The sequence below is a fragment of the Miniopterus schreibersii genome (assembly GCF_964146895.1).
Source record: "Miniopterus schreibersii genome assembly, chromosome: 21".
NCBI lineage: Eukaryota > Metazoa > Chordata > Mammalia > Chiroptera > Miniopteridae > Miniopterus > Miniopterus schreibersii.
Genome location: NC_138123.1, coordinates 10190374 through 10407306, shown reverse-complemented (window position 1 = coordinate 10407306; position 216933 = coordinate 10190374). Strand labels below are relative to the sequence as shown.

At 44.6% G+C, this 216933-nt stretch overlaps 4 protein-coding genes across 6 annotated transcripts; 2 read left to right on the top strand and 2 right to left on the bottom strand.

Moving 5' to 3' along the window:
• Nucleotides 1-12155: 12155 nt before the first annotated feature.
• On the top strand, nucleotides 12156-33213 carry EXO1 (exonuclease 1). Of its 2 annotated transcripts, none has more exons than XM_081124182.1 (14): nucleotides 12156-12288; nucleotides 12679-13115; nucleotides 13900-14073; nucleotides 15493-15612; nucleotides 17157-17280; nucleotides 18506-18643; nucleotides 19678-19890; nucleotides 20678-20865; nucleotides 21582-21678; nucleotides 23553-23778; nucleotides 25171-25417; nucleotides 26543-27437; nucleotides 31494-31687; nucleotides 32791-33213. In XM_081124182.1, the coding sequence occupies exons 3-14, from the start codon at nucleotides 13913-13915 to the stop codon at nucleotides 32930-32932; spliced, it is 2745 nt and encodes a 914-aa protein (XP_080980308.1). In that variant the 5' UTR covers nucleotides 12156-12288; nucleotides 12679-13115; nucleotides 13900-13912; the 3' UTR covers nucleotides 32933-33213. The 2 variants fall into 2 exon arrangements, with proteins under 2 accessions (XP_080980308.1, XP_080980309.1); XM_081124183.1 differs by lacking the exon at nucleotides 12156-12288 and adding an exon at nucleotides 29626-29727 and having other exon boundaries at nucleotides 13030-13115.
• Nucleotides 33214-40134: 6921 nt separating this feature from the next.
• Nucleotides 40135-41445, top strand: BECN2 (beclin 2; the record flags this gene model as incomplete). Its single annotated transcript, XM_081123942.1, has 1 exon — nucleotides 40135-41445. One exon carries the CDS (start codon nucleotides 40135-40137, stop codon nucleotides 41443-41445), a length of 1311 nt encoding a protein of 436 aa, XP_080980068.1.
• Nucleotides 41446-47590: 6145 nt separating this feature from the next.
• On the bottom strand, nucleotides 47591-50678 carry MAP1LC3C (microtubule associated protein 1 light chain 3 gamma; the record flags this gene model as incomplete). The annotated part of the gene is made up of 4 exons (XM_081123988.1): nucleotides 50538-50678; nucleotides 50385-50440; nucleotides 50133-50239; nucleotides 47591-48176 (listed from the first exon to the last, which is right to left on the bottom strand). The coding sequence occupies exons 1-4, from the start codon at nucleotides 50593-50595 to the stop codon at nucleotides 47591-47593; spliced, it is 807 nt and encodes a 268-aa protein (XP_080980114.1). The 5' UTR covers nucleotides 50596-50678.
• A 20520-nt stretch (nucleotides 50679-71198) lies between these two features.
• Nucleotides 71199-215510, bottom strand: PLD5 (phospholipase D family member 5). Of its 2 annotated transcripts, none has more exons than XM_081124127.1 (10): nucleotides 214971-215510; nucleotides 151330-151466; nucleotides 124243-124411; nucleotides 114801-114912; nucleotides 98551-98678; nucleotides 85612-85809; nucleotides 82746-82882; nucleotides 79819-79984; nucleotides 77062-77176; nucleotides 71199-73126 (listed from the first exon to the last, which is right to left on the bottom strand). In XM_081124127.1, the coding sequence occupies exons 1-10, from the start codon at nucleotides 215157-215159 to the stop codon at nucleotides 72870-72872; spliced, it is 1608 nt and encodes a 535-aa protein (XP_080980253.1). In that variant the 5' UTR covers nucleotides 215160-215510; the 3' UTR covers nucleotides 71199-72869. The 2 variants fall into 2 exon arrangements, with proteins under 2 accessions (XP_080980253.1, XP_080980254.1); XM_081124128.1 differs by lacking the exon at nucleotides 214971-215510 and adding an exon at nucleotides 177181-177257 and having other exon boundaries at nucleotides 114826-114912.
• Nucleotides 215511-216933: the final 1423 nt, after the last annotated feature.

The following is a 216933-nucleotide window of genomic DNA, read 5'->3' as shown; positions in this document are numbered from 1 at the left end:
TTTTTTAAATTCTAAAAGTGATTCCATTTCCTACCTTTCAATCTCAGTTGTAAAGAAGACAATTTTATCCCTAGGCATCGATTTCCTAAAACAAGACAATACTGAATACCTGCCCATGCACTCAATCCCTTCAATATGGCATTTGAGGTTCTAAGTTATCGTTCACCTCCCTTTTTGACTGAGCAATTCTCTCAAACCTCTTAACAAATATACAATTTCTTGATGTTTTAGAATTTAAAAAAATTTACGGTTTTTGCATATTATGTAACAGATTTTACATCAGTCAGTATACTGTTAAGAATGGCAGTGTAACTAATTATGTAATTATAAATTTTAGGGATACACATAATATGTAGAAAATTTTGTCTTTTCCCTCATTTGGGGAATGACAGGGTAATTAAATGAATCGTTTAAGAAAATGCCTGCCTAGCCGGCGTGGCTCAGTGATTGAGTGTGAGCCTATGAACCAGGAGGTCACAGTCCGATTCCCTGTCAGGGCACATGCCTGGGTTTTGGGCTTGATCCCCAATAGGGGGTGCACAGGAGTCAGGGAATGGGATCCAGGCCTCATCGAGGGGTAAGCTGCTCTCACTTTGGGTCGAGGCTCCAAAGCACTGCACCCTAGAAATATGAGTGACACAGAGGTAGATGCATCTTCCCTGGGGACTACAGTTCAGCTTTCAACATTTCAACCCCTGAAATTGGACTAAGGTAATCCTCAATTGCTGGAGCCCTGAGGAGCCTGCAGGAGCAAGGGTAAGTACTGCAGAGAGAGATGGCATCATCTGAGGCCTTAAACTATATCCTTAGTATCCCAAATATATGTCTGACCCACTATAAAAAGTGACCAGGTACATTAGGAGAAAAACAACAAGAATTAGAAGTGACACAAAAAAAGCAGGCAATAGAACCAAATACCCAGGGGCTCCAGATATTGGATTTACCAAATATAGACTTTAAAACAACTGTGCTTGCTGTATTGGAGAAGATAAAACACAAGGTTTAGAATTTCAACAGAGAACCAGAAATTGTTGATTAAGAACCAAAGGGAAATTCTAGAATCAAAACACACAATGTTCTCACCCTCTTGAAACCCTGAGACCATCAAGAATTCTGGCCTACCTTCCTTGGGGATGACACCAAATAGAGAGGTTCTGCCAACAGCCAGCTTAAGCACAAGACATGTGAGGGAGGCCACCTGAGGCCATCTGAGGCCATCCAGCCACTCGCCGCAGTGACACCAGGTGAGACCAGAAGGACTGCTAACCTGGCCGCAGCCCGAATCACTCACCCCCCAAATCATCAGCAAGTAAAACAATTAGAGTTTTAAGTCATTTGATTTTTTGGGTGGTTTTTAAAAATAATAATCTAAAGAGAATTTATATCTTTATAAAATGAAGCCTTCGAAACCATGAATATAAATATACCTTTGCATTTATACAGAGATTCCTTCATGATTTTTGTCCTCTAACCGTCGCATTCCAATTGAAAAAAAAAAACAAACTGAAAAAGAAATCGTTTGCCCTTCACTGATAGGCCCATTTACACTGCATTGGTAGTAAGTAAAGGCGGTGGAAATTGAAGAACAGACACACTGTGAATTTCTAATAATTCTTTAATTCAAGGACAGAGCCACCACCAGTACCAAGGGCTCCAGACATCCCAGCCTCTCCAGTCCCTCTTGAAGCAAAAACTCAATGTGCCTGCCAGTCATCGCTTTAAAGGTCCATGTTATTAGCAGCCAAATAGATGAGCAAATGTTAGTAACACAAAGAAAAAAAAAGAAAAATATTGGGTCTTTGGAGTTCCATGCCCATGGGCAGCTAGCTCCCTATTACGGAAAACATCCCTGCAAACTACCTCCTCAATAGCTTTGCTTTCTTTCCCAGTCCCAGGAGGGCTGACACAAAGCTCTCATTTCGTACAGAATAAAAGATGTTATTTTCCTTTCTTAAGTTCTTCCTCTGTAGAGCTCCCAATTATAACATGATTTTTCTCATTTCATTTCTTAAGAGAACAATTCCTTATGTATGAAAAGCAATTTAATACATGTTTGTCCCCCGTATCATATTATTTTGTTCCACAGCTGCATACTTGGTTTATTTTGGTAACTCGCTGAATTGCTTTCACTGATTTGTAGTTTGGCTTTGTTGGACCTAAATTGAGGAGCACAGTAAGAAACAGCCAAACAGAAGCTGCTGGGAGAGTTATTACAAGGTTGCTGAGATGATGGATCCCACATGGTCTTTTTTACAAAGACTCAAGACAACTCTCTCTTTCTCTGGGCGCAGGGTTCGGAAAGGCTGTGCTTTATCTGAAGAACTAATCTGCTTTGATCTCGTGGACACATAATTTCTATAAACGGATGCTGTTTCTCTTTTCTCTGAAGGCTAAGAAAGTTGAGAACCAAATTCATATCCTTCCCTTGGCAACTGTTTCAGGACATGAGTTCACCTCATACTCTTGTATAACTAGTCCCCTGGCCCAGATTGCCCGCTGAACTTATTTTACATTTGTATTATATGTATTTTTGTACATTCATGTAGCCCTTTTGTGGGATAAGATATAGTGTGGATAGACAATTATATGCTTATATACACACATACATTGTAGGTCAGGCTTTAAAGAACAAAAAAGCACAACATTTGTTTTCAAAGCCTGGCTGGCTCTTTCACTAGCTGTGTGACTAGTAAAAGCAAATGACTCAACCTTTGCAAGGCTCGCTTTTCTCACATGTGCCCTCAAGATAGAACCTTCCTCACCAGCTAGTATGGAAAGTCCGGAAAGCTCCATGAAACAATAGAAACATATAACAGGTATCTGTAAATTTGATGAGCAAATGAAATAATGTGACCCTGACTTCTACATGGCATGTTAGTACCCAGACCAGGCCTGCGAAAGACAACTTGTCAATGCGTGTCCTGGCCAGGGAAGCAGATTGCTGTCCGGCAGCCACAAATCATCCCATAGAGGAGAGGTCATGCCCTGGGCTCTGCTTAACTGGGACAGTCTTACAGATAGGTGGCCACGGATGGGGAAAGTGTATGCTGAAACTGTAAAGATAAGAGATTTCGTTAATTTTACTATTTATATGCTTCTGCAGATGCTAGCAGGACGGTAAGAAATACTGCATGCAGACCAGTAGAAATATATGCTTCAAATTCCCCAGTACCATGGGACAATCATGTGATGCCCACAAAATATTCCAATAAATAGAATCCCTCTTCTCTTCAGATCACCAGGCCATTTCAGTCCAGACCAGAATATGTTTGAGATCTGGGGTCCCTGCTTCTTCCATAGGTTCTTTTTTTAATATTTCTATTGACTTCCAGAGAGAGAGAGGAAGGGAGAGGGAGAGAGAGAGAAACATCAATGCAAGAGTGAAACATCACTTGGCCACCTCCTGCACGTCCCCCGCTGGGGATCAAGGCCACAACCCCGGGCGTGTGCCCTGACCAGGAATCCAACCGGCGACCTTTGGTGCCCAGGACAATGCCCAACAACCAACCGAGCCACACTGACCGGGGTCTCCATCAGTTCTTTTAGAGGGGACTGGCCATCTGGGTCCACTCGAGTCTGAAGATCTCACTAGCACCCCCACTTACCCTGAGTGCCACTAAATCCTCCAAGAAACTCCCTGAACCCTCACTCTGCACAATCACAGAGCTAAGTCGGCAATGTCACCTTCAAGGGAGCCAGCTCAGCAAGGAAGTGTGTCCGAGCGAGTGAAGCCACTGATATGACTCAGTAGCAGGCTGACTGTTAGCAGACGACAGTCCGCTACTGAGTCATGTTGCACTGAACCCCGCGGTGCTCTGGTTCCCCTTTTCTCCCCCTGCCTTCTGTGGAGTCAGTGAGAACCTTCCATCTCTGGCTGAGTGAAATAAGCAGGTCAGGATGGTCACTGGCCATTAGTGACAGCTTCTGCTGGCAGGAAAGGGGGCAGAGGCCCTCTCTTTTCATTAGCTGTTGCTACACAGGTTTAAAGGACACGCCCCAGGACTGTGTCAGTCACGGCTTTAGGGACAATTTAGTCTCAGGTTCAATGGAGGCGCCATAATAGAAAAGATTTAAGAAATGTTAATGTCCATAATGTTCCTGGTTCATTATGTATATTTGGCTATTAACTAGGTTTTCAAATTTTCTTTTTTCTCTGTTATGTATTGGTTTCAGGTGGACAGCTTAGTGGTTAGACAATCACCTACTTTATAGTGTTTCCCTCAATATTTCCAGTACCCAACTGGCACCATAGATTTTTAAATTTTCTTAATAACTTCCAAGAGCTCACTACTTTTTATTTTCTGGTAAAATTCTCTCTCTCTCTCCCTCTCCCCCCCCTCTGTCTTCCTCTCTCTCTCTCTCCCCCCCTGCCCCTCATTCATGTGGAGCCCCCACACAGTGCACCAATGGCCTGCAGCTGGCCTGATGCTGGGCTGGGCCTGGCTCCAACACAGAAAGGAAGCTCTGGACACTGGCTTTGCTTCTAGCTCTACTGAAACCCCAGCTACACTTCTTCTAGGACCAGACTAAGAGAAATGGGGCTTTGGAAGCCCAAGGATATAATTCCACACAAATAAAAATCACTCGTCCTCCTGAGCAAGTCTCAGAAGATTCTTGTTCTCAAGATATAGTCAGGACCCTACCCCCAGCACCCAGTGGGAAAAAGGCCCCCTCTGTGTCCAATCACAGTACCTTGCTTTTTATAGTGTTTGGGTTATCATTTGAGTTATTTGATCTGGATTGCTTTCTCCAGGTCTAAATATAAGCAGTTATTTACATGTAAAGAACTGTTTTTAGCTGTCCTACTGTGTTTTCATAGACTAGAGTTTCAGTCTTGCTAGTTAACCCCTCCTGCCTGCCTGCCTGCCTTTGTGGATTTGTCTGCTTTTGTGTCATAAACAGGATTTTAAGGACACTAGGGAGACTCAGAGAGGAAGCACATTTCAATGACTGCTTTTGTACCCGCATGGTCCTTTTTTACCCATCACTTCGTTTGAATGAAAACTGGATTTGTTGTTGTTTAGTTGGGAACTGCCTTCCACTTGGTTACCTGTGTAGGACCCTAGAGAGTATGGGAGGCCGGGTCGCCCACCTCCTGGCCTTTCACAGCAAAAAAGGGGAAAGAGGAGAAAAGGCCCTTGTTGCTATTTCTTGTTACTCACCTCTTATTTACTGATGTTTAATGTAGATTTGGGGTAGAAGCTGGACCGTTGTTATTTTTATTTTAAAACTAAAACTGTCTTCTAAGTCAATTTTTAAAAATTAACTGCTTTATGTGTAGCTTTGTCTTTCATTTTTTTCACTAAAAAACTTGTTATCTTTAAAAATAGCCTTTTCATTTTGTCCAGGCTCCTCTATATAATTTCCAGTTATTTAATTTAAGTGGAAATTAGTTTTTTTCTGTAAGGCTTATTTTAGCCAGTTTCCTCTTTCAGAGAGAAAAAGCACAGGAGTTTTGAGAAAGGGCTTCAGTTTCCTTCAAGCAAGTGTTGTCCTCTAGTGGTTCAGAAACGACAACACACTTTTTGAACAACTGGCTGACATATCGGGAAGAAGGTATTTGTGGAAAGCAGTCAAGCAGAGAGATTGCTGATGCAGAAGAAGACAAAGACAATTTATTTTGCCAGATATCAAATGCATCAGATGAAATCAGATAATAATATTAGTATGATTGGCTACCTAATAAATTTAAAACTTAGATATGTAGCCTGGCTGGCGTGTCTCAATGGTTGAGCATCGACCTAGGATCCAGGAGGCCACAGTTCGATTCCCAGTCAGGGCACAGGCCCGGGTTGCGGGCTCCATCCCCAGTAGGAGGCCTGCAGGAGGCAGCCGATCAATGACTCATCATTGATGTTTCTCTCTCCCTCTCCCTCTCCCTTCCTCTCTCTAAAATCAATAAAAAAATATTTTTAAAAAACCACTTAGATATGTACAAAACATCATAAACAAAATTAAAAGTAAGTAAACTAGAGAAAACACTTCTAACAAACAAGGCATAAAAATAGAGCAAAGAGTACATGAGATTTGGGAATCTACAAGAAAAAACAGGAAACACAAAAACAGGTAAAGGCTACGATTTGGCAATATACACAAGAGAAAACCTAAAAAGCAATACTCAAAGTTTAGGAACTCTTATGCCCTGCCCGTGGGAATTAATACTGGAATTCCTATCTGAAGACCACTCGGCAGGTTAGTCAAATTAGGTATGACCAGCAATTCCACTCGTGTGTGTGTGTGTGTGTGTGTTCCAAAAATACCCTCACAAGCTTGAACAGGGTATGTAGGAGGATGCTTACTGTAGCATTGTTTATAGTGGCGGGGGGGGGGGAGAAATTGGGGGGCATCAGGGTGACCCTCATTAGAGAAGCACCTGGGGTAAATGTGGTGGGAGCACCTCCAGGGAGTCCTTAGCAGCAGTTAGAAGGAAAGTCCTAGATGCAGACAGAGCAGCAGAGGTGGATTTTTTAAAGTTCTGCTAAGTAAAACTAAGAAGCAGAATTAAATGTGATATGCAACACCACCTGATTTATGTAAATATAAATATAGCCAATATTTATAATAAAAGGTAAACGGAGACTAAACATCCAACAGTAAGCAAAGAGTTAAATCATTATGGCCCGTTCGTAGTGAAGGGATATGGAATATGATGCGTGCAAAGAGCAGTTACTGCACAGGACAATGCTCATGAAGTAATGATGTCTGAAAAAATGCAGAAATATATACAAAATGCTGGAAAATACATAACACGTCAGCAGTAGTTCTCTCTGAAGAGCGGTATTACGGTATTACTGGGGATTTTTTTTCTCCCCCCCACATTTTTGTGTTTTCCTAAGGTCACTACAAAAACATCTATTTCTACTGTAGTTGGAAGATATGCATTGATTTAGGTGGCACAGGGGCATCTGACTTGTGAGGGACAGGACATCTGAGAAGGAAGGACATGACATCTGGGCTAAGCAGAAATCTTCCCTAAGGAGGTGACACAGTAACTGCAGGGGCGTTTTTGTGGTTCCTGTTCTGCAGAAGCCAGAACTTCAGGAAAAACCAGCCCAGCGGATGAGGGGGGAGGGGGGCTTGTGGTCCATTGGGACTCCCACTGCTGCATCCAGATCATCGAGAGGAGTGATGATCTGCAGAGTAAAATAGCAGGACACGGTCTATGTGCCACTCACGCTCAATGCCCAAAGGTCACCCGGCCCGGGGACTGCTGATGAATGGAGCCCGTGGCCTTTTCAAACATGAAGAAGGTTCTCCTTATCGCTGCAGTCTCCACCCAAACGGGATTTCTAGGTAATCATTGCTTTGATCATTTCTAGCAAGTTTCCAGAAATGGGTAATAATATGTACAGGCGCCCTGGCCAGGTGGCTCAGCTGGTTGGAGAGTCATCCCATGCACCAGAGGAGCGTGGGTTCAAGTCCCAGTCAGGGCGCATACCAGGGTTTCAGGGTTCGACCCCAGTTGGGGTGCGTATGGGAGCAAACTGATCCATGTTTCTCTCTCTCTCCCTCTCCCTTCCTCTCTAAAATTAATTAAAAAAACATGTCCTCATTGGGGATTGATAAACACATATATGCACAGGCACAGTTTTTACTTAACTAATTCCGTTTTTTCAGAGTAGTTCGAGAGTGAAACCAGAGGCTCAGGATGAGGTAGGCAAGTGAACTGGGCTCAAGATCTGTTATGAATGAAATTGACCAAAAGAACTCCAAAAAGAACAGCAATTTCATTTTATTATTTTTAAAAAATATATCTTTATTGATTTCAGAGAGAGGAAGGGAGAGGGAGAGAGAGAGAGAGGAACATCAATGATGAGAGTCATTGATCGGCTGCCTCCTGCACGCCCCCGACTGGGGATCGAAACCCAGGCATGGGCCCTGACCTGGAATCGAACCCCGATCTCCTGGTTCATGGGTTGATGCTCAACCACTGAGCCATGCCAGCCAGGCAAGCTTAAGCTCCTAATCAAGCAGGGCAGGATGCAAGAGATAACAGCACAACTACAGAGATACAGATATGTGCATAGATATGCAAAATAACACTGGAAAAATCGGTCACAGATGTCCAATAAAAATATTTATTAGATTTTAAATGGTGAGATTAAAGCATGTGTTTGTTCTCTGCTTCTGAAAATAGAACTGCTGGCTGAGTAAGTCCCTGGCGGCTGAAAGACCAGTAAGTGGACAGGAATTCATTATTCTTCCATCCTGAGAGCAGCTGCTCCGTGCAGAACCGGGCTCTCCCCACTGAGGACCCTCTTTCAATCGATGGGACCCCTTTGTGCAATCAGAGCCTCTCCCTCTTGTGTTTCTCCCCACTAAGCACCCTGTTGCTGGTTGTTTCTCTCACCCCATTGATGCACTGATGTCTGTTTCATTGCCTCAGGTTCTATTTCACTGAGTTTGTCAGGAGCGGTGTCCTTTCCAGCTATCTGGTGAATGGAATGTCCCCTGTCAGCTCAGCACCTTGCAACTGCTATTGTGATATCTGATTGCAAGTCACACCTTCCCACTGAGGTCAAAAAAGCCCTATGCATTCATTTGTGCCTTTGGTGTGACTGACCCCAAGCTCCCCAGGAAAGTGGATGGCATTCTCTGAATTTTTAATTTTTATTTTTCAAAAGAATGCATGAAACAAAACAAAAAAGTTGAATCATTGAGATGAGGGAATAATCTTGAGCGATGAAAAAATTGTAGTAACTCTGAGAATTGTTATAAAGGCTCTTGCTGCTTTGCTGCTCCAAAAGTAGGAGCTTCCTCAGTCTGAACCACTGGGCCTGGGATGTGTGATTTATTCAAGATCTCATACAAGAGTGAAGAGTTAGCTTGCTTGTGATACAGAGGCCCCCTCCATCCATTCACAGAACACTCACCTGAGAATGTAGCTTTGAAGGCCACAGTTAGAAAAAGGCCCAGAAATTCTTGTTGGAATTGTGTCTACCATCTTCCTGATCCCACGGCCCCATTGCAGCCTGCTCCCAGCGGGAACTGCATGTGGCTCTTCCTCTCCTGGGTCTCCCCTGCTCACTGGGTGCCACCAGTTCCCCTTATGTGTCATCGTGAAGAACATGGGCCTTTGGAGTGAGGACCACCTAGGTTTCAATCACCTTTGATTCACATCAGAGTATCTTTAGGATAGGACAACTTATCTACTTCCCTCTGCTTCAGTTTTCTCTTCTGTAAGTAGGGGAATGATTGCCTTCCCCACGCAAAACACAGTGGATTCTAAATAAAAGTTGCTCCTTTTTCTTCCCAAATTATCTCTAAAAAGAAACAAAATAATTCTGAAGGGGATCAGCAAATTGATAACTTTCAAAATGGTAACACAATCTCTTTCTGTATAAACACATATAGTGGCCATCAAGGCACAGACTCAGGAGCCGAGCTACCTTGGGCTCAGATCCCTTGTAGTGCAGTTGTTTTATTGTAAAATGAGGATAATAAATTCACCAACCTCACAGCACTGTCATGAGTATGAAATGAGTTAAGCAGGTAAAACCTATACAACAAACTTCAAACATACTAAGTCCTCCTAAGAGTTATAATTCAGAACTCTCACAGAAAATTTTATTATTTAGATAGATGGAGAGAGACTGTTTATCCTAACATATCAATTCCCTAAAAGACAGCTTTGCCAAATACTTATGCCAATTTCTCTAAAATGTATATTTGGGGGCCAGCTTTATTATTTTTTACAGCTATCATTTTGGGTAATTGAATTACATAGTTTATTCTCTCTGCAACCTATGTCCTAGATTATTCAAATTATACTCACGTTGATAACTTTTTGTTTAATTTGACTGTAACAGAGCTTTGCAAATAGCTGTATTATTCAGAGCTTGCTGAGAGAGACACTGTCAGCAAAGGCCTGAAAGCAGCGAAGGAGTGAGCTGTGGACATCTAGTGGAAGAGCATTCTAGGAAGAAGGAACAGCACATGCAAAGGCCCAGGGGTGGGAGTGGACCTGGAATGTTCAAGGACTAGAAAGGACACCAGTGTGGCTAAAGTGAAGAAAGCAAGAGCAAGAGTAGGAGGAGTTTGGAAAAAAACATACACAGGAAATTATTAGGATGCCCATGAGAGCATGATTAACAATGGCCAAACCTGTAAACACAATGTTAGGTAAAATAGGCCAAATGCTAAATAATAAAAACGGCATGATTCCATTTATATAAACTTTACAAACAATGCATAACTAATACATGCAGTTAGAAGACAGATTCTAGCTACTCTGGAGGAGGACATAGATATTTGCTATGGGAAAGGGGGCACAAGGGGTCTTCTGGGAGGGCCGAGAGGAGGGAATGTGGTGTGTGCATTTTGTGATCACTCACTTAGCATTTGTGCAACTTCCTGTACATACGGTATATGTCAATTTTTAAAAAGAAAAAACATACAGCAGTGAATGGGAGAATTTGAGATAGCAAGTACAGACAATTCTTTCAAGAAATGTTACCGCAAGGGGAGCTGAGAAACAGGACAATAGTCGAAGGGTTATTTTAAAGCTGGGAGAAATGACTGTTTTTGGAAATTCCACTTAGTCATAGTTGTCATGAAAGAGAAACACCTGTCCTATTATTCCCTTAATAGGTTTTCTTTAAACTGACTAATTTTTAACTCATTTTAAAAGCAAACTTCACATTAACACTATAGGAATCATAATAGAAGTAATTGTGAAAATACAATGAAAACAAGTCATTCAATTCAAATAATTTAAAAATGCAAAAACAATTTAATATAAATAAAAATCAGTCTAATTGAGTTATAAATCGAACACCTAAAAATAAGTTCCTCGGTTAGAAAACTAGAGCCGTCAGTGAGCAGTCAGAGGAGAAGAGCATTCTGCTCCATGCCTGTCTCTCACCACCACAGCCCAGCCTCTCAGCAGCACCTTCCCCTCTATGCTTTAAGCACCCCGCCTTTAATATCATTCAGATGGAATGCAACAGGGGAAGGAGATGAAAATACAGCCTCACAACTCTGTGACAAAGGGCTGCTGGCTGGCCCAGCACCTGAGTTCATCCCCAGTTTTTTGTCTCCCTGGCTTGGTCTCTGAGAAACAGCCTTCCCACGCTGCCGACTGAAAAGGCAGATTTTAGCCACTGATCCTATTATGGCAACAGGAAAAGAGTCCAGCGTGAACTGGGCTCCACTCCTTTGTACAGAGATGACTGGGGGTTTACAGAGAGTGAGGCATAGGGGCTCAGTAGGGTCAGGGAAGTGAAAAGTTACCAAAACAGGGAGGGGAGGGAGAGCCCCAGCTGGTATTGCCAAGCAGCACGCGTGGGACCTGGGCTCCTACCCTCCTGCAGGAGACAGGGCCCTGTCCCAGCGCCTTGGCTGGAACACACAGCAGATTCCTCTGGCAGCCTTGAGGTTTCTCAGGCAGGCACTGTAAGGGGGGCTAGAGTCATCCCAGGGATGTGGCCCTGAGCTACGTTAGCGGGTTTTCAAGTCTTTACAGTCCAAGGCTGAGGCCTAGTTAAGAAAGAACAGGGCTTAGCCCAGCTAGGCCTGGCTCAGCGGTTCAGCACTGACCTAGGATCCAGGCGATCTGGGTTCGAATCCCGGTCAGGGCACATGCTGGGCCTGCTGGCTAGGCAGCCGGTCAATGACTCTGTCATCATTGATGTGTCTGTCTCTCTCTCTCCCTCTCCCTTCGTCTCTCTGAAATCAATAAAGATACATTTTTAAAAAAAGAACAGGGCTTAGAGGAGCCTGGATTGAGTCTGGTAAAGGAGAGAATCTTTGTCATTTAGTTACATTATTTGCCAAGCGCCACCTCTCTCCCTTCCTAAAATCTACGGGAAGGGACCAAAAGCTACTAGAACGCAAGGTGCATCTCCCGTTTCCCTGGAGCCCTTTTTCAGGTTTTAAAAACGTCAACCCAGACACGCGGCGGTGGCGCTCTTTGAACTCCAACAGCTGGGAAACCAGGCTGCAGGCTGGAGAGAACTACAACTCCCAGCAGCCCTGGCGAGAGAGCAAACCCCCCCCCCAACTTCTGGGCGCTGTTCCCTATTGGCCATCGGCCCAGCTCCTCCCGCCCCTTCAAAAGGCTGCAAGCGCTTCCGGCGGGCAGCCACCTCCGGAGGCTCAGGGCTGCAGACCGCGTCCACTTCCGGGGGCCGGGGCGGCGAGGCGCTGACGTCACTTCCGCTGGGCGGGCCCCGGGCTCTCCCGCGCAAATTGAGAGGTCTGGGCGGCCCTTCCGTGTGGCGCCCGCTCGGCTCCGCGAGTTGCAGTCTCCGTGTGTTTCGCGGCGCCGCCTCGGATCCTCAGGTCGAAGTGAGTCTGGGGCCGTGGGGCCGTGGGGCCGTGGAGCCGTGGGGCCATGGGGCCGTGGGGCCCCCACCCGGCTGCCCTGGTGCGGGAGCTTTGGGCGGGTTCCTGCTCGTCCCCGCGTCGCGGTCTCGGGACTGCGGGTCTGCGTGGCCTCCCCGACCCCGCAGCCAAGCGCCGAGGACGCGGCGGGCCGAGGGGTCCGGGAGGGTGTCTGGTCCCGGGGCTGCGGATCGCGGGCGGAGGGACGGGGGGCGCGCCCGCGGCCGCTCCCTGCAGGGCCCGGCACCGGCCGTGCGACTCGGGTCGCTCTGCCCGGCTGGCAGCCCCGCCTTCACGTGCGACCTCCCAGCTTCCCAGTGTTGACAAGTACATTTTTCCCCCCCCTTCACGCAGGCCGAAGAAAACGTGCGTTCTGGGATGGGCTTGCGGGCCGCCCGCGATCGTCCCCGTGCGACGGGGGAATAGAGCGGGGATGTCGCCGCCGGCGCGGCCCCTCGGGGGCCGCCGGGCCTGAGACCGTCCGTGCCCTGCGCGCTCGGGCGTTCCCGGGACGCTGAAGGGGAACCCTGTATTCGAGGATGTCGGCCCCGCTTAGGGGAAACCGCGTTTCATGAAATAGACAGTGTGTCGGCTTTCCCACGAGCGCAAGGAAAACTCTCTTTAAGGGACCTTATCGGAGGGATGGCGCGTTGATTGTTGTTCGGGAACCGTGGCTGGAGGACCACCCGCATCCAGACCCCCTGCTGCGGTTCACATCGAGAACCTGCCACCTGCTGGAATTTGGGAGCCTCTGGACTAGAGCATCAGAGCTTCAGTGCAGGGTCCACAGGGTGAGGCTGACTTCTGAGCCTGTGCCGGCCGCTTTCTTCCCTTAACGCCCCCCCCCCCCAAACTTAATGTTTAGGGGCAAGGAGGGATTTAGGTTAGGAAATGCCAAGCAACTGCTGGGGCCCATCGCTGTCTCTTCTCATCGTGGGGAGTTGGGAGAGTAGTTGCTTCTGGAAGGACTGGGGCGGTTCCACAGTTTCTGTATAGAAAGGGCTTAGGGGTTGCAACCTGGACGGAAGGGTGGTGGTGGTGGTGGGGAGGGGGTGTAACTTAAAGCATTTGTCCTGAAGCATTTATTGTATTTTTCAGTAGAAATGCCTACCTTCCTACAAACCATTTTGAACTCCTGTGCTAATTGGCACGTTGGCGCTTATAATGCCTGTGTAGAGGGACTGTGATGCCATAGCAAGAACAGTTTTGTAGATTTTAGCAATGCCTTTTTGGTAAAGAGAGACTCCTACTTTTTTTTAGCACCTCCATGTGTCTCGTGCTGTGTTTAGGGCTTGGAGCACACATGATTCCAAGTGGGAAAGCACTTTGGAAAGAATAAGCGTTAAGAGACTGTCAAGTGGCATTGGAGATAGTATTAGGGTTTAGTATAAAAATTCTAGACTATGGAAATTGTTTGACAGGGAGCAGCCCAGTAAAAGTATTTGAGAACATTGATTCTCAAACATCTGAACAGGTCTTTATCAGTTTTGTAAAAATTTTCTTCTGAAACTTTTGGGTGAATATATATTTGCTTTAAATATCGCTGTCCTCCCTTTCTTCTTTCACATCATGTAGTTACGTTGGCACGATGGGGATACAAGGATTACTGCAATTTATCAAGGAAGCTTCTGAACCCATCCACGTGAGGAAGTACAAAGGGCAAGTAGTAGCTGTGGACACCTATTGCTGGCTTCACAAAGGCGCGATTGCTTGTGCAGAAAAGCTAGCCAAAGGTGAACCCACTGACAAGTAAGTTTGGGCCTCATGTTAACTTGTTGACATTAAGAGCGAGATTATAGTGCCTTCTTTTCAGAAAAGGATCATTTTCAAGCCATTTTATCAGGAAGTGAGGGTGTGTGTTTTAGAAGGTTGCCAAATCAGGAATGATGTCCTTCTGTGATATAGGCCTAGTTTTTATTTGGAATAAGCCGGACTATCAGCACACTGATGGACAAAAACCAAAGATCGTCTCCTTTCTTCTCTAAGATAAACTTTTTAACAATATACTGAAAATCCATAGTGATTTCAGGCTTCTAGTTTCCTGGGTATAGACTGTACTGCTGAGCCCTGTTACCAAAGCAAGGCATTTGCCTCAAAGGGGCAAGGTATTTTGACTGTCTTTTAGTTCACTTGGAGCCAAAGCTGGTGGGCCATGCTGACATCCAGTTATAACTGTGACCTCATTTGAGGCAGGACTATTGTCCTCTTTATTTTTAAAATAGGAACATTAGAAAAACAAGCACAGTTTCCAGACAGATTTTCCGCAGGGATTTGGGCACTAATTATGTATTTCCTTTTTTGCAATATGTAATTTATCTTCTGAAGGAATATGACTGACTTAAGCACAATAGACAATAGGTAAAATGTGTTAATCTTGTTTGTTTCTTAGAAGGAATTAATGAAATGATGGGAGTTGTAATGCAGCTATTTTTGTTAATTGCCTTGCCAGAATAGAAAACTAAATGTAATACGTGGTCCTTGTTTGAATCCTGGTCTGGGGGAAACAATTGTAGCAGTGCTGTGTTGGAGTCAATTCATATGAGTTTGCTTTATACCCTATCTCCTCCCAGTTCAGTGACCCCACATTGGTATCTTGTCCATCATTGTAAAATATTCACGTCAGGGAAATTGACATACTCAAATCAGGCACTCCTTATGCCAAAACTAGTTGTTGAACATTTACCAGGACACCATAAGTTATAAGAAACATTGGGACAGTTGGACAAATTTTAATATAGACTCTTAATTTTCTTGGGTGTGATAATGGTATAGTTGGAGGAATTAGATATTTATTTTACTGTCCTCTCGCTTTTTAATAGATTTGAAATTTTTCCAAGCGCCACCCCCCCCCCCAAAAAATGGGGGGAAAGGCAAGATTTGGAACCATAAATTGTTAGAACTAGAAGAGATATCAAAGCCTTTTAATTTACAGATGAAGAGAGCAAGGCTTGGAGGGTAAAATAACTCATTGAATGACGTATAGCTTATGAGGATACAAGGCAGGATTTGAACCCAAGTCTAGATTGGTTTCCATTTCCTATGAAAACATTTTAAAAAAAAAATAAAATAAAAACCTCTTCATAATTCATTTCATCTGGTTTTAAAAAGAGCAAAAGTATTACCTTGTAAGATGCAAAACACTTAAGTGTGTTTTCTTTATTTTCATAGGTATGTAGGATTTTGTATGAAATTTGTAAATATGTTACTGTCTCATGGGATCAAGCCTATTCTTGTGTTTGATGGATGTACTTTACCTTCTAAAAAGGAAGTGGAGAAGTCTAGAAGAGAGTAAGTTGAATCTATTTCATCTCTGACTTAATTGCGTAGAGGTTTCATGATATGGTTTGTATACTAGTTGTTTGTGTGTGTGTGTGTGTTTTTAATTTATTGAGGCTTATTTTATAGCCTAGTACATGAGCAAATTTCCTTAAATTTTCTACGTGTGCTAGAGAGGAATGTGCATTCTCTAAATACTGAGTGGACGATTTTCCTGTCCAGTAAATCAAGCTTGTTGATTATAGTGTTCACATCTTCCATATCTTTACTGTTTGTTTGTTTTTATTTGTTTTTTGTGTATCTGTCTCCTAATCCATCAATAACTGAGAAAAGAATGTTAAAATTTCACTATAATAGTTGATTTGTTAATTACCTTGTAGTTCTCTTTTTAATTGAATTTATTCAGGTAACTGCTTAATAAAATTACATAGGTTTCAGGGGTACAATTCTATAATACATTATCTGTATATTCCATTGTGTGTTTACCACTCCAAGTCAGGTCTCCTTCCATCTGTCCATTTTTTTTAAAAAAAAATTTTTTATTGATTTTTAGAGAGAGAGAGAAACATTGATGCGAGAACAAAGCATCAATTGGCTGCCTCCTGCACACCCCCTGCTGGGGCTATAGCCTGTAACCCCAGCATGTGCCCTGACCAGGGACTGAACCAGCAACCTTTCGGTGCACTGGACAATGCCCAACCAACAAAACCACACCAGCCAGGGCCATCGTCCACTTTTTGCTTTGCTTATTTTAGAGCTATTTTATTGGTTGCGATTGAATTTAGAATCTCTTATATTTTTGTGGTACATTGAAACAATAATCCTTTTCTATAAAGTCTCTTTATTTGTTCAGCCCAGTCTAAAAATGGAACCAGGGAATGTGTGTATATATGTGTATGCATTTAATTTTAAAAGACCTCATTAGTTCAGACTGATAACTTCCAATTCAAATTCAGGGTACAGGTGTTTACTTATCTTCTGTACTGCATCAGTATCCTTCCTTCCTTACTGAGACTCCTTGCTTTTAAGGGTCCAGGGGATGATAAAGTTAGAACATCTTATAATTACAGTCGTTCCCCCTCACTCAGTGGGGATACATCCCAAGACCCCCACTGGATGCCTGAAACCCCAGGTGGAACTGAGCCCTAATATTTTGTTTTTTCTGAAGTTTGTTCTCTAGTAGATGTCACAGAGAAGCTCACCGAAACAGTATTCGTCAGGTTTCTTGTATGTTGATAAAGTTCCGTCCTTTATACTTGAAAGTAGTTTTGGTGGTGTAGAAGCCTTACTCACATTTTCTTAAGTGTCTTAGTTAATTCACTTCCTTCTGACATAAAGCATTGCTGTGGGAAAGCCTGATGAGCTGATGTGTGAGTGTGTATCAGAAATCACTTGTTCTTTTTGCCTAGAAGCCCAGGAGATCTGGGTTAATATCCTTAAGGACCTGGTATGCACTTTCAAATGAGTCAAACTTTTTTTATTCTAGGAAAATGTCCTGAATTAGTTTTATTATAGTTTCTCAATTCCACCTCTTAATTTTTTTTGTTCCCTTGCAGAAGACGACAAGCCAACCTTCTTAAGGGAAAGCAGCTTCTTCGTGAGGGGAAAATCTCAGAAGCCAGAGAATGTTTCACCCGTTGTATCAATATCACACATGCCATGGCCCACAAAGTGATTAAAGTAAGCCAAATGAGAAATAATGCCAAGTGACAAACAGTGACATTCATTGAAGCTGGTTCTAAGTTGTTAATTAATGGGACAGCAAGGACATGAAGGGAGGAAGATTATTGTAATCTTGACCTCCTGGACAAGGCTGATGTCAGAGGAAGAAGGGAACAGCATCTTCAGATAGAGGGACTCAGCAGTTTCCAAGGGAGAAAGCCTAAGGAATAAGCCGAGCTCTCCCTTTTTAAATAAGTGGCTTAGATAAACTTCATCAGCATGTCCCGTAGAGATGGAAGGGGTACATTGCTAGAGGGTCAGTTCCACCCCACTGGCATAGAATTTTCAACACTTAGTGACCCTCTACTCCTGGACAACTGTCAGAGACCTTGAGCCAACCTCCTGACTCAGGAACTCTGCAGACTTCCAGGCTACACTACCTAATCTGCTCTGCTTAGAAGCATCTTTTCTTTTTTTAAATATGTCTTTGTTAATTTCAGAAAGAGGAAGGGAGAGAGAGATAGAAACATCAGTGATGAGAGTCATTGATTGGCTGTCTTCTGCACGCCCCCTACTGGGAATTGAACCCCAAACCTGGGCATGTGCCCTGACCAGGAATCAAACCTAGATCTCCTGGATCCTAGGTTGATGCTCAACCGCTGAGCTACGCCAGCCGGGCAGAAGCGTCCTTTGTGTCACTGAATGTTAGTTTCCACGTGCCCACAACTCCAGCCCTCCCTTCCCCTTTTCAGGCCTGTGTTCAAACTGCTTGATAAACAAATGGGAAAATATATACAGTGATTAGAGTCCATAGTTTATCTTGTCAGATAAGACTTTTGTAGTCTGACCAGAGAACCAGTTATTTTTATGGGGAAAATATATTCAGAGATCTAAACATCTCATACAGTTTTGGAGCATAACCATTCTTAAGATGGAAGCTTTCTGTAATTTGAAATAATTAAATTTTATGGCTTGTAGTTATTGCCTGTCTGTGTGTGTCCCCCCCCCCATGTATAGCAGTATTTCTTTTCTCCAAATTTATAAATTGATTTTTAAAAGACTTAGTGGTTATATGATCAGTTCAATATATACTAGGACTAAGAGTAGAAAAAGCATTCTTCAAGGGAAATGATTTTTGCAGATAGCATTGTGCATGTGGAGGCTAGTAAAATAGATTTGAAATAGGAAGTGGTCTAGTTCTTTCCAGGTGCTATTCTGCACATTGACTGGTCCTCTCCCACAGGCGGCTCGGGCTCAGGGAGTAGATTGTCTCGTGGCGCCGTACGAAGCGGATGCACAGCTGGCCTATCTAAACAAAGCGGGCATCGTACAGGCTATAATCACAGAGGACTCTGATCTCCTTGCTTTTGGCTGTAAAAAGGTATTTGACAACAGTGGTTTACTGTCCCCTCTCTTTCCACCTCCTCGCTCTCTCTGGCTCTTTCTGTCTTCCTCGTCTTACCCTCCCCTTCTTCCTCCCCTTAGCCATCACTTCTGGGAAGTAAAGAACTCGACTTAGTGCTGGGGAAAAAAAAAAAAGGTTTTTGAATAGTGTAAATCAAGGAGCTAAAGTTTTTCCCCTCCAGTAATATTATGTTTAATACCTGAAACTAATATCTACTTAGTGTTAATTTTATTTAAAATGAAAGAAGGGTTTTGCTGCTTGACATTTGTATAGCCTGAGTGCTTTTCCAGAGTAAGCCCTTAGATTAGAGCGTTTTGTTGTTTGGTCTAAATTCGTTAGTAGAATATAGACTTATCAGTCTTATTTTTTAATAATGATAACTTATGTGCTTTATATTTTTCAATTAGATTAGGTAAATAAACTAACTTATCCATTAATGGGATTGTGTATAAAACTGTTTAGTGGAAATTTTTGTGATATATTAAGGGGAAAATTAAGATACAGAAATATAAGGTGATCTTAACTGGGTTATTCATATTATCCATATATTTCATAGACGTCTAGCAGGATCTGTGTCAAAAGGTTAATGCTGGGTAATTAATAGATGAGAGATTTAGGACAGCTGTTATTTTGTTCCTCCTAAGTTTCTGTGTTTTCCAATTTTCTGTAATGAATATGTATTACTTTAGAAATAAGAAAAAGGGTTACTTTAAAAAAGTAACAGGAGAAGGTTGGGGAAGTGCTCTCTATAGGAATTGCTGTTTGGTCACCGTGTCAGCCCTGCAGTGTCAGTAGGAAGTGACAGTGTGGAGAGGGCAGTTGTCGCGTCAGAGCCATGGCCGGCGCTTCAGTTTAATTGCTGTGCCGGTTTGACGGTGGTTAGCTGGCCCTGCTGCCTCTGCTCTGTGTCGGGGTGAGGAACGAGAGGTGCCTTAAAAGTTTCGCAGCAGTCAGTGTAATAAAAAGAAAAGTGGCCCCCATAGGCATTAACAGTTCCCTCCCTTCCCAAGGTGATTTTAAAAATGGACCAGGTTGGAAACGGACTGGAAATTGACCAGGCTCGGCTGGGCATGTGCAGACAGCTCGGGGATGTGTTCACAGAAGAGAAGTTCCGTTACATGTGTATTCTTTCGGGCTGCGACTACCTCCCCTCGCTGCGCGGGATTGGACTGGCAAAGGCCTGCAAAGTGCTGAGGCTGGCCAATAACCCAGACATTGTAAAGGTAAGCGATTTACCAAGTGTCATATCCAGTTTCTGAAGCATTTCTTAAATAACAGGTAAAACACTCAGAATGTGGATTGTAAATATTCTGTTACGTTAATGGCCAATAATGTTTCCCTGAAATAAGAAAATGACTCACACGCTAGAACTTTGCTTTTGCCTGCTAATGAACCATGTTTTCAGCCATTGACAAATAAGTAGTAGTGATTTTTAAAAGGAAGAGTAATATAAAGAGAGTTAGGGCTACTTAAAGGATTCTGGGGTAGGAGTGATGGTAAAACGTACCATCTTTTGATTTCTGTCCTATACTCAGTAGTAGTAGTTCTCACACTTTTGGTTTCTGGATCCCTTTATACTCTTAAAAGTTCTTTGTAGTGGTGGTTTTTGTTTATATGGGTTATAGCTATTGACATTTACCAAATCAGGAATTAAAACAAAAGTTGAAATGTTTTATTAATTCATTTAAAATTAATAATAATAAATTCATTACATATTAACACAAATTGTATATTTTTATGAAAAATAGCCACATCTTCTAAAACAAACGAAAATTGTGAGAAGAATTGAACATTTATATAAATCTCTAATCTGGTTTAATAGGCGACAGCGGGGTTCTTGTATCTTCTTCCTAATGCAGTCTGATGTGATGTCCCGTGTCAAGGAGCCTCTGGAAAATTCTCAGTTACCTCACATCACTGCTCTCATGTAAACCTGTTGGTTTTGAGGCTTGTATAGTCTGTACTCTTTATTTGCAGATAACTCTTAAATATCATTGCATCCATTATTAGGTTATCAAGAAGATTGGACATTATCTCAAGATGAATATAACTGTACCAGAAGATTACATCAAAGGATTTATTCGGGCCAACAACACGTTCCTTTATCAGCTAGTGTTTGATCCCATCAGAAGGAAGCTCATCCCTCTGAATGACTATGGAGATGACATTGACCCTGCAACCCTAAGCTATGCTGGCCAGTATCCTTTCTGAACCAGAGGGGTAGAATTTTTCAGTGCCTCCATGTGTTTATGATGGCATTTTTAGTGAGATATTCAGTAAACAGCATGCAAATTGTTTCTTGCTTTCTTTTTATAGCGAAATCTGTATTCAGTTCATTTTAATTACCATGCTAGTGAAAATTGAGAGCAACTTCTTGTTTATAAACCTGAGAACTGTAAACTTGAGAACTCGTTTATAACTTGTTTGTTAGAACTTGCTAATTACTTAGATTGACAATAGAAACATGTCCAGCGTCAGTCACTTAAGGAACATATTCCCAAGGTGGCACCTAAGAGAAACACTCGTGGCAAGCAAGCTGGATGGATTAGGAGGGGCATTGTGGGCATGTGAGGACTGCAGCTGAGGATGGCCCTCCCACAGCCACTAGGCACACACACTCGGGTGGTGCAGAGCCCTGAGCCACTCAGCTGGGGGCCAGGACTTTCCATCTCTTGAAAGGGAGTAATAGTCACCTGGGGTTTTGTTTCAGAAACAACCAACTACTGCAGTGACAAGTAGAGATGAGTAAATATGCTTGCAGTTTCAGTAATGCTGAGTGTAGAGGTAAGTAGGGGCCGTTGACGTTATAAACCTGAAGATTTTCTGTGACAATAGAATACACTTTTCTGTCTTAATACAGTGGTTTTTGTTTGGCTGTTAATAAAAGCATTTTTCCTTAATCTTACCAACCTAGGTATATTGATGATTCCATAGCTCTTCAGATAGCACTTGGAAATAAAGATATAAATACTTTTGAACAGATTGATGACTACAGTCCAGACACTGCTACGGTAACCCTCTAATGGCTTCTTTCTAAAAGCACATTTAGTTATGTCTTGGGAGCCATGACTAAAAGCAGACCTTCACTTAGTGAACATCTGTTAAGCACTTCTATATCCAGGCACTGTGCAGAGTGTAGATTGGAAACAACTTGTGCCAGGGAAATTATATCTGGTAGAACACAGGTGTATTAGTTAATTTCCTTAAGTTAAAAAGTGACCACATTTATATATTATCAAACCTTGGACTTGAACATTTCATTTGACTATACCAAGCATTTGATGCCGTTCTTCTCGTCTCACCCTGTTCAGCTTTTGTCATTGGTGGTGTTGAAGACCCAGATCTAGAAACACTACCCTTGGGAGTATAAGATGGTTCTCACTCATTCGCAATTCAGCAGATATTTAATGAGCACCCTGCTATGTTCTTTAAGCCCTTTCCTGGTTTCTTCTACTTTTTCCCAATTATATAGATACCCCTTATGGTCCACTCTTCCACCATTCTCTTTTCTGTTCATATTTTCGTTCAGACTCTGCTCTCTTTTCATTCATATTTATTCTAACCCAATCTCTAGTCTGTGTACCAGCCACATCATTCTAAATGTCTCTTGAATCTCTGCGTAAATAACGTCTTGTAACCTTAAATCTATCCACAAAGACAAACTCTTCATTCTCACCAGCTTTCCCTAAGATTTCTTTTTCCTTTTTAGCACTTAACTACTATGTAGTTTATGTCTCTGTGGTTTATTTTCTGATTCTTCCCAAAAGACTTTAATCTTCATAAAGGCAGGGTTTTATGGTCTTCCATTGCTAAGTCCTTACAAGCAAGGGTTGTAGTTTCTTTTCCTTGTGCTCCAGAACACTAGCTAACCTGATGTGTTTAACATGCGTAGTAAGTGCTTAGGAAAGGACTGAACTGATGGGAAAGAGCAAGGATTGGACTGGAAACTGGGAAAGAAGAAACTTGTTCACCAGAAAGACAACTAAAAGAAGCAAAGGGACTTAGCAGTGAAAGCAGGCAGCTTGTTTCCAAGTTTTCTGGTCTGATAGGATGAAAGAGATCATGTAACTCATGCATGAAAGAGACATTCATTCAGCAAATAAATGTGGTAAATATGCCACTACTACCTGTCAATAAGCCCTTCCCCAGAGAAAGTCTTCATATTGTCCGCTAAAGATGGTTCCAATCATGGGTTTAATAGAAACTAATGTTTTGTAAATTAGGCTGTTTTGATTTGACTCACCCCGTTTCTAAAGGTGCAGTAGTTGATTACTTTAAATACATTATTTTATGGTTTTAACTTTCAGGTGCTTTGTAAAGGGTATGTAAATGATTATTTAGAGGCTTATTGTCAGGGGATTATGAAACTAATTAATGTTGTGTATTGAAATAATATTCAAATTTTAAGAGTACTTATTTCTTAGAAAGGAGCTAACAAGGTCACTTTACCTTCGTTAGAGGAGAAACAAACCTAAGAGTATAAGACACATTTAACAGAAAAGTGTAGGACTAGAAAATGAAAAAAAAAAATTTTTTTAATATATCTTTATTGATTTCAGAGAGAGGAAGAGAGAGAGAGAGAAACATCAATGATGAGAGAGTCATTGATCAGCTGTCTCTTGCACGCCTCCGACTGGGTTCAAGCCCGCAACCCGGGCATGTGCCCTGACCAGGAATCGAACCTCGATCTTCTGGATCCTAGGCCAACGCTCAACCACTGAGCCTCGCCCAGCTGGGCTGAAAATGTTATTAAAGGACAGATATTTCGTGAAAAAGCTGTTGTTTTTAAGGGTGATTTAATTATTTGCTTATAATTTATGTTGACACAGAGGGAAATAAATTGACTGTTTTTCTTCAAGCAACTTTTTGTCTTTTACTGTTTTAGCCTGCCCAATCAAGAAGTCGTAGCTGGGATGACAGAACATCTCAGAAGTCATCTAATGTTAATAGCATTTGGCATAGGAATTATTGCCCTAGACTTGAGCTGGGTATTGTTCCAGGCACAACAAGATTGAAGGAAAGGCCAAGTACTGTGGGCATTGAACAAGTGGTTAGTACTAAAGGGTTAAATCTTCCAAGGAAGTTGGCCATTGTGAAAAGACCAAGAAGTGGTATGTATATCGTTTTTGTGAAATATTAGTTAGTATTGATCATTTGTAAAAAATCCTTGCTAAACCCAAGGTCATTAAGATTTGTATTATCTTCTAATATATGGGTATTATCTTTGTCAGCTAGAAATTTGAGAAGCATTGGTTCCTGTGTCTTGAAGCTCTGCTTATCTAGTGTTAAAATGTGTTTGCTTATGTACTGTTGAACTGACTCAGAGCAAGTGCAGAAACCTGAAGCATTATATAGAGACAGATCTCCTTTCAGGCTCATAATTGTCAGGAGTCTCTCAGGGCTGTTCAACCTGCCGCTAATCCACGTAACTAATATACAATAGATTCTGTCTGTATTTTCTACTGGATAACAGGAGAGACACCGAGTGTCTACCTCAACTCAGGATAATGCTACATCTATGGAATTACTCGGAGTAGCTAATCTGAAGCTTGTCACAAAAAGAAAATGAAATTAGTCTGGTGTGGCTTCTTGGGGAAGCCTTGTTGGGGCTCTTACAATATCTGTTTGTTCCTCCTCTGTAAGGGCTCATAATTCCCTCATAAAAAACACATTTAGGCTTTTGCCAGGAGCCAAAATCAAATTTACTGATCTCTAGCTTTTTAAAAGTCTACATTTTAAAATTTGAGGTATCAGCTTCTTGTCTCTAGTATTTTGGTGCCCTTAACTATTTTACTGACATTTAGAGTAACGAGCATTGACTCCTATGTGAATGGAAGGTGTTCAGACTGAGAATTAGTTGAACTAATTTAAAACTACTTACTGCTTTCTCTATGTTTGCCCATCTCAGAGTGTAGCCTTTGTATTATTTAGTTTTTGATTTTCTCTAATACCACAGAATACATTTGCCATGCAGTCTTCTAGGGCCCAGAGCCAGGTAATAAGATCAGAGCTACAGTGCAAGTTACTTCTGACTACCTGACAATCACAATACCTGAAAAACCACATCCCTTAGATGGTGTGTATAAAGAACTACTGGTTTTACTGGAACATTTTTTAAATCAAACATTAAATTGATTATATATTTACATGTAAATGTCCTTAAAATTGTTTTTGTTTTGTTTTGTTTTTTACATTCAGAATTAGGCCCTTAGTAGAATGAATATATAGCCTTACCGAATTGAGTGTCCTGACATTTTGGTTTGGGTAATTTCACATAAAATTATACAAATAATTGACATGAAATCGTAGCTAACTTGTGAAATTATAGAACACAGCTATGGAATTTTTTTTTATTTTTTAAATCCTTGGGTTTCCTTTCCTGATGCAGTTTTTTTCAAAGAAAGACTTCATCTTTAGGACAAAGGGACATGGACTGTGAAATTTAAGTGGAATCTCTACCTGCTTGTGACCACAGGTTTATTGGTAACTCTGTTTCTGTTTAGAAGAGCTGTCCGAAGATGATCTGTTGAGCCAATATTCTCTCTCATTTACAAAGAAGACCAAGAAGAACAGTTGCGAAGGTAGTAAATTCTTGAACTCCTCCCAAACGTTTATGCCTGACCTGGTAAACGGAACTACTATTAAAAAAACCGTAAGCGCACCACCTACAACGAGAAACAAATTTGCAGCATTTTTACAGAGAAAAAATGAAGAGAGTGGTGCAGTTGTGGTTCCAGGGACCAGAAGCAGGTATGGTTATATCTCTAGAATGCTGTTTGTCTGCTGTGTTACATACTCCACTGATAGGTGTTTTAATTGTCTTAATAAACATTGAATCTAGTTGGGGAAGCTATAGGACCTGACTGCATCCACTTATAATTTTTATCATGTATTGCCTTAGTGCAGACCTAAATGCACAGCTTTTCCCTTGAACTTCTGCGACTTTTGTCATCGCTTTATGCAGAACCAAAATGAGAATTGTAGACCTTACTGGGGGGTTTGATGAAAGGAGAGAGAGGGTTTTACTCTCCAGCATTTAATAAACATTCTGCTTATATCTTGAACTTGAACTCAATAGTGCTTATTGAGAAGGTAAACTCTAAGTGTTATCTAAGTTTATCTGATGGTGTACCCTGGGATTTTCTTTTTAATCCTAAAAACTGTCCTTAAATACATCTTCTCCAATAATGATACTCAGCTTTCTTTCCTTTGTATTGAAGTATTTTTAATGATGTTTTTTAAAAAAGCTGCTGCATTAAATAAGAATTTAATGATTGATTTGAAAGTCTTGACCTCAGTATTAAAATAATATGGAAGTTTATAGGGTGTATAAAAAGCTGGTAGATTAGCCCTCTCCTACAAGTTCCCAAATGGTTTGCTGCTAGAAATAACCTAAGATGAGGAGTAAATGGCTGGTTTCATTTTGCTTTCTACAAAATATGAGGCGGTCGTTGTAAATGGTCTTTTCTGTTGCATATTTCTAACCCTGTTCAAGAATTTGGCTATCAGGCCTGTGCTGGCCGCCGTGTTAGCATTATGGTGGATACAGAGGCTTAGGCAGTGCCTGTCCTCGGGGAGCTTGTGGTCAGTTTGGAAGTTGAGAAGGTTTGCAGAAAGAATATCTCTGCAATGATTAGGTATCGATAAAATACACAAGCTCTAACTACGTGTATATAGAGATGATTGCTTTTAGAAAATGCTAAAAATTTGCTGTGTAAAAAAATTTCTCAATTGAACGTTCAAGCTCTCTTTTGCCTTTAATTATGAAATTACTTATTTACGAGACTTTGTTTTAAAAAGAAACTGGGCCATTTTCTGAATCTTATCACCTTGTGAGGAAACTATAATACTTATGCATTCTGTTTTTTCTGTTAGGTTTTTTTGCAATTCTCTGGATTCTATGGACTCTGTATCAAAGAAAGAAGGCAGCCAGCCTCTAGATGAAACTGCTGTCACAAATGAAAAGACCAATCTCAGTGAATCAGATTGTCTAGAGAGCAAGAAGCTGGTTGATCTCAATGAATCAGGTTGTCTAGAGAGCAAGAAGCTGGTTGATCTCAATGAATCAGATTGTGTAGAGGGCAAGAAGCTGGTTGATCTCAATGAATCAGATTGTGTAGAGGGCAAGAAGCTGGTCGATCTCAATGAATCAGGTTGTCTAGAGGGCAATAAGCTGGTCGATCTCGATGAATCAGATTGTCTAGAGGGCAAGAAGCTGGTTGATCTCGATGAATCAGATTGTCTAGTGGGCAAGAAGCTGGTCGATCTCGATGAATCAGATTGTCTAGAGGGCAAGAAGCTGGTTGATCTCGATGAATCAGATTGTCTAGAGAGCAAGAAGCTCGTTGATAGGAATGCAGCACATAATCCAAGCAAACATATTCCAGAGGGTGTAACTGTGACTGCTGATGAAGAGTCTCCATTTTTCAAGACCAGCAGATTCACAAGGACCATTTCACCACCTACTTTGGGGACACTAAGAAGTTGTTTTAGTTGGTCTGGAAGTCTTCGAGATTTTTCAAGAACTCCGAGCCCCTCTCCAAGCACACTGTTGCATCAGTTCCAGAGAAAGGGCGATTCCCCCAGCTCTCTGCCTAAGCGTGAGATGCCCGAGGTGTCTCAGGTAAAGAGTGATGAGTCAGATGGTGAAACTCACCCTGTACATGAACTGGACTGGTCTTCACAATCTCAGGAGAGCGTGGCATTATCACCACACAGCTTAAATGAGTCAAAACTTTCTCAGCCTTCTAGCAAGGATTTCCATTCAGAGGTAAGTCGCATCATGAAGCCTTTGTTTTCTAATGTATGTGTGGAACAAAAGAGGGTGTTTATCATATAATTGAGAAAAGTTTGCCTATGTTATGGAAAGAATTGGCTGTCTAGATTTTTCATTCTAGATGTTACTGTGTAGAAAATGCACATTTTACTCATCTGAAGGATGTCTCTGTATCTTTCCTGTTTTAAACTCTTGTACATTTACTCTAACTATGTTTTTTGAATCGCTGTGTGTTCCGGTGATAGGTGTCTGAAGTTGTGGAAGTTAAGACCTAAGCAGAATGATAAGCTATGAAATGAAAAGTTGTTATAAATTTAATATTTATTCCTTAATAAACTCTTGAATTCAGAGAACATTTGAAACGTTATAAGGAGATGGCCCTATTAATGTGATGGTGTCCATCTTAAGTTTTAATACTTCAGAAATATATTTTCATTAACTCTTACTCTTGCTTAATTTCCCCTTTATAACAAAATAAAACAAGAGATTTTATGTTATTTTGCTTTGAATTAATAAAAGCATCCTAATCATTTTTTATTTATAAAATACCTTTTAATCTGACTTAAATAAAATTAAAATCCTAAGTAAGTACTGTTCATGAGACCCAGTGACATTATATTTTAAAATGACATAACATAATAGCTTTTTTCAAATCTGAGTTATCTCAAAATACTTTAGCGTCTCAGTTTGAGATATCTCAGTGTAACATACTTCATTTTATATCTGCCAACTATAATTGCCAAGTTGTGAGAGCAATTATAGCCTCAATGGTATTGGACAGAATTTAGTGTCTGATAATCCTGAATTTTGGACAGCATCTAACAAACCAGCATAGCTTGTATTTCTCAAAAGGAAAATTTTTTATTAAGTTTCTTGTCTTCTGGCCGACCATTTGTTGTACTAATTAGTTATAGAAACATGAATCCTCTCCCCTCAGCAAAAGACAAAGTAAACTAGAAATTATTCTTTAAGTGGTCTTTTGCCTCCGGATGTAGTAAATTCCTATTAGGATAAAAGAGTAATAAAACAAAGACTGTGTAATGTGTTTCGTCCAGAAACTGTTCCAGAAAGCCACAGTGCACTGGGCCTTCCATTTGAGTGTCAGTTTTTACTGTGTGGCTCTCAAGGGAATGTTTCTGTAGTGGCGATTTCCACTGATGGTTCACTTACAGGCAGCAGCCATCTATTCTGTGGGTACTGAGGTCAGTGACCCCATCTGAGGTGGATTAACCTCAGGACCTTACTCGTGATCTTTTTTAGGAATTGGTTTAGCCCAGCCAGCGTGGCTCAGCGGTTAAGAGTCAGCCTATGAACCTAGGAGATCGTGGTTCGATTCCCGGTCGGGGGCGTGCAGGGGGCAGCCCATCAGTGACTCTCATCATTGATGTTTCTATCTCCCCTTCTCCCTTCCTCTCGCTGAGATCAATAAAGACTTAAAAAAAGAAAAGAAAATGGGTTAGCCCAGAGTCACCACTCCTGTTCCCAGTGTGTGAAGAATATTACAGTTTCTGGAGTATTTTTTCACCTTGGTTTTTTTTAAGTATATGATACTGTGTAGAATCCCAAGATAAATATTAAAAGAAAACCGTCATGAAAAATGCAGCAATGTAGTTTTCTAAATTTCCACTTGTCCTTTTTATTTGACTTTGGTGGGAATCCAGATGATTCTGTCCCTAGAAAAGTCTTCCGTGATGGGGTTGGGGTAGAGGGTGGGTCTTGCAGTCATTGCTGAAAGTGACTGCTTTCCATTCCGTGCTGCCCTACTTCTAGAAAGCAGGCGCCTTTTTCTCTTTAAGGTTGAATGTGTTACACAGTGAGATGTAGAACTGCCCTGGCTCAGCGCTGTGGAGCTGGGGATTGATGAAACTTAGCCAGGCCGCGCAGGCGGAGGCTGTTACCTTGAGTTTCAGCATTTGGGCTGGCTTCAGAAACCGTGCAGAAAGGCCTTCCCTTTGTAGCGTGGACTTGACTTGTAAGAAACCCGCAAACCTCGTTCTTTCCACATTGGGTCCATTATCTTTTATTCTATCCCAAGCTTGTTATACTTTCTGTTCTGAAAAACTACATTTTATTTATATGGTTTTTCTCATTCGTTTTATGTTTTGTTGAGTTTTGATTAGTTGTCATAAAAATCCCATATTAAAAATCTAATTTTACTTTTTTTTTGACCTGGGGGATCTAGGAATCTGGTTGCAATTTTAAGTCACTTGGCAATCAGGGTAATCAGAAATCCAAGGTACACTTATCTCATTTTTCAAACAAAGACAGGCGTCTAAGGAGCAAGGTAAAACATTTATTTATTTTTTTAATTTCAGAAGCAGTGTATGATTATTACCAGAAAATGAGAAATATAAGCAAATTAAAAATTAAAATGCCTATATTTTCATTTATACAAAAATGTCTGCTTTCAAATCTTAGATCAATAATGTTTGTGCTTGATTGAAGGTGATTAAGTTGTGAAACCTGCTATTTTCCCTTGTGGTATAAAGATCTTTTTCCATGTGCTTACTTAGCATTATTTGTAATGACTATAGAGTCATGTGCCTTTTCTTTATAATCTTTCTTCTGCAGGGGGTAAAGAAAAACGACCAAACGTCTATCCAAATTCTGGTTGTTTCTTTCTTTGTCTTGTCCGTTGCTCTCTCCCTTTTCCTGTCACCAACACCCTCACTCAGGATTTCCACCTTTCGTGTGTGAATCTTTTCATTCTTTGTACACCGCCTGCCAGCTCCATCAATTTTACATACCTTACTTGCTTTATATACCTCCTTGTTACTATCCTAAAAACACCAACACCTTAACGGCCCCACATTTCACCCAATAAAAATCAACCCTTAGGTGGAAACAACCTAAATGTCAATAGAGATCTGTGTAAGTAAATTATGGCTCATTTATACAGTGGAAGAACAGGCAACCTATTCAAAACAAAATTTAGTTCTATGTATGAAATGGAAAAGTCTCCTAGACACATTATTAAGTAAAATCAAGATATATTAGGTGATAAACACAATGTACACAACCGTGTGTATTATGCTGCTGTGTGTGTGTGTACACAGCAGTCCCCCTTTATCCATGGTTTCACTCTCTGCAGTTTCAGTTACCTATGGTCATTATTATTAAATATTGAAAAGTATTATTCAATACCTGAAAATATTAAATGAGAAATTACAGAAATGAACACTTCATGAGTTTTCAATTGCATGTCACGTTCTAAGTAGCACAGTGAAATTCCACGCCTCGCTGCATCCCGCCTGGGAGGCGAGGCCCCCGTGTTCAGTGGAGTCCCGCCGTGTACGCTACACACCGTTGGCTGCTTAGGAGCCGTCTTTGTTATCAGACCGCCTGTCGCGTTATCAGGGCTTGTGTTCAATTCACCCTTATTTTACTTAATAATGTCCCCAAAGCATAAGAGTAGAGATGCTACTACTACAATTCAGACATGCTGAAGAGGAGCCCTAAAGTGAATGTTCTCGACTTAATAAGGAAAGAAAAATTTGTGTGCTGAGGTTGCTGAGATCTATGGTAAGGACAAATCTTCTATTGTGAAATTGTGAAGAAAGAAAAGGAATTTGTGCTAGTTTTGCTCTCGCACCTCAAACTGCAAAAGTTACAGCTGCAGGGTGTGTTCAGGGCTTAGTGTAGATGGCAAAGGCATTAAACTTTATCATAGGTATGTATGTACAGAAAACAACATAGTATTTATAGGGTTAGGTACTGTCCACATTGCAGGCATCCACTGGGGGTCTTGGGACATCCCCCACGAATAAGGGGTGCCGACTGTAAATGGATTGAGACAGCGATTGCAGAGAGGTGATGAAAGCGAAAGGGAGGGGCTCACTTTTCTCTATTTTATAACTTAAATTTAGTGCCAGGTGCTGCATCTATTACCTTTTAAAATTATGATAATTTTTGCAGATGTTTATAAATAGCACATTTTTTGACACACTGCTTATGTTATTTTTCTGTTCCAGAGTATAAAGAATAGTTTGAAATTTAACTAAAGGTAGTTGCTTTAACAGAATAGTATTAAAACGGGCATTTAATCTTCAGGTTCCCGGGCTCTATAAATCTAGTTCTTTGGACAGTCTTCCTACAACCAAGATCAAACCTCTGGTACCCGCCAGAGTCAGTGGGCTGAGCAGGAGGCCAGCAAGAAGCCAGAAGAGGAAGCATCATGATGCCGAGAACAAGCCGGGCTTGCAGATAAAAATCAACGAGCTCTGGAAAAATTTTGGATTTAAAAAGTGAGTTTTGTTGTTACTCTAAAATAGGGTACTTTTTTTTTTTCTGTAATTTCAGTCCATCTCTCAACTCTTTGTATTTCCATGTGAGTCAATTTATTTGTCTCTTACCTAAGAGAATTATATTCCCCCATTTCCTTTAGCTGACTGTAAGTATATTAACTTCAATTTCTGTGCCTTCTTTTAGTGAAAAGGTGGCAAACTGAAAAAAACCGTCAGTTCCCAATCTGGCTCTGGGAGTCTCCCTGTTGTTAAACAAATTACTTTCATTATACAGTATTTCTACAGTATTAACACAATCTTACGTCAAAATCTTCGAGTATTCGGAAGCTGTCAAGTGGCAGATTCAGGTTTTCCATAATTCAAATTTTCACTTGAAAGCTTCAGTGTTATTACTGGCAATGAATACTTTTAGTTGCTTTCTTGGAAGTAACAAACAGGCTCTCTTCATTTTAGAGCAGCCCTTTACCAAATACCTAAATTTGAATAACAGTAGTGTTACAGGTGCTTTCAGTTGAGATAATCATCTTACCTCATGCAGCAAAAGTCGGTGTCCAACAAGTGCACTGTATGTATTTCTCTGTCACAATATTAAAAGTTGAGAGGGTTGAGATTTAATGAAATGAATGCTTTTTACTACTTTGTCAAGACTGTTCTTTAGTGAGACTGGCTTTTTTTGTGTGTAAGTATATGCAAATACCCCCTTCCAACCAAACACACAGACACCCCCCCCAAAAAAGGGGGTGGGGGAGTAAACCATCGGGCTAAAGCGTTTGTTTATGCCTCGCTTGTATTGGTTGTTAGCAGGACTTGAGAACGGTGCTAAGTAGAAAAGAACTAGTTTCTGTATTGGACTCGGTCCGCCTTAGCCAGTATAGATTTATTAGGCACCCTTTTACAGCATTACTGTAAAAGGTAATTTAGGAAGCAAGAGGACACTGTGAAGCAGGTTTGTTTGATGTGCTCAGAGAACCTGAATGTGCATATTGTGAATTTAGGCAAATCACACAACAAAGGGTCTTGTCTTCCTCATATATCCAGGGAGATCATTTTCTAATTGCTACCCTAAAAGCACCACATGCATTTCATTCTGTTCTATTTTGCAGAGATTCTGAAAAGCTGCCTTCTTGCAAGAAGCCAGATCCCCTGTCTCCGGTCAAAGATAATATCCAACTAACGCCTGAAACAGAAGAAGACATATTTAACAAATCCCAGTGCGCGTTTGTGCAGAGAGCAATATTCCCATGAACGCGGGCAGCTGGGAAGCTCTTGCCTACGAGAGACTTTCTGTCGATGTAAAGTCCTGCTTGGGAATGAGGCGGTTACCCGTCTGAAAGATTTGTTTAGATTTATGCCACTTTTTTAAATAGAATGCATTTTGTATATTAACTGTGATTGTTTCTTTTGTTCAGCTTTTTATATTTTCATAAGAAGCTAACTAGAGAAATTATTTTGTTTTTGACAATTTGGGGAAGTTTTAATGTTAATTGGGCAAGTCTGCTGGGATTTATAAAAATGTACTCTAAAGATTTCTGTTTCATTGTCAGACATAAATATGGTGAATGGTAAACCACAGTTCTGTAATTATTTTATCCTAGAGGAAATCACTGTATTTCTCCAAGCTTTAAAATTTTCCACCAGCCTCTTCTATCTTTCAGGGTTGAAAATAAAGTTGCTGGGATGGGAGGGGCAGTTGGGAGGCTTCAAGGTCATTGCTTTAGTACCCCTGAAGAGCTGGGTTGGGTTACAGATTTGACAGTGGAAGAAAATTGCATTTAGCCTTACGTGAAAGGAGCTACTTCTTATATCATTAATATTCTTAAACTTCAAAAATAGCCTATTTTTTTAATGTCTTTTTTGAAGTCCGGGCTAGAAATTCCTTAACATATATTTAAACCTAGTGCCCTAGGTGTGATATAAGATACTAAAATTGCAGAGGCTTTGGTATGTACACTCTACAGAGAAATAGGCAGTTACCTGGAACGAGAACCATCTGTGCAAGTGCAGATCTGACATGAAGTAAAGAAATTACTACTCTAAAAGTATGTAAGATAAAGGATAGGGACCCAGAGTATTTTAATTTTTAAATGAGATTTTAAATAAAGGACTGTTGGCTATAGAGGTCAGAATGGAACGATAAACACAGCATTGTAAGAAACAGCATAACATTTTTAAAAAGGAACAAAAATGAAAACCAATCTGGGGAAAAAGCAAATCCAAAAAATAGAAGCAAACCTGAGTTTTCAACGAATGTTTCCCTCTGTAGAACAAATTAAGAGTGTGACTCAAACATGGTCTACAAACATTTATCTTCTCACCCATTTAAAATGCCCGTCAAAGGCCAGAAGAGGAACGAAACGTACTGTAGATTCACAAAGGTTAATGGAAGAAGAGACGGGCAAGGAAACGTGTGTAAGTGGCAAGTGGTCCATTGAATTGTGTTTCCAGTGGCAGAAGCCAACGAGGTAACCGTTCAGATGGGCGCAGTAAGTGGAGGCGTGACGCAGGTGGGGGGGGGCTCGAAGTAAGGCTGGCAGTGGGATTGGCCGAAAAAATGAAAATTGGTGTTGGAAAAGGGAAAATGGAGACAGCACCGTAGTGTTTCAGTCTTCAAATCCCCACACGTGGATAGCAAGTCATTGCAGCCCACGAACATTGCAGCCCGTTTAGGTAACCCAGGGGCCCTTACATCGCAAAATGCAAGCGGGCGAAGCCGGCCCAGCTGCGGCCACAGCCCACGCGAAGGTACTGCCGTCGGTTCGGGAGAGGAAGGGGACAGGACACCCAGCGGCCTGAGAAGGGGCCTTGAGAAGAACCGTGGGGGCGCGCAGCAGGCCGGGTGGGCAACACCTTTGCCCTTGCCCGCGGCGCGTGAGTGCAGGACAAGCAGTCTCCACATGAATAGCAGGCGGATTTCCCAAGGCCCCCTCCAGGACAGGGTCCCCACAGGAGAAACTGCTGGAAGGTAAGCCAACACTGAGCGAGTGAGACCGTGGAATTGCAGCCGGAGCGTGCAATTAGCAAAATCCAGACAGAAACTGCAGGCTAGATGCCCCGGGAGTTTCAACAGATAAACTAAGGAACAGGATGGAAAGGGAAATTTTGTATTAAAAATGGACAAAACTAAATTAAGGGTCGCACACTTTGGTGATAAAACAGTAGAAATATAAAAAAGGCTTACTATAAAATTTAGGATAGGGGTTACCCCTGGCAGGGGGATACTGATTATTAGGACAGAGCCCATGGAGGGGATTCTGGGAGTGGCTGGCAGCGTTTTATATGGTGACCAAGGTAGTGTATTTTATGACAGTTTGTCTTATAATAACAGAATAGCTTATTAAGTTATCCACATCATAAGATAAGCTGTCAGCCTTATAATAACTTACCAAGCCATTTAGCTGTCTGATTTTCTCCTATTTTTTGCTTTACTGTAACATTTTTTAAAATACTATTAAGATTTCATCAAATTGAAGATGTAATTAATTGTAAGATGCACTTTTTTATTATTTTATGTACCATTGAAAGAAAAAAATCCACTATATTAATACTCCATCAACTTTAAGACACTGTATTTTTTAAATGTTAACCATGGTGTACCTTAGGAAAGATGAAACGCAGCAATCAGACCACAGATCCTGTCCCACGTGCACAAAATCCTCGTTTCCCAAGACAAAGCTTCCTCTCCGGCCAGCTGGCGGCACCAGAGGGCCTCGGACACAGGGGACGTGAAGCGCAGCCCAGGAGAGCGGCTGAGCTGAAGAGGGGACAGTGAAGACGCTGGAGTGTGACTTTCCCTCTCGCAAGACAGACTGGAGAGGGTGACCTGTAACCCAGAAACCGCAACTTCAGAGTTCCCCGAACCAAGCACAGGAAATAAATTCTTTGATTTCTAACCATTAAAACACTACTTCAAAAGCTCCACAGGAGGGCAGCTCTTCCACATTGCTGACATCTGAAGAGCAATTCCAAGCACTGCTTTCTTACTGTTCATTTTGGTTTATATATATAAATAATTGAAGTTATTGGGTGACATTGGTAAATAAAATTATATAGGTTTCAAGTGTACAATTCTATGATATACCATCTGTATATTGTACTGTGTTCACCATCCAAAATCAAGTCTCTTTCCATCACCATTTATCCCCCCTTCGTGCTCTTCTACCTACCCCCACCAAGTACATCTATTTAAAAGAAAAACCCACCCCCTTATACATTATTTTATTTTTATTTCTTTTCATTACATAAGCAGGGCACAAATATATTTGCAGTTATAAAACTCCAACATTACAGACACTCTTCAATACTCCTGATTAGTACTCTCGGCCTAATTCCCTCCCCTATTATCAGGTTGGTGGATATTTTACTTTTTATGAAGTTTGGTTTCCTGTGTTTTAAAAAATATATGATTTCGCCCGGCTGGTGTGGCTCAGCGGTTGAGCATCGACCTAGGATCCAGGAGATCGAGGTTCGATTCCCGGTCAGGGCACATGCCCGGGCTGTGGGCTCCATCCCCAGCAGGGGGCGTGCAGGAGGCAGCCGGTCAGTGACTCTCGTCATTGCTGTTTCTCTCTCCCTTTCCCTTCCTCTCCCCAAAATCAATAAAAACATTTTTTTAAAAAAGGTGCTCTCAGGAATAACCAGTTTTTAAAAGGTGGCAGGTGCCTTGCTAACAAACCCAAAGAAAGTGAGAGCTCCCCCTGTTGATGTGGCAGCTGTTTTCTCTTTAATTTCAACATTTCACTGGTTCTGTATTTTAATTTCTGACTTCAAATTTCTCTAAGAATTTTCCAAAGGAAACTTTGGAAACGAGGCCAAAGAACCCTGTGGTTCCAGGCGTTTTAAAAACTCAGAGGTAGCCCTGGTCGGGTAGTTTAGAGCATCATCCTGAACAAAGTTGTGGGTTCGATCCCCGGTCAGGGCACATACAAGAATCAACCACAGACAATGCATAGATTAGTGGAACAGCAAATCGATGCTTCTCTCTCTCAAATCAATAAATAGAATAAAAATGAAAATGAAGTGAAATAAAAGCCCAAAGGCAGCACTTTGCCTCTGAATATTTTCCCCCTCGGGGCAGGGAGGGAGTTTTTGGTGGGGAAATACTCTCTCCTTGTGCTGGAACCACTGGGCAGGCAGGGCCTTGCCCGCATCCCACTCAGAACAAAGACAGGCAAGGAAAGCAAATGTTGCTGACTTTGAAAAATAAAGCTTACAGGATTAAAGTCGTCACCTGCCAGGAGGACTCAATAAAGAATGACATGAAGCTAAAAGCAGCTGACCAGGGGCTCGGTAAGCACGGCTGGCCTGGGAGTCCCCTGGTGCCCGAACCAACCTCTCAAAGTTTTCGGCTGATGCAGACAGTGTCTCTGGAGCATTTATTATGATTTTTTTATGGACTCTCTGGGGACATGCTGCCTCCCCCTCCCGCCTGCTGAGGACCAGGTGAATCCAGTGGAAACTAAAGAAAAACCAACGGCCCGGCCCCCGTGACTCAGCGGTTAAGCACCTGCCTAAGAACCAGCAGGTCAAGGTTGGACTCCCCGTCAGGGCACAGGCCTGGGTTTCGGGGGCCACCCCAGCAGGGGGCGTGCAGGAGGCGGCCGATCAATGACTCTTCACTGATGTTTCTATCTCTCTCCCCCTCTCTCTAAAAATCAATAGAAACATATTTTTAAAAAATAATAAAATAAAATAAAACTTGGACCCTTGGTTGACATCTCAGCAGATAAACTTCTCAGGGTTCACATCAAATGAATCTTTCTTCTCAGGGTCCACAAGAGGCATATTTACTTAGCCTTTTCCAGCTGTGATTATTTTTTTCAGTTAATGATGGGACGCCTTGTGCTTTGTGCCCATCGGAGAGTCCTGGGGATGCTAAATCCCCAGGAAAGGTAGAATCTTTCAGCCAGTTTCTCACAGCTCTTTTATTACCCCAGGGACACTGCAGAGAGATAGAAGTAGGCAGGCCCTTTCATTTCTTTTATTATTATTTTATTTCTAATTCTAACAAAATACCATATCACCATTTTTTAAGTGTCCAGTTCGCTGGCATTAGGTGCATTCACGTTGCTGTACAAACATCACCACCATCCTTCCCCAGAACTTGTTCGATCTTCCCAAACTGAAACTCTTTACCCGCGAACCACGAACTCCCCGATTTGTAACACCAGCTAGGGGTGTGCTTCCAACTCCTATGCCTGGGTTCCCCTCACCCCTCACAGATGAGACCCCGGAATGAGAAGGGAAGGCGAACTGGAGGGGAAATCTCCAGAAATAAGGGGTTCATTTCCACCTGAGAGCCGCGCTCCAGTTCCACCCACTCCTTCGCTAAAGAAGCGCTCACAGCTGGGTTCTGGATTGTTCCAGAGGCTCGACTCAGTTGTCAGATAACCCGGAGTCTGCAACAACCCCCCTCCCCTTCTCAGCCGTGTTCCCTTGGCCTGCTTGACACACCCTTCCCCTGGGCTGGTGCAAATTCAATGCCAGGCCTCAGGTTTTAGCGGAGGGGACAGTGCGTTTGCTTTGCTGGTCTACTCCCAGGGATGGTCAGGATGCCGAGCCGATGGCCACACTGAAAGCTCCTTACTCTGCTGCTCCCCAAGCCCTCTGAGGGGGTGTCGGGGTGAGGGGAGGCAGGCTCGTGCGACAGATCCCTGCCCAGTGACCCCAGAGCTCCTATCTCGGAGGCAGCGCACCCCTTTGCAGCGCTGCGCAGCCCTGACTGTTAAATTCGCAGCAAACGCCGGTTACTGTTTTAGCAGCTGATCCATCATCAGCTAGTCAGTTGTGGGGTTCACGTTCGTCTCTGGCCCGCTCCACAGATTCTGGGGAATATTGAATTGCAAGTGAGGGGGTAGGTGCTCTGCTGCCAACTTCCAGAGGATGACCCTGTTATTTATCCATTCGGGGGAATATTAGAGAGGTCACGAGGGCTAGAGGGACTCTTGACGAGTTGCTTAACCTCTGTGCACCTTAACGTACCTCCTGTCTTCCTACCTCCCAGTAATTTTGTGAAAACTGCAGCAAAGGGTGGCCAGTAGAAAGCGTGTTTCCTGCTGGAACAATGTCCCTAACTGGTGGTCCACTGATGCACCTAAACCTGTAGCCCCAGGTCACAGTGCAGAGAGTCTGCAGGAAGATTTCCTGCCCACCCGCCAGGCCTGGTGTGGCTGGCACGCCACCTCCCGCTGGACACTGGGACAGACAGGCCCTGTGGCTTCCCACCCCTTGCTGTGGTTGAGGAATTGGGCCCTTCTGCGTTTATTTTAGGCTCTACTCCACCAGGTCAGTAACGGCAGGTTAAAAGCGCATAGGTGTTGCCCTGGCCGGTGGCTCAGTGGTTAGAGCACTGGCCCTCGGACGGAAGGATCCTGGGTTGAATTCCAGCCAAGGACACGCACCTCGGTGGCAGGCAGCAACCAACCGATGTGTGTCTCTCACACCGATGTCTGTCTCTCTCCCCTCCACTCTCTCTGAAAAGCAATGGAAAAAAATATCCCCAAGTGAGGATTATAAAAAAAGAGCTCATAGATTTTGTTTTGAGAGCAAGAGCAAGTATCTCTGGCTTATTAGTGCACTCAGTGGGGTGGGGGACAGATGGAAGTCAAGGTCTTTGTAAAGTTTTTTGTTACTTTGTGAGGGTTTTTTGTTATGCAAATACCTGGAGTATAATCTTGTTATCTCAGCCTCTGGGTGACCTGATGGTAAGATGCAGACCTCCGAACTACTTATTTGATTTTATTTGTTAATTAAACAGACATCTTTTCCATATGTGCCCATTACATTGCTGTACGATACAGAACGTTAGGTGTGCCAACAGAGCACAGAGTCTAAATTTGGTGGTCAGGGAAGGCTTGCTGGAGGAAATGGCACCTCACCCGGCCCTAAAGGATGGGTAGGAGTTATCCAGGTGAGGAGGGAGAGGAAGAGTGTCGGGTCACAGGGAACAACAGGCTACGTTGGAAGGATTGACATGAAATTGGTTTTCAGGAGCAAAGAGAAGCCCCTGGGTGAGGGTCGCGGGGACGTGGGGAGAGAAGATGGAAACCTGGGAGGAGGCCTTGGTATCAGGTTAAGATGCTAAGACTTTATCTTCAGGTAAGATAAGGGCATTAAACGTTTTTAAGGAGGGAAGGTGACCATGATCAGATCTTAGTTTTTAGGAACATTACTCTCATCCTTCATGTGAGAGATTACTCTTCAGATGTGCCTTGAAAATGTTAAAGAAGTTTCGAAACGTGAGATAATTGGATATTCCTTTGAGAAAGACTCACTTGTCTAAAAGGAGGTCCGTGGGTATCTAAGGAGGGTCAGGTTTGAGGTGGGAGAGTGAGAGATGAGATATGCATTGTAAAAGTCACTCCTCTAAAGATCTTACGAAGTATAAACGGACAAGTCACTGGGGAGCCAGAGGAGACTTAGGATCAAAGTTGGAAGGCAAGGCCTCCACCATGGCCTCCATCCGCTTCATCTGCCAGCGCTGCCAGCAGCCCCTGAAGCTGACTCAGTCCACGGAGACCTCGGGCCCTGACAGCAGCCAGGAACCTGCAGCCTGGAAGCTCCCCCCAGCTAGGGGGGAGCCAGGAGAAACTCCGGAGGAAGCCTCTACCTCCAGGGAGGACACAGATGTTGAAGAGCTTCAAGGGGGTGCCTCTGGGGGGCCCCTCCCTGGCGATGGCGAGCCGTCCAGGTTCAGCCCCAGCAGCTTCACCCTGCTTGGGAAGCTGAGCTCCGAGAGGACTCTCAGCAGCATCCAGAAGGCCATGGGGGGCATTTCTGACATCCTCTCCGGTGACGATCTGGGCCAGCCCCTGTGCGAGGACTGCACTGACAGTCTCCTGGAGCAGCTGGACACCCAGCTCGCTATCTCAGCATCCGAGAGTGAGAACTACAGGCGCTGTTTGGAGACCAGGGACCAAATAAGTGAGGAAGAGGAGAGGGAGGAACTGCAGGGGGAGCTGAAGGACGCGGAGCTGGAGGAGGCGAGGCTGGTCCAGGAGCTGGCCGAGGTGGACAAGAACCGAGAGAGCGCGGCTGTGGCCCTGGAGGCAGCCCAGGCGGAGGCCGAGAGGCTGGGCCGGCGGGAAAGGCGGTACCAGAGGGACTGCAGGGAACAGCATCGGCAGCAGCTGGAACTGCATGACGAGCTGAGGAGCGTGGAGAGCAGGCTGTGGTACGCCCAGGCCCAGCTGGCCCAGCTGGCGAAAACCAGCGCCTTCAAGGCCGCGTTTGACATCCGCGTTGAGGGCCCCCTGGCCGTCATCAATAACTTCAGGCTGGGCTGCGTCCCCGCCGTCCCTGTGAGCTGGGGTGAGATCAACGCCGCCTGGGGGCAGACGGCCTTGCTGCTGGCGGCCTTGTCCAACGCGGTGGGTCTGCAGTTCCAGAGGTACCGACTCGTCCCCTGCGGGAGCCACTCCTACCTGAAGTCACTATCAGACGGCTCCTTGGAGCTTCCCTTGTTCTGTGCCTGGGGCCCCAGGGCTCTCCCCAGTAGCAAGTTCGACCAGGCCATGGTGGCTTTCCTGGACTGCATGCAGCAGTTCAAGGAGGGGGCCGAGAAAGGCGAGCAGGGGCTCCGCATGCCCTACAGGATCCACGCGGACAGGGGCCTGATGGAAGACCCGGGGGTCGGGGGCGGCCTCTACTCCATCCGGACCCACCTGAACCCCGAGGAGCGGTGGGCCAAGGCTCTCAAGCTCATGCTGACAAATTTCAAGTGGGCTCTCGATTGGGTGTCCTCAAGGTATTGTCAAAAATAACTTATTTAATAACTTTATTTGAGCATTATGCCACGTGGAGTATGCCAGCCAGAGGAAGACAAATAGCATGTGATTTCACTCATATGTGGGATTTAATGACCAAACTGAACTGGCAAAGCAAAACAGAGACAGGCTCGGAGAGAGCAGGCTCACAGCTCTGGGAGGGGGGGTGGATTGGAGGTGGTGGAGGGATCGAGCTAAAAAGAAAAAAAGAGAATTTATGGACACGTGTGGTGATTGGGGGGGAGAGGTGGGTGTAGTCGGGAGAGGGTATAGAGGGATAAATGATGATGGAAAGAAAATAACTATTTTCTATGAGGGAGAGGGATTTTTTTGCTTGAAAGTGTTCTGTTTGTGAAAATCTTATCAGACCAGTTGTAAGAGTGAATATAATGGTTTATCACTTTAATAATAAATGCCCAGACAGAGGGGTTAAGGTCCTGCCCAGAGCAAACCAAAGCCCTTGCTGTCTTCCCAGCACACCTTTGACTCCCTTGTACCTCCCTCCTGCTCACCTGGGCAAATTCAAAGTGACGGCAAAGGTTAAATTGCCAGGTGATGGGATTAAGGGTGGGGGTGGGAGGGGAGGGGGGTGGTAAAGACAGAGCAGAGGGCTTCAATTTTTGCTTCTGAGAAAATAAAAGTAATCGGGCCGCTGGTGTATGGAGTAGAACTTTGGGAGGGGGGATATTCAAAGATTTCTTTTTATTGAATTGATCTGGGGGGACATTGGTTAATACAATTATATAGGTTTCAGGGGTACACCATCTGTATGTTGTAGTGTGTGTTCACCCCAAGTCAAGTCTCCTTCCATCTCCACTCCCCCCCCTTCTCTGGTAATCAACATACTGTTGTCTAGGAGGGTTTATTTTTGGGGGTTTTTTTGCTTAATTCCCTCACTTTTTTCACCCCCATTCAAAGCTGAACTATTCTCGGGAAAATGAACCAAAGGACCAGCGTTAAATGCTGTTAGTCTTTCCCCAAGAAGCCCAGACAGAGACCCCTTGAAGCTCGAGGTAGTTCATCCCGATACCCCTTCAACTGCAGAGCACCTCACGCAGCATCTCGGGGTTCAGAGACACCCAAGCAGTGGTTGACCGGTGCACGTCAGGACCCTAAGAGACGGTAAAGGCCTAACCGGGTGAGTCCCAACTGCCCGAAAGCAGTTCAGGCAAGTCCGAGGGGGAGGGTGGGGTTTGCTCGGGCGGCCTGTGGGGCAGGGAGGAAAGTGGGCTGCAGGCCTCCGGGGGGCTCGCTCCCCTGGCCGCCCTGAGGATAGAAACCCCTGGCATTGTGCCGCCTGGCGACTCTGGGTTAGGTAAAGTGTCAGGTGCCAAGCAGCTGGAACAGAAGAAGAGCTTCACCTGACAGGAAGATTAACCGAAGCTCAGGATGCTTAGCTGCTGGGGTGAGCGATGCAAAAAGGTCTCCGCAAAGGCAAACACAACCTCCCAGCCTCAGGCTTCCATGGCAACCGGAGCTCACACATGATGCAACTGGAGAGGCGGCTGGCATGCGAGCATGTGGCCCTTCTGGGGCTGCGGGGGGGGGGCAAGATCCCACCAGGGGGAGATGGAAACCGGGCAGGGGAAAATATGCGCTAAGCCTGGTCACCACAATAAAATCAGTCACAGCTGGAGCCCCGAGAGGCGAACAGGGAATAAAGTGTATTTTACTTTCGTGTGATGTCTTTCACGGCGCTTATTAAACGCGCCTCGCTGTCATTCATTCATTCCTCGGGCACCGCGGGGAAGGTGCAGTCACATTTTATGGGCAATATGCTCAGCTCGGTGACTCATGAGTGGGAGGGAAAGAAATAAAACCTTCCCCAGCAGCCGGCCTCTGACTAACTCTCACAAACTCCTTTGAACCCCCAATCTCCCTTCACCACAGTTTCTCTGACTTGATTCAATGAATTTTTAAAAATGTTTTTTAATTGATTTCAGGGAGAGGAAGGGAGAGAGAGAAACATCAATGATGAGAGTCATTGATCCGCTGCCTCCTGCACGCCCCCTGCTGGGGATGGAGCCCGCAACCCGGGCCTGTGCCCTGACCGGGAATCGAACCCCGACCTCCTGGATCCTAGGGGGATGCTCAACCGCTGAGCCACACCAGCCTTCCCCTTCCTTGCCTGGTGACCTTTCTTGACCTCCCACCTCTCAATGGTCTCATCTCTAAAATGGAGATTATAACTGTGCCTACTTCGCAGGATTTTTGTGAGGTTTAAATAAAACCTTTCACCCTAGATGGTGTGGCCCAGTGGTTAGAGTGTCCGCCCATGGACTGAAGGGTCTCGGGTTTGATTCCGGCCAAGGGCACCTACCTTGGTTGCAGGCTCGATCTCCGGCCCCAGTTGGGGCGTGTTAGGGAGGAAACCAATGGATGTGTCTCTCTCACATCGTTGCTTCTCTGTCTCTCTCCCCCATCCTTCCATTCTCTCTAAAAAAATAAATGAAAAAAATTTCCTTGGATGAGATTTAACAACAACAACAACAGAAATCTTTCGTGGAAAGGGCTTGGCACAATGCCTGGCTCATTGCTGTCAGCAAATGTTCAGTATTAGGATTCGTGGGGGAGGAACAAACTTTCCTCTGCCATCAAGGTTCTCCTGGCTGGTCTAACAATCAAATAGACATGAGACAGGTTAGCAAGAGAAAGTGAGCCAATCTAATGCGTGCTTGTGCATGGGAACCCCGCATTCCTGAGAAAGTCAGGGACCCCATGTGCCCAGCCCAGCGAGAGACATTCTGAGCTCGGGATGAGGTAAGGCCCCCTGGGGGCTTCACAGGCTCAGGGCAGGACAAGACCAGATGTTTAGTAAACAGAAGTTTGCCCCACCATGTAGGTGGGTCAAAGAGGTTATTTCTGATAATCTCTTATTTTGGGTAAGGCCCCTAATTCAAGGTAGTTAAGGGAGGGGCAGAAGTTTCTCCTGAGCCCCGGGCTAAAGTCGCTGTAGGTTCAAAACAAGCTGTCTACCACAGAGGCACCTCTGGGGGTTTTCCAAATCTATTCAGAAACTCAGTTTTATTGTAATTTGTCCTGAAGAATAAAGGGAGAAGCAACTCTACAGTCTCTTTCATCCACACCCCCACCCACCTTCCTACTCACGGGCCCAGCCCCTCCTCGCCTGGTGATTCCTTTAGGTTTCAACCTGAGAATCACTTTCCCTGAGGTCTTCAGAACTGCCTTTAAAAATACAATCACCAAAAACATTGTAGTTATTACTTTTTCCCTTTATTGATCTGATCTCATGATCTAAATATCTGGGGGTTTTAAGTATTTGTCTGACGGTGTTTGGGACACCACAGTTCTGCTCTATTAACTATGACATCTTCACTGTTTTCCAGCATCTTCACTTATGGTTTTGTATGCTCTCCCCAAGCAAACAGGCATCTACTTGAAAAAATAGATCTAAAGAGTATGTTCACTGTGTTGTTAAAGGTAAACTGAGGCATATCAAAAATTTTAAGAGCAGCCCTGGCCGGGTAGCTCAGTTGGTTGGAGTTTTGCCCTGATACGCCAAGGCTGCAGGTTCGAGGCCTGGTCAGGGCACATATAAGAAGCAACCAGTGAATGCATAAATAAGTGAAACAACAAATCGATGTTTCTCTCTTCTCTCTCTTTCCCTCTCTCTCCCTCTCTCCCTTCTTCTATCTCTCTAAAAATCACTAAATTTTAAAGAGTTTGAGCAAAAATCAATTCAAATCCAGCTGAGCCAAGCTGGAAGTGATGGGCTATAGCTTAGCGCCTTACAGGGGATGCTCAACAGTGTGAACCACAGCGGCCTGAGCAGCCTTAGCGTTTTGATTTTGTAAACTTGAGGCACTTATGGGCTTAGATTATTGATTGATTGATTGAATGATTTTGGAGAGAGAGAAACCTTGATTTGTATATGTTGCTAAGATATTAGAGCCACCTCAGTTGAATGGCCCCTTTGTTTAATGAATGCAACAGTCTTTATAATGCTTTATTCATTCATTCATTTCTTTGTTAATTCACATATGCAATTTTAATTCATATTGATCCTGCTAGGCAAGGTACTAACTGCAATAAGTGACATTGTGGAGAATTCAATAATAAAGGCATGAATGAGGTGTGTATGCACGAAGGATTGGGGAGGTGGGGGTGACAGCCACCCCTGCCTGGGGTGGTAGAAGCCAGTTGGCCTTGGTTTTGAAGATACAGCTGGCATTTCCCAGTGAGTCGAAAGGGAACAGCCTATGGAAAGTTTGCCATCCTAGCTGGGTGTAGTTCTCTTGCTTAAAATGCACTGTGCAGGGATTAGCATCCTGAGGGATAAAGCTGTCTGCAGCCCGTGTCTGAGCCGCACAAGGGGTAACCAGGTTTAGAAAATAAAAATAAAGGACACACAGTTAAATTAAATTTCAGATAGACAATATTTTTTTTTACTCTAAGTAATTTAATCTTTTGCCCCCCGCCCCCTATATATTAGACCTTGCAGGTTATAGAGCCTATTGTCACAGCTGCTCAAGTCAGCCACTGTAGCACAAAAGCAGCCAGAGACAATAATAGTAACCAGTGACGAGGCTGTGGTCCAATAATACTTTATGTACAAAAATGGGCCCCAGGTAGGAGGCTGGAGGCAGTAGTTTACTGGCCTCTGGTCTGCGCATTCAAGTAAATCTGGGGTCAGCTGTAAATCCTATGTTAGCTGTGACATAAATAGCCACATTTTTTGTCTGGCCCTCTTTGGTTTTATGGGGGTGAGGAGAGGGTGACTCATGCATTGCAACAGGCAAAGAAAAAGCAAAAAAGTTTTCCTGCCTGACTCAATCACTGTGAAATCCAAGCTCAAGCCAGTCATTCTATTGTCTCCCTCTGAAGTTGACACCAAGGCTCTCTTAATTTATCACCCACATTAATTAAACACCTACGATGTGCTTGGCATTACTAGGAGCCATGGGGAATCCAAAGAAGTCACAGTCTATGCTCCTAAGGATTTTGGAGTTATTATGGTGACGAGACATAAACAATCACAGCAAATTCAATGTCCACGGACAGATTATTTATTAAAAGCACATGACAATGGTTAGTCATTCGGAGGAAATGGAACCTGGGTAACTTTCTTCTGTTTTCAAAATAAATTCCAGTTGGTTCAAATACTTAAGTGTAAACAAAATGAAATCATAACACAAGAAATAAACACAGGAAGGGTTTACGTTTTTTATAATTTTGGCGTTGGAGGGAGTCTTTATGTTGAGACCATGACCCTCATAAGTCACAAAGGAAAAGATCACATAAGAATAAAAAACATTTACATGAGAAAGTCTGCCATAGCCAAGATAAAAAGGAACTGTATAATTATTCTTAATACACATGGCCTACGAGGAGTTAATTTCCAAACTGTATGGACTTGTAAAAATCAATACAAACTGAGGAACAGCCTAAAAGAAACGTGGTCCTAATTGACAGAAGTACAAATTGCCAATTAGTTCTAAGTACCTGAGGAGAGGCTAAGAAAATGAAGAAAAAAGATCTAGACCAAAATCGATTGAAATTCATCACTGTCACAGGGGTCAGCTTCAGTCTTGGCTTCTTGGCTCCCAGGCTCCACAGCTGCTGCTCCTGAGGGTGCTCCCTCCTGGAACCCTGCAGGCAGGGGCCACGTGGAACCGCCCCAGGGCACAGTTGCGGCCCAGGCGGCCGTGAGTCATCGCAGCCGCAGCCGGGGACTCAGACAAGAGAGTGACAGGCCTCCAGATGACTTCAGCTCCCAGCTGTTCAAGTCACTCCCAGCCTTTTAGCTCTTCCAGGCCCAGGCCCCCCACTGGAGAGCGGAGGCCAGCTGTAGACACTGTATTTGTGTGTGTGCGTGTATGTGCATGTGTGTGACTGTGTGCATGTTCACGTGTGCGTGCATGTCTGTGCATGTGTATGTGTGCGTGTGCATGTGTGCTTGTGTGTGTGCATCTGCATGTGTGACTGTGCATGTGCACGTGTGCGTGCATGTGTGTGCGTGTGTGAGCGCATGTGTGCGTGCATGTGTGCATGTGTATGTGTGCGTGTGCATGTGTGCTTGTGTGCATGTGCATGTGTGTGCGTGTGTGTGTGCGTGTGTGCATGTATGGACTCTAAAATCCTTACCCACAGACCCCACGAGCATAATGAAGTCGTGAGGGCGTCAGGCGCTGAGTTTCGGCTGGCTGGTCACAGAGTGGAAAAGTGAACCCCCGGGCTCAGGTTCTCTGTGACGCGGCCCAGGGCGCTCGGGCCACGCAGGTGACACACACTCCGGGGCCTGTGGTCCCCGCCCCTGAAGACCCAGCCGCCGCCCAAAGCCCCGCGCCTGCGACCGCCCCTCCCCCAGAAGAGGGTCCTTAGGAGCAGAACTCCCAGGAGCCTCCGCGGGTTCCCACGGGGAGCGGCGCATGCGCACTGAAAGGGGCGGGGCGACCGGCACTTCCGGCCACGTGGGCGCCCCCGCCGCGGGGAGGCCCGGCTCGGGGTCGGTCCGTCGCCGCCCGCGGGAGGCGGCGGGTGCGCCCTGCGGGCCCCGGGCCCCGCTGCGAGGCCCAGCCCCGGGCCCGCGCCGCCCCGCAGGCTGCCCGCCGCCGAACATCTCCTGGGAGGCGTAGGTCACGTAGAGGAAGCCGTCCTCGTCCCGGTAGTCGCGGTAGACCTCCGCCATGGTCACGCTCATGCTCACCGCGCTCTTGTTGTTGACCAGCAAGTAGAAGGCCTCGGTGGCCCCGAGGACCATGCGGCTCCTGCGGGGGACGGGCGGGCAGGGGCCGGTTACCCGGCGGGGGCGGGGAGGGCCGGGGCCCAAAGCCGGGCCCCGGGGCCAGTGCCCACCAGCCTGCCCAACCCCCCCCCACCCCGCTCGAGCTCGCGAGCCCCCCAGGGCGGCCTGTTGGAAATGGGGTGCCTGGGCGCCGCCCCGCAGGGTCGGTGCGGTGGGTGGGGAAGAGCCCGGGCTCTGCAGCGTTGGGACGCTCAAGATTAAGACAGCACAGGCCTCCTAGCTGGGCCCAAAGGGGGGCAGCCTTCCCGTCGTTAACTGGGAGACGCACCAACACAGAAATGCTCCAAGTCAGTAACCCCTCTTGGCTTTCAGTGGAAGGTGTTTCCCCGGAGGTCCAAAGGGGCCCCCAGTCTCTTCCAGCGCCTCGCGTCAAATAGCCTTAGGAAGGGGCTCTCCTGCCTCCCCGTGGGCCCTGTCCCCCCCTGCCCTTTCTGCACCCAGGTTCAGCCGGACCTGCTTTCCATGCCGAGGTCAACCCGAGTTCAGGTTCATCCCGGGAGTGGCGGACAGCAGGATGGCCTAATACACGTCCCGCCTAAAGCACACCTCCCTTGGCTCCGCTTGGCCAGGCGGGCGCAGCCCACCCGCTCCGGCCTCTGAGCTCTGAACCTGCAGGTGATCTAGGTCCATGCGGCAGTGGGAGAGAGGGTGGCCGGAGCCTGATGAATTTTATAACCAGATAATCCCTCCCTAAAGGACCCCAAAGGTTTCGGCTCTGACAGGTGCTTGGCTGTCTTTGGGTGGAACAGAACCGCTCTGCAGTGGGAATGGCGGAGCTGGGAGCGGCTGTGCTGACATGGACCCTGAAGGAAGTTCCATTCCCAGCGCCTGTGTGTCCAACACCTGTCTTTGCCACGCTCTCCTTTGATGAGGGTTGTGGCACCTCCCCGAGAGAGGACCGTGGACGGGAATCTGTGTCTATTCTGCTCACTGGTGTAAACACAGAGCCCAGAGAGCACTCAGAACACAGTTGGTGCTCAATAAACATTGTGAACGTAAATGTGACGATGAGGATGTGAGTCGGGGGCAGTGGAGAAGGTAGGAGGACCCCTGACTGGGGACAGGAAAAGAATGGCTCTCAGACTTCAAAGGGTTTTTTTTGTTTTGTTTTGTTTTTGGGGGGATGGAGGTCACCACATGTTACATCATGTGATGGGATCTAATCCTAACTCTGTCCCTCAGCCACCTCCATTCACCCTGGGCTGACATGTCTCTCTGAGGAGAGGACTCAGGATGCTCTTGAATAACTCATCAAAATAAAACAGAAACAAAGGCATATTCATAATGAATTCTTTTTTTCATAATGAAATCTTGAAGAAACAAGCTGCAACAGCTGCCCTGCTTCCAAGGGCCGGCCCCTCCAGACTTGAACTCTGAAGAATGACCTACGGGGCAGTCACATTACCCACAGTCATTTGTGTTCAATGCATGGGTCCGGGGACACCACTTAGCTCTCTGAAGCCTTAAAAGTGGCTCCGTTTTCTTTGCTGTGCCCTATGCCAAGGAGGAGTGTGTTTGGGGGACACCATCCTTGTCCCTCTTCTCTGCCCCCACTCCCCTGGCGCACATGCCCTAAAAAGGTAGTGTCTCTACTGAGAGAATGCTGACTGGGTTTCCCACACGATCAGGAAGGAAAGATACCCTGGACTAGTTTTAGAGCCAAGACAGTTTTAGAAAATTCTTAGAAATGTTGGCAGCTCTCACTCTCCAGATTGTTATCTGAGGGGTTCTCCCACCTGGTTAAAACAGATGGAATCTCAGAGCATCTTTTCTGGGACTACAGAATTTAAAAGGTGAGTCACAAAGGAAACCTTTTCCCTCTCCTGGAGTGCCCCCATCCTCAAAACCAAGCAAACAAAGCAACCAGAAGAAAAGAGCCCAGGGCCCCCCCACCCCCCATGTGCACCTTGCCACCTACCGGATGATGCCAAGGAACTGGGTCATGGTCAGCTCCTGAGGGACCAGGAACTTGGTCTTGTCCAGCAGGGGCAGGAACTTCTCCTTGGAGTAGCGCTCCACGACCACCTGTCGAGAGTGTCAGCCCCTGAGGACGTGGCTCGGAGCTCTCAGTATCCGAGACTCTTAGAACAGGGGGAGGCAGTGGGATATTGTTTTGGCTTTCAAGGAACAGAGCACACCCCCCTTTTCAAAAGGCACAATGGAGTCTTACCGGGATCTTGTTTGGGAACTTTGCCCGGATTCCCGCAACTTCCTCTTGCCTGGTTGCTGCGAACATTTCGAGTACAAAAGAGTAAGGAAACAGCAGGCGAAGTCTGTCCTCTCCCCCCTGTCTGGTAACCCAGACGCTACCCGAGAACTTTACCCAAGCTCTTCCTCTGCTTGAAGGGTCTGAGGCTTTGGCTTTTTTGTGGAGTCTGCATTTTGCTCCACAGCTGTGTCTGTGTCTGATTTTTAAAAAAATAAAAAAATCCCACAGCCAGGACCTAACTCATTCCCCCAGCTGCTTCCAATCCTCCTGCAGGGGCCTAAAGGAGGTCCTTATGTAGGGCTGTGTGACATCAGGCCTCTCCAGCCCTCCCCTCCTCCAGCCCCCTCCCTGGGCAGGAGGAGGTCAGTTTTGAGAATGGAGATGGGGCAGCTACCTGCTTATGGTTAGAAAAAGTCACTTTGCGCATGCATGACTGGTTCAAGAGAGATTCTTGCTGGAGAAATTCGGATTCATAATAAAATCTGACTATAATCAGACAGCCGAGGTCTGGGCTGGGGGCTCTGGAGAGGCGAGACTGCCGTCTATGAAGTACAGTTTTGACTTCAGGAACCATCTTGAAGGAAGGCCACGATGGATCCACCTGACACTGAAATAGGCTGCATAGTTCTCACAAATAAGTCTGCCATTTTTCCCAGAGTGAAACCTATGATCAGAAACATTACCCCGGCCAGTCAGGGCACATACCCTGGTCAGGGTGTGTGTGGGAGGCAACCAGTGTTTCTCACATTAACGTTTCTCTCTCCCTTCCTGTCTCTAAAATCAATCAATCAAAAAAAGCAAGCCCTGGCCAGGGTGGCTCGGCTGGTTGGGTGTCATCCCATGCACTGGAGAGGTCACTGGTTTGATTCCCATCAGGGCACATGCCCGGGTTGTGGGCTCGATCCGCAGAAGGGGGTGTGCAGAAGGCACCCAATTGATGTTTCTCTCTCCCCCTCCCTCCTCCCTCTTTCTCTAAAATCAATGAAAACACATTTTAAAAAAGAATCATTAAGGAATTTGCCCAATGTCACACAACTAGCAAGAGAGGCGGTTGGAATTAAAACCCAGTAGTGCCCAGCAATAGCTACACAATTCCATAGTCCTTATAATTACTTTCCTTGCGAGTTCCCAGATGCTGCATCTCCAGCGCACAATTAGCCTCCCCAGGTCACTGCACCCACAGGCGAAGGCATGAGCGCTCCGGCCTTGCACGGGATCTGGACGTTGCAACCCGGCATCCACCACAGCCTTCACCACCTTCCCTCATTGGATGTGTCGTGTCCAAGTCATGGGGCCGGGGGTGGAAACTAACATCACATATACATGTTACTCACGGGGCTGGTTAAGCCATTTTGTGGTTTAATCCCTCTAAATAAAAAACCACCTGAAGCTCAGAAAGTTAAAAAAATCTGGTCAGGATCACTCAGCTGGTGAGGTTTGAGCTTATGACTATATTCCACCAAAATATGCACTATGATATCATGCTTTTCACTCTAGAATTTAAAAAGTTAGCTTAAAACAGCCATTGCTGTCATCGAGAAAACGCCTCCTGAAATGTTCCCCTAACGGCTCCAGGGTGAGGGCTCCACATGCACAGAACCTCTCTGCCCTCTGCTCAAGGGACCCCCAAGTTCTTTTTATATTTTATTTTCTTTTTAAATTTTTTATTTATTGATTTGAGAGAGAAAGAGAGAGAGACATACATCTACTAGTTCCATTTATTGGTGCATTCATTGGTTGCTTTCTGTATGTGCCCTGACAGAGGGTCAAACCCGCAACCTTGGCATATCGGATGACACTCTAACCAAGTTCTCTTTTTAAAATTGAGATAGTTGACATATAACATTATATCAGTTTCAAGTGCATGCGTAACGATTCAATTTTTGTATATATTGCAAAATGATCACCACAGTAGTTCTAGTTAACTCCCGTCACCTCATACAGTTTTGCAAAACGAATTTTCTTGTGATGAGAACTTTTAAGATCTACCTCTCTTAGCAACTTAAATATACAACACAGTATTATTAACTACAGTCACCATGCTGTACATCATGTCCCTAGGACTTATTTTATAACTGGAAGTTTATACCTTTGACCCCTTTACCCATTTCACCCACCCCCACCCCCACCTCCATCTCTGGTAACCACCATTCTGTTCTCTGTAAGTTTGGGTTTTTGTTTGTTTTATTTATTATTCTTTAAATGACTTTATTTTATTTTAAATTAATTTTTAAAGGGAGAGAGAGAGGAAACATCGATTCGAGTGAAACATCAATTGGCTCTATCCCAAACGCCCCTAACCAGGGATCGAACCCAAAACTGGGACTCAAACCTCAAACTAGCAGCCTTTCAGGGCACCGACGCCGCCCACCCAACTGAATCACACTGGCCAGGGCCTTTGTTGGTTTTAGATGCCACATATAAGTGAGATCACACAGTACAGCATTTGTGTTTCTCTGAGTTCCTTTACTTCCCATAGTGCCCTCAGTATAAGGGATCCCTAAATTCTGATTAAAACAGACCCCGTGCTAGAGATGTCCCCAAATACGGACACCCCAGTTCCCCACCCCTGTTCACGCATGTGCAGCCGCTGGAAGGAAAGGCCGAGCAGCTCAGACTGTGTGGCTCAGCAGGATGCTTCAGACCCTGTGGTGCCCAGGGAAAGGCGGGGGCCCTGCACCCCAGCACGGTGCGTTGCCAGCCAGCCCCACTTCTCCTCCCTGATTCCATCTGCAGGTGCTTGTGTTCACCCCCCACCCCTGTCCCCACCAGGGCTGAAAAATGGCTCTCTGGCACCAGGAGGCATTCCAGGGTTTACTAATCCCTTAGACACCGGGGAGCAGAAAGAGGGAAAACATCTAACGTGTAAGAGGAGGGAGCCTGGAAACAGGCCGGGGAAGGCTCCAGGAGTCCGAGCAGGCAGCCAGAGAGGAAAGTGGAGCTCATTTTCAAGGGCCAGCGTCCTTTCTCGTTTTCTGCATCTGTCGTGCTCTGGGTCTGCCTGGCCCCGAAGGACACTGGGCATTGGTCCCGGGGTCTACCAGAAACCCCACTTTCGAGTCCTCAGCGGCTGGAGGGTGTACCAGTGGCCTCCCGGGAAAGTCTGCAGCTCAGAAGCCCAGGGAACTTGCCTGGCCTGGCCCCTCACTCATCCAATATAACCTGACTCAGCCGTGTCCTGGCTCCCAGATTCCCGGAGGTTATTTGTCGCTGAGCTTCAGTTTTCTATCTTTAAAAGTAGAGACAATTATTGTGGCTTCACAATAATAGACCCATTCCACCACTCAAAAAATATTTATTGGATACATACCACGGGATAGACACCCTCCACTGCCCAGTAGGTCCTGGGGTGTAAGAGGACACACAGGGTCTCACACGGCAGGACGAAGGGAGGCCCTGCGACCTCAGGATGAAGGGAGGTCACGGCCCGGAAAGGACTGGCTAGGGGTGTGGTTGGGATCACGCAGATGCAGGTCAGGAAGGTTCCTGGGGAAGTGATTTTGGAGCTCCTGTTTGCAGAATGACTAGGCCGGAACCAGGCCGAGCAGGGCAGGGGCAGGGCCTGGGGCAGGGGCTGGGCAAGGCTTGGAGGCAGAGGGAACAGCACACGAGGGCCCAGTAAGTATCCCTGGACTTGGCTTATTCTCAACCAACACTGAAAACTGTGGGAGATACAAAAAGGGACCTGCTACATCTCCCCCCACTGGGAACAGAAGGGTGGGCCTCCCTCCTCTGCACACAGCTGGGCCACTTGTGTCCCAGTCTCAGCAATGCCGTCGAAGCCAGACACAGCTGGAAAGGGTCCTTACCTACCCCCTGGCAGGTGGGGGGATCCGAATGGGTCAGACGCTGGCAGAGGGTGAGCCTGGAACCATCCAAGGGCTGCCAGTCCACCTGTCCCTAGTGTATCTTTTCAAAGCCTTAGCTTTGGCTTGTAGATATTTTAGCAAGTGATGTTACTAAGACAATTCACTTTGGAGTGATACCTTAGATTAGAAATCTGGGTTGTATCGAAACTAGACGGGGCATTCACTTACCAAAAACAATCAGAAAAACAAAAAACCGGTTCCGAAGTCTGTGAATGTCTAAACTGCGTCTGCACATGCACACCCAATAAAGCGCGGCCACCCTGAGGACACTGAATCTTTGTCGCCCTCTGCTGTTTGTCATGTTGGCCACATCCAGTTACCTTGAATCACTCTGAGTGTCAATTCTCCAAATTTAGCAAAAAAAATCACAAAAACACTGACCAAATTTCCTGACTGGCTTTAACAGTTTTAAAACTGGTTTTAACAGCATTGACACAAATCTTCAGTTTTTAGGTACTAAAAATGAAACTCTGAATATTCACTAAACTAGTTAATATACCTAAAAACTGCCGAAAAAATTGGTAAAAATCCTAAGCAGAAACCAGTATGAAATTAAACATTCCCAGGACATTTTTCCAGCCTAAAATTTGGCAGTCCATGTGATAATATTAATTCCAGACACTTCTTACTTCATTTGAAATTTTAAAAATATTATTTCTATTTTTTTAGAACACAAACCTTTAAAAAGACTTTTTATTGGTTTTTAAAGAGAGAGGAAGGGAGAGGGAAAGAGAAACATCGATGTGAGAGCCAAACATCAATCGGCTGCCTCCTGCATGTCTCCTACCGGGGATCGAGCCCTAAACCCGGGATTGGGCCCCGACCAGGAATCGAACCAACTGAGCCACACTGGCCAGGGCTACAGTAGTAAGAATTTACTGAGTAACTACTCTGTACCAGTCACAGCTCCGTGTTTCTGCTCATTGCCCACACCCCAGTCTCAACAATCCCCTGTTCACTGATGGAGCCGAACAAAATGCGTCTCCAGCCCAGGTTTCACTCATTTCCACCTGGTTGCCAAACACCCGCTTAAAGACGGGGTAGTGACTCAGCCCTAGCAATCCAAAATTTAGATATCTAAATACTTCTCTCCCCCCACACCCCACTTTTAAAAAATATATCTTTATTGATTTCAGGGAGAGGAAGGGAGAGGGAGAGAGAGAAACATCGATGATGAGGATCACTGATCGGCGGCCTCCTGCACGCCCCTGACTGGGGATTGAGCCTGCAACCCGGGCCTGTGCCCTGACCGGGAATCGAACCCTGATCTCCTGGATCCCAGGTCGATGCTCAACCGCTGAGCCATGCCAGCTGGGCTCCCCCCCACTTTTAACTGAGTCTGCAAGCTCCAAGGAGAGCAGAGGTAGCACATTTTCACGCCTGAACCCCCCTTCAGCCCTTAGTTTCATGTTTTACACACAGTAGTTGCTCAATGTTTATTGGCTTCAGTGTGTGTTTTATCAGTAGTGTGTCTAAATCATGCCAGGAAGGAAGGAGCAGAAATTGGTAACTTTGGCCACTAGATGTCACACCACACTTAACAGAAAATTCCTAACATTTTATTCCAAATTCCATTTAGATTTTAGTATGAAAGCAAATCTCCTGTGACCGTAGTCTCTAATCTCAACCATTTAAAACAAAGTATTGACTGGGCTTTTCTTGGTGTAAATTTCAGCTTTTAAATTCTCGCTTATATGGGAGGAGACGATGTCTGGAGTAATGCATAAATAATTTGTCATTGACTTTGAATTTATCATGTAACATCTTCCCAGCCGACTTGCCTTTATTATTGAGTGGGTTGATACTAATGTGCACTTCTAAAAACTGTGTGGGATAATGCAGGTGGAGTAAGGTGGGGAAATAATCTGATATTAACACTGTATTAAGCAAGTCTAATGATGCCAACTTTGGGCTTAAGCACTTCAGTGAATGCCCATTGCTTTTAGAAGGACCAATGTGCTGCACCCTGCGTGGCTGGCCCTATTGCTCGGACACCTGCTGAGCTCGTTCCCCTCCTGGGACATGCCCCCTCTTGCTCCAGTCGCGCCTGCCAGGTGTGTATGGACTCCTTCCCTCTCTCTGTTTACCAGGTAGTCTCAGATGCCTTCAGATCTCAGTTCAAGAGGCACCGCCTGATGGAAGATTTTCATGACCTCGCACTGTATGTGTTTCCTACGGCTGCTGTAACAAACGACCCCAAATTAGTGGCTTAAAGCAACACATTTATTCTCTTAGAGTTCTGGAGCTCAACAGTCAGAAATGGGTCTCCCTGGGCTAAAATCAAGGTGTCAGCAGGGCTGCATTCCTTTTGGAGGCTCTAGGAGAGTATCTGTTTTAACTTTTCCAGCTTTTAGAGGCTCCCCGCATTCCTTGGCATGTGGCCCCTTCTAGTCAAGGCCAGCACTCGCATCACAGACCTCCCACGGTGCTCCCCTGATTCTCCCGACCCCACTTAAGGCCTTTGTGATTCCATTGAACCCACCCAGATAATCCGGGAGCGTCTCTGGCTAATTAACACCCTCAATTCCAGCTAAACCCTCAGTTCCCGCTTGTGGGATAACATATGCAGTCTGGGGGAATTAGGATGTGAAGGTCTCTGAAGGCCATTATTCTGCCTGCCACAGCCAAGTTAAACACTCAGTTTTAAGCTTTTACACCACTTGTTGCAGTGCAAAACATTGATTTTAAATAATGGCACTCTCCCTGCCTAGCCTGTGTGGTCAGGAGGCTGAGGATTCCGTTTTTGCTCAAAGTTGTATCCTTCCCGCACTCTGTCCAAATCAATGCCAGACACAGGGCTGGCCAGAGGGGGTACCCAGTGGTTGTGACAGCATTTTCTTTAAAAAAATCAATCCAATTCGTCCCCTTTGGCTGCCCCGGTCCCCGTTTCTCACTTTAGTGAGCTCCTAAAACTCCCTAAGGTCTTGGGAGCCTTGCCTTCCCAGTCCTGCGGCAGGTCACTCACTCTCGAGCTGCGTCACACCCAGAGGTCACGCTGGCCTGCCTGTGACCAGAGGCTCCTTAGTCTTATGTACTTGAACTTGAGCCGTAACTTCCTCTCCGTGAGCCTTCCTTTTCTTATCCGAGACGTGCAATAAAGCACACATGATATTATGATGAGCGCCAAATGAGCTATGTATGTAAATCGCATAAAACCAAACCAGGCACATAACAAATATTAGCACATGTCAATCAATGGGATATCCTTCCCCGGGATCACCTATTACTCATCCATTTATTCTCGGGCTCTAGAAGTGTTAATTGCATGAAAGAAGTCTCCAAGATTTAAAGGTCTTTTAATAAAACAACATATCTACTCTTTCTAAATAAATAAAAGAAGTCCCTGAAATAGACATTGGGAGCATCCAGGAATTCACGGGTTAAGTGTGACAATGACATTTAAGATCAGCTCCCACGCCTAGGGCTCTGGGGCCCGGAGAAATGAGTAATGGCCTGGGGGTGCCCTCAGAGGAGTATGAGTCACCCATCTCGCCCCAGAGCACCCACACACTCTCAATTAAGCGGCCCAAGCTTCCCGGGCTGTGTCCATTCCTTAACCTTAGTGTTAGGGACGCTGTCAACTGGCTGAGCCCAGGCTTTCAGAGCCCATTAACAGCAACGCACAGGGTGCCTTTCATTTCAGCCTAAAGAAAGTGCTTTTCCCTGTGGGAGCTCAACAGGGCGACTACTGAGCTGGCTTTTGGTTCCAAAGAGTGTACCAGAGCCTGGCTCTCCGGCCCAGCCTTGCCCCAGGCGGTGCAGCGTTTTCCACCGTGACCCTATAGATCAGAGTCCACACAGCTCGTTCCTTTGCTGTGAAGGGCAGTTACTCACCAGCGTTTCATCAGCGATTCATTCATCCCTCGGCCTGAGGACGCGCAGGATGCTGCTGATCCCATCAACGGAGAGGACCAGGCCACTATCACATATCACCCAGAGGGTGTTCAATAATTCTCTGCTTTCACGTAGCCAAGGTTGAAAAATAACTTCTGTGATTTTTCTTTATAAAAGCAATGCACAGTTAGCGCAAAAGCCTCAGAGGTTACCTCTAAATCTAACACTCAGAAGTAGCCGGTATTAGCATTTTCCCAGCTTTCTTGAGGTATGATCGACAAATAGGAAATCACCTCTATTCAAGGTGTACGATGCGAGTTTTTATTTTTTTCTTAATGCCCGCCCGAGGAGATTTTTCCCAGTGATTTTTTAGAGCGGAACCCCATGTTGCAAGCACGCAGCTACTTTGCACGAAATCCTGGTTTGGGCCCAGTTTTTTGTTTGTTGGTTTGTTTTTGACTCTGATGAACGTTTTCTTGATTTTGTTCAGTGCATTTCAAAGTCTTCCCCAAGTGAAGTCAGAAAGAGAAATGCTGTATGATTTTACTTATAGGAGAAATCTAAACAAACAAACAAACAAACAAAACAGAAACAAACGAATAGATCCCGAGAACAAACGGAGGGTCGCCAGATGGGCAAAAACGGTGATGGGATTAAGAAATACAAATTGGCGGTTACAAAATAGTCACGGGGATATAAAATACAGCCGAGGGGGTATAGTCAATAATACTGTGATAACTACGCACGGTGACAGATGGTTACTAGATTTATCAGGGGTCACTTTATAAGGCATATGAACATCACCTGATCACTGTATTGTACACCTGAAACTAATATAATGTTGCATGTCAACTATTATTAAGAAATACATTTTTAAAAGAGTCTTCCCTCGAGAGCAGCTGGAGAGAGGGGGTGTGATAACTCAGGGGTCTGCGGGGTGACTGTGTCGCCCAGTAGGTGCAACGCCACAGTGCTCGCCAACATTCCAGTGAATTCTGCCCCCCTCCCCCCCGTTTATATTCTCTCGGCCACTTTTAGCAGCAGGCTCCCGCTTGCCCCAAATTAGATTGTCTCAGCACATTCATTTATGAGTGGAGATTTACTGTTTCTCTCTCTCTCTCTCTCTCTCTCCCCCTTCCTCTCTTTCTAAAATCAATATATATTTTTTTAAAGTAAAAATCACATCACCATCTGTATGAAGAATCTGAATCTTCCACCCTCCTGGGCCCTGCATGCAACGGGCGCCTTTTTTCAATTTAATAATAAATAACATGTGTGTAGGGTTTTCAAATGCATTTTCCCATTTGATTTTCAGAAGTCAACGCCGAGGCAATGCGGGTGTTACTCCCTCTCCACGAATGAAGACGTGGGGCTCATAAGAACTGCCCTGCACACTGGCCCCCGGGGGCAGGGCAGCAGGGCCCAGGCCAGTGCGCAAGGAGGACCCTGGGCTCCCCCCGTAAGGCGACGCCCGTGGGGTCTGCTGGTTCCATGTGACAGTTACAGGTCTTTCCCCCCGTTGTTGCTTAATCCTGATGATCTAAGGGGATCTTTTCTCTACAAGCACGTGTGACGCCCGCCTTCCTACCCACAGTGGACTGTGCTTGGCTCCATGAGCTGCTTGGTTTGACACGTTGGCTTTTCTAAATATCCGGCCTAAAATTCACGAAAAGCTCACCCATCCTGCAGGCTGTGCTTTCAATGTTTAGGGAGCAATTATGGGGGGAGCAGATCCCATTTTGTAAATAATGTATTTTCAAAGACAGCATTGGTCAATGCTGGGGAGTTGGGGATCTGTGTTTCTCTAAGCACAGGTGCCCTTCGCCGACTCACTCTCAGGACCCATCACGGGCATCTACAGAATTCTTCTATATCCGCAGAGCAGAGACTCTGATACAGGGCCAAGTGCACTGAAACGGGGGTCTGCAGCCCTAATGCACTGGCCTCCCTCTTACCCGTCTTCGTTAGTGACCAGGCGAGACATCATACACTGTTTTTTCTCGAATTATTTTTCTCTAAAATTGCATAATAAATATCGATGCAGCCCAGAGTTCAGTGAGTAGGTAGGATGGATGGTTCTTAGGAGGGAAAGAATCAGTGTAGTTTTACCTCAAGGCTCCATTTGAATTCCACTTTGGGCACCTGTGTTCTGTTTTGGAGAAAATCGATTTGATACCAGCTGTGTGTGACCTGATGGGAAGAAGAGTACAGCCCGGCCTGCGTGGCTCAGTGGTTGAGCACTGACCTAGGATCCAGGAGATCGGGGTTCAATTCCAGGTTGGGGCACATGCCCGGGTTGTGGGCTTGATCCTCAGTCGGGGGCATGCAGGAGGCAGCCGATCAAGGACTCTCTCATTACTGATGTTTCTCCCTCCCTTCCTCTCTCCGAAATCAATAAAGACATTAAAAAAAAAAGAGATCTGACAGTCTATTCAAGGCTGAAATCTCAGACAAGGGAGGGTGGCAGTGAAGCCTGGATGGAGAGGTGATGGCACTGGGGACAGAGGTTTCCTCCTGCAAGGCCAGGTTTTCCCAGGAGTGAGGGGATTCATGGTAAGAAGCTGTGTCGTCAGGGACAAAACATGGGCTTGGAAGTTAAAGCTGGATTTGAACCCAGAAGGGAAAACAGTAACCTCGGGCACAGTGTTTGATCACCTGAACCTTCCTTTATCTCTAAAGTGGTGAAAGTAATGCCTCCTTTGCAGGTAACGATTTGCAATAATGCATGTGCATGGTCTGGCGTTCACACACGCTCAATTATCCTTAAACTTCATATTATAGGATTAGTTTGTAGAGAAATGAATTATAAGATCATTCTTTGGTTGTTTCACACATGAATATTTTAAATATGATTTACTCAAAAGCAAAGAGTGCTATAAAAGAGTCCTCCCATTGTTTTTTTTTTTTAGAAACAAACATTTCAAAAATTTTTTATTGATTTTTAGAGAGAGAGGGAGGGAGAAAAACATCGATGTGTTGTTCCACTTATTTATGCATTCTTTGGTTGGTTCTTCTTAAAATATATATGTTTTTATTGATTTTTCAGAGAGAGGAAGGGAGAAGGGGAGAGAGACAGAAACATCAATGACGACAGTCATTGATCGGCTGCCTCCTGCAGGCCCCCTGCTGGGGATCGAGCCCGCAACCCGGGCCTGTGCCCTGACCGGGAATCGAACCACGACGTCCTGGTTCATAGGTCGACGCTCAACCACTGAGCCACATTGGCCGGGCTCATTGGTTGATTGTTGTATGGGCCCTGACCAGGGATTGAACCCATAACCTTGGCGCATCGGGATGATGCTCTAACCGACTGAGCTGCCCAGCCAGGGCTCCATTCTTCTTCCCAACCTCTCTGAGATCGCTGGCCTTCACCTACAAACTGTCATGACACTACTAACAACAACATGTGCCTTTAAATGTGTGTCACAGATTTCCGTGACAGCAACCGAAATATAACGTGAAAATGCTTTTGCAAGATGCAAAATGTGGTGCAATGATCTCTTTAGGTCTCTTTTCCCAACACTGGATGTCAGTCCCTTAGGAGACTCAACCTCTGGAGAAAGTGTGATGAGGCAGATGGGCCCTCCCCAGGCGTGTGCTACGCAGCAGGCCCCGAACCGGGCCAGGCGACGGCCGGGAAGGGGCGCCCCTTGTAGAAATGTCATGCCTGTCAACCAGGCCGTCTTTCCTCATTTGTCTGCCAGCGGCTGTTATGAGTAAACAGCTGTCACCCACCTGTAGAGTAACAGCGGCGATAAAAATCATCCAGCAGAAGAGCTAATGACAATTCCTGCTGGAGAAAGTCAAACGCGAGGCGCAAGAGCACGGCGGGGCCGCCTTCCTGCAGCGGAACCGCCGCCCTGTAGACTCGAGGCCTCGGTTCTTGAGCCGCTCTGCTTGCGGTGGGGACGGGCTATCACACCGACGTGTTGCAGCAAAGCCAGACGGCTCAGGGTGTGCAAGAAGGAGGAGTTTCCTAAGCCCGCTTGCAGGGGCGCACGCTGTCCACAGCTGGATGCGGGCTCCTCCGGGGCAGCTGGATGCGGGCTCCTCCGGGTCAGCTGCATGCGGGCTCCCCCGGGTCAGCTGCATGCGGGCTCCTCCGGGTCAGCTGCATGCGGGCTCCCCCGGGTCAGCTGCATGCGGGCTCCCCCGGGTCAGCTGCATGCGGGCTCCTCCGGGTCAGCTGCATGCGGGCTCCTCCGGGTCAGCTGCATGCGGGCTCCTCCGGGTCAGCTGCATGCGGGCTCCTCCGGGTCAGCTGCATGCGGGCTCCTCCAGGTACGGAGGAGCTTGTCGGCCACGGGTAAAGAAAGCCATTGGGGAGCAACCTGGAACGCGGGGCTGACCGGTGATGGGTGTGCAGTGCGAGCAAAAAATAAACCCTGTGGTTTTAAGCCACTAAGATTTTGGAATTGGTTATTGCTGTGTTTATGAGTCAGGGTTCTACCATCAAAACAGCACAAGGAAAACACACATATACACACACACTAGAGAGAGAGAGAGAGATATATCGCAAGGGGCTGGCTGGGCAAGTCTGAAACCCATAGGGCGGCCGTCAGGAAGGCCAGCCTGGACCTCTGGCAGGAGCGATCCTGAAGCCACACATGAAATCTCTTCCTCTCAGGGCAGTTTTATTTATTTTTAAAAAAATATATATCTTTATTGATTTCAGAGAGAAGGAAGGAGAGGGAGAGAGAAACATCAATGATGTTCGAAAATTGGACAGATATGTGCAAAAAAGTGCAACCAGACCACCTTCTTACACTGCACGCAAGAATAAACCCAAAATGGATTATGGTTAAATGTTAGACTTGAAACCACAAAACTCCTAGAAGGAATTATAGGCAGTAAAATCTCAGGCATTTCTCGTAGCAACGTTTTTTCTGCTGTACCTCCTTGGGCAAGGGAAACAAAAGGAAAAATAAACAAATGGGACAACATCAAACTAAAAAGGTTTTGCAGAGCAAAGGAAACCATCAACAAAATGAAAAGACAACTCACTGAATGGGAAAACACAGTCACCCATACATCAGATAAAGGCTTAATATCCAAAATTTATAAAGAACTTATAAAACTCAATGCCATAAAAACAAACAATCAAATTAAAAAATGGGCAAAGGCTCTAAATAGACACTTCAAAGCGGACATACGGCCAAGAGACGTATGAAAAGATGCTCAGTGTCACTAATCGTCAGAGAGATGCAAATTAAAACCACGATGGGATACCTCATCCCTGCCAGAATGGCTGTCACCAGTAAATCGACAAACAACAAGTGCTGGCGAGGGTGGGGAGAAAGGGGACCCTCGTGCACTGCTGGGGGGAACGCAGACTGGGGCAGCCACTGTGGGAAACAGTATGAGTTTCCTCAAGAAATTAAACATGCAACTGCCTTATGACTCAGCAATTCCACTTCTGGGTATATAACTGAAGCCCCCAAAAACACCAATTCGAAAGATTATATGCACCCCTCTGTTCACTGCAGCGTGATTCACAATAGCCAAGATGTGGAAGCAGCCCGAGGGCCCATCAGTAGGTGAGTGGATAGAACTGCTGTGGGACACTTACACAAAGGAATACTACTCGGCCGTAAAAAAGGAAAACTTACCCTTTGGGACAGCATGGATGGACCTGGAGGACATTAGGCTAAGTGAAATAAGCCAGTCGGAGAACGATAAGCACTGTCGGATTTCACTCACATGTGGAATCTAATGAACAAACTGGACTAACAAGCAGAATAGAGATAAACTCAAGGGCAGGCTGATAGCTGTCTGGGGTGCAATAGAGGGACTGAGCAAAAAATAAAAAAAAATCGAGAAAGAACTCTTTGACCTGGACAGCAGTGTGGTGATTGCAGGGTGGGGGGAATGCAAATCGGGGAGGGGCTGGAGGTGACCGAGGGTGTGGAGCGATAAAATGCCGATAGGAAAAAATTTAAAAGTGGCCACGTTGACTGTGACATTTTCTCTGGTCTTTAGTTTTGGTTCTAAACCAGAGAACTCGTCTTGACTGTGATGCCTGCAGCTCAGAGGCGAGGACTCGTCTTCCTTAGGCCATTCTCACCCTCACCAGCCCTCCAGCCCCCTGATCTGATTCGCGAGCAAGAGAAATGGTAGCATTAAAAAAAAACAAAAAAAAACTTCCCACCTGATTAAATCCGGCCCACCCAGGTTATCTAGAACAGTCTTCCTTCCTTAAAGAAAACTGATTATAGATTTTAACCACATCGACAAAATACCTTCCCAACAACTCCTAAGTTAATGTCTCGTTGACTCACTGGGGGCGGCCACCTGGCCAAATGGACACACGACCGAGCACCACACGGTGGCACAACACAGGCCCCCTGATTACACGGGCGTCCGAACAACTTACTAGTAGTTGACTGTCAGCAGCCCTTAGGCTTACACCACCTAGCTCATGCATTTTTTAAATATAAATAACTACAAATTAATTGGCTGAGTGCCAAACTTCAAAAACAGAATTTTCTTTTCAACCCATAAATTAAGTGGTAGCTCTTTTCAGTTTCGAGTGAGTACCCACAATGAGCTACCTGTGAGAACACGTAAGTATAGACCTGGTATTACTAACCCCGCCTGGATTTCTAGGAAGAGCTGCCAGGCTCCCTGTGGCCCCCCCCCCCCCAACTGTCCCTGCAGCATCGTAGACCTGTGTTCCTTTGTCAGACTCCTTAGGGACATTTTCACTTCCATCTCTTTACAAATCCCTGTAAACTAACCGTTTGCCCCCAATATTTAGCATATTATTAGCAACTTTTGCATTTATTAAGTCAATCATCAGAATCTTTTTTTACAGAACGATTTCTAAATTTATGAGACATCTGCCTCTACTTAACTCAGTGTGTGTTCTATGCCCCATTTTCTTCATAGGAAAAAGGGATGGGTTTGGACTTCGAGAGTTTTAATATTTTTTTTCCAGTTCGAGCAATCTGTCTGTCACATGGTCGTCGCCTAAACGGCTCTTTAATTTCCATTTTCAATGCTTCTAATTTATCTTTATGAATCTAGGATATTTGGTTACAATCGACTTGCTGTTTAACACTTACAGAGTGGATCCAGGCCATTTACCAAGAAGATTTCCAGTGTGAGTCCACGTCTAATCAAAGCACGTTACACTACAGTGCTTCTTTGACTTTCTCATTTACTCCCAAGCTACTTAAAAATGAGGACAGCTTTAACTTCAGTTGAGTGTGTTACGTAGGCCCATCGGGATGGCCAGGAACAGACACGCAGTCAGGTTCTCTCGAGTAGTGTGAGTTTGTTTGTGTTGATACAAATGAAAGGAAGGAAGCTAAGAAGGCAACCCAGCAGCTCCAAAGCCCGGCCTTGCTGCTTAGGAATCAACAACCGTGACTCCAGTGTCCTAAGAGCAGAAACAGGGAATGCGCAAGGGCTCCCCTTGTCTCAGCTGTTGAAGTAGCTGCCATCCCTGCTCCAAGGGGCACTCATTCACTTTGTGTTTCCTATTGAGACTCCATAAAGGAGGCCGCTGGTTTCTTGGGCCAGGTGCCATCCAACAAGATAACCCCCTGGCATGGAAATGGGTTTCTTAGGGCCAGGTATGAACCTTGGTCCAATGAACTGTGGCCAGCATGGAGTTCACATGAGAGAAAATGTGATTCTGCTCACGCAGCAGCTGTGGGTGTGGTCTGTCCAGGGCTCCAGGGAAACTATAGATCCACCCATGAAGTATGGAAAACATGCAAGATTTTTAAAGCGCTCTGCCAACACTGGAACTACAGGGCTGCCTTTCTCTTATTGCATTTTGGAAGGGGATGTTGCCTTCAGTAACGTGTGCTTTCTGAAGAAGCAGATAAGCTCTCCTCTTCGGTAGAAGTAAGTGAAATGGTAGATTAAGCTTTGATTCACACAACTATGGTTGGAGCATATTTTCTGAGTTGTCTCTAAAGATCTTCTCCCATTCATATCGGAAAGTCACATATAATGTCAGTATTTTTAACCCTGAAACTTGAGGTCATACTTCTCAGACCTGTTGTATACCTATGTGGGGACACCCTAAATTAGAAACCAGGGGTGTCGGTGTTTGTGTCTTATAAGCTCAAAATTTCTCAATCATTCCTTAGAACTTTCCACCCACAGAAGACAGCAGAGTCCATAAAGGAATTAACAATTTTACAACATGTCTGGAGCTAAAAGGAATGGGTTTGAGCGCCAGATATCCATTTTATAGACGGAAAATGTTTTCCTTGCTATTTTTTCTCTCATATGGCATAAAAATGAATCATAAATAACCTTCACCCTTACTCTGCTTTAATTGGATTCCTTGCACAGGATCTTCTCTCATCAGACTGTTAGCTCAAGTAAAAAAAATCCCATAAATTGAAGGATTCAGAAAAGGCTGATAAAATCAAATTATTATTGACTATTGCAGATTCAGAAAGTTGGCTTTATTAAGCCTTTGCTAAACTCTCAAATGACAGCTTTAAAAAAAGTATGCCTCTAGCCCTAGCCGCTGAGGCTCAGTTAGTTGAGTGTCATTCCATGCGCCGAAAGGTCACCAGTTCCACTCCCTGAGGTCAGGTTGTGGGTTTGACCCCCGGTCAGGGTGCTTATGGAGGCAACCAATTGATGTCTCTCACACTGATGTTTCTCCCTCTCTCTCTAAAACGAATAAAAATATGTATTTTTAAAAAGTATGCTCCTTTAGATTTCTTCTCTTTATAAAAAGGTCACCCATAGTATGCACATAGTCTTTCAGAGATAAGACTTTGCCTCCATCTAATTTACTTTAGCAAATCAACAGAACTGTATTCCGTGTGGGTCTTATGAAAGGCATTGCACTAAGAGCTCAAACATGTTTGCCTCGAGTAGACCCTCAACTTCCGATTGGCCAAATGGGGAAGAAATGTGTGCATTCAGAGGAGTCAGTTTGGGCGGCTTTCAAGGTATCCTCTAAACCTGCGATTTAATACGGGCTTATTGAGCAGCTACCAGGTGTTCTGATTATGGATTTAAGCCTGGAAAGAAGACAGTGTGGCGGGGACGTGCAGGACGCAGCTGACATCGCAGCCACAAATGCCTTTCTGTCGCTGGGCCGGAACGCACAGCCTGGTCTCTACACTGGTTTTTTCACTTAAAAAACAAACAAGCAAAAAAACACCCCCCCCAAAACCACCAATCATTTATTTACTCAAAACCAAGATATACTGGAAACAAACTTTTTTTTATAGAGATAGGAATATTGTTACAAGGATGCTTCCTCGGGCATACCAAGTGGTGGGAACACAGCCCCTTGGGAAACGGCATCGACCTTACTCAACACTTGGAGCACAGCTCGGATACTCGGAAGAGACTGGATAGTTTCCGCAATCAAGCTGAAGGGCAAAATAAATGCCTCATCTCACAGAATGAAAAAAAAAAAATCTAATACTTATCTGAAAAAATTGAGCACTTGGTTACAGGAAAGGTTTGAGAATTTTAATGATGTCCCCAAATTCAGCCCTTTATCACACCAATTTATTTAGGTATCTTAAGATTAATAATATAGATATATCCAGGTACAACTTTATCCTATTTACATGATGAAACATTAAAAAATTCAAGATATCCTTTGTAAAAGAATTTAAAGTTTAGTAATTACACATAGCAAAAGAAAACGCATAATAGCCTATTAAATCTCAGATTTCTTTTCATCAAATTGCCAAAAGGTGGATAAGCAACCAGTGACCTTTTGTAACCTCTATAAGTGCAAGACTGCTAATGGGTCGAAAATGAGAAAGTTTGGTTTTTACAATTTTGAGAAACTTCTGAAGAGTGCCTATGTAGTCACCATAAAATTCAGTATCTTCATAATTCAGCCAAAGATGGAAATTCTCTCAAATGGGAAAGATAGGCTATGAACTGGGGTTCACTTCAGGGCTACTCAAAAGTTTCCACCAATTTAAACCAATAAGGTACAAATAATAAATAGCTATTTGGTTACCAACATATAAAAGGAAAAGATGTTAAATCACAGCATATGGAAAAATGCTAAATATGAATGAATGTATTCAATCAACCTTAGGCCAAATAAACATTATATTAATTTCTCCTTCAAAAAGGCTTACAGTATCCCCTGTGCACTGTTGGAGAGGCTGCAAACTGGTGCAGTGACTATGGGAAACAGTATGAGTAGTCCTCAAAAAACTAATGGCCCAGCAACTCCACTTCTGGGTATTTATCCAAAGAAAAGGAGAACATTAATTTGAAAAGATATACGCACCCCTATGTTCATCGCAGCGTTACTTACAATAGCCAAGTTCTGAGAGCAACCTAGGTGCCCACTGATAGACGAATTGATAAAAAAGAAGGCGGTACGTATACACAATGGAATATTATACAGCAATGAAAAAGAATGAAATCTTGCCATTTGGGGCAACGTGGATGGATCTAGAGGGTATTACACTAACTAAAATAAGTCCGGTAGAGAAAGACAAGTACCGTATGGTTTCACTTATGTGTGGAATCTAAAAACAAAAACAAACAAAGCAAAATGAAAGAAACAGACCAAAGGGATGGTTCCAGAGGGAGCAGGTGGGAGATATTGTCAACGATATTATGGTAAGTTAACAGAGTGACAGATGGTCACTAGAATTAGTGGGGCGATCACACTGCAAGATATAAAAATGCTGAGTCACTATACTGTACACCTGAAACTGATATAACCAATATAAGATTGTATGCCAACTATATTCAAATAAAAATGATTTTTAAAAGGCTTATAATAACGGATACCAGCTCACTAAGAATAAGCATAGAAAGCCAAAGAGTCGAATTTTGTCCACAATATATGGGGCGGATTATAAGGGACTGAGTTTGGATACCATAGTGCAAAGTTCCTTTCAGTACAGAAGATAATTGTTCTGTTGCAGGTGAAGGCAGCTTTTTACGTTCCTTAAATGCTAAAAATAATGGAACGAATTTTGGACAAAGAAATTCACACAAGTGGTCACACATATGATCAAAAAGGCAGATCCTGGGATACAATTCCTGAGACAGCCGGATCCTGGGTCTGATCTTACCGAGAAATTCTTACAGTCTTTTAATTTTTTCCTTAGAATTTAGTTCAATGGAAATTCTTAAAAACAAAGAGAAAACTCAGAATGACTCAAAGTCACTTGAAAATAACCACGGGCTGGTGGGAAATGAGCTCCTGTCAGCCCCAGGTTCTGCGAGGCACTTTTAACTGCAGTAACGAAACACATTTGCAAAGGGTAAGGTCAACCGAACCTGTGGTCAGACCCATCTCACTAAGAACCAAATCAGCAGTGACACAAACAAGGTCACAAATACAGCCCGCATGGGAAAAGGGGTGCAACGTTTCCCCACAGCCCTTCCATTTCTTTTACTGGGTCTGCTGTGACTTTTAAAGACGCTAGTTTTCATTCTGGGTCCTATGAGACTTCGGAAGTCCCCGGAGCATCTCTTTACAAGGTCCTTTAAAGACAGTGGACGCTTTCAGCGCCTGGCTTCTATCATTTTCAGGTACTCCCAAGTGTGCTGTTTACAGAGCACGGATAACATCCAGAATGTCCCATGTCCTCTCCAGTGACTGATAAGCTATGATGCAATTATTTGATAGGCCAGCGGCCTGTGGCAGAGCAGTGGGGACCAAGAGTACTGATAATCGAGTGCGTGTCAGTGACTGGATTTGGGGGTGATCCGAGTTGCCTGGCTTGGGAAGAGAGCAAGCTGCATAAAATCTGTTGACGCTCACGGGCAAGTTTGCGCCTGAAGGCCCAGCAGATGGGCTTCAGTTAGCTGAAGTGCTCTCATGTAGCGAATCTTTGTTTAAAATCAATGCTTGAGGGTAAATAAGGCACTAGGTTAATGGAGGTGGCACAGAAATCTAAAATATAGTCTCAAATTGTGTTTGCTTTCCTTCCCCCACCCCCTGGGGGATAATTCCTGGGATGTTCGATGCAGGGGGAAATGAAGTCGGGAGTCTACTTAGCACAGACACTAAAAGGGAGGAAGACCGTTTCTAGAGGGGTAGACAAAGCATCCAAATGAAAAGGAAAGTTGGGCAGAAACAAATGTTCTCTTAGGAGACATGGGCCCAATTGTGACACTCTCTGCACAGGGGCTGTTTTCCTGGCTGCCCCGGAGGGCCAGCGTTGCCTCCTGGAGGCAGTGGCCTGGTCACTGCTGCCTGGAGCGCCTTGAAGAGGGGGCTGCCGGGCCGAGTAGGGCTCTGACACTGCTGGGGCCTGGCAGAAAACCCGGGCACGGTTCCTGGGGCTACCTTCCTGGTGGGGCTCAAAGGGGGGCGACAATGAAGGTCAATTCATAAAGGACAGAATTCTCTTCTCCTATCACACGCAAAAGATAGTGACAGCGAAGGGGCCCCCTCACACCGCGCCGATGCTTGTCCCATGGCTGTGACAAAGACTCCAAGAGACAGCTTGAGAGCTAACAAGGGAGCAGCCATCTCTCCTCCCTTCATATGTCCTCAAGCCCAGCCCAGCGTGCTTTCGTCTGCCCGGGATGGAACGTGGTATGTCTGTATGTCTGTCTCCACGCCTGCTCTTTTCCTGCTTTCTTTCTTAAGCATCACCAGAACCACCCATACTTTACTGAGATGTCTGGATGGAGGACCCCCTAGTCAAACAAGGGTTGAATATATGGTAACTGTTTAGTGTCTTATGGGCTGGCCATTATTGATGAAGAATTTCATTAAGAATCCCCCAGTCATTCATAAAAACCTGTTACCCTTAAAAATACAGGTCTCGCCCGGCTGGCGTGGCTCAGCGGTTGAGCACTGACTTATGATCCAGGAGATCACAGTTCGATTCCTGGTCAGGGCACGTGCCTGGGTTTCAGGCTCGATCCCCAGTAGGAGGTGTGCACAAGGCAGCTGATCAATGACTCATCACTGATGTTTCTCTCTCTCTCCCTCTCCTTTCCTCTCTCTGAAATCAATAAGAATATATTAAAATAAAATAAAATTCAAGAAAATAAGTTGTATGGAAAAAAAATAGAAAAGATAGAAAAAATGGAAAAAAATAGCCATCTTACACGAAGGGAACCCACTGGATAAGATTCATGGATTTCTCCATCACTCTTTATGGTATATTAGAAATACATCTCTAGAAATAGGAAAAAGTAATTAAGATTGCCTTTCTTTGCTCTGAAAACACCTGTACATGCCATTCCAAATGAACAATCCTTCACACACGTCAAGGTTTATGTTGATGTCACTGATGCCACAGTGACGGACACAAGGACCACGATCCCGATGTCCATCCAGCAGGGTGTCCGCGTGGCCATGCTCCTCCGCACTTGCAACTGGAAGCTGTGAAATGGTTCTGTCTTGCAGGTTCTCTGGGAGAGCCTGGTATTGATTCTATCAGGATACCACAAAGATTATTTCAATAAAAATATTCTACATCATAATGCTTAGCATTTATATAGGTTCTTTTGATTTCAAAACAAGTTATAAATATTTCCTACCGTAACAACATCTTCGCGAGGTAGGTATTTGCTGTCCCTACATTACCAATAGAAACCCGAGGCCAAGGACAGAGTCAGGTGCACTGTTAAGACTGGGCATCCTGAGGCCACCTGCTCTGGGCTCCGAGGAGGCCATGCCTCTGTCTAGTGTAGCAAGTCTCTGTTAATACACATTATATATTGTATAGACAGATATAAAACAACACACAGTGACATTATAGAACAATAATCCAGTGTTTTTGTTTCTTAGTAAAATATGTTAAGCACAGTATTTAAATTGCATTTCTCTGAAAAGCATTTGGTATATTAAATAGCAGAAGGTATATTAAATAGCTCTATAAACGTCTGCTGGCATACTCTTAACAGCATGATTCTAAAGAAATTCAAGTCCATGGACGCACAGAGATCTTTCCTTTCTAATAGCGGAAACTAAACAAAAAAACGTGGAAAGCCACTAGACCTCATAGCTTGCTGCGTATTAGCAGGTGGCTGCATCATTTTTCTGAGCTTGAGAGAAAGGATACATATTGCTGGCTGTGGTTTGAAAATCTCCACCTGGTAGACGAAGAATGCAGTTGAAAGGTGACACTTAAAGACCGCTATTTCCATTTTGTGTCCGTTCTGAGGAATTCATACCCTTTCAGGAGATAATCATACTTGGAACTAGTGTGGAGGTGACTAGAGGGACGCTAGATGACAACATTCGGTGAGAAGAGAAAATGATAAAAATAAAATCTATGGCGTCAGAAGGAAAAGAGCAAGGCGGCGAAAAAGGTATGTTTCAGGAGAACCGAGGCTGGCAGGACAAGTTCACGGCCAGATGACGGTGTAGGCCTTGGAGATGGTTTACAAGGGTAAAGACTTGGTTTGGCCTCTTGTCTGAGGTGAAATCCATTCTCTTCCAAGTCAGTTCTCAGAATAAAAGAGAGCTCACCTCATGCTAAGCTCCCTAGGCCTGACCACGGGGTCAGCAGACGTGCTCTAAAAGTACAAAGGAAGAGGCGGCCACGTCTGAAAATCCGTATGCAAACCTAAAAACCAACTTCCAAGCTGAGACGACATCCTCCGTCGGAAGTCACAGACGCTAAAGTCTTAAACTGAGTGTCCCCGCCGCTCAGATGTGGTTAGACAGGACATGGCGTTGGGGTTATTTTTTTTTTGATAAGTGTGCTTTTTCCCTAAAAAAAAAAGAGATATTAAACTGCTCCCCTCTCCTCCGGTCCTTTACGTATAAATGGGAAACACCAGAGGCCCGTCAGTGTGGTCGTTCGTGTTATACACCAGCAGGGTCCTTCCCACTCGCGCTGTGGGGTGCAGTTTGGTTTGAGGGGGGTCTGGGCCTGAGCGGGCTGGAGCAGTTGGGCTGTTTGGTTGGCTGTAGGCTTCTGGCGTAGGGTGAGTACCAGTCCCTCTCAAACACCTCTCTCAGCTGCTTAATGATGCTCGTGTTGTTCCTCACATCCGCTTGGTTGATCACCAGGCCCGTGCCCGCATTCTGGGTAAAATCATTCCCTACCCAGTCAAAATTCCCTGCAAACAAACAAAGGAAAACCCGGTGAGGATCCACTGGGGGCGCCCCCCCCCCATACAGCGAAATATGCAGCAGATTCCATGAAAAAAATAATGACATCGACACCCGAGATGGTAAGGGGGAGACCAAATTGTGTTGACAGCTCAGAAAAAAAATGAAATAAAAAAATCCAGGAAGCCTTCCATATGGCAGATTAATATTCGCATGTTATTTTGGCATTTTCTTCAGCTTCGCTCGACTTGAAACTCTAAACAAGGAATCTGCTGCTCTTTTTTGTAAATGTTATTTCTTATTGACATTCACAAGACGCACTAAATACGGCAACATTTAAAATATATGGGAATCCACTTAAAAATCCTGTGAACAATTACTACCTTCTCAGAGACGACATCTAATCCATATGTTACCAATGTGGATCCTAATTAAAATGCTTGGGAGCTTTCGCATCAAAGTAAAAGCTGAAGCCAGGACCAGTTCCCATCTGATTACGCAAAGCACACTCCTCGCTCGGATGAACCTTATTGCGAGAAATGAGACGTCTATTAAAGGTTCAGGGCATCCCGTCGGGTCTCTGCACACAGACCCCCCCTTGCTGGTGCTGCGCTGGGACACGTGGCTGCACCCCGAGGTCCTGGCTCTGTGCAAGTGCTCAGTGCCGGGTGACACGGGCTTGGGCCTCTAACTGGGGAGGGGCTCCTGCAGGTGGCGAGTTACTCTGGAGCCTGTTGACAGGTGGCATCTTCTATTCATTCCATAAGCAAAAGGCTCCTGCCTCTCGAAAACTTTTGGGTAAGACCCTAAAATCTCATCCCTACAGCTAAGTGCCAGGCATTGGAGCAATCGGGGTAAAATTTTTATCTCGTGAACATGATGTCATTCAGTCGTCACTGCAACCCTCATGGTGATGACACTAACTCCTTTATATTGACGAAGAAATGAAGGCACAGAAAGGCCGTGTCATTTGTCCAAGGCGGGAGTGAAAACGTATCAGGGCGAGGTTCAAAGCCAGGTCTGACTGCACAGCCCACATGCAACTTCCGTCCCAGGTCACCTCTGATCCTAAAGGCACACCTTGTGTTGACTGGGTGTGTCACCCTGCACTTCCACCCTGGTCAGCCCCCAGGGTTGGCACATGGGGCCACACTGGGACCTCTGCTCCCTTCATCTGCAGACCGCATTTTCTGAAGGAGACATACATAGAAATATGCTTTGGGGTAGCCCGGGAAAGGGAAGAGATGAGGGTTGAGAAGGGGTGAGATCCTTAATCTATAAAATTCAGCTTTTTCCTTCAATACAATAGATGAAGCCAAAATCTTGTATCTCTATTGATTCTCAAAAGCTCTAATTAGGTTCTTCTCAGGAATTATAGCTGTTGGCTATTTTCACAGGCCCTCAGAGGCATTCCTGTACCCAGTGTGATCATGTGTTGTTTTTTTTAATATATCTTTATTGATTTCAGAGAAAGGAAGGGAGAGGGAGAGAGATAAAAACATCAGTGATGAGAGAATCATTGATCGGCTGCCTACTACACGCCCCCCACTGGGGACTGAGCCTGCAGCCTGGGCATGTGTCCTGACCGGGAATCGAACCTCAATCTCCTGGATCCTAGGTCGATGCTCAACTGCTGAGCCACGCTGGCTGGGCTGATCATGTTCTATCTTTCTCTTCCTGATGGCTTGGCTGAACTTCAAAATCACAGTATATGCTTCAGTATTGTTTTCAGTTGGGATGGTTTCATGCGGCTCTTTCTGAGATGGCCATTTCAGCTTCCAGAATGCAGGTTTAGGCCCCTGATGCCAGAGCTGTGGTGTCAGCCCCAGGAACACCACGGCGATGGTACAAATGAACTCACTGGGAAGGTACATGGGCTTCATGAGCCTCTTCAGTGCCTTCAATCAAGCTACAAGCCCTAATCAGTCTTCTAATTCAGACCATCTTCCAGATGAGTTTGCCAAGCTTGATTCAAATATACTATGAAGAATTAAAAATTAAGAGAGATGATACTGTTTGGGGATTCTTCTGTAAGTCTTGTGAAAATTCATAGAGCTATAATTCTATGCAGGGCCTAGTGAGGATTTTTCTTAATTCAGAATTCTCAGCGGGTGTCTGAGTGATGACTTAAGAGCTTTCCAGAACATGCTGATAATTATTTAAATTATCAATGAAGTTTTCCTCTTGATGCCCTTTGAATATTTTTATACTAGAACTATGCTTCACTCTAGGGAATTAATGTTTTACTAAAATGCTGTGTGTAAAATAAACTCAATTAAAAACACATTAAAATAACAGAACCCAGAAATAGATCCACATAAATATAGTCAACTGATCTTGACAAAGGAGCAAAGGCAATACAGTGGAGCAAAGACAGTCTTTTCAATAAATGATGCGGGGACCACAGGGCATCTATACGCAAAACTAAATCTAGACACAGACCTTACGCCCTCCACAAAAATTAACTCCAAGTGGATCACAGACCTAAATGTAAATGCCAAAACCATAAGACTCCTAGGAGAAAATTTAGATGACCAGGGGTTTGGTGAAGAAGTTTTATAATTTTTTTAAATGCTTTTTATTTTTATTGATCTCAGAGAGAGGAAGGGAGAGAGAAAGAGAGAAACACCAATGATGAGAATCACTGATCGGCTGCCTCCTGCACGCCCCCTACTGGGGATCCAGCCCGCAACCCAGGCAAGTGCCCTGACCGGGAATCCAACCATGACCTCCTGGTTCATGGGTCGATGCTCAACTGCTGAGCCATGCTGGCCGAGTAAAGAATTTTTAGATATAACATCAAAGGCACGATCCAGAAAAGAAAGAACTGAGAAGCTGGACTTCATTAAAATTAAAAATTTTTGTTTTGTGAAAGACACTGTCAAGGAAAGCAAATGATAAGCATGTGTTGGAAGAAAATATTTGCAGAAGACACATCTGATAAAAGGCTGCTATCCAAAATGACAAAGAACTCTTAAAACTGAACTATAAGAAAATGAAAAATCCAATTAAAAAATGGGCCAAAGACTTTAACGGACACCTCACCGAAGAAGATAAACAGATGTCAGATAAGCCTCTGAAAAGATGCTCCACGTCAGAGTCACATGTCATCATGGAAATGCAAATTAAAACAACGAGATACCACCACATACCTAGTAGAACGGCCCAAATCCAGAACCCTGACAACACCAAATGCTGCTGAGGACATGGAGCAACAGGAACTCTCATTCATTGTTGGGAATGCAAAACTGGTGCAGCCACTTTGGAAGACAGTTTGGTAGAGTCTTACGAAACTAAACACACTCTTATCTTGCTGCTTGGTATAAAACCTGCACACAGGTGTTTATAGCAGTTCAGTCCTAATTGCCAAAACTTGAAAGCAGCTCACAGGACTCGGGATGATCCATGTGCCAGGTCACTTGCATATGGCATCCCATCTTACCTTCATTCAATGAAGTAGAAGCTATTATTAGCCCCATTTTACAGAGGAGAAAACTGAGGTTTAGAGAGCTTAAGTGAACTGTCTAAAGTTAGACATTTAAACAGCGGCAGGGGTGGGATGGGCACTGAACTCCAACCACGGCAGGCTGGCTGTGGTACTGTGTGGGGAAGGAGCAATGTGCTCGTTCAAGTGCCAAGACTCCCCTTTCATGAGCCAGTCACTGAGTCACCTATAAAATGAGGCAAAGGGACCAAAGAATTTCCTGCAAAACATTTATAAAAAAAAAATCTCATATGGTCTCTTAGTGGACGAGTCAGCCATAGAGGAGATGTTGGGCTGAAGACCTCCTTGCCTTCACTCACCCTCTTGTTTCCTGACCTCCAGGGCCCCCTCCCCCCTTCACTAGTAGGGTCTCCCGAGGCCACCGTGGGGGACAGAGCACAGCTGGACCGCCACTGACCTGCAGGATCCCCCAAGGAGCCCGGCAGTCCCGGCACCTACCGATATAAGCGGCCCCATCCGTGACCATGTACTTGTTCCGATTTAATTTAGGAAAGGTGAGATTCTTTTGTTCTTTTGTACCACAAGCGTTCTCTCTTTCCAGATCAAAAAATTTCTGGAAGACAAAACCAGGTAAATACATAACGCAGGCGAACAGAGCACATTCTGGGTCTGGTTCGAGAGTATAAGAGGGTTTATTACCCACGTAGCAACAAGAGGCCTCATATTGGGCTATTAAAAGCGCGATCTTGTCAGTTCCTACAGATGAAGCTATTTTCGCTCTCAAATCTATACAGGCAACGAGAGGAAATGAGCAAGCTCAACTATAATGAACACTTTTAAGGTACAAAATGAACACACATTCATTCTTTCCACGGGGTGAGGGCCAGAAGGCTGTTTCAGTCTCATTGCCTTACTCATCAGGGCGCACTGGCTTTTGAAGGGGGCCTCGGGGTGCTGCGGCAAGCATGCCAATGAACTCAATGAATATTCTCACGGCTGCACACATTAGGCTCAGCAGCAGGCCCATGTCAATGACTAGCTGATTAAACTGGGGATTTGCAAAGGTCAAAAGAGATTCTGCCGAAGGAACAAACACTTTGCATTTAAACACCTAAATCTAAGGCTCTTTTAATAGGCAAATAAAATTTTTAAAAAATCACAACTTCAAACCACGAATCCTGAATTTCAACGATGTGACCCAAAAAACAGCATTCCAGGGGGGCTAAGTCTCTGGCACATTGGAAAACGTTGGACATTTTCAGGACCACATGGAACCTTTCCGGAATGCCTTACAGCGGTGGAGGAATCACGTGTGTTTGAGAGAAAAATAGAGCAATACCGAGGAATGAAAACATCGTTCATAGTTTGAAAACTGTAAGTGTTGAGACTTGGTGTGGGGAAATAAGAAACTGCTCTTCGCCTTCCCAGGGGCGAAAAGGAGGCTATTAAATAGGTGATCACTAAGGTCCTTTCCAGCCTTGAACATTTTATTCTGATTTTTTTTGTAGAACCCTTAAAGTCAACGGTGCACAGTCCAGAATCTACTACCCAAGTGCTGTGTGCCGCCTGTCACCGAGGACCATTCTCCCAGGGCCACGCTGCCATGGCTACAGGCAGTCCTGCCTGGGTCACCTCACTTCCTCAGCTCCCCTCTTCTGCAAAATCCACGTCATTTGGAGGATTCACATACTGCTTCTGTGGACTCTTCAAGCTGACTTAGTAACCTGGGAATGCTCTAAGTCAACGGCGAGGGCATGTCAAATTGAGAATGATTTTATTTTATTCTTAACATATTTTTCTAAATTGATTTTTTAGAGAGAGGGAGAGAGAAACATTGATCAGCTGCCTCCTGCATGCCACCCCCACCCCGGGGATCAAGCCTGCAACCTGGGCATGTGCCCGGACCAGGAATCGAACCATTGACCTCTTGGTTCATGGCTCGACGCTCAACCACTGAGTCACACCGGCTGGGCTGAGAATGACTTTAAAAAGAATTAAACATACATCCTAATTTAAGTCAGGGATGGCATCGCAGCTGGAGGCTTTACTGAGAACCCATTTGTTCTAGAAAGTTAAAAATGGCCCCAAAGAAGGAAACAGCTTTATCTGGGAGACTAAAATGACTGTAGAAATTATATTGTGTTCACTGACATACTATTAGATGCAGAATATGCTGTGACAGCAAAGACATTTCAAAAGTGATTTGTTAATTTATTAAAAAGTAAACACCCAGCCGACTGGGATAACTTTGTGAGTTACAGTGTCTTTCCATGAGTCCCCTCGTGGATAAAACCCACAGAGCAAGGGGTGGGTGGCCACTCCCACCACCTGGGAGTGGGCCTGGCACAGCAGGGTCTCAATGCTCCATTTGTTGAATGGCTGGGGTGGAATTTGAGGTGAAGGATTAGTGGCATGAGTCAGGGAAAACACAAAGAAGTGCTGTAGGCGGAGGGAACAGCATGAGGGGAGGGAGAGAATGGTACCTGTGAGGACCAGAGCTAGAGACTCAGCACGTTTAGAGCATAGCAATTCCCAGTCTGGCTCCCTCAAGGATGCGGAGTTGGGTTAGCAAGTGGCCCAAGGGACCTGGAGCGAGTGCAGGAAGCGGGGCCAGGAGGACATGAAGGCTGGGGGAGTCCGGCTGGAGCACGTTCCAATGCTGTTGGTCACAGTCTTACAAATGAGAATAGTAGCTGAAGGAGGCCATTCAAAGACGAGAGGACACAACAGAAAGTGTGTGTAGAGAGGGTAGACTATGAGGGCACCAGGACACTTGGGTTCTAGTCTCCTTTCTTGGGTGTGTGATTGTTTTGAACAATTACCTACTCTACCTTTTTTTTTTTTAAATCCTCAGCAGAGGATATTTTTTCCATTGCTTTTCAGAGAGAGTGGAGGGGAAAGAGAGAGGGGAAGGAGGGAGAGGGAGAGAGAGAGAGAAACATCGATGTGACAGAGACACATGGACTGGTTGCCCCCCACATGCACCTCGACCAGGGCTGGGGATCGAGCCTGCAACCAAGGTCCATGCCCTTGACTGGAACTGAACCCGAGACCCTTCAGTCCGCAGGCTAACGCTCTAACCACTGAGCAAAACCAGTCAGGGTCCTACTCTACCTTTTAAAGTGTTTTTCACTAACAAAGATTGTTATTCCTGTTCTTAACTGGAAGTTCACGTGCATGTGTGTGCTCACAGCATTCAGGGATGCGCAAAGGGGAGAAACTTTTTTATAATAGCAAAGTCAACGTAATACTTACAACTTTCAAACTGCAGTTGGCCTCAGTGCAAATAGCTTTAAGAGATGAAATAAAGTTAAATGTAAGGGGGTCCGTGTCCTTCCAGAAGCTTATCAGGAGTCGAACTTTGACGCTCCGCAAAACTAACGCTTCTCTTATTTTCCCATCCAAGTCTGGCCAGTAAGTCCTGTAGAAGTAATATCCATGTGGATAAAAATAAAGAAAGCGAGTTAGTTTTGGAAAATAAATTTACTAGACTTCAGAGAACACTGACATTAGTTTGATCATTGCTTGTTCTGTGATACACACATGAACGTGTAGAATGCCTTGAAAAAAATGCCAGCCTCCTGGGTTAGGGCTCGGAGAGGGGGTGCTTTATGGGGACCAGCTCCTGCCTAAAATGAGGTCTCCCAGCACCAGGCCTCAGGCTGTGTAGGGAGAGGACACAGACAGACTGACAACCACCATGTGCCGCCCTCACCTCACTTCTAACCTGACCTGTGCTCCAAGAATCAACTTCTCAACAGAATTCCAGTTAGGAGCCTTGAGCAACCCCTCTCTCCCCCACCGTTCTAACCTCTGTTTTTTGATAACTGTCCCCAAATGAGCTTCTGCTCTGGTTATCAAGCTTTCCACACTCTTATTTCCAGTCTGTCTCCCCCCTCCCAGCACTCTGGGCCCCGGGAATCCTCCATCAGGCAAAGTTCCCCCTACAGGCTCAGCCTCGCCCTCGAATCCTTAGCGTTTGCCTGCACTGAGTTCTGACTCTTCTCCAAACCACAGCTCCTCCTGAAGTTCTGCTGCGTATTTTCTTTTCTTTTTTTAAAAAAATATATCTTTATTGATTTCAGAGAGAGGAAGGAAGAGGGAGAGAGAGAAACATCAATGATGAGAGAGTCATTGATCGGCTGCCTCCTGCACGCCCCCTGCTGGGGATCGAGCCCGAAATCCGGGCCTGTGCCCTGTCCGGGAATCGAACCGCGACCTCCTGGATCCTAGGCCGCTGCTCAACCGCTGAGCCATGCTGGCCAGGCTCTGCTGCGTATTTTCTACCACAACCTGCCCACTGGGTTTAGGATGTGAGGTCAGCCTCCCTCACACCCACCCCCAACCGACACACACAATGTTACTTCCAGAGCTGACACTTAATCCTCAGTTAAAAACACTCACAAAAATAAACGTTCCCGTCTTAAAGATAAGTTTCAAGTCGGTCTCTCTCCCCTAGGCCCTGCCATTTGTACACCTTCTGTTCGTTCCTTCAAATCATTTCCTAATTCTGGGCCAATCCACTGTTTGGACTAATGATATATTATCCAAAACCTCAGCCCAATAGTTTCGTAATCATCGCACCTCCAACTGTCCTTCAGGCCCCTCCAGTCTCTTATTCACACTTAACCTGCTCTGTCACCCAGGTGGCCCAGATCCATGATCCCACCGTTTTTTCCTGGACCATCAGAACCTCCTGGTCTTCTTTCCCTGATCAGAGGAACCTCAGCTCTGGTCACTTGAAGGACACTCGCCCCTCTCCCTTCCTCCCGGTCTTGGCAAAATCTAAATCTCGGATAAGTGCTGTGATTCCCTCGGTCTGTGTCTATAACCACAAACCACATCAGTCTTGTGCAGACTGGAGCAACACAAGCTCAATGCCATGCAACAACCCCTAGCCTTGTGTTGGGTCATTTTCACCTCCGGTGCCTTTCTCTGATTATTCCAAACTTTACCCTTTCTAGAGAAACTTATTTCTTTTTTCATTCACAAAATTGAGGTTCTTGGTCATGGTCTTCCTCAACTCTCTACTCCCTAATAATAGGCATTTTTAAATGATTGTCAACGGTCATTAGGAGTGATCACTTTCTGGTCAATATAGTCATCTGCATAAAGAAGCTGCATATTATGCACACGTGAAGATGGCAACATGGGAAGTATTCAGGCAACATAGGGCGCACTTAATCATTTCAGCTCAGTAAATGGTTATTGTGAAATTGTAATTTTCCAAATTAAAAAGGGCTCAGGTTGTACTCTCAGAAATGTGCACTTGGAATACTTTTCCTGGATTAAATGTATTATTGAGAATATTTACAAGCAAACCCCAGCATTCCCAGCAAGGAAGCAAAAGAGGGGAATATCTGGGGCATAGCCACGAATTTCTGCACGTCGTGAGTTAGGCGAGGTATGCATTCTGCCCCTGAATTATTACTGAGGAATTACTGAAAAAGATCTCCGTTTTTAGATGCTCCCTTCCTCAGACAGAGGGGTGGCTTGACTGAGAACACACACATTTTAAGTTTCCTTCTGCTTCAAGTTGAAAAGATATTATGAAAATTTAGACTGATGTGAATACGATGCATCCTTAATTTAAGGAACATCTTGCCAGACCTACTCAGGTGCAGGATGCCCCTCAGGTACATCTCAACTAAAAATTTTCAAAATTCTTTTTTTTTTAAAATATATCTTTATTGATTTCAGAGAGAGGAAAGGAGAGGGAGAGAGAGATAGAAACATCAGTGATGAGAGAGTCATCAATCAAGCCCACGACCAGGCATGTGCCCTGACCGGGAATCGAACCCTGATCGCCTGGATCCCAGGTCGACGCTCAACCGCTGAGCCACGCCCGGCAGGGCTCAAAATTCTTTTCGAATAATTTTTACCTTATTTCTCAAATCATTTCCAAGTTGAAAACAACCCGATCTTCATTCTGAAGTCGTTCCTGTGCCTCTGATGTAAACTACTGGGGCGCTTCTGTAGGGCGAGACCCTGAGTCCTGAAGACGGACTGAGGGAAGGGGTGCGTCACGGCTAAGCTGCGCCTGCCCACCCAGCGATCTGAGTGACGTGCCACCTGATGTGACCTGACAGCGTCTCAGCGTCCAGCCTGGCCTCGCCAGCGGTCCCCAGTTCAGCGCCCGGCCCTGCAGCCAGGCGCGCAGGCGAGGCGGGGCGCCCACTGACCTTCTGGAGCTTGTGCTGGAGATCGGCAGGTAGTCCATGACCGCGATGTACACATACTGCTTGGCGTCGTCGATGACGCTGTGGATGGCATCAACGTCAAAGCTTCTGTTTTTAGGGCAGAAGAGCTTGGGGGAGTTCTGTGAAGACATAAAAATCCAACTTTCAGTGCATTAACTTTTGTCATCTGGGAGTTTCTTTTCTTTTGCAAACCGACTTTCCAGTTCTTCATGAGATAAGACAAATATTTATTCAATTCTATCAAAGTTGAGGCACGCAGACATCAAACCGTGGTGGGATTGGTCTCAAATCTGCCCGTTAAGACTATTTTGGGAGGAAATTCTTGCCTTCAATACACACACCTTTGGTTTTCGGAGGAAAGCTCCAGCTCTAAATGTGTGACCCTGGCGTACAACCTTCTCACACGTAGCTGTTCATTTCCTCAGGCATTACTATATAACACCATATACACAGAGCAGGCCATTTACTCTAGAAGTCATTTCATCTGAAAGTTGACATGGCTATCCAAACGTTCAAGACCATCTAAAAAGCTTGTTTTCCTCCCCTAATCTTCCTTTCATCAAGTCAGGAAGAGGAGTATGGATTGTTGAGAAAGGACCATCAATAATTCTAGAGGAAAAACAGAGCGTTATTAAGATGCCCAAATTCATCAGGAGAGACGAGGAAGGGAGATATTCTGAAGGACTTCCGCAAAATAAAAAAGAGGCAAATTGTACTTGTATTTTTCTCTTGTTCAAAGCGGTTTCCATCTTAAAAAGTGTATGGTGTTGCCCGGCCAGTGTGGCTCAGCGGTTGAGCGGCGGCCTAGGGTCCAGGAGATCGGGGTTTGATTCCTGGTCAGGGCACAGGCCTGGGTTGTGGGCTTGATCCCCAGCAGGGGGCGTGCAGGAGGCAGCCGATCAATGACTCTCTCATCATTGATGTTTCTCTCTCCCTCTCCCTTCCTCTCTCTGAAATCAATAAAGATATATTTAAAAAAAAAAAGTGTATGGTGTCTTTACCTGGCTGGGTGGCTCCATTGGTTGGAGAGTCATCCCAAACCCCAAAAGGTTTCGGGGTCGATTTCCAGTCAGGGCACACACCTAGGTTGTGGGTTTGATCCCTGGTCAGGTTGCTTATGGGAGGCACCCGATCGATGTCTCTCTCTCTCTTTCTCTCTCTCTCAAATAAGTAAGAACATTATCCTGGAATGAAGATTAATAAAAATAAAATAAAATTAAAAAGAGTATGGTGTCTTTAGACCAAGTTGCTATAGAAAAAAAAGACGCACTTTGGTTTTCTCATTGCTTTTCCACTGGCAAGGGCTCCTTGGAGAGACAGTAGGTCAGTGGTTGACAGGTGCGGGGGGACAGGGCAAATGGAGCGACTGCTAACGGGACTGGTGTTTCTCTGTGCTGATGAAAATGCTCTAACACTTGAGGGTGGAGATGACCGCAAAACTCTGTGACGATACTAGAACCCACGGACTGTATACTTTAAAAGGGCAAATTTTATGGTATGTGAATTATATCTCAACAAAGTTGTTAAAAATGCAATTAGCAACACATAGTAGAGGTTTTAAAGAGAAATATAACGTGGTATTTTTCATAGCATAGCAAGTTCTACTTAAAGCCTACCCTCACTCAATAAATCATCTCAGTAAACATGACGGATGGGTGAGTGAACTAAACAATAAACAACAAGATGAGAAACCAGTATAGCACCCAGATCAATAACAACAGACGTGGAACTCACTAGTTTTCATCTTGAAAAGCAAATGCATAACCTCAAAGAAATCTACAAGACAGGGCAAAAGCTCAGCCAACTATGGTTTCCATCTTCTCACTTCAATGAGAAATGTAAGAGAACTGGAATGATCTGCATCCAAGTTAAATTTAACCTTTTTGTGTTCCATGGGGGAAAAAAAAGAAATAATCCATATTTATATTGTAACTTGAAATTTATATTTAACCATGCTAAGTTTAATCACTGAAAATCTAATTTTGGAAATGGTCATTCATAAAGTCTTCAAATATATATATATATATATTTTTTTTGGTGTGTGTGTGCTAATTTAGGTGGGACTGTCACCTTATAAAAATAAAATACACTGTTTTAAGGTATTTTACAATATTTTGAATTTAAATAAATTTGTCTTGGCACCTGTTTGACAGGTATTATTCAGAAAACTATGCATCCTGGAACTTTTTATTGATACTACCACTAATAAAATCGGTCCAACATTTACTGCAGCTTTTAGGGAGCCCTGAGTGAAGGTGGATTTTCCGTGATGTCAGAGGCCTGAGAGCTATGCAAGGAGTCCACCCCTCCTGGAGGACAGGGGAGGGCCTCTTTCCTTCCAGCCTCAATCAAGTACAAGAGCTTTGCTTTTTTTTTTGCTTTGCCCATTGGGGTTCCCTCAGATTTGTTTCATCAAACGGTTCTATGGCTAAAAACAAGTCTGAACCTCACTGATGTGGGGCATCAAAGATACGGTCTGGTGCAGAAGACCTGGGTGCCGGTGGCTCTCCTGGCACTTGCCACCCGAGGCTCTTTGTGCTACAGCAGATAAGCTTCAGGATCCTCATTTGTAACATGGTCACGATCCTGGGTCTTCCTTAAGGGACAATTATGAGAGTCAAATCAGATCACACAGAGAATCTGGGATTAGGAACGATTATTAACATCTATCATTAGAAGCAGCACGTGACTGAGCCTAAGAGTGGCCAGACTGGAACCCTCCAAGGAATGGGACAGAACTGAGCCCTGAATTCATGGTTGCCCAAGGTAAGATCACGCTGGAATATTCCACCTTAACCAAGGGCCCGTGGGAGGGAAGGACAGGAGGGGAAAGAGGGCGGCCACTCACCGACACAAATGCTTGAGATTTGGTTTCGTTCAACTGAAGCTGCAATTTCTTTTCATTGTCATAGACTCCGTAGAGCCTCTTGGACCAGGTCTGAGGTACTCTGCTCTTGAACTTTAACGAACTATATAAAGCGAAGATCCTTTGTAAATCCAGGACCAGGCAGCTGCAGTTGTAGAAGATGACACCGAGCTCCTTCATCTGCGAAATTAAAATTGGGAGCGTCAAGGCCACGAGTCTGATGGGGTTAGTTTCAGAGAAAAAACAATGCTGAAGTACTGGTGAGATTTTTTTTTTTTTTGTACTTTATACAGAAGTATGTAGATATAGTCAACATGAGGAATATGGAAATGATGCATCATAAAAATACTTAACATTTAAGAACTTTTGCTTTCCTTTTGCATTTGGGCTCTTACAGATAATTCTCCCACATTCACTACATTTTCACATTGGCTCTTCAGGTTTGTTTCCTTAATGCTGATTTTTTGTATGAATCTTTAAATCAGCCATATAAAGGGTGACTGATCGATTAGCCGTCATTCTTAAAGCTACCTTACCCGTAAGACAAACCTTACGTGTCAGGGGTCAGTCCTCTGTCTGCTGGTGGCTGCTCAGCACAGCCCAGCCACACACCAGCCACATGCCAGCGACTCACCAGCCACATGCCAGCAACATGCCCACCAACGATCATGATGGGCTGCTCTGATTTTTCAGTTCAATCACACAGTTAACAGTTGGTTGAACGGTCCAACTATTTAAATAAAATAATCTTGAAAAAGCTGGAGATTAATTAGCCAATGATTCTTTGGAAGAAAATTATTCTTAGGAAAAGACTTAGTGATCAACTCATGGAACTAAGAGAGGCTTAGGACCTCGGACACCTGGAGAACCCTGCCAAGAAGCTGTTCTAAGGGTAATGACTTTATTTAAAACTCGAGTTCTATCAATGGCTCCCTTTTGTCCCTTGCACTTGGACATTATGGGAGACCCTGTGGAATGCTTGGGTTTGACACAATCCAGGAGATGCTATCACCCTACTGCTTAGGGAGAAATAACCACAGTAGTGGTTATAACACTTACTGTGCACCAGTTACTGTTCTAAATGCTTTACGAGTCTGCATTCATTTAAACCTCGCAACAACCCATTTCACAGGGAAGGAAACTGAGGTGCAAAGAGATCAAGGGACTTGTCCAAATGCACAGCTAGAGAGCAGGGAAGCTGGGATTATGATACAGACCAGTTTAATATTTCATTTTCCGGGAGAACTACTTACAAAGTGGAGCCCCCGTAAACCACAGCGCCCTGTGGGTGGGTGAAGGCCAAGACCTACTGTTTGTGGGGGTGCCCTCATCTCTGCCACCCCGGAATTTCTATTTATATTAGTACTCCCGGTTTCAAAGCACAACCACCGGAGGAGAGGCATCAGCTCCATTCTTTGCCGCAGTAATTCTAAATGACTGATACCAATCAGCCTCATCACAGCTCGACTTATCATTTACAAATGTCTGGTTTGTTGTTTTCATGGTTTCATAAAAAATGTGAACAAGCGTTTCTTTAATATTCTCGACAGAGACAAAAGAACCTGCAACCGCGAGTGACTAACGTGCACCCAGTTAGTTGCTGGTTTATATTCTGAGTTACTGCAGGAAATTTAATTACTAGGAGCTCTAACTTGATTTTGTTTCTGCCCTCAAGGTGAAACTTTTGTTACTGGGAACAGAAATAAAGAATTGAATCTTAGCTGGAAGGCCGCCTGCAGCTCAGAGGTGTCCTCTCTGGCCCCTTCCCTCCCAGGGTGGGTGGTCTGTGCCACTTAACTTGTTGACATCTTAGTTTCTTTGTCACCGAGCTTGGCAGAAAGAACACGGCTAATTGAAGAGAGAGGGGAATGTAAGATCCTTGGAGAACAGCAAGTTCGACCTTATTTCCAAATTAAGGAAACTGAGGACCCCACAGGGCAAGTGACATGCAGGATCACGGAATAAAGTCCTTCATGTCAGGTCCTGGTCTCCTGCGCCCAACAAAGCTGTGCCTCATTGACAAAGGGCACCCACACGGGGGGTTCATTTGTCGGATGAAGGAGGGGTGTCGTTTTTTTCCTTCCTTCTGGTGCTGCTTAATGATGGGGCCATGTTCTGAGAAATGCTTCGTTAAGCGATTTTGTTGTTTGGTGAACATCACAGGGGGCATGACCTAGATGGCAGAGCCTATTGCACACCTCGGCGACGTGGGATAGCCTGCTGCTCTAGGCCACAAGCCTGGACATCACATTACTGCCCAGAACATGAGCTTAAACCAGCACACGCTGCTGCTCAGCCCTGGCACGGGGCCACCACTGTCATCTTCTGCACGTTTCAAAGGCAACATACAGAATCATTTGGCAAAATTTTAAGAAATATATAAAACGAATTCAGTCGCGAAGAGAAGGGCAACATGAATTGAACTAACAAGCTGGGATTGGAAGTTAAATTCTCCTCTGACTCTGGCCCCGAATTAAATCTCCAATTAAAATTCCCAAAGACTGACATCACTGCTGAGAGAATGGGGAACACAGAGGCGGGAACCTTTGTTTTCTACTCGGTAGGAAGGAGCTTTCTTTCCCTTCTGAATAAACTCGGTGCTTCTGGCTGAGGCTGTCGCTGCTAAAGTGCTTTTCATTGTTACACGCCATCAATCGTTTTTCCTTGCAGGGCACTAATTTATTAGTTTAAAAGCTGCCACACGACGACTGCAACCATTACCTAGGAAGCAGGTTAATATGATTATTGTCACTGTGTAACCGAGAAAGCTAAAATGCAGAGAAAATGGCCTAGCCCCAGTTCCCCGGAATCCAGTATGTGTTCATTTCTCAGGCTTAGAGTATTTCCTTTTCTCAGTCCTACAGGCAACTTTAATGCATTAAAAAATCGCCCAATGATGAGATCCCAGCAATGAGTGATATAAAATGTTCATTTGAATATTTCTAATAAACATTTAATTCTGGCTTCTCTTTTGGGATCAAGGTTGTGGCACTAAAAAGCTACAAGGAGCGCTGCTGTGGCTCACTTAAAATAATAAAGCTGTCAGAATAGGTTCTGCTAAATTAGAAAGAATAAACAGCTTAAGTCATACTGGAATCATAAAGCACAGGCATTATTTTCAGGTTAGGGGTATTGTGGGGAGGAGCTGTTAGCATGGTGGCAAAATTACCCTCCAGCCTGGCAAGATGAAGAGGGCATCAGGGTCGCCCATTTATGTTCTGAAAACAAGAGTAATACATGCAAAAAAAAAAAAAAAAATCATGTTAACAATAATCAATATCATCCTTGCCAAAAACAGTCGTCAGAGACCCTGCAGCTTTCTGACCTGGTCCACCCCAATCCTTGGGTCAACTGGTCTTCACCGGGTGATTCTGAATGCCATAAACATCTTAGGACTGCAAAAAGAATTAAGGAACCCATGGGAATGTAAACAAAGAAAAGGAGAGAGGGAAGTTTTTTCCTTAAGTCTTTTTAAAAAAATATGTCTTTATTGATTTCAGAGAGAGGAAGGGAGAGGGAGAGAGAGAGAAACATCAATGATGAGAGTCATTGATCAGCTGCCTCCTGCACGCCCCCTGCTGGGGACCGAGAAGCCCACAACCCAGGCATGTGCCCTGACCGGGAATCGAACCCTGATCTCCTGGATCCTAAGTTGATGCTTAACCGCTGAGCCATGCCCGGCCGGGGTTTCCTTAAGTCTTAATTGTTGCCATTGAGAGGGCAGAGATTCTGTGTGGATTTTAAAAAAGAAATTGAATTAGAATGGAAAGAACCAAAAAAATGGAAAGAGATGGTCAGGATGCTTGATCAACATGTCAGGAGAGGAAGGGAGATTCTTGCTCATAAATTCGAACTTGGGCAGTGACATCACTTACTCTGTGAAGCCTGCTGTCTGTTCTTTCTTTTTCCCAGAATTTTTCCTCTCTGTGTCTCAGTACTTGGCCTGCGTTAAACGTGCATTTAAAAAAAGGTGAAAGAAAGTGAAAAAAAAAAAGAGGGGAAAGAATTCAATAGTAGGAAGAGCAGGGAGAGAGCTTCCAGCAAAGAACAACTGTCTTCCTCTCAGAAAAGAACTAATAATATATATTTATATTCATTACAAACCCCAGCTACTCTGCCTTTGTGTAAATATTATTGGCGCCCTAGCCCAGCCCACGTGCCAGCTTCCAATCACAACTCCATAAGTCCTGATGCAATGCCATCAAGTATCTTAGTTAAAAATAAACACTCCACTTGCTGTTTGTCTTATCTATGAGGTCCATCCTTTGTTCTGGGGAAAAATAAAACTAGTAAAATGGGAATTTTTCTTAAAAGAATCCATTTCAAGACTCTCTTTTTCTTCCTAGATACTTTCCTGTATCATGCTGACTTTCCCAGGCTGTTTGCAAGTATAGGTTCTGAGGCAAGACAAGATGTCATTTCAATGATCCTCCCTGCTTATAGAGCAGGATGTTCATAATAGGCTGCCAGCTACGAATGCATTAACACTCAAGTCACAGTGTAACCTCCGCAGAATTACAAGCTGCTGCCATGGTGCAGAATCCGTGGGTTATTATAGAATGAAACAGAAATGATAATCGACTTTAGAAAATAAGTACTAAAACGGACCTTATCAAGAAGCCACCGATCTAACTCTATGTGCAGAACGGACGGGAACATTTTGTAATTCAGGAAAATAGTGTGCTTTGATTCTTTTGCATTCTACTCCAATACAAAGATACTTTGCTGCAGGACTGGAAATTTGAGGCTAATTGCTCGAGTTCTCTCTTCAGAGAAAGACGTTTGAGTACAGTGGCTCTCAGACTCAAAGGTGTATCAGGATCACCTGGAGAGCTTGTTAGAACCCAGATTTCTGGCCCCAGAGTTTCTAATTCAATAGGTCTGTGTTGGCGCCCCCAAATTTCCCAAGTGATGCTGATACTGCTGGTACTGGCTCCAAAATCACACGCTGAGAACCACTGTTCTAGAAGACAGTGATACTCAACTTTAACATGCACACAAATCACATCAATGTAAAAGAACTATGCATCTGCCCATTTTACTGTTTACCAACCATAGAGATTTGTCGGCCTTGCCTTCTCCAGCCTCCTTAATCTGCCACCGATGGATTTCACGAAACCTTCCTTACACCTTCTACTTTGATTCCAAGTGCCTAAGACAAACTGCCACACTACCATTCTCTGGGGCATTTTCTCAGTTCATTGAGATCCTGTTTCTGGGCATGTCCTCAGTTTGGCTCTAATAAATTCTAACAAACTCCTACGCAATTTGTTATTTACAGGTTCGGACGTTCTTACATCAACAAGCACTTTGCTATTTTTCATATGGGATAGCAGAAATGGATTCCTGAGATGAAAGGCAATCACCAACAGATCACATGCAAACGTTGTAGCCTGGAGTGGGTGCAAGAACTTCCTTACCAAGCTCCAGGACTCGCTCTCCTAATTTCTACTGTATCTTCTCCAACTTGTACAGGCTTCTTAAGCAAAGGAGCTTGCTTAACCGACTTACTCAGGACCACACTGCATGAAACAAGGGTAATGTACTAGGACAGCTGGCTGCCTATGTTTATGTTATTTGGAACCCACTGGGGAACACATCCATCCATCACAGTCTGTTCCTGAAAGGAATGAACTGGCCCCATAAAATCAGAGCAGCCCAGCCTCACACCGCTCCCGTAAAGAAAATGCTTCATTTGCCAAATGCAATGGACCCACCCCAGGCTGGGAGCTTCTAAAAACTGAGGAATGAAGGAGCGAAAGGGAAAAAGATGCTGGGTTAAAGCAATTATCAATACATCAGTCGGGAAACTTCTAAAACGGGGTAACTAGATGCATGTATTATTTAGGAGAATTCTGACCAAGAATATTGACAAAACAAACTGTGACTACCTCCTGCTCTTCTGATCATTTCAACGTGGGGGTAGGAGGGCAGGAGAATTCCTGCAGCTCTTTCTTTGATGGCCAGAAACCAGAGTCTGCTTTATTTTCAGATAAGACAGAATAATGTAAGACAGCTCCACAAGGCCTGCCTGGGGCATAGAAGGGAAATTGCTTATCTGTCAGAGACTCACACTTCCACGGGCCCCGTAAGGGTCTTTTATCTCCCCTAATTAGAACTTTCATGGGTCTCTCTTTTTATTTTCTAACATACACTACACTGGCTGTATCGTTGAAATGAAAAGAAAAAGTCTCTCTGCTTTTTAGTTTATTAAAGAATGGCATTTTACATTTAACTTGAGATTCTTTCACTATTTTTGTTTTTTTTTTTGGAAAGAATGGAAAAGCGTCACAGCTTGGGGTGTTCACAGTATTCCAGAAGTCCCTAGGCCCCCGTGGCTTCTGGATGACGGTTGTGGAACCAGCATCTGTCAGCACGGCTCAGAGTGATTCCTCATAAATAGGTGCTTGGCGACAATTCCAGGTCATTAGCCGCAAGGAACCAGAGTGTGAAGGAAAAAGCGATATGATCAGTGTCTTGGCAGCTACCGTGTGATGGAGTAGTTTTAATAAAATATGAATTCAATTTTGTTATACTAGGTGATCAGATGTTATGTGCTAGGTACGAATCTATATTCTATATTCTGTAAGAAGAGCTGAGACATGAGAAACTAAGAAACAGCTAAAGCAGAAGGCAAAATATGAGGGTAGGTGGCTCCTTATCAAAAACCTTCATTAATACCCAAGGAACACGTGTACTGTTCTAGTCTAAAGAGTAAAAGTCAGCCCTTAAGTGATCCCTCCACACACGTCCACTGAGGCCAGCGCCGTCAGCTGGCTGACCCAGTGTCCAGCCTCAGTCCCTCCTCCCCAGCTGGCGGTGGCCACGTGGCAACCGAGGAGACGCAGGAGTGCCTGGGGCACCTCCCTCCCCATCGCAGAGCCCGTCCTCCGTGGGGGGAACCCCTCTGCCCTCTGACTTAGGGACCACTGTCTCTCCCACTTGTTTCCTGGGCCTACAGGTGACAGAGCTACAGGTTTCCAGCTGCCTTTTCAGCCTGATGCAATAAACATGAACATCAAGACAGAAAGACTCAAGGTCCCCGATGGCCTCACTGAGCCACCAGGTGAGCCCTGAGCTGTCCAGCCCCGGACTTTGCAGAACAACCGCACTCTGAGCTATTCAGGCCAGCCTGAGTTTTTATTGCTGCTCCTTGCATCTGGACTTACTCATAACTGGCATATACACTATTATGTATATATGTAGTATATATAATATGCACAATCGTATCCATGATATATACACTATTAATACTAGGTTTATGTGCATATATATATATATATATATGTATCCTTCTGCATATATAATTTTGAAACTTGCTTTTTTCATTAACTATTTATTGAAGACATAATACCTAATGCCCTTATGGTATCTCATTAAGTGCATGTAGCATAATTTATTTTGCCATTACCTTGTTAGATTCCTAGGCTACTTCCCTTTCCTTCCTTCTTCAGCCATTATAAACAAGCCTCTGTACATATTTCATGGTTTACACCCGGGAGCGTGGCATGGGGGGCAATGTCCCCAGGCAGCATGATCTGGGAAAGCGCTGCACGTAGAGGGGCGCGTGTGTGCAGAGGCAGAGAAGGGGACTGTGGGTCGTGCCCGGGGCATCGTTAGTAAGCTTCTCAGGGGTGATCAGGGCCAGAGTGAGAGAGAGGGGTGGGCATGAAGTGAGGAGACCTCTGATTGCCAGGCTGAGCCGGTCACTGGTGGTCTCTGGGTGCTCGAGGGGGTGATTCACGCAGGGACAGGAATCCGTGGGTGGGTCTTAATGACAATGGGGAGAGGCCAGAGCAAGAAGACGTCCTTGTGGGCTAATTAGTCCCAGGGTAGACTACCGAGGGCTCACTCCAGTGTCACCTGGATGGAAAGGTGACTACATTTGTGGATGCACAGTGAAGACTGAATCTTCGGCACTTGCAAACCAACTGGATGCATGGACTGGGAACTGGGAGGAAGGGGGAGGGAGGGAAGGGGAGAGGGAAGGATGGTGAAAGCTCCTCTCCCTGCCTCCTGTCCCTGACCAAGGATCCCCCAGGAACTTCTGGCCCCAAGGTTCAGGTTCTGTCCTGGGTAACTCGCAGGGCTGCTGTGAGGACCAAACAAATCAACATTCATGGGAAATTTCCCAAAAGTATAAGCTCTTACTCCAAACTACGACCTGTTAATATTTCTACCTATGCGGTTGGCTTATCTTAAATTTGCTTTATCATTAAGCACGATTTGTCCCACAGGGTTCTGAGAATGAAATTCAGACCCACCACTTGTAAAACAAACGTATTCAGCCCCGGGGCAATTCAGGAGTGAAAGAGTATTTTTAGGCAGTTCTTAAGGGTCCAAATATGGTGCGTTCACCTTTGGCTAAAACAACATAGAAGCGGTTTAGCAGTTGTGGGCGGGGGTTAAGAGGGCCACGTTACAATGGGACCAGGCAATGGAGCTAATTTTCTACATGCAGTTGCTGTGGGAATTAAACTTCAGAGGTTTTGATAAATATGACAGCTACATTTTGGTGAATTCAACAATAAAGGACCGAAGTGACAGCTAATTATAATGGATGCTTGAGCTGTAACACTTGAAGTATGCAGAATGATTTATAGGTATAAGAGTAGCATTCTCGCAGGTCACTGTATCAAGATAATACGTTTCAATTTTTCCCAATTAGAGAATGAAAGCAGAGAAGTAAGAAAAATGGGGCAGTACAATTCATCTACGTGAATCTTTTAAAATATAGTCGTTAAAATAAATGCATTGCTTAGTTAGGGCTGACTAAGCCCTCAAAGAAATCCGGTGAAACATTTTAAATAAACTTTTGTGGAAGGAAATGAAATCTGTACGTGTATATTCAATGAACTTTGCCCATAGAGTTTTACCTCAATATTAAATACAGAACAAAACAAAACTCCATAGGTTTTTTTTGTTTTTGCTTTTAAAATATATCTTTACTGATTTCAGAGAGAGGAAGGGAGAGTTGAAACAACAATGATGAGAGTCATTCATCGGCTGCTTCCTGAACGCCCCCCACTGGGGATCAAGCCCGCAACCTGGGCATGTGCCCTGACCGGGAATCGAACCGAGATCTCCTGGATCCTAGGTCAACGCTCAACCACTGGGCCATGCCCAGCCGGGCAAAACTCCATAGTTTAAAGTGCTAGTTTTCTGCATATAAAATTTTATTGTTATAATGAATAATATATTCTCAACCATCATGAGGGCAATGTCAGAAATGTTGCTAAATTGATGTGGACCAGAGTTGGGGGGAGGTCACCAGTCTTCACCAAGCCCAACATACAGAGCAAAGTCCACCTGGGGAGGCTACTTTTGAAGTATTGCATGGAATTTTAGGCATCATATTTTAAGAGGGACTTTAACCAAATGGATGATGTCTAGAAAAAAAGGGGCCAAGATAAAAAAAAATCTCAAGACATGTCACATGAGGAGCCATCGTGGATATTGCAGAACATCACGCCCTTTAGAATACGGGTTGGACATTGTGGTGATTGCGGGGGGGGGGGGGGGGGGGGGGAGGGAAGAAGGCATAGAGCGGAGAAATGGTGATGGGAAAATAAAATTAAAAAAATTTGTAAAAACAGACTAAGGTTGGAGCTACATGAGGGAGAATTTTGGAAATAAGTGGGAACGACCTATTGACTAAATCTTGTCATAGGAGAGCAAACAGAAAAGAGGGCAAATGGGGCTCTTACTTCTTCTTGTAATTGCACAAGTTGAGCCTATTTTATAACAGATAATAAACTAGCTTTGTGAGAATGTCTCCCATGAGAGACCAGGAGAGAGGCTTTCTACGTATGCTCTTTTGAACGGTGTAATCTGCCAAACTATTACTTTAGAAATTGTCGAAAAGAAGCATAACTTTGTCATTGAAAATGCCGTCTGCTAATACATTTCTTTGTAAGAAGCAGCATCTTCCATTCCCTCATTTACTTTAAATTAGCATTTTCCCTCTTTTACCCTCTCCCACCTCCTGTGCCCCTGAAGCTTAGATAATTTTATTAACCAATAAATTCAATTAAAACCCAATAAATTCAATTAAAAACTTTATTCAATAGAGAAGAAAAAGGAAAATAAATAAAAGGCACAAGCCAGCAAAAACCACCTTTCTGTGCAGCCTAGGTAGTCTTCTAAATCAACACTAGGAGAATTAATTGCTCCTTTGTTTCCCTTCATTACATATTGCCTAAGAAATATTAATTATTCTCTGCTGGACCTGCAGTTGAACTGCATTTTGCTTTGGTTTCTCTTCACGTTGGTTCTGGTATCTAGTTATCCGCACTGACAATGTGCCACTTTCCTAGGAGCTAAGACACATCTTTAGAACCTCATAAATTCTGAGGGAAATGTCAGCATAGTGTTAGCCGGATGTGCTGTAAGAACAGTGACCTCCTCCTGCCCACCAGCATGCCCACTGGGTCGACAAAACCATTCTTCAGCCCTTTGTTCTTTTAATTGAAAGAAAAAGAGACTAGAAGAGGTAATGAAAGACTTAGCACCCTTTCTCCTGGCTGCTGATGTGCAGCTATGACTTCAACCTCTAGGGAGGCTTGAAAGAAATCTGGGCTTGGCAGAGGCAGAGGGAGTGTAGCTCTCCCTAATATCCCACCAAACCGTTATCATCAGAAGTAGCAGCTATGATGAAATCAGTAGCTTTAGACTGAATTTGTCACTTGGAAAATGGATTATAATTCTTCATGCAATTGTTAGCCTCACACTCACCTCTGCTCAAGTTAAAATCTGTTCTAATGCAGGGGTCCTGCTGTGCAGAGTTTTATGTCACACTGAGGTAGACCAAGAAAAGCCCCACACAGTCAAGCACAGTTGAAAGGGAAACTAATTTGCCCGGCCGGTGTGGCTCAGCAGTTGAGCATCGACCTAGGATCCAGGAGATCAGGGTTCGATTCCCGGTCAGGGCACAGGCCCGGGTTGCGGGCTCGATCCCCAGCAGGGGGCGTGCAGGAGGCAGCCGGTCCATGACTCTCTCATCATTGATGTTTCTCTCTCCCTCTCCCTTCCTCTCTCTGAAGTCAATAAAGGTACATTTAAAAAAAACAAGAGAGAAACTAATTTCAGATAAATGATTAAGTGCAATAACATGATCCCAAATACAAAGCATTTGTGCATAAGTGTGGAGAGGAGACAAGTCTCCAGTAGGTTAGCAGTTGACCAGCAGATGCAGGGGAGCTAATGAGCTAATGGGATTTTAAATGTTCATTCAAAACAGTTTAAAATCCCTCTCCCTCCTCAGCTATGTCTCCTCTCCACCCCATCAAAGAATATACATAGTCCCTTCCAGGAGCAAAATAGGAAAGATTGTTAAAAGGACAGAAACAAGACTTATTTTAGTTTTTGGGTTTGGTTTAGCAGCAGAGAGATGAGAAAATGGCAACCTTAGGCTGATTCATACCCGAGTCCCACGTTGCCAGGAATAAAATGACAGATTCTGCCAACCTACCCATCAACCTAAAGACTCTGGGAAGCAAATCCAGGTTCCAGTGAAGACGGCAGAGCAGGCCGGCGCTGTCCTCGCCTCCTCCCAGGACCACATCAAAAACCCAGCTGAATTACAGAACGAACAACCTGGAGGACCATCTGCAGACAAGCTGACCGAGTGCCTGCTTCCCAACAGGTTAGAGAGTGTTTTACTGTTACAGGCGAGCAGAGCAACAACAGGATCTGTCTGGGTTTTATTTTCCAGTACCATCTTCATTTGGGAGATGGAAATAATATCCACCCTCAGGTTGCTACGAAAAAGGAACGAGTAGACGCAATGCTACTAACATGGTGTCCAGCATGTAAATAGCAGACTTTTAGGGGGGAAAATGAAGCAAAAATGTCTTCTACTCACCTCCTCCCAATTCCTCCACCCAAGTGAAGTCTAACCTGTTATTAAATTTATAACCATCAGAAGAATGCAGATTTCTACAGAAGAAGTCCATGTGGGAAAGTCCCACATGGCCTAAAATCACTGGTGGCTGAATAAGAAAGGAAATATAATTTGATGGTGGGGAAGGGAATCTTCAAAAAACAGCAGAATTTATATATAATCAATACTGTTACAGAACCAATTTTATCTATTTCTTAGAGGTGATCCAGCTGAAAACTTCTGGGCAAAGGATGCTTATGATTAGCTTTCTGTAAGTACAGAAAAGCAAAAGATGACCTCAGATACTTCCATAAATTAGTCTATTTTTCTCTAAATATTCTAAATTAACGAGGCTTTTTACTATTATCGCTTTACTTATTTCAGAGGTGAGCCAAAGTTGTTATAATCAATATTTTTTTATATGTGTGTTTGAAGGGACTTCAGGCATGAGATATACAAAATCAAAATTTGTATTTTCCATATTAGATTTATTAAAAGGGTAACACAAATTACCATTCTAAAACGTAGTATACTACACAGAATGTACACGTTTCCCTCTGTCTCCTAGATTACGGAATCTGATCCTGGAAATTTAGGTTTAGGTAACAGGAATCACACGCTGACCTGCTCTAAATAATCTAACCTATCTGAATTACAAAAGCACTAAAGCAGGTTTTTTGTTTGGGGTTTTTTTTTGATAAGATAATTCTGACCAGGAAAGGTTTCTCATTCCACATTAACCAAAGGTTAATGCAGTTAAAATAATAAATCCCGTGGGTTTATTTCCCTCAACCAACAGCAGAGGTGACTGAATGCTTTAGGGACATGGCAGTTTTTTAAAGATTTGAGTTTTGAGAGAGAAGGAGAGAGAGAAACATCGATGGGCTGCCTCCTGTATGTCCCCTCCCTGCATGGAAGAAGCCAGAAGCCTTCAGGCGCACAGGACAACGCCCAACCACCTGGGCCACACCGGCCAGGGCTGGGCCTGGCGGTCCTGATGCAGACAAAGCTCCGAGCGAATACACGGGTGGAAAGGTTACCTGTCCCAGGGATCGCCAGTCCAAACCAGCACTGCCGATGTAAACGTGCTGCTTGTCCACGATCCAGAAGGAGGACTGCAGCCGGCCCTTGTTGTAGGCGGACATGTTCATGTAGGTCACCTCGGCTCCTAGGAGGTTCAAGGACATGCCGTCAGCCTCGGGGTCCGGGCCCTGGACTAGCAACCAGTCATCCACCAGCCCCAACACTCAGGGTGTGCGACAGTTACAATTCCGGGAAGCCAACTGTTTTTTTTTTTTAATATGTCTTTATTGATTTCACAGAGAGGGAGGGAGAGGGGGGGAGAGAGAAACATCAATGATGAGAGTCATTGATTGCCTGCCTCCTGCATGCCCCCTACTGGGGATTGAGGAGCCTGCAACCCGGGCCTGTGGCCCGACCAGGAATCGAACCGCGATCTCCTGGATCATAGGTCGATGCTCAGCTGCTGAGCTATGCTATGCCGGCCAGGCCCTAGATTTCATTTTTAACAGAAAATAATGTGCCAGCCTCTCTGATTGCAGCCTACAACCCACTGTGCAGAGGCCCCGGGATACCGGGAAGAGATGCATGCGCATCCCAGCATCAGTGACCTCCAGGCCCACTGGCTGGCGGCTGTGCAAGACTGGAGGTGGTGGTGGTGGTCTGGATCGTTGCAGGTCCTCCTGTTTAGCCTGATCACCTACTTGATGAACTAATGGTTAGTAAGATTATTGGCAATTCAAACTACTGTTTTTAGATGCCCAAAAGTGGAAAATCAAAGTACGTACTTATTTCTATAATTGCTTTATAAAGTACATTCATGATGTCTAGGAAGCCCTAATTAAATCTTTAAAAAGCTACAGATGCACTGCCGTCATGGGGGGCAGTCAGGTCCTAATCTGTTGCACTCATCAAGATAAAGTGGGCAATCCCAGTGTTTTACACCTTCCTGGGAAGTAAAGCATTAAAAACCAAACCATCCCAACCTACTGTTACAACTTCTTTGAGCTTTAACAGAGATGTTCTGTTGAACTTTAATAGAAAATGCTCCTCGTTTCAGAAGGATTCTGTGTCTTTGCAAAGTTATTCTTACAGTATTAACCAGGTAATACTGAACTTTGTTTTGTGCATACATAATTTCAACGGAGAGAATACTCCATTAAAATTTCAGACAGAGAGGAAGAGAGACAGAGACCAGATATATAAGAAGAGATAAAAGGACAAGAGAGTAAAACAGAGAATGAGGCAGCGGTGGGACAGAGTCCACGGCCGTCCTTTCCCCTCAGACCAGCTCCACTTTGTACCTTGAGTTCCCCTAAATCTTCAGAATAAAGTACTTGTTATTTAAGCTGGTTTTGGAGGCGTTCAGTTTCTTTACTGTTACTTTTATGGTATTAATTAGCTAACTTTGTACTTTATTTTGTGCACACATAATTCTAGAAGTCCCACAACTTTTATATATTTATTTTTTAATATTTGACTAAAAACATTCAGTTCTAGCCTGAATGCTCCTGCAATTTTTAGCAAGTTGCACAAATGGCACAATTCAATGTTTCAAATGTTGAAGATTTGAAAGAAGCATCCTGTCAAAATACCCATCAGAATGACTCAAAAGGAAATACGCTAGTACCTTGGGGTTAAAAAGTGGAAAATAAAGTTCCACATTCCCCGTGGATCATCATGATGAAAATCAGACAAGCCCCACCTCCAAGTTTATTTCCAGAAAGTCGCTTTTTGAAAGCACACTAATAGATGCAAGAGGATATATGTAGATTACAAGTAAATCAGGAAGCACCATATACATATAGACACCTGGAAACCTTCCATCTTACTGAAAACTAGAACCTTAATAATCCTATTAAAACAGTGATTCCCAGGCCCGGCTGGTGTGGCTCAGTGGATTGAGCAGCGTCCCACGCACCAAGAGGTCACCGGGTTGTGGGCTCGATCCCCAGTGGGGGGGTGCAGGAGGCAGCTGACTGATGTTTCTCTCCCCCTCTTCCTTCCTTTCTCTCTAAAGTCAATAAAAACATATTTACAAAACAATAAAGCAGTGCTTCCCAATCAGTGGCAATCCTGCCCTAATCCTGTCCCGGGGGCACATGGGGTTATCTCTGGAGGCATTTTTGGTTGTCACAACTGGCAAGAGGAGTGCTACCAGCATCCAGTGGGTAGAGGCCAAGGATGCTGCTAATCCACAGAGCAGCCCCTACAACAAAGACTAAGGCTGCCCACATGCTGACGGCCCCAAGAGTCTGAAATCCTGCATTAAGGCTGTTGGTGAGCTTCTGCTTGATTCCACACCCCTGCCACTTTCCTCCCATGTAACCACCATCCTGAGTTTAGTGTTTGCCACTGTCTTGTTTTTAAATATCGTATCACATGTGCATGGGCCCCTAAGAGCATTGTAAAGAGTTTAGCACCAGCTTCTGTGTGTATAGAAGGGAAATGCATCTGCATCAATAATTATAGATTTCTGGGAAGGCTTTCAGATGGTCCCTGAGAGCAAAGTTTGCAGCAGGGACCTGTCTCATCAATCAACTGCTTCTTCTCCTGAATATATCAGCTTGTGTGAGCAATGAAAAAAAGGTCAGAGCCAGCCCGTTCTTGGGAGCTTTCACAAAACCAGCACAGTTTCATCAATTTAATAAGCAACATTTTAGGAATCCATTGGCTTGAAGGCGGAAGGGGACGCCAAAGGGTGAAAAGCACTTGTCATGACATTCAAATCATTCAGTGGGTGGTATTCAGAAAGATTTTAAGGTAATCAATTACATGTTCCAGTTATGGGGGGAAAAAATGAATCTCAGGGCACATTTCAGTTTCAGTTTTAACATATCTATTCAAATACTGTCAAGGCTATTTAGCAAGTTTTTCCCAGGTTGCCTTTGCTACTATGCTTTTAGCCTATGGGTTTAGACTCACGAGGGTATTTTCTGGGAGTTGTCTCTGCCCTCCCACACTCAAAACACAAACGCAAAACCATGACCTGCAGTGGCTCATGGGTTAGACTAAACTATGACAGGGTCTGGGAGGTTGGCAGCCAGAGCCTGTGCTCATGACTTCCCATCTCTTACCCCTCCCTGCTGAGGAGACACCACTAGTCATAAAGGTATTTATTTCTGGAGAGAAAATTGGGGTATTATTTTTTTTTATGTTTCTACCTTCCTGATTTTCTGAATTTTGAAAAGTGAGCATGTTATTTTTATAATCACAAAAATAAGAAAAGCACATAAATAGCTCTTTAAAAAGTAATAATAATAAAAAGATAAGCAGCATTCTCTCTCCAGTGCCACATAAAGACCATCGGTGGTTCAAATCTGCTTTAGTGGAACTTCCTCCTTTCAGGAAAGGGCCCTGCCTCCTCCCACCACTTTGCATCCCAGGCTCCAGCCCCAGGAAGCTGGGCTGAGACCTCTTGCCTTTCTAAAGCCCCACCCCAAGGACGTTCAGGTTCTTAAGCGTCTTCTTATTGCTGTCAGGGAACCGTTAAGTTTTCCCAACTAAGGTACAAATTCCTCCAGGAAATGAACCATTTTTTAAATAATGTTTATAACTTGGAGGGGCATATGTATATAATTTTGGAGGTTATGTATCTTGAATGTATGTAATTGATAGGGAAAAAAAAATCATCAGATCTTAGCATTTTCAAGGGCTTGTTCAAGTTAGTTCAAGAAAAGAGATGTCTTCGGCTCATCACTAAAAGAGAAAAAATGATAATATTAATCAACCCGATTAGCAACAATGCTTCCTCGTATTTGTGTAGTATTTTCCGTGTTGTTGCAAAGAATGACAAAGGTTCCAGAGAACTCGCTCATTCTCTGGTGTGCTATCCACAAGGATCTTTAGAGACGGGCACCAGGGATGGAGTTTCTGGCAAGTGAATGACCAGCTGACCGCACAGCTCTAGGAAGAAAGCTGACATTCAAGGCCCTCCCGCCCTTCTGCTCAAAACTGCACACAACCCGACCTATTCAGACACCGTAGAGGTGTCGCTCCTGCAAATGAGCCTATCGGCCTAGAGCTGCTCAAGCCAAGTCCAGGCGTCTGCTGCCTGTCTGCCCTCAATTCCCTGGGACGTTACCAACAAATTCCTCAAAAGAAAAGTTGGTCGTGAACACAGGGCCCATCCTCGTGAACTTTCCTCCTGTCAGATCTCGGCCCACAAGGACCTGGTGCCTTAATTGCTCCTGATGCATCCAAATAGCTTCCTTTCGAGTGACTGTACTTTCTCTGCAGAAGGATTAGTCTGAAACAAGCTAGTCCATCCAAGCCCTTCTCAGTGATTCTAAGGCCCTTCATTCATCGGCAACCCCCTTACTGGGAGGCTGTTTTATCTCTTACACTGCCAGGACCTCAGGGCTAGGAAGCAAAGTGCGTGTTCTCCTTAATCTCTTCTGTCACTTCCAAACTATGCTTCCTTCATCTTTCGAAATCCCCAGGCACATTACAATTCATGCCCGTTGGCTGAATTCCCCCTTCCTGCTGCTCACTGCTCTCCCTTCTCCACTTTCCAGTCACTCATTAAAGACTTGAGCTAACCGCTCTCTCTATTCCTCACTGCCCCCCCCCCCCCGTATTATTGTCACTGATACAAACAATGACATGGGTAACCAGCACTCAGCCCCTTGGCTACTTTGTCTTGACACCTCCACTCATCTCTCTGTCACTTTCTCTTTAGTAACCCATCCCCATCGCATCCTAGGCTTTGCTATTACCAATAAATGTACATTCAAAATGTTGACTTTAAGGCTCACAGTTTCTGACCTCTGCCTTCACTCCTTCCAGCTCACTTGCATTAGGGTCCCGTTGGACACCATTGAGATTTCGGCCACTTCTTCAGTGTCCACGGTGATAGGCAGTTAGACAGACATGAGCAGAGCTAGGACGATGGGCCAGGTACAGGTCATCAGGGTGGAAAGCCCTGGGTGCCTAGCAAAGGCCAATGGTAGGGTGGGACCTGGCCCCCAGGGTGGCCTTTCCTCCCTAGTATATCACTGGTCATGCAGTTTGGACCCCTGAACTTTCCTTCTTAGAGATGACATCTAGGCCTCAGTTGTGTTTCAGCTCCAGGCCCAGAAAAGCAACAAAACCAGCTACGCTGACCTCAGAACGAGCTGTATTGAATGATGGCCCCCGCCTTGGAGCCAACCAATCAATCAGTGGACACCACAACCCTGAAAGGACACACCTGGAAAGCTGCTGAATATTATAATGAGATCTTTCCCTGGGATGTCCCCTAAGATAAAACCATTAGGACTGAGGACCCAGTCATCTCCCTCCGGGGAGCATGCCCAAGCTTCCCCCCTTTCAGGCATGTTACCATTAGCTTGCTCAGTCCCAAGCTCCAAAGGCCCTTTCCTTAATCTCCAACTTGTTTTCAAAGCCCATTTTTTCCTAGGAATTACTTCTTCCACGTCTGTAATTTTACCAAATAAATGTCCTCTTAGAGTTCGAGTCTTGGCTCTGAATTCTTTCCTAGCCAGAACCCAAGTACCGAGGTTGCTGAACCCAAGTTTGGTCTAACCTCACAGGCCTACCACCTGGTGCCACTCCTGTCACCTGCAACATCCATCACACGACTCCTGTGGTTACTTCTCTATCAAGTTTACATTTCAAGGTCATCTCTCTGTACATTTTTCTAGTACAATCTTAAACTCTGATGAATTCTGAGTTTTGCCTTCCCTGTACTTTCACCAGAACAGCTAAAGGTTGCTGGAGAAAATCTCACAATCATGGCCATCCATTCCAATTTAAAATTATGATCCCAATCAATACTATGATACAATCCTTTTAGTTTCCCTACCAAGCTTGATGTCTATCTCCCACTATAGGTACCTCTCCAATGCTTTGTTTCTCTTCATAGCAAAACGTTTGCAGTGAGTTATCCATACCTGTCTCTCATCCTTCATCTAACCACTCATTTTTCAGCCCCCATCAATCTGGCTGTCAATGCCCTTGTTAAATTCATCAATGAACACTTATGCTGCCAAATCCAATGGCTCTTCCTCTGCCCTTAGCTACCTTTACTTCTTAGCAAAGTAAGACAAACCTTTCTCTCCTTTCTCCTACCTCACTGTTCCTCCTCTCAGTCTCTCTTGCCAGTTTCTCCATTTCTACAAAACCTCTAAATGTTAGGAAGCCCGTGGGCTTGGTTCTGGGCCCCATTCTACAGCTGCACTCACTCCTGTGAGAATCCTGCTCAGCTCTGTGGCTATAAACGCGATCTCCATGCTGATGGTTCCCCAAATCCTATCTGTATCCTATCCTATAGGCTTGACCTTTCTTGAGCTTTAGATTCATAGGAGCGGTCAGACCTGAATTAATCTCTCTGCTTGCATGTTTAATAAGCATAAAACAGAGTCTGCCATGCTCAAAATAGAGCTCTTTATTTTCCCCAAATGCCAAGCCCATTTATCCTATTACCTTTCTTGTCTCAGTAAATGATAGCACCTTCCAATCAGTTGCTCAGACTTAAACCCTGGGGGTAATTCTTAATTTCTTTTTTTTTCTTAAGCCCATTCCCACAGCCAATACATTATCGATGTCTGCCAGTTCTATCTCTAAAATATATTTTAAATGTTTCTTTTTTTCTACCTTCACATCTCTTGCCTGGGGGTAGTTCAACAGCACACTAACTGGTTTCCCTGCCTCAATTCCCCTCCAATCCATTCTCCACACAACCACCAAAAAAATCTTTTGAAAATCCAAATCAGATCAAGTTATTTCCATCAGGGCCTCATCCGTGGTATGCTGTAAGAACACAATAAATATCTGTTAAAAGAAAGAATGAATGGATGATTAAGAAAGCAACTTGCTCAAGATTCAGAGCTAGAATTGAAACCTGAGTCTCTTATTTCATCATGATCTATACCTTTACCTAGGACCCAGGAGTGGTGCCAGTCCCACTCTTAAGCATGTGTGCTGAGATAAAAAAAACCACCATGCTTTGCCAAATTTCAAAACTAATCTTATAACATCACAACATTTCATATGCACTGTACCACAATGAAATTTCTTAGAAATTTTCATTTAATTTCTTTGTTTCATTTAATTTAGAAGGCAAAGGAGCTCAGCTAAAGAGAATGGATGTTTTTGTAATTTTCTCAGTTCTCTGCTAAATGTATAATTTACAAAGGTCCAATAGTATTGACCAAAACCATATGTATGGGGCATTCTGCCAAGAATTAGCACAACACACATCTTTTGTCACCCACTAACCATGGGACCTTAGAAACATGATTTCACCTTTCTAAGGCTCAGTCAATCTGGGAAATGGAATCAGTAATAGCATCTACCTCTTAGGGAAGTCTGAAGGTTCAAAAAGGATACACGTAAAGTACATAGAACAACAGTTAACTATTCGTTGCAACTATTATTAACTACAATTATATTGCAAACGTACCTAAAATACTTTTTTTGTGTGTGTGAATGTTTTGATAAATAAAGAGACTTTTAGTAAATCCTATTATTACCCTTAATCTGTAGGTTTTCTAGCAAGTTGACAGTTGAATATATATCCCCTCCCTTGGTGATTATAAGCAAGTTTTCAATACTGGGGAGTCTGTGTATCACCTCTCTCTCTTTAGCCCCTTAAAAACTTTCACCTAGCAAGGAGTCAACATATATGAGATACCAAATGGCTCTCAGGCAATTTTATCTCAGTAACTAAACAGACTCTTAAAACAGTAAAAACAAGGAAAGGAGGCATCTGAGGCTGCCAAACAGACAGCTTGCTGTGCCACGGTGGCGGGTTGGCACACACTGAACCATATGCCAGGTGCCTGCTGGGACTTAGGCGACTGTAAAGATGGGGCTTGAGCAGGGAGTAGGCTCAGGCAGGAAAAAGTAGTTTAAGGAGAGTCTGTGACCAGAGTGGCGGGAGAAGAAGGGACCCAGCGTGTGTACAACTTCTTTCTGGAATCTAGAAATGAATGACATTCTCGGTTTCTCCTGAAGTGCAAATAAAATGAAGTGGCTCTGAACTGCAGCCATGGGGACAAAGGGTACACACTGGGAAGGGCTTAGAGCTAAACCAGAGGGCAAATAAATGGGCACAGCTCAGAAAGAGATGTTTATCATCACAGGAGCCTACTCTTGGTTTAGGAGAGCCAGCATCCAGTCTTGTCTGGAAATTAAGTCAGTAAATATCTACTGAGCGCTGGTAGTTCTACATACACAGCAGGGAATTCAATTCATTCAACTCAACTCAACTCAACTCAACTCAACTCAACTCAACTCAACTCAACTCAACTCAACTCAAACTCAACCCAACCCAACCCAACCCAGCCATGTGCCTTCTCGTTCAGGGTGCTGTGGAAGGGATGATGGGAGAGGAACAGAGTTTGGGGAACTCTTTCTGGCTCAGCTCTTGCCCATTCTGGATCTTCTACAGATGGAGGCCTGTGTACTGTCCTCCAAGGAGCTTCTTTCTCTGCCCAAGGCTACAAAAGTGATTTAGCATATCCTGTTAATGATTCCACAGAGCTTTTTGCTTTTTAATCTGAAACACTGCAATAGCATATTGCTTCACATACCAGCTACTTCTTGGGTTGTAAAACGAATACATAAGTTCCTTAAAACCATGATGTTTTTGAACAGCAGCTGGCATTTCCATTTCCTGGGTTTAATGTGATCCAGGAAGCACAGGGGCAGCTCTTGTGTGTTCCTCAAAGCTCCCGTATTTTCTAGACCATTTTCCAAGTCGCACAACAAGCTGAGAATGGATATGTTCTCCATTTGAGGTTCTATGCACATATCTGTATATTTTACCTGATACGGAGTGTCAGCATAGCTCACCGCTGTTCTGAGATTTCAAGGCTCAAGACCTCAAGTTCTCATGAAGCCTTAGTAGGTGGTCATCCACTGTCTGTTGAATTCATATAAACTTCTGAGCCATGAGCGGTCCCTGACCAAGACGTCCTTCCTCAAATGTGGTCTCAATACCAACCAATCAGAAAATAAACTTCTAGCTGAATTTCCAATCAGAATAGTATGACTACCAAACTCAGAAACTCAAAGGGAACTCAGAACCTTAATTAAACTTCCAGATGTTATTGAGTTGTTTTCCAATCATAAATTAATCATGTAAAATTCTACTCAGCTTCTGAACAAATTTCATCACTACTGATTATACTAGGAACCTCAAAAGTTCTTCCAAGTAAATTTCCATGTTGTTGTTTTTTTACTAGCACATAGGACACTCCTGTTTTTCAAACTTGAACCACTAAAATATTGACTTGTGTGAATTAAGAAAAAATAAGAAGCCTTCTAGAGAAGGTTCATTTGAAAGATAAGCATAATTTGCATTCAAGGATAAATAAAAGCAGATTAAAGGTAATACAGAAACTTTTTAATAACGTCTTCCCGGCTGAATACATAGTCTTCACTTAGGCATCGTTACAGGAAATTGGCTTACGGGAACCCAGCAGTATAGACCTTTCATGCTCACAGGCTGGCTTTGCTTTGTGAATAATTAAATCCATTCCTCGGCTCTTGGTTGAATGCAACAGCCTTAGATCAAGGGCTGCCTGCTCAGCAGGTGCGTGGAGCTCAGTGGCAGCGGTTCCTTGGGGAAAGCTGAGTCTGGCTTCCCAGGGAAGGGCAGGCCCATCCCCAAGCTTGTCAGGATGAGTAACTGAACCCAGTCTCTGCAACCACCTCCTCAAACTGCAGGAAGCATCCAGCCCCTGCTGGTAGCTTCCACTCTTCCAATCCAATATCCGTAAGTGTTGGCAGTTTCAGATGAGAAGCCCTTTAGGATTTAAACAAGAGAATGTCCCCGGGAGTAGTGTTTAGGCCACATGGCCCAGGTAGAGACTTGCTGAGCAGGGAAATCTGTTCCAGCCCTAGTGGGGCCCAGCACTGTGGCTCCCCCATCACGTCGCCCCTGCTGTGGCTGGTGTCTTCAGGCAGCACTTACAGAGTGACTAACCCCCCTCCTCCCTCCTTCCCTTCCTTCCTTGACAGCATTTCCCCACTCATAAAATATGCTTTTTTAAAAAAAAAAGTTTAAAAATTCATATCATGTGTCCGGTACTGTGTTAAATACTTTATATGGGTTATCTCATTAATGTTGAAAATAATCCTAGGCAGTAGCTACTGTTATCAGCCCACTGTAGAAATCAGGAGACTGAGGTTTTGAGAGGTTAAATAACTCACAGAGTGGTGAAAACCAGGGAGGGGAGGGGTGACGGGGGGCTGCGTGGCGGTGGGCAAAGGGGTGAGCAATCTGTAATAGTGTCAACAATAAAAAAAAATTCGATTAAAAATAAAATTCAGCCCTGGGCGGTCTTGCTCAGTGGTTAGAGCGTCAGACTATGGACTGAAGGGTCCCAGTTTGATTCCGGCCAACAGCACGTACCTGGGTTGCAGGTTCGATCCCTGGCCCTGGTCAGGGCGCATGTGGCAGGCAACCAATTGATGTGTCTCTGTCACATTGATGTTTCTCTCTCTCTCTCTCCGTCTCTTCCTTCCACTCTCTCTGAAAAGCTATGGAAGAAGTATCCTCGAGTGAGGGTTAAAAAAAAAAAAATTCACGGAAGTCACCCAAGTGGCAGAGCCAGGGACACATTGCTACTCCAAAATCTGATTTTAGCCTGTACCCTATACTTATGTAGAAAAGACAACACAGTGTTTACACACCCATCTCTTTCTGTGTTTAGGAAGGGTGCTGCAGTGCACATATGTGTACATATGTCTGTGAACCTAACTCTGAGCAGCCACTGAAGGTAAAAAGCCCAAATATAAGGAAGGGGTTGGCCGCAGTGGGACCCCACCCCAAGTGAATCCTGTCCTGGCTGAGGCTATGGTCATCGGATGGCACAAATCGCACTGTGACACAGCACCTCTGCTCTCGATGCTTCTTATCAAGTTGCTACAGCTATGATCAAAGCACTTACTCAACTATTGTTGTCTTTGGTTCTATATAGTTATGCAATTATTGTGCAGGTGTTTTCTATTTATTAGTTACTTTACATTCCGTTATAGTTATTTTGCATGTACTTTTCCTCAAGAGAGGGGAAAGCTGATAGAATGAAATCCCGGAGAAATGGGAAGCAGGTGCCCCAGGTGGCAGGGTTAACCTTGGAACAGAAGCAGAGGTGCCCCTCTTCTGAGACTGAAGGGAGGCAGGTGACAATGAGCTTGGAGGTAGACAAGTTGACCGGCATGAAGCGTTGGGTTGGGAAAGCCCCGATTTGGCAGCTTCTAGATTGTTTATCATATTTAATAAGAAAGAGACAAGATCTTAGGAAGAGGGATAGGTTTAGCTGGAAGACTTTAGACGAGCTGTGAATATTTGGAGTGATTTGCTGTGGATGAGAGAGGAAAATGTTAGAATTGACAAGGCATTAGGAAGGGGGTTGGAGGAAAGTAGTTAACCCCCCCCCACACAAAAAAACAAACCACCAAAAAAACCCCAACAAACGAAGGAAGGCACAGAAATTTGAAGGTTCATGCTGAGCAGAATGCTGGAAACAACAGAAATAGAGCTTTGTACCTTAACTCACACGAATTTTTAAGGGCGTTGATTAAAAAAGCCAGTCTAGTTAGGATACCAACATTGAAAAGGGACACAAGGTCAGAGACGTGAAAGATGGCCTTTGCTAATTCACACAATGCATTCCTTGTGGGGCTCCTTCAAGCAAACCGTTCAGAGTCAGGGAATAGCGGACCAAGGAGGGAACCTGCCTCGGTTTCCTTCGGAGCACAGGTGAGTGCAGGCGTCACCTAGCAGGGAACTGGTTGCTACCAATGGTGACACGGTCCCTAGAAATCATGAGGCTTTCAGGAACATTTTTATTTATTCCTCTATTTATATTTATACCTGCATTCCTCATCACCTCTTAAAGGACTTCCTCTCCAAATTCTAGTATCTACAGAAGAGAAATGCATAAAGCCACCACTAGATTGAACAGATCTAATTCGCCTCATTTCTGTAATGTCATGAGGCTTCTGAATGTGCATATAATTTCCCTTAAAAATGTCATGCCTGCCAAGTTCTTATGCATTAAGGGTAAAAAATAAAACCCTAGCACAAGATTCTGCGTTTTAGAGCAAATGTATGACTGATACGACTAGATGGTGCCAGATGGGCCCCTCCGAGAGGTTAAACACAATGAGCTCTGACCTAATCTGGGTGGAGCGAACAGACTGGGAGAAGACAGATGGGTGGCCTTGGTGTCCCCAGCTGGAAAATTCCTGTCCCAAGCTGAAGCCCGCTAGAGTTACTGCCCAACTGTAAAGGCAAATGAGGCACCTGCATTAGCAAGATGATTTGTAACATGTGATTAGAACCGAGCCTTCCTTTCATTGGAGAAATCAGGGCTGGGTGTGCACTTTGGACACAGAAATGAATTCAAGCTGGACCAAGAGGGGCTGATGGTGAAACACAAAAACACACCTGGGTAAGGGACAGTGGCCATGTGCCATCTATGAACAGGCTATTATGAGCTGTGTGCCTGCACCAGATGCTTTTTATAGATCATCTAATTTAATTCCGAGAGCCCTCAAAGCCACTATTATTCCCCTTATACTGAAAGACACACTGAGGTTCAGAGAAAGTGAGTAACTTGGCCAAGGTTGTGTCAAAGAGCAAATGACAAGCCCAGAATTTTCGCACAAAGCCCAAGCTCCTAATGCTATGCTAATTACTATTCTAATTATCATGGAAATATAATGTGTCGAAAGAAAGTCCTGCCTTGCTGCCAAATATTTGGTATTCTGTAAAAGAAAGGTAGGGGGCAAAGTTCCTTGCAATGAATTTTGACTGCTGTGGACAGAACAAGGGCACCGGCCTTCAGGGGCACCCGAGCATGAGCCAGAGTGGCTTCCACTTGGAGCAGGTGTGAAATGAGGGCAGAATCGGACGGAAAGCATGTCTCGGTGACACCAAGAGCACCTTGACCTTCGTCTGGGCCATTCCCAGAGCGGACTTCATAGAAGGCAGCCCGATCTGCTCTCCTGCCCAAGGGACTCCACGTTCATGGCATTCGCTAGGACAGTCCTTCCCCTGGACAGCGACAGACCTTCTGAAATATTCATTGTGCTGTATTCCTAGGAGGAGATGTTCCCTTCTCCAGTGTATCTCAGGTTTCTGGTTTCATTACGTTGTTTTCCTGTAGAACTTGCACATAAAAAAAACTGACTTGCATAGCTTCTTTCCTCCGTTAGGTTATTTAGCAGGTTTTTCTTCCTTCCTGATAGGAACACTTCCTACCACTGAATGCGTCAGCCAGCAAGAATTCTGTTAGAGATCTCTTTGTGTTTCTTAAGAATGAGCACACCCTGAATTCTCCAAATTTCCATTCACCGAGTACAATCACTGCACTAAAAAGCAGCCCCGTTCCAAGGGTTGGCTTAGAATCAGCCTCCCTCAGTGCAGGTATTCAGAAGGGCCGGGCTTAATTTAATTTGACTTTATTAAAGTTGAAGGTTTCTAAGTTGAATTTTCTAATTTATTGCTGAATTTTAAAGCAATCCTCATTTCCATATGTCCTTGGTTCTAAAATAGCACTGTTTTCCCATCTTCACATCTCTGACACTGGATACATCTAATGATTGGTGTAAACAGGGTGGCAGAGTGACAGTTGCCACCTGATGGCCTTCATTGTTAGTCTGGTGTTATGACAGGTCTCCCGCAGTTTCTCAATATTCAGTCGACAAATCACGTATGGGCCCTTTGAGGAAGGAACCCGAGGCTCGCTCACTGTCAGAATATCTTTTGACACTTTCTGGTAAGCTTCAAAAACAAGCAGAATGGAAGTCTGCTCAGAGAAAAAGGGACAATAGTAGAGAATCTGCTTCTTAAAGTTACAGACCATCGTCACGAGTGGAAAACACGGGCATCAACTCAGGCACAAGAAGAGATTCAGAAACACTGAGCTCTATGCAGATGTTTTAAGAATTCCTTGGTCAGTTTATGTCACTTACAGCAGTCTTCTCTACCAAACTGTGAGCTCTTTGAGGACAGAGGAGAGCTCATGGCCTGCGATTTCCTATTTCTAAAGCCCAGCCTATGGCACGTCAGATGTTCAAGGAATGGTTGTTGAATACGTAATAAATGAACAATGGACGAGAAGATGGTCTGACCAATGGCGAAAAGAGAGGAAGTCTAAAAAAAATATGGGTAAGACTTATAGTGGACCTTGAAGGGTTAAGAATGAGAGTGTGGAGCTCAGTTTCTGCCTTGAGTGACTGGGTGTGTGTGGAAATGCAGGTAAAGGGGTTATTGCTGGTGGTGAGGTTGTTGGGGGGGGACAGAAAGTGACTGAGCTAAGATGATGCACTGCCTTTGAGATGCATCTGGGGCATACAAGTGGCAATGGTTAGAAAAGGAAACTAGGAAAACTGATCAGTAAAGCTATCTGAATTTACAAGGAGACTTGTCTAAAATGAAACCCCTCCCTGGATTCATGGACGGCATGAGGGTTGGGTTTCAAAAGCACCCCATCTCCAAGCCCCTGTGTGAGCCACTTGTGTTTGTGTGTGTGTGTGGGGGGGTATCTTTCTGACTCTGAGTCCAGAGAGAGGTTTGGAGAGGGCAGCGGGAGGAACGATGAATGGCCTTAGGTCTCACCCCACCCTCGGAGGGCGCTGTGGCCTTGGGGGAGGGCTGCCCCCCCTCTCCAGCCTGCCTGGCCCTCACTGGGCCTACACCTGCGCCCAACCTGGCCATTTCCTGGGGCAGCCTCAGTCGTGCTGTTCTCACAGGGTGTCTAGTTAGCCTCTATGTGCAGTAACTTCCTCACACCCGAAGGTGCCCATGGCCACCTCATGCCTATCTGTCTTTTGTGGACTATTTCTGGACAAACCTTCCTGTAACTTCACCAAAAGACTAGGCTTCCTTCCTAAAAAATTAAAAGATAACCTTAAGAAAGAAAGGTCTTCAAACACAGATTTAAAATGGTTTCATAAAAAATATTTCTGAAATCACTGTTATGATTTAATATGTCTCTGCCAGAGAATGAGTGTAGAGAAATACAACTGTATTGTAAAGATATTATATATATGTGTGTGTGTAAATATGTGTATATATATATGTGTGTGTGTGTGTGTGTGTGTATATATATATATGATACTATAGACACATATGTATGTTAATAAAAGCCAGATAGGCCTAGATAGGTACCTAGAAAACAGCTATGAGGAATTAGGGTCCTGTTTATTGCTCCACTATTATGCAGGAAAATCACTTGTTTTCTTATTTGGTAAGAACTCCTATTATATAATAAGAACCTAAGTTGTAGTAATATATACATAAGCTTGTGAAATTCAAACACTGTCTATTTTGTGAGAAGCAATGACTGAAGTTTTAATTCATAGTTCATAAGAGATGGAAACCATGTCTTTACCATAAATTCACTAATAGCTATTTCCTATCTAGAGAAGCCAAATGCTCGGCAGCACCTAAGAAAGGCTGTTACGCCCCCCAGTATTCCCAGGTTTTAACTTTGCTTGTGTCGACAAGGCTGAGGATGAGCTGTGGCAAAGAACAGATTTTCAGATGTACAGTCAGGAAATCACAGAACTCGTCCGCTCCCTCCCTCTCTTCTAACTCATCTGCATTCCGTCCCTTCACGCATCATCAAAGCCCAAGTACACGCAAATAGGCTCCATGAGAAAACTCATCTGCAGATTCAGGTGCCCAGAGTCAGCGAAAAGGAATCCATTTTCACAAATGTGTCAGATAACAAAGTTTCAGCGAGTGGGAACCCAAGTTCATGTTTTTTAAACAGGAAAGGTAATAATACATTTCTGATCCACGTGGATTGTATCTGTCAATCCACTAAACTAGGCCTTTTCCAGTTTTTCGAAAATATTATCAGCCTGGCCAGGCGTGGCTCAGAGGTTGAGCATCGACCTAGGATCCAGGAGATCAAGGTTCGATTTCTGTGCAGCAGGAGGATAATTTTCATTTGGGGAACAAAAGAGAAACAGAATTCCAATGTCTGTTCTGATCAGAAGTGGCTCTTTTCTCTAATTACATCACTGAAACGTTCAAAGAAAAAAGAACCTTCTTTCTAGTTAACTATCATTTAATGGCCAGTAGATTATTTTGCATCAACTAATATGCAACAGCACTATTAAAAATCCCGTAATATTGATTAATTAGTTCTTTCATCTAAAGGCTTTACTCACACTTTTTCAAAGGAGAAATAAGTACACTAAGTGAAATGTATTAATTATAAAGAAATTATATATTAGGTGAAATTAAAGGTATCTTAATAGAATACCCGGTGGTAGAGTAGCATATCAACCTTGGCCTTACCCTTTAATTTCAAGGCTTCTAATACCTTTGAATCAGCCGTTACATCACTCACTAGCTTGATTTCAATATTTTGTGAAGTCAGTTGGAGCAACTTTTCGAAAAGACGTTGACCCTAGAAAAAATATTTAGAGACAAAGAAAGTCAGAACACCGAAATGGATGCTACTTGAAATAGGTGTAAACAAACTTATTACAAACCATTCATTCAAATTTTGAAAGCAAAGCACTTCAGCAATTGGTGTTGAAAATTCTATCAGACGAGTTTATGTAGAGTAGTAACATGAACACAGATTACAGTCTGTTTTTTTTTGACTATTGTATTGTGCAGTTCAACAATTACTGCAATAATAATTTCAAAGCTACAGTGCAAATTTACCCTTGTTTTTCATTCTCATGAGCTCTGATGTTATTTACACATGAAGAGGCAAACAGAGGTAAAACAGTTGTGTTTGGGCCCAGAGAGACCTGGGTTCCAGCTGGTTTTCTAAGTTACACACACTGCCTTTTTAATCTCACTAATCTCCAGTTTCTTCCTTCAGTAACATGTAGATATCTGTATTTACTTTCAAAGGCTTTGGTGAGAATTAAAGGAGTTAGTGGTAAGTCAGTCTCCTTTAAGTATTAGCTCTTGGGGGGTGGGGATCAAGGCTACTTATCAGTGATCTGCCTGAATTTACCATCTTGTTTAAAGTGTGTTTTATTGAATTCAATTAATGCTCTGCCGAGCAATCTATAATTATTAGCACAGCCTAAAAATAACGGAAATAAAAACAAAGTAAAAAATGACTTAAAAAAAACACATTTTCACAAGCATATAAATTTTTATAATAAGTTTTAGTCTCGGGGACAATAGGGGTAGTGACAGGTCCATACACCTGATCTCAGGTGAGTGGGTTGCAACATTATCCCGTTTATTTTCCCTCCTGTGTTTTTATGGACTCCCCCTCCCAATCACAAAAGGGAACTGGTTTTCTTTTATTGACTTTTCAGTATTTTTATTATTCACCCACGAGCTCAAATGCCTTTAGGGTCAAGTCAGGCACAAAGCTTTGTTCTTAATGGCCTCCAAGCGCCAAAGTCTTATCTTCCTTTGATAAGAATGGACTGTTGCTTGTGATTGTGTAGAGAGGACCTGGAGGCTGAGAAGAGGGAAGAATGTGGGGGAAGAGCAGCGATTCCTGCAGTTCAATCTTGGAAAAGAGAGATAAACCCAAGATGAAAACCCAAAAGCTTTGGAGCGCGCAGGAAAATTTAAGGGTGATAGGGGTTTAGGGTGATGGATTAAATCGAAGATATAGAACATGTGACCAACAGGTGCATTGGGAGAGAAAAAAGAGGCAAAAAAGCGTAAGTTCGCAAATAACAGAAGAATCATAGTTCCTCTTTTGGAAAGACCTACGTCTACATGTTGAAAAGATAATGGATGATGAAGGCAAATGGAACGTGGAAAGACACATCCAGGCACATTCTGTACAATGACTCAACGCCAAGAGGACCAACAAATAATCTCACAAACTTCTGGCCCAAACCAAAATAGTTACCTATCAAGGAAAATGGATCAGCCCAGCATGGAGCTAACCATTTGTACCATGAAGGTAATTCAGACTATGGAAAGAAAAGACTGAAGCCCAGGCGAGGATTTCACTCGCCAGGGTGAATGAAAGAAATATTTGTAGCTATATACAGATTTAGAGACTATATTAACTACACAACTCATACGAGGAATATACTCCAGGATGGACTCTAACCAAACAGGAAATAACACCAAACACAATCCAGGAGGGCGAAGGGGAGAAGGCCCGGTGGTGAGCAATATAGTATGGAGATGTGTTTGATGTACGCGCTAGAGATTCTGGAAACAGATGAGACACCTTATGGGGCGAGGTCTGCTGAGAATCTCTTATGTGCATTCTCAGTGGGGTGCTGCTTTTGGCTTAAAGGAGCTGAGAATTGGTGTGTGTGTGTGTGTAAGTTACTGTTTTTATAAATAAAACACACGTATACATACAGTAAATGTGAAATATATCTGTGGTGTTAAAATTCCATGGGAGGGGGTGTCAGGATTAGGAAAAAAATATTCTAAAAAAAACTCCTTAAAAGAAAGTTGAGAAATACTCATCTATAACCAAAGGATAAAGAATCTCCGTAAAGATCAGAATAAGAGTGTAGGGGAAGGAATTAAATGTAATGGGGAAAAGCAGGCCATTCTTATGCAATGGCATAATTTATGGAGCTGGTTATAAATCAGTATGCGCCGAACAGCACACCAGCTAAATATATAAAGCAATTAAAACACTAACACAATATTATACTTCTAAATACGTCTCTCAAAACTGGGCCAATCTAATAGAAAATAAATAAGGATATTTGAAAATTAAATAATACTATCAACAAACTTGATTATATGTATACATTTATAGAGGTATTTCTCATTCTATATATTAAACCCCTCAAAACAATTTTTTGTTGCCTGTGGAACATTAACAAAAACTCTTTAGTGCCATTCAGAAAACCTGAACGAAAGTTAAAGTGAGGTATTCCACAAGCTTCATTCTCTGCTGGTAATCTAACAAAATGGGAAACAGGCCATTAATATGTAACTCGTAAGACAAATCTTAGCTACTTGCAAACTGAAAAACTCACTCTTATACTATCCTTACATCAAAGGACAAACAGAAAAGTGAATCTGTGTAGTCTCTAGAAAACTATGAATAAGTGAGCACTTCATAGCTGCCACGAAATGAAGCAATATCTTGCGTCAGAGAGAAATGTGTGACTGTGAATGCTTTCAACGTTATAAAAAAGAATATACCCTAAAGTCACAGTCATCACATTAATCTGGCCAAGGCGTAGGAATGGAGAAATCAAAATAGAACTCAACAGAGAATCCAGAAACGGTATACAAACGTGATTTTTATCAATAACAAAAGGGCTCTTTTAATTCAGTCCGGGAAAAGATAAAGTGGTTTAATCTGGCCCAAGTGGAAGGGCCCCTCTATTACACCACATAAAACAACAGGTTCTCAGGTGGAATGAGGGCCTCAGTACCTTTAAGAACATCTAGGCGACTACATGTACAGCCCTGGCTCGGGGAAAACCTTACCCAAGCTGGAGGAAGTTAAATGATCACCCCCAAAGATGTCAGGTCCCAATCTGGAGCAGGTAAATGTCCCCTTATCTGGAATAGGATCTTTGAAGATGTGATAAAAGATTTTGAGAGGGGGAGATTATCCTGGATCATCTTGGTGGACCCTAAGTGCCACCACAGTGTCCTTGTGCCAGAGGCAGAGGGAATGTGAAACCCAGAGGACAAGGCGATGTGGAGATGAGCAGGGTTCGAGGTGCTGGCCTTGAAGGCTGCAGTGACGGAGCAGCAAAGCCAGGGAGGCCAGCGGCCACCAGAAGCTGGGAGGGGCAAGGCGTGTATCTCCCCTGGAGCCTCTGGGGGGACAGTCATCTTGCTGACACCTTGGTTTCAGTCCAGTGAAACCGACTTCAGGCTTCTGCCCTCTACAACTGTGAGAGAAAAAATGTCCATTTTTTTTAAACTACAGCCCATATCGATTTGTTGCAGTGGCCCCAGGAAACGAACACACAAGCCAGCTTACGCAGAAGCAATAAGGTAATAGAGAAGTACAGAATTCTGAAAGTTTAAAGAAACACAGAGCAAAACATACCACAAGTTAATGAAAAACAGTCACATTAGGAAAAAATATTTGCTACGCAAATGAGAAATGGGTTTATAGCTGGGCTCTACAAAAGTGTATTAGAAATTAATAAGAGAAGGCCAACAGCCCCAGTAGGAGACTGGGCACGCCCAAGGAAAGCAAGGCTGCGTGGCTGAGACATAAAGGGTAAAGAGACGCTTTTTGGAGGCCAGGGAAGCTCAAAGCAAAGCAGCACAGAGATCTCTTAGTACTCAGAGAGGCTGCAAACATTCATGAGCGGCAACATTTAGCCTTGGCAGCAACTTGAGGAAAGGGTACCCTGACATAGTGCTTCCTTCCACTCAGGGGTCCACATCTGAATGAAACAGCCCAATGAAACATAAGTGTGTGTGTGTATGTGTGGACATGTGTGCGTGTTTATGATTACACGCCCATGGAAAAATACGGATATATCTCGGGTGTACTATTATCCTATGTGCAAATCCTTACATAGATACACGTGTAAAATTTCAATCAAAATAAAAAAGGCCACCTGACTGATTAATCATATTACATATTTAATGATACAGTCACAAGAAAACAAGATTAAAATTTATTTTAAGCCATAGTGCGTTCTGAAGCAATACATTTGCCTTGCCTTTTAAAAACTTTATGACTTCAGAGACGAGACCATATATGCATAAATCACCTCTTGTTTCCTAGTTTATTTATTTAATCAACGAGTTCAATTATTTATAAGATTGATCTCTTATTTACTTCCTTTTATTTACTGAAATTTTCAGTTTGTGAGATACACAAAGTTTGCCAGGAATCTAAATATCAATATAGTATCTCCTTGTGTATTTGTCAGTGTCAACTTTTATTCATATACACAGGACAGTGTCTTTTAAGCATATTCACTCAACACACTTACTGGATGTCGGATATGTGTTGGAGATAGATGCCAAATTAACAAATGAGAGCCCAATGTGTCAGAAGCCAGGGTGGAGGAAGTACAGGTTTAGGGGGAGATGTGACAGGGGCATAGCAACCCGGCCTAAGGCCCTCAGGGGAAGTTCCCCAAAGGAAGGGAGGAAGGAAAGACTGTTCCAGATGGAGACCTGTGGCAGAGAGGTAAGCAGGCTCTGCTAAGCCAGAGTTCGGACCTTATCTGGAAAGCATGTGGACCTCTGCAGGATTTTGGACAGGGAAGGACAGGACTGAATTTTTGTTCTGGGAAGGAAGGAAGGAAGGAAGGAAGGAAGGAAGGAAGGAAGGAAGGAAGGGAGGGAGGGAGGGAGGGAGGGAGGGAGGGAGGGAGGAAGGGATGGGGGGAGGGAGGGATGGGGGAGAGGGAGGGAGGGAGGGAGCCGTCTGACTGCAAACTGGAGAAGGCATGAAGCAGCGCAAGACTGGAGGCTGCAACAACTATCAGAAGGCTGGTTTGGTGAGACGTGTGGCCTGAGAGTCGTGTCAATGGAAATCCAACGAACGGAAGGATCTCAGGTATTTGTGATGAACCTGATGGGGAGGCCTGGGCTTGAGAGAGACAGTGGAGTTGGGGATGGTGGCCAGAGTCCCAGCAGCTCTTGGGAAACGCCTGTGGAATATGAATTTCTCATCTGAAGCCGGGAGATGAGGCCCATTACCTCAGTTCACACATGTCCTGAGCTCCTGGACCAGTCACAGCTCAGGAACTTGGTACGGGACCCCCACTTTGGGGCAGTGAGCAGCAAGGATTGCTGCCGGATGCCTGCAGACAGTCTCTGCCAGGTTCCATCCCAGGAGGGGATTTAATTATTCTGAATGAATGGTCAAGGCCTTGCCTAATGACCATGATCACAATTACGCACCCCGAAGGTATGAACAGAGCCATCCTGGCCAGGGGCAGGTGAAGAGAGCTGAGTAAGCTCATCGTGACAACAATGGGCCAGGGAATAGCGAGGACTTCATATCAGGAGCATTGTTTGAAACAGGGCCCTCGGTGGCTGGCTTCCCACCGCAGCTAGAAAGTAGGTTCACGGGTGCATCAGCGTTTAGGCCGGCTGCAAAGGCAATCGGGCAATGTGACCTTGGCAGTGCCACTTGGCAGTGCCAGTTGGCAGTGTCTGGAAGCGTGTGATGGCACAGCCAATCGGCACTCCTGCTGCAGAGAAAGGGATGTGACTGCGGCCAGGGAGGGACACCAGGACATGCCAAACACTCAGCGCCTCCACAGTCACTTGTTTCAAGTGGGCAGAGTGCCCCCAAGCCCCCAGAAAGGAGGCAGAATTCCTTCCAGGACTCACTCCCAATGATCCCAGCCTCCCCAGGAGCAACTATGAGGACTGTTCTACATTCTCCCTGGAGTCCCAAGGTCCTAAGAAAGCAGCTCAGCCCTGGCCGGTATGGCTTGGGTGGCTGGGCGTCACCCTGTGCACTGAAAGGTTGCCGGTTCGATTTCCGGTCGGGCAAATCAATGGGACTCGATCCCCGGTGAGAGGCGTGTGGCAGGCGGCTGGTCTACACTTCATTCTCTCTCCCTCTCCCTTCCTCTCTCTCTCAAAATAAAAAAAAGTTCTTTAAAAAAGAAAGCAGCTCAGACTCAGCCCTCTACTCCTGAGAATTAACCCTGGGAAAATGGGCCAGAAGAAAACAACGCTTTAGGATGCCAAAATGGCATAACTGAGATAAGGCGGAAAAGTTACAAAGAAAGTCAACTTTTTACAAAATCAAACAAACGAAAACCCCAAAAACAACAAAAAAAGAAAACAATGCTTAGCACAGAGATATTTACTGCAGCAGAATGTATTCAGAAATGGACAAAAAGAATAGCTTAAATGTTCAATAACAGAGAAATTTAATCTGGTGCATCCACTATATTGTGTATTATGCGGCCAGTTTAAAATAATGTTTACCAGTGTTTCTAATAACACAGAAAGGTGTTCATGGTGTAATGTTAAGGCCAAAATTAAGGTATGCATTTCTTTAAACAATATAAGCATATGTAAATCTGTGTAAAATACCAAAGTATTAAAACATTTTTTGTTGATGGATAATTTTGTTTCTCCTTTGCTTCTCCGTAGTTTCCAAACTTTCTATAGTAAGAAGCCATTATTATTATAATGAGAAAAGAAATCCAATCTATTCTTTCTCAAAGAAAGTTCCAAAACCACAACTTGACCTTAGGGAAATGGAAAACCCAGAGACGAAGATCCAGAGGGAGAACACTCAAGAGTATAGGTAAACAACTTTAAAGAAAAGTCATTATTTAATCCAAATCACTGGGAAGACTGTCTGGCCTCATGATTTATTCATGTCCATATGATTGGATTTAAAAAAGAATTAAAGAGGTTAAACTCCTGCTAATCATAGTGCTTATGAGTTTATAGCAGAATGATGATTTCCCTTGGAAATATACTGGGGAGCGAGCAAGAACATAATTAGGATTACTCAACAGATGGGGAAATGGAAGCGTGGAGAAGCGACAGCAATGCACCAAGAAAGAACAGCGCTGAGGGGGACAGGGCTTCACAGGAGCAGAGCTCAGCTGCTCGGCCAAGGCCAAGGCCAAGGCCAAGGCCACCCCTCCCCAGCCTGCAGGCCCCGCCCTCCCGCTGTGCTCCCACTTTGCTTTGTGGGCCTCCCCACCACACTACCAGAAAGGGGTGGGGACCATGCTTATTGGATTTTGTATCCCCAGCAAACAGCCCAGAACCTTCATAAACTCTTGTTCAATAAAGGCACACTGAAAATGATGTTGTAGCCACATTTCAAATGGGAGAATGCTAATTTATATGTATTTGCTGAGTGTCGATTTTGGGGAACAGGGAAACGATGCTATTTTGAAAACCGGGGACACTCTTTCCACAAGGTTATGTAATTTTCACGCTGACACTGCACCAGTTTTGCTGAAATAATATTTAGCCTGGAGATAAGGCTGGAGAGAAATCTGTTGTAAATCCACAAGCAATCCCGTCTCTTCCTGGCCACGTGCCAGACAAAAAAAAAGCTACAAGAATTAATAGGACACTGGCCCTGGAGGCCAGGAATATGTAGAATATTCAAACTCAAGTTGCTGCCCTTTCTCACCATCGCCAAGAGAACAATAGGAAAAAACTGGATTAAACTGAAACAGGTAAAACTGGGTTGACAAACTGGATGCGTGAGGAAACCAACCTGGCCCTTGTCTTAAAATCTATAAAAATCAAACAATGTTTATTAGACTGGAGTGGTTGAAGGCAGTGATTCTCAATCCTGGCTGCCCAATGGACCCCCAAGTCCTCTTTTAAAAAGTATCAACGCCTGATTCTTTCTAACTTAACTGTGGGGTGGGGCTGGCATTAGTATATTTCCATCACTCCCCAGGTTATTGTGGCCAGGTAGTCATGGTTGAAAACTGCCCAGCTGGGAGAGGAAGGTAAGAATCTACTTAAAAAATATGCCCATTTTTCTTTCTCCTCTAAAAAAAATTTTTTTTAAACTTAAACCCCGTTGAATGACTTGAATTAGTATTCTGGGTAAAATTCCCTTAAGCTCCCTTAATGGAAGTTGAAATTTTGGAGGTCAGTCACTCCAGGTCTTCACCAAACAGAGCAGATACTTCTGCAGGGATGTGTCAACCAAGAGCTGCTTGCGCAGATGGATGGGAGCGGGACTGTGTGTGCACGTGAAGAGTTGTAAGTAATACATCAAGTGAAAATCATTATGAAATGACCTGCTAAGTCCTTCTTAACTATGCAGAATCTCACACTTGCAGAAATTATACTCCCTTTTAATTTCACAAGGTAACCATCCCAGCTTCCAGCATAGCCTAAGGCCGATAATAAGAACTCATTAGTACAACTGAACTTGAACTACAGTCACAGTGTGTATACAAACAAGCGAATGTGAATGACGACATTCATGACAGCAATAAACACTTATATAGGCACTAAAACAGTCAAACACTCTTCTATATTATGTATATTAACCAACTGAACCTGCACAATAACCTATGAGATAGGTTCTGTAATCACCCTGATTTTGCTGATGAGGAAACTGAGGCACAGAGAGTTCAGCATCTTGCTTGAGGTGACACAGCTAACCAGGAGGAAAGGAAGCCTAAGCTCCTCTTCGGGCTCGTTTCCACAGTCTTTCTAAGCATCTGCTAGCACTTACTGAGCAGAGACAGGATCCTGACTCGTATTTTCCAAAACGACCCCCTGGATCACTACGTGTGGTGTCAGATGGGTACTAGATTTATTGGGGTGATCAATTGGCAGGTTATATAAATGTCTAATCACTATGTTGTTCACGTGAAACTAATATAATATTGTATGTCAAGTGAAATTGAAAAATAAAAAAAATTAAAGAAAAAGAATACACAAATATACTGGAAAGTTTGACTCTACTATTAAAAAAGCTGGCTCTGGGTCCCAAAGGCAAATTATGACACCCATAACCAACCAAATGTCTCAGCAAGCGGTTACGGGATTAGAAGTGTACACAAGCATGTTGTGCAAAGAAGAGTTCTGGGGTGCGCCATCAACAGGTACCATGATATAAACGGTGCCCCCCAAAGTTGTCCAACACAGCAATGCTTATAGAGATGCAAAGATGAAACATGATTTTGCCCTTGCAATCCAGGCATCCTAGCAGGGGCTGAGCAACATACGACTAACGACAGCACATACACATAAATGCAACGATGTACATGTACCACGGGTGACAGCAGACTAAACAATGAGCTTGACCTTGAGAAGTGGAGGCAAGAACACTAAGTGGTGTAAAATGCACATCAGTAAAATCATCACACACGCAGAGGATGCGGCTTACCTGGCACGCTGATGGATGACTGTGGTTGAGATCCCAATGGGAAGACACTATGTCAACAGACTTTTGGGCCATGTTGAGTAAATTCATCCAGCCTTGGAAAAGTGATAAGTGAAAGGGTGCATTTTCTGAATAGTTAAGGCCTTCAGGAATATTTTCCACCAGGGCAACTCTTAGAAAAGATTTTGAAAAACAGACAAAAACAAGATCTAGTCAAATTGGAAGCCACAGATCTTTATACATGCATACAGAGACATCTGAGAAACACCCTTTATTCTTTCTGAATGCATACATTGCTCATACTTTACAGTTTCCGCCAAAGTCCTTTTAGCATCTCCCCTATGCTAATCTACTGTGTTCCAAGAGTTTATGCCCTGTTTTCCCCAGTTAGAATTTGTATTTCATAAATTCATGGTATATGTCCCTAAGATCCAGTTTCAAACTAGCCTTGAAAAAAAATTCAGAGCTTCCTACATAAGCACCTGCCTCTAATAATATATTTATTTTTATTCCCTATTGCAATGCAACTCATATATAAGATACTACTTCTGTGAGCTACTTGAGATCGTAAATTAAGTTATGCACATCTCCATTTCTAGCACAATATTGGGTATATATTAGAACTAGTTTATAAGCTAAAATATTGTTAGTTTTATTACTATTAGAAAATGAAATAATAAATGTTAGGATTATTGCTTAACACCTCTATTGATGCTTCCCAGCCTAAGGCATAAAATGATACTGAAAAGGAAATTTTAAACCTGTTTCGGGGCTTTATTAAAGATGGAGATAAGGAATGTAGAAAATAACAGTAATAATAGGGCCCTAAATAAACTATGATCAGCACTATCCTAATAAATGTGTTTGCTCTTTTTATATGTCCTTATATATTGACAACATATTCACGATGCCTGGCTCTCCTTGGTGTTGCAATTAACGCTGCATGGTTTTTACTTCTGACTTAGCCAGGTGACCCATAACATTTTAATAAAGAAATGAACAATTTGTTTCCAGCTTAAGAAATGTAAATTCTCCTGAACTCTGTATGGGAAATCTCTTATAAAGATACCTATAAGTGCTCCCAGAATACAGATCTGTTTTAATCATAGCTGGGTATCCTCAGTGCTAGGTACATAATTAGGGCTCAAGAAATACTTGAAATACTTACAGAATGAATTTTAGGTTCCAACATGGAATCTAGCACTTCTTAGTAAAACTGTGAACTGTTTCTATTAATGAGACTTTTTCCATTTTGCCAGTTTTTAAACAAAAACAAAAACAGTGCTCTTAGTGAAATGTCCTTGTCTGTCTGATGAATGTCATAGCCAGAATGGGGTTTGCTGTGTGACTCAGAGATAGCCGTAATTTTGGGATCCAGTCAACCCCCTCCCCCCTACCATTGCGAGCTCCTGCCATAATTCTCCTACCTCACACTCCCCTGGGCTCACCAACTCACAAATATCCAAATACACTGTATTTTACAAGCGCTCCCCTCTAGAGAATTCCTTTCTCTTCCAGCTTGACCATAAAAATTAAAGCTCTGAAGGCTCATTTCAAGTCCCACTTCCTCCAGCTAGGTGCCCCCAACCAGAATTAATGTTTCCTCTCTGCCCACGCCCCAGTGTTTCTATAGATGATGCACTGCCCATCTAGTTACACGTCTTGCTCTTGTTTCACCATTTCTTAGACTCTACCTCGTAACTGAATCCTTTGAAGCAGTTTCAACATCCCCTACAACTAATGAACATCTTTTAAAACCAAACAAAAAAGAATCTTCCCAAACAACCCAAACCAGAATACAACAGCTGCTAACGAACAGAACTGACTAGTTTCAATTTTACTTCAATATAAAAGACACGCTGAGAAAGACAAGAGGAGACGCATGAAGCCCAGTTAAACAGAATAGGAAATAATAACGCAGAGTGATTGTATAATTGTAGATGACTCCACATCATCCCCCGAGGCTTCTGATGGGCGTACAAATAAGGATTCCCAATCTCTCTTAGAAATCTTTAGACAAGGTGTCCTTAACCTTGGATCCATGGAATTCAGGGGGATCTAGGAGCTTGATCTGCATTTCCCCTCATCTCTAACTGCAATTTAACACCCCCTTCAGTTATAAACATAGGCCATAAAGGGGGGTGGGGTGGGAAAAGATTAACTAAAGAACTTTTAGGCACATGTGCCTAACCCAGGGACTCAGACAATAGTGAGGTGAACGCCTGGAGGCCTGTGGGTGCGGGGCCGAGGGGGTCAATGGAGAAAAACAGGGGAACGTCTGTAATATTTTCCATAAAGAAAAAACACAGGCCATAACAATCACAGGAGATCAGAAGAACCTGTGATTCTGCCACCATTAAGGATTTTCAGACCATGCTACCGTTACTGCTGACATCTCCAAGCACTCACCACTACTTTGAAATTATGGTAGACGTCAGATCTCGTGATTCCATGAATTATTATGGAATAGGTCCCAAATTTGTTTCTTTTAAATATTTTGATAACGTTACTCAACATTATTGGTCTCCTTTGCAATTCGAGGTATTTTAATTTAAAACCATTTTCCAAGGAAGGGGGCCCCCCTGCTTCATCCGACTGCCACAGGGGTCTCCGGCACAGAAAGGCTTAAGGCATCATCTGTTCCTTTTTCTAGGTCACACACATTCTTATTAAACAACCTCCCCTCTACTGAAGCCTTAGAAGTGGGTAAGATCACTACGAGAGACTTTCAAGACAAGAGGGCTGGGTCAAAGCCAAGTCCGGGGGACATCTAATCCCTTCTGGTTGGTAGAGAAAGTGGGGCAGGCGAAGACGACAGAAGCAAGCACTGGAAGGACTGGAAGAGTTGGAGAGTGAAATTCCCTGGGCGCCAAGGAAGACCAAGTCTATTATTATTTTGGTTTTTACTAAATACTAACACAACATAAATGATGAATTTCCACTAAAAAGAAAAACAGAAGACCTGTTCTGGGGCCCACACTTACATCTGGGTAATGAATGGGCAGGACAAAGACACTGCTGGCCTCCGCACTCTCCCCCTCCCACAAGACCTGGCCCTGGAGAGCTTGATTGCCCCTCAGAAGCCTCCAGAAATCAGCTTTGAAATGCTGGGCTGATTTCTGTGACCTATCATTTTATTTCCTTTAACAACCAACAGCCCGCTTCTCTCCAGGGGCAGATCTAATTAGCACCCGCGCAGGACTCACTTTCCTGGGGCAGTGGCCCTTGTTCTGTGCTTACTTCTCAAGCAAGGAAAGGAGTAGGCGGACCCCATTACCATCCATCCTTGGCCAAGCCCCAGGGATGCCAGCATCCTGCCAACAGGCAGCAGGGCTACTCCTGATGCCTAATAACAAGGGGAAAGGCCGAGTGTACGCAGACACGATGCGGCAAAAATCTTTTCATGGTTCTTTTCATGGTACTGAGAGAGAAATGACAAATGGTCTGAACTGTGACTGCAGGGAGCTGAGGTGGAGGGAATAAATATAAGAAAAAGAGTTTTACATTGTTAGTAGATTTTAAAATAGAAGGCTAGCTGTTTTTAATAATTGTATGTATTTATTTTCCGAAATTAATGTGATCATTAAAATTTCTTTTTTTAAAAAAAAATGTTTTTATTGATTTCAGAGAGAGGAAGGGAGAGGGAGAGAGAGAGAGAAACATCAATGATCAGAGAGAGTCATGGATCAGCTGCCTCCTGCATGTCACCCAGTGGGGGACAGAGTCCAAAACCAGGGCATGTGCCCTGATCGGAAATCGAACCGTGGCCACCTGGTTTATAGGTCAACGTTCAACCACTGAGCCACGCCGGCTGGGCCAAAATTTCTCTTTCCATTCAGGAACAGTATTTCACCTTTTAAAAGAAATACCTACAGTTCCCCTCAAATAAGCTACTAAGAAGTGCAGTCCCAGCATTTGCTAGCTTTAAAATGTACACGCGTGTGTTAAACACAAGAATCTTTATAAGGTATTATATTTTCACACTTGATTTGGGTAATATTGTAGAGAAATGTTAAAGAGGAAAGGATATGCAATAGGGTAGACAAAACCCTGCTCTACCAGTTGTTAGCTATGAAACCTTGGACACAGGGCTAACCACCTCTTTAAATCTGTTTCCACTTCTGAGAATAAAAGTTATTACAAAGATCAGAGGAAATCATCTACGTGAAGTTCTCTGCTTAGTGCCTGCTTCGTAGTATGCACTAAATAAAAGACAGAATTTTAAGAAGTAATTAAGTCTAAAAACTAGCAATTAAAAAAAAGTCTCCAAGTTCTCAAACCGATATAGGAGTTAATGAAAAGAATCTACATACACTGGCTAAAAGGTGTCTTAGAAACTGGAACCTCCTTGGTATTTTCAGCGTGAATGTGAGCTTTCTTTCATTGCCCAGTGCAATGGGTAGGTTATTGGCACTTGATGGTCTACACAGGCAGTCAATTCATTGACATTCATTCCTAAGATCTTGACTATCTGACGAAATTAATCAATGAGCTGAACAGAGGGCCTTAGTTCATCAATACAACTAGATTTGCACTCAAAGTAAAATGATGCAGATCTGTAGCCTCAGATTGTGGGTCAGTCGGCTGTAATTAAAGCCCAGGCTTGACAAGGCAAAAAGTTAATCTTCCCAAAGAGATATTTGGGTCTCTGACACTGAAGTAGAAGGTGACCCACTGCCCAGGTGGCAGACTCACCTGTCCCATGAGGAATCAGAGGGCCTGGGGACGCTTGTGAACACACCATCCTGGTTTACACTGAGGGTGATGGGAAGACACAAAATGGATTGGGCAAGGGTGGGACATGATCTGATTTACCTTTTATAAGGATTTTTCTGACTTTTGTGGTTTCCTCACAAAAACTATAGGGTTGCAGGGAGGTAAGTGTTACAGCCCAAGACTGACTAGGGCCCATGTGAAGGTGACGGTGTGGCTTCAACTTGGGTGTGAATCCTGGAGATGGAGAAAGGCAGAGACACACAGATCCTGCCCTCAAGGAGCTCACATTTTAGTGGGGAAGGCAGGTAATAAACACTGAACATTCTGAAGGTAAAGCAGATAGAAACATGGGCACTATGGAGGGAAAGTCTTCTGCCCCATTCCTGACGTCGTGTCCAGGTTCAAGGGTGCTCTGTGACGCGGCACAGCTTTGCCTTTCTCTAGACCTTTACTTACCCTGCTCTGGGGTGGGGAGGGGGTGGGAAGGGAGGGAATTACCTGTTTGGGAGGTTGAGAAACATATTCAGCTTCTTCTTCCCTTTTTTCTCTGGGAAAAGCCATCCCACCCCAGCCCCCACAAGTTGTGCCTGGACAAGACCCTTCGTGTCCAAGCTGACCCTAGTCCAGTGCTGACAGTGGCTGGGTGCCAAGTCTGGCTAAGCCTCCACCTGCTACTCTTTGCTCAGAAAGAAGCATGCTATTTATTGAGCCCCATCAGGGACCCTAAAATGGGCATGAGTTGGAATTCTAATATAGTAAATTCCCCTGGATATTTTGATGGCATGAGGAACCACAGGTCACAGTCTAGAGTGAACAATTGCAATGGAAAGAATAGGTTAAAAAATGATCATGAGGAAGGCCCTGTTGCTGGGCAGTGCTTAAGAATCCCAATGCTATTCCTGACTTGATAGGAAAGTTATGACAGATATGCATGTCCCCTCCCACGATCATGCCCAACACAGGCCTGGAAATCAATCATGATATTCTCTCTCAGGCTGCTGCTCCAGGCAGCTACTAACAACTAGCATTGCAGACAGGATGTAACTGAATGACAATTTTGAGGCAAATTAGAAAATGAAGCTAAGTAACGTTTTCTGGTTAGCCCGCCCTTGCCCAGAAAACCATTTTTCTTTCGAACTTTGTTGAAAATATTTCTAAAAGAGGTAAGTACTATTTTCTAAAATTGAAACAAACGGAGTGAATTTTTTTTTTTTATAATTTCAAATTTTGCCTTAAGATCTCCAAACACTACTTGGTACAAGATACGGGAAGTTGGCCCAACTTGATAAGAGTTCAGGAATTTATTATAAAATAAGTTTTTTACTCAAACACTTTTTGGATTCAAGTTGTCTCTTCCACTGAAAGCACAGTGAAATTTTTAGCAATTGGAGACTCACCATCAATTATTTCTAGTAGTACTTGTTTTCAAAGTAAGGGCCAACAAAAAGATAGGAGAGTCGCCGAGTCCTTAATACTAGGTCTTACCTAGTAACTGCCCAGCAGCTAAGCTTTGCTCAGATTTCTCAGGGCCAGGGGTAAATCCTGTTCCATGAAACAGAGGTTGTATGCAATTCTGTTTCCCTTTCTTTCCTCCTCTGTCTTGAATCTCAGCAATTCTTAGACTCTGAGGCCAAATCCATAAATCCCATTATTTTGACAAATTCTTGTTTGCTCACCATGGACTATGTCATGGTGACCTGTACCCCACTGACACCAGCTAAGTGACAACCTGCCTGGTGGCCACTGAAGAGCACAGCAGCTTGTTTTGGGTAAATTCTCTATGCCTCAGTGAGATTTCTCCAAACCTTGAAAGCAAGCAGAGAGGGGAGAAGGGTCCTCAGAGGAACAAAGCAGCTTCTTTTTTTTAAAAAAAAAAAAAATTATTTACTTTTAGAGTGAGAGGAAGGGAGAGGGAGAAAGAGAAACATTGATGTGAGAGCAGAACATTGATCAGCTGCCTCCTACAGGGGATTGAACCCAAAACCCAGGCATGTGCCCTGATTGGGAATTGAACCCTGGACCCTTTGGTGCGAGGGGCGACGCCCTAACCACTGAGCCGCACTGGCAGGGCCACAGCAGCTTCTTGTTCACGAACGTTGTGTGCAGCTGACATTACTTCTAGAACCAAAGGGTGATTTCTGAAAATCAGGGAACATGCCAACTAAGTGGCCCACTGGAGCACAGTAGCTGTGAGTCATTCTTAAATCAAAAGGTCTCTACAGGGGCCCAATTGGCTGTACAGTGTATCTGCCCGGTACAGGGGACAATTTTGGCTGCGATATTTCGAGTCCACCAAGGGCAGTCAGCGTCATTTGGCGGAACATGCGCCATTTCCAGAGATTTAAAATAGTTTTTCTAAATGCGTCTTCTCACAGAATATGCTTTAAGTTTCTTCTGAGTTGAGATGCTAAAAGGGATGGGACAATTTTGTAATGACTTTTGTGGGGAGACAGTTGCAGGGGGATAAGAGTCCCAGCAGGAGACCGATTAAAAGACCACAATAGCCTAGGGCCTGGCGGAAAGATGGTGGTGACTTAAATCTATTCACCTATTTTTTAAGACTCAAGGAAACATCTTCATATTTTTAAAAAGCATCGCATGTATATAGTACATGTATACATCAAACAATAGGGATGATCCCCAGTGTAAAATTAAGACTCCACCCCCACTCCTGGTCGCTCTGGCTTCTAGTTCCCTGCCCCAGGGGCAATTACTGTCTCTAGTTGTGCATACACATTCATGAACTTACCTACTTTCTATATTTGGACCTTTCAAAGCATGCAGGGTAAGTTATTTAGACACCCATTTCCTTCACTGATTCATCAGGAGGGAGTCAGGACCTCCAGAGAGGTTTAGTTCAAGGCCAAAGGCAGAGAGGCTCTCCACAGGCTGCTTCCATTTCTCTTTTATATTATCCAAAATCCTGAGCTGTTGAAGAGATGACACTGTGTGCCCCCCCAGGTGGAGGGATAGAGGAGTGATTCTGAGAAGCACTAGGGTAGAGAGGAGAGTCCCTGGACCGGAAAGGGGGGAGAAGTCTTACAAGCAGCCCAGGACCCACCACTTGGCCCAGGCCTATGGGAAGATGGCCAGCTCCCAGAGGTCCAAGGTCCTGAGGTGCACCCAGGGAGCCTGGACCCTGGGCTCTGGGGCCTCACCTTTACAGGGCCATAAGACAGCACTGAATAGAGTCTAGGTAACTAGTGAGGACAATCCTGAATTGCCTCCCGGTGATCTGCTGCTGGGGAAGGCTCAGGAATTTTGTATAGCCTCAGGCGATCAGTGCTAAGACTGAACTCCTGCCAGCCACCAGCCTAGCAGTTCAGAGACGTTTTGAATCTGATTTAAGGACATAAATGAAACTTCTTGTAAATCTGAGGTTGGGGGCTGAGACCTGTTCCCATAACACAAATGGGGCACTTGGTGCTATAATGGGCCAGACAGATACCAGGATCCTGTCCAGCCTACTAAGCTTAAGCTGAAGGAATTCCCCATGGGGACATCGTTTGGCTGCAACTGGCACATTCTGGCAGGGACCAGAGGCCTCGTTGTAAAACTGTTCTGGAAGTGAGAAGTGGTGGTCTCGCCTGGCCAGCGTAGCCCAGTGGTTGAGGGTCAACCCAGGACCAATTCCTGGTCAGGGCACAGGCCCGGGTTGCAGGCTCGATCCCCAGTAGGGGGCGTGCAGGAGGCAGCCGATCAATGACTCTCATCATTGACGTTCCTCTCTCTCTCTCCCTCTCCCCTCTCTAATATCAATACTACATATATGTGTGTGTGTGTGTGTGTGTGTGTGTATATACACATATATACGTATATGTATGTGGTGGTCTCTAACCAGTGTTATTCTGACTGTAACCCGTGCTCATCTGCCTGCACAAATAAGCATTTGTTTCTCTCAAAGAGTAGAACATACAAAATTAAAATTCAAAACAGGTTCCAAACACCAACAAACCCATCCACCATGCAACAAACAAAAAAGCCCAATCCCACACCAAGGGAAACAATAAGTTGGTTAAAACACATACTGATGCACACAAACACTTTTTTAAAGGTACAGACTTAAAACAGGATGTTCATGTAAAGCTGAACCCATCCCATCAAGCCCTTTACATGACATCCACACCCCCACTCCCCGGTCTGAAAATGCATTTCCCACTAACTTTTGATAGAGAAATCACACTAAGCTTCTCAGAGGAGGAATCAGGGGGCTAAGAGATGTGGCTCTGGGCTAAGCTGCCATTGGCTCTCTTCTCATGATCAGTTTGGAGGGCGAAGCTTCGGTCAACGGTTAATTCATTCCTGGCAAGGGATTTAAAATGTCACTGAAAAGGAAACTGCAGGTGCGAACGGAGCATGTGGTCTGAGCACAGAATATTAAGCCAAATCCCACTATTTTTTAACTGTTTAGCGCCTGCAGCACCACGTGGGGCTGAATGAATTTCTGGGTTGTACACTTGATTGCTGTCAACACTACCGCTCAACTGAGAAAAATGCACATTAGTACCCATAGATCCATCGTGAAATAACAGAAAAATACATACTGCTCTTTGTCCCTGATTCCTGACACAGGGCTCCTGAAAGTCTTCTAATTTCCTGGGTGGAAGAAATGTCTTCTGTTCTATTGAGGTGGCTCTGAGTGGGCTCCTGGACGGCTCCTGAATGGGGGCTGGTCACCGGGCGACCAAGCTGTGATTAGAAGCTTGGACTGTTCAGCCCTGGCCCCCAGTGTCTTGAGAAGAAAGGGCTAACAACAGAGCTAAAGATCAATCATGTCTATGTGAGGAAGGCTCCATAAAAATCCCAACAGTATGGGGTTCGGGGAGCTTCCAGGAGGCAGAACACATCCATAGACCAGGAGCGTGACCCAACCCAACTCTACAGGGACAAAGGCTCCTGCATTTGGGACCCTCTCAGACCCCATGAATCTTTCCATCTGGCTGCTCATGTGTCCTTTTGCATGTCCTTTGATAAACTGGTAAACATAAGTGTTTCCCGAGTTCTGTAAGCTGCTCGAGCGAGTAAATGAATCCAGGAGAGAGGAAGTCATGGGAACGTCCGATTTGCAGCCAAGTCGGACAGACGTTGTGCGTAACCTGGGGACCTGGGACTTGCAACTGGCATCTGAAGTGGGGGGCAGTTTCACGGGACTGAGGTTGAGGAACCTGTGGGGTCTGAAGCTATCTCATACAGACAGTATCAAACTGAGTTAAATCGTGGAACAACCCGCTGGTGTTGCACAGGATTGCTGGCTGTGGGAAAAGCCCCCCGCATCTGGGGACCAGAAGTGACAGAATTGAAGTGTTCTGTATGAGTAAGTAAAGGAGACACCCAGGAGGGAAAGGCTGCTGGTTTGTTCCTAATACAACCCTACACTGAAAAATAGTCAAGATGATGATGATGATGATGGTGGTGCTGTTGCTGACGTTGGTGATGACAGTAATAGCTGCCCCTTGCTGAGTGTGCCACGTGCCAGGAACTCTGCAGACATGAGCATGTTGCCTTGTGGCACAGGGATTAGTACTCCCATTTTTTAAGATGAACACAATGAGTTTTGGGGAAATAGTGGAACGTAAGAAACCCAACATCACAAGTTATAGTAGAATCAGTTTTCAGCCTTCCTTCTGTCTGCACCAACATCTGCCCTGCTCGGCACGCGGCCCTTGGAAGCCTCCCTCCTGTGTGTGCACAGGAGTGTGCACAGGAGTGTGCACAGGACAACAGTGAAGAAGCCAGCCCTGCTCTGCCGGGCGGGGACAGCAGTGAGAATGCTAACACTCACCACCCGCTAACACTCATCTCCTTTGTTCTCTTTTTTGCTTTATAATAAAACGTATTTATTACCACCACCAATAAGTGTCTATAATCCACACGGATGGATTTTTAATCCTGAAAGGACCACATTAATTAGCCAAATCTAGCTTCCATTTTCTCCAGCAGCTGTTATGCATCCTTTCAAAGAGTGTTCAGTGCTCTGAGGGGTATAATTTCTCGCCTTGAACTCTTGATGGATTTCAACATATTTTAAAACTTATGAACTCTATTATAAAGTATAATAGTTATGAGGTATTATAGACACAAGAGAAATGAACAGCGAAGTGGTCTATGAAGTTTCTTATAAATATGTAAATATTTAAAATAATGAGCAATAAACCTTTCCTTCATATTCACATTATAATTAACTTTTTAATTTAAGTAGCATCCCAGAAGCTATAAATTTAGGCTCCTCATTCACTTCCAAATCACCTTCTAATTTATATTTGCTCTCATTACAACCAGTCTATGAAAAACTTCAATCTTGCAATTCTCTAATCTCGGAAGTTTAAAAATTCATAAGATATAATTAGAATCCGTGTGGGAGACGTGAGGGTTTCATAAAAGAAATGCTGAACTAGGTCATCGGAACTTGGTTCTCGGCCAAAGTCTGTCTCCTACTCAAGTTATTTCTTTGAAAACAACTTCACGTATAAAGCAATGAGGGTCCCTTTAAGGTCCCTTCCAGGGTTCAGACTCTTAATTATAAATTTCTAAACTCAGAAAATCATTTAAACTTGTTAAAAATATTACAAGGTGTATATATGTGTATGTACAGATAGAATTATATATAATACTAGAAATAATTTGGCCCCGGCAAGGGAGCTCAGTTGGTTAGAGCGTTGTTTTAATATGTTAAAGTTGTGAGTTTGATCCTCAGTTAGGGCACATCCGGGAAAGAACCAATGAACGGACCCACAAATCTCTCTCTCTCTCTGTCTCAAATCATTAAATATAAATTTAAAAAAATTGAAAAGAGAAATAATTTGCTGATACAATAAGACCACAGTTAAATGTGAGCAATATGCTCTCAGTTTAAATGATAAAATGATAAACACACACACACATGCACACACCATTAAATTCTAAACATCTTAATGTTTTGAAACTATGACTACTAGGAGCCACTTATATAATTAGTCATTTTTTAGTACTTTCAGTCTTTCACCACACTCCTGAACCTTTACCCCATCGGGAAACAGTAATAGCCTAATCACTGCATTTAGAAAAATACAAGAGTGACTCTCTTCCTCTCGTTTCACCACTCTCAAGCTTTGACATGCCATGAACCTTCTGCATTTTATTATTTTGGGACTTTTTGAGGGGGAGAGGCGGGGATGGGGAGAGGGAGGGAGGGAAGGAGAAGATGGAAGGAAAGGGTAGAGATAAAATTAGAGCGTAAGGCAGAAATAGAAAAGGGAAAGAAAGTTATAAGCAATCAAGGAACACTGGCATCCTGGCATTTCCATGATGGGAGGACAGCCTTTAGCAAATGGAAACTTAAACTGAGAGAAAGGCTACACTCAAGAAGCAGAGGGTGCACAGCACACGCAGACTGTCTTTCTAGAATTCAAACTTCATTACGGGAAATGCTTCCTCCCCTCATTTTATCCCCCCATGACTCCCTCACTGCAATTCAATCAGTCATTTCTGATCAAGTTTAAGGGTGACAGTTTCCAAGGGTTTGATTACTGGTCCATATGGATATTCTGAGCAAGGTCCTATCTGAGGGGAATAAGTAATTTATTGGATTTTTTAAGATACTGGAAGAATATTTCACCTGGAGAAGGTCACCGAGAACATCTTGTCATGATTAAAGGCAAAGGTACCATGTAAAATTTGAATCAGGGCAACAGAACACTCAACAGTTCTTCTAGAGTCCACACTTCAAGGCGAAAGCTCACCTGGTTATAGGATTGACTGTTTTCAGCAAAAAGCCACCCCCAGCAGGAGCTCTAAACCGTTCTGTGTGGCTGGGACATCGGTCAGCAACACCATCTATACCAGGGTATTATCAATATTAGCGACTCCAGGGCAGGGTTACCCTGGTGAGTTCCTTAACTCCTCTCTGGTGTAAAAAGGGGAGCCAGTGTCCACACTATTGATGTAAGAAGGAAATGACATTACGGGTAGAAAGTGCTCAGCACAGCGTCTAACACTGTTTATTGTTCATGACACAATAAATACCAGTTATCATTATCATCTGATCATTAAATGACTTACTGTATTCTAAGCATTTAGCACACTTAAAATCAGTGCCTATTTTGGGGGCTGCAATTTCCAAAGACACCATTTTGTTCTCAATATAGTTTGTAAGAGAGACGCGCCACAGTGGAGCTGGCCGCCTCAGGGCCCAGTGTGTCTGTCGCTGGAGGTGACCAAGCAGACATTCCTGCCTTTTCGTCACGACTGGGGACAAGGGTCTCTTGTAATGGGAAGACCTTGGATGAGGTGACTTTTCAGCTTCTTCTCAAATTCAGTGTCTCTCCTTCCATGACATATTTATTTCTGCTTAGAAATGCGATTATTAACCTTCAGGTAACATACAAACTTTATTTTTATAAAGAACCTACAATTGGGAAATACTCAAGAACATGTCCAATCTTCTCCTCCAGAATATTGCAAGTCCACCCTACTTCTCTTATGGCAACAATTATAAAGAGAAGCTCAAACTGAAGTCAGCTCTCTCATCTGAGAATGAACTCTGATTTTCTTTTAAAAAGTTTTATGTCTTGTTCACGTGTCAATCTCATAAAGCAAGAACCACGTTCTCTGTTAGCTCTGCTTCTGGTGATATTATGAACTAGGTCAGGGCTAGTTAAACAAAACAGGTCCATAGCTAAGAATCTCATTTAAAAAAACACACAACTTGGCTGTGCTCCATGTTCAAAACAAACTCCTTTCTCTATTCTGGAGTGAGCATGAGATATTTCTGTGAAACGTGCATCCTGAGTACTAGCCAAAAAAAATCCACCATGGAGAGGAGTAAGGGCCAGGAGCCTGACCACCTGCTCTTGAGCCATCCCGGTCAATGGAGGGCCGATGGCAAATCGCTTCCCACTTACTTTTCGATGCCTCTGGGTAAGGATCGATAGTGGGACTGAGGTCCTGGGTACCTGGTCAAGAAAATACTACAAAGCTTGCTTTGACTGATGCTTTTCATCTTTAGCTTGAAAGGGAAGGGCCTGGGAATGGGGTGCCAGAATATTTTGAAAAGTGGCTTGCCTAAGAAGAAAGAAATCATCAAAGGGAATATAACAGTGACACTAAGTCGGGCAAAAGAACGTGCCCTGGGCTGTAAAAGAAAATGTGAGCAGGGGAAGGGTGGCGACCAGACGCCTGGGTTTCCATACGCTCCTTTTCGTAGATGAAAAAGTAGCCCGGGGAGGCGATCCACATGGAACGAGTCCTTTTGCGATGCTGGGGCCTGGAAGGCCACGGTGTCCTTTTGAGAAGCAGTTTGTTTTTTTTCAGACTCCTCTGCTGTCACACCTGCCAAATGCTGCCAGCGGGCACTGCCAGGAGCTGGACACTCTTGGGCCAGTTCCCAAACGAGTGTGCTGAGGGGCAGAAAGAAAGAGAGCTCCCCGGCCAGATGGCCCTCACGCTCTGTTGGCAAGGTGTCTTGTCATTTTAGTTTACCCGAACTCCTTGGGGGCCTGGGGGACGCCTGCCATAGGGAAATGGGAAGCGGTCAAAGAAAAGGAGTTTCTTGTTTTTATTGTTTGTTTTTTAAACAGAATTTAGGGTTTAACTAGAAAATGATAACCTCTGTGTCCTGTGGCTCCAATAACGTTACTTTAGGTGGCACAGGCCATGTCATCAGTGAGCAGAGTGGCTTTCTGCCTGCTAACCGCAGTGAAGTTTCATAGTGGGAGCTACAGTATTTCAATGGGCTCTGCACACAGGGCCAGAGGCTTCCCAGATGGTCAGAAGCAGATGAAGAAGCAGGAAAGCCACAGAGGACATGACATAAAGAAGGAAAGCTAACAACTGCAGTGTGTTCGAGGCAGATACCGTGAGATCATTCTATTTCCAACAAAGAGTAAGTACATCCCTGCAGAGTCGGATCCTTGCATTTCAGCATGAAAACCTTTCTCTCACCCGGTGCATATGAAAAATAAAATTTGACAGAGAGAGAAAGGAACACGATCCATTTCAGTTCCACCCTCCCCGTCTCGAAAAAGCAATTTACTGAAGATGCATTTGTGGATGCGCCCCCACCACTCCCATTAGGCAAATGGGAGCCAACTGCACACGGGGCTAAATCCAAAGAATGGGAGATCAGGTGAGTCAAAGGCAAGATGCTCTCATTACCATGATCAAAGGCAGTACATGTACTACATTTCCATTAAAAAGCTCATTTGCATGCTGGGCAAAAGCAACTCAGATCACCCTTTGCCAAAAACAAAGTAAATGAATTTGTGGAGCACATGCTTAGTGGCGATGAAATATTTATAGAGCATAAAGCTAGAAAACACCACACAGGTCTAGGGAGCCCTCCTATGTCCTCACTGAAACGAGAAAATACTCTAGTTTATCACTTTTCAATCTTCTCTACGTTCTGAATGAGCTTCCAGGTCACGGCCTGTGGGCTGACCCCATACAGGAGGATGGCTCAGCCTGCATGGGGTTTAAAAAATAATAATACACTTGAACCCTTTCCTGCTGGCAACTGGTTCTCCGTGGAGCCCATCCCTTGCTGTAACTTAAATGTTTCTTACACCAGACCCAAGGCTTGTGTGCCTTGGAGTAACCAGAGAAACAGAGACCAATCTGCAGAATTCAACACACCCCTAGCACTGTGGGGAGCATCACCCCTTCCCTGCCAATCCTGCAGCTCTCAGGGCTTACCGGGAACTCCTGAAATTACCTTGAGAGCGAAGTCTATGCCAGAAAGTCTTATTATGTTATAGTCACACAGTATTTCTGATCAGAAATCAAATTACCCATGTAGTTCATGACCTGCTTTTACAGGTGTTTGCTGGAAAGGACTTTTGCTGCCTTCTGAAAGCCAAAGCTATCTGCTAAATACCTGCAAACCGAAGATAGGAATGTGGTAGCTAAAAACTGTTCTTCCCCCCAGGGGGAGGGCAGTGGAAACCCTTAGGGTTCCAGCACCGCCCCTCGTTTCCAACTTGGCAGCCATGCCATTTGGTCTGTGCGTGAATGCCTGACTTCTCTCAGCCTCACCAAAGCGTGAGAAGACGTTGTTTATTTACAGCCCTTCTTCTGGCTTGAAAAAACACAAAACTAAAAAGTATAGCCATCCTCTGCTTGAAATTTTGCATCTTTTTTTTTTTTTTTAAAGGCATTTGCTTATATTCTCTTTTGGTTACTAGATATCTCTTCCCACCTTTTATACAAGTTTTTTTTAAAAAATTGACTGCACATAGCTCATTTGATTTATAAGTGTTTTTGTGTGAGTGAGTGTACCTTTGACAATGCGATAGACTCCTTCAGTGTCTATTGTTTCAAACTTGAAACGCAGTGAGCTGTACGTAATGCTTTGTGTTAGGACTTGAACTGCACAGTGTCCTAACGATCCCTCAGCATTTGTTAACAGTTTTAAAAGGAGTTAACAGAATTATAACACAACACAGGGCATTTCAAATATGCGGACTCCTTGAAAGTGTTTGCAGATGTGCTCATTTCAAACTTGATAGGAGGCAAAAGGACCATCGTTCTTAAAAACACAACGTACTGAGTCCTAGCACGCAGTGTGATTGGTGTGAACTGGTACACGGAGCTCAGCACACTTGGAACTTGAACTTGAACTTTCCCAGAGCGAATTCTTTCATCCCAAAATGTTTGCACTCCAGAGAAGAATGCTTTCTATGATGTTAGAAACCCGATCAAGGCGGAAAGATGAACTGGGTAGTCGGTCATTACTAACTAACTAAGGAAGAATCCGTTAGGGGTGGGTGCTGTTTTTGTAGTAAATGATCATTTTGATTCGGCAGAGGACACAGGCTTCTCTAGATGACCTTGGTCAACTCTTTGTACGAAATAGTTCTCGCGAAAAAGAGATGCTTGGAAGTGTCCTCTCCACTTGATGGCCAGTAAGCCACCAGTTTCTGCCCATGAGGCTCCATGGGAGTATTTCAATGTTTTTATTGATTTCAGAGAGAGGAAGAGAGAGGGAGAGAAACATCAGTGATGAGAGAGTCATTGATCGGCTGCCTCCTGCAGGCCCCCGACTGGGGATGGAGCTTGAAACCCGGGCATGTGCCCTGACCGGGAATCGAACCGCAATCTCCTGGATCCTAGGTCGACGCTCAACCTCTGAGCCACACCAGCCAGGCTGAAGGGGGTCTTTTAATACCCTGTGACTCCCAAGAGAGAATAAAACTTGAGACCTCTAGGACCATAATGATCAATGCCTCAACCAGAAAATGGACACACAGTAGACAGGAAGCAATACAATTAACTTTTAACACCACACTCGCAGGCTAGGTTGATTCACACATAAATTGAGAGTGGCTTCGATTTTTTAAAAATGCCCCTTGACTGAGCTTGCATTAATTTTCTATCCTGAACCAAGACCAAACTCAATACTCATCCACCCAAGAACATTTAGAGAGACGCATGACATTTGGCGGTGATACTTTTGGAACTCCAGAAAGTCCCTCTTTTACCTATGGCTCTTAACTTTAAAAAAAAATAATAATATAAAAGGAAAGACGATCGAATTCACAAAAGCCTTTGTATAAAGCAGCTCAGCTCAACATTATGATCCGAGTTAAACTTAGAAGTGTTTCCAGTTCACGCATCTAACGGGGATTTTCAATGAGTCCAAGACGCTAATTTTATAAAATTAGCCCCCTTGTGGAGATTGGTTAAATTTCTGGGAACACTAATACTTGGTGTCCACAGTAGATAACAAGTTCTATAAGAGCGGTCGGCTCTGGGTGCTGTAGTAGCACCCAGAGTGCTAAGGTCAAAGGGACCCAGGTGACCAGAGCAAAGCTCCTGCAGGAGGGTGGTGGCCTCAGGTGACACCTGAGAGATGGAGGGAAGAGGGGAAACTGGGGCCAGGGAAGGGAGCAATAGGGAGCAAAGCACTGAGCGGGGGAAAGCGTGGTGCTTGCAGGGCCCACGATGCCCTTTGGTAACGGGGGGATGCCAGGCACGGCAGGCAGCTGACATGCAAGACTCCCATGCATCTCAGACCTTCATGCAGAACAAGGCAAAACAGCTCCCTCGGGTCCAAAGAAAGTCACTGCTTCGTGTAGAAAACAATCTCCTGCCACTCGGATGAATTTTAGGTTAAAAAGTGCAGTGCGAGCGTTTATATCTTAAGGCTTTGCAGAATTCAGAAACAGATTTATTTTTTTGATGAGTGAGATCAATAGGGAAGTCTCAACGTCAGCAACATGGTCACGGAAAAGTGTCCCTCCTCTGGGGGATGCTCATGCTGGGTCCTGGGGCAGCACCCAGAGACCTCGGGGCTAGGGTCTCCCGGGGGGGGGGGGTCAGGAGAGGATCAGGGTCTGGTTAGGGGTTTGAGTTGCGGGAATCTAGAGAGAAGCCCAGAGCTATGGATGGGGGCACAGTCCCAATCCATATGTGAACCACCTTTGTGAGGGCTGCCGAGCTTCCGAATGGTTAAGTCTTCCTGCAGCTCATTACTGGACACAAGAGAGTCTATTGTCATAAATCTCAAACGACACATTTCCAGCCCATCCCAGCAGGAAAGGAAGGGAGTCTGCACCAATAGCTGAAGCCTAGTGATGGAAGATGCTCTCGGCGTTGGATAAAACAGGGCAAAGTACGGAGGCAGAGACCGATGGCAAGCTGAGCCCCAGGGAAACAGTGACGGGAGCTCACCGGCCCCACGGAGGGGTGCAGGGTGTTGGACACTGTGGGACTGTTATGCATGGCTCCTCTCTGCAGAAGGCAGCCCTGGCTTGGCCCTCGGAGCATAAAAATAAGAGTCAGTGAGACCTGGATTTGAACCCAGCTTGACCCCTTAGTAGGTGTGTATAGATTATTTAATGATTTTGAATCTATCATTTCATCTGTACAATAAAAATAGTATCTGCTTTATTATATCTAATGAACAGAATAGAAACAGAGGCATGGATACAGGGAACAGACTGACAGCCGTCAGAGGGGAGTGGGGCGGGGGGACTGGATGAAAGAAGGCGGATTAGCCGAAGAACATTTGTGCATAACCCACGGACACAGGGAAGGGGGGAGCGGGGGCCGGGCGGAGGTGGGCAAAGGGCAGGAAAAGGGGTACATCTGTAATAGTGTCAACAATAAAAATAAAGTTACGATAAATAAATAAGTAAATAAATAAATAAAAATAAATCAGTGAGATAATATTAGGTACCTTGTATAGTAGTTGGCATATCGTACATATATGAGAAGTGACAGACTTAATAATAAAACCAAATAATGTGTAAAAACGGTCATTCACGATGGGCCACAGCCTACCACCACCTGGAAATCTAGTCCCAAGTCCCTTAATGGGTACGAACTGGCTGCCAGGGTAATGTGATACTCAAATGAAAATACAATAGCCAACTCTACCCTCAGTTACAAGTAAATAGCATCGCTGAGAAATATGCCCAAGACAAGAAAGCATCTGCATAATAGCCAGATAACTAAATATCTCAGCCTGCAGTGTTTTCAAAAGAGTGCTCAGAATAAAGTACTTCATTTATAATACAGGACAAGCTTGGCTCATGTTATGCAGTAAATGCCACAATTATTGATGCAAAAAGATTACAGTGGAAGCTCACCTTATAGATGCACAGATAATCAATTTTCCATGTTCTGTAAAAGTAAAACACACTAATAATCACCTGTGAATAACTCCCACAACTTGATGTTTCTAATTCAATGGAAAAGAGAGGCACAAAGATCTCATTATACCTCTCTAATAAAACAGATCTGCTCTGTGTGATGTCATTTATTGTGTTACTATGATTATAATGCTTATTTTATTGCTCTCAGATACTTTACAATGTTTTACTGGTCTTCTATCAAGCTATGCTTTTCCTATGTTATACAAAGGCCATGAACAGCCAAGCCACAGACGAAAAAGTAGACATGGCTCATTAACATGGGTAAAGATTTCAACCTTACTCATAATTAAAAAACACACACAATAAAATACCACTTTTTTCATTATCAGATTGGCAAAGATAAAGAATGTGATAATATATAATGTTGGCAAGATATATATAATATATATAATGCCCATCACTGATTTTCCACCCTCATGGTCCTTAATCACTTTTCCTTTCCTTTCCAGGTCAATCACTCAATGTGGCCTCTTACTGCCAACATTAGCCGTGGACTTTGGATGTTTAGGGGCCGTGATGAACAAAACAACAAGAGATTAAATCAGCACAGGAGAAAAATGATGCAACCAAGAGACGTGGTAAACACGAGCTCTACGAGGCTGCTGCCTGAGTAACACAGTGTACTGTCTACAGCAAACTATTTTCCTAATAAATAGAAAGAGTACACTCTACAACAGCAATTAAAAGTATAATTAATACATAAACTAGTAGCAGAGTTTATTATCATGATCAAGTATTCTGTCCCGCACATAACTGTATGTGCTGTGCTTTTATACGACAGGCAGAGCAGTGGGTTGATTTACACCAGCGTCACCTCAGACATGGGAGCACTGCGTTGTGCTTTGACATCGGGACATCACTAGGTAATAGGACCATTTCAGCTCCGTCACAATCGTATGGGACCACCACTGTGTATGTGGTCCTTGTTGGCAGAAGCGTCATTATGCGACATGTAACTGTATTTTCATTTTACAACAGCATGTTAGGAGAGTTGACACCAATTTTAAAATGGCAACACTGAGGCTTCATTTAGGTGGCTTACTCTGTTGGAAGGGACAGAAACAGGACCACACCCAGGTCTTCTGAACCCAAGTTCAGTCCTCTACACGCATAAGGCTACCCCAAGTGTGAGTAATGTCTGAGAACTAGCTTCGGATTGACAGCTGAGGTTTGATTGCAGAATATTGTTTTGCTCGTGGCCATGGCCTTCAGACCCACGGCTCCAAGTCTTTCCTCTGAAGCATGACCCCATTCATTCTTAAACGCTGTGCTCCAAATCTGCAAGCTGTTCTAAATCCCAAACTTCCACAGCTTTGGAAGCTCAGTTCCAGTGGATTCTGTAAAAAGCTTTGCTTTTCTCAATGCAGTCTTTGTAACGATGGAATTACTTCAACTGAAAGTTCTTAGGACAAAGTTTTTGTAACTATAGGTCTATAAGCAAAATATAAGAGTTATCTACCCGGCTCATCCACTTAGGCTTTTTTCCCCCTCTACACTCCCTTGGTCAATGCCCCTCTTGCCTCAGGTTAGGTGTTGGCTCTTTGCTGTCACTACGTGAGGTCCTTCCAGCAAAGGCAGCTGAAACAGGCTCTCAGTGCAAAGCACATCTGTGCTTTCTGTCCCCAACACTATTTGTGATCATCAGCTATGGCTTATGATCACATCAGCCCATAAGGGTTCAGTGAACTTTTTGAAAAATATATACCATGTTCAAATGATCTTTTTAGAGAACAAACCTGGCGACAGGAAATGTCAACACCGTTAATCATATAAGTTTCATTAAAATTAATAGTTCGAAATAATTAGCTGCTGCTGCTTCCGAAAGTGGTAATTATAGACCATTAGGAAGTGTCACAATCTCTCAAATTTCCTCTTTTAAACATTAAATGCTAAAGATAAGAGATTATTTTTAAAGTAACCTGTGAGATTTTAGCTAGGGGAATACAGACAATATTTTCAGGGTACCAAGCTAATCGAATCTCTCATAATTCAGGAAATCTGAATGTTACTTGACTCAATGGTGAAATGTGCTGACATGAAGGAAACAGGTTCACTGTGTGTTCAAATGGAGAACCTGGGACAGGATGTCAGACAAAAGCTCCAGGGCCAGTTTCTGCCTTCATTCTACCTTTCACCATCACTGTCGTTTAGTACACTGGAAATCTCTTAGTAGTTCCAGCTGTTCCCCCGGGGCTGAGGGTGCAGATGAAAGTTTCTCTTTCTCTTTAGATGGTCCAAAGAGCCCTCAGAGATCGAACATGAAGACAAAACCCAATGGAGTCTTCTAAAGTTGGGAGCAACAGTCTGATTTAAAGATATCGCTCGGTTTGTCGAGATAAAGCAAAGTTAACGTGGATAAAAGGGAGAACCCGTAGTTTAAGAAAACAATGGGAAGGCGATTCTTCATTTTGGAGCAAAGTCAGACAAAACGTAAAAGGGGGCTGCAAACCCCGGCAGTGAGCGTCTGTCCCTTCCTAGGAAGAAGAGAGAAAGTAGCAGGGGAAATCTTGCTCAATCACAAACGTAATTAAAAGAGCTTCTCCCCTGGTGTCATTGTATCTATCCCCTAAGCCCTTGGGGGACGATCTAATGACACCCTTGGGACTTAGGTTTTTAGTAGAATTCTCTATAAAAGGAACCAGATCGCACCATGTCTCAGAGCAAGGAAATTCAAGGTGGGGCCAGAGCAGCTCCAGTGAGCAGGTGAGAAATAATCCAAAACAAGTGACATGGGATCGCTCCAGGACAGGTGAGACAGACATGGGTGCAGAATACAAACAGGAGGCCTCCCCTCTGGAAGGGCGGATGTCCCGCTGTGAGCAGACCTTCTGCACCTGGAGGTAAGTTCCAGCGTTTCTATAGGTCCCCAGGGATGTGGCACGTGGGAAACCTCACAGTTCACAGTCACCTCTTGCAAGAATGGTATAAAATGACGACCAGGGGCGCTAGTAAATCATCACACAGTCTGGCCCTGGCACGTACGCGATCTAAGCTGGCTGAGTAGGCCATTCTTAACTCCAGTGATGCCCGGGAGCCCACCGAGATGCAATTTCCTAGGAGAAAGTAGAAAATTTGCCTTTCACCCTCTTAGGTAGTCAAGTGACATGGAGGTTTATATTTGTAGGGACTGAATCAGCAATTAAAACCCACTGGGAAATGATGGGAAGGCTACAGAAATTCAGTACAAAGCAACAAAGAAATAGGTCAAGGTCATTTACTGAGGTCAGGGGACCTCGTTTCTGGGCATCGCAACTGAGGGTGGTTAAAGGCACTTGGGAGGCTAAGTTTAGAGCAGTTTTTATCTTACAGATTCATGTGGAAATTATGATCACCGAGGGTATCATTATTCTTCTATTAGTTCAGTATTGCAGCAGCAAAGTGATAAAAGAGGAAGGGAAAATAAAATAAGTCAGACAGAAAAATTATAAATAGGATATTTTTATAGGGAGATACATATTTTTAGAAAGACATACAAGAGTTGGGGAAACACTGAGTTGACAGTGCAACTTGAAGTAGCAGAGATAAGATGAATTAAACAATAGATTTAGGAAAGAGAGCACTAGATAGGAGATCTTGAGAAGAGACTGTCAAAACAGGGAGAAGCCGTTGACAGAGTTTATATTCTTTCAATTCTCAGGAGTGAGAAGAGCTACAAACCCAGAGGGAGTTTAACTGCAACTTCAAAGTAGTGAGACCTCAGCAAAGGTTGAACTGAGCAGACAACGCTCTTTATGAAAATGACGCCAGTAGGAGAAAAGCATGAACAGAAAACTATGGGAGCCAAGTGAAGGGTAACTGGAGGCTGCGCAGCATGTGCTCTCACTAATGCCACCTCGAGGTAGAGTCTGGGGAAGTCAGTGCCAGGAAAGGAATGGGGAAGGGCTGGAAGTCTTCACAGAGGCTGAGCTGGGACTGGTGTGCTCGAGAACACCTGCGGGGCGGTGGTTTTCCCTTCTGGTCTACCTGGGTGCCAGTGTGCTCAGTGGGGTGCATCCCCAAATCGGCTCCCCTCTTTTACCAGGGGGCATCCCTGCCTGGAGGAACCTAGGACTTAAGAACAGAGAAACACACTCTACTCTGCAGGCTGATGAGGAATTGGAGCAATGGTCAGGCTGCTCTGAGGACAGAAGGGTGGATGGAGCCAGGAGTGAACCAGTTTACCAACTGGCAGCGTGGCTGAAGCAAAAGATCCAAGGAGGTTCTCTGGCTGGTGTCACAGTTGGTTGAGCATAGTCCCATGCATCGAAAAGGTCGCCTGTTCGATTCTGGGACAGGGCACATGCCTGGTTGCAGGCTCGATCCCCAGTAGGGGGGCGTGCAGGAGGCAGCCGATCAATGTTTCTCTCCATCTCCCCCTCTCTCTCAAAAATCAATAAAGACATATATATAAAAGATCCAAGGAGGCAAGTGAAGGCTTTGGGATGCTGCAGGAAGAAGCATCATGGGCTAGCAAATGGATAACAAGAGAATGAAAACATTTAAAGTTAATTCAGAAGGGGTTGGTACTACAGGAGGAGGATCCGGAAACTGGAAGAATGAAAATGCAAATGGACAATGGCCAGACCTTGTATATATAAAATAGGACTCTGACCCACAAACTACGGCAACCTTCCCAGGAAGCCAACCTCTTATCTACAATAACCAGCCCAGAGAGCCAACCTGCTCTAAGTCAGGCTTGTAGCAGGTCAGGCAGCTATCTCTAGTCACAATCTAGAGGGCTGAACAAGAACTTCTACCACCAAATGGCCAGGACTTGACTAATGAGTGCCAGCTTCCCTAATTTTTGTCTCCACTTCCCAAAGAGTCAAATACACACTCCAAGCCCATCGCACAGGATGCCACACTACTAGCTGGCCGGCCTCCAGCTTCCCCAGCCAACAGCCTCCAATCAGAGCTCACCTGAACCTTCCCTTCTTGCTACTGTAAAGGTTCCCCACTGCTCTGCCTGCCTCTGAGTCTCTGCCATACGCAGGTGATGGTGTCTGCCTGCCCTGTGATAGTGAGCTCTGAATACATACCCTGTTTGTTCTCATGTGGTTGGCCCTTGTTTACTCCACTAACTAAAATCAGGAGACAGGGTAGACTCGGGATAAGTGAGGAAGTGGGAGGAACAGAAAGTTGGCTGTGAAGAGAGGACTTCTGACTTCAGGGAGAGGGTTAATATTTATATATTGCTTGTTAGGAGTCTCTTTATGCTTTGTTGTAGGTTTCTACAACTTACTAGAGCCTCATAAAACCTGGTGAGATAGATTTTTTTTAAAAAAATCTACCATTTTTAAGGGAAATGAAACTAAAATAGTCTGCATAACCCAGCAGGGGCAGAGCTGAGTCCAAGGCCAGGTTTCCTCTTTTTGCGATGCCAGGTGATTCCCCTAGCCCTCTGGCATTCTATGTGGTTCTGTGGTTCTGACCACAGAGTACGGCCATGGCTGTTTCCCCGGCTATTGTTAACTCTTCTTTCAGTCCCTTGGTGCTCTGCAAGTAGGTGCTGCATGAAATAATTAAATTACTGCCTTGCCCACATTTACAGATCATTAAGTCGTAGGATGCAGATAGGAATCCAGATCATTCTGATGTCAAAGCCCTTGGTCATTCCCTGAATTGGGCTGACCTGGAAGCGGAGGAATTTGCTGGCAGGTGCAAAGGTAGTAAATGTATTGACTTGAGGTGGTTAAAAACACAAAGCCTAGGGTGTTGGGAAGTACATTTTAGAGTTACTAAGGACAATGGCAAGGGATGGGACTGCTGCTTGGGAGGTGTGTTAGCCAGGCACAAAGGAAGGTGGCAGAGAGTCCTGGAAGTTAGAACCCGACGTCTGTAATGATGAGGGAGTGGGCGAGGTCAGAAAATGTCATCAAGTCAAAATGAGAATGATTGAGTGAAGACAGTGGAACAATGGGTCGTCCCACTAAAGACTGGCACCTGATTGGGGTACCAGGACTCACAGCTGCCCAACAAGCAGAGGGTCGTCGGGATGAGGGCAGGCATCCAAGAAGTGCCTATCGCAAGGCTGAGAATGCAGAACAGAAACACAGGACGCAGGGGAAGAGGCTAGAGGAGACAGAAAGACCTGGAGGGGCTGAGATTCTAGAAAAAGACGGCTGCACGCACCGATGGCACCTAGTCACCAGGTCGTGATTCCAGCTACCCAGGGGAGAGGAAGCAGGAGAATGGCTGGTCATTGAAGGATATGTGCTGGAAGGAGGCGGGAGCTGTGCTGAGCCATCACTTGAGTTACCAATTAAGCCAAAAGACGTAACCAGGCCCAAATTCCAGTAGCATGAGTTCAGAGTAAACATTAAATTATAGCTTCCCCCAAGTAAAAGAGACATAATTCGAAGGTTCCCTCTTTTTGGCTGAAAACTACCATTTATAGCTGGGAATGTGTGTTAAGAGACAAGGGTGTTTTGTCTTAAGGAAGTTATTACAGTTTGACCTTTATAAAGTTCAAAGTACCCAGCAGCCTTCATTATAGGGTGAGGTGAGATTGAGGGCAAAGCCATTCCCCTGAGCGAGCCACTGGCCCCTTGTCCACAGAGTGTCTGGAGCTTCCAGGGAGAAGAGGGTGACAATCGCTGTTGTTCGACTGCTTTCCTGTGATCCCGACACAATCTTCCCCTCAAATTCAGCCTGGGAAGTAAACATACTGAGGGGCACCCTTTGAACATGAAGGAAAAAAATCTAAAATATACACTGATTTCTCACCTGTATCCTTTGTTCTGTATATAATACAGCTGCCTGGTAACTCGACTCTAATGCATCATAAGCTACAAAGAACACAAACTTCAACTGCCTTTTCCAGACAATTTTTTTGTGTGTGCCAAGCATTCAACCCTCGAGGCAAAACAGTCAGGGTATAAAAACTCACACACACATGACCAGGTTGTTGATTTTAAGCTAGAAGGGAGAGGCACTTAGACCGATGCTTTCCACAGGGAAAAATTATAATTAAAATTCATTATAAGCAATAACTCATAATAACTATTGTAATTCTGTGGTCTGACTTCAGCTTTTCAGCAACATGTATAGAAAAATAGACCACTTATCTATCGGTCCCCCTCTCGGTAGTTTTCTACACCTTCCCCATGACCTCAAAGACCAGTAGCAGCTGGGTGACAAGCAGGGTGAGGAGATTTATGGGATACACCATGCTTTGGTGGCTTTCCCATCATCAGGAATGACCCCACGGAGGCATTATTTAATGGAACCACAGAGACACAAGACCGTTGTCATTTCTAGATCGATAGCAAAACCTGTGTGCTCCACTGGGTTGGAGTGAGGAGCCTGTGCGCCCTCACCAACATGCTTATTTATTTAACCCCTAATTTTAAGTTGGCATGAGATGGTTCTCTGAGATGGTGCTTTTCTAACTTCCCCTGGATGTAACAACTAGCACAGGGCACCCTGTCCATTTGGGGGCCTCACTTTTAGCCAGCACAGAACAGACGGAAACCTCGCACGCAGAGCAGAGGCCTCCAGGAATGCAGGCTCGTGCAAAGTGTCATCTTGTTGACCATCCCTCTGTACAGAGTCCGCCCAAACTGTAAAGCGCATTAAATCGTTACCCACTTTGACTACCTCGGTCTAACAGTAAGAGTGTCAGCGGACTCGGAGTCCAGCCTCTGCGTGACCCAAGGTGAATCCTGACCCCGCGTGGTGATGACACTTTCCTCTCCACGTCCCGGGCCCCCCTGGCTTTCTCGCCCGCCCCCTCAGTGGGAGTTCTCGCCTGTCACCTCCTTACCGGCATTTATTCTGACAGTTTTCTTCCGAGAGCCCATCCTCATCTTCCCCCGTGATGTCCACGGCCGAGAAGATCAACGCCACGAGGATGGCAAAGCAGCAGACCAAGGCGAAGATCACGATGCACTTCTGCTGGGACTGCGGGGAGGAAGCAGAGAAGAGCAAGCACAGTGAGAGGCAGCTTCTGGTTTGGGCAGCGCAAGATCTGACAGCTTTTCAAATCCCACGAGGCTCCTCTGGGAGGCCAGGACTTTCATCACAGCCAGAGAGGGGCTGCTCTTGGGTGAAAATGCCTAAGACCTTCATGCTTATTTCTCAACACAGGCTTCAAACTGCCCCCCAAATATGTGAGAGCCTCTTAAATAATTCAAACCGCTGTAGCAAGACTTCCAGATAAGTTTACTCTCCCTTGTTCTAATCAAAAGCAGCCAAGCCCTGGCCAGTGTTGGCTCAGTTGGTTGGGTGCCATCCGGTGCACCGAAAGGTCGCCGGTTCCATTCCCATCAGGGCACATGCCTTCGTCGTGGGTTTGATCCCCAGCAGGGGGCGTGCAGGAGGCGGCTGATGGATGTTTTGCTCTCACATCAATGTTTCTCTCTGTCTCTCCCTCTCCCTCCCCTTCTCTCTAAAAATCAATTAAAAAAAAATCTTTATAAAAAAAAGCAGTCAAGAAGAAGTTCACTACAAGATCCATTGTTGCTGATGAAAAATGAAACCCAGAGTGGCTCCATAGTATTTTCTGGCCCCTGTTATGACCACCACCTTCCAAACTCTATTTTATCAACCTCCTTATGCAAAGACTCAGGTAAAAGCCCATCACAAACCATGTGCACGGCACAGCTATTTCCACACACCGGCAGAGCACTAGAAAAACACTGCTTTGTGGAGCCCAGTGGAGTGTATGGATCTCAGCTCACAGCCCCACCCTGAGCCAAAGAGCAGTGACTTTCTACAGAGAGACTGCGGGTGACTGTGGTCTGGAGCTGAAGGCAAGCTGGGCTCAGTCGCTAGTCATAAATCTTCCTCTGGCTTAGACGTTAATAGCAGTTGCTCTTCAAGCCTTCATACCTTCCTACCAGACACATTTGTCACTCCCTCAAAAGCAAAGAAAACCACTTCACAAACTCCTAAGCCACAAAACGAATTGTGAGAAAATGATGGAATCAGGAAGAGAAGTAGAGTAAACATCATTAACCTGAAAACAAAAGGTGAACCCAAGAGGCCACACGCATTTATTTGAGATCCAAAGAGCAGCTATGCTGGGAGCACTGACTCAGGCAGAAATCCAGAGTGTTCCGAGTAGCAGACCAAGGCGAGGGGGATTCTTTATGTGGCCGGGAAGGGGGACAATTACATCAACAGAAGAAAGGAATTCCTATAGGTGCAGATGCTTTTAATTTTCAGTCCACCAGTCACCAGTCGGGTGGTCATAGCATCTGCTTCCTTGTTATCTTTCCCAACAGTTGTTTGGGATACACTGGTGCTTTAGGCTCAGTCCAAAGGTTATTATGTCCAGTGTCTCAAGGTTCGAGGGGTGAGAGGTGCCAGGTAGTTTCTCTGGGATGACAGCTCAGAATCTTAAAGTAGCTCCATTCATATTAGTTTTTACAGCATGGCTTTCATTCTTCCTGGAGCAACCCTCCTTCAATCCCTCCACTCACGAGAGACTTGGGTTCTACTTTCTCGCCAAGGTTGAGTGCGCAGGGACAGCGATAACTGACACCTACTGACAGGTGGCTTTCCAGTTTACAAAGCCATTTTGCATACACATCTGTCATCCCCTGCTCTCGCCTTTCCTGGTCCTCTCTCTTTAGGTCAAGGTCCCGAGCTGCCTGACCATCCATCCTGCCCCTACCAAGTGCATCCTGGCCTATCCCTCTGAGTCTGCAGGCAGTGGGATCAGGCTAGAGGTTGCTTTAGGGCAGTTTCTGGGCCGAGAACAGTATCATTTTGGCATATGTCTCAGATGCATCTGTGTTGTCTGCCTAAGTGCAAAGCCCCCCCCCCCCCATATTCTCCGAGATAACGTGGGTCCCAGCCCCAAGAGCTGCACTGTCCAGTTTTCTAAATGGTTAAACTGCAAGGACATCAAATCAGGGCTTCCACACTGCTTGCCTCACAGAGGAGAGTTTAATTCTTTTATGGCCAACAAACACTGCTGAGGTTGGACTTCCCCAGTTTTTCCCCCCTGCCCAGGTCTCTCCCTCCCTCCGGACTCTCCTCTCACTCGTGGGTCTTCCACACTTCAGAACCTTTCTCCCACATTCCCAGAAGTCAGCGTGCGCTGACTGTGGATGGCAATCCTTGCTTCTCTGGCCCAGGAGATAACTGGCTAAATCCACGAGTCCAGCAGGAGATCTGAGACGAAAGGCTTTCTCCAGGTAAGAGCAGCAGCCACCTTCGTCTCGCTGCTTTGTGTACCGTGTTCACTGAGGTCACCCACGGGCACAGGGCTGAGTTCCCAGGAGAAATCTGAGTTCTTAACCATAAGGTACCCAGCTGCCCTTTGGATGGCCCCCATTACAATCCCTGCAACCCTTCAGGGTACTTGGTTGCCCTCCCTTTATCCTCTCAGCTTATTCCTCTCTGCAAGTGCCTGGTTTTAGCTGCCTCTCAAATAAATCTCAGCTTCTCTCCTAATGTTAAGAGACTGCAAATAAAACCAGGTATGTCGGTGTGCGCAGGGAGGGAGGTGGGGGCAGGACCAGCCACTGCTAAAATAGCTATAGCTAGGGTGCTATAAAATAACACACGAGGTAGAAAAAAGTGTTTCAAGAAACACAACAACATATAACTAATAGCTGAGCTATAACAAAGCTCTCTTCATTTTTTGTTTTGTTTTTGTTTTCTATTTTCATAAAATTTTTTTTTTGAGTTTTACATCTTAGGTCACATGGAGGCACATCTTCTGTCTCACATTACTTTGTAGCCGCTGTTTCCTTTTCTGACAGGTCTAATTTTCAACAGTTTTATTATTTCCCCCCGTGGTAAGTTCAAGTAGGTTTATGTCACCACCCACTTTCTATTACCCTCCCGCCCACAAATCTACACTCAAGGCCCGGCTCCAAGGCTGAGACCCTTCACTTCTGCTCTATTGCCCCAAACTTCTGCTTTTATTCCATTACCCACCTCAACTTTTAGCAGGTCTATTTTTCATCAATTCCCAATAAAACACACACACACAACTCAATCCCCAGTAACATATTAATGGATGTTAATAAGCCCATCTGACACACTTCATTTGTTTTCTGTGGCTTTCACCAGGACCCCTGAGAATACTAGGGCATTTTGGACCCTATGGCCAACCAATGGGATGACACTCTTGGGCCAAAGAAGAAAGTTAACATTTATTGAAGGGCCTCACTGCTCCAAATATGGTACAGAGGGAAATTTTCATATACAGGGTGGGCAGAAGTAGGTTTTATAGTTGTTCATATGGACAATAATACAATAATTTATAAATTATAATACAAGAATAGACTCTTGTGTTTTGTGTACTGACTGCTGTAACCTACTTTTGCGCACCCGTGTACTTTAAGATATACATGAGACTCTTAGGAAATTTCTCACTCCCACTGGGTGTGCCCTTAAGGCCCTGGGAGTGATATGTGCTTTTTGCCTTTGGAGTATTGCACTGGAAAGGTGCACTCCTTTCAGCACCACCACCTAGTCACGTACAGGTAGGAGATTAGGAAGAGATGAGTCATTTCCCAGGGACCAGCATCTGGTTAGTGGCAGAAAATGAATGCAAACCCAACCCAAGCTCACTGCACCACAACCAAGCGGCAATGTCCTCAGATAACCACTCCAAGGGTTCCAACAACTCTCCTTCATCCTGACCCCCTTTTCTGGAAAGTTCTCTCTCTTTCTGCTTTGTCCCGGCACCCCAGAGCCCCAGCCCAGCCCATGCATTTCTTCATCCAAGTTCTAACCTCTTATTAACAGCCAGCTAACTTTTGAGCAATTTTGAGCTCCACTGTTCATCTTCAAACGTTATCCCATCTGCACTGAAAATACCTTGGGAACCATCCCCCGGGAAATCTTTTAAATCAACTCATTTCTGCTCTCCGATCTCCCACAACACTTCTCAATCCAAGTTTTCAACCAAAACCTTTGTGAAAATGCACGGTCGTCACCATAGTCACCCCAGGGCCTGTGTTCCTGATGCTTTGGGGAAGGAGGTGTGTTCCACAGCTCCATGGTTTTGCTCTATTTCCCAGCACAAATTTCGGGCTATGACCTTGTGGTACGCCCAAGGAGGCATGACCGGTAGTGACGGCACATGGTTTTCCATAACCTTGCTGTTTTTGAAGATTACAGGCCAGCTCTTTAGCAGGATGCCCCTCAACATGGGCCTAACGTTTCTTCATGATCCAGCTTATGCATTTTTGGCAGGAGTAACATGGAGGTGACGCTGGGTCCTTCTCGTGGTGTTCTACTGGGAGGTACCTGGTTTTGATTTGCCACATTACTCTGGGTGTTTACTTTAGTCCCTTGATCAAGGTGCCGTCCAGCAGGTATCTTCACTATAAAGTCATGACCTTCCTGTTGTAACTAAAAAGTATTTTCTAGAGATATATTTTGAGACTATGCAAATACCCTGCCTCTTCAGCACACTTTCACCTACCAGTTTTAGATAAGTCTTGCCTGAATCAATTTTACTATGATCGTTGCCAAGTGGCATTTTTAAAATTAAATTTATTGGGATAACATTGGTTGATAACATTATATAAGTTTCAGGTCTGCAACTTTATAATATGACATCTGTATACTCTGTTGTGGGCTCACCACCTGAAGTCTAGTCTCTTCCCATCACAAATAATAGTTTTTTAATTCTATCGTTCCTTCTATTTCCATTAGTTGACAACACACAGAAAGGAAGAGCTGAATCAGGCTTTCCTCTAAGGATTCCTTTTTTAAAATTAAATTTATTGGGGTGCCATTGGTTAACAAAATTATATAGATTTCAAGTGTACAATTCGTGATCATGATATCTTCCCTGCCAGGTGTCAAGTGTACAATTCTATAATACATCAGCTGTATATCGCATTGTGTGTTTACCATCCAAAGTCAAATGATTCCCTTTATCATTTTTGGTGTACAGGATGATGCTCTAAACAACTGAGCCACCTGGCCAGGGCAAGATTTCATTCTTTTTTATAGCCAAGTAATATTTCCTTGTATATAAAGAATAAAACACTGGATTAAATAGAGATGCACACGTTCATGGACAGAAGGATCTACGTAGTCAATACAATTACAATTGTGCTGTAAGTGAGCCGAGAGCAAAGAAGATACCATGTGGGGTATTGGAGGTGATGCTGTCCTGCTGATAATAAAATCGAAGGTGTAATCGTGGCAGGAGGTGACTGAGATGGGGTGGAAGAGATGACAATGAAAAGTCACTGAGAAGCTGGGCTGTTGGGTGGGGCCACCAAGTCAATGTTGGAGGGTTAATAACATGAGTCTGGAAAAGTCTGGCAGATGACAAGTCACTTTTCCATCTGTGGTAGTAACAAACAGTCCTGTCCTTGAAGTAAATAGTTTTCAAAGTGAGAAAATATAATTATTCTCAAACTTAAAATTCTCAACCCCTGGCATACACAACACTGTAGTTAATTTTCTAATTAATCAAAAGAGCATTTGCATTTTAATGCATATCTCACAACTGCCGGCACTCTCAACGGGTTTTAATTATCTACGCCAACAGTTTTCATAAACTGGTCATCAGTCTAATGTCTGCTTATCTCTTCCCAAGGACCCTGTTTAGATGTTATTTATGATATTACCGTGGTAACATGCAGCATCTACAAGAATGTCTAATAAAATCCCAAAAGAGTGATAAACATCTCAAAGTGCTAGAATTTTAAAACCCCTCAAACGCTCATGGAGGGAAAAAATATCTGTTTGAGATTTTCTGAGCGGTACCTAAGCAGCAGACTGAAATAGATGCGCCACTCTGCCTTTTTATGCCCTTCCTTTTAATAATATAAAGTGATATAAGACTCGAGCCAATCTGGTGTGAGGAGGAGACATCCATTCCAGCTCGCTCTCTGCAGTGGCCAGAGTTATGCTTCCTGGGACATCAAGATAAACAGTGGCCCCTAATGTAGATCAGCATCCCCTTCACAGCTCCACGGATTTATGGGAACCCAACAGCCCTGAATGTCGGCTCCCCTTCTATTTTATGAGCTCAGAGAGATAGAATCTCATCTCCAGCACAAGCCTGGTGCTCTGCAGAATGCTCTTAGACCTTGCTCTATCCCACTGCTAGAGTGTTTAAAAGGTTTGATGTAGTTTATCAGGAATAAGAATAATACAAAGTATTAAAGTTCCTGCTTAGAGTAACTGCCCAGATAAGCATAGACTCTGGCCAACTGGGAAAAACCCCACACAGACAAGAAAACCTTACAGGGGTGGGACTTACGTTGGAGTTAGGCAGAGAGAAACAAGGAGAGATATCCTAAAATTCTCTTAACACCCTCCTCACTTCCCTCTGTCGGCAGAGAAAGACTATACTTTCAAACCATTTCCACGAGCACCTGCAGCTATTATTTGATGTCAAGGTCAAAATGACCTTGGTGTAATTGCTTAGTCCAGTTATGAAAGGCTGAAAAGAATCGGGATGATGGGTTTCTGCTTCATGTGGGTGCCGTCACCGTGCAACAGGAAGGTTCTGCGTTTCAACAAGCAGTGGCCACCACTCGGTCCTCAGGCAGACCAGCTGAAATGACCCCTGGCCTAGGCTGCAGGGAGACCGTGTCCCTCCCAACAGCAGAGGGACAATTCCTCGCGTACAAGGCCCAGGGAAAAGGCAGGGAGGCGCGGCAGTCCCTGGAGTGCTGAGCAGAGAATTAGGCCAAAGCGTCCAGGGCGTTGAAAGTCGTGGCTCTGGCTGCAATATTTGTGCCTGGTTATAGGAAACACCTCCCAGAAGAGGGGTCCTGGCAGCAGATTTTTTTTTTTTTACAGTTCAGTACTGTATGGGGTTTACTGTACTAAAGCGATCTTTATTTCAGTATTACAATAAAGCAATACAAATCAAAAGAGAAAGACAAATGGGGAATTTTAAAAACTGACTTGGAAAGATAAGGACTGGGAGATATTAAAGTTAGGGGAACAATTAAATGAAAGCATTGCTTTAGAGAGGGAATTTGGGGAGCAGGGGAGACATCAAGAAGCTAATTTTAGGAAGGTTTGAATTCTTTTAACCACATTAGTGCCTCTAACTAATAACCAAGAAGCAATGTGACCAAAAAGAGTCGCAGGGTTTCCCAGAACCTGTCCCACATTGGGTTGTCCTAGAAACAGGACATCCACCTTGCAAAAAAGGGAAATTTAATGCAAATAAAGCAAACAGGAATCAGAGGCAGGGGCACGTGTGGAAAGCAGAAAGAGGCTGGAGTTTCCACGGCGAGTTTTACATTTCTGCTGTGCTCGCTGTGTGATCTTGCGCTTAGTCACCTGACTCTGAGATCCTTCCTCCTGGTCTGTAAAATGGGGAACATCACGCCTGTCTCGCGGTTACTGCAAGGAGAAAACATGCGAGAGCCCTTTTCATGCAAACTTCCAGCATTTAACCCAAGTTCTTAAACCCCAAGGCCCTGTAGAGATCTTCACATTTTTGTCGGCCTGGTACGTGACAAAAGATTACATGGAAAGCACGGAGAAGATCTTTATGCAATATCAAGGCATAATTTTAAGGATCACAGTTGTCCAAAAAGTCCAACAGGAAACCCAGGGAGGTGGTGAGGCCCCCTCACTAGCAGGGATCAGCTGAGCAAGACGACACCATTGGGGGGATCTATATGGGGCACGTGCACTTAGCAAGAGGTGGGCTGGCAGCACCCGAAGGCTCCTCCCAGGATTAGTTTTCTAGCCCTTTCCTTTCTCACAAAGCTAAACCTTCCCCAATAATTACTTCCCAAGCTGGAGAGCAAGACTGTGCATGATTCTTATTTTCATTCCTCACATGTTTAGCACCACGTTCCACACATAGTAGGGGCTCAATAAATATTTGGGAATTGATTGAGAAAAGCTATAATAAGTGTCACTATTCTGGAGGTTTTCTCAGCATGAGTAGAGAGAATTTATGCGAAAAGAAATAACTGAATTGCATGCATCCAACGTAAACATTATCCAATCCAATTTGTGTTTGAAAAATATGTTGGCACTCACTTTTTACAGGGCTTGGGAAGGCTTCCAAATTAAATGCATTCTGGACAAAAATACAGGACACAATTAAGAAAATGCCTGATATGTAAAATTAGCTCAGCCTATTCATTCTCTCCTAGAAGGAGAAGCCATACTACTCGAGAGTAAAGCCATAATCCTGCTCAAAAACATGTTTGCATAATTATAAAACAGAAAAAATTCTCCTTAGTTTTAACTGTTGCCTGTGGGCCTGGGGGAGGGAAGGGCAGTGGCAGCTAAAATGTAATAAAAAACACACATCAAAAAACAAACAAACTGGTTGATGACCATGGCTTGTCCACTATAACTAGATGCCCAAATATTGAGGCTTAATGAGGAATAAAATGAGGAAACTCGAAATACAGCTTGGTAGTTACAGTCACGGGGATGTAAAGTACAGCACAGAAAATATAGTCAATAATATTGCAATTATCGTGTATGGTGTCAGGTGGGTACTGGAAATACCGGGGGGGTGCTTTGTAAAGTATATGATTGTCTAAGCACTATGATCTACTCCTGAAACTAATACAAAATAATATTGGATGTAAACTGTAATTGAAAAAAAGAAAAATTAAAAAGTATATATTTAAAAAAAGGGGGGGGGACATATTTGTTTTCCACATAGAAGAGTCTCCCACACAGGCTTCAGCCTGCGGTGCCTCCGTTTCTCTCTAATGCTTTAGGGCTCTCCCTGCCATCGCTGTCGCTGAGAAAATGAATGAAATTTCAAGTCCATTCACGCTGAGAAGACGGTATGGAATACATTTCAGGAGCCAGGTTAGTCAAGGATGTTTGTGACCGATATAATTTACATAAACTCGAGAATAAATGGAACAAGTAGAACTACTCATGGTTTTATAGCTCCCATCACAATACAAATGAGACATTTTTTTGCACAAATCTTCACCATGCTTGACCTGTCCTCCATCTACCAAAAATTTTATAAAGAGCCATTTTCTTAAATTTAAGATGTCTTGTGCATTGTAAGAAGATGGAAAAATAAAAGAGTTACAAGGAAAATGGTTATAGATGTCAAGGTAGCTCTATCTATATAACAAAAAAGAGAATAATTTAAAACAAGAAAAATCAGATGAATTATATGGCCACCTATTTTATATAACACCAATTTATTGGAAGCTTTATAGTATTAATTTATCAGTTATCTGGCTGTAGAGAAAAAACAATTTTTATTGGTACTCTTCTATACAATATGGATTTAATCTGTCCCTTAAAGATGTGTTTTTATTTACTATGCCCACCATGAGAAAAATTTCCCCATAAACCAGAATATTTTGTTCTTTAATGTCCAAGTTCATTTTTTTCCTCTTAATATATGAACACGTACAAGAGGAAGTTTCCCTCGAAATGGACACAGAGCACTGCATACAGTGACCAGTGCCTATGGGGAGACTGGAAATTGTGGGGGCAAATGTAATTCCTGATGTACAAACTAATAAAGTTATACTATGACCAGCAAGGGGAGGCAGAGTCCTCTAAGGTCCATAAACCATGGCAGGAGCTGCCCTGAGGATCGGCCCTAAAGCACAGGGTCACAAGCCGGGAGCAGGGGGACTTCACACCCCAAGGGGCAGCTCCGCACCCAAGGGGACAGGGCAGGAGGCAGCGGGTTCATGCTTCTCCCCGTGGTTTGAGTGGGCAAGTCTGGGAGGCATCCTACATCTAGAAGCCCCTGGAAATGAGATCCCAATAACTTCCTCCAACATGGGCCTTTCCCCCTTTCTTATTCAGTGGGAGTTGGAGCTGGGTGACCTTGAGGACCCCCCAACTGGGACAGGCATTTGACAGAAGGTATGTGTACTGAGATCTGTTGTTGTTAGTGGCTTTTTTGTTTTTTCTTTGGCCTACTTTCTGGTCCCACAATGATATTTTCAAATTTCTCAAGGAATATATCACACATTTCTGTTTTTAAACTGAAATACAGTCTAACAGAGTTTACAACAAAATTCCCCCTACCCCATCCCCCCTCCTCTCTCCAGAGATAATCATAGCTGACAGTTTTGCTATATTTCAGTAGAGCTCTCCATGCATTTTTACACATTTATGTTCCTGTGTAAATATATCGTTTGGCTTGGTTTTGTTTTATTTAAACAAAATGGAATCCAACCATACATATTTTTGCTACTTGCTTTTTAAATTACTAATTATGCTGAGTGAAATAAGCCAGTCAGAGAAAGACGAATACCATATGATCTCACTCATGTGTGGAATCCAGTGAACAAACTAAACCAATGAACAGCCCCAAACTCGACAACCAGAGCATATCATGGTGATGGATGCAACCTCCCACTTCTGTCATTACTTAACTCTCTCTTTAGATACTAAAATACCTTTAAGCATGCATATCTTAGTAATACCCCCAAGAAGTTTACTTCTGCACTCATGTCTTAGGATGCAACTGAATGGAAACTTTAATGCCTTTGATCATATCTTCTCCTATGTGGATATTACTATTTCAGCATTGGAAGGATTGATATATGTGCTCAAGTGCCCCCAACTCCTCTATCTTACTACCTCTGCTTTCCTGGGCCCATTAATTAATTACCCCACCCTCATCTCAGACTTACCTCCCAGTCAATGCTTCCCAACCCTTCCTACCAAAACAATCCTAAGGCTGGGCACCTCTGTGGCTTGTCTGACTTGGACCAGCAGGACTGTATAGTTCTTAGGACTCTAGTATTTTATTATGATTATTATTTTTAAAATCCTCACCTGAGGATATTTTTTCCATTGTTAATGTTGACAGTACCAAGCAACACTGTCACCTGGTGCCTTTCTTCATGTCCTCTACACTGGTCTATCAGGCGTCACATGTATTAACAAGGACAGAATCTTCAACAGGCTCATTCCGCAACGATTAAGTAACCACGTCCTAGGATGTAACTAGGAAAAGTGCGAGGCCTCATGTGGGCAGATGGGGCATGAAAGGCTTTCTAGTTATTTATGCTTTTGAACCCAGCAGGCCTTACGCTCCTGGAAATTTGACAGAGCAGAAACTCCACTATCCCACATGGGAAACGGATGGCTTTCCTTTTTCACAGATTTATTCTTAGACCAGTCTGTGCGCCACTCTGAGCAGAGTGACAATGAGCTGACGCACTGTTTGCTCTGGCCTGCTAGAGCCCTACACAGCAGAGCGCCTGGGGGAGCCGCCTCCAGCACCCCTCCACGCCAGGAGCACAGGCATGTTTTAAAAACAGTTGTGTCCCCCCCCATTCTTTCCTCCCACTTTAAGGAGCAAATCTGATTAACAGACATTCCTCATGTTCTTGATAGATTTCCTTGTGTCTAAATAGCAAAAATCAGAGCTGTAAAGATGGGGGGATCAGGGAGGAAAATGACTGTAATCCGATGAGACAGAGCTGAACCCCTCTTTGTTCTAGAGAATGAACTTCTCTAGAGCTAAAATGGGCGATGCTTTGTCCCAGGACATTTTCAGAAACTTCCCGGCACTTGTCTTCTTATTGTCTCCATTTGAAGCAGACACCCTGAATTCTGACAGGCTTTCAGGTAGAGGAGGTGCCACCAGGATGTTCTCCAGGAAACACCCATTTTAGACTGACACAGTGAGCATGTAAAAATAAACGAGACTCGGTGGGTAACAGAAACAAAAGCCAAAATCATCTCCTATCTCGCAGTCAACTGTCTTGGCTGAAAAACCAATTGCATCTCACAGTTTTGTTCCACATGAGACACATTTACTCTCTGGCTAGAAAGACATCTTAACTGCTCTCCCAATATTTACTCCACCACAAGAATTACTTTAGTAGGTACAGTTTCAAGTGAACTGTGGTTAGAAAAAGGGATGGGGGTGGGCATCAGCCCTCATTTAGAAACTCCTTCAAAAAAGCCTCCTATGTGCAAAATGTCAGGTCATCTTTAAAATTTGGAAGCATAATGCATGGGCTCAATTAGTTCAGCTCTTCAGCTGCAGGTTATCTGTTCATTAAATGTTCTATTGAACCTAAGCAGCTGTCTCCATAATCCCGTACTTTATAATCACAAATTGTCGTTCTACACCAGAAAAAAAAATTGTGAAGCAAACTTCCAGTTGTACAAACTTTATATTTTATTTTTTTTAAATATGTTTTTATTGATTTCAGAGAGAGAAAGGGAGAGGGAGAGAGAGAGAAAGAGAAACATCAATGATGAGAGTCATTGATCGGCTGCCTCCTGCACACCCCCTACTGGGGATCAAGCCCGCAACCTGGGCCTGTGCCCTGACCGGGAATGGAACCGTGATCTCCTGGATCATAGGTGGATGCTCAACCACTGAGCCATGCCAGCCAGACCAAACTTTTAATTGTACTCATTTTAACTGATGGATAGCGAGGCATCCGGGCAAAGGTTCTGGCCAGTCTGTCTCCAGTGAAGGCAGCCACCCTCCTCTGCAGATGGATGTGGTCCCACTAGGCTGGGTGACATTTCACGGTCCCTTCACGCCTTGGACTCAAGCCAGGGCTCTGTGAACAAGTTACAGCTCAAAGGTGAAATGCCACGAAAAAGACACCCGATGAGAAACAAGCTGTCACAAATAATATTAACATGAAAAGGGAAACTTGATCTTGAAAAAGTTCAAATAACCCTCAAAGCCAAACAGAATTTCCTTTGATGCTGATCCAACTTTCACATCTGCCGAAAGCAGGTTAACTTCAGTTTGGCAGAAGGTGTTTGCATTCAACTCAGGAGCGAGAACACAAGCTTTCTGGAAATACACTAACCCACAGGAAAGCAAATCAGCAGCCTAAGTGTAACTGCGGGTTCTGTAAATAAGATTGGAAATCTTCTTCCAACATTTATCAACACGGCTCTGATACCAGGAACAACCCAGGAAAACTGTATAAAATATTTTCCTTGTTCTGACTAATTACGATTTTTACTTCTTTTCATAAGTACATTCCCAAAGGCATCTAAATCATTGTTTCTTTTTTATAGTCAAGATGAATCACTGCTTCTGCATCTTTCAATCACCATGAAGATTTGTTCCAAAAGTAAAATGCATTTTCTCATAATTCCAGAGGCTGGAAATCCAAGATGCAGGTGCTGGTGAATTTGATTCCTGGTGAGGGCTCTCTCCCTGGCTTGCAGATGGCCGCCTTCTCGCTGTGCCCTCCCATGGCAGAGAGGGAGAAATGGCTCTGCTCTCGTCTTCTTCTTAGAGGGCCACTAAACCTATCCTGAGGGCCCACCCTCATGACTTCATCTAAACCTAATTACTTCCAAATAATCCCACCTCCAAATACTATCCCATTGGGGATTAGGACTTCAATATATGAATTTAGTGGGGAATCAAACATTCAATCCATAACACCCAGAAATGACTACGAATCATCCATGTGCTTGACATACACCCCCACTTGGTTCCTGCTCCTAGTGGCTGCTGGTTTCTCCAGGTAGACTCTCTGTCCCTTGCTACAATGGGGTCCCTGTCCTAAACTACCCAGGACAAAAGCCTGGTGGTGGTAGTCACATGTCTGACTTTTTTGTTTGAGTTTGGTGCTGGATCTCTTTCATTGTGATCTAATCAATTTTCGGTTCTAGATGAACTCTCAAAATGGCATCACGCCCTCCCCACCCCTTGCTTGACCCACAGCAGCTCCAGAGTGCGCCTATGATGTTGGGCCTCAATGTCATGCCTCATCACCTGTTCTGGCTCATGGGGAAGGTCGTGTTTCTGGACCCAGCATGTCCTCTGGCCCTGCCTTCTCTATGTTCCTGTAAGCTGAGCACACGCTTCACATCCAGGCCCTGAGGAATTCTACATGTCTCTGAAAGTTGCTCCATAAAACAAGTCTGGGTCATCCCACAGACCTTGAAGAACACATGTGTTTGTGAAAGGTTTGTGTGGCCATGATTTCTTTTTAAGGAGAAAAGAGATCCCCTTGGATGACCTCCTCTGGGGAATTAAGAAGAGTCAGTTCCCCATGGTGATTAAATCTTTCATCCACGCCATCCACCAAGCCCTTCATATTTCACTCTCACTTGGATCTCAAACAACGGAGCATGTGGCCTCTGCTCATGGTGTACCTGCTATATTTCACTTTCCTGGATTATTTATATAGCTTCCTTTGTTTTAGCTATTTTAGAAGGAAACAAACATAAGTAGCAGAGCAACAACATTGATCAACACTGGCTGTCACTGGCCTAACAGATGGATTTAACTTTGTTAGCAGAGTAACAAAAATTTAAGTCACATATATCTGAATAGTCAAGCATCGGGTTATCTTGTGGATCTCCTTTACCCTTTTAGCTCTGTTAACTTAGGTACCAAGAGCACCAGAGAGCCCGATGTCTTAGGTTTTCCTTTTTCACTGTGTGCCACTGAAAATCAGATCACTAAATCATAACCATGTTAGAGAATCTTAAAGTTGGGAGTTTTAAGTCAGAAGGCCCAGGGGACACCCTCTGCACCACTGGTTGCTTGGAGTCCCATAAGCACCCTAACCCCAACCTCAGAGGTAAGTCAGAGGAACTGATGGTCAGAGGAATTCCACAAGCATATCCAAAAACTGCTCGCTCTGCTTACTGTGAGCTACAGTGAAACGACCCCAGCTCACCAGCGATGTGCAAGGAGCAGATGAAATTGGAAAACAGGGATTCACGGGACGGTGATGCAGTGAAACAAATGCTGTAATTAGCATTGCATCACGGCCCCGATAAGCATTTAGTGGGCACCCACTTACTGTGGGTCAGAAACTATGGGGAACTACGGTGGTTACTTTCTATCATATTATTTCTCTGTTGCTCTTTTTTTATTTTTACATTTTTCTCAGTCCATCTACTATACAGGGTGGGGCAAAAGGTTTACAATTGTTCTTATGGAAAATAATACAACACTTAATAAATAATAATCCAAGAATAAACTCTGTTCTGAGGGTTCACAACTGTAAACCTACGTATGCCCCATCCTGTGTATACATGTCCAAAAGCCACAGAGACTATCAGGCAGGACAGGAGGGAGGCAACAGAGTAACACTAATGGGAAATACTGACATTACCAAGGAGGGATATTGGAAGTAAGTTACTGATTCCTATTGGAAATGGAAGGAAAAAATTAGCCTCTAATAAGACAGGATCACAGGGAAGCTGCCAGTTTAGGGGATTCCTCGTGAAGTCTAAGGGACCACATGATGGCATGGGCGGGGCTTTCACCCACCTCTGTGTGGCCTGTGCCCTGCTCAGTGCTCATAAGCAGAGGATATGTCTTTAGAAATTTGTTGTCTAAGCTGAAGCTTAAGACCACTGACCCATCTCTGAGACCTTTACGAATAAGACAGGTGAGCAAAGGATAGTCTCCATTTTCCAAGACGATCCCGGGCAAACTCCCAGTGGCATGAAGCCTGGTGGGCTGTTGAGTGTTTCAGGCTGAGTCCCAGGGCTGGGCCTCACTGGAGGACCACGGCTGATGAAGGCCAGGCTCCTGGGCATCTCTGTCCATTTTTCTCAATTTGATTTGTGGTACAGAAAACCCACATGGAAAAACCATAGGGGAAAAGCCACAGGGGTTAAAAATAAATAATAAAAAAAAGGCAAAGAGACAAAAGGCAGACTTTAACAGGAAAATGTGGCCATTGAAAATGAGACTGAGATGCAGACTTTGAATGTTTCGGATTTAAAAAAAAATCACGTTCTAAATGTTGCCAACTTGACATTGTGCCTGTCCCATCCCCGTGTCAATGTTTTTGTGGCAGATGGCAAGGAGCAAAATGACCCCAAAATGTCAATTCTTTTTCTTATAATAAATAGAAGCTATCAAAAACTCACAAAAGAAACTCGGAGCCCATTTTCTTGAGGGATCCAGCAATACCATCTAGTTCCCTGAAGTTCTAATTCTTCCACAAAATACAGAGGTTTTTTAAGGAAGATGTTCTAACTGTTCAGTTGGTTTTGGGGGGAAGGAGAAGATGCTACATGGACCTTTGAGTGATTTCTCTTTCTCAGAAGCAACCCCTCTTACCAGGTTTTGGTGTGCCCAGAACTCATATTTAATCCTAGGATAGAGATATATTTGTGTGTGTGTTGTCCTGCCTTTTATGCAAAGAGAGCCTTCTAAACCCATTATTCTGCGCCTTACATTTTCCAGTTAATATACTGAGGATACTGTTCTATATTGTTTCACTTATTCATTCAACAAACATCTATTGGACTCACACTATTTTCAAGGCACTGATCCAGGCACTTGGTACTGCAGTGAACAAACTAATAATGTCCTTGCACTGAGGGGGCTTATATTTAGTCAAGAGAATCATCAAAAAATGAGTGTCTTTTTATATACTGATAATGAATTAGCAGGAAAGGAAACTAAAAAAACAATCCCATTTACAACTGCATAAAAAAACCCCCAAAAACCTGGGAATAAATTTAACCAAGGAAGTACAAGAGCTGTACCCAGAAAATTATAAGACACTGAAGAAAGAAATTGAAGACAAATCAACATTGTTACAATGTCCATACTCCCCAAAGCAATCTATAGATTCACTGCAATTCCTATCAAAATAGCAATGGCATATTTCACAGAAATAGAACAAATAATCCAAAAATTTATATGGAACCACAAAAGAACCTGAATAGCCACAGTAATCTTGACAAAGAAGAACAAAGTTGGAGGAATCACGCTACCTGATATCAAACTATACTACAAGGCCACAGTAATCAAAACAGCATGGCACTGGCAAAAAAAAACCAGATCTATAGATCAATGGAGCAGAATAGAGAGCCCAGAAATAAACCCACACCTATATGGTCAATTAATCTATGACAAAGGAGGCAGGAAAATACAACGGGGTCAAAATGGTCTATTCAATAAATGCTGTCGGGAAAACTGGACAGAAACATGCAAAAGAAAATGAAACTAGAGCACCTTCTTACACCATACACAAGAACAAACCTCAGATGGATTAAAGACTTAAATGTAAGACTTGATACCATAAAATTAAAAGAAAACATAGGCAGTAAAATCTCGGACAGTTCTCTAAGTAATATTTTTTCTGACTCTTCTCATGGCCTATGACAAGTAGGAGGTGAGCCATACAACCTGCCCAGTGGACACAGCTGCTTGAATCAGGGTCTAAACAGAGAGAAAGGATGGGGGTGTACATTCTGATGCCCCCTGTTTCTATGAGACCGTATGAAGAGCACAGGTGGGCAGGGAATCCTTGCCTTCGAGGTGGCCTAGCTCTCACACTTCAGCATCACAGAGATTAAGCTACAAGGCAGCTGAGCTATTGCCTTGTTGGACTCATCCACTTGCTTCTCTCCCTCTACTTCCAGCCTCTCTCACTTATTAATAATCTTGCAGGAAAATTGGAAACAACATCCACATCACGGTGATGGATGACAGAGGACCATATGCATTGGCATTGAATAATGGTGACAATAAATTAAATTTAAAATCACAATGCCCTGGCCGGTGTGGCTCATTTGGTTGGAGTGCTGCCCCGGACACCAAAAGGCTGCAGGTTTGTTCCCAGTCCCAGGGCTTATGAGAGGCAGCCAGTTGATGTTTTCCTTTTACACTGATGTTTCTCTCTCCCTCTCTCCCTTCTTCTCGCTCTAAAATCAATAAACATATCCTCAGGTGAAGATTTAAAAAATCATGTTTATAAATAATATTCATAAACACACATAAATAATCCTCTTTTTTTGTGCTTTCAGCTAATATTTACCCTGCCATTCACTGTTTTAGCCATCAAGATTATGATAGAAAACACAGTTCCTACTCGTGGGAGTTTACAGTTTGTTGGGAGGTAAACAATCAAATAATGGTGTAAATAAATATATGATTTAAAATAGTGATTAGTATTATGAAGCAAAATGAAGGCTATTGTGAAGATAAAATTGAAAGATGTAACCTACTGGCTTTAGTAGAAAGTGTATGTGTGTGGTGTGTATACATGTGTGTGAATGAGTGTACATATGTATATAAGAAGGAAGTATAGAATTTTATATATATATATACACACACACACACACACACACACACACATAAACCCAACAGGTATTAGCCTTTTCTTCTTATATTTTCAGCCTGTTATGAATCTCCTGCAATTGCCATGTATTTCTTTTCTAATCAGAAAAATGCAACTTAAAAAAATTAATTGAGTTTACTAAGTTTGTCTTATTTCGGTTTCCTCAGTTATATGTCAGGCTACCTTTTAGATTTAACTCTTTTCTGTCTTCCCTTATGTCAAAATGAGAATTTATATTTCCCAACTTCAGAGGGCACAAGAGTATGTTACTTTGACACTTTGACATAAATAGCATTAGGGAGCTTGGAGAAAAGTGAGTCAGGCAGACTCGTTTTCCCAGGGGGCATGGTTGGCCATCCAGGGCCCTGAGGCCATCCACCCCGCCTTCTGCCGGGGCCCAAGGGAGCTCACACTTGTACTTGGCAACTCTTTATAACCCATCCTCTGCTAAAGTTGAAAGATCAGTTCTATCTCAGTGTGAAAGTCCTAGAAAGGCTATTAAATTATTTCTAGTTAGACTTATTTCTTAGAAGGATATGCAGATGATTAGATCATAACATATGTTAAGCTTTGCTATTTATAATTTATCTCTGCTATTTACAACCTTTTGCAGTATTTTTAGCTCAGCCTTAAGCTTCAATACGAATCGAGAGAAGGATCCTGCCTGCCACCTCTTGATGGCATTCAGAGGACCTCTGATGGGACCACGGGACCCTTCCCCACTCAGGGCCCAAAGCATCACATGGACTTGATGCGAAAGGTGACCTGGCCAACACCCACTATTCTAAAGGTTTACTTTGAAGCATCACAGCTCCTTTAAAAACTGCTTACATTATTATTTTTCGTAAGTGGCACACATTCATTTTTATGAAGAACATTGTTCAAATAAGAAAAAGAATGAAGATGAAAGCTGGAAATTTCCTCCCAGATTCCACCACTGCCAGCGAGGTGAGCATATCCTCTGTGTCACTGTCCCTGCACAGAGATCTATCCAAGTAACTTCACATCGATGGGATTTTTTGCCTCTTTTTAGAAACAAAAATGAAGGAGGGTATATAAAGCTCAGAAATAAGGCTGTTCTATTCTTTGAGCTGGGTGTTAATTACAAGACTGTTCATTTTGCAAAAATGTGAGCTGTACATTTATGATGTATGCACATTTTCAGTTTGTATGTTATACTTGAGTAAGATTTTTTTTACTGAAAACCCCTTGATTTAAATAAGTCAGTACTCCAAGCAAATGAAGGAGAGAGTCAGGGAGAGGCAACACATATAATCCCAAATCAATTAAGTCCGTTTTTATGTAGTCTTTAATTTTTGGTATCTTAAAAAATGTATCCATTATTTGTTAATGCACTTTTACACAGACGTAACGGGCAATTCTAAATCAAGGGATTGGGTAAATGGTATTCAGTTTCTTCAATTTAATTAAACATAAGTAATAAACACAGTTTTGCAAAGGATCTCCACGCTAAGTGAACACAAACTGGGGGAGTCTTAGGTGTAGCAACATACTACAGGATAGCCTGCCGTTGCTATGACAAAACACCCACACTGATGAGCCTCGCTTTCTATGAACTAATTAATCAGCCACAGTGTTCATAAGAAACACTATTTTAAGCGAAATGAGCCAGTCAGGGAAAGACAAATATCACACGATCTCACTCATATGTGGAATCTAATGAACAAAATAAACTAGCGACCCATCTGTGATACTTTCAACAATAAAGATAAATTAAACCTAAATAACAACAACAAAAAGATAATAAAAATAAACTAACGAACAAAATAGATCCAGAGACAAGGTTGCATGGAACAAACTGACAGATCTCAGAGAGGAGAGGGGTGGGGGAGACAGGAGGAGGTTAACCCAAGAACTTATATGCATATTCGCATGGCCCATGGACACAGAGAATAGTGTGCTGAAGGCCTGGGGTGGGGGTGGGGGGCAAAGGGGAGGGGAAATGGGGAGCATCTGTAATACTGTCGACAATAAAAAATAAATTAAAAAAAAGAAACATTAAAATCAGAGCGTAACAGCTAGTGTAAAAGTGAGATCTATTAAGTACGTACAGGTGTGATTTCCCCCTTCTCTCTATCAGAGATTTCATCCATTTCTTAAAATACATGTTTTACTATATTTTAATTTCACTACTGAAACTAAAATATAGGAATTAAATAAATGAGGACATTAGTCCACGTACTTTTGCAACAAAAGCCATAAATCCACAGCAAATTTCAAAATCCAAACACCAATTTCCCCCAAATAGACAGAGTTGCCTCTCTAGGGCGGGGCCACCAGGGAGGTGACTCAGGGTGTACAGTGTGCTCCGGGGAGCCTGAGCCCTTCCTGAAGCCAGGAAGCAGATGCCCACAGTCAAGTCCTTAGGGGCCAAGGATGTCTGGGCAGACTGTCCACACACTGAATTGCTAAATGCAAAGCGTAAGATGAGGAGAGGTAGACAGAAGCCAACCCTGGGTACCTGGGAGTGCCAATGAATACAGTGTTGAAGCAAGGAAATGAAAGGGAGAAGAGTGTGAACTTGAACTATTTATTATAAGCTCAACTGGGAGGACCTAAGGGGGATTTTGATGTTATCCCCTGTCCACGTTCACAGGAGGGCAGGTAAAGTTGCAATTAAGGCTAAAAACCTGAATTATACCATTTCTCCTGCAGTCCTCCGAGCATCTCTCCAGAGACTTCATCCATCTTGAACCTATTTCATTTCCAGGTTATCCAGCTAATCAGTTTCTTCCTTCTAGGTCTTCCATCGATCACATTGATTTTACAATCAACGTTATGCTTAATCAGCAACAACTTCAAAGGAGGCCTTTTATCCATCACCCTAATACACTTGCTCTGGGTCTTCTCATCAAACGGGGCCTGTCCAGCACCCGTCATGAATCATGAGGCTGATGGATGGGATGAAAACTGGAACCAAGTTCATGGTTGCTTATTTTCAGCTTTGCACTTCCTTTAGCTAATCAAGTTAGTTCCTTCCCAGGAGACCAGAGAGAATGAATGAGAGAGACGACTCATCTTCATTATATTGTTGATATGAGCAATTTATGACTTTTAACGCTCTTGACACCATTGTCAAGGCGAAACTCAAAGATGCCAACGCATTCAACTCCCTAAAATTGTCACCGCAATATCCCCTTTCTTGAGAATCAGCATTTTACCCATCCCAGTTAATATAATTACTCACCCCTTTATACTACGTTGTTTCCGTTTTGAGGGGAGGGGGTTTTGTATCCACTCATTTATCTTCCACATCTTCCCATTCATCTTATCAATTATCAAGAAAATTTTGCTGCAGCTATTAGTAATTTCTAGCTATATCCAATTTGCCCTCTACATGTCACCTTCAAACTTCTAAAACCCACAGACATATGGTTGTAGGTGCATATAACTTCCTTAGGCCCTCTGAATCCACCTTCTCAGGGACATCATCAAAAGCTACTTTATACCTTCCCAGACACACCACATTGTCACTCACTTCTAAATACCTTACTGGGGTTTGGGTAACAAGCAATAGGAGTCACCCACTGTATGTTCTGACTCTCAGACTTTCTCTTCCTTGATGTATGTCTTTTTTAATTCATTCTGCAACACACAGACCCTGCCACATGTGAGGCATCCTGCCAGATAGCGTGGATATTGCAGCTGGGGGAGTTTAATCTACATTTCTTGAGCTACTTGCCTCGAGTGCCACAGTCTTTGCTTTGTTTTTTCATGTTTCACACCCAATCACTGGCCGAAGCAGACACATTTTTCATTCACATCGCCTCCTACTTTGATTCCATTTCCATTTTCTCTCCACCACCTTAATTTAAAGCTTTATCATCTTGTACTTGCACCATTTCAAAAACTTCTTTCCAATGTGCCTCTCTGCCACGGTCTCCAGCTTAATCAAACATTATACTTTACAAAAACACACACAAAACAACCCAAAACATTAATGTAACTATCACAATGACCCAGTGAAGGTAAAAATGTTTTCTCACTTTGCAGATAAGAACAGTAGTTGTTAAAGAGTTAGAACAAACACTGTCTAAAATCACACAATAATAGGTGGGTAACATAGAGATTTTACTCTAGGTCTGAATACATTGACTATCTCCCAGTTTAAGGGAGCTGTTTAAGGGAAGTTGGCCAGAGTGGGAACACAAGGTATGAATTATGGTGTTGGTATTTAAATTAGGTCCAGGACCCAATTTCCACATGAGGGTGGGGGTGAGGAGGGAGCTTTCTCCACAGACAATACCAAGCAGTTCTCTGACACCAGCTGGGTGTTGAAGAATTCAACTCATCCTGACATTATCTATCCAGAGATAGCACCAGATCCCACCGGTTAAGGGCTCAGCCCTAGAACACAGCCCCCACACATACACTTCAGATGCCAGTCACAAGCCCAGGCTGTCACCGGTACTTCTGACCACCTGGCTATAAATCAGAGGTTCCACCCTCCTTGAGTTCAATTAATTTGCTAGAATGGCTCCCAGAACTCAGAGGAACACGTCACTTACTAGGTCACTGATTTACTGGAAAGGATATTAACTCAGGAAGAGCCAGATGGAAGAGATGCCTAAGGCGAGGTAGGTGGGAAGGGGCATGGAGCTCTCATGCCCCCTCCAGGTGCACCATTCTCCCCAAATCTCCTGAGTTCACCAAGCTGGAAGCTCTCTAACTTCATCTTCTTGGGGTTTTATGGCAGTTTCATTCCACAGGCATGATTGAATAGATCACTGCCCACTGCTGATTGATCCAACCTCTAGCCCCTCTCTCCTCCAGAGAGGTCAGGGGGGTGGGATTGGAAGTTCCAATCCTCTAATCACATGGATGGTTCTCCTGGCATCCGGCCCCCCACTTCTTAGGTGGCTCCAAAAGTCACCTCACTAATGTAACAAAGGACACTTTTACTGCTCTCATCACTTAGGAAATAACAAGGGTTTGGGGAGCTTTGTGACAGAATCAAGGGCCAAGACGAAATATATATTTCATATTATAAATCACAGTATGCAAATGCCAGGACACCAAAACAGGTGACATCGAGAAGGAAGAACAGACCTGTCTTGGGAGCAGATTGGATATGAGGAGGAAAGAGGCATGCCCAAGATTGGGAGCTCCGGAGGCTGGGTCGTAGAAGGTTCGGCCTGGCTTCCCCTCACTATATCCTAGAAGGCTGTGTGATGAGGCAGTTTAAGAAGCGAGGGCTCTCCCTGCATTTGTTCCCACCCTGGCCCTGCCTCTTACTGGCTGTGTGTCCTTAAGAAAGTACTTAACTTCTCTGTGCCTTACCTCAGTACAACTGGAATAATTAATAACAATAATAATAACAGTATCTGCCTAAAAAGAAGAATGCGGATTATTAAAGTGCTTAAAACACTTGGCACACAGCACACATGTCGTATCTATTTACAAAACATTATTTGGAAACATCTAGACATTTCCTTTGCTTTGGAATAAGTTAAAGTTGTCTGTGACTGTAGCATGGATTTCATTACTTGCATTCCGTTTAAAGTTGGAATTAAAACAAAAAGAACCAGCAGAGGCCAGAGCCCAAGTCACGCCGGTTATTTGGTGTAACACCCAGCAAGTCCCGACGTGCTCCCGACTCAAATGAGGTCGAGGAGAGGGTTTCACACACAGTGAGCACCTTTCCTCCCCGACAAGATAACTGATCACATTTGCGCGATGAGAACAGATCGCTTTCCTTCCCATCGTGGGAGGGGCTTAATGAAAATCTCACCCAGGGATTCACCCCCTTACAGTCAAAGGCTGCTTTGTCAATCCACTGCTTTCCGGACAGACTTCTCACTCAAAGAGGAAACACAGCCCCCTCTGCAAAAGCTGGCTGGTTAGGATGTCTTCCTACAAAAGTGTTATCTTAGTGTTTGCAGTTAGGAAGAGCTCATTTAGGCCAAAGCTTTTGTTTCAATGTACAATTCGGTAACTTTTTCCCACTCTCTAAATAGCAATCAATCAAAATAGCCCCAGGATGGCCTGGATGCAAGCAGCTAGCAGTCACAACCAACACCCCCTCCTTTTTTGAGTCATTCCTCAGTTCCCATGGTCTCTTCCCCCGACTTGGAAGGAAAGTTCACTCCTCTGGACGTCTAAACCCTCCCATAGCAGGTCGGGCTATTGCATCCGAGTGACCTCAGCCCCTGACCTTCGACTTCTCCCTGTCCCTGGGCTTATGTTTGCGCCCACGCTGGAAGTGAGCTGGCAGGGGACGCTGGGCATTTCAGTCCCATGCTTTTTAATCCTTAACGGAATGTTCTCGGGCTGCTAATGGGAAGAAAAGAATGACTATGCCTCAAGAAATCAGGCTAAACATTTCTAAGCACCAAGGGGCCCATGACTCCTCAAGCTGGAGGGGTTGCTGGTCAGGAGAAACAAGTGCCTTTAGCGGGGCTGCTCCACAGGCCACAGGCGCGTCGGTGATGGACCAGATGACACATGGTCCCAGATCTCAATAAGGGAGGGAGAAAACCTGACCCTTCTCCTTGCGGTGTTATCCCTGTGGTCCTTCTGCTCTGAGCAATGCCCTGGTAGACAAGGAAGACAGGCAGTGAACTGAAATGTCATCAACCCGGCCTCTTGGGTCCCCTTTTCTGAGCTGCCAGGAAGGCGGACTCACTTCTATAAATTGCCCCAGTCCCCTCGTCAGCACCCTCTCCATTCATCTGGATTATAAATGGAACAATCGTTTCCCACACACCAGCTGTGCAGGCAAACACGCGTGTATCAGGTATTCTCGCTTCACAGTCATAGCTCTCAGTCTCTCCTAAATGTTATGTAACAGTGGCGCCTTCACCCCCGACTCCTTAAAGGAAACCTTCAGTGGCTTCACTGGTAGATGGGGTCTCCCTCCTCCCGCCCCTCCCCCGGTGTCACAGATGCTGGAGAAAAGGCACTTTAGACGTCACCCGGGGAGCAGAGAGCACAAACCAAGCACACGGTCATTTCCACGGCCAAGCCTATCGCCTCCTCCGAGGCCTTGCGTTCCCATCAAGGGGCACCTGCCCCTCCCTGGCCACGTTTGCTGGGCACAGTGAACCCAACAAACTTCCTCCCAACAGAGTTACACACTTTCTTGTACAACTCAGGGTCCCGTCTTCCCTGCCCACAGATGACAGTTTTAAAAGGAAGACAGAATCCCTTAGAAGTTGGCTGTAGTAACATCTCATGTGCAAATGCCTCCACCCGGCAGCAAAGCTCACAGGCTGTGTGACAGCTCACTCGTCAGAACAGAAAGCTGCTCAGTAGGAACAGGCAGGTCCCCACGCACGAAAATACCGAGAAAGCAGGCAGTTATTTCCCCGAAGAAGCCTCCTGGAAATTACAACTGCGTTCAGGGGAAAGGACACACTTTGGGGCCAGCATCCATCATGGCTCGCGTCTGAGGTCACCGTGGGACTGTCCTTTCCCAGCACAGTCCAGAGAACGGTCCCCATCAATTACAGGCAGCGTTACCCGGGACACGAAAGGAGTCGTTTTTCAAAAATCCGTGCAAGGATGCTCCTGCCCTTCAGTGAAAAGCTGACAGTGCCCCAGAGCCCAGGTGGCTGCTGGTTTCATGCCACCAACAGCCACTGCCATCAGCACCTGCTAAGCATTCCCTCCCAGGTAACAGAGTAGGTCTGGGGACGCCCGGAGGTTCTTACCATCCTGGTGGGACCTTCCCTCCCTGCAGAGCCCGGCGGCCAGGAGCTGCGGCTGGTGTGCTGTCCCCGGTGCCACTGGAGCCTTTGGCGGCAGAATGTTCCATGTGGTGCAAATGTACCGCCACTGGTTGTATTTCAGTCCCTCCGTGGCTGGCCTGGATGCTTTGGAAATCAGCCAGAGCGAGCGCGGAGGCTGCAGCTTGCAGTTGCTGAATTTGCCCAGGAACGTGCTGCTGAGAAGGTGGGCCCCTCATTAAGCATTTTAGCAAACACCAGGGCTGCTGTACTCAATTACCTTTCTCTCTCTTTTCCTTTCCAACGGAGCTGGGCTTTGCTGCTTGTGCAATGAAATTACGGCCAGAGCTCAAGCTGCCCCAGGGGACGCAGGCGCTGAGCCGACCTCCACACACCTCCGAGCTGACCGGACTCGGCTGCCGTTCCAATCAGACAAGAGAGGCCTTTCTAGAAGGATCGGAAGGAAGAGGGAAAGCTGCGGGGAACTCCAGGTCTCAGCAAGCTCCATGGCAGGTGGGAGTCTGCAAAGTGCTCAGGGAACAAACATCGGACCTCTACTTGAACTTGACCATGTGGTGCCAACTCCCAACAGGTGGGGAGAAAACTTGCCTGCTCCTCCGAGGAGCCCATGCAGCACACACAGCCTCATCTTCAAGAACAAAGCTCTCCAAGTGCAGCAGCCCCATCTGCCAAGGCTCTTTCAATCGACCTGGGTTGTATTAAACTGTTAATTAAACTGCATTAAACGACCGCGCTCTTTGCTTTCCCTATGTTTTGTCAACATTTTATTGTTTAGAAGTTTTATCTCGGAGGATTCGATCACACAACTAACACATAGCATAGGCCAGGCCACAGCTTAGGCCAGGACTCTTTAAAATCATAGTACAGAGCCCAGCCAGTGTGGCTCAGTGGATTGAGCATTGTCCCATGCACCAACAGGTCACTGGTTCGATTCCCAGTCAGGGCACATGCCTGGGTTATGGGATCACTTTATGGATGCTTCTCTCTCACTGATGTTTCTCTCTCTCTCTCCCTCTCCCTTCCTCTCTCTCTGAAAATCAATAAAAACCTATTTTAAAATAATAGCACACAAAAGCAAAACACCTACCAATTGCCAACTGTTCACCTTCCTCCGCGTCCCCACTTATTGAAAATTTCAGTAGGATGGTCGCCACGTGAGTTCTGCTCACTTCTCTATCCCTAGTCTAGCACCCACTCCACTATGGGTTATTTATTGGCTGAATTAATTATTTTCCATGGCTCCTGGCAATGTTGGCAGGGCCCCACACGTTGGTACAATTCCTTTGGTTGGTATGTTCCAGGCTTCAGATGCGTTCCTTTCCTGACTGCTTTTCCTATTATCGGAAAGGAAAGGCCTATGCCTTCTAATGTAGTTAGTCCAAGAAAGGGCAGGAATAGCTTCCAGCCAAGTTAAATACTTGTTCCAGAGCAACTTCAACCCAAACATTAAAATTCAAGCTATGTTACCGAACAAGGGTTCGCTGTCCGACGTGCACAGAAGCCAGTATCACAGCTTTTGAGAGAAGGGAAGGCTTTTATTTGGGATGGACTGGCAAGGAGACAAGAGGCAAGGCTCAGATCTGTCTCCCTGGTCCAGGGTTTGGGGCAAGGTCATAAGGGGTAGCAGTTAAGGGTTCACAGTGTTGCTTGTGAGTGGTGTATCTGGGGTTTAAACTTTGGTTCCCAGTCTTATTAGAAACAGGATAGGACCAATTTTGAGCTGGTTTTGTGGTCATGCTATGGCCAAGGGTTTCTTTCTTTCTTATTTTTTTAAAAATTGATTTTAGAGAGAAGAAGGGAGAGAGAGAGAGAGAGGGAGAGACAGAGAAACATCAATGTGAGAAACATCGATCAGCTGCCTCCTGTATGCTCCCTGACTGGGGATCGAACCTGAAACCTGGGTATGTGTCCTGACTGGGAATTGAATCCACCACCTTCTGGTGTACGGAGCAATGCTCTAGCCAACTGAACCCCTGGCCAGGGTAGGTTCTGATTTCTAAGAAGAGTCCATGACATTTATCAGGCCTGAGAGCATCAAGAAGTAGCTGTGAATTAACAAGAGTCCAAGAAAACTACTCACGTTTTCCTCCTCATAGGCAATGGCCTTTTAGAGCAGAAAAGCAGACTTGCAGGCAAACCAGGTGCCCATGTGAGACAACAGAGCCCATTCAGTGGCCAAGAGATAGCTCAGTGCTTGCACACAGTAGGTTCTAGATACTTACTGAATTCACATCAACCTTTAAAGGACTTCTCTGGAACACTTGGATGCCAGACACTTATTCTTGAGCCTGGAGGAGCCCACACTTACCTAGTTTGGGATCTCAGTTCATGATCCCATCTCTGGGTCATTTCTCTAGGGTACTTGGCCACACTGCTTCTACTGTCCCCTACACCGTGCCCAATTACACTTGTACTCAAATGGAATGAGGTGGTGACATTGACTGTGGTGTGACCAGTAAAAGAGCCTCACCCCCTTTCCACTAGCCTTGGTCTTTGTAAGCAACAGGAAACCCCTGGTATCAATGAGGCATCTCCCTTTCCTTCTACCCGATCTTCAAGGTGCAATGTCATTTGTTCGTCCATCAAGCAGACACCCCTGATGGCTACAACCCACAGCAATTTCTCTGCCCCATGACTGGCACGCAATCATTTCACATTTAATCATATACTGTCTTCCGACACTCTTTGGATGCCATTGTTTTTGTTTTCTTTTTACTTCTAGGTATATCTTACCATCTAACCAAATGGTATACATGTTATTCCTGTATAAAAGTCACAAATGATATCCCACTGACTATGACATGAAAAATTAAGACTACTCATCACGGAAGTTAAGTCCTTCATAACTGGGCCCCTTCAAGTTTCCTCTCCCATCATGCCTCTACCAGAACCTCTGCTTTGATTACAAAGAACACTTCCCAGTCCCCCCAAATCACTGTGCTAGCTCATGCTTCCCAGCCTTCGCAAATGCGGGGTCAACCCAGGAGTCTCAGCTCCTCCCTCAGTGCTCACTCTCTGGGCTGCCTCCTCTGGTCCCCCCAAAGAACCCACAGGCTGGAGGGGCACTCAACGTCAGCATGACCACCCCTATGTGTGTCAGAGCTCTGTACACACCTATGTGGATTTCAACTCTGCCTTTTCTGCAATGAGCAATGTTCATACCATGGATTGGCACTGCTTTTCCCTAAGAAAAATAGACTTTTTCACCAATAAATTACCATTTGGCAGAAAGCACAAGGGAATACAAAGAAGGATTTCTGAAGAATCGTCTGTCTATTGACTAACTCAGAATTTTACCGACGTTAAGAATTGTTTGGACACTTGTGTTAATCAAAATTGTTAGACATCTCAGCTTGATTTTGTCAGAACACACTGAATCACTAACTCACAGCCACCTCATTGATACCCAGCCCCAGACACTACCAGCAAGAATGCTAGAAATTCCTGGAAAGTGAGTAGAAAAAAAAAAAAGGAAATTTTCTATAAAACAGTAGTCTATATATTTTCATTAAAAATGTGAAAATCTAAAAAGCCAGTCCTCTCCTCTTGAACCCTCCCATCCTTCCCCACACTCCTAACAGCTGGAGGGCCCAGGTACAACATTGAAGAATCTCAGATCCACAGCAAAAGGCCCAGTGGAGACCTCCGGCCCCACTGTGAACCTGGAAAGGTGCAAGGAAAAAGAAATTATTTTACTAACATGTACAAATAGCACCTATTCTGCTTAGTATTTTCTTACAGAACAAACTCATTTTTATCTGTTTGGAAAATCTTTATTGCGCCTTTAAAAGATATTTAAAATGCATCTGAGAAGGCCAACGAGACATGATTACCTCCCTCCAAAGAGTGTTCACTATTCATCTGCTTAGTATTTTATTATTTATTTTTTATAATTTTTATTGACTTTATTGGGGTGACATTGGTTAATAAAATTATACAGTGTACAATTCTATAACACATCATCTGTATATTGTATTGTGTGCTCACCACCCAAAGTCAAGTCTCCTTCTGTCACCATTTGTTCCCCCTTTACCCCCTTCTCCTTGTCCCACCCCCATTTTTCCCTGGTAATCACCATACTATTATCTGTGTCTGAGTTTTCTTGGGGTTTTTGCTTAATCCCTTCACCTTTTTTCACCCTACTCGGCATTTTGAAATGTTGGCCCTGCATTAATAAAAAGTTTATTTGGCATTCTAAGGAGGTAGCCAATAGAGGTTGGAGGCACCCTGTGGCCCCCGTGCCAGCCAGCCTCTGCTACCACAACCCAGGGCTTCCCTGTGGGCAAGAATCCAGAAGAAATGAAGACTAACAGAAGCCTGATTACCCCCCAGCAGCATAATTACACCCGTCCACCCCCTCCAAAGAAGAGACAGCTGTGCTGGGAACTGTATACCTTTCTCTCTTTCTCCCATCCCCACTGCTAACCCCAAATCCATCTTCCCGTGTTGCCTGGATGTTCCGCTCTGTCACTGGGTGAGGTTGGCCTCACCCACCCGCCCGACCTGCCCACAGTTGCAGCCACTTCAGGGTCAGGGCTCAGAGAGCTCAGCACGGACCAGCGGTTACGGAATCCCTTAGAAATAATCGCACGGGCAAGACGGTGCTTTCAAATTCACTCTCACGCAAACCCACTCAGTCTAAGGATCACAGCGCATGTAGCGATGCCTTTCAATTTCTAATAATATTTCAGAAGTTTCTGTCTCACTGGCCTGAAATTGATGTTGGCACAGGGGAAACTGGGTCAAGGCCCTGAGAAAAAGGAATCATCGCTCCCTAAAACCACCCCAAGATCGCCAAATATTTATATTACGAAAACGGTTAGCCAGGGGAAAAACATGTTTCAGCAGGAAAATATTTACATGAATTTCCATTATTGTACAACTTACGGGATATGAAATGATACAAGACAGCTGCTAACCATGAAATGTGGACACGGTAAGGAGAAAATTCAGGAGAAAGTAATAAAATGCGAGCGCCCTTGGGGAGGGCAGCGGCGATCATCTGAGAGTCCTTTGCAGGGTCTAGTCTTGCAGGAGGCAGGCAGCCTGTTTCCTAGACGGTCCTGAGTTACAGAGACGTGGGCCAGCAGCCCCGAATCTCTGCAGATCATCCCAGTTTATCTTTTCCAGTTCCTGCCCGGCCGTGTGTTTCCTAACTGTCCCGGATCATGTTCCTGTTCTTCCCTTTCACCACTAGAGAGAGCTGCAGCCCAGGCAGGGTGGAGGGCTCCGGCCTCCAGCGTCCCATGACCAGCTACAACGCTGGTGGAAATCAATGTCATCCCTCAGCTGTCCAAAATAAGCTTCTGAAGCTTGTCCTCCAGCTGAAAGTGCTCGAGTGTTTCACGTACACATGTGGGTGCACATCCTGGAAGTATTCTTTTTACCTTTTAGCTACCTTAATACGAGAATCTGTGAATCGTTTGAAAGACATGACCTAGATGATAACCCACATACACGGCCTAAGCATTCAGATACCTGCTTTTTAAAAATTAATGATCCAGTCACATGGAACTCATTAGATTGATTTACACGTGGATTAAAAGCAATCTGCAATTTATCTGCCACTCCCCAATTCTTTGGGCATAAATGATTGCCCAGAGTTAAGAAAAGTCTTCTGGGGCATGTTGCCCAAGACGATTTGGTGATGGTGAGTGAGCAGTTTAATTAAGCGAACTCTGCTTATTAACCTTTGGCCAAAGTCACATCTGTACCCATTCCTTGTTCTGGCTCTTAAAACAGTCTTTAAAAGGAGCAGCCAAGTTCAGTCCGAATTTGCTGCTTGGGCACAAGCCCATTTACAAAAGCAATGATCTCTCAATTGGTAGGCGATAAAGTAGGTGCGTAGGTGGGGTCCCAAAAGGCATCATCAGTCAGATCGTTGTGCAGAGGGGAGGTCCATGCCCTGATCAATACAGGAGCTCATTTTATATGACACGTCTACAAAGTTGTGTACAAGCTGAATTACACCCAAGAGGGAAAAAAAGTGGAACCTGCACAGGAACAGCAGAAGTGGCCCAAAGATGGTCCTCGGGTCCCAGTTATGTCAAGTTCCACTCTGTCCAGGCCATCTGTGGTGCTGGGTGGAGCTGGGGTGGGGATAGGGCCAGCCCTCTCCATGCACCATGCTCTAGGGTGGAAGCCCTAGGAGTCCAGGAATTTTGCACTTGAACCTGGCCTTGCAAGTGGGAGGAAGGAATGCGCTTCATTTAAGTGTGTGTCAGCTGGATTTACAAGCTCCATATACTTAGATGTATAGTTTTGCCCTGGATCCCACCAATGGTGGGGTGGGTTTGCTCTCTTCTCTCCTTGGTCCACTTTACGAATCCAAGGCGTATCTTGATTTGGTAAGTCTTGGTTGGGTTTCTATGAAGAGGAGACCTGTGCAGAGACCAGGGGGTAAGGTGTGGCAGCCACCTGGCCACATGTATCTAGTTCAATTTAAGTTAAAGTTAAATAAAATTTAAAATCCAGTTCCTTAGTCACACTGGCTACATTTCTGGTGCTCAGTCGTCCCATGGGGCCAGCGACTACTGGATCTGACAGCAGACGTATAGAACACTTCTATCGTCGCAGAATGTCCTATTGGACAAATCCACAGTAAGTCAGCTTATTTGGAATACAGTCTGAGGAGGTGACCGAGCCCTTATTAGACACTAGAAACGGTAGCATTGCTTTGGGGGTGGGCCAATCAGAGATCTCAAACTGGCTACCTGTGGAATGAATACTGTTTTTGGCTTCTGTCTGAAAATAGGCCACTCTGGCCACTCTGGGCCTGCGTTCCCACACTGCATCTGAGGGTGTTTCCTCTCATTCCTGCTGCACACGCATCTGAATGGGAGCAAAAATACAGTCTCTGGCACTGAAGAAAGTGTATCTATAACACAACACCATAAAAAAGACCCAGGGACATTGAGGCATGCAACAGGCTGATGTACTTCAGAGGGAAGGCGGGGGACAAGGAGGGATTAACCAGAGAACTTCCATGCACACTTGCACAGCCCATGGACAGACCATAGTTCTCGGAAGGGCTGGGGAGGGGGCTGGAGCAGGGTGGAGGGGGTCAGTGGGGGGAATAAAGGGACATCTGTAATACTTTCAACAATAGAGATAAATAAATAAAAAATCAACCCCCTAATAAACAAAAATTTTTTAAAAAGGTTCCTAGAGCACTCTTGCTTAGTTTTTCTGTATCTGTAAATAGATAAAATCCGTTCACTTATCCAAATGGTACTCTTTGATCTATAAAAACTGGGTCAGTGAATTACAAAATAAGTTGAAAGCAAACTTCCTAATTTCTAATAATCCAATACTCAACGCTCTGGACTTTCATATTTGATGAAAGGAAGGAAAACAAGAGAAGGGAGAAATGCCCCCGCTCCTCCACACACAACATACAGCACACAACACATACACGCACAATATACCCACATAACACATACACAAACACACAACACACACAAACACATACACACAAACACACAGAACACATGAACACCTGTGTCCCTCAGGGGTAGTGGGGCTGTAAAAGGCCTAGTTATGCATAAATAAAAATGAGCCCACTTACGAATAATATTTTAAATAACATTTGGGAGCCTAATGGAAAAGCATCTCAACTATGCACAAGTCTCTTCATTCAAAAATCCCATCTTAGGCTCATGCACTGGACCCATTTAAATTTAGCTCCATTACAGCGGGGACTTCATGTCCTGTTCGAGACCAGAATGGAGCAGGGCCTCCGTTCTCAGTCAATAGTCACTAAATGGAAAAACAACAGAGCCCACGCAGGGAACAGAACATTTCCTTAGACATTCTAAGCCTCTGCCGTCTTTCCCATGCCAAGCTGCCGTAATGAAACCTATATGAATTTATTCAGCGGGGCCTCTCCTGCGCGGGGCTCTGCGGGGGTTTCAGTACGAGCTGTCGATTCTCCGAGTCACGGGTCAAACGTCTAGGAAGCCAACTGCAATCTTGGAAGAAGAACCTGACTGCGAATGTCACGTTGCCTTTTAAAAAAGCTGTCACACACAAAACAATACTACAGGTTGTGCATGACATTACCTAGTATATTATCTACCGTATAACATACTATGATATGACCTATACCTAGAATACCCATTATATGCCCTATATCGACTATAGTATTATTATTTATCTAGTGCTCAACCTTTCCCTCACCTCCACGCCCCTGGGGCCACTGCTTTCCCCGCAGCCCCCCCAAGGAAGCTGGCTTTCCTCCCTCGGTCCTTGTACCACTGGCTGGGGTGGCTGTCCTCTCTCCCCGCTCCTCACTGCCACTTTGAGACCATCCATTCCGCCTCCCTTGTCCCCCACAGTCCCCAGCTTTGAATCTCCTGCCATTAGATTAGACACCCACTTAAGCGTCCCAAGTGTCACCATTGTCCACTGGTCCCAGGCCGCTTCTCGTCTCCTTTGTTCTCACTGTGCTGGATCGTTTCCATCGCTACGCGTGTCTTAATCTTGGAAACCTCTCTATACAGGTGGTCTCCCCAGTGCTCAGCTGCCTCATTTCCTTGCACCATCCCTCTCAATAGTCCCCACTCGGCCTGGGCCACTCTGCATGTCACGGCCACTCGGGAAACACTCCACCATCTCAGTTCTCTGCCCACAGCCTCTGTCATTTCCTTTCACTCTCCCTGCTCCTCTGACTTCATCGATATCTTTGCCCCCACCAAGATCGGCAACCCATTGATCACAGTCCCATGTTCCTATACCTCAGCCCCCGGTGTCTTCTCTTTCCTCCTGCAGCTTAAAATGCAGGCAGCTCAGGGCGCTGCTCTCTTGTACCTGCCCTCTGTCCCCTTGCACGCCCCTGCCCTGCCGTACGTGCCTGTCCTCAGCCTCCCCTACTCTCTGCCCTGCACCCTGCGGCCAAGCGGGCTGGAGAGCAGCCAACGTCAAGTTCACGCTGGCACCACGGGGGGGGCCCTGATGTTCCCAGCCAGCCGCTCTCATCTCTGGCCCACTCATCCATCTGCCCCCCACAGGGCCAGCTCACATCCCCTCTCCCCAAACCCCCAACACCTTCATCTTCATTCCCACTGTCACCTCTGATCTTTGTTCTCACCCCCAGGTATCTTAATCTACAGACCCTGCCTCCCCAGCCATTGCCAAGGGCAGTCCCCCGATTACACACTATATATCCCACCCCTCGTGTCACTCAAGGACACCCTCGGTAATTATGCCCTTTTCTACAGAAAAATTAATTTTTTGGCTCCATCCTGAATCACTCCTTCCGCAAAGAAAATGCTATTATCTCGCCCACCTGAACAAAGTCTTTTCTTGACGGAAGACAGTCTTTTGGCAGCTGCCCTCTCCATCTCTTACCACCGGAGAAGGGAGCTAATAGAGTTATGAATACACAGATATGATCTTCCTTAACGTGACCTCCTCCACACTGTGATGACATGGGGACAATCCTAGTTGCAGCAGAACCAGCCTTCCTGTCGCACTCCCTGAGGTTGCCTCCAGGGCCCACCAGGTGGCGTGCGAGCGTGGGACCAGGCCTACTGACCGGGTTCCCCAGCATCCCCAAAAAAACACCTTCTCAAATGTCCTCTTGCAGAGTTTTCAGGCATGTCTGTGACTCAGACGCTCACGCTTAAGTCTAGAGCCCCGAAGAAAGCCCCTCTCCCCACACTCCCCTGCGACCCCCCCTTCCAAGTGATACCCTGATGTTGCAGCACCCTACAGTCCCTAGACAAACACTGAACGAACCGTATCTATTTTGGAAAAGAAAACTCAGAGCATTACACTCATTTCCTTTGCAATCGTTGCGCAGCACAACAGAAGTTGTATTGCCAAGAGGTATAAAATTAGAGAGGAAATGGAAATCTGTTATTTTCACAATAAGGGCTTTTCATTTAAGCCAAAGGATTCTGAGTTCCAAAACAACTCACATCCCAAATGGGTGAGTTTTCATAGCGATTTACTGACTTCAGGCGTTCGTAGTGAGCTCTCACTTAACATTTTCAACACTGCAAATTTAGGCTATGCCTGAACTATTAGTCTTTCTAATATTATAATTAGATCAATATCCAATAAACATACAAGCATATGTAATATGCTCATAATATGCTGACCAGACAGGTCTATTCTTATTTTTTCATTGTAAAAGTGATATGAGCTTGTAGCAAATAAAATTCAAGCACTTTAGGGGCATATAAAATAAAATAGCCTTCCTTTACCTTTGCCCCACTCCTCAAATTACTTAAATTACTATGAATAGTTTGTGCATATACTTGCAGATTTTAAAAAATATGACTTTATTGTTTTACTTTACTAAATGGGATTTTTACCATATACGTTGTTCGGGAACATTCTTCTATTCCTGTAACACCTTTATGCTGGAATATTTCAGGTGAGAATATTCCTTCTTTTTAGTGACTGGTATTTCTCACAAGAGTAACAATAACAACGATAATAATAGAAAACACCCCTGTAATGCTCACTATGTGTCAGACTCTGGGTGCTTCGAACAATGGAACTCAATCACTAATGACAACCCTGGGAGCGAGGTGCTATTTATCATCTCCACTACAGATGAGAAAGCTGAGTCACAGACATGACAAATACCTCGCTGAAGGTCACAGAGTCACTAAGAGGTGGCATCATGGTTCAAAGTCCGACAGTCTGGTTCCAAAGCCCATGGTCTTCACCACCACGCTAGACTGATTATGCTACATACTGTTTACCAGTCTCCATGGAAATGGACATTTAGATGTTTACTATTTTAAACAAGGCCACAGTAAACACCCTAAAAATATGCATCAATAGCTCCTGAGGATTCATTTCTGGAAGCGAGGTTGCTCGCACGGGCATTCACAATTTCAGTAGGTCACGCCTAATTGACCTCTGAAAAGTTTCCTCCACCTACATTCCCTCCAAACAATGCTGGTTTTTTTGCACCTTGCTCACCCTGGATGTTATCAACCATTTTTCTTTTTCAATAAGCTAGTAAACACACAACAGAATCATGGTCTTGCTTTAATTCACAGGCCCCTGATCACTAGCCTGTTGGAGCAGCACCTCGAGTATTTATTGCCCATTTGTATTTACTGGTCTTTGAATTTAGGCTTCTCATATTCTAGTCTGCTATTCTACTGAGTTGTCTTTGTTTGTGGATTTGTAGAAGCTCTCTACCCCACACACCTTGCCTCGGTGACACGCACTTGCCTGGGGGGATACCCAAGGGGCACTTGGCGCAGCTGCTGCACACAGGCTCCTGGGTAAGGTCCAGAGGCAAAGAGCTGAGAACAAAATGCATGAAATACAGTTGCTTCCTCCAAAGCAAAACTGCCAGCGTAACACAGAGAGAATAAAGCTTATCTGAGATTATAGCTCAAGTCCATGTACAATCATTTTCCTTTGTGGTAAATACTGTATTGATCCAACGCGATGTATTAGGAAAAGCAAAAGTGATGGCTGTCAAGACTACTCAAGAGGGGCCAGAGGATGGGACCCACCTGGGTCTGATTCTGGAGCCTTCACTTGATTAGCTGGGAGGCTTTGGGCAAATTGGTTCATTTCTTCCCGCATCCAAGTCTCCATGAAACAAGAATCATAAAATTCACCGTGCAGTTATAAAAATTAAGGTAAAGGTCTGTGAGTCTCTATTACAGAATGTGGCCACACAATAGGTATCTAATTATTAGTACTGAATAATATTCGTTATTATTATGGTTAAGAATACAGTTGACTCTTGAACAACATTGGTTTGAACTGCGTAGGTCCAACTATACCTGGACGTTTTTTCATAGTATACAGTCAGCCCTCAGGATCCCTGGGTTTTGGGAAGATTTAACCAGGATGTAAATCAACGGGTGGGAATTTGCAAACGAAGAGGCCCAATTGTATGCACTGTTCCACACCATTTTATTTATGATACTAGAGCATCTGAAGATCTTGGCATCCATGAGGATCCTGGAACCAATCCTCCCATGGACACGAAGGGACTATGGCTAAGTTTTGGGGGAGTCAAAAGTTATACATGGATTTTCGACTACACATAGGTTGGCGCCCCAACCCCTGCCTTGTACAAGGGTCAACTGTACTAATATTTTTGATGGTGACTGATGACAAACCAATGTTCTGATTTGCCAAGTGTAACTGGCATAGCTGGCTCTGCTAGTTAGCTATGGATAAACTAGGTCAATAGTCTTTTACTTTTCAAATTAAAACTCACCTCTAGCTCCATGTACCCAATGAGCAGGAAATCTGTCTCCCCTGTATGGCCTTCTCTTCTGTTTCCTTGCCCAGGAATCTCAGCTGAGCTCAGGAGACCAATCCTGCTGGCTCCCTGGGTACATACAGGCTGGCGCCAGACTCGAGAATTCCCCTTTGAGGTTAGCGGGCTCCTCCGCCACCAGTCTTTGTTCAAAACAATGTGGCCAGGCCTCTGGCATCGATGGGAGGGCAGATCCCCTTCCAAGCCACAGTGGTTCTCAGGGCGGTGTGGACCTCTGTGTGCCATCCCTACAGAGCACTAAGCTCATTGCAGGGCTCCCTGGTGGAGCTGGCTGGGGCTCTCAGTGTTTCCTCTCCTTAGACTCACTCAGAGGCCCTTTTCCCAGACAGCTGGCCTCCCTGAGGGGGGCTGCCTGCCAACGCACCTATCCAGGAGCAATTATCTTTTTTACCTCTCGGTCCCTGCCCTCACCCTGAAGTCCCTCTTCCTCTGCCCCAGCAGCCCATGCCCTTTTTCTGATGGAGAAAGCAAAATATTATTTCATTAAAAATAATGCTGGTCATTCTAGGATCTCTTTTAGCCTTTTCACATTACAAGGGACTTTCCTCAGAAGTGGGCAGTTCCTGAGGATACGATCCTTACAAGCAGCAGGGACACAAGGAGGTGAAGGCCCCTACCTGTGACTGACCTTGGGGCTCAGGAAGTTCATTCCTGAACAAATGGCTATAACACATATCCCCTGCCTGCCGGAGCTGCCAGGGTCAGTCTTCCTTCTCTAGCTAATACCATAAATGCTACCCACACACAGTAAACAAAGACACTGGCTGGGTTTCTGAAACAGAGCTTTATGGGCTGTGACTGTTTTGGTGGCAGCATTAATTAGGGGGAAAAAAGTGTTCTCTTGTGAACTTGGAAGCCAATCAAGTTTGTTTCATGATGGGCTAGAGAAAAACCAAGATTATAATTTTTCTTCATGTTCCTACCCTCAGCCACCCCAGTGTGTACCGTACTTGAAAGCAATTTGCTTTAATTAAGTCATTGAAGTGGTGGAAACTTGTTGAAATCATTTACTGAATGGCTTTCACAGACCATGGGTTTGAAATTAAAGGACTCTGAAAGGCCAACTCGCTGGATTTCAGCAACCCACATGGTTGTGTATTTTCCTTGGTGCTGCAAAAATATCTAAGCACACGGAACCTGAAAATCACAGAAAAAGCAATGAGAGTGCCACTGATTTGCTCACGGAAGGGCAGGTTCACACTTACCCTGGATGCGTCCACAGAGCAGAAAATGGGAAAAGGAATCTGTATGCATCTCCCACTGCTCGGCTGCTTGGGGCTCAATGATCTCAGAGTTTCCAAAGATATTCCCAAGTGACTGATGCATAAGGAGCTCACTTTGTTTGCCTGGATGTCTTTGGATGTGTCCAAGTGACCCGGCACCTGCTTCAATGTCAAGGTGGGCTGACAGAATAGAAAGCGACCCCTGCCCTCCATCCCCGTGAGTCTGGAAGAGGAATCCTAGAGCTATCCTGCGATGTCCAGCCCTGTGGCCAAATGCTGGGCAAGACCTGGGGATATCTGTCTGTGCAAAAGTGCACTGTGTTCACAAGGCTGTCGGAGTTAGAACGAGCACCGCTTTCAGCTGTGTCCTGGGGTCCAAATGGAAACTCTCTAGGTGACACTCTCATTAGAGGCTGGTTTAGTCTGTGAACTGCAGCAGTCTCTTTGGCTTAAATACAATCTAATAGTGTTGTTATTTCATCTAGTGACTAAACCCTGAACTATTTTTTACAAAAATAAAATTATATAATACATATATATAAAAATATAAATAAAATCATTATCCTTAAAGTGGCATCTCTTCTATTTTCTCTGCTCAGCTAGAAGTACCACCAAACTCTCAGGACTCAAGTCAGAAACCTGGACTGCTCCCCATCCCTGCCCCATACTCAGTCTTACCAAGTCCCTCCAAAATGACCTCTATATAGCCTTCAATTGTGTCTCTTCCTCTCAATTTCCACTGCCAGGGTTTTAACTTAGCTTCTTGTTATCCCTGATCTGAAATACTGCAATGGGGCCTCAAGTGGCCTCCTGCTGTTTCCTCCATACCCACCTCCACCATCACAAGAGCTACCTTCCCAAAGCCCCGGCTGGTTAGGTTGCTCCTCTGCTTACACCTGGCTCCTTCCTTTCTCTGAAGCATCGTGACTCCTGTCACTCCTCGCCTTTCTTTTCTAGTCATAAATCCTGTGGTTCTCGAAATGCATCATACGGTTCCCACTGCATCCACCAGGCAAACCCTAATCACCTTCCAGAACCCACCCAAAGTCACCGTCTCTGTCGAGTCTTCTCTGCCTGGCCCAGGTCCATTGCTCCTTCTCTGTGTTACCTCTGTAGGTTGCTCGCAGTTCCATCACCACGCTCAGCACACTGCTTTATAAATATATGTGTATATACACACTGTCTCATCATTTACGATCTCTCAGAGGGCAGAGCTGTTGCTTACGCATCCCTGTGTCCCTCAGGTCTAACACGGTGCCTGGGCGAAACAGTGCTCAAGAAATGAATGCTGAATTGAAAAGCTACAACCCCTATACTATCGTCCATGGGTGTCAAATAAGAGAGACCTGCTGTTAAGCCCAAGTAACAATTAGGGAAACATAAAGAGAGAGAAAGACCGGGGCGGGGGGGAGATCAAGAAAGCAGTGACAGGCTCCACTCCGAGAGCAAACGTGAATAGCTACCAACAATTTTCCAAATAAAACCTACAACCAAGATGAACTCTCCCCATTTACGGAGGTGTCCTGCCCAAGAAAGTTTACTGGAGCATCTTCAGTGGAATAAACCAAACAGCGAGAAAACAACAACAATACTGTCATGAGCTGAACTGTGTCCCCAAAATTCCTATGTGCAAGTCCCAACCCTAGCATCTCAGAATGGAACTGTATTTGGAGATAAGGTCTTTGAAGAGGTGATTAAGTTAAAACGAGGCCTCCAAGGCGGGCCCTAATCCAATATGACCAGTGTCCTTATTGGAAGAGAAACACGAAGGGTCCAGTGCCTGCGTGCACAGATGGATGACGTGTGACAGGCAGGAGGGGGCTAGCATCAGCAAGCCAAGGACAGAGGCCTGGGGCAGGTCCTTCCCTTACAGCCCTCCAAGAAAACCAAGCCTGCCAGCACCTTGCTCTTGGACTTCCAGGCTCCAGAACTGGGTGAAAATAAAGTTTTATTGTTAAGTGACTCAGACTATGGCATTTTGCTTTGGCAGCCCTAGAAAACTAATACACACTCACTACATGGGGAGTTTGGTAAGGAAAAGAGAAAACATGTGAGGCATGAGGACTGTTTTCAGGAATCTCAAAGGCTGGCGGGTAGAAAAAAAAATCCCCCAAAAAGCCATTTTCCCCTAGGATTGATGTATTTCAGCTCCAAATAAGCAAGGACTAATCTCAGGACCCATTACCTCTAAAGATACCCTCTCGTCCTGATGTCTATGATCATTAAAAAAGGCATTCCACTTCAAAGGATGTTTCATTACAGGCAGGACTAAGATTTGCCTTTTAGGAACTCAAAACACCTCCACCAATGGCTAGTCTCTCATGTGATACTTTGTCTAAAAAAACATCATAGTATGGCAGAGATCAAGGTCAGACCCTAACTGGAATTCGGATACCTCTGTCCCACCTCCCGGTCTCAGCCTATCTTTCTCCTGCACTGATCGCAATGCAGGTTGAAGGGCTTCCTGGGAAAGGAATTCAAACCTGTCCACCACTGAGGTTGACACAGGCCAGGTGTATATGGGACAAGCAGGGGAAGACCTCCTCTGAGGAGGGAGCGGGGAAGCCCCGAGAAAGACACTGGAGTCAGGCCTGGGAGAGGAGGGGAATGCTGGTCCTGCTACATCAGGGTGGCTGCTGACTGAACTGGACCAAAGCAGCGCTCCTCGCTGACCATGTGCATGTCATAAGGAGAGCAGGACCCGTGTCGCATCAGTAAAGCCGTCCTTCTAAACTCTGCACAACTTTGGACCTGATGACATGGTATTGGACTCCTCTAAAAGGAGTCAAGCAGAGGAACTATGTCATGCACCAATGTCCCCTGGAGTGCTGGGTTGCATCTAGAATTGAGCAGAGGAGTGGAGTGGCATCTGGGGAGGACCAGGAGCTGCCCAGAGGTGAGGCGTGGCGTTGAGGGGGGCAGATCAAGCAGTGGGGTACCAGGCGTGGTTCAGGCTGAGCAACAGAGCCACCACAGCATGAACTGGTGGGCGAGAGAATTGCAAGTGGCTGGGTGAGCCGATGCCAAGGTCATCGGGCTCAGGACAAGCAAAGGACAAGCAAAGGATGGTGCCGGTGCAGTAATGGCCCAGGTGGAACATTAAGAATAGCCTGGAGGAAAGGGACAGTGACATGAATTCAGCCTTGGAAGAACCTGGAAGGGCACAGGGGCTGCAGCCCAAGTGCACAGTTCTACTAAAAGTCACCAGGGATGTTGAGCTGTGCTCTGAGTTCCTTCTGTCACCTAGTGGACAGTCCAGAGCGCTGAATATAGAGTAAAGGTGTCCCTGTTGATGTCCACAGCTGGTGAGGTCTGGGAACATTTACTATGCAAAAGCTTTCCATTAAGAGTATGCTCTTCAAAGCGCATTTCAAAGCACACACTTGTAAAGCAGGCCTGTAGGATGCCATTAAACCTGGGCCCGCAGCCAAATGGAACGCAACAGAGTAGTGGGTGGGTCGGGATGTTCAAGGGCAGCCGGAGCATTTGCACTAATCACCACTGATGGGCTCTCAGAAGGCTCCGACCCCTAAACCCAGAGCCCCAGGGGAAAACTCTGTCTTAAAAAGGCCTTCAGAAGCTCACTGTGCCAGCTTCTATTTGGAAAATATGCTGGACAGGGGCCCAGGGATTCGGAGGACCTCTGGAAGGCAGGCTTGGTTCAGAGGATTCAGGGCAAGCTGGGAGGAAACATACAGGAGCAGGAGGCAGGTGACTGAGACCCTGTCCTCTTTCTGCCAGCAACCAGCTGAGCGGCCTGCCTTCCCACCTCTCTGCATCTGTGTCTTCATATCTCATTCACTGACTGCCAGTGATGGGAGGAGCATATGACAGAGCAGGTGTTTCTTGAAAAGGCCCAAGCTTACAGAAACGAAAGGTGTTATTTATCAAGTTGGGTGACCTCTCCAGGGGTACCAAGTCCCCTCTGCCCATGGGTAATTGAGTGTGTGCGTTCCATGGATGGTGGGCACTGGGGCAGATAGACAATTTGTAATCCTCTGCAATCCCCTCCCAGAGATGTTCATGAAAAAATCATAGTACAGTGAGAATTACTGGATCAGAAACAAGTAGAATGTGTCAGAAATACAAAAAGTTGATATAAAAAGATTTGCTATAGCAATATCTAAACCAATGTAAACAACTTAATAGTCCTACTTGAATAAAAGATAGTGTATGTGATAGAATATGAAATAGTCAATAAAGGAAGCTTTTATGAAGAAATTTTAATGATATGAAGGTATGTTAATGATGTTAAATGAAAATGTTGTATAATAAACAGGGTATGTGGAATAAGGTAAATTCCACTAAAGTAAAACTCGTGAAACTCCCTCTTCTGGCTCTGATGAACTACTGTACCAGACTAGCCTTGCCACTGGTAATAGTTAGGAAACTGGACAAAATACATTTAAAAAATTTCAGACATTGGACTACAGACAGCACAGGAAATGAGGCAAGAAATGCAATAAGCCCAAAATAAAAAATGAATTGTATTTTTATACACAACTGACAACTGTATTTTAATGCACATTGAATTGTTCTATGTGCATAAACATTGTTCTATATAGAAAAATGAAAAATTGACAACTGCAATGAAAAATTGACAACTGCAAACAAAAAATGCAACTCATAGGACCACTGAAACATGCATGATTTGGGATAAACCTAACAAGCTGCGCACTAAATAGGTATCCTGATTGAAGCACTGGTTACAACAGTGTATACATTTGTCGAAATGTGTCTAGCTGTGCACTAAAACTTAACTTCTACAAAAGTATACCTGCAGAAGGCACTGGGAATGCACAGAAAGGAGCTTCCTTGACAGAGAATACTGAAGGTGTCATTTAGAGGATGAATCTCCTGTGTCCCCAGATTCTTGGCTGAAACACAGAGAAAGGTCCCACTCAAGTCCGGTATTTCAGAGCATCAGTAACGGAGGGACCTGTGATTCAGAACTTTCCAAAAGACTCACTGCAAAGGTTGAGCTCACCTCCGCAAGCACCGTCTGCAGCTTCCTCTGCACATGGTAACAGCAACGTCAGTGAGCTCTGATGCCTCCACTGACCAATAATAATAACCCTAAGCGAGAAGCATGGCTCCCGAAACAGTCTCTGGTGAGGCCTGGGCCTCATTGGTGTTTCACACCATCTGTTTTCCAGAATTCCACTTCCTACCTCAAGGCTTTAATGTATTCATTTGTAATAAACCCAGAAAGTCAAAGTCAGCAAGCTGTTTCATGGCTCTTAGGGACCATTGCTTTGCAAAAATAAAACAAATACCATTTTTGCTGGTGTTGCACTTGTCTGTATACATATAAATTCTCTTTCAATCTTTCCTTGAAACATAAATTTCCAAACTCTAGCTTGAATTTAGGATTTCTATTCTTGAACGCTCTTCAGTGTCGCACAGTTAACACTTTTTCTTAATAACATACGTTTTCCTTTTAACAGTCTAGGTTCCTCACTGGCTGGCTCAAACAGTTCTTTACTGTGTTAACTTTATATCTAAACCATCCGATATTGGGACTACTTGGCATTGCCTCCGTTCGCAGTAATTTCTATAGATCCCACACCCACTCTATAGAAATTTTTCACTGCTCATCTCTTTCATCTTGAGGAAGTCAATATCCTCCAAAAACTATCCACCAAACTGTTATTTAGTCCCCATAAGAACAGTGCTTCTCAAACTGTAATGTGCTCTTGAATCACCCTTGTAATCTTGAAAACCAATTCAGTAAATAGGAAGGAAGGCACCTTTGGTTCAAGAGCTCTGGAGATGCTCAGGCTGCTACTTTATGGACCACACTTAGAGTCGAAAGGCTTATTACCAAGAGCTCCTGGTACTCCAGGCTTTGGTCTTTCCCACTGAGATTCCCTTGACCTTGATTAAGAGATTCCTCAGGCTAAACTGCTCTAAATTATATTCCTAATTCTCACTAGGAATCTTGCACACTTAGAACTTCTCTGCTTCCTAATCTTTCACAGTCTTTCATTTTCACATTTTAGCTTAGTGTGCTTATATACAGCACCTTCCTTTTCTGTACCAGATCTTCTAAATCCACTCTCATTAGCCTCTCCAGGTCGTTTTGAAAATTTATATTTTTCCTCTCTGAATTGTTAATCATGATTCCAGATGAGAAAATTCAATGACTCTCCTCTCAATATTATTGATAGGTAGATGTATAAATATATAGAGATATATAGGTATAGTATATACGCATTGACCTGCTAAGAAAATGAGACTCCAAAGACTGTCAAACCTTGAGAAGGCAAACACACTGATATAGTTTAGCTCTCCTGGGCTCAAAACCCAATGGCATAAAAGTAGTAATCACCTGTTATGTCTACATCCTTTAGGTATTTAAATCATTCCGTGAATTGAGCTCCGCTGCACAGAGAACATTTTCCAGACAGCCCATTGTTCTCTCACGCTCTCAACTTTCTTTGTTTTCTTCTGCCAGCTTTACGATCTCTCATTCTTTCCCCCGAAACTGCCTGCGGGGTTTCAGATGCCTCGTTCTGGGGTGCCCCATTTTCTATTTTGGAAATGGACTTCAGGCCATCCTTTGGTGATCTGCTTCCCTGAATGTTATCAGACTTTGTTTCCATGAAACTGTTGGAATAAATTTCCATATACATTCTTCAAACTGGGCTTGTTCTCCCCAACCCTCTCCACTTCCATTCACATCAACCTGCAATTCCCAAATTTTTATGAATGCTGGAGCTCAAGAACTCTACTTATCATAGGCTTCAAATTCGCAATTCACCCTCTGCTAGTCACTACAGTCTTTATCTGTGTAAGCAATATGTCAAGCTCCACGTGTCCATTTATTTCTTAGTATCTCACAGTCCACTGATTTTCAATATATCAGATAGTTTCTAATGAGGATGCCCACTGTCAAGGCACAGAGCTGAGAATTCCACGAATACCCGTTTCCCTCTGATGCTGTGTCCCCTACCAGCCACCGAGGTGTGACACACAGTATGCCTAGCATGCAGAGCACTGCTCTAGTGTTACACGGTACAGTATCCCATCTATGTGATGAAACTGCAAAACCACCTCCATGTCTACTGTGAGTCTTGGCAATTTGGGCGGCTTTATCGGAATACCATAGATTGGGTCCTCTCTCTCATGTTTTTCCTATAAGGACACTAACCCATCCAGGAGGGTTCCACCTTCAGGACCTAATAACTCTTAAAGGCCCCATCCCCTAATACCATCACACTGGGGGGTAGGATTTCAACAGATGAATTTTGGGAGGGACTTAAAACATTCAGTCCATAACACTACGTTTTAAATACATGACAAGAGAAGATAGTAAGAAACAAACCTGATACACACACACACACACACACACACACACACACACACATGAATTCCTATTTCAAGCTCACTAGAAAAAGAAGCTTGAAATACTTCAATTCTTACTGTTTTAGAATGCTTCACGATTATCCTTAGGGTTCCAAAAAAAAGTCAGAAATCTTCCTAAATTTTATTCAGAATGTCTCACTTGGTCAACTACTATGACTGTCTTCCACATCACACCCCACACTCTTCTTGACATGAGAGGAAAGCAACCTGTGGACTTGACCAGAAAAAAGTTGGGAAACCCCACAGACGTGAAGGGGTTGATGCCACCCTTTTCCTGAAGTTCAAACCCAGTGTCCCAAGTGCAGAGAATAGATGGCAAACCCCAGCTCGGTCAAGCATCAGTATACAGGGCCAGAGTGGAAGGGGGACAGAGGGGAGCACAGGGCTACATTCTGGGCAGTGTCGGTTCTAAGTCAAAGGGAAACGTTCAGGTGGCCGACTGGGCAGGTCCAGAACAAATGAGAAACCTCATGGGCAGAGAGGACTGGCAGGAGCCAGGCAAGAGACATCAGATTCCTCTCTACCACCAAAGCCCGAGGCTGCCACATGGCCCCTGGGTCTAGATGGAGAGAGGATGGGCCTGTTGGAACAGGAGCAAGGAGCTGCCAGGTGGGGACACGTGGAAGCCCCCAGCTCCCTGCTCCCACCACACACCCTCCCTGGGGGGCCTCCAGCAGGGGACAGTGGCAGACTATTCAGTCTCAGCCTTTCCTGATGGCAGGGAGGCAGGCTGTCACCTCCTTGGGACCTGTCCCAGAGCAGGGGTCCAGCACAGAGGGCCCATATTGCTAAATATTTGCTAGCTATTTTGAACCAGGCTTCCCATGGCTTCTTTCTCAACACTCCTGACTGCAAAAGCCTTCCTTACAGGGAGGCTTGCCCAAAGGGACTTAAGCAGTGACCCACTCTAATTAAACCGCAGAGCTTGTGAGCCAGCCCAGGTACCCCAGGAATCCTTTTTCTCTCTCATCCTATCTAATAATTAGGGGAGCCTGCTTCTCTCTGGATTTTAAGATCAGGTGTCCTTCCCGACTTTTCTCCCTCCCCAAGTTTAACTCCAGCCAAGGGCACTCACATACCGCTCTCGCAGGTTCCGCGGGATGCCGTGTCCACGCGTGTCCTCCAGAGCCCCTGCTCTGTACACCGGGCACACAGGCCTGTGATAGTCCGATTGAAATGCACAGATCTGCGTGAGCGACGTGCAGAGCCACCTCCTTTCAGGTCACCCCGGGTCTGTGGACATGGCCCCCCCACCACTCTGGAGTCCCCCCTCCATGCCCCGAGCCCACCCGTGTCACCGGAATCACCTAAGCCCGAGCGCATGGGACCACACACGGCGCGTCTCTGCACCGGCTTACACAACACACCCGGCCGTGCCTTCGAGCTGGCTGGTGGCGCCACCTCCACCCGCAGCCAATGTTTACTTTACGTTCCAAAATGACCATAAACCGTCCCAAACTCATTTCTGGCTCTCTCATCCATGGGATCTCAATAACCGAAAGAGAACATCGCCCCATCATCACTAATTATTGCTTTATGGGGGCTCTTATGTAATCATCTCAGGATGTCTCACGGTCTATTTTTCCTGCTGCAGATCTTCCTTCGATCAGACTATGAAAACAATCAGCTAACAGTACCATAAATTTATTTAATTGTTTTGCCTTTATGGGTAAATAAATACAAATTGCCTTTCTTTGCCTTCCTTGTTATGATTCTCAGCCTTGTCTCTCTCTTTATGTTAACTCCTCCTGGGCTGTGTTTCAAGTCACATCTTTGTCAGGTTGAAAGTGAGAAGATGGTCCGGGTGATGTGACCCCTCTTGTCACCCCCTCACCCACCGGTCCCCTGCCATATACACAGTCCTAGGTTGCCTGTGAATGCTCTTGTCCTATGTCAGTTTTCTCCCCATTAATCACGTCATGCAGTTGGTCACCTACTAAGAGGCCGCATCCCTAAGAGATGGTAGGAAACAGTGCCATTGTTCCAGCTTATTTATGAAATACTAATGCTCAGAGACCAAGTCCCTGGGCCCAGTCAAACAGTCCTGCCTCCACTGAAACCCAGACTTAGCAAAATCTTACACGAACTGGATCTTGTCTCTAACCTCTAGAAGCAGTCAGAGAATCTATTATTTCATTCCCAGCCCCTCTCCAGTCTTCCCGCTGCTCCGGTCCCTGACTGTGCAGCTAACGGGTGCCCAAGAAATGCTTGTTCACAGGCTGGTGGTGGGGGGTTCTCGGCTATACTAACACCAACTCCTCCAGCAGGAAATCCACTGATTTTTCTCCAGGCACAGAAAAGGACACGTGTTGGCAGAGCTGGATCCCAAACAGCTCACACGTGAAAAGAGCAGTGGAGATACAAGCTCTAAGCAAAATCCCCGGCAGAAACACAGCCAGGCCATAGCATCCTTTTAAAACAGGAGGGAAAGACTGTCTTCAATATTGTTGAGATGTCATCTCTATTTTACAGACTATTAGTGCTGAACAAGTAAAGGAGCGAAGAGGAAAAGTGTGTGTGTGTGGAGGGGAAATGAGAATGCTGACATGAAGAGAAAGGCCTGGAAGGTAGGATGCCATCAGCTAGACTTGCAATCCTAACAATCGCCAGTTTAAATCCAAATAGGACGTCAGCTGGGGTTAAGACTTGTGACATAGAGGACACTGATTTAAATCAACAAAGTTTTGGTTACTCAAATGTTAGAAACCACCAAAGTATACCACATGTGTCATTTATAACCAGGCCCCTACAGTAACTTAATGTATGGTTAGAAACGACAGATGAAATGTCCACAAGGACGTCCCAACCCCCCACATGTTGTCGTATTTTACATTTAATTGTATCATCTTATCACTCCCATTAATTCTGGCAACATATTGGTATAATGTAAATTAAAGAAGAAATTACTACCAGTGCTTACACCCAAATGTCCCATTTTGTTTTTGCAATTATCATTCAAGGGAGAGAAGTTATTTCTTTAATGTCCTGTTTTATAGCCAGGGACACTTCTCAGACCACAATAATATCTCAGAACACTGGGTTGCGTTCCAAGTAGAAAATGTTGCAATGGGGGGAAAAAAAATCAGAGAACTAAAATAATCTTAATTCTCCTTTAAATGCAAAAAGAAGATAAAGCCAGAAAAAAAAAAATCTTCCCTTGCTTGGATTTTGCTCTCCAGCTTTGAAGAAAATAATACTCTATACAATTACCCTTGAAAAAGTCAGTTCAACTCCAGTAGGCACAGATTGACACCCCTTTCAATAATTTTTTAATGGTTCTTTGCTATTTAATGTCACATAAGGTAAGGATGTAACAGCTTCTACTTCAGCCTTATCAAACATCACCTGATTATGTTCCTTCTGGCAGTTTTTTTAAGAAGCATTTCTGGATGTATTCACTTTCTTTCACTTCTTCAGACTTAAGAGACTATTCCTATAACAGGACTAAGTGAAATGGCAGTTTAAAAATCACCAGCGTTGTCATTTGCAATTGGTTTTTCTTTTTTCCCCCATACGCATGATGCAAACATCAAGACAATACATAAAAATTGTGTTTTTAGGAGTACTAAAGAATCACAGAATGCTAGAACAGCTCATAAAAGATTGTGGCATGGATTTCTAAGGATCCTCCAATACCTGCTCACTCCGATAACCCCTAAATGTTAACTGGTCATATGGCTGCCCAGAACAAAGATGCCATGTGTCAGCCTCCCTTGCAGCTAGGTGTGGCATGTGACTAAGTTTTAGACAAGGAGATGGGTGGGAACGTGATGGTGCCTCTTCTGAGTTATTCTCTTAAAAGGGTGGGGGATGCCCCTTCTATCACCTTCCATCCTGAGGCTCAGAAAGTGAATGTGAGGGGGGGTACTTCCCCTTGGACTCTGACAAGGAGGGCCACACAGGAGGGAAGTCAGAGCAGAAAGCTGGGAGGGGACTGGGTCCTGGGAGCCTGTGCAACCTCACACAAGCCTATGGGCTGCCTACGTCTGAACTCTCAGGTAAGGGAAAAATGAAGTTCTATCTTTTTAATCACCATTATGGGACATCTGTTACATGCAGCCAAACTATATCTAATGCAGAAAGATGTCACAGACAAGAAAACTGAGCTGAGACTAAAACCCTGACCTACCAAGTTCACATAATCCAGGGTTCTTTCGATTCCACCGGACAATCTTACCAAAGGCCTCCATATTTTTAAAAACTATTAATAGTATCTTTAAAATAGTTTACTAAAGTCCAATTGGACTTCATTTTTGTGTGCTTATATTCTTGCTAATAAAGGAGAGAAGGACCTCTCAGATGCGAAGCACCTACCTAAAAAGATCTTTCTGAACTTCCTCTAAAGTTTCCTTATTTATGGGCCACATTCTTTGTGTGGGGGTTGGGGGGGCAGGGGGATGGAAGATGGGAGGCAATAAAATGGAGACTCAACTTGGTTTGAATACCAGTTCTCCACAATCTATGTGTTTAACTTCTCTAAGCCCCTGTGCTCCAGTTATGAAAAAAAAGCTCCATTCAGCCCTCACACTGTTGCTGCAGAAATTAATTAGAATAACATACTGAAAGTACCTAGCATTGTACCTGGAACACTAGAAGTGCTCAATGTATTTATTTATGCTTTTATGTATTTATTCATTCATTCAAGAATTATTTATAAAGTACCCACACACACCATGTGCCAGACACTATGCCAGATACCAAGACAGGGAGTAAATAACTCAGGTAGGATGCCTGCCCTCATGGGGATTACCTGGTAGATGGCAAAGGACCATAAAGGGGTAGGTTTGAAATAACATGTTAAAATCTTTCTTAATTTCTTTTTATGATACAATGCATGCTGATTGTAGAGGTTTTAGAAACAACAGATAAACAAAATTAAAAGAGTAAAAATTATTCACAATCCCACTCCTCAGAAATAAGCACTGTTAATATTTGGAGTATATCCTTCCTAACTTCCATTCTATCCATGTGGTATAGAATCCTCTATTATACACATACAGGCTATTTAAAATATACTGCAAATAGTTTTTTAACTTCTTATCTCATATGAAATTAATGAAGAAAGTTGTATGTCATAAGTATTTCAATTGCTGTTTGGAATTCCTTTGCCTGAAGTTACCAGAATTCATTCAGCAGTTTCTATTTGAGATTAAGTTTTTTTTTGTTTTGTTTTTTAACAGCTTAATTGAGGCATTATATAAAAACCTGCATATATTTAATGTGTGCAATTTGATGAGTTTGGACACATGCAAACACCTGTGACGTCACTGCTATAATCAAGGTAATACCCATACCCAATATCTCCCAAAGTTTCCTTGGGGCCCTTTTTTTTTTTGTCTTTTTCTATTAAAATGAACACTGCTAAAATGACACCTCCTTAGAAGGCTTTTCCTTGATGCTTCTAATTAAAATAGCTCCCACTCCCCACAATTGTTCCCTGTTTTATTTCTCTTCATTGCACTTATAATTTTAGACGTCTTATATATGTGGATGGGTTTATCACCTATTCCCCCACCAGCATGGAAGCCCAACGCAGCAACTGCCTTCCTTCTTTGTTGGAGTACCTCCAAGGCCAAGAACTCTGCCTGGCATAAAGTAGATGTCTGTGATGTTGTGATCTGTAATTAAGAATATATATATATATATATATTTTTTTGGTCTGCATCCCAGTACCTGGCACAGAACTCCTAAAACCCTCAGAATTTACTATGATGAGATCAATGAACGTGTCTTTTGTTATGTTAATGAGGCGGGTTTTGGAAAACACTTCAGGATGGGGGCTGGTTGCAGGGGGGGGGGGGAGCCCACCAAAGTGATTAGAGGTAAACTTTCAATCCATTTTTTTAATGTTGACCAGCAATTCTATTCAAATCGTTTTTCAGGTTTCTAAGTAAAGGAAATATCTGTTCATTCTCACCAGCCTTTTATTACGTGGGCAAATCAAAATAACCAAGTGTATCATTTGAAGCTCTTAATCAGATACTCCTTCGAAGTTGCCACACTGGCAACTTTTTCATCTTGCTCTATGTTTTTAAGAAGCACATCTTCCCCTTCTGCCACTTAAATCCAGGAAAGAGATAAAAGACTAAACTCAAGTGAATGCTTCTACATCCCCAGTAGTTCCTCTGGATCTGTAAGCCTTTTTGCCTATCTCCTTAACACTGAGATGCTCCCAAGCTCGCCTTTTCGGTTGTTTCTCATGGAGCTTCTGACGTTTCTTTCAACTGAATTCTTGTTGCATTTGATGACTGTAGCATTTATCTGGCAAGTAGCACGTGTCACCTTGTTCATTTTCACTCCTGTGTAAGTTCTGCCTCCCTAACCACATATCCACCCATCCATCCATCCATCCATCCATCCATCCATCCATCCATCCATCCATCCATCCACTCTTTCGATAGTCAAGTCAATCAATATTGAATATCTACCAGGCACTGTGTTGGGTATTAAGGGTACATTGTTATGAATAAGACAGTGTTGTTGCCCTCAAACTTTCCACTGAAAATACAAGATAGACAATTAATCAGGCAATTAAAAAACTAGTGTGTTAAGTGCTATAACAGATGCCTGCCCATGATGTTACAGGACCGCACAGGAGAGGCAACTAACCAGGCTTCATGTTTAAAGTGAAAACATTTGAGTTCTGAAGGATTAGATCACAAGTAGCTGAGGTCAAAGGCCCAATAATACGCACTGGACTCTTCCGAAGCCCGAAGCTCAGTTCCTTGCAGGGAGCAGGAATTGGAATGTTTGTTAATTATGGTCATAATAATATTGGTTATTATGGATCAACACAGTAACAATGGCTTGGGTCCAAGATACAAAGAGAAAGAGGGCAGAATTCCAACTCTCCCTGTCCATCCTTGCTTTCATCATACCAATTACAATTTCTGGGACATCCCTGGCACTCGGTAAATGTTTACTGAATGGATGAGACTCCCCACATCCAACAAAGAAAGCACCAAGTCCCATGAACTCTTATCTCACGATATTTCTTGCATCTGTCCCTCCTCAATTTTTCTACACTTTTTTGTGACTTCCCATCTCTACCGCTAACAGAAACTTGCCACTGGCCCTCCCAGTTCCAGCTCTCATTCCCAGACACAGCATGCCACCAGCATTTTCTGAAGGCCGAACTTGCTAAATAAAGTGCCTGTTGAAATATCTCCCCTTTGCTTATAGAATGAAGTCCAACATCTTCAGCTTGCCATTCAAATCCTGAAACCCTCCAAGGTCTTCTCCTAAACTACCATGGTGTTTCCACACCCAACATTCCCTTAAACAAACCCTGTCTGCCAGTCATACTTGTTGCTCGCTGGTCTTCCAAACACACTTTTCGCTGCCCAGATGCCACTCAAAAGCCTTGGTTCAGGCCAGTCCTCAATCCAGCAGCTCTTCCTCTTGGGCTCCTAGGGCCTGATGCAAATATTTGCCTAGGGTGAAGCCTTCTTTGACCACCTTCTCTAGACAGGAGTGATTGAAGGTTTCTCAACCCCAGGAATTACAATTCACTAAATTGCTCCTGAAGGGAGCTCAGTAAGGATTTATTAAAGAATGAACGGCCCAGTGGAAAAGACAAATACGCACATCCTCAGAACACAGTGTGATATGTGCATCAGGAATGACATGGAAGGTTGCCGAAAGCAGATGGTGGGGGCGAGGAGAAGAAAGGATCCAGGAAGCCATACCTGGGGAGGTGACAAGTAAGAGTCATCCACGTGGAGGCAACAATGACAGAAGGTGTCAGGACCCAGAGTCTATGGGCTGGAGAGAGTAGGACAGGAGAAGTATGGAGTCCGAGGCATATAGCCATAGATAAGCAGTAAGTAAGGGAAGGGCACTATATATACATTTTACTTTCTTTCTGGTAAACTACCATTTGCAACTTGATATACATAAAGTGTGCAAATCCTCAGTGTACAGCTTGATAAATATTACTTTGTAACCACCTCCTAAAAGAAGAGATAGAACACTACTGGATCCCCAGAAACTTCCCTAGGGCCCGTTTTACCCTCAAAGGTAATCATTAATTCTGATTTCTATATCCATAATCTAGCTTTGCCTGTTTTTCCACCTAAATGGAATCCTGTAGTCTGTATGTCTTCATTTCACTCATTAAGTCTGAAAGAGTCATCCACATTAATTCATATATATATAGATATGTATCCATATAATTAAACTCTTTTCATTGTTTAATGTATTATATTGTATTAATAATTAGAATTCATTATCCACTCAACTATATTGGTTATTAGGATATTAGATATTAGAAAATGAGACATTCCACTATACTGGATATTAGAGATACATCCTATTGGGAAACTACTAAAATCAAAGCTTCAATAAACATTCAGGTACATGTCCTTGGTGCACATGAACACACATTTGTTTTCTCTATACATACTTTAAATTGCTGATTCATAAGGTATACATGTGTTCAAATTACTAGATACTGCTAACAGTTTTCTAAAGTGGCTCTGTGAATTACAGTCCTACCTGAACTTATGAAAGCTAGAGATGTTCCTCGTTTTCATCAAAACTTGTTACTGTCAATCATTTTAATTTCAGCCATTTTGGTGACTGTATAACATTGTATGATTTTGTTTTAACTATTTAGTTCCTTGATGACTGATGACATCAAGCACCTTTCCTTGTTTAAATGTCTTGCTCACTTTTCTGTTGGGTTGTCTATGTTCTTATTGACTTGTGGGTGCTCTTTATATATTTTGGCTAAAACCCTTTGTCAGAGTGTGTGTTGGATCTCTCTATATCCTTCTGCTTCGTGACATGCCTTTTCATTCTCGTAAGGGACTCATTTATAGACAAAATTACTTAATTTTAATGTAGCTCCGTTTACTAATCCTATTTGGGATTATAAAAATGCCTAAAGAATTTTTTCCTAGTCCAAGTAGATGAAGGATTTTTATTATATTATTTTCTAGAAGCCTCACTGTTTCACTTTCTAATTTAGTTTTATAACCCACACCTACCTGACTTTTGTGTGTGATGTAAAAGAGGAATCAAGATCCATTTTTTAAATAGCTATATAACTGACTCAACACCATTTTTAAAAAGACCATTTCTTTCCCACTGCACTTCCGTGCCTGCCACTTTTGTCATCAGTCAAGTACCTGTCCATGAAAAAATATACACAAGTCTGTGTCTGTACTGTCTGTTCTGTCAACTGATGTAGTCATTTATCCTTGCACCAAACCATACTGCCCTAATTAATCTAGCTTCAGATAAGTTTTGCTATCTGGAAGCAGTCATCTAACTTCGTTCTTTATCATGAAGATTATTTTGGCTATTCTTGGCCCTTTGCATTTCCATATAAATTTTAGAATAAATTTTCAACACACACAACCTTGTTGGGATTTGAACTGAAATTGTATTTATAGATCAACCTGAGAGAATGAAAGAGGCCTTACTAGTTTCGTTATTTGATTCTTTTATGCTAGATTTATTCCTAAGTATTTGATATTTTCATGCTAATGTAAATGCTAATGGTTTTTAGTTTTATTTTGGAATTGTTTTTCCCCTAATTTAACTTTGTAGAGCGACTTCATATCCAGTGGCTGTGATAAATCCAGAGACATCATTAATTTATTAACTTATCTGCAGTTTACTCTGGATTTTCAAATGTACATGTCATCTGCTAATAATGACAATATTATTATTTCCTTTTAATTCTTTAATTTTTATTTCTATATCTTGCCTTATTGCATTGGTTACGATCTCCTGTACAATGCTAAAGAGAAGTACTGTTATGATAGCGGACATCTCTGTCTCACAATCTATGCAGATCATTTTTCAATATTTCACCATTAACTGTGATTCTCTTTAAAGAAATCCTTTCCCAGATAAAGGAAGTTTCTTTTTATTTCCAGTTTACTGAGAATTTTATCATGCACAGGTATAGAATTTCATCAGATGCTTTTACTTCATCTATGGAGATAATCATATGGGTTTACTTTCATTCTGTTAATGTGATGAATTACATTAATTGCTTTCCAAATTTCATATCAACTTTCTATTACTGGAATAAATTCAACTTTGCTATATGTCACCATTATTTTTTAGCTGTATATTACCCTTATCTAAAAAAGTCTTTTGAAGGCAATGTTTTATACTATTTGCACTTTTCTCTATTATTCATAACACTGCAATTGTATTATAACTGTATTTATACAACTTAAACATCTTGAGGGAGGGGCCCGGGGCCCTGCTCTAATCTTTGTATATTCTGTACCATTTGAAACGCAGTATCTATCGTGTAAATGCTGTTGAATGAAGTACTCACAATCTCCTAACCAAGTGTCTTTCACATAAAAGACGCTCTCAATAAATGTCTGTTGATAATGTGTTTGCCAGTTAGCACTTTTTTTATTTCAATGAGACCCATCTTCTCAACTTAACTCCTCCTGTTATCACTGGATCAGACCTAACAACTTACTGGCAGGCGTACAAAAATGCCTCAATTCAGGGAACAGTATGTTCCCAAGGCTCGCTGTCTACTTTGGAGAATAAAGAACCGTATTTATCACCTAGGGGCCATGACAGCCAGTTCCAGGATACCTGGGCAGGTAGCTCAACTTCATGTGTGAGCTGGCAGGGAGATTTTCCATGTGCCCGAGTCCACCCGGGAAAGTCTGCCAGGTGTTTCACTTTTCTCTATCGGCCCTGCGTAAGGGCTTGATATGTGAGTTTAGAAATCAGGTTCCTTTTTCTCTACCTGAGAAAACAGAAATGTTACTTTTTTTGGTAAAAAGGTCTGTCTCTCAACAACCACAGTTTGGTCTCTCAACTGCTCTCAACATTTATATTGTCGTCTAAACACACACAGTACAATCTGTGGAGGTATGCATCTCGGGCAATTCAGGAGTTTTAAACGTCCCCAATACACACACTTGAAGCAAAGTTTCTGGGCTGACAGCTTATCACGAGGTCTGCCTCTGCCTAACTTACCCACCTTTCAGCCAATTCAGTATGAAAACGTAAGGTATTACAGCTACTGTCTTGGCTCAGAAGTTCAAAAGATTCACCAGATTTCTTGATCTTCAGAGCTAAAATAGAAGAACTGAAATCTGTTCCATAGGTTTAACCCTGAGATAGGTACAGAAGTCTGTAATGAGAAGTAAAAACTTTTCAGAGAAACTAACCAGAAGTTGGCACGTGGCTATTACATGGAAGAGGGAAAGAGAAAGACATCTTAAATGCAATAACCTTGAGCTTCTCAAGTTTAATGTATTAAATAGGGTATCACAGACCGATGCTGATGTTCAGCTAAGTCAATAAGTGGCACCCAACAGAGTTCAAAGAAGTCAGAGGTCCTTCAGAGCAAACTGAAATGTCAGCCCACAGTGACAGAAGCCCATTAGTGGGATAAATATGCTGCCGGCAGTAGTGACAAGTACAGTAATGGACACAACACTGAGATCCATTAGAACAGACTCAAGAGACATCTAAACTTTCCTTTCTTGACCGATGAGTTAGAGGCAGAGAGTCCTGCCTGGGCCTGGGCTGTCTGTTCTGTTTATCTAGAATCACACAGCAAATAATCCTGGTAAATGTTAATGTTCCTAAAGGCCGCACTAAAATTACCCAGTCTGGCCAATAATACATACACATAGAAAACGATCTTTTCTGCTTGTTTGTTTGTTTGATAGACTTTTAAGGGAACATCTTAAAGACTCATTCCCTTACATTGAACTTGGTCTTTCGGTGTTTTACTGATCTGCTCTGTGGGGCACAATCCTTTCAGGAGTCTGCTCTGCAGGACATAAACAGCATTACGTAATAATAGCCTAGACCACGGGGACCACCTTTGCTCCAAGCCATTTATTCTTTGCTCATCATGTGAATAATTTATTCCAGGAGGCAAGTGTGTACTTGGCATTTATTTACTATTCACTGGTAACATAAACTCTACTGGAGCAGGTGCAAAGTCACGAGTAGAAGAGACTTTTTCTTTTCTTTTTTAAGTGAGGCACTTACTAAACTAAGCAAGATACTAAGGCTCCGTATAAGAGTGAACATTTAGGATTCTCCCTTCTTTACAATTTCTCTCTTCTGCTTTCTGCTTTAATGTTAAATAGGCTTTTGGAGTCACTGTGCAGATAAATAAAACACTGCTCGACTTATTTCAACCAGCACGAGCTGGAAAGGAGAGCAGGGGTTGGGGACCAGGCAAGGAGCTGGTCTCTGCTAGCAGAGCCTGCAGAGAGAGTGAGAGAAAGAAGAGTTGGCAGGGAGGAAGCAGGGCCCACTGGCCCAGGAAGGAGTCAGGCCCCCAGGGGATAGACTGGATGGAGGCCAGGCAAGGAGGCAGCTAAGAGGCTCCAGCTAGTGAGCTGGCTTTGTTGGCTCAAGAAGCCATAGGACCTGTATCCAGAACTATAATGCAGACAGGCTGGTCACAAATTGGAAAAGTGGAAGCCCTGTGGGTGGAGTGTGAGGGCCCAGCCAGCCAGCCAGCCAGTCAGCCAGGCAATACCTGGGAAGAAATTACACCTACGGGTACGGTGCGGTGAGATTTCACACGAGCCACGCACTGTGCTAAGAGCTGGCTGGGTTGTGGTCATCCTGCTGAGCTATGGCTCTTCTCTTTCTTCTGGGTCTTGGCTGAATCTGCCTTCCTCACCCTCTCTGAATGAGCCTTGGCCATGAAACCGTCTTTGGCCAATAAAAAGGAGTCAAAGGATATATCGCTTCTGGGTGGAAACAGTGAGAGACGTTACATGATTCACCAGCGTCCCTTTAGCTACCTTGACGATCATGAAAACAATCATCAGGATGGGGCTTCCTTCAACCCAGACAGCTAAAGCGAGGGAAATGCCCTGTTGCTAGGCTGGGTGTATGCATTCCCCCAAATTCACGTTTCTACCCCCCCAAATTCACATGTTGAATCCTAATTCCCAGGGTGCTGGCAGATGGGGGTGGGGCCTTTGGGGGGTGGTTAGGTCATTAGCTGGAGCCCTCCTGAGTAGAATTACTACCCCCCATAAAACAGTCTCCAGAGAGCTCCCTCACTCCTCCCACCACGCGGACACAATGAAAAGGGGGCTGCCCCTGAACCGGGAAGCAGGCTCTCACCAGACACCAACTCTGCCCACACCTTAATCTTCAACTTCTGAGACTCTAGAACTGTGAGAGGTAAATGTCTGTTGTGTATAGACCACCCCCATCTATGGTATTGTTGTAACTAGCGGCCCAAGTGAACTAAGACACCTGGCAGCCTGCTCAGACGAGAAGCACTTTTGTGAGGTTGAGCCCCCGACATTAGGGGACTGTGTGTCACCGCAGTACAGACATGGATTGTCTCCTTGAATCATCCCAGCAAGCCTGTGACGCCTTTGTAGAGGACAATGAATGCGCATCCTGGTGACTTTGAATCCTTTGCCTAAGATTACAGAGTTAGTGAGAGATGGAGTCAGAGTCTAAACCCAGGCCTGCCTCACCAGAGCCCCCACTCTTTCCCACACTCTGGCAAAAACAAACTGGATAAGCAGTAGAGACGATCAGGCATTCCCACCTCCATAAACGCATCAGGAAACTTCTACACACACACAACTGACTTAAAACCAGGCGAGTAAGGGTAGCCTCTCCCACTTTGTTAAAAACAACAACAACAAGTTCAAACAGGCCATATGCCACCAAAGGACACCAGTCTAATGTTACGCTGCCCCCTGGATAGTCCAACTGTATGAAATGGTAACTCTCAAAGGGGCCCAGGCCCAGGGAGGGCTGACGGAGCAGGGGAGGGCTGGGGGTGGAAAAAGTGTCCATGTGTTCCTCTTGCTTTGCTAGACCATATACTTCACTTTATATCTAAAGTAAATATATAGATTCTATAGAGAACAAACTTCCATTTCCCAAACCTAACCCTTCCAAAGCCATAGGAAGCAATATAATCCAAGAACCAAGAGCACTGTTTGTAGCTGATATGACAACACTCTACGTATGGCCAGCAATTTTCCTTGGCCCTGAAATCTCCAAGTGGAGTTCAATGCCCAGAATCCACGGTACAAGCCTGTCTTCCTTGTAGCTCTAATCATGGCTTAAGAGTGGAAGAATTCCCTCAAGCACACTTATCTCTTCAAGGTGTTCACCGTGGAAGCACCCACCAAACAATGAGTGACAGGGATCGATTTCCAGATGGGCTGAAAGCGTTCCAATCTTGCAACCAATTCTTGTCACTTTTCTCTGGTCCAACCTGGGGATAGTGCTGCAGCTTTTACACTAGAAAAGGAGAGAGAAACAACTACGCATCCTCACTTTCAGCAAAGTGGGCAGAAATATATTCTTTAGCCGTCACCTTACACTGTGTTATTGACTTTCAGATTAAGCAATGCCTCTGAAGTCTGGACCAAGTCCACACATCGCCACGTTTCATTTCAGGGAATTCTGTTACTGCAAGGACTGAATGCGTGTGTCAACTGAAGCCTTAATTTATTTATGCCCTTACTACTTGATTGACTCTTAAAGCACCAGCAAAATAACAGTAGGTTGTTTTCTTGCAAATGAAATAATAGTAATAAAAATCATGGTCATCCAGTTGATTCGACAGACCAAAGGGTGTTTTTCTTTTAACCACCATCACCTCTGAACTTCCCGTGACACACTCATCCTAATCTCTGTAACATCTAAATCCGAAGGGGCCACATGTGTTCACGATATTGTCTACAATACAGTCAATATTACATTTTCACGCTTTGTGCAGCCATAATATGCTAGGTTATGTTTATTATGGGTTTTTACATTTCCAATATCTAATTTGAAATTAACATCAAACTATCAGAAACGTCATAATGTGCACAACGTTTGATATATATTCTAAACACCCAGAAGTTGAATTCAAATAAATTCACATTTTTATGCTAATTCAATGTTTTCATAGTACTTTCATAAATATTATTTCATTTAAAAAGTTTGTAGATGTTTCAAAAGAGCAAACAAAAATCACAAAAATTTCTTCTGAAGCAAAGCCCCATTTCTAATGGAAAGCAGGCATAGAGAAAAACAGAATACTTTCAAGAACTGTATGTGAGAAAGCAAACAAAAATGTTAATTTAAATAACAAACGAGGCAACTGATTTTTTTTTTTTTTTAAATGAATGCAACGCTCTCTTTGGAGCACCTGAGTGATAAAGAAATCATAGATCTTTGCATGCTTCCAAACAACCAGATTCTCCTTCCCCTGGTCTCTAACTCCCAGGAGGAGCTGAGCACCCTATACTTGTCCAGAAAAGTGACGCTGCTGTGGCCCACCTGGGATGACTCCATACTTTCAATGAAAACCTAAATGGGAGAAAGCATTTAAATATAACGCATGCAGTGTCTCTGACTCAAGAAGACATACTCATAGAAGATTGAACTATTGATTTTCAGTGAGAATGAAAGAAATAGATCAGCTAAAAGCACAAGCCGGGAATGAACACACATACCAACACACTCTGAGTGACACTGAAATGAAGATGCATCGCCATCCGAAGGCTAGACCACTCTCCCTGGTCCTCAAGCCAGGGAACATCAAGTGCCAAATTACACGAAGATGTTATTTGCTCCCCTTTAAACTAATACCACAGCCGGTTCCTTGGCTAATTCTGGAGCTTTCATTTTTATGTGGATACAGCTGCCTCTCAAACAACCTGCCATCCTCGCAATCGCCTTCAACGACTTCCACGGTCTTAAGGATGAGGCATCCTTTTGATGTTAAAAGAAATGGTTCTCTACACGCAAGACAGAAACTGGTTCCCAACTCAAAGCTTTAAATTCCAGCTCTCCGTGACTTAATCAGGCCCTCGGAGAAAAAGCAAGACGCCTTCCTTTCACAGTGTAAAAGAAAATACACCCCTTTGCAGGCTCCCTCCTGGGGAGCTTGCTGTGGCTGCAAAGCGCAGGGGAAAGGGGGAGCCCCAGGGGGTGGGGGGCAAATGGGACTCGGGCCTGCGCAGCGGTAGGAGGTGCGTGAGTTCCAGAAGTTCTCCCTCCTACCTTCCTATCGTATTTGGCGTGTGACCCAAATACAAGGGAACCCCCACATTCCGGGAACAGACTCCATTTAGACTGTGCATCTCGGCGGGAGGACACAGCCTCTCCTTAGCTGCTTTGCTGCACTCTTGACATAACTCTATTTCATTTGAAGATTTGGGGGACTTTTTCCTGCCAGAATGATTAGCCCTAGGGGCTCACCCCGGGGACCCTAGGGCTGCGTGGGAAGCCCGCACTCTAGGGGCGCGGAGGTCGCCGCTGGCCTGCTCCCACCTGGGGAGGGGCGCGCTCCTGGGGAGCGGGGCCACCGCGCGCCCGCTCTCCTTCCTCCTGGCCACGCGCAAATCCCTCCCGCGCCGGGCTCAGGCGGAGAGGACCCGCCAACTGCTCGTCCCAGAGGCCACTCTGCGGAAACTCTGCTAGCGCCTGGGCCCAGGGGGAGTCGCCAGCGGCGACAACTTTACGGATTCTTTCATTTGTTAGTTTGTGGGCGCAGTTAAGTACCCCCAAAGACCCACACGAACGCCCCCTCTAAAGCTCACTAACCACGCTACCCGGGGTTCCTAGGACCACATTCGTGGCAGCTCCGCTTCTTGTCACCCCGCACCCCAAGGCGCGGTGCCAATGAGCCCTGCCGCGGGGAAGCCTGCGGGAGGTGGGGGCGCGCGGCGGCCAGACGGCCCCCGGGAAGGAAGCGCCCCTTCCCTCCCCACTGCCCGGTCCCAGCGGCAAGAAAAGTGCAGGAGGGGAAGCCCCGGGTCAGAAGGGGGACGCGGTCGGCCGGCCTCCGAGTCGGGCCACCTGCCCAGGTCCCCGCACCCCGTGCGCGCTCGGGCGGCCCCCGGGCCGGGTGGGTGTGCGCGCGGCGGGTACGGGCCCGGGCCCCCGGGGCGAGCCGCCCTTACGTGCTCCAGCTTGTCTTTCCTCCGGAGCCAGACGCTGGCGCTGTAGTCCTGCTGCTTGACGCTGCTGTAGAAGTTCGCGCCCACTCGGGTCAGGCTCGGCGAGGGCTCCTTGGGGCGGCTTTTGAGCCTCATCTGCTCGAAGCCCTCGTGGGGGGAGGCCGAGAGCCACTCGTGCTGCCGGATCTCCATCCTGACATGACCAGGCGGCGGGCGGCGCGCGGCGGGCTCGGGATGGTCGCGGAGAGCTGGGCACCGAGGGCGAGCGGGAGGCCCGGCGGGCGCGGGGGGCGCGGGGAGCGCGGGGAGCGCACGGCCGGGTGGGAGGGGCAGCGAGAGAGGAGAGGGGCGGGAGAGGGGGGGAGGGAGGGGGTGCGGGAGGAGGGAGGGGGAGGGGAAGAGGGGCGGGGGCGAGAGGGAGTCAGGGAGGGCGGGGAGCCTGCCTCGGGCGGCAGAAGTGCGGATGCGAGCGGCGTGGCCGCGATGTCACCCGGGAGCTGCGGTCCCGAGCGGGCGCTCCGCGCGCCGGCTCCTTGCGGCACCGACTGGGACCCGGGGCCTGGCCGGGCGGGAGCGCGGGGAGGCGGCGGTGCGGGTGGGAGGGGCCGCCGGCGGCCCAGGCAGCCCGGCCCGCAGGTTGGCGCAGTGAGGATCCGCCGCTCCCGGACCGCCGCGCCCCGGCCGGGCAGCGGGCTCTGGCTGCGGACCCGCCGGCCCCCCGCACCCCGGCCACACCTCCCCCTCCCGCACCTCCCCCGGCGGCGAGCAGCCCCGGGAGGAGCGAGCGCCGGCTCCGCGCCTCCTCCCGCCCCGAGACTCGGGAACCACCCCCGCCCTTCCCCCACTCGCAGCCCGCAGCGCCCCCGCACGCCTCCCCGACTCCTCCGGCTTGACGCCGGTTATCCTGAAAGTTCAATAACTTCCCACCTCCGCGGCCTAAGAGCTTAGGGTGCGGGGCAGCCCCCAGAGAACAGCCTCGCCCACGACTTCCCCGCGAGGATCTAGGAGCGCGGCGGCCGGGCAGGCGGGACCCGCTGGCCACCGGGTGCGCACTTGGAACAAAGCTCCCCGCGGCCACACCCCGCGCATCCCGGCGAGCGACACCTGGGCGCTGTCCGCAGGTGCTCGGCCACCGCTCCGCTCGCGGGTCCCCAGGGGTCTCACACGGCGTTCCCGCCGCACAGCCAGACCTGACCTTTTAGGCCGAGTGGCTCTGCGGGTGGAGCGCGGGCCTGTGCCCCGGAGGGTCGCCGGGTCCATTCCCGGCCAGGGCGCCTGCCTGGGTTTCGGGGGTTTGATCGCCAGTCGGGGCTCTGTCCCTTCCTCTCTCTAAACATGGCATTGGGTGAGGAATTGAGGAAAGAAAGAAGGTGGCACGTTAATAATTCAATCTTCAGTCTTTTTACCTTTTGCTATCTTTGGAGTCAGCATCTCAAAACATCTGCTGGTTTGACCTGAACGCCGTGTAACAACTAGTGTTAAGGGTGTCCCGGGTCCACTTACAAGCTTGGGAAGCTTAGAGAGGCTGGAGAAGTTTCTGGAGATTTTAAAGAGAGCCAGCCGCCGAGGGGACACCCCTCTCTCCCTCCAGCCCCGAGCAGAAGTGTTCCTCAGCCCTGTCCCAGGTGCACGGTGGCTTCAAGGAAGAAATTCCAGGAAGGCACCTGAAGCTTGCGAGGCAAGGCCTGTGTCTCATGCCTCTTTACACTCTCCATAGTGGAAGGTGGTGGTTGACAATAGTAGCTGAAGTAAAACCCTGTGAGTAGTCACCTTGGGGATGAAACAACTGAATGCAAACACCACACAGATTTCTGGTTTTTCTAGACCGGCTTCCTTAGGGACTGAGTGCTTGTGTGATATACACCCCTGCTGGTGGGTCATCCCTGAGTTTCAGGTATTCTGCAAGATGAAGGCTTATGAACCCCATTTTCTAGGTTAAGGAACTGAGGCTCAAGCAGAAAGGACA

Excerpts from the sequence above, each read along its gene's own strand:
- PLD5 (XM_081124127.1), bottom strand. The coding sequence starts at position 215,159 with ATGGAGATCCGGCAGCACGAGTGGCTCTCGGCCTCCCCCCACGAGGGC. Across the intron at positions 85,810-98,550 it reads ACTGGCGATCCCTGGGACAG|ATGAAGGAGCTCGGTGTCAT; the intron begins GTAACCTTTCCA and ends TTAATTTCGCAG. Across the intron at positions 73,127-77,061 it reads GGATGGGGCCGCTTATATCG|GGAATTTTGACTGGGTAGGG; the intron begins GTAGGTGCCGGG and ends GTTTGTTTGCAG.
- EXO1 (XM_081124183.1), top strand. The coding sequence starts at position 13,913 with ATGGGGATACAAGGATTACTGCAATTTATCAAGGAAGCTTCTGAACCC. Across the intron at positions 17,281-18,505 it reads TGGCCCACAAAGTGATTAAA|GCGGCTCGGGCTCAGGGAGT; the intron begins GTAAGCCAAATG and ends CCTCTCCCACAG. Across the intron at positions 25,418-26,542 it reads GTTCCAGGGACCAGAAGCAG|GTTTTTTTGCAATTCTCTGG; the intron begins GTATGGTTATAT and ends TTTTTCTGTTAG.